We start from the raw sequence: 288,358 nt of genomic DNA, 5'->3' as shown, positions 1-288,358 counted from the left end.
TTTTTTCAGTGAATATATATATATATATATATATCCAACAAAACAAGTAGCCCTTGTGGGAGAGCCACCCGGCAGATATATTTTCTCTGTATTTGAATGACAGACATGCAAGCAGGCATGCAGAAGGACCGGGGCATCCCCTCGATAAAAACCTGCCAGACGCGTTTCGGGATTGTATTCCCTTCCTCAATGGCAAAATGATGCAAATACCACACAGCGTTCTCCAGCACCATTTTATTTCAAAAGATCCCGCCTTGTTGGGCGTGGCCCCTGCAATGGCCTTGTGGGTCTCGTAGTGCTGGTAGGTTCCCTCAAGTGAGTCTGTGTAATTTAAAGCATCCGTGAAAAGTCAGTGAAAACCCATGTGGGTGGATGCAGCGTCCGACTGACACTGCCTGTTCTGCTTTGTTGTGAGTCATTCGAAAACTGCCTCCCGTGATACAAATGGCATTAGTCTTGCGCCACCTCGGGCCCGCTTTCATGCGGTGAGCGTCTCCCGCGACCGGCTTGGCCGCATACATCCAACAAAACAAGTAGCCCTTGTGGGAGAGCCACCCGGCAGATATATTTTCTCTGTATTTGAATGACAGACATGCAAGCAGGCATGCAGAAGGACCGGGGCATCCCCTCGATAAAAACCTGCCAGACGCGTTTCGGGATTGTATTCCCTTCCTCAATGGCAAAATGATGCAAATACCACACAGCGTTCTCCAGCACCATTTTATTTCAAAAGATCCCGCCTTGTTGGGCGTGGCCCCTGCAATGGCCTTGTGGGTCTCGTAGTGCTGGTAGGTTCCCTCAAGTGAGTCTGTGTAATTTAAAGCATCCGTGAAAAGTCAGTGAAAACCCATGTGGGTGGATGCAGCGTCCGACTGACACTGCCTGTTCTGCTTTGTTGTGAGTCATTCGAAAACTGCCTCCCGTGATACAAATGGCATTAGTCTTGCGCCACCTCGGGCCCGCTTTCATGCGGTGAGCGTCTCCCGCGACCGGCTTGGCCGCATACATCCAACAAAACAAGTAGCCCTTGTGGGAGAGCCACCCGGCAGATATATTTTCTCTGTATTTGAATGACAGACATGCAAGCAGGCATGCAGAAGGACCGGGGCATCCCCTCGATAAAAACCTGCCAGACGCGTTTCGGGATTGTATTCCCTTCCTCAATGGCAAAATGATGCAAATACCACACAGCGTTCTCCAGCACCATTTTATTTCAAAAGATCCCGCCTTGTTGGGCGTGGCCCCTGCAATGGCCTTGTGGGTCTCGTAGTGCTGGTAGGTTCCCTCAAGTGAGTCTGTGTAATTTAAAGCATCCGTGAAAAGTCAGTGAAAACCCATGTGGGTGGATGCAGCGTCCGACTGACACTGCCTGTTCTGCTTTGTTGTGAGTCATTCGAAAACTGCCTCCCGTGATACAAATGGCATTAGTCTTGCGCCACCTCGGGCCCGCTTTCATGCGGTGAGCGTCTCCCGCGACCGGCTTGGCCGCATACATCCAACAAAACAAGTAGCCCTTGTGGGAGAGCCACCCGGCAGATATATTTTCTCTGTATTTGAATGACAGACATGCAAGCAGGCATGCAGAAGGACCGGGGCATCCCCTCGATAAAAACCTGCCAGACGCGTTTCGGGATTGTATTCCCTTCCTCAATGGCAAAATGATGCAAATACCACACAGCGTTCTCCAGCACCATTTTATTTCAAAAGATCCCGCCTTGTTGGGCGTGGCCCCTGCAATGGCCTTGTGGGTCTCGTAGTGCTGGTAGGTTCCCTCAAGTGAGTCTGTGTAATTTAAAGCATCCGTGAAAAGTCAGTGAAAACCCATGTGGGTGGATGCAGCGTCCGACTGACACTGCCTGTTCTGCTTTGTTGTGAGTCATTCGAAAACTGCCTCCCGTGATACAAATGGCATTAGTCTTGCGCCACCTCGGGCCCGCTTTCATGCGGTGAGCGTCTCCCGCGACCGGCTTGGCCGCATACATCCAACAAAACAAGTAGCCCTTGTGGGAGAGCCACCCGGCTCTCCCACAATATATATATATTCATTGGAAAAACCATAGGTTTCAGGGACGTTATAGTTAGCTGGACATTTCACTCTTACAAAACCATAGAAATTCCACTGTTATAGTTAGCTCAGCTAACTATAAGTTGTGTACCTGCAATGCACTGCTCATGACGTCACATATTATATCATTCATGACATGGTCAGTGACATCACTGATTACATCTTAAATGACATCACTGATGACATCATACAGTGACTGTGTGTTTCTGTAAAGTTTAAATTTGTTTTATATATATTCGAAGGTGTATTGAAGATTGAGTAGGTGTATAAGTGTCTGGATGGAGGATTTAGTAGGTGCGTGACTGACTGTATAAGTGAGTGATTAAATGAGTCTTACTGAATGCATGGGTTAGTGACTAAACTTTGTGAATGTCTGTATCAGTCTGTCTGTTGTTGTGCAAGCTGCTGCATGGGTTGGTCAGTAGCTACATGAGTGTCTATATCGGTTATTGATTGGTTGTCTGAGTATTTTGTTGGGCGATTGAGTGTGTGTGCGGGTGGGTGGGAGGTGTGTGACTCTGTGCATAGATGTGTGAGTGCTTGATTCCCTGGGTGTATGGGTTCAAGAGTGCATGTGAAAACAGCTTTATGGGTGCGTGAGTGTGTGTATGAGTGTGTTGGTGAGTAAATGGATGTCTCAGTGGTACATGTCCAAGTAACTACATATGTAAAAGGCAGTGTATGTGAGAGTTGAAGTATATAAAAGACTCTACATGATAGCCAGTGATTGTGAGACTGGCTGTATGAATGAGTGTGTACTTGTATCACTGATTATATAATAGAGTAAATATGCGTTAGTGTCTATATGAATAAGTGAGGTTGTATGTGTATAATTGTATAGGTGAGTAAATGGGAGTGTCATTGATTCTTAGCATGACTGACTAGATTGATGAATGAGTGGATGTGTGTGTAGACCTACCAATCAGTAAGTGCGTATGTAGTAAATGGTAATGGTGTGTCAATGATTTAGAAAATGGTAGTCTGTATTTTACAGTGGGTGTATCAAAGGTTATAATAGAGTGTGGAAAGTGCATCAGATTTTCACGTGGATGATGTCATCAGTGATGTCATTGGTGATGTCATTTGAGATGTCACCAGTGATGTCATCAGGGGGCGTGGCTTGCCGGCTGATGGAGGCAGACACGTGAGCTCCGAGCTCCGCGCCGGCCCCATGACTTATCCGATTTTAAACGCCGTCCTGTCCCCGGGGGGCTGTCGCTAAGCGCACCCACAGAGGTGTGGGAAACCATGAACCTGATCGCGGCCCTTTTCCGGCCGAATTGAGACGTGCGGCTGGGGCGGCGGCTGTGAGGACCTGCAGGCAGGGGAAGGCAAGATGGCGCGGCCCGAGAGAGGTTTGCGTAGGGGCTGTCCCGTGACTCTGGCTTGGGACGCATGGAGTCCAGTGACGGAGGAGTGAGTGCCTGATCCTTCCTATTGCAGCGGAGGCGACACAGATTGTGACGGCTTAAAGCCAGAGACTGCTGATCCCTGTGATGGGCCTCTGATCTGATCGGCCAGAGGCGGCGGAGGTAAAAGGGCAGAGTAACGACGTTCGTCGCTGGCGTACGGCGGTGTTTCCTGGCTTGAGCCGTCCGCCCAGATTGCCGCACGGGGGGGACTACCGCTTGAGACCCGGTGGCGCTGTACTTTGCGGACTGCTCCAGGCTAGAGGTGGATTTCGCAGTGCTCTGATTGGCTGCCTGGAGGCATATGAAAGCGGCGGTGGCCCTGTGCAGTTGTGGGCCGCGGTGGGGGAGCTGATGCGGAGTGCAGAGGAGAAGGCACCCGGACTGCAGCGAGGGTCGCGCACCCGATCTGAGCTGCCCTGGGTGTGTGGGGGCTCATGGCTGACAATCAAATGCCTGTTTAAGCCCTAGCAGCGGAAAACTGCGATCATGGGCTGCTGATCTTTGTGGTGGGCTCCTTGTGCGTTAGTCTGCGAGGGGAGGCAGGGATTAACTCAGTGACTGCTGCTCATGGAGCTGATCCTAGGGTGCCTTGAGGCGGCCCATTCCCTGCAGGAGGCTTCCCTGTCTGAGATCTATTAGCACCGAGAGCGCTCGCGGGTGAGTGTTGACACGCGAGCTCTTTATTGGACTGCACATCGGATTTGTTAAGGGCCTCCTATGACGCTACTCCTGGGGCCTACTCACTACAGCTAACAGCCTGTGCACTCCAGACACCCGTGCTTAACCGTGGTTACTGTGCATAAGCTCCGGACTGCCTAGCCATACCACGGGAAGATTGGCAGCCCCCCCCCCGGGACTCGTTTGCTGCCTGTCTGGTGGTTTGGATTACGCTAGGGGCTGGGAATCCTACTTCCCCTCCAGTGGAGTAGGTAGCCTGAAGACCCCAATAGATCAACAGTTGTGGGCCCCGTAGAGCCGTATTTGGTATAACTAGGGCGTTGGTGGGAGCTGGCTGTGGTGAGCACAACACTGCCATTTTTTTCCATTTTATTATTTATTATGATTTAGAATTCCAAAGAATTCCACATAAAATACATGATTAAAACACCATTCTGTACATCTGAAAATTCAATATAAAATTACAAGTTTGATTTCATGCTAAAACTCATACGGTTAAAAGAGAGCACTTTTTTCTTCACTAGTGTATACTCTACAATGGACAACTTCATTTCAATGCAGATGACTTTACAACATAAACAGACTTCTTTCAGTTGGAGCACACTTTGGATTATCAGAAAAACCTGATTAAAAGAGGTACACAGGGGGGCGTGGCTTGGATGGCAAGGCAGACAGGCGCCTAAGTCCGGATCCTCCGCCACCCCGAGACAACGAACGGCGATTGCAGCGGCGATAAAGCCCAAATGGAACAACAAATAATAATAAGAGGTGTCTGAAGCGGCAGAGCACACGGAGGCGTGAGGAAAGAAGGAGAAAAAAGCGAACGGAGCACAGATTTCCCTGGAGAAGAACGCGACTGTGGCAGTAAAGGAAGAGCACAAGATGGCGTTGCTCCGAGGCGACCGGGGAGTTGCACTGAAACAGTAAGCCGCAAGCACATAGGAAGCAAGTGGTCAGTACCGGAGCCGAGGGCAAGACCCGCACTGTAAACGTCCGCCCAGCGGGCGTACAAAACCGAGAAATAAGAGAAGATCGAGACGATAGGAACAGCGCCCAAAACGAAACTGAAACCAAGCACCGAGCGCGTCCATTTCCATGCATAGCCAGGCGCAAGGGGCAGAGCGCTAAGACGAAGTAGAGATCGGCTGGGGTACGCATAAAAGGCGGCCGCATCGAAAGGAGCAAGCGAAACAAACTGGTACCATAGCCGATTGCAGAACATAGGAACCCTCCAGGCTAGCGCCGCAAACGAGTAGATTGCACCACCGGAGGAAGTGATACGCACGCAAACGAAACTAGAAGCAGCCACTGGGCGCGGCCATTTTAGATCACCACGTGGCGCAAAATGGCGACGCACTGAAGTAGGGGTGGAGTGCACTGGGACCCCCAACACAGAAGACAGAAGCTACTGCCCACCGGAGACTAACGAAGCAGGAGGCAGAGTGCAGCAGCAATGAGTCAAAAGGCCTACGCAAATAAGGACACACAGAGCCGGTACGGAATCAAACCTAATAACAAACGTGGGGGCGGCATCGGCACAGGAGGCAGCATCAGCATACAGCGGACGGCCACAGCGGATGGAGGCGCGGCGGCAAACTCAACCGCATGGGGAGGTACAGTGCCACGTGCTAAAAATTCACCAAGCACAACCCCAGCTTCATCAGAGGGATCCAACAAGAGAAGAGTAGCCTTGACACGCGACACGCAACAAAGAGCAACACATTAGTAGCCTCAGGCACAACACAAATACATCACCAAGAGGGCTGCGGCCAAGATCGAGAGGAGCTGACAGGCAGAGCGTCCTAGGCTGGTGAGGAAGGGCGTCGCGGAACGGGCACTGAGCTGGCGGGGGCCAAGACGAGGACAAGGACGGTCTGATGGTTGAGCAGATTTTGCGCTGACCTCGAACCTACATGCAGAGAAGCAACAACAAAGAACACAAAAACCGACCCGGCCAAACATCAGAAGGACGACAGGCTGTGCACATACCTGGCCAGAAGGGGGTTCAGGACCATGGCGGGACGCGATGACAAAAACGCAAGTGAGAACAAAAAGGTCAGAAAGGACCCGCCAGACTCTCCCTTAAAGCTGAAACAAGACCAAAAAAACTAAGTAACAACACTGGATACACTCCTAAAGAACATAAACAAAGGAAACGAGCTAGCCAAGGCCACGAAAAAGACAATAGATAACATGTAGCTCGAACTGGCCGCCATAAGAGCAGACCAAAGCAAGACGAACTGCAGAATTGACGCTGCGGAAAAGAGGATAAGTGAACTAGAGGACAACACCAACAAGACACACATGGACATGAGATTCGTGGCCAAAACAACCAGCGATCTGCAGAAACTGATGGTGGAGCAGGACGACCGCAGCAGGAAAGGGAATATAAGGCTTCTAGGAGTTCCCGAAGGGGAGGAGGACGCACGTGGGTCATGCACAGCCCTACTGGAGGACCTCCTACCAAAGTTAACCGGCCTAAAGTTTGACAGGCCATTCGAGGTGGACAGAGCCTATAGATTGCCGGCAACAAAACCTCAGCACGGTAGAGGCCCACGGGCTATCATATGCAAGCCACTCCGGACCAACCACACTGAGGCGATTTTGTCCTTCGCCAGGAAAGTACAGAACTTGAGATGGAGTGGTCAGAAAATTGTCATCACAGAGGACTTCTCACGGCAAACAATGGAAACCAGGAAAGGGTTCCTAGCACTAAGAGACAGACTCCGGAAAGCCAACATAACTTTCAGTTTCGCAGGACCAGCAAGAATGCGAATTACTGACAGGAGAGGAACACGGATATTTGACGAACCCAACGAGCTAAGAAGGTACCTACAGGGGCCAGACCCAGAAGACATGGATGCACAAAGCCCAGGTGTGGCCAAAAGAAGAGCCTCATCGGACACACCCGAGGATGGGGCCGACGAGGGACAATAGCTTAGCTTCAAACTTAGAGAGTGATACCTGGATGAGACAACCTAATAGAATGAAACCAACCTACCTCAGAACGTCAGAGCTACCGCAAGACTGCTCTCTACAGACCCGGGACTGAGCAAGAAAGCAAGGTCTTAGAACGCTACCCCTAGCCTAATGGGCAGTCAGTGACACTGGGTGTATACCCCAAAAACAATGAATCTACCTCACTAAGTCAATCAGCAGAGACCAACATACCTACCTCGAACAGCAAGATGGAAGACCCTGAACAGTACAGCCAGAATACCTGTGACCTCATGAAGGAACTCTTATATCCTTTAAACCATAGGTGCAAGGAGACAACCCAAACACATATAATGTTATGGAACAATGAGGAATATATAATTCAGAATGATCATATCAGATAAGGGCTAGGAAGGAACTAAACTCGGGGGGAGGGGGGAGAGTGGACCCTTGCTGTCGTACGCCTACAGCACAAAGTCTGGGGGGAGGGGAAGGGTGGGGCGGGGGGGTGGAAGGGAGGGGAAGGGAGCTCTCTAGTACAGTCGAATGCGCCTTTTTATCTATTTGTCTTTTCTGTCTTCACCCTGTTTTCCTCTCTTACTATCTCCCACGGGGACAGAACCAGTACAGCACTAGGTCAACTGCAACCTCTAGCACTGCGGAAACTGAATGAACTCACCACACTAGATAGCAAAGGGGAAAAACCACCATGACAACCCGAACACATAGCCAACTACTCTCAGACATTAAGGTGGTGTCCCTGAACGTAAAAGGCCTCAACCACCCAATCAAACACTGTAAAACACTAGATTACCTGGCGAAACTAAATGGGGACATGTACGTCTTCCAGGAGACCAGAATCTCGGAGGAGGACGCACAGCGCCTCAAGGCGAGATGGATAGGTGAGGTATTCTGCTCACCCGCCATACACAAGAAAGGAGGAGTTGTCACAATTATAAGCAAAAAAGCCAAACTAGCACTACACGAATGCCACGCAGACAAAAAAGGGAGAATACTAGTGACAAGCCTCAAAAGAGGAGAGGAGTCGATACACGTAGCAAACATATACGGGCCCAACTCATCTGACAAGACCTTTTGGGAGGAAGTCGATTCCAGGCTAGGCAGCATCCCCCAAGACAAGCTAATCATCCTAGCAGGAGACATGAACCAGGCCCTAGATCAGGCCATAGATAGACACCCACATAGAGTAAGCCACAGGTCGCAGGAACAGAACACACTTAAAAACCTCTGCGCCAAACTAGCACTGAGAGACCCCTGGAGGCTACAGCACCCAGACGCGAGGGAATACACTTTCTACTCACACCCACACAACTCATACAGCAGAATAGACTACATCTTCATGTCAGCCACCCACACACACCTCATAGACGCAACGGAGATCGGCCGAATAACAATTTCAGACCACGCACACATCACCCTCTCGCTTAGCGGCAGACACAATGAGAAACCCGGCCTCAGCTGGCGACTAAATAGCGACATTCTGGAACTCCCCGCCAACAGAGTGGAGATTGAGGAGGCAAATAAAGAATACCTTACCTTCAATGACACAGCAGAGGTAGACAAGGGCACCCTATGGGAAGCCCTAAAGGCAACGATAAGAGGCAAACTCTTGAACATCAAGGCCAGAATGAATAGAGGAAGGAACAAGAAAATAACTGATCTGGAGAACCAGATCAAAGACCTAGAAATAGGCCACTGCGCTAACCTGGCAGATAAAAACACCTTGACTGACCTAACGAAGAGGAAGTACGAGCTCAACAAAATCCTGAGCGAAAGAGCAGGCACATGAATCAACAAATACAAATCCATCAACCTATGCTCGGCTAACAAGGCAGGGTAGCACTAGCGGCTTACTTGAAAGCGAAACAAAGACAACACACAATCGCGGCGATAACAGACACAGCGAAGAAGACACAAACATCCAACAAAAAAATCCTAGAAGTGTTCAAAGACTTCTACAAAGAACTGTACACGGCAGACAAAGACCTAGCGGCAGACGGGGAGTGGGACTTCTGGAGAAACTAAGTCTACCCAAACTCTCAGAACAACAAAGGGAATCCCTTGAAGGTGACATAAAAGAGGCAGAAGTGGAAATGGCAGTAACTTCCCTTAAAGCGAATAAGGCACCGGGGCCAGATGGTTACACGGCCACTTTCTACAAACAATTCCTACAGCTGCTGAAACAAACCATGGTCAAGGTCTTCTCCCATTGTGTACACAAGGGAAGAATGACAGACTCAATGGCTGAGGCCAATATTATAGTCATACCTAAAGAGGACAAAGACCCACAGTACCCACAGTACCCACAAAACTACCGCCCAATTTCCTTAATAAACGTCGACTGTAAAATATATGCAAAAATATTGGCGGCAAGACTTAATACGTTCCTCTCCGATCTTATCCACAACTCGCAGGTAGGATACCTCAAAAACAGGTTATTCCAAGACAACACCAGGCTCCTGTGCCACCTTATCCACCACACAGCCAAGACCAGGCGGTCATGATAGCGCTAGACGCAGAGAAGGCCTTTGACAGGGTCTCATGGCCATTTTTAGACCTATGTATGGAAAAGTTTGGCTTGGGGACTAGGTATAGAAGTATGGTGATGGTGCTATACAACAAACCTAGAGCCCGGGTGGCAGTGAACGGGGGTACATCAGATCCGCTCACCCTAGAAAGAGGAACAAGGCAGGGGTGTCGACTATCCCCAGCTCTATTCCTGCCAGCACTGGAACCGCTGCTGGTAATGATAAGAAATAACTCACATATAACTGGAGTTTGGATCAGAGACAACACAGTGAATCTAGCAGCCTACGCAGATGATATATTGATCACAACTAAAAACCCAACAACCTCAATAACGGCGCTGATGAACACAATAGAAGAATACGCGCTAGTTTCAGGATACAAACTGAACAGGGAGAAATCAGAATGTAAACCCATGAACTGCCATACAACAAGTGCGGTCCTAGGAAACTCTGGTTTAACATGGCAAAAAAAGCCCTTAAAGTATCTAGGCCTGCTTTTCGGCAGAGACCTCAGGTCAACCCTTGACCACAACGAGGAAGCCATCCTAAACAAAGTTAAGGGGAAACTAGATTCCTGGACCCCCAAATTCATCAGTTGGTGGGGAAGGGTGGAGACGATCAAGATGATGATAGCACCAATGATCAACTACATGCTAGGCATGCTACCACTCACACTCACTGAAGACTTTCACAAGAGGCTAGATAATATTATTAACAAGTTCTTGTGGAAAGAGAAGAAACCTAGAATCAGCCTACAGAAACTGAGACTAAGCAGGGAACTAGGAGGGCTAAACGTCACGAATTTCAAGGTATTCCAAACTGCCTGCCTGGCAAAACAGGGACGTTTCTGGCTCGTCCCCAACCAGGAATACACACCAGTTTGGCTCGCACTGGAAAGGGACATCATGGAAGGTGCAGACCCTGTAGCCATACTCACAGCCAACAAGCACCTGGAAGCAAATAATACTGTCCTCAAGAACACTAGAATAGCACTCTTGAAGGTAGATAGGAAGATGGAACAAAGTATCAAGAGATCGAGTTGGGAATCAATCTGGTATAACTCAAAAATACAATACAGAGGTAGAACGCTGACCAACAAGGCATGGTACGAAAGGGGGATCACAACACCTGCTCAGATGTGGAAGGACGGCACACCACTTACATTTGATACGCTCAAACTGGCCTACAACCTACCCAACATAGAATTCTATGAATTCCTAAAGATCAAATCAGCTACAACAAAAGCGAACATGACCAAAGCGACCCCCTCTATCATACAATACATGCAAAACCTGAACAAGCTCGGACATCAAGCAGCCCATCTGTATAAACTCCTAAGCCCGCACACGTCAACACTTAACACCAAAACGATAGCGTTTTGGGAAATACTGCACAACAGACACTTTAGCGACGAAGAGAAATCCCGGCTCTGGGTCTCGGCCTCCAGGAACAAAGTCTCCCCCCAACTAGAGCAAACAAAGTACTGGCTACTGCACAGAGCGTTCTGGACGCCAGCCCGCCTTGCGGCAGTCGGCGTCACAGAGCACGACACATGCTGGAATTGCCATAAAGCAAAGGGAGATCTGGCCCACCTCATATACGAATGCCCGAAGGTCAGGTCTTTTTGGAACAAGGTACACGAGTTCATCAACACAGTAGTGGGGGGAACCATACAGCAAGGTCTCGATGGACTAGCCATCGCATTCATGGCCCCAGACCTAGAATCTAAGGAGGATAGGGACCTAGTTGACCTTCTACTCACAGCGGCAGTTAAAACAATCTTAGCGAACTGGAAGAGCACCGGCAAGGCGACATTCAAGAGATGGGTCAACTGGGTAACCTTCCTTAGGGGGGCGGACAACATCATGGCAAGGTCCTCAACCTGTCACACAGCAAGAAGCGAGATGTGGGCCTCCCTAGACGCACACTTAGGGTCACACAAACCCCCGTACACAGAGAACCGCCCAGCTCCGTTGGGGCAACCAGCCACGGGCCAGAAAAGACCCACTTGCTAAGGTCTGTCCCCCCCACCCTCCCCTCTATCACTCCTTTCTCACTTTCTATCCATTCTATAGGGGTCTACAGATACGCCGTCTACCAATATCAGCCACCAGGCCAAATGCTGAATGTAACCACAAGATGCCTGTAACCCATCTGTATGTGCCCCCGCATTACCACTGTACTGTATTACAAATATCTTCAATAAAAATCTTTGAAATAAAAAAAAAGAGGTACACAGAAGAATTAAAATGCGGTTGTAATCCACATGTATATATATAAAACAACTCACACAGTTAAAAAGTTTCCTTTAGGGAAATGATCCCAATTAATACTAGCAGCAGGAGATTTTTATACATTGTTCAAAAAAGTGCTGAAGCATTAGGTATCCTCTAAGGGACATTCTTTACCCATGAATAACTAGCAGCAAAAGTATCTCATAAAGTGCACATAGGAAAGACAAAGGCAACTAACATGTCCGACTAAAGTGCAAGTGCTCCGTTCGATTTTTTTTTTTTTTTGGAGAATATTTCCCAACCCTCCCTAGCGGCAGTGTTGATGGTGTGACATAGTAGTATTATATACACTCAAATCACTTTGACATATTTCATTCTTAATAAACATTTAAAAATTCTTTGAAAAAACTAACATTTTTAAAACACTTCAGTTCGGATTGGGGGGACAGAAGACAATTACGGGCCTGTTCTGCTGTAGAGATATTATACTTTTAAAAAAAATCCTTAAATATCTACGTCTTATTGAATGGAGTGCAGGGCACACAATCAAAACATGATTCAGATCTTGTATACCGCAGTTACATAGATGACAATATCTTTCATTTTTTGGAATACCCTCCCAGGAACTTGGAATTCTTAGAGGTAATAAGTTCCTTCTTAGTAACAGAATCACCCTACGTACTCCAGGTTCCATAAAACATACGGTTGGGGGACTTTTAACTATGGAGATCCCAGCAATACAGTCCATCCTTCCATTCAATGCGCATAGTTTCAGATCTCTTTCACGAGAAACCACATATATTGTCTTCTTAATTATCTGCTTTAAAGATGTTTTACATAATGTCGCTGCCCCGTCCATATCTAAACCAAACATGCCTTTACATAATTTCTGAAAATAGCACTTTTCCCCAACATATCTACAAATATTTCCCTGTGCAATGCTGCCCTTATTAAATTGTCGGAACCGTTTATCAAAGCCTTACACCATCTTAAACAGGCAGCCATTGAAAGCACTTATGTAGAGAGAAGACCAAATTCGATTGGCGCAGCATAATTCAGATTACATATTTGGCACCACTTTCTCAAATTTGGCCCACTCACAAGCATCTATTGTTTCGCTAGCATAATTCAAAGTCGGTGAGATCTTTATTTTATAAACTGAGATAATGTGAGAGAAATGTCTTTTCCCACATTGCGTATACAGGCGATTAATTGCAGCTGCTTGTGAAATCGCTTTACCTTTGCAGTGGTCCAAGTGTCTGTTAGCAGAACACCTGTTAGTAAATATTTTTCCTAAATATGGATAAAATGTTACTACTTCCAGTTTTTCCTTTCCCAGAAACCAATTCAAATTTTTTCTAACCTTACAACCTTGGTAGCTAAAAATCATAACTTTACTCTTTGAAATATTTAAAAAATATTCTTCTGTGTACCTAACTAGCTCAGTCAAACGTCTTTGCAACCCGATTGGTGTTAAGTCCATTTCTATTGCATCATCTGCATATAACAGACAACTCAGTTTTAGGTTACCTACTTGGGGAGGGTCCCCTTTACTCTGTCCTACCCGACTCGGCAGATCATTGATGTAAATAGAAAAGAGTAAAGGGGCCAGAAGGTACCCCTGCTTCAACCCCTTGTGTGTACATATTTTCTTTGAGAAGCCTTGTGTTCCCCCCAACAAAAATGTTGTCCACGTCGAAGAATGGAGTGCAATTATTAATCTTAGGAGGTTCCCTGGGATCCCCATTGTGACTAATTTCCTCCACAGCGTCCCCCGGTCTACCCTATCGAACGCCGTGGAGAAATCTATAAAGGCTGTATACAACGGGACCCCCCAACCCACGGGATATGTTTCGATTATGGTTTGCAAAACAGAAATGTTATCCAGTGTGCCACTATTCTTACGGAATCCTGTTTGTTCCAGAGGTATATAATTATTTCTGAATGCCCACTCTTGCAAGTGGCCAAGGATACTCTTCGCAAACAGTTTCCCCGTTGCATCTAAGAGGGAAATTTGTCTAAAACTGGCCGGGGAATTTTTTGGGCCCTTCTTATATAACGGGACTAATATACTTCCCTTCCAAGAATGCGGGATGTCCCCATTATTATAACAATGGACAAACAATGGATATAAAAATGTTGCCCAATCTTCTCGGTCCTGTTTTATTATGGCTACCGGAACATCATCTGGCCCCATTGCACCAGAGTATCTTGCCCCCTTAATATATCCTTCAATTTCCACACCTGTTGGTGCTCCTACATCACCCCCCATTTTAGAGTTATTGGCAACCCCCTCAAACTGATCAGCTAGTTGATTGGGAGCATTAAGTTGGGAAATATAAATAAACCATTCGGTTTCTGAGATTAGAATGGGTTGTGATTTTTCTCTACCATCACAAAACTTTGCTATCAGTGCCCAGTACTTTCTAGTATCCCCAGATAGAGCAACTTCTCGTAAGTTGACCAATTTTTCATCTTCAGCGGTCCTTCTATCTGATGCTATTTTCCTTTTCCGAACCTGTTTTAATCTGAGTATCTCTCTCTGCCTTTGTAATCTGGGCTCTCTAAATTGGGCTCTAATTAAACCATTAATCTCCTTATTCAGTTTTTTAATTTCCCATGATGTTATTTTTATTCGGGAGACTCTTGTACCTTGCTTATTTCTTCCCAGTTTTCTAATTGCTGTCAAAACTCTCTCATACCTCGCAACCGGAGACTACAGACTTGGCCTAAAGGCGATATTCTTAAATACCCTCTGAAAGTTTGGGAGTGCCTTGCATGACCAGCAAGTACGGCCATTATTTCGAGAGTAGGTTACATTTTCATTCCTCTGATTCCAGAGTTCGGATTTCACGATCTTTGTGACCATATTTACCTCTAGAATATTATGGTCACTCAATTTAGTAGGGAGAACCTTAAACTGTGTACACACACTAAACAATTGAAAGGAAACTGCCATATAATCAATTAGAGAGTGGCCATGTGTCCCCTTAAAAGTATAAGCTGCGGGAGAATCCTCGGGGAATCTACAGTTTAAAAGTACCAGGTCAAGATTCCTAAGATTTTGCAGGAGGGAAAGGCCACGTTTGTCAGATTTTAAATGGGCTGGGAATACAGACTCTGGAATAGTCCAAACCTCCTCCAGGTCCGAATTAGAGAAAGACAGGACTGCGCTGTTACTTAACTTAGCATTAAAGTCCCCTATCATCATTATACGAGTACTTTCTTCCGTATTACCTAAACTTTGCACAAAGGTGCAGATGGAGTCGATCAATGGGTTAGACGCCCTCCCTGGGGGAATGTATACATTTACCAACAACAGAAACATTACATGCCCCAAGTTATCTTTTCCTATTTTCAGCTTTGCACAAATACAGCAATTTGAAGGGTGTTTATATATCACTGGGTCCCATGCTATATCACAACTAAGTAAAATGGCTAGACCTCCACTTGCATGCCCTTTTACAGATTTATTTGCTGTACTGCAGTACACATAAAAGTTCTCTAGCTGAAACTCTTCCATCGCCCACGTCTCCTGGAGACAGATTATCTTGGGGTCTAAGTCTACTAATGCTTTAAGCTTATAACTAGATTTTCCTAGCCCCGCCACATTCCATGATATAATGTTCCCCAATTGGCTACCCCCGCTCTATTGGCTTTATAGTGGATGTTTTTGCCCCATTCAAAGTACCAGCAACCCAGCTCCATTTTGACACATCGTCTTCACAGTCCAAACTAGGGGCCTCCTTAACCTCGGGTGCTGAAAACTTGATTTCTCTAACACCCGTTTTCCTTCCTACTGTTATTTCCATGTCCTCATACTTCATGTGTGTGTTTACTCCCTCATACTTAATGAAGCCCTTCTCTCGCGCCTGATAAAATATCCCAAGGCTTTTGGTCGGAGCGCTATGCGGAACAACACTAGGTATCACGTCTATTCCTCTTTTCTTAAAGCCATCAACGTTTGCTAAAACGAGTGCTGACACTACTCCTGATGAGAAAGTAGCTATAGTTACAGGGGGTGCGCTCCTCCAATCTAAGTGTACCAATTCAATATCTTTACTGGTAATTAACCCCAGATCCTCTATTTCAGATAGAATCTTAAGGAGGGCACTTCTATTCAATATCATTGATTCGGCATCGAAAAGAGGACTAAAGATTAAAACCTTATTTGCTTGCCCGGCACCTAAGCCAGTGTTCCTAGTTTTATTGATACCTGGCTTTCCCATAGGTAAATCTCTATTTAACTTACCCCCTTTATTATTAACCACCGTACTCATTCCCCAACCCCCACCCATACCCTGGCCGGATTCAGCAGTCAATGTAAACAGATCAGTTAAAGGGATTTGGAGCACCCTGCTGACACGTCACAGCTGAATTACCTCATGCATCATGGTCGATGTGGTTCAGTGTTACTCGCTTCACACACAGTTCTCACAGTTTGTTGGCCAGTGCCAGTACCAGTATTCTTTTCAAGTGTATCCCCAGAATGTGTTGACCGTGAGCTGACGAGCTCTGTGAGCACCTGCACGCTGAGAGTGGCACTAACCCTGAGGAAACTGCGGCAGCACGTCCAGCGACCTATGAACATTTTCCCCACTGATGAAAGAGGAATCTAGAAACACGTGTCTGGGGATACACTTGAAAAGAATACTGGTACTGGCACTGGCCAACAAACTGTGAGAACTGTGTGTGAAGCGAGCAACATTGAACCACATCGACCATGATGCACGAGGTAATTCAGCTGTGACGTGTCAGCAGGGTGCTCCAAATCCCTTTGACTGTTTAAGATGGCTCCCGTGGGCCGTGAGCTGACGAGCTCTGTGAGCACCTGCGCGCTGAGAGTGGCACTAACCCTGAGGAAACTGCGGCAGCACGTCCAGCGACCTATGAACATTTTCCCCACTGATGAAAGAGGAATCTAGAAACACGTGTCTGGGTATACACTTGAAAAGAATACTGGTACTGGCACTGGCCAACAAACTGTGAGAACTGTGTGTGAAGCGAGCAACATTGAACCACATCGACCATGATGCACGAGGTAATTCAGCTGTGACGTATCAGCAGGGTGCTCCAAATTCCTTTGAATGTAAACAGATCAGGCCCACATGGGTGTTGTATAGCACCTCCTGGAGCTACAATTGGGTCTATTTCGGGGCCATTTAGATAGACCAATTTACTTCCTACACTAAGGTCATTACTTGTACCAAGACTTGGCCCACTTTCTTCCTTACCCTCTTGGTTCGAAGGGGCATTCAATGTTAAAATTGGACTATTCGGCTGAAAATCATTTTCCTGCCCATGATTTTGGCTCTCATTCATTATGGGTTGCCCAACAGACCTTATATTCTTTTTGATAGAGGGGGATGTGTAACTATTTCCTATTTCACTTTCCGGGTAGAACTGCATTTTTTTCTGTTTACGTTTCGGCAACCGACGGTTCTTCCTCTTCTTCTTCCCCCTGCAGCCATTTTTAGCATTTCCTTTACTCACTACTGAGGCCTCCCCCACAGGTGCACTAACTGAGATGTTAACTAGTTCGTCGGGTGGCTGAAGACTTGGTTCTTTTAAATTAATTTCATTAAAAATTGGGGAAACACGTACTGGGTTTAAAACTGAGGGGACCTTTATGATTACCTTTTCCCCTAATGTAGGGACCTTTACACACTCATGGGAATTGGCTCGAGGCGAGCTTATAATTAAGTTTCTTTCGGGAAAAGCACTTTCGGAGCCCACAGACATCTCTTTTAGTCCCCCCGTCACTGTGTTTGTGTCGGTATTTTGCATTACGTTATGCTTTTGACATGATTGACTGGGTACTAGAGGAGCCTTTACCGGAAACATTGGGACTTGTTTGAGCTCTTTAAGATCTTGAACCCCTACCAATATGGGCGGGAGGACTTCCAGTATGTGATCAGTGTTCAAAGTACTTTTCTCCAACAAAGATAAAATTGCGGAGAGGATTTTTTCCAATGCAAAGAAGCACTCCATGATCCCCCCTGACCATGCAATCTCACTTACATTCAAAGAATTCCCTGCCCTTTTGTCCTCAGCCACTGAAACTCTTGGTATCTTTTCAACTGAGAGATTTAACAAATCAGCGGCCAGGGACAAATTAGTAGGTGTACTACTGTACATAGTTGGCATACATGTTTGAGCTCCTATTGGGGGCGGGTACACTTCTACATCCGGATTCAATTCTGGGTCCATTCCCCAAGTGCCAGACTTTTCCAGCTGCTTCATTAGTTCTGCATTCTTTTCTATTTGAATAGCAATGTCCGGTAAGGTGAAATCCTCCGGTTTTGCCTGCCCAGAAATAAAGCTGGGTTCTATCCGTCGTTGTATCTTAAAAGAAAGATCACTTGCTTTTATCGACAAACAGTCCGGCACAAACCTCTAAGTCTCTCTTGTATCATCCAAGAGGGTTACCAAATCTGCCAGTGGAGATAATAGGGTGACTTCCTTTTTTTCGACATTCTTATCCCGAGGGTTACCATCTACCTCGCCCCCCGATAAGGCTATTTCCATTTCCGAAGTGTTACCCTCCCTTTCTGCTTGCCGTACTTCCATTTCTCTTGGGGGAGGTAACACATCTGTTTCACCCCCATAGTTCTGACGTATGATTACAGTGGGGTAGAGCACCTCCGGTTTTATAACTTGACTCTCCACCCTATTCCCCGCTGTTACATGGGTATCCATCACTTCTTCACCTAAATCCTCCTTTTTCTCTTCCTCTTTTAACTCTTTTCCGCGCTTAGAGCTTTTTACCCCTTTTGTAAACATTGACAACACCGATGGATAAGACTTCAAGAGGGAAAGATGATCACCGTTTCTCCGGCGACGAATGGTTTTCTGGGGCTTAAGGGAACTCTTATCACTCAAATTACTACTTTCTGGATTTACTGCAGATTTCGCTTTTAACTGTGAGCGCAGACAACTAGATGGCATTACCATTGCTTACGAGACTTAGAACCCACTTACTTTTGGTGGTTTTCCGTTTGTTGAAGAAGAATGGAGGATAGAGGAAGGAGGATGGAGTAGAATGCGGCTAATGAGGTTATAGAAGGGGGACGTTCTTCCAGAGATTCTATCAGGGAGTCACCGGACCAACTCGGGTGAAGCACTTGGTAACCATACGGTACCCTCAGGCTACGACTTCCGTGCTTCCGCGCTCAGCTATCCTTAGTAACCACTCCTATCGCTTCCCAGGTTCGGCCGCTTCCACAAGCTCCACCTGCTGTGAGTACTTGCTGCTCCGACGGCTTCCATGGCTAGCTAAACCAATATGGCTCCAGCCGCTCTTGCTGCAGCCCAGGTGCTGCACGCCACAGACGCACCCCACGCAGCTCAGCACGGGCACGTGTTACAGTGGTAATAACCGCGACTGTCCCCCTCTATGTTTGTTGGCCTCTACCTAGTTTGAGGTTTTTCCAGAGCAGCGTTTTGGTGAAATTTAACATATGGCTTTTGAACTTTTGGACTTCAAGCTGCAATACCGAGAGGGACCCGGTCTTTGGGCTGCTCAGCGCCCTTTTTTCTTTTTTTTTACTAACCGCTTTGCTGTCTAATTTGTCTATTAATCTTCGATGCCCATTGACTCCTGCCGCATTTAGTTGGGCTCCTGCCACATTTAGTAGGTACCTCAGCCGCTCCCGTTCTGCTTTGGTGATCCGCCTTGATGATTAGGGCAAGTGGGACCCGCCGCACCTGGACTTCCGCCGCGTTCGGAACCCAGAGGCTCCAGCCGCGTCTGGACTTTCAGTGGCTCCTGCCGCGTCCCAGACTCCCCGCGGCTCCCGCCTGGATTCTCAGCAGCCCCGCGTCCGGACTTTCGGCAGCCCCTGCCACGTTTTGGATCTCAGCGGCTCCCACCGCGATTTGGTCATTCAGCGGCTCCAGCCGCGCCTGGATTCTCAGGACGGACGACCCCCCGCATCCGGACTTTTAGCGGCTCCTGCCGCGTTTGGAACCGGCACCCGCGTTTAGGTTCTCGGCGGTGTTTTGGGTTTCAGCGGCTCCTGACGCGTATGGTACTCAGCCTTTGGTGCTCAGCGGCTCCTGCCGTGCTCGACCTCAACCTCAACCACTACCGCTACCGCTACCGAAACCGCTACCGAAACAGGAAACAGGAAACCAAACACAGCAGCTGGACCAAAATCCAAGTACAATGATTATTCAAAAACTACACTGCAGAACGGAGTGCCCTGATCCAAAGAAGCAGCTCTGATTCACGGCTGCACTATGGGGAAGCCTAGAGGGAAGCTTCAGAGAGCTTCCCGGATCAAGAAGCCGTGGGTCAGGAGGAAAACGTCTGGCTTCTCCTGAATGGCCTGGGGCTGCAGGGGTACAACAGCAACTGGCCCGTATACTCCAGGCTATCACTGATAACAGGGAGGCCCTGCATCAGGACATTGGAATGGTGTCGGTGGGCCAGGGGCTGCTGCGGGGCAAACATGCCAAATTGGCAGACAGAGTGGAACAAGCTGAGACCTACCTGGCGACTCTGGAAATGGTGCAGAAGACCATCGCTGACCAGGTGGGCGACGTCACCCTCAGACTTTCAGTGCTATAGAAAAGTGCAGTGGACGCTGAAGGGAGGAATTGGAGGAACATCCGTGTTTTGGGCCTTCCTGAGGGAATTGAGGGGTCCAACATGGTCCAGTATCTAGAAGACTGGCTCCGTGACAAGGTGGCACCGGAGGGGTTCATGCAGTTCTACACGCTGGAAAGGGCCCATCGAGTTCCAGCCCACCCCCTGGTGCCAGGTCGTCCTCCATGTCCAGGGGTGGCCAGGCTCTTTCACTACAAGGATAGGGACCATCTTCTGCAGACTGCGCGCATGACTGGGCCGTATACGGTGGACAACAGTAAGGTCTCCATCTTTCCGGATTATACGCTGGAGGTGCAGTGCCGCCGTGTGTCTTTCCTAGCTTTCAAAAGAGCTCTCCGTGAGGAGGGACTTCAGTAGTCACTGATGCATTCGGCCCGATTGCGGGTTATCCTGGATGGCACAATGCACTTCTGTGAGGATCCGTCGGAAGCATGGGACAAGCTGGAGACATATAGAACAGGCAAGAGACCGGCTGGGGACTCTGGGGCTAGTATACCACCAAAGCGACTGCCACAGCACCGATGAGGACCGCGGCGGCGTCCTGTCACTTTGAAGGCACCCAGCCCATCCCAAGCAGAGAGGGAGAGAAATGAAATGCTACGTACAGTATCAGAGTTACTCCGGGACCATGCAAAGGGTTCGGGGTCTGTCTCAGTAACGGATAAGTCAGCTACAGGCACGGATACGGACGAGTCCCAAGCTAGCGGCCTGCAGATGCCACATGTCCCACCAGGAACTGCTGACAATATTGTTTGAGATTGTTAATCATGCCTCTATGATTTGATTTTCTTGCAGGCTGTTGGACGAGTAACAGACCTTCTTGTTATTGACATTATATGTATTTGATCTTTATCATGATATTGCTTGTGGGCTGGTTCCGGGTGGGAGTTGGTTGCATCTGCTGGTGCGGCACCTTCCGGGAAGGGGAGCGGATTGTACACTGTGGGGCATGGGTGTGGTATTTTCTTCATACTTTTGTAGTTGGTAATTGACGGACAGCAGCCACCTTCCCCATTGTTCCTCTGTAGTTAGTAGAGGGAAACTAGTTTAGAGTAGTTTAGATGGGGACTAGTTTCTTAGTGCCTGTCCTGGGTGGGGTGGGGTTGTTGGGGTTGTTCTTTTATGGTACGGGAATGTTACAGGGTGTATGGCATAACCTCTTAACAGTAGCTGGGTGGAGTCGGCGTGGATCAACACCATGGGTTCAATATCTGATTTGAAATGTTTATATTGGAATGTCGGAGGTATGCATACTATGGTACGGAGGCATAAAATGCACGCATACTGAGTTTGTAGGGGGGTTCAACTAGCTTTTCTCCAGGAAATACACATAGCGCCAAAAGAAGATGTGGCATTGCAGCGTAGATAGAGAGGGCAGTTTTTTTGTACAACGTATTCCGCCTTTGCACGAGGGGTCCTGATAAAGGTCAAGGCGGGTGTTCCTTTTCAACCCACTCGGCAGCTGAAGGCTCCCGAGGGTCATTACATATTGGTTGCAGGGTGGCTAAATGGTAGGGATGTAGTGCTGGGCAGCATATATGCACCAAATACAGAACAATCAGCCTTTTTCACACAATTGTCAGGGAAATTCGCTCCATTCTTAACTGGATCAGTGTTAGTGGGTGGGGATTTCAACTCTGTCACGGATGTCCACTTGGATAGATCTCATCCTCCCCTTCCGGACTCACCTACTCATGCTCTCTCAAAGATCAGGCTGGAATGGCAGCATAGATGGGGGCTGATTGACACCTGGAGGGCGTACCATCCGACTACCCGGGATTATTAGTTCTTTCTGCCTTACACGGCCTCCATGTGCGACTTGATGCAATGCTTTGCTCTCCTGCCATACATGCTGTAGTATAACATAGGGAATACCTAACTAGAATGCTATCTGATCATAATCCAATGTTATTACGGGTGAATTTATTGCCTGATTGCCTCAAAATTCCGACTTGGGGCTTGAACCCAGAATTGCTGGAAAAGCAAGCATTTCACAAACTGGTGGGAACTGGCATTACAGATTATTTTCAGAGAAATACTGGTATTGTCTCATCGCTGATGGTGGAGTGGGATGCTTTCAAAAGTGTAATACGGGGCAATGCATATCGTATAAGTTGGGAGTGCGTAGAGGGCTACTGCAAGATCTAGAGAGGGCGGACCAACAGTTGCGAGATATTGAGAGGGAGAGGCCTGAGCACCCAGAACGCCAACAAGACTTACTGGAAGCGAGAGAAGATGTCACAGTACAAGTGGAGCGAGTATGCTGCTTTGACTATAAAAAATATGCTGCGCGGGCGCATGCAGAGCGCGATAAATCTGAGGCGCTGTTGGAGTGGCTAGCTAACCCGGCGCGAAGAGGGACGGTCATTTTATAACTCTATGCCCCGGATGGGGAAGCTCGCTATACGCAGAAGGGGATAAATTACCTATTTTTTGCGTACCATAACGATTTATATCAAAGCAAAGTGGCCTCTGGCGAAGAGGTCCATCAGGAGTTTCTAGTGGCGGTGGGTCTCCCAGTGCTGGATAGTGAGAGGGCGGAGTTACTGGGTCAGGACATCACCCTGGGAGAGGTCAGTGGCGCGATTAAGCATTTGGCCCGGAAAAAAAACCCTGGTGTGGATGGTCTCCGGGTGGAATTTTATAGCGCGTATGTTGATCTGTATTATGATCTGCTTTTCACAAAAAGGACAGACCTTACAGACACATCCCACTTGGGCCAAAATACAACACTTATAAACTTACCCAAGGTAGGAATAACTAGTACTTCGCTTGCCAGGAGTACTCATAACAATTTTGCGACGACACACACTGCCTAGGAGGCAATTTGCCATCCTCTCTACAACAGAATACTCGCCTGGAAAACCACATACTCACACACAATCTCCTGCCACAAGGAAGAGGCCAATTGGTATATCTGGACTATATTTATTAGTACATGATTCACAGTAGGCCAAATTGTATCACTTCTAGCCAACTAACAATTAGGCGATTACTAAATGCAATCAGATAAACATATGTAGAAATATATGTATATAAATGTATGGAACCTGAAAACAGAGAAATAGGTAAGCAAGAACAGTAGGAAAATGAGAATTAGTGGAACACCTCGCCAACTATCTGTTCATCCTGTTCCACTTCGCTAAATTGGTGTCCGGTTCTTCAACCGAGCTAGGAGACAGTAGTGACACTATATGCCCCACCGCCACAGCTGCACGTCTGCCCTGTGATGAACTTCCACCGAACAAAACTCAGACACCTCCTTTAGTACAAGTGGAGATGTAAGATGAAACACCTTGCGAGCCTCGCCCCTTTTCCCATCAGAGTCCGTATCACTCCGCACCAAGGCCACAGCTTCAGCTGGCCAGGCGACTGTTATGGCTTCAGAGCAGAGCGAGCACATACCTCAGACAAGATCCAGTTCTTTCTGGTCAGTAAAGTGCGAAAAACAAGTGAAAAGGAAAACATGCCCTTCTCACCTAGTGAAGCTCAGAAAATGGGGACAGCTTAGAAAATGGAGTCACTTGAGCATAAGCCTCTATTCACGCAAAAGAGCAAAATAAGTATGCAAGATGGCATAAGATCATGCCAAAGCCCATAGCAAGCGCTGCCGTTAAGCAAGATAAAGTCGGAAACAAAAAGAGACATAATCAAGGCCAACACATCACTATATTATATTATAATATGCTAAATAAGACTGAGATGGTGATGGGCGACGGTCATCATCGGGCTACTTATCCACATACGTGGCACGTTCATTACATTCCACCCATGACCATCGTCCAACACCGTTGAACATACAAAAACTTTAAACAGTATGCAAACCATCTCTGGAATAAAAGGAAACATAACCTACAGTACGAGCCTAAGCAACCCGAGGACTGAGCATATTAAAAAGATTAGGCACACACTGAATACACAACATAATGCAATTATAATGCAATTCATGCAAAGCCGTAATATGAGACTGGATGAATTTGGAGTGGTCAGAAAGATTAAAGCAACATAACCCATCAAAATGAGAACAGCCATGGTCATGTTTCAACAGCAAGTAATCAATAGCAGCCCTATTCTGCAAAATAGCTTGTTGTGTACCACGCATATCAAGCAAAAATTCAGATAAAGCTATTGAAGTGTGGTTAATAGATTTAACAATAAGACAAGCCAATTTACTAATAGCTCTAGCGTTATAAATCGACAGTCCAGGAATCCCTACAAACGAAGCAGCCTAACTAATATATTCAGCTTTAGAAAGTAAATGTAAATTAGACTTGCATTGTTCATCCAGTTGAGAAACTTCTCTAACAGTTCGACTTTGAACAGAAGGATTCAAAGAAAACATCATAAGACTCAGTCTCGTTAAAGTACAAAGTCCATCTGAAATGTTCGCTGGGAGAAAAGACCAAGTCATATTTCCGCAAGAAAAGGGCCATCCAATTGGTAATAAAACATTTCTAAAATGACTAGCTGCAAGAATAGTATGGTTGCATACCATGGAGTTACGAACTGAAGTGCACATGTCAGTCCGTCAATCAGAACACAATATTTTTTCACGTTGAGAAAGGGTTGACGAATTGTTATTCAATCTAATTTGTATGCATTTGCCAATCAGCTTCGGGTCACAAGTAAAATTATAACAGACGTCACCTTCAGTAATGTTATTGGTAATAATCTGAAACATTCGCTGTCCATTAGAGTTGACAGTTTCAGGACAAGACCTACAGAATTCATAGATTGAGAAATGTAATCGGACATCATCAATGTCTGCATCAGCATCAGTATGAGAAACTTTGAAAACCTGCAGTAAGACAGCAGCAGGGGTTGGCACAGTCACAAAACAAGTTAAAACCACGTCAAGGACACTTTTCATGTTCGACATGCAGAAATATGAGCGATTCGAGACGGTCTGAGCCAAATACTCCCAAACATTCGCCTTCTGGGTCAGAAACGACTTTGCTTTGCACTGACGGTTGACTGCCTCGCCCTGGGACCCTTCCAGCCCTTCCTGGCTCCACTCGCACCATGCGAAAAGGAGTCCAGCGACGACAAATCCAGCAGCAGCAAGCCATTCAATGATCTGAAGAAAAGGAATCAAAACAGGCATTATTCATTCTCAAAGGTAACATTTATCAGCAGGAACACAATCCCATTTCTCTTGCTCGGGTTTCATGACCAGAATTGTAATATCATCGCCCATGGCAATCACTTCTACCTGTTCAGGGGGTTGATTGGGTGACTGAACCCACACTTTGGCTCCTGGATTTTAATCAGTGGAGCCGAAACCTCCTTCTCCACGTACAGTCAGGAGGGTTGGGGCAGTCTCCTTTCTCACCACCCCTCCTAGTACGGGCATGATGACCAACTGGGCAACTCTGTCTCCGGGCTGAACCATTAAATCCATGTCACCACTATTCAACAGCATGATTTTGATTTCACCCTGATAGTCAGAATCAACGATACCACCCATCACCTGGATGCCTTTTAGAGCTAGTCCAGATCGAGGGGCAATCAAACCAAAGTGTCCTGGTGGTATTTGGACACCAATTCCGGATTTAATAAAAACAATATTCCTAGGTTTCAAAGTATGCTGCTTCAAAGTATGTAAATCAAGACCAGCAGCTTCAGGAGTTGCTCTGTGTGGAGCCAAAGCTCCAGGAATCATTTCCCAATAAACAATCGTGTTAGTAGCCGTATGAGGCTGAACATTCAATGACGGGGTCAACATTCGCATTAAGGGAGTCTCAGCATTGGTTAAGGGTCTGTTATTTAAAATTTGCAATTAAGTCGACATATTATCTCTCCAATTCTTTAAAGATCCATCAGAAAGCTTTTTGAGTTGATCTTTCAAAAGACCATTCATGCGCTCAATCAAACCTGCGGTTTGTGGGTAATAAGGTACATGAAAAATCCATTCAATATTGTGTTGCACACAATAATTTTGCACCATTCTCCCTTTAAAATATGAACCATTAACAGACTGAATCTGTAAAGGAATTTCATAATACAATATCAACAGATCTAAGGTTTTAAGTGTATTTACATGGGTAGCACGTTTACATGGAAATGCAATCAAATATCCAGAGTAAGTGTCCATGGCTGTGCACATGTATTGACAGCCTCTGCTCACTGGTAATGGTCCTATATAATCTATTTGCCAAATCTGTGCTGGTAACTTACCTCTGTTCAATTGACCTCTCACTATCTGTGGGATAGATCTGTGTCGAGAATGCTGACAAATAGGACACTGCAGAATCACTGTTTTAACTATATCTCGGGGAAGATGTATCCCTCTATTTGCTGCCCACCTGCTAGTAATTTGTTCTCCAATGTGTCCACATTTCTGGTGTACCTACCTCGCCATTCAAACCAGGTCAGAATTCTACGCCTTCACCCCTGACTCAGAGATTTTAGCATTTCTGTCTGCCATGAGGTTAAAACACCTATCAAGTGAATCAATCGAACAGTGAGCATCAACATGATATACAGTAACAGTGCTCTGGGGAAACATGTCTCACACTTCTTTCCACAATTCTTTTCCCCATACTTCTTTCGCAGGTATCATCCAATTATGAGCATGCCACGTGGGAAGCCCTGTAGCTAGCCCATTAGCAGTAGACCATGAATCCGTATAACTATGACAAATTCCAGGTAACTCTTGTTTCAAAACTTGGTAAGCAGCATAAAGTTCTGCAAACTGACTACTCTTTCCTTCACCAGTCATGCTCAACAATTTCTGAGTAACTGGATTATATGCCACTGCTTTCCGCGGTCTCTTTGCTCCAACATACCTGGCTGAACCATCCATAAACCACACATGCTTTCTGTCCTCCATGGAAAGGTCGCTAAATGGCTTACCCCACTTAACAGTAGATTCCTGTACTATAGGTAAGTTTTGCTTCATGTCTGTCTCTTCTATTGGCGCCTGCGCCGCTTGCTCATGTAACATTGCTGTGCCTTTAGGACCCACCCGGGCCCGATCTTGTATATACCATTTCCATTTAAGTACACTGGCTTCCTGTGCATGTCCAATTCTATGAGTTTTAGGAGAACTCATAACCCATTGCATTATTGGAATCTCAGGTATTAAAATAACATCATGTCCTAGAGTCAACTGCTCAGTATCCACTAAAGCCCAATAACATACAAGTAATTGGTTTTCAAAAGGAGTATAGCACTCACCAGCATCTGGTAGTTTCTTCGTCCAGAACCCCAAAGGTACTTTCGTTCTGCCCTGCTTCTGCCATAAACTCCAATTTGCATGCGGTCCCTGCACAGTCACATTCAAGTCAACATCACCCTCTTGCACCGGCCACAAAACCAAAGCATGCTGAATAGCCTCTTTCGCCAATTCAAACGCTGTTTGCTGCATCTCACCCCACTCAAATGCATTTTTCTTTCGTGTGCCTTTGTACAAAGGGGCCAGAATTTGACTCAAATGAGGAATATGTTGTCTCCAAAATCCAAACAAACCAATACATTTCTGAGTCTCTTTTCTATTTCGGGGCACTGAAAATTCCTTACATTTCGGTTCACCTGAGGGACTACTTCTCGATTTCCCTGATGCCACTGAATACCCAAAAATGTCACACTCTGTGCTGGACCTTGCAATTTATCAGGTTTAATTTCCCATCCCTTAGTTTGCAAATGTGTTATTATTCTGTCCAACTGGGTGTGTACTTGCTCTTGCGTCTCGCCTTGTATCATTATGTCATAAATATAATGACAAATTTGCACTCCAGGAATTACTGATACCTCATCTAAATGTTCTGCCACCAGCCGGTGACATATTGTCGGACTATGCAAATAACCTTGAGGTAAACTTCTGAATGCCATTTGTCTGCTATTCCATGAAAAACTAAATTGTTCCTGACATTCGGGAGCTATAGGGATCGAAAAGAATGCATTAGCAATATCAATGGTCGCATACCAGGAATTTTTTCTATCAAGGTAATAGTATCAGGGACAGCAACAGTCAAAGGTGGAGTATGTTTATTTAACTTGCGTTAATCCACTGTCATGCGCCATGAATTATCACTTTTGCGCACCGGCCATACAGGATTATTCCAGGCAGTAGAGATTGGGACCACCACTCCTGCGTCCATCAGATCTTGAATTATTGCACTAATCTCCTCATGCCCACCAGGAATTCTTTATTGTTTCATAGAAATCACTTTGGTCGCCTGAGGCAACTTCACAGGAGGAATTTTCAAACTACCTACTCTCACAGTATAGGCTGAAATATAACGTTTTGATCCAAACTGATAGTATTAATCATCCAAACATAAGGTCATTCCTTTCAAAATGTCAATTCCGATAATATATTAAAAAATGGGCACAATCAATACACTATAATCTCCTTTTGGTATTCTTCCAATCTTTAATTGAATATTAGTTTGCACTGCCGGGGTTTCTTTACCACCTAAACCTGTAATTGTAAAATACTGTCCTCTAAATTTCTTGGGATTTCCATATAGTAAAGTGGCCTCCGCTCCCGTATCTCCTAGGGCTCGGGCCCTCTGTACATTGCGATGTTTCCAATAAATCTCTATATCTACACGGGGTCTATTATCTTTACGTGCCCAATCCTGTACCAGAGCTTGACCTATTTCCTAGTCATATTTATGTTTGCTTCGTGCCCAAGATAAATCAGGGTAAAGACGTTCGTACCTGCTAGGAAGTACATCATCATATACTCTTCCTTCAGGATACAGACTTCACATGTACCTATCGTTCCTTGTTCTACGATCTGGGGACCTCTCCCTCTCATTTCTAATTCTGCGGTCCGGGGACCTCTCTCTATCATTTCTAATTCTGCGGTCCGGGGACCTCTCCCTTCTCCTCCTATATGTTTCATCATCACTTTCATCTGATTTTGTTCTTGATTGTGTTTGTTAACTCTCCTACTCCCTTCTTTTCTGTCTAAACCTCTTTTTCGAAACATGTGCCACAAACTTCTAGTAGGTATTCCATCTATCACATCTCTCTTCACCCCATCTTCTAACAAAGCTGTGAACAAATCTCGCCTAGACAATTTATTATTATCTGTACAAGTTTCAGGTCTAGAAGGTCTCTCGATTTTCATCCACTCTCCTAGTTCTCCTAGTTTGCCCATTTCTCGAAAAGCCTCAACCACTTGTGCTAGAGTATTTCCAGTCTGATTAATTAACAAAGTCATCATTACCTACTTGTAAGCAGGAGGAGCAGTACGAATAATTTTATTTTGCACTGAGGTATTAAGCAAACCCTCCATCAACTTGTGAGCTTGGTCTAAGAAAATAGAGGTTTTCATTACTTCTTCCTTCAATCTCTGTATCACATCTCTCAATGTGTACCAGGCTTCTCATTCACTGGCCAATCCGACTCTGTCGGGTATTTGTGGTTGCATCCAATTACGGCCAATTGTAACAACCAAATTTGTTAGTTTTGTGCATAATTTCTGAATTGTTCTTGAACTGTCAAGTCTGTGCTCAATGTACAAAATTTCACTGCATCTCCTTGATCTAACATTACGCCGTCAGCACCCAAATCATAGATGCGAACCATCCACGTAAGTAAATGCTCACCAGGTTTCTACCGAAAGCTGTCTAAAATATCCTTAATCGCTTGCTGCGTAAAATCATCTAAACTGTCTAAAGACACTCCCTGTGGATACTGCGGACCACCCTGCAACTTTCTGCTGTGAATCGGCTGCGCTTGGACCTCTCTACGTCCCTCTGATGTATTCTCTCTCAGTTCTAATAGGCTCCTTTTTCCTGTTTTCTTCCTCACCCGGGCCTGAAAACTCAGAGGAATCCTAAATATTTCCATCCCACTCCTCAGGATCCCAGTCAAGTCCAGTCTTTTTAATAGCCATTTGCACCTTCCTTTTATTAATTCTTCCTCTCATGTTCCTATATCTATACTTCGCAATACGCACCGCAGCCCTCTCAGCTACGGTCTGGTAAGTCTCTAGCTTATCCAGCAATAACTTATTTGGACACATTAACAACGTAGAGGCATTCTTTGCTTCAACATACTGTTCTTCAAACGTTCTATATTTACGCTGTAACTGTATATATGTTTCATGCATAATTTTATAAGTATTAAGGAGAATCCAACCCCTCCTTCCTAATGTTGAGAGTTCTTCTTCTTTCCTTATAGGCACTTTTTGTAAGCATGAAACCACTTGAGCCGGTTCGTCTTCCGATAAACACGGGAATCTCAATTGACAGTTGGGAGTCGGCTTTAATTTTTCTAGAAAACATAATTTCTTTCCCCTTAGAATCCACCTCTTCCATCCTGTGAGTCACGACGCCAAAATGTTATGATCTGCTTTTCACAAAAAGGACAGACCTTACAGACACATGCCCCCAAAATACAACTCTTACAATACTTACCCAAGGTAGGAGTAACTAAAAACTTGTACTTCACTTGCCAGGAGAGCTCATAACAATTTTCCGACAGGAGGGAATTTGCCATCCTCTCTACAACAGAATACTTGCCTGGAAAACCACATACTCACACACAATCTCCTGCCACAAGAAAGAGGCCAATTGGTATTTCTGGAATATATTTATTAGTACATGATACACAGTAGGCCAAATTGTATGCCAACTACCAATTAGGTGATTACCAAACACAATCAGATAAACATATGTAGAAATATATGTATATAAATGTATGGAACCTGAAAACAGAGAAATAGGTAAGCAAGAACAGTAGGAAAATGAGAATTAGTGGAACACCTCACCAACTGTCAGTTCATTCCGCTCCACTTCGCCAAAGGGGAGTCCGGTTCTTCAGCCGAGCTAGAAGACAGTAGTGACACTATACGCCCCACCGCCACAGCTGCACATCTGCCCTCTTTTTCCATCAGAGTCTGTACCACTCCGCACCAAGGCCACGGCTTCAGCTGGCCAGGCGTCTGTTATGGCTTCAGAGCAGAGCGAGCACATACCTCTGAAAAGATCCAGTTCTTTCTGGTCAGTAAAGTGCGAAAAACAAGGGAAAAGGAAAACATGCCCTTCTCACCTAGTGAAGCTCGGAAAATAGCGACAGCTTAGAAAATGGAGTCATTCGAGCATAAGCCTCTATTCACACAAAAGAGCAGAATTAGTATGCAAGATGGCTTAGGATCTTATCAAAGTCCATAGCAAGCGCTGCCGTTAAGCAAGATAAAGTCAGAAACAAAAAGAGACATGATCAAGCCCTACTTCGTAGCTTATTCTTACTAGGCAGGCCTACACATCACTATATTATGCTATAATATGCTAAATAGGACTGAGATGGTGATGGGCGACGGTCATCATCGGGCTACTTATCCACATAAGTGGCACTTTCATTACAACCTGCTGGCCCCATGGTTGGTGACAATGTATAATACTGCGAGGAAGGGAGCCTTTTGCTTGCCACCACTCGAGAGGCGTTAATTATACCGCTGCTAAAACCGGTTAAACCTCCTCATGACAGGACCGCCTATCGTCCAATGTCAATGCTGACCACGGATTATAAAATATTGAGCCGGATTCTGGCGACCCGCTTACTCCCATATATGGTCCACTTAATACACACAGATCAAGTGGGATTTATTCCAACACGGAATACGGCTCAGAATGTTCGGCCCCTCATTGCTATCTTAGAGGCAGACACGTATCACAAAGAGTCTGCTGCTGTACTGGCGATATATATTGAAAAGGCCTTTGATAGTTTGCAATGTCTATATTTTTTTCCGGGTCATGCGTCAATTTCGATTGGGAGATGGTTTTGTAGATTGGACATCTCTCTTGTATAAACGGGCCACAGCGCGGGTGAAGACGGGAATGATGGTATCAGACACCTGTTCTGTGGGTCGAGGGACGAGACAGGGTTGTCCCCCTTTCACCTCTGCTGTTCGCCCTAGCCATGGAGCAGCTGGTGGCACGGGCTAGGACGGGCTTGCCTTATTCAGGACTGAGAGTGCATGAACAAATTCATCATATTGCACTATATGCTGATGATCTCCTTCTGTTTTTGGCGAATGTAGAGGGTGCCCTTCGTGACGCAAAAGTTTTAGTGGAAGATCTTGGCAAGGTTGCCGGGCTGAATGTAAATTGGAAAAAGGCTTGCCTGTTCCCTGCGGCGCTGCAATCTGAGGGCCGAGAATCGACACAAGGGTTGCAATGGGAGCGACAATGTTTGACGTACCTTGGCACTCGCATTTATCACACCCAAACTGACCTATTGGAGGGTAGCGTGGGCTGAGCCATTCGGGCACTTAAGGGTTGTATTGAGCTTTGGGGTACGCTCCCACTCGCGATAGCTGGGTGAGTGGCCATTCTCAAGATGGTAGCGCTCCCTAGACTGTTGTAATATTTTAGAACGTTACCGATATAGATTCCGGCATCAGTTTTTAAGCAACTTCAGTCGCTGATGTTTGGATTTATTTGGGCTGGGGGCTGACGGAGAGTATCTCTCAATACACTTATGAGGCCACGATCGGAGGGTGGACTGGCGGTCTCTGATTTTTAATCGTATTATTTGATGGCACAACTACAGTGGTTTACTCAAGCAGTGGCACAATCGTTCCGAAGTGATGATGATGGGGAGGGGAATCAACTATATAGGCAAACGCTTTCCAAGCTACTATTGCTATTACCACTTCCGACCTCCTCCCTGACTCGAGAGATGGGTACGTTTAAGCTTGGCTGGAATAGGAGTCAGAGACACGTACAAATAGTGTGTCTGTATGCCCCTGAAGTCCCGTTGGCGGGATGTAGTGTATTACTGCATGGCGGTAATTGGGCGGCGCTGGGGGCCTGGGCGTAGAGGGGGTTGACCATCATAGGAGATCTGTACGAAAATGGCTCTGTAATACCATATGAGATATTACAAGACAGATATGAACTGGCCAGGGGAGATTACTTACTAGACCTAGCGCTCGTAACGGCCATCCAGGCGCTTTGGAAAATTGGACTCAGGGAACTACCCACCACCATGGTTTGTCAGTATGTAGTCCTAGCTGCTGGCACCATCAAGGCAGTTACTTGTTTGTATAGCAGTATGATAAGTGAATGTCTGACTCCACTAGTAACGCTCCGGGGGCGGTGGGAAGAAGACCTAGGTGCCGAAATTCCTGAGAAGGCATGGGCAGGATTGGTGGAACGTGCATGGAAAAGGACTTGGAACGCACGCTTCCAGGTGGTACATTACTTTATTCTTCATCGAGCATATCTTACGCCTGAGAAAATGAATACATATTTTAATGTGACTACAGCAATGTGCCCGCGCTGCAGTATGATAGGAGCGGATTTCTGCCACATACTGTGGAATTGTCCTCAACTTGGTACATTCTGGGAGGAGGTGGTTGCTCTTTTGCATATAGTTACAGTGACATAGAACCCACCATAGGCCTCTGTTGCTGCACTGGTTCCCCCACACCTCTAAGAATAAGATTACAAGTACATTTATAGACCTGGAGCTTTTACTGGCGAAGAGGGAAATAACAGCCCGCTGGAAGGCCGCGTAGGGCACTAGTTTTCATAGATGGCGCACCAAATTCCTTAAATGGGCAGAATGCAAGGGAACCACACGACTACAGCTGGCAACCTGCAATAAAAGTGACAAGGTGATGGAGATGGCGAGGGCCTGGAACGCACTAGTGCACTTATTAAGGGTACCTCCCACTGACACTGATGAAGACTCAAGCACACAAGGGTTAGAGACTCCTTCCCGAGGGCTTACACCTCCTTAGGAGGATGACTGCAACACTTTCCCTCATGCCATTACCTCTGACACCACAGACTGGATTTCTAGATTATTGTGAAGGCCACGCTTGCTACTGCCACACCTATGATTTACCATTGAATATTGTTTAAAAACAATTGCTACACCATTAAGGAGGGGGGAGGGAAGGGGATTGCATATCGTTTTATTTGATACACCGAGCAATAGATGGTTGCAATCATACGACATTGCTAAAGATGTTATTGTCAAAGACTCTGACTGATGGTATGATGTTTTTGGGAGTTGACAATGTACTATGCCTAGGGTCTTTTCTAACAACCAATGCATGATTGGATGTAGGGGAATGTTTCCAGAACATGCGTTCTTTTCATAACATGATGCTGAGTGTACAGATATCTTTGATATAAATACACTTATTTGTTTGTTTTTAAAAAAGTACAATGAATATATATTTTTTTAAAAACAGTGATGTCATCAGTGATGTCATTGACCATGTCATGAATGATGTAATATGTGACGTCATGAGCAGTGCATTGCTGGTGCGCGAGTTATAGTTTGCTGAACTAACTATAAGGGTGGAATTTCTAAGGTTTTGTAAGAGTGATATGTCCAGCTAACTATAACGTCTCTGAAACCTATGGTTTTTCAGGGAATTTCTAAGGTTTTTTAAATGCTAATTTCTAACTATAACGTACCTGAAACCTATGTTTTTTTCAGTGAATTTCAATGTTTTTTTAAATGTTAATTTCTAACTATGACATCCCTATTAAGTCCCCTTGAATCCTGAAGGCCACCAGGTACATCCAGTAAGCGCCACAGACCTGCGTTTCAGAGAGGTGTTCTGAGGCCACGCCCCTTTTTACACCACACGGCTTTTTAGCACACTGCTACTCGTAGAATGAAGTCCACTTGTGTCAAGGGGACCTCATCGCCCTACCAGCAGTGCACCAGAAGCTGCGCTTGCAGAGTGGTGTAAAAAGGGACGTGGCCTCGGAGCACCTCTCTGCAACGCAGCCCTGTGGTGTTTACAAGAGGTACCTGGTGGACTAGTTGGCTCCCAGGGACCCTCAGGATTGAGGGGGAATTAATCCACCAACTTAAAACGCGCCACAGGGCGCATTTGCACTGTGGTGCAGGAAGGGGGTGGAGCCTGATGTGACAAGTGTGCAAATGCGCCCTGTTGCGTGTTTTAATTTGGGTGAATTTGTCTCCTTGAATCCTGAGGGTCCCTGAGGGCCAACTAGCCCACCAGCTACCTCCAGTAAGCACCACAGAGCTGTGTTGCAGAGTGGTATAAAAAGGGGGCGTGGCCTTAACCCACCACTCTGCAACGCAGCTCCCTGGCGTTTACTGGAGGTACCTGGTGGGTTAGTTGGCCCCCAAGGACCTTTAGGATTGAAGGGGGCTTAATTCTTCAACTTAAAAGGCTTCACAGGGCGCGTTTGCACACTTGTCATATCAGGCCATGCCCCCTCCCTGCAGCACTGTGCAAACGCACCCCCTGGTGCGTTGTAAATTGGGGGATTAAATCCCCTTGAATCCTTAGGGTCCCTAGGGTCCAACTAGCCCACCAGGTACCTCCAGTAAGCGTCACAGAGCTGCGTTGCAGAGAGGTGAAAAAAGGGGTATGGCCTCAGGCCACCTCTCTGCAAGGCAGCCCTGTGGCGCATACTGGAGTTGCAACACAAAAAGATGTTGGGCGGAATGTTCAACATTGCCAAATATTCACCCCAGTCACAGATCTGGATTTAATCCATCGTTACTTTGCTCACCACGCCACCCCAATTCAGACATAGCCATATGCAAATCAGTATTGACCCTGTGCCTCATGGGAACAGTCCAGACCAAACTGCCAGGCCATGTCTTCCCTGAACCAGAATCAAGCATACTAGGACCGATTTTGGGCTTTCAGCCCTCATCAGCCAGGATAGCTTGACCCCAGTGGCGTAGTGAGCACGTGGGGCCTACGTCTTGGCATACCCATCCCACTAAGGGTGAAAATGCAACACAAAAAAGATGAGGGACAGAATGTTGAACATTGTCCAACATTCACCCCTAGTCACACATCGGGGTTTAATCCTAGGTCCTAGGATGCTTGTTTCCAGTCCAGGGAGGACTTGGCTTGGCAGTTCGGGCTGTACTGTTCCCTTGGGGCACAGGGTCAAGACTGATTTGCCTATGGCTGGGTTCAAACTGGAATGGCATGGTGAGCAAAAAAACAATGGATTTAGACCCAGATCTCTGTACTGGGGTGAATGTATGACATTGTGCTGTATTCTGTCAATCAACTGCTGTTTTTGCATTCCTGAGGTACCTGGTGGGCTAGTTGGCCCCCAGGGACCCCCAGTATTGAAGGGGAATTAATTCCCCAATTTAAAACGCGTCACAGGGTGCATTTACAGAGTGTTGCTGGGAGGGGGCAGGGCCTCCGGTACGATGCCGGTATTTAAAAAAAAAAAATTGTGTGGCCCCACTTCTTTTTCCTTTTTTTGGGCCCTGGGAACCCCATCAAACAGGGCCTGACCCCTTTTTTAAAAAAAAAATCTAAAATCTAAACGGGAAGGGGGGCCGCGTGAGCCCCCCTCCGGTTGTCAATTCCGGCCCCGGGCACCCCATCCCCCGGGGCATGGCCACATATATTAATTTTTTTATGGAGGGGTGCTGCATGGCCCCCCTCCTGAGGCCTCTATTGGCCCAGCGGACCTCATTCCCCGGTTCCGGCCTTTATTTATTTTTTATTATTATAATTATTTTTGGGAGAGGGTCACATGGCCCCCCTCCTGAGCCACTTCTAGCCCCGGGGACCCCATCCCCCGGGGCTGGCCCTATCCGTTGGGGATCGTGGGGGGAGCTCCAATTCCCCCACGTCCCGCCAGCTCCCCGCCTCCTGAGGGAGCCGGCTTTGCTTTTCCACACGGGGAGCTGCTAACATGCAGCTCCCCATGTGGAAATGCAATCTGCTTTGGATTTTGGAAGCGAGAGCATTAAAACTGCTCTCGCTTCCAAGATCCAAACCAGAGTTTGCAATGACAGGGCAGGAGCCGCACGCCTCCCGCCCTGTCATTGCAACCAGCAGTGTCCCGGGGTGGGCACCCCGGGACACTGCAGGAGCCGGCCCTGGGGGGTGATGGTCCCCAGGGCCATGGAGGGCTCCAGGAGGAAGGCTGCATGGGCCCCCTCCCAACTAGTGCACAGACCCGGGGAGGTGGAGGTCCCCGGGGCTCGGGGGTCCGTTACGGACCCCAGAATTTACATGATTAGTGCCCCGGAGAGGTGGCAGTCCCAGGGCATGTGGGGGGGATTGAGCCTCCCACACAGTTTAATATATGTTAAAAAAAGAAGCCCCGGGGGGTGGCAGATTAAACAAGCCCCGGGGGCTTGTGGTCCCTGGGGCGGCGTGAGGGCTGCGTGCCCTCCCGCATATTATAAACATAGTCCTGGGGAGGTGTCGGTCTCCAGGGCAGCGGGGCCCCTGTGCCCGCTAATATTTTTGGGCAATGCCCCGGGGACCTGGCACACCCGGGGGCCTCAATTAAAAGAAGCGTGGTTCATTTAAAAAAAAAATAATAAATTGGCGAGATTCGAGACCACAGCGCGAATCTCGTCGAAATGTAAAAAAAAAAAGCTTTTTTAGGGCCTGGGGGTCCTTGTGGGACCACCTGAGCAGGTCTAGGGGGTCAGGGTATTTCTACCCTTCCCCCTTTACTTGTTTTTCAACTTTGTTTTACTGTTTCTTGTGACTCGGTTTTATCGGGTCACAAGATGGCTGCCAAACTTCCTGGTTTGGAGCGTTGGGCAGCGAATTAGAATGAAGCTCGTGGTCGGGAGGGGTCGCGAATCCACCGCGTCCCTAAATATTGAAACTTTTATTTTTGAATTTCTCAGCAACTACTGAATGGATTTACACCACTTAACCCCTTCGACGCTCATGACGAGCCCAGCTCGTCATGGAGTTTCCATTGACTTCAATGGAAATTACATGGGAAGCCATAAAACACCTTAGCATCCAAGTGGTTAAAAAAGGACGCTTTCTGAACCAAGCACTACTTTTTTGCCAAATTTGGTGTAATTCCGTTCAGCAGTTCGAGCTGTAGCCTTGGCTAAAGTTTCCTCTAGGAAATTGATTTTCCGACCTCTATTTTTTTAATTTCTCAGGAACTACTGAACAGAGTTACACCATTTAAATAAAAGGGCTCTTTCTGAACCAAGGGCTACCTTTTGCCAAATTTGGTGTAATTCCGTTCAACAGTTCGGGCTGTAGCCGTGTCTAAAGTTTCCTATGGAAAATAACATGGTGAAAACACGTTTTGGGACCCCCCTTTTTTCTCAGCCCCCGCTTGGCGAATCACCCCGAAACTTTCAAGACGGGAGCTGACCGGAGTGGGACACTAGGTTTGAGAATTTTGCGAAGATTCATCAACCGGCGCCAAAGTTATTGGGCCAAGAAAAAACGCTTTTCCTGTGGAAAATAGGTCCTAACTCTAACTACCTACTGATGTCACTCCATGTCTTTGAACGTCCCCCCACTTCTATGTTTTACCTTTCGTAACATCACTTCCTGTTGTGACGTCACTTCCAGTCTTTGAGCGTCCCCCCCACTTCTTTATTTAGGACTTGTGCCCTGCTCTACAGGAGATCTCAAGTGCAAATCGTCATGGCTATCGCTCTACAGGGATCTCAAATGCAAACCTTGGCAGCCATTGGCCTCCAGGATATATTACCTGTGCACCTTAGTTGTCTATCTCACTGTAGTTTGTCTATGGCAGCAGGATGACACTGCTGTAGGACGACACTGCATGCTGTTACCTAAAATAATATCCCCTCTTTCACTTTGCAAGTGCCGCGTTACATTTTTTATTTAGCACTTGGCTGCTTACTACCTCTGAGGAGGTTCCCTGCACAGTAACAAGTCGACCAAAACTGTCATCTGAGAATTTAGAAATAGGTGCTCCTTTACTGGCTGTGGTTCTGCAAAACCACAATTCAATGCTGTGCTGTTTTGTACTGGTATTTATTTAGCATTTCCAAACCCCTTGAGAGTATGCCATTTATGCTAACTTATTTTATAGGTATTCAAGCAGTTACCAGAAGCAGTCACTAAATGTAATTATTCCAGAACCACAGTACAAAAGGCAATATTTCAGCATACAGCGTTGTATAATGCAAGGATGCCATTCAGGATAAAATATTTAATACTGTGAGTTAATTGTAAACTAGAGTTATTGTGCTTCCTGTAGTTATCTAATTCACATAATCACAACCACTAATCTTTGCCTCGTTTAAATACCTCAGATACCTCGTGGCCTCATTTGCGAATTTTTAGGGGAAAAATGCAGGCCTACTAATCCAATGTTTAATTGCATAGTAAAACAGAAGGGTCTTGTTTGATTCCTGTGACAAAAAAATATCCACGTGGTTCCCAAAAACACATGATTTTCTCAGAATTTATCATTTGGATTCCGCAAAATCTAGGTTACCAAAACACACAAACACACACACAGGCAAGCACACGCATGCACACACGCGCGCGCGCACGCACACGCAGGCACGCACGCACACGCACACCTCTACCTGGTGGAAAATGTTCACTTGCCATTTTGTTGCCGGTGAAAATCTGAGCTCGAGACAAACGTGGGGAGACAGAAGAATACGAGGAGTGTTTCAAGGAAAAATGAATGAGAAAGAAACTCTCGGTTGCTGTATGGTGTGTTTTACTGACAGCCTGGAGGGCGCTCGTTATATACAATTGTCATTACCTTCGCTCAACATTGTGCACACTGGAGAAGCTGATTATCAGACACAAAATGGGCAGCCTGCAATTTGAGAGCTCTTTATGCAGATTAATTGCATTCAGCCTGGCTCGTGGGGTTTACATCCACAGAAGGGATTCACGGGGCTGGATATCAGTCAGCCGCAGCCGGCAGCCAAACCACAGGGCAAAATCTACTCTCGTCTATTTGAATAGTCACTTAATCTGTCCTAATGGCCGACAGTCTCGAGGGGCGCGTGCACTTTTAAATTAGCAAATCAGTTCCACGGCTGATGGCTCGTAGTGCATTACACGACTGCAAAATATTCGTCGTTGCTTTTGAATTGCGCTTCAGTTAGCGGGTTGCCTGCAATTTTATTAAAGCTATCTTAATTATTATTTAATTTTTGTAGTTTTATACAGTGCGAATTTAGCCCAAGGACATTATTATCAAAGCACTTTAAATGAGAACCAGACATTACACCATTTTTTTTAGACAGGGGAAGGTTATTTGATTTTCTTGAGGCCGGGATTTCAATATGGTCCCCGGTTATATGACATAACCACCACGCATGCCTAAACCACTCGGTCTTTACAATGACCGCGTCTTACCACGTAAGCCTTTACAACGAATTTCGTTCTAAAGGCATGATTGGTAAGGTGTATGTGTAGTGAAGAGCCCACCCCAGCCCTCCTCCCCAAGTCCTAAAATTCGGCCCTCCTGTGTTGTAATCTACCAGCACCAGTCCTAGTAGTTACCAGAACCCCCTACCCGGTGCCCTAAAGCCTGACCCCCTAGCCCAAAAAACTACCCAGACCCCTGCACCCCCGCCTGAACCCTAAAAACAGCCCCACCCCAGAAAACTGCCCCTTCCCCACTGCCCTGTACCCTAAAATGTATCCCCCTGCCCCAACAACTACCCCAACCCAGCACACCACCCTGAGCTCTAAAAACCTCCCCCAGCCCTGAAAACTGCCCTCCCCTGTCCTTAACCCTAAAATGTGGTCCCCCTGTCCTAAAAAATACCCCAACCTCAGCCCCTGGCATCTCCGCCCTGAGCCATAAAACCAGCCATTACTCCTACTAAAACAATCCGACCTGGACCCGGAACTGCCATTGAGCACAGCAACTCTGCCGGCGCCGCATCCCGCACTTCGGGGTGTTACGCATAAGGATACCACTAGTGTATGCATCCAACACTTGTGGACTTAATCTAGACGGAATTAGCAACTGGATCCCCACTGTAACAAGTGTCACCACGAAAAACTAAGCTACTTTATTACTCATTGGGATATTTCACTTCTCACACCAAGAATCCATTCTTTATTGAAAGGAACCCGGTCTCGAGCAGGGCCGGGACGGAATTATCACCGGCACTGCGACCTTTGGTCCTACACAGACCATCTACAGCCCTGATGAGTCGCGGGAAAAGGTGTTTCCCGGCGACGAAACACGTGTCGGCTGGCACTTATTGAAGAATAAAAGAGGAGCCGGAACATTGGTGTCCCTTTTTTGAATGCTGAATACGAACTTTTATGTCCTCTGATGAATACGAACTTTAATGTCCAATGTGACATCTGATTTTGCTCTTACTTGCATTAGAAGTGTGCAGTGGGTCCTGTTTGGATTGTTTACGTTGTGTTCTGACACGACTTTGAGAGGTTTAGGGTCTTACCTCTAACCCATTTGCACCTTTGCTTCAACATAGCCACTGCGGTTCACCAATGAGCTGTGCGCCCAGCATTTCCCTCAGCATTTAAAATACCCTGTTCTAATTCTCACTCCTACTAAAACCTACCACCTCCTGTCCCAGGCCCCAGCCCAATTTAAAAAAACTGCTTTCCTGTCCTTCTTCCTGCCACGATCCTTCTGGCTCCTCTTCCCGCCCATCTGCTCAGACAGCTAGAACACAGTTGTATGACGGAACAACAAGTTCCACAACCCCGCATTCCCAAACCACGCGGTCTGAATAACGACAGCATCTTAACCACTTATTGCTTTACCACGAATTTTCATAAGCCTGGTTAAGGTCGCCACCCCCCTGCCCTAGGGTACAAACTGAAAACCCTGCCCCCTCCCGCATTGAGGTGCAAATACCCCAAAGCCCCTGCCAACCCCCATGCTGTGTCCTCCCCCTGCCCTACTGCCTTAAACCCTTTCCTTTAACCTGACACTGGTCAGCTTTGACCCAACCCTAAAAACTGCCCTGCATTCCCCTAAGCCCTAAAAACTACCCCTACTACCTAGTCCCCTCCCTCGTCTCTGAGGCCTAATACCCTAACCTCCAATTTTAAAAACGACCTCAACACTCCTCCAGCCCTAAACACGACTCAGAGCCCCCAGCCCTGAAAACTACCCCTGATCCCTAAGCCCTGAAAACTTGCCCCACAGCCCAGCCCTGAAAATTATCCCTATCAACCACTCCTGAAAACTAACCCCAATCTCCCCCAGCCCTGGAAACTACCAAAACTACCTCCATCCCTGAAAACTTGCCCCACCCCCAGCCTTGAAAACTACCCGACCGCCCCTGTCCTGAAAACTACCCCGACCCCTCCAAGCCACAATACTGCCCCGACCAACCCCCAGCCTACAAAACTACCCCGACCCTCAACCCACAAAAGTACCTTGACCCGCCCCCAGCCCACAAAACAATCAACAACCCCCCTGCCCCACTGAAAATAACTCCGACCCAGCCCACAAAACAACCCCCTTCCATATGTCCGTAGCTACACTACCCCGAAAGGGTGAATAGGTTCAACAGAAAACATCTCCCTTTTAACAACACACAACAGTCCGACAGACAAACCTACATCTAGAGAGTTATAATCACTTACAATAATAGATCCAAACAAGTGAGACATATCGTGGCCAAGAAATGGGATATTCTTAGATGTGATCCTGTTATTGGCCAGGAGATTGGGCAAAACCCAGTATGTCATATGGCAGAGCTAGATCACTCAGAGACACATTTGTCCACAGTGATATCATTCTTATTAAACGATTCAGAAAAAGGGGTGGTGATGAACAGAGTGTCTGAATTAAGCAGACCACTCTTACCCAGTCCAAAGATCAGGGCTTGATCCATCACCGTTATTTAGCTCACTGCCCCATCCCAGCTCTGAACCTGGCTATATGCAAATTAGTCTGTCCCTGGCCCAGTGCATCATGGGAACAGGGCAGACCAAACTACCAAGCCAATTCTTCACCAGAAAGGAGACAAGCTTCCGGGGACCGGTTTCTGGCATTTCAGCCTTCGTCGGCCCGGCTTGCTTGAATCCTGATGGAGCAGTGAGCAAGGGACTCATGTCTGAGTATACCCTGCCACACCTATAGTGGCCAAAAACGATTCAGAAAAAGGGGTGGTGATGAACAGAGATTCAAGCTAGCCGGGCCGACGACGGCTGAAATGCCAGAAACCGGTCCCTGAAAGCTTGTTTCCTTTCCAGTGTAAGAATTGGCTTGGTAGTTTGGTTTGCCCTGTTCCCATCATGCACTGGGACAGGAACAGACTAATTTGCATATAGCCAGGTTCTGAACTGGGATGGTGCAGTGAGCTAAAAAACGGTGTTGGATCTAGCCCTGATCTCTTGACTGGGTGAGAGTATTCTGCTTAATTCAGAAACTCTGTCCATCACCACCCCTTGTTGTTAAATATTTTGTCCACCCTAAGCGTGGAAGGGTATACTCAGATGTGAGTCCCTTGCTCATTGCACCATCAGGATTCAAGCTAGCCCGGCCGACGACGGCTGAAATGCCAGAAACCGGTCCCTGGAAGCTTGTTTCCTTCCCAGTGTAAGAATTGGCTTGGTAGTTTGGTTTGCCCTGTTCCCATCATGCACTGGGACAGGAACAGACTAATTTGCATATAGCCAGGTTCTGAACTGGGATGGTGCAGTGAGCTAAAAAACGGTGTTGGATCTAGCCCTGATCTCTTGACTGGGTGAGAGTATTCTGCTTAATTCAGAAACTCTGCCCATCACCACCCCTTGTTGTTAAATATTTTGTCCACCCTAAGCGTGGAAGGGTATACTCAGATGTGAGTCCCTTGCTCATTGCACCATCAGGATTCAAGCTAGCCGGGCCGACGACGGCTGAAATGCCAGAAACCGGTCCCTGGAAGCTTGTTTCCTTCCCAGTGTAAGAATTGGCTTGGTAGTTTGGTTTGCCCTGTTCCCATCATGCACTGGGACAGGAACAGACTAATTTGCATATAGCCAGGTTCTGAACTGGGATGGTGCAGTGAGCTAAAAAACGGTGTTGGATCTAGCCCTGATCTCTTGACTGGGTGAGAGTATTCTGCTTAATTCAGAAACTCTGTCCATCACCACCCCTTGTTGTTAAATATTTTGTCCACCCTAAGCGTGGAAGGGTATACTCAGATGTGAGTCCCTTGCTCATTGCACCATCAGGATTCAAGCTAGCCGGGCCGACGACGGCTGAAATGCCAGAAACCGGTCCCTGGAAGCTTGTTTCCTTCCCAGTGTAAGAATTGGCTTGGTAGTTTGGTTTGCCCTGTTCCCATCATGCACTGGGACAGGAACAGACTAATTTGCATATAGCCAGGTTCTGAACTGGGATGGTGCAGTGAGCTAAAAAACGGTGTTGGATCTAGCCCTGATCTCTTGACTGGGTGAGAGTATTCTGCTTAATTCAGAAACTCTGTCCATCACCACCCCTTGTTGTTAAATATTTTGTCCACCCTAAGCGTGGAAGGGTATACTCAGATGTGAGTCCCTTGCTCATTGCACCATCAGGATTCAAGCTAGCCGGGCCGACGACGGCTGAAATACCAGAAACCGGTCCCTGGAAGCTTGTTTCCTTCCCAGTGTAAGAATTGGCTTGGTAGTTTGGTTTGCCCTGTTCCCATCATGCACTGGGACAGGAACAGACTAATTTGCATATAGCCAGGTTCTGAACTGGGATGGTGCAGTGAGCTAAAAAACGGTGTTGGATCTAGCCCTGATCTCTTGACTGGGTGAGAGTATTCTGCTTAATTCAGAAACTCTGTCCATCACCACCCCTTGTTGTTAAATATTTTGTCCACCCTAAGCGTGGAAGGGTATACTCAGATGTGAGTCCCTTGCTCATTGCACCATCAGGATTCAAGCTAGCCGGGCCGACGACGGCTGAAATGCCAGAAACCGGTCCCTGGAAGCTTGTTTCCTTCCCAGTGTAAGAATTGGCTTGGTAGTTTGGTTTGCCCTGTTGCCATCATGCACTGGGACAGGAACAGACTAATTTGCATATAGCCAGGTTCTGAACTGGGATGGTGCAGTGAGCTAAAAAACGGTGTTGGATCTAGCCCTGATCTCTTGACTGGGTGAGAGTATTCTACTTAATTCAGAAACTCTGTCCATCACCACCCCTTGTTGTTAAATAGTTTGTCCACCCTAAGCGTGGAAGGGTACACTCAGATGTGAGTCCCTTGCTCATTGCACCATCAGGATTCAAGCTAGCCGGGCCGACGACGGCAGAAATGCCAGAAACCGGTCCCTGGAAGCTTGTTTCCTTCCCAGTGTAAGAATTGGCTTGGTAGTTTGGTTTGCCCTGTTCCCATCATGCACTGGGACAGGAACAGACTAATTTGCATATAGCCAGGTTCTGAACTGGGATGGTGCAGTGAGCTAAAAAACGGTGTTGGATCTAGCCCTGATCTCTTGACTGGGTGAGAGTATTCTGCTTAATTCAGAAACTCTGTCCATCACCACCCCTTGTTGTTAAATATTTTGTCCACCCTAAGCGTGGAAGGGTACACTCAGATGTGAGTCCCTTGCTCATTGCACCATCAGGATTCAAGCTAGCCGGGCCGACGACGGCTGAAATGCCAGAAACCGGTCCCTGGAAGCTTGTTTCCTTCCCAGTGTAAGAATTGGCTTGGTAGTTTGGTTTGCCCTGTTCCCATCATGCACTGGGACAGGAACAGACTAATTTGCATATAGCCAGGTTCTGAACTGGGATGGTGCAGTGAGCTAAAAAACGGTGTTGGATCTAGCCCTGATCTCTTGACTGGGTGAGAGTATTCTGCTTAATTCAGAAACTCTGTCCATCACCACCCCTTGTTGTTAAATATCATTCTTATTAAAGGCATCAAAGAACATATCTTGCAGGACCTTTTTCCATGCAGCAGTGCAAACCCTGCAAAAACAGCCCCATCAAAAAGGAATACAGTACCATTAATGGCAATACTTGTACCATCAGACAGTTTTTGACCTGTAGGTCACAACATGTGTTTTATGTTCTTGAGTGCTCATGTCTTCTACGCAATATAAGTATGTTTCAGAGGGGTCAGGGTTATTCAATTTATCCTAAACAAAAATGAATTCAAAAATTCCAAAATTTCAAAAGTTCACCACAAATCAAATTAGCATAATTCCTCAACATTATTTATTTAGCAAAGACAAAATCATAGACATTCATGCTTTTGAGATTCAAAGCAGATTCCATAACTCCCAAAAATTTTTTCAAAAGCTACTGGTTCCAAAAATCAAAGTTCATAAATAACTCTTGTAATTCAAAGTCATCAATATTCCAATACCAATACATGAAACTGTTTGACTTTTGCCCCTGTTGGGCTTCATGGTTTGGACCTCGAGCCCGTTGGCCTGGGGACCTTAGTATTCAGGGACTGATTATTTGTTTGACACTCCTCCTATGCAAAAAGAAGTACCTGGCATGTGCATCAACATTCACGTTACTACTGCACTACACGACCGGACATGGGACCACTTAATGTTTATAGTTTGTGCACATGGAATGTGCGGGGTATGGGCTCGATTCATAAACGGCACAGGATACTTGCACAACTGCACCGAAGGGGCGTCATGATGGCCTGCCTACAGGAGACCCACCTGAACTGTGCTGAGAGTTTGAAATTAACTAAGAAGTGGAAAGGCCAGTTTTTTGCTACGTCCTATTCTGCATTCTCTAGGGGGGCTGCTATTTGGCTCCGTAATTCTGTTCCCTTTAAGCCACTGGAGCAACGAATTGACAAAGAGGGTAGATATGTATTTGTGAGGGGGTTACTAGATGGGGCTCCTGTTGTGCTTGGCTGTGTATACTCCCCGAATTCAGGACAGTCTGATTTTTTGATTGCTGTCAACAGGGTCATTGCGGATTGGACAGACCATCAATGGGTGGTGGGAGGGGATTTTAATGCTGTGTTGGATGTAGCTCTGGACAGGTCACACCCCCCATTACACGCCACCGAAAGCAGGCGACAGGCAGAGGCACTGTCACACTGGGCGGAGGGATGGGACCTAGCGGACACATGGCGATGTATGCATCCACAAGACAAAGAATACAACTTTTACTCCCCCCCCCCACAACCTCCACACCAGGATAGACCGAATTTTCTGTTCCCGTTCCTTACTGCGGTCGGTTATCCAGGCCCAACATATGGGAAAGACCCTATCTGATCATAATCCAGTTGAACTGACTTGGCAATGGGGACGTCAGACGACCCCTATCCCGACCTGGAGACTACCCGCTGAGCTGCTGGAGGATGCGGTCTTCAAATCCTCTATGGCGAATGCCATTGAGGGTTATTTTACCGCAAACGCTAACACTGCTAGCTCCCGGCAATTGGAATGGGACGCCTTTAAGGTTTGCATTAGGGGGGAGGCAATGGCCACTAAAGTGGGCATGAGGAGAGCAGTGGTTGCAGATCTGAAAGATGTGGAGGGTAAACTAGCAACCTTGGAAAACGAAGCAGCGGGTACGAACACACATTTCACCCCACTGCAAGATGCACATGTAAAGCACGCTGAATTACTAGAGGACTTGCGATTATTGGACTACAGGGAATACACAATGAGACAGCACACGCAAGCGGATAGGGCAGGCGCGCTACTGGCCCGTATCTTACGTGACTCCCCAGTACAACATCCCATCCTGGAAGTACTGGATCAAGATGACATACTAGTTTCCACGCAAGCAGGGATTAACGCCGCGTTTAAGGACTACTATGTCACGCTCTACGGCCCCCACAACTGCCTCTCTCACACTGCATTCGAGGGCTTCATGCGGGATTTAGAACTACCCAAGCTCACTGCCAGTCAATGTGCCGATCTGAAGCGCACTATTTCCATCGCGGAAATTAGGCAGGCGATGCGTGCCCTCCCCAGAAACAAGGCCCCTGGGACAGACGGCTTGCCGGCCGAATTCTATGCCGCATTTATAGATCTGTTGGCCCCACGCCTCCATACCCTTTACTCGGAGGCGCTACGGACTGACTGCTTGCCGCAGTCCTCCCTTCAGGCTTTGATTACCTCCCTCTTAAAGCCGGGCAAAGACGGGCTGCACCTTGCTAGCTACAGGCCCTTGTCTTTACTTAATACCGATTACAAGATACTGAGTAAAATTCTAGCGACAAGGTTGGCACAATACATACCACATTTGATTCACCCTGATCAATGCGGCTTTGTGCAAGGCAGGAGCACGGCCATGAATCTTAGGCGACTAGCCCAGCTGATGCTGCGAGAACAGATAGACCTGGGCTCGGAAGGATGCATCTCATTGGACCTGAAGGAGGCTTTTGATTCCCTCAGATGGGATTATATGTTCGCTGTGTTCGCGAGATTCGGAATCCCTCAAGAGTATATAGCATGGGTCAAACTGCTTTACACACACCCCTCGGCCCGGGTGCGCACGTCCAGGTACATCTCAGATCCCATAGTTATCGCAAGGGGCACGAGACAAGGCTGCCCCCTCTCTCCGCTCCTCTTCATTTTGGCGCTCGAGCCACTACTCTGTAAACTTAGGACTATGGCCCCCCACCGTGGAATTACCAGGGGTAACACGACACATATAGTGTCAGCCTATGCTGACGATATTATCCTCTACCTACATAACCTGAGAGGCGACCTGGACCCTATCCCTTCTATATTTGAGGATTTTAGGTCGTTATCTGGCCTCACTATCAGCAAGCCCAAGTCCTACGGGTTTACCTTTGCCGCCTCTGCCTCGACTATTCCACTGCCCTTTGAGCCACATGCGTTCCCAATAGCGGATACTACATTCCGATACCTCGGAATACAGATTTACAGGGATGCCGACAGGATGATTGACGGCAACCTTGGACGGGCTATGAGGACCCTAAAGTCGCAGATACAGTTCTGGTTGTCGCTCCCTCTTTCCGTGGCCGGCAGGATTGCCATTTCCAAGATGGTAATGCTCCCCCGTCTCATTTACTACTTTACAAATTTACCTTTCCTGATCCCTGCTGCGATGTTTAAAATGCTTGACACTCTCCTTACAGAACTCATATGGGGACAAGGACGAAGGCGCATAGGTCTCGCTAAGCTACAACTCGCGACCAGTGCGGGTGGTATGGGAGTACCTGACTTTAGGGCCTACAACTTTGCATGTCAACTGCAATGGCTGGCCTACTGGCTTGCTGGCAGGAACCTCCATGAGATTAGCATGGTAAACGACGATCATGCTAAGGGTAGAATACATGCCTTGCTCCTTCCCCGTTCGGAATTGGCGAGGGATGCCCCTCCGCTTCTCCTGCTTGCAGTACTGTACTGGCGAAGAGCGGTGAACTACACTACCCCTCTGTCATCGTACGCCCCCACGATTCCACTACTGGGAATGCCACTGGGGTCGGGACCGCTCACGACCCAAAAACTACTGCTATGGCATGATGTAGGAGTGACACACGTAGGAAACCTTTTTGCTGAAGGACAGATGTTGTCGTTTGATGACCTCAGGACTGCGCATGACGTACCCAGGGGTTAGTTCCTCATGCATGCTAGCATCCGCCGCTACGTACTGGAACACTGGGCACCTGGGGGGATAGAACCTTCCACGAACCCCTTACTGACGATGCAATACCTCATGGGCGCGGGAAGCCATCTGACAAAATGGCTCACTACTAGCATTAGAGCGGGACGAGCAATTACACTAACGCCTCTCAGGACTAGGTGGGAGGAGGATATTGGGAGGCCATTACAGGACAAGGAATGGGAGAGGTTACTTCAATTCCCCAAAAAGGTGGCTAGAAACCCAAAATTTAAATTCATCCAGTTAATGGTCCTGCATAGAGCTTACCTAACGCCACACCGACTACATGTCATGTTTCCCAACACCTCTGACGCCTGTCCTAGATGCGCTTTCGCTGATGCATCACTGACACATATGTTGTGGAGTTGCCCCAAACTGGGCTACTTCTGGACTACTGTTAATGACACACTTACAGACGCAGGTGCATTGACGCAGCCGCTCGCCATGGAATACGCGCTCCTGGGGTTGGGTCCTGCAGCGCGTAAGAGAGGCGTAGCGACTCGTTTTACTGATATAGCAGTGCTGCTTGCGAAGCGTGCCATTACGATGAGGTGGAAGTCTCCCAAGCCACCTGACCCTGATTTGTGGAAAGCGGAACTGTTGCGATGGGGTAAAGCGGAGGGTGCGACGCTACAACGCGAGGAACGCAGAGGCCTCAGAAAAACACCAATCTCGCTAGATTGGTTTACTATACTGGGGAGGGTGGAAACAGGGAGTGATGAAGAGTCTGATGTTTAGATGCTGTAAACTATACTGAGTGAGGCTGGTGATAGACCTCCATAAACCTCGCCCTCCCATGTTGCACTATATTAGGTCACGGGTTTCCTCGTGCTCCTACTGCTTATACCACTGTCTGGTTGTGTAACACGCAAACATATGCATTGTAGAATTGTGCTGCCTGTTGGGAGTGCTCTGGTACTATCTACTATATACATACGTTCGATAGGAGTGTCTAGGGTGGGTCCTTTCTGTGGGTGGAGGGTGGGTTTTTTCAGTTCGTATGGGATTGTTTGACTGTCTGATGAATCTACAAAATTCTAAAAATGTATGATACACGCAATGTTACTGAATCTGATGGAGCTGTCTTTCTCCTAATTGGATACTATGATAATGACACTGTATAAATGCTCTAACCATCCTGCTAATAAACAGATTTTCAAAAAAAAAAATGTGGTCGCGGGCGATGATGGCTAGTCCTCCTCCGCGCTGCCCCACTCTATCTAGGCGAAAGGCGTTATAGGCTGGGGGGGTCGCAACTGCCATATCAGGATCGGATGCTCCATCCGTCCATGTCTCCGTGAGAAAGAGACAATCAAGGTTGTTATTGATAATGAGATCGTGTATTTCTTGCCGGTGCTTGACAAGGGATCGTGCATTAATTAGTGCAGCGGTGATGTCGGTAGACATAGATGCAGTGACAGCATGCGTTTTGATTTTTTCATTAGTTATCTGTAACTTAACGTTGCAGTGAGGACATGTAAATTTTGTGGTATCTGACCATAGGTGTGGATTGTATTGAGCGCAGTCGGTGTTAGGCGTGCGTAATGCCATCAATGTGGATTTGGGGTAGATGTGGGGAGCCAGTCGCGGGGATTGATCAGGGGTTCTGGCCCTTGGCCCGGTCTCGGCACGGACGAGCACAGATGAGCTTGCCTTATGCGCGCCTTCGGCGCGCAATCGTCGCGCCCGCTGCGCTCGTCCGCTGCGCTTCCGTAACATGCACATATTTGTAGGGAGGGAACAATGCAAGAGGCGTGGCCTCGAAGTGGGCGTGTCCCAGTCAGGGAGAGGGGAATGAAGTTGGCGGGAAAATGGCGATTTTGCCCTTACCAGTGCTCGTTTTTCAGCAGGAAGGGGTGCCTGCACACTGTAGTTGTGTGACAGGGAAGGTGAGTGATTTAAAAAACTAAGTGAAATTTTACAGTTTTTAAAACAAAAGTTATGCTCAGTTTTCCTTGCTACTCCCGGCTGTGCCTCAGGAGGGTTCAAAAGTTATCTAAAGCACTAGTAGTCAGCGCGTCTTTTATAACTTTGATGGGGGGGCGTGGCCTCGAAGTGGGCGTGTCCCAGTCAGGGAGAGGGGAATGAATTTGGCGGGAAAACGGCGATTTTGCCCTTACCAGTGCTCGTTTTTCAGCAGGAAGGGGTGCCTGCACACTGTAGTTGTGTGACAGGGAAGGTGAGTGATTTAAAAAACAAAGTGAAATTTTACAGTTTTTAAAACAAAAGTTATGCTCAGTTTCCCTTGCTACTCCCGGCTGTGCCTCAGGAGGGTTCAAAAGTTATCTAAAGCACTAGTAGTCAGCACGTCTTTTATAACTTTGAAGGGGGGGCGTGGCCTCGAAGTGGGCGTGTCCCAGTCAGGGAGAGGGGAATGAAGTTGGCTGGAAAACGGCGATTTTGCCCTTACCAGTGCTCGTTTTTCAGCAGGAAGGGGTGCCTGCACACTGTAGTTGTGTGACAGGGAAGGTGAGTGATTTAAAAAACAAAGTGAAATTTTACAGTTTTTAAAACAAAAGTTATGCTCAGTTTTCCTTCCTTCTCCCGGCTGTGCCTCAGGAGGGTTCAAAAGTTATCTAAGGGGAGGAGCTACGCTACGAAGCAAGATGGCCGCATAAGCTCCCGGCTCCGCCGACCTCCGCCGGCAGCTCGTATATCCTGTCTATTATCCTTCAATTGTGCCGGACTCCCATGCGCATGAAGTCTTTCTGACTCCTGAGGTGCAAGTCCGGTTTTTCTAACTTACCGGGTGACGAAGTTACGTCGAGCTCTATCCTCGGCCTGCTCCAGGGCTTCCGCCGGGACCTCAATTTCTGGCCCATTCCGGCTGGAAGTGAACAACAGCGGCTGTGGGACCAGGGGTGCATCCTGTCTCCCGATCTCGGATCACTTTTCCGCTTCCGGCTGATAATAAAGCAACCAGCTTCTCGAAGGACATGGTACGGTGACGCAAGTAAAATCGGTGGCCACGGTCGGGGGTCTGATGCCCGGAGACCCTTCTGGGAGGCCGGGGTTGACGGGCTGGCCCCCGCGGGTGGCGAAGGTGCCGTCTCTGCCTGCTGTGAAAGCGCCCGCTGTTATTGCCAGCTCAGTGTGTGCCTGTGCCTCGACGGTGTTCTGTGACCCGAGTCCTGCTTCGTCTCGGGGGACGGAGATGGAGGGGACGGACGGCGCGCCATCGTTGAGGTCCGTAATGGCCGCCATTGGGGCGCTCCACTCTCACTTTGTTGTCACGTACCAACGGATGTCTGTAACGCTGGATACTGTTTGCTTGAGACCGGACAACGATGTTCCGACCAGTTGTCAGCGAGCTATGGTTCCCGAGGAATATCCTGCATGTCCTTCCGAGGTCCTCGAGCGGAAACCTGCTTTATCCCAATTTTATGACTCTGGCCTCGTAGATGGCGCACCCACGAACGTTGTTGGCTTTCCATACCGGACTCCTGTTTGGCGAAACATCGTCGCTAAAGGCTGTGAGCGACATGGACAGTTTTTCAGTGACTTTCGGAGAGAATCGCCCTTCCCTTTCATCATCCTTTGTTGTCGTATTTTCGGATGTCGCCATTTTGTTTCCTATCTTCAACCCGATTCTGCGGCCCCAAATTGTTCTGGACGCTTCGACTACCTTGATGTCACCGTGGCTCGGGCCACTTGGGCGTTTGTAAAGAACCGTACTGGTCAGGGTTGTTTTTTGACTTTTTTGGAGTTAGCCGTGCTTTGTGATTTATGCCGGAAATGTACCATTTATTCTAATGGGAGTCGGGCAGTTTTTTGATGATGTCCTCCTCTTGTATGGGGTCAATACTTGCTCTTAATAGTGGATAATATGTTCTGGGGAAGTCGCTAATGGCGGGGGGGTTAAGGAGACCGGGAGTGTGTTTTATTGTTCTCCTCTCTTTCTTTATCTTTTATTTTCCTTTCTTTAGGGTAATTCTGGGGCGACAGGCACGCTGTTAGTGGGGTAGGCCATAGCCATTACGGTGATGTAGGGTGGCGGGTGTTGGGGGGGGTTTGTTATTTTAGTTTGTTTTGTTCTATGGTCCCTTTCTCTCTTCCTTTCTTAGTAGGGTTGGCTGTATCTCCTTCTTTCATCCTTTTCTCTGTCGGGCATCTGCACTTGCCTCTACTTTATTGTCTCGGAAGGGTGGGTTTTTCAGATGATGCTTTTGCTAAATTGCTTGCCATTGTTTGACCTTTACTCCTGGTCTGCCTTCGGCGGGCGTAGTGTGTTTTAGGCCGTATTGCTCATCACCGATTCCCGATTGCGTGGAGGGATACGCCCCTCCCGTCTCTTCTTGTTTATCATGTAGTGTGATGCCTTCGATGATATAGCCACAGCTACTTCTTCAAAACTATAAAAAATGAAACCTCTTCCATCCTTGTGCTTCGTGGTGCCTACAACCATGTATTATGATTACACCGTGATTACTCCGTGAGCCGTAAACATGTGCAATGCTTCTGCTTCTATTTCCTGAGTTTGCGGCCGGCCCCTGTGGTTGTAGGCCTGCGCTTGTACTGCTTTGATCGAATCAATAAAGGTTTTCAAAAAAATAAATAAAAAGTTATCTAAAGCACTAGTAGTCAGCGCGTCTTTTATAACTTTGAAAGGGGGGAGTGGCCTCGAAGTGGGCGTGTCCCAGTCAGGGAGAGGGGAATGAAGTTGGCGGGAAAACGGCGATTTTGCCCTTACCAGTGCTCGTTTTTCAGCAGGAAGGGGTGCCTGCACACTGTAGTTGTGTGACATGGAAGGTGAGTGATTTAAAAAACAAAGTGAAATTTTACAGTTTTTAAAACAAAAGTTATGCTCAGTTTTCCTTGCTACTCCCGGCTGTGCCTCAGGAGGGTTCAAAAGTTATCTAAAGCACTAGTAGTCAGCGCGTCTTTTATAACTTTGAAGGGGGGGAGTGGCCTCGAAGTGGGCGTGTCCCAGTCAGGGAGAGGGGAATGAAGTTGGCGGGAAAACGGCGATTTTGCCCTTACCAGTGTTCGTTTTTCAGCAGGAAGGGGTGCCTGCACACTGTAGTTGTGTGACAGGGAAGGTGAGTGATTTAAAAAAACAAAGTGAAATTTTACAGTTTTTAAAACAAAAGTTATGCTCAGTTTTCCTTGCTACTCCCGGCTGTGCCTCAGGAGGGTTCAAAAGTTATCTAAAGCACTAGTAGTCAGCGCGTCTTTTATAACTTTGAAGGGGGGGGCGTGGCCTCGAAGTGGGCGTGTCCCAGTCAGGGAGAGGGGAATGAAGTTGGCGGGAAACCGGCGATTTTGCCCTTACCAGTGCTCGTTTTTCAGCAGGAAGGGGTGCCTGCACACTGTAGTTGTGTGACAGGGAAGGTGAGTGATTTAAAAAACAAAGTGAAATTTTACAGTTTTTAAAACAAAAGTTATGCTCAGTTTTCCTTGCTACTCCCGGCTGTGCCTCAGGAGGGTTCAAAAGTTATCTAAAGCACTAGTAGTCAGCGCGTCTTTTATAACTTTGAAGGGGGGGGCGTGGCCTCGAAGTGGGCGTGTCCCAGTCAGGGAGAGGGGAATGAAGTTGGCGGGAAAACGGCGATTTTGCCCTTACCAGTGCTCGTTTTTCAGCAGGAAGGGGTGCCTGCACACTGTAGTTGTGTGACATGGAAGGTGAGTGATTTAAAAAACAAAGTGACATTTTACAGTTTTTAAAACAAAAGTTATGCTCAGTTTTCCTTGCTACTCCCGGCTGTGCCTCAGGAGGGTTCAAAAGTTATCTAAAGCACTAGTAGTCAGCGCGTCTTTTATAACTTTGAAGGGGGGGAGTGGCCTCGAAGTGGGCGTGTCCCAGTCAGGGAGAGGGGAATGAAGTTGGCGGGAAAACGGCGATTTTGCCCTTACCAGTGCTCATTTTTCAGCAGGAAGGGGTGCCTGCACACTGTAGTTGTGTGACAGGGAAGGTGAGTGATTTAAAAAAACAAAGTGAAATTTTACAGTTTTTAAAACAAAAGTTATGCTCAGTTTTCCTTGCTACTCCCGGCTGTGCCTCAGGAGGGTTCAAAAGTTATCTAAAGCACTAGTAGTCAGCGCGTCTTTTATAACTTTGAAGGGGGGCGTGGCCTCGAAGTGGGCGTGCCCCAGTCAGGGAGAGGGGAATGAAGTTGGCAGGAAAACAGCGATTTGGCCCTTACCAGTGCTCGTTTTTCAGCAGGAAGGGGTGCCTGCACACTGTAGTTGTGTGACAGGGAAGGTGAGTGATTTAAAAAAAACAAAGTGAAATTTTACAGTTTTTAAAACAAAAGTTATGCTCAGTTTTCCTTGCTACTCCCGGCTGTGCCTCAGGAGGGTTCAAAAGTTATCTAAAGCACTAGTAGTCAGCGCGTCTTTTATAACTTTGAAGGGGGGGGCGTGGCCTCGAAGTGGGCGTGTCCCAGTCAGGGAGAGGGGAATGAAGTTGGCGGGAAAACGGCGATTTTGCCCTTACCAGTGCTCGTTTTTCAGCAGGAAGGGGTGCCTGCACACTGTAGTTGTGTGACAGGGAAGGTGAGTGATTTAAAAAAACAAAGTGAAATTTTACAGTTTTTAAAACAAAAGTTATGCTCAGTTTTCCTTGCTACTCCCGGCTGTGCCTCAGGAGGGTTCAAAAGTTATCTAAAGCACTAGTAGTCAGCGCGTCTTTTATAACTTTGAAGGGGGGGCGTGGCCTCGAAGTGGGCGTGTCCCAGTCAGGGAGAGGGGAATGAAGTTGGCGGGAAAACAGCGATTTGGCCCTTACCAGTGCTCGTTTTTCAGCAGGAAGGGGTGCCTGCACACTGTAGTTGTGTGACAGGGAAGGAGAGTGATTTAAAAAACAAAGTGAAATTTTACAGTTTTTAAAACAAAAGTTATGCTCACTTTTCCTTGCTACTCCCGGCTGTGCCTCAGGAGGGTTCAAAAGTTATCTAAAGCACTAGTAGTCAGCGCGTCTTTTATAACTTTGAAGGGGGGGCGTGGCCTCGAAGTGGGCGTGTCCCAGTCAGGGAGAGGGGAATGAAGTTGGCGGGAAAACAGCGATTTTGCCCTTAGCAGTGCTCGTTTTTCAGCAGGAAGGGGTGCCTGCACACTGTAGTTGTGTGACAGGGAAGGTGAGTGATTTAAAAAACAAAGTGAAATTTTACAGTTTTTAAAACAAAAGTTATGCTCAGTTTTTCTTGCTACTCCCGGCTGTGCCTCAGGAGGGTTCAAAAGCGCCAAGTGTATTGTATGCAAGGGGGGCGTATTGACGCAAGGAAGGGTCGTAGAAGTGACGCAATGAAATCTATGAGATTTCACTGCATCACTTTTAGGACGCTGTTGCGTCAAAATCTTGCGCCAGCCTCACAGCAGGCGTAAGACTGACGCAGGCCCTTTCACCTGGGGCTTGCCCCGTGTGAAAGGGCGCATTGCTGGAGTTGCGTCACTTTTGTGACACACTCCAGCAATGCGTCACTTTTGCGCCTACAGATACGTCAGAAATACTGACGTATCTGTAACTCCTTGCGACATGATGCGTCATATTATAAATATGACGCATCAGTCATGTCACAAGGAGTGCGCACTGAGAAGTGACGCATCGCTGCTTTCACGCAGCGATGCGTCATTTCTCATAAATGAGGCCCCGGATGTCTCTCTCCCGCTGGGTGAAGGGCTCCATATACAGAGCAAAAAGGAGGGGGAAAATGGGCATCCCAGCCTGGGTGCGCGTTGTATAGGGAATGTATCTGAACCATGCCCATTCACTCTCACCCTGGCCATCGGGTATCTATAACCGTTAATGACACAGGCCCGAAATCGTTCTCCTATCCCAAAGTGCTCCAGTGCCACACCTAGAAATGGCCAGTGTACCCCATCGAAAGCCTTCTCAGGCATCAACTGACAGTAGCATACTGGCGCCGCCCTTACGGCGCACTTTATCAATGATGTGTAGTAGCCGCTTGGTGCTATCTGCGCACTGCCCCTGCGGTATAAAACCGGCTTGATCAGGGCCAGTCAGTCCCTGCATAAAGGGATTTATGTGGGCCACCAGAATTCTCGTGAAGAGATTTGCGTCCGTATTCAGGAGTGATATATGGCGGTAATTAACACAGTGGTGCTTATCTTTCCTTGGTTTAGGAATTACTATGATTCCCGCTTCTTGCATTGTGGGAGGGAGTTTGCCTGAGGATGCAATGTCATTAAAGAGGTGAGTGAGAACTGGAGCTAGAGCCGAGCAGAAGGCTTCATAAAATCCTGCAGAGAAACCGTCGGGCCCTGGGGATTTTAGGGCTTTCTGCCTAGAGATAGTAGAGATAATCTCTTCAATATGGATGGGTGCTTCTAAAGATGCTGCTTGGGATTCAGTCAGAAGGGTTGTCGCTGAATGTCGTAAATAGTGCGAGAGGGCGTCCGGCTCGTCAGGCTGCCCGGTATATAGCGACGCATAAAAATCTCTGAAGCACGCTGATATTTGGCTATCGTCATTATCTCTTCTTATCTCCATTGAGAAGAGGGTCTACTCTGTTGCACTGTCTCTGGGCACGGAGCCTGACCGCGAGCATCCTACCACACTTATTCCCTTTAACATAAGAGAAATGTTTTAGTCTGAGGAGTGAGTATTCTGCCCTGTCCAAATCCAAGTTGGCCACCTGCTTCCACGCAGTCTCCAGCTGGCGCCATATTCTCGGAGCCCCAAGTCGTTGGGGCATTTGCTCTTGCTCTCTGACCTTCTCCTGCAGTTTCGATCGCTTAACCCTACACTGGCGGTTTTGATCAACCGCTATTGCTATAATTACCCCCAGTATAACTACTTTCAAAACATCCCACAAAGTGTAAGTAGAAATGCCTGGAGTGTCGTTGAACTGTAAGTAATCACAAATCGCCCGCTGGATTTGTGCGACGTTTCAGGTCTTTGTAAAATAATCTCTCTGAGCCGGTGTCTACGCTTAGGATCACCTTGGGATGGATGTTTAAGTTCCAAGATTAGGGCTGAATGGTCCGAAAGAGATCCAGGCTCAATATCTACAGAGTGCGTTAACAAGAGAACATCTCGAGTCCCCAGAAAATAATCTAGGCGGGCATATGTCCTATGGGCCTGCAAGGAAAAGGAATAGTCCCTTGTTTGGGAGTGTAGAGAGCGCCAGAGATCTGTCAGCCCAATCTCTCCCAGCCAGTCCAGCCTCTCCTCCGTGAGAGCTCCTGAACACCCCCCCGGAGCCCGAGCGATCCATCTCGTTATTGAAGACCATGTTAAAGTCACCCCCAATTAAGACCAGCTGATCTTGAAGAGCAAGGGATTCCTCTAAGGCAGCTCTAATAAAGTGTTCCTGCCCTTCGTTGGGTGCATACAGTGAGCCCAAGGAGAAGGTCCATGCCCTCAGTTGCACTTGGTATACCAGAAGCCGTCCCTTGATCTTCACCAGCTTTGATCCTACCGCTCCCGCAAATTTGCATGGTAAAAGTATCACCACTCCTGCAGCTTTACGCCCGGAGGAAGAGAAGAGCTGATGGGGAAATGCTTAACCCTGTGTGTGTGTCCTTTGCTAAGAGGTGCATCTTCTGAAGGAGACAGATATCGGCCCGGTGTGCTCTAAGTATGAAAGGATGGCTTTCCTTTTAACCAGGTTGTTCAAACCCTTCACGTTTAAAGAAAGTATTTTCAGCATTTCAAGGGCCATCTCTATTTAGGCAACATCTAATGTAGTGCAATTCCCAGATGTTGACCTGACCTACAAAGTATGCTACTATGCTAGTTAGGGCTTTCCCTCGCAGTGGAAGAGACACATTAATTACCAGACCTGCAGGACCTAAAGCTCCGAATGAATGTATGCAATGGTACCAAATAACAAACAATATATCAAAAACACAATAAGAAATCTGCAAAGTCTTTGAAGCGGACGGGAACAGACGGTCAGGTCTTGCCATCTCCGGACGGAAGGCGATTAAAAGCGCATTTTAAACCGTAGACACACTTTGAGGGAAACAATAGATAATTGTTATTACAGACGTCTAGAAACCAGAACGGTAACGTTCAAACTGGTTGGTTGAAAAAAGTGACAGCCTTGAACGTTAAGCTACTTTAAAAGGAGCTGTGGGATTTATGACATTTCTACATCGCAAGCTGCGCTATGTTAATTTATTATGGTCTATTTAAAACCTTGGAACAAAAATCAACTGAAAGGCGTATTTTTAAGTCGGCATCAACATTTTTTAATATTTATAAATTAAGGGGAGATACTCGATAGGCATAAAACAAGTGTATTCTCAGTCGATCAACCTTTATACCTTCTACATTTTGCTAATCGCAAATAAGGATGCGATTTCAAGGGTGCCAGCACCCCTGAAATGAAAATGTAGACTGATGTTGCGCACACACATGTCCAAAGGACATGTGTGTGTGTAACATACAACTTAGAAAAATGCACTAAAGTGCATTTTTCTAAGTTTTCGCTATTTACCACGAAGTCAGACTTCGCGGTAAATAGCGGCCAAAAATTGCAATTTCACAATTGTAAAATGGTTCATGAATTGCATTTAAGGAATCTCAAATAGAGATTCCTTAAATGCAATTCCTCGCAATTTAGCGATTTCGCAATTTGCGATTTTTGCATTTGGGATGATGAATCCCAAATGCAAAAATTGCGCTCGCAAAGGGCCAGATTCTGAGAATCTGGCCCTTTGCAAGCCGATTTTCCGTTGATGAATCTGGCTGTTAGTATTATTCATCTCACTGAGTTTATAGTAGAACTAACTGCGCAGAAGTCGTGTGTGTGTTGACAATTTCATGTATTTGCGTTTATAGGATGCTTAACAGTATTAGGAACATTCTCATGCACAAAGAATAGATTATTTATAATGCTGTTTATGGTATGGGTGTCATGCCATTAGTGCATACTTTTTAGTGCCATTGGTTGTGGTGATAGTCTAAGTTACTTAGAGCATCAGAGAGAGATGGCTCTGGCACACCGCTATGGCCGTCACCTACCCAGCCGGACTTTAGACATTTGTCTCGTTTTCTTCCCCGCTGCTGTCTCCTCCTGTGGTTTACCAGCTTTCCCCGTTCTTTCTGATCTTGATTTTCATGTTCATCTGTTTTTCTGGAACCTTATGTAAAGCTGTTGAGATAACATGGCCATTGCCCGGTGGAGCCGCTTGGTTCGGCTATAGAGGAGTCTGGCGCCCGCGGCCGTCACCTACCCAGCCGGACATTGGCGCATGGCACTCCTCGTTCTTTAGCTGCTGTCTCTTTGTATCTTCCTCCGAGGACCTCCTCTCCCTCTCTCAGAATCCCTTTTCTTGTCCCCATCTTCCTTCTCACCCTCTCCTCTGATCCTGACCTGCCATCTTGTTCCGTCCTTTGTCCGTTCCTTTCTCCCTGCTCCCACTCATTCCCACGTTTCCCTTCTCTTCTCCCCCTTTTTCCCTGACCCCTATTTTCCCTCGCTTCCATTGCACCTTAATATCTTTTGTTTTTGTAATGATCTAATCATTAGATGTATCTGTATAACCTTGTTTTTCCTCTTCCTCGCAACGATCTTTCATGTAAATTTTGTAACGTTTGTAATATGCTAAATGCTAAATTCATCATGTAACTTGTAACTGGTGTAATTCCTTAATTTTGTGGAAACTTATGTAAAGACGTTGAGACATGGCCGATGCCCGGTGGAGCCGCTTGGTTCGGCTATAGAGGAGTCTGGCGCCCGCGGCCGTCACCTACCCAGCCGGACATTGGTGCATGGCACTCCTCGTCCTTTCGCTGCTGTCTCTTTATATCTTCCTCCGATGACCTCCTCTCCCTCTCTCAGAACCTCTTTTCTTGTCCCCATCTTCCTTCTCACCCTCTCCTCTGATCCTGACCTGCCGTCTTGTTCCGTCCTTTGTCAGTTCCTTTCTCCCTGCTCCCACTCATTCCCACGTTTCCATTCTCCCTCTTTTCCCTTACCCCTATTTTCCCTCGCTCCCATTGCTCCTTAATATGTTCTGTTTTTGTAATGATGTAATCATTAGATGTATTTGTATAACCTTGTTTTTCTGTATAGGCTCTATTCATGAGCCTGCTCACCAAGAGGACAATCAACCATTAGGTCTCAGCTGCTCCCCTCCTTTCTCCCCAGTGGTCTATTAGGAGATGAAGTGCAGAGGCTTTCAGAGCCGTAGAGGTCCACTGGTACTAGGAGTGTGGCCCGGATTCGAAGGGCAAGATATTCCTTTGTCGCGGTCCAGACACTTTCAGATGCTTTCTTCTAAGTTCCCCCTGCACCTCCTGGGGTGCTTGTCCAGCGCGGCAGACGGTCTCCTCCTCCAGGGGATAGTGCAACAGTATGCAGGCCTCTGTAGGCCAGTCGATGGGGTCCGCCAACCTCGTAGTCTTCGTTACTAGCAACAGGAGACGGGGACACAGGGGGCCTCCACTTTATCTCGGTAAGGCTCCCACCTGTGGGCTACCAGGTGAACTCAGGGCCAGCAAGACCCCGGGAGAGTCTACAAGCCTGTATCTGGCATCCACTCACTCTGCCTCGTGGGTCTCTGCGTGATATGGTCTTAGGGCCTAGGGGATCCAGGGATTCACTGGCCGTTCTCAGGTACCTCCCTTGTGACCCCCCATGTTCAGTGCCCTCCGCCGCCAGTCGGGCCCTCCCCTCTCCATGCCTCTTTGGACCTTGTCCTGTGGACCGTGTCTGGGCCGCGAGAGCTCCTGTGTCAGCCGGGTCTCGTGAGTAATCTCCCGTCCGTGGGCTGCTGCTGCCTTTAAAAGGTGTAGATAGACTGTGCCCAACTCCTCTTGGCACCTCGGCACTTCTCTTGGATGGTTGCGACCCGCTTTCACCTCCGGCCTGGCCAGTTTGTTGTTACAGAGACTCCGACCAGCCTCTCCTGTCTCCGGAATCCACTCAATACCACGGGCCATCCACGGGGGGCTCCCCCTGATTGGGTCTCCAGGACTCGCCCTCCGGGTCTCTGGGACAGCACGTTGTCCGGGCACCTGTTCACAAGTTGCCACAACCTCCCTGTCATAAGCGCTCTTCGCCTTATTTCCCCTTATGCTTCGTCGTGGCCGCGGCTACTCACTGCCCGCTGCTGTCTCCAGATGGATCAGGTCACCACGGTAAGGCCGCAGCCTCGTTCGTCAGTTCTCCGACGGCGGCTCTCACCACTAGCCCACTGCCGGGAAATTGCTCTCTCTTGGGTCTCCAGACATCACCCCCAGTGCCTCCACCAAGAGGTCTTGCTCGGTCACCCTTTCACAGCGACTGGGCTCTTGGGAGAAAGTCTTAAAATCGAGGCTGCCGCAGAGGGACTGTTTTTGTGTCCTCTCACGTCGCCATCTTGGCTATGCCCCCTTGAGTTCATTTTTAAATAAGTGCAGGATCACATTTTCCTTTTCAAATTAAGGGAAGGCTGTGTTTAGTTTACATTATTATCATCAGACTGAAGATAACAGGACCTGATAATGAGCAGTGCTCAGTCAGATTTATGACCCAGGCTAGGCCATGGAGGTGAAAAACTGAAGCTCTGAGCTATTTAACTATTAACCAAAAGTCCTTGTCAACTCAATATTGGACCATGGACCAACATTTTGTTTCTGATTGCTTTTAAATGGGAGAAAATGAAAATGAAAAGGTACCTTTATAATTAAGTTAACCCTTCATTTTAATTTTCTCCCATTTCAAAGGATTGTATTTACAAACAGAAGGCCTCATGCTCCCAGCAGCCAGTCGACACTGTGCCATATGTATCACTGAAAATACAGTCACTTTGTTAAGTGGGATCAATTTAAAGTGCAGAAACATTATCCAAACATTTTGAAGAGCATTTGTGTGCACTTTAAAATTTTCCCATTATAAAAAATGGATCTAGGTTTGTTTTATACATGTAATGGTAGCATCACAAAAAGATGATGGACGGAATACTGAACTTCGTCAAACATTCACCCCAGACAAAGATCTGTGGTAAATAGATAGTTTTTTGCTCACCATGCCACCCCAGTGTGGACCCAGCCATATGCAAATCAGTCTTGACCCTGTTCCTCATGGGAACAGTCCAGCCCGAACTGCCACACCAAGTCCTCTCTGGACCGGAAACAAACATCCTGGTACCAGTTTTGGGGTCTCACCCCTCATCAGCTAGGCTAGCTTGCATCCAGTGGCACAGTGAGCACGGGACCCATGTCTGGGCATACCCTTCCACTTAGGGCAACTATAGCAACACAAAAATATGATGGATGGAATACTGAACATTGTCAAACATTCACCCCAGACAAAGATCTGTGTTAAATTGATTGTTTTTTGCTCATCATGCCACCCCAGTTTGGACCCAGCCATATGCAAATCAGTCTTGACCCTGTTCCTCATGGGAACAGTCCAGCCAAACTGCCACACGAGTAGTCTCTGGACCGGAAACAAGCATCCTGGTACCAGTTTTGGGTTCTCACCACTCATCAGCCAGGCTAGCTTGAATCCAGTGGCACAGTGAGCATGGGCATACCCTTCAACTTAGGGCAATTATAGCAACACAAAAAGATGATCGATGGAATGCTGAACATTGTTGGTTCTCAAGCTAGCCTGGCGGATCCCCCAAAACCAGTCCCAGGATGCTTGATCCGTTACAGGGAGGACCTCGCCTGGCAGTTCAGGCTGGACTCTTCCCATGGGGAGCAAGGTCAAGACTGATTTACATATCGCTGGGTCCAAACTGGAATGGCTTGTCAATCAAAAAAACAATGGATTTAACCAAGATCTGTAACCGGGGTGAAAGTTTGATTTGTTCAGCATTCCGTCCATCATCTGTTCTTTAGGTCTCGCCTGTCGATGCGCATGCGCATCGAGCTTGCGAGTCTATGGTGGCTTATCCACTCTTTATCCCCAACTTGCAAGGAATCGTGGCGATTCCTTGCAGTGCACGAGAAATTTAAGCTCAATGCGCATGCGCATTGAGCTTAAATGCGCGTGCACATGCCCCCAGCCGCCTGCCTTGCCTACTCTCTCACACAGCCTCCCCCAGCTCCACCCCCTCACTTCTTGATTGCACGGCCGCTAGGCCGTGCCTCCTCTACTCTCCTCCTCCTACTCTCCTCCCCGTCTGTTCCCGCACTCCTCCCACACCCCCGCTCCGCCCCCTCCCCTGCCTGCCATGTCGCGTTCAAAACTTTTACTCCATGCATAATCACGTAATAGTGTAAGAATTACAGAAACAGCTGGCCTGTCACAAGCAGAAAATCTATTTGCGTTTCAGGACTTTGAGCACACGTTTTGCTGGGCGATTTCTTTGAATTTGCATTTTTGTATAGTCTCTTATTGCCGTCCTTCGGGGTACATTATCAGATCTTACTACCTGCTACAAAAGTAAAGAAGCAAACAAAACATGCACTGGAGAGGCTAGAAAAACAAGTACCGACTCAATGACCTCTCCACTTAATAACGTAACCCGAAATGCAATAAAGTGTTTTATATCTTCACCAGACTTGCTTAGAAAGGACCTCAAGCTCACGCACAAGCAGGCTTTCTAATTGGAAGGGAGACTCCCTCCATTTAGACCAATAAAGTGTTCTGTCTCAATTTGTGTTTGCTTTCTCCATCAAACGGCAAATCTTCAGGGTATGGTGGCCATCCGAGAAGCTGCCATTCCTCTCGACCGGAAACGCTCTCTTCTGAAATGGCCGCCCCGTTACCCTACCCTGGGGAAGCGTTAGTCCTCTGTCTACTTCTTACGCATCTGCAAAAACTACGAGGCAAGGTACGTCAGAACGCTCTTCGACTCTTGCGTTACAGTGGGTGTTTTGTACAATTAGCGAGGATTAAGGGGTTAAAGGCTGTATTTAAGATCCTTCAGCGCGCCATATTTTAAACTATTGTTTGCATTGTTTTATTTAGCAATGGCAGCGGCTTCTGTTGCCCCGAGGGTGCCGCTCAGGACAACAACGATACTGGATATAAATGAAGCGAAATCTGCCTGCCTTCGATTTGGTTGCTACTCATCTCAAGCGCATTGTTTCTAAAACTTCCTTTAGGAGTTCGGCATCAGTTTTGTCAGCCTTGAGCTCCTGACACATAGAACGGAACAGCCAATCCGCGTTCGTCCAAGGGCATGAAGTGTAGACCGAGCTGTCACGCTATAGACCCCACGCCTCAGGATGGAGATGTCAGTAATGTTTAGATCATACTTTCGCCTGTCAATTTGAGGCGGCGCTCTGGATCGTTTCATACGAAAAAATGAAGCAGGGTTTTCCGCCAAGGCTATTCAACTAACCCTTGTATGGTCCTGACTACACTTATAGAAACATATACATTGGTCTGGCCCAGTCCTACCAAACTGTGACTTTGGACATATATTAGGGTGTTATCAGGGTCAATAGTACTTACTATCGACAGTGGTTGTAATTTAAACAGTCTATAAGCAGTCCTCTGAAGTCATTAGATGTAGCTCACTCACCCTCACCCTCACTCACCCTCACCCTCACTCACCCTCAACCCCTCACCCTCACTCACCCTCACCCTCACCCTCACCCTCACTCACGCTCAACCCCTCACCCTCACTCACCCTCAACCCCTCACCCTCAATCCCTCACCCTCACTCACCCACACTCACCCACACTCACCCACACTCACCCACACTCACCCTCACTCACCCTCACTCACCTTCACCCACCCTCACTCACCTTCACCCACCCTCACTCACCTTCACCCACCCTCACTCACCCTCACCCTCACTCACCCTCAACCCCTCACCCTCACTCACCCTCAACCCCTCACCCTCACTCACCCTCAACCCCTCACCCTCACTCACCCCCACTCACCCTCAACCCCTCACCCTCAACCCCTCACCCTCACTCACCCTCAACCCCTCACCCTCACTCACCCTCAACCCCTCACCCTCACTCACCCTCAACCCCTCACCCTCAACCCCTCACCCTCAATCCCTCACCCTCACTCACCCTCACCCTCACTCACCCTCACTCACCCACACTCACCCACACTCACCCACACTCACCCACACTCACCCACACTCACCCTCACTCACCCTCACTCACCCTCACCCACCCTCACCCACCTTCACCCTCACTCACCCTCACCCTCACTCACCCTCACTCACCCTCACCCTCATTCACCCTTAACCCCTCACCCTCACTCACCCTCAACCCCTCACCCACCCTCAACCCCTCACCCTCACTCACCCTCAACCCCTCACTCACCCTCACTCTCACTCAACCCCTCACCCCCTCACCCTCACCCTCACTCACCCTCAACCCCTCACCCCCTCACCCTCTCACCCCCTCACCCTCCCTCACTCACTCACCCTCACTCACTCACTCACCCTCACTCACTCACCCTCACTCACCCTCACTCACTCACCCTCACTCACCCTCACTCACCCTCACTCACCCTCACCCTCACTCACCCTCACCCTCACTCACCCTCACTCAGCGCAACCACAGCATCTTCACTAAATATATTTAATAAACTTTAAGCTATTGGCAATATAAAATAAAATCCATTTTATTTACGTATTAATTATTAATTGTTTTTTAAAGCCATTGATTTTTTTAATATCAATACATATAAGTCACATATAAGTCCCGTTAATACAAAACATGTTGCTTTACAAATGCTAGAGGTGTCACATTTACAAAAATTATAACTATTGGCTTTGTAAAGAAGAAAGCTATTAATTTAGCTATTTAGAAAAAACAACACATAAATAAAAAACAAAAAAATAAATAACACCTATAGCTCAAACTTTCCTACTGCGAGACCTATTGCATTTCCAATGCAATAGGTCTCGGAGAATTTGAGTTAGAGCTTTTAGAAATGTTTATGGCTTTTTTTTTTTAATTCTTTAGCATTGGCTACAGGAAACAAAAATGCTAAAGATTTACAAAAAAACCCATAAACAATTCTAAAAGCACTAACTCTAATGCTGCGAGACCTATTGCATTTCTAATGCTTGTTTTGCATTTGACGCCCTAAGTGAAACGGGTATGCCGAGTCGTGGTTCTCTTGCTTGCTGTGCCGTTGGATTCAAGCTAGACTGGCTGATGAGGGGGGATACCCTGAAACCGGTTCCAGGGTGCTTGTTTTGGTCCAGGGAGAACCTGGCCTGGCAGTTAAGGCCAGACGGCTCCCATTGGGAGCAGGGTCAAGACTGAGATGCATATGGCTGGGTCCAAATTGGGGTGGCATGGTGAGCAAAAGAATGATGGATTTCACCCAGATCCCTTGACTGGGGGTGATTGAAATGTTTCAGCACTCCGTCCATCATCATGTTGTGTTTGCTATATTCGCCCCAAGTGGCCACGGGTATTTCCAGATGTGGGTCCTTTGCTCCCTGTGCCACTGGATTCAAGCTAGCCTGGCTAATGAGGGGTGATACATTGAAACTGGTTCCTGGATGCTTGTTTCCAGTCAAGGGTGGACCTGGCCTAGCAGTTCAGACTGGACTGTTTCCATGGGGAGCAGGGTCAAGACTGATTTGCATATGGCTGGGTACAAACTGGGGTGGCATGGTGAACAAAAGAGCAATGGATTTAACCCAGATCTCTTGACTGTGGGTGAGTGTTTGAAAGGTTTCAGCACTCCGCCCATCATCTTATAGTGTTTGCTATAAATGTAACGGTGCCACCTATGGCGAAAGGTATGTCCTGTGCCACAAGTACATACGGCATAGGCTCTCAGTCACCCATACATATATATCCCATTCATATTCATACATGTTCATACTTCCTCAAAGACCACGCTTTCACTGACACAATTGGCAGCCCGGTCATAGTGTCCTTAGTCAAAGTATTTTTTTCAAACCATAGTATTTGGCTCTATGGACATTAGCCCTAAAGTCAATGAAGCTGGGTGTTGGGGTGTCTAGTAACAATGCACGAGTAGTTTAGTCTTCAGAAGTAGCTCTTATTACAGAAAAGGTTGGAGACCCCTGCTGTAGCAACATGTTATATATTGTTCCATGTGCTTGTTTCATGAACTCCCGTATTTTACCAATTGATGAACAGTACCCATTATCATTTGTACCGCACCAAGATGGCACCAACGTTTGTCGTGTAGTTCCTATAAATCTATATAGGAGCTGCGCGTTTGCAACATAAACTAAGGAATTGGTGTCCAGACTGATTCCAGACACCCCCACAGGATATGTTCGCCTGTAGACCAGCTAGCTCACAGTGCCACTATAAACCCCCCAACCTTACCAAGGAGCAAATAGTTTCTGGCAACTATTGAACATGACAATCCTGTCCCATCAAGGATCGTCGAAACAGTACAGTACTTTTCTCTCAGTCACTCTTGCTCACTTTGTCTCAGAGAGATACACAGAATAAACAGTGGGGACGTTTTCAATAAATATTTATTGAACCAGCGTCATTCGAGTGTAAAATACGTGTGCTGCAACAACCATGAGACAGAAACAGATATATACGATCACCAGCACCAACAGATTAAATAAAAGGTAGAACTCTACCATAGTGCTAAAACAGTGAACATATACAGGCACATTATTACATGACAGTAGTAATGCGTACCCCTACGTTGCAACCCTAACTAGATGTACCTAAGTGTATCTAGCATGTATGTTGGTGCATAGCCAAGAATCCCCCTAGGAAAGAGCCAACCCCATTACCTGATGTGAGAGAGCGTAGGACCCTGTCATGGTCTCGAATTGAACACCCTGCGAAGGATGTCAGACCACTGCGTGCTGGAATATCTGCATGCAGAGACCTCAGCGTCACGTGTCAGGCATGGAAGTCTAGCATGGAAGTCTTTCTCCTCTGGCTCCCCCAGTGGCGATGTGGTGCTTATATACCAAAAAGGTACCCTCAGGGGTTCTACCTAGATATGTCATGGTAGTGAGGGCATGTCGACCAAGGATGACGATAGTGATGACCCTTATACAAAGTTAATATGCAGAAGATGGTAATCCTGCTGCGATACTGAGAATTCTCATGCACCATAAATAAGGCTAGTTTTTGGAGAAAACCACACGACATTTATGCAGCACCTAACTAGGTAAAAGGTCAGCACCAAACCCATTATGTGGAACAATGGTAGGACCAATATAGGTAAACGGTCATGTAACTACCTAGGCTCTCCGCGGCCTTCGACACTGTCTGCCACCGCACCCTAGTACAGCGCCTCAGCAACGTCGGAATCCAGGAGAAGGCACTGGAGTGGATCACCTCCTTCCTCACCGGAAGGACACAGAGAGTCCGCCTCCCCCCGTTCAGATCGGAGGCCACCGAAGTCATCTGCGGCGTCCCTCAAGGCTCCTCGCTCAGCCCAACTCTCTTCAACGTCTACATGAGCCCCCTCGCAGCCATCACACGCCAGCACAACCTGAACATCATCTCCTACGCCGACGACACCCAGCTGATCCTCTCCCTCACCAACGACCCCGCCACCGCCAGAGCCAACCTGCACGAAGGGATGACAGAAGTAGCCAAATGGATGTCGAACAGCCGCCTGAAACTGAACTCAGACAAGACGGAAGTCCTCATCCTGGGATCCTCACCCTCCGCCTGGGACGACTCCTGGTGGCCCCCCGCCCTGGGCAGCGCACCCAAACCAACTGACCACGCACGCAACCTGGGCTTCATCCTGGACTCCTCCCTCTCCATGACCAGACAAGTCAACGCCGTCTCCTCGTCGTGCTTCCACATCCTGCGAATGCTACGCAAGATCTTCCGATGGATCCCCACCGAGACCAGAAGACGGTCACCCAGGCCCTCGTCACCAGCCGTCTGGACTACGGCAACTCCCTCTACGCCGGAACCACCGCCAAACTCCAGAAGAGACTCCAGCGGATCCAGAACACCTCAGCACGACTAATCCTCGACATCCCCCGCCGCAGCCACATCTCCGGACACCTGAGAGACCTGCACTGGCTCCCGGTCAACAAGAGAATCACCTTCCGGCTCCTCACCCACGCACACAAAGCCTTACACAACCAAGGACCAGAATACCTCAACAGCCGCCTCAACTTCTACGCTCCCACGCGCCAGCTTCGATCGACCAGCCACGCCCTCACCGCCGTCCCCAGCATCCGAAGAGCCACCACAGGAGGAAGGTCCTTCTCCTACCTGGACCCCAAGACTTGGAACTCCCTTCCGACCCACCTCCGCCTGACCCAGGACCACCTCGCCTTCAGGAAGCAGCTCAAGACCTGGCTATTCGAGCAGTAGCGGACCCCCCCCCCCCCAGCGCCTTGAGACCCTCCGGGTGAGTAGTGCGCTATACAAATGCTCTGATTGATTGATTGATTGATTGATTGGGGTTCATTGGGGTTCATAACACATTGTCACTGGGTAATTTCAGCACTTTGAGTCTGTTTTTTATGTTCACTTTATTCTGTATATACACTGTGATGTTCTCTCATGTGAGCAAGGTCATTCTTGGCCGAAATGTGCCATGTTGGAGTAAAGCCTTTATCCACGTCTTCTTGGGTGAGTGTCTATTTTTTAGGAGTCTTTTGCATATTTATGCCGGGTTGCTTGACCGGCTTCGGCGCCCCACCCCTCACAAGCTTCCAGCCTTGTTAATCATGAGCGGTGTTGTTTCGCTGAAAAAAACAAAGGTTAAAGTAACGTTATAATTAGCTGAATATATCAGTGATAACATTAACATTTTGAACTAAAAAACACAGAAATTCACCAGTTAGCAGCGTTAACTATAACTTGAGCCTCCGCCACGCCCTGCTTATGACCTCACATATGATGTCACTCATGACATGTTCCTTGACATCATCTATGACATCACCCATGACATCACAAATGATATCATTGATGACATCATCTAATGTATGTTAGTTTATTTTACCGTAGGTGTCTAGAGGTATTGAACACGTTATAAATCTTTGTATTGAAGAGTAACTCTGTGTGCAGGTGATAGTTGACAACTTGCGTTAGTTATGTTCTACACAGGTTTTTTGGCACTGCAGAAGAAGTTTCCAGCAGGGCATAGATTCTTCGTACTACATAGTAAGTATTGTTTGAAGCATTGAGTTATTAGAATCGTCTCAGCATGACAATTTTTACTTCACATAGCAGACAGTTTGCATCAGATACTAACCTATGTACATATGCTTATTTTGCTTCAGAAGATCGGCTATCTGTAAAGTTTTCACCACAGGATGTAGGCTGGAGGTAGTCTCATCTTTAGCACCTTCAGACCTTGGTTACTTTAAGTGAATAGTCACTCTTTGGACACGTTTTGCATAGAGTGTACACTGTATTTAGTAGATACATTTAATTATTTATGGTGTACTTTTCATGAGAGTTTCACTGCCTCCAAACAGTGTGGTACAGAGTAAAAGCTCCATAGAGTAAACACTGTGGACATTACCCACTTTACTACTTATATCCACTTCATTTTTCATTGTAGGGTTAGTGACTGTTAGGGGTTTGATACAGGTAAAGAGTGCATGTGATAGAGCATTAGTTATGAAACAGGCCTCGAGTATCTGAAGGATAGAAGATAGGTTACTGTTTCATCTGTGGTTCATAGTCATCATGAACTTGGCTACCCATGAAGTATATGGTAAAGGGTCAATGTTGTAAATAACATATGCTCGCTTTATCTATTGGGTTGTATGTATCATAGCAATTAAGAGGCTTCATATTATTCTAAGTTATTTTGCACTTACTTTTATAGCTCTATTATTCCAGTTTAAAGAGAAATAAGTACAAAAGAAGCTTGGATGATGTCATCAGTGATGTCATCAATGATGTCATAGAACATTCCATGAGTGATGACATATGTGAGGTCATATCAGGTTTGTTTTGTTGCAAAAAACTATTTTTAAATAATTTGCAACTGATTTGGGCCTCCCTCTTCTTTTTTTCTCTTTTTTCTGTTTCGTTTTTTCACGTCTTTGAACTTTTGGAACTTGAGCTTGTTTATTTTGTGATTGATTGAAAAATCTGTTGTCTATATTATGTCTAGTGTTGTCCAATGAGTGTGATATAATACATGTAATACATGTGCTTTAATAAGTGTGGTCTATGTAAAAACTGGTTTAATTTATGTCTGTGTTAACCATTGACATTAAAAAAAAATTTGACTTTGCAACTTTTATTGAAAGCAAAGAATAATAAAAAAAAATAGAAATGTTTTTTCGGTCATAATGATTGTCACGTATGATTGGACGGAATGAATGTTGACTAAGTATCAGTATTGGCACGTGTGTTTTTGTGAGCTTAATATTGTTGGCCTAGCCTTACTGATTAAGGGCCATAACCCTCTATAGTTGATCATATGTGTGGTCATAAGCAGTGCATGGCAGAGGCGCAAGCTATAGTTTTGTTTTTTAAATATGTCTTTATTGCATTTTCATATATAGACCATCACTAACAAACTGATAGTTATTGCCGTAACATGACAAATAACATGGCACTCGTTGAAAACCAATTGCACATTTTCATGATACATAGCATCCCATGTATCACCTGTGCCCAAATATAGCAAAGTGCAGCAGCTAGTGCGCCCTGCAGAAGTCCAGGTACTTTTGGGGGTCGTGAAAGACATCCAGACCTATTAACAATAATATAACCTCAACAGAAAACTTGTTTAATACCACTGTTGAGGGGGGGCATACCAGTTTGACAATACCACAGGATTTATAACAGGATAAGGGGAAGGCCTAGGACCCAACGCAACCACCCATGATTGGGCGTTCCACTCTCTGCCAATGGGGGACCCTCAGCTTCGGGGTCAACCTGTCTATCCTGCAGCTTAAGCACATACGTATCCCACAGCATGGCGATGCCAGCTCCGCCTCGCTGGTGAGCATACCAGGATACCACATACAAGCATACCACTGCCCATTAGTGCACTCTCCTGACCCAGACTGTCTTCAACAGAGGAGCGGCTGCCTTCCAGGCCATCGCTATCTGGCGCTTAAACAAAATCATGACTAAATCCATGAACTTCATTTAATGCCTTGTTTTTGTTGTTGTCCTAACCGTTATCCCCAATACACACATTTTGGGGTAGGGGGCCAACAGTATTTCAACCACTTCAGATATAACCTTCACCGCTCTCATACACAACTGTGCTAGCACCAGTTACCCCCATACCATGTGGAGAAATGTTGTATAAGGTTGTCTGCACCACAGGTATTCAGATGAGGAGCGGGGGAACATCTCATGCATTTGAGAGGCATGAGGTAAACCAGGTGCTGATAGTTAAACTCACCCTTAAAAGGAGATAAAAAGTCTGGGCTTTTGGCTTGGCAATGAGCTTTCATTGGCAATTCAAGCCAAAAAACTGATGGCAACATACTTTGGCATGCTGAGAACTCTGAGAAAGCTGTTGAGATGGCTACTGGAACCTTCATGTGGGATAGTGGTATAGGGACTAGTCATATCGCAACTTGATTATGGGAACTCCTTGTACCTGGAAAGCCTAAAATCAGCCATAAAAATACTCCAGGTTCTTCAGAGTGCCGCAGCCCGCATACTACAGAAAATCCTCAATTCCACCCAGCAACTGCAGCCCTGGCCAGCCTGCCCTGGCTGACAGTACCTGAAAGAATTAATTTCAAGGCACTATGCATTGCCCATCGAGCAATGCATAAAAACGGTCCAGGGCTGATCCAAAGACTGCTTACCCCTTATAACCCTACTAGTAAGCTGTGATCTACCAGCCAGCAACTGTTTGTAGTACATAGGATTATGAAAACCAGGAGCTGAAGCCCCGGTTTTCACAAGTGCTTTAAATGTAAAGCTTGTAAGTTCGGGAGCAACGAGAAACAAGTCACATCATCCCTTATGGAAAGTCCATGGAAGATTAGATCTTCCTTGAACTCTAGAAGCAAATTTGTTGTATACATTTTAAAATGTACATGCCCAAAATTATACGTTTGCAGCACCATCCATATGGTCCACGTTTGCATTTTACAGCGCTTAAGGCCAATCAAAAATAATGACAATAATTACCCAGTCGCACAACACTTCAATGAAGTCCACAAGGGGAATATGTGTGACATGGTGTATTTTGCAGTTGATCAAGTACCGAAATTGAGGAGGGGTGGAAATCATAAGTTAAGGCTACGTCAGTTGAAGTCAAAATACATATTGCTGTTTAACACTAAGATCCCTTCTGGACTCAACACAGAAGAGGATTTACATGTCCATTTGGGTTAAATGGGTAATCTATATCAGCGTTTTTTAAAGTTTTAATTGGTTCCAGGGACTACATAATGAGAGGAAGTTATACACCAGAGGTGTATAACAGAAGGTAAAGGTGACCAATGGGATTAATTTCAATTATTGAAATGAATTTTTTGTACAGTAGGTAGGATTCAAGTGTTAACATTTGGTTATAGACTACTATTTTAAAGTTGTTTTGTGCTATTAATCTATATAACCCGATAATCGAGGCAGGTTGGATAGGGCTGCTCCCCCATTCATCTTTGGAGACATGAGGTTGCAGGTAAATATTTGCACTTTAAGGTTAATTGAGACATTCCTAAGCATAATTTGCACATTCAATGTAGTAGCTACACTGTGAATGAGTTCTATAAAGCACTTGCACTTTAGAACCTTTGTTGCACTAATGCATTTGCACTTTATTTGTGAATACATTTTGTATATAACAATGAAGGCTTTTGTGCAATGATATTTATTCTTAGACAATCTCCAAGTACAATCACATAACACCAGAACAAAATTTACTAGCACTTGCACTTTGAATGGTTTTAGACTGCATTTGCATTTTAAAGTTAGAGAAATGAAGACTGTACTAGTATATGTGATGGTAGATTTTGGGGAGCAGCTGACCTGACAACAGTCTGCGTAAATCACTATGCATTGATACACTAGTCAGTGGCTCTGAGAAAGGTATGGGAACACACATGATAAGAATTAATATTGTATGAGTACGATGAGTCTTAGCAATAGTAGTTTAAGCACTTGCAGCACAATAGATAATGTATGAAGCTATGGTATTTTCATCTGCATTCAATGTGAGGTTAAACTTGATTGTGTTTCAGCTATAGATTTGATGTAAATAATTGCCCCAGGAGCTGTAGTACATTAGAAGTGCAATAGTGATTGGCAATGGATTTTTAAATTGCCTCGTACACTTAATTAGGAATTTACCTCAGATTTATTTGCACAATGAATTCAATAGTTGAACAAATGAGTGTCAAAAACTTGGAATTGCCTCAACAACAATTTGAAGGATTTAATTTTGTTTTAAATTATCATACTTTATGGTAAATATGAATTGTATGCATTGGTCACAAACGCCAGGCACGAATGTGAGTGCCAAGTCTGTCTGTTATGTCAGTTGAAAGTTCACCACATGTGACAGCCAACCCTGCATTTTAAATGGAGCAATTACGATGATGTTTTGTTGTGTGAGCAAGGCAGGAAGTGCAGAAACGTGTAGCAGCTGTAAACCTCAATAAACGAGAAACTTACCGTATATCCAGCCCCTGTGTCGGTGTCCGTTGCTTAATCAAAGGCACTGGAGTTGGAGTTTGAGATATAAATGTATTCACTGAAAAAACCATAGGTTTCGGGGACGTTATAGTTAGTTGGACATTTCACTCATTCAAAACCAGTGAAATTCCCCCATTATAGTTAGTTCAGCTAACTATAACTCGCGCGCACGCAATGCACTGCTGATGACGTCACATATTACATCACTCATGTCATGGTCAGTGACATCGCTCATGACATCACTGATGACATCTCAAATGACATCACTGATGACATCATCCAGTGAAGGTGTTTTTTTCTGAAAATTAAATATGTTTTATATATGTATATCTCAAGGTCGATGGAAGAATAAATGGGTATATAAGTGTCTAAATGGATGATTTTCTTTTGTAAAATTGATTGTATAACCGACTGATTAAGTGTATCTTAGTGAATACATGGGCTAGTGAATAATGTTTAAATATGTAAATATCCGTACTAGTCTCTCACTTTGTGTATACGTGGCTGCATGGGTTGGTGAGTAGCTACATGAGTGTCATATAGGTTATTAGTTGTTTTTTTGGGTATCAGTATGAGTGTCTGTATAGTTTGGTGGGGGTATTACTTAGTGCATAGATGCATGAAGGAGTGACTCACTGTTTGTATGTGTTGAAGACAGCATGTGTGCAGGACTGTATGGGTGGATGAGTGTGTGTATGGGTGTGTTAGTGAGTGAAGACTGTCTCAATAGTGTCTTTATGAGTAACTACATATGTTTTAAACTAGTAAATGTGAGTATTGGTGTTAAGAGAGAGCTGCGTTGCAGAGATGTGTTCAGAGGCCATGCCCCTTTTTACAACACTCTGCAACTCAGCTCCGCGGCGCTTACTGAAGGTCCCTGGTGGGCTAGTGGGCCTCAGGGACCCTCAGGATTAAAGAGGAATTAATTCCCTAACTTAAAACGCGCCACAGGGCGTGTTTGCATACATGTTACCGCAGGCCCCGCCCCTCCCTTCACCACTGTGCAAACACGCCCCGTGGTGCGTTTTAAGTTGGGGGATTAACTCTCCTTGAATCCTGAGGGACCCTGGGGTGCAACTAACCCACCAGGTACCTCCATTAAGCACCACAAAAAGGGGCGTGGCCTCAGATCCCCTCTCTGCAACGTAGCTCCCTGACGCATACTGGAGGTTCCTGGTGGGCTAGTTGGCCCCCAGGGACCCCCAGTATTCAAGGGGAATTAGTTCCCCACCTGCAAACACGCCAGGGGGCATGTTTGCAGAGTGCTGCAGGGAGGGGGTGGGGCCTCCGGCGCGAAGCCGGTCTTTTTAAAAAAAAAGAAAATTTCAAGAAGGAGGGCTGTGTGGCCCCCCTTCTTTTCCTAATTTATTGGCCCTGGGGACCCCTTCCCCCAGGGCCTGACTCCTATTTAAAAAAAATATATATATATATTTGGAAGGAGGCTGCGTGGCCCCCCTCCCGAGGCCATAATCGGGCCCGGGGACCCCATCCCCCGGGGCATGGCCATTTTTTAAAATTTTATTTAATTGGAGGGGGCTGCATGAGCCCCCTCCACAGGCCATTTATGGCCCGGGGGACCCCATCCACCGGGGCCAGGCCTATCCGTTGGGGACCATGGGGGGTGTCCAATCCTCCCACGGTCCCGCTGGCTCTCCGCCTTCTGCGGGAGCCGGCGTCGCTTTTCAACACGGGGAGCTGCTACAGCTCCCCGTGTGGAAAAGCAATCTGCTTTGGTATTTGGAAGAAAGAGCAGGTTTCTGGGTGGCTGTGAGCACTCTGCAAAAGCAAATATGTTTTAAAAGCCCCAGGGGGTGGTGGTCCCCGGGGCTGGGGGCCCTCTTGGGCCCCCATTACAATACAAATATTGCCCCCGGGATTTGGCCCACCCGGGGGCTAAATATTGACACGATCTTCCTATGGTAACTAGGTCCTAACTATAATTATATATATATATAATACAATTGGCAGACTCAAAGCCAGAGGGTACAACGATAAGATTTTGAACAGTGCATTGAGACGCTGCCGTGAAAAAACCAGGGACTCACTGTTCAGGTTTGAAGCACCACAAGTGACACCAGAGAACAATACTCCCCGCTTGATCCTGACTTATAGCAAGCAGGAAAAACAGATCAGGTCAATTGTAAGAAAACATTGGCCTGTTCTGATGACAGATGGATTCTATAGTGAGATACTGCAGGGTTCTCCTACTATCACCTACAAGAAATCCTTCAGCATGCATAACAGTCTAGTCAAAACCAGTGCTGAGTCAAGTAGTGGCAGTACTTGGCTCAAATATAAAGGTTTCTACAAGTGTTCCTCGTGCAGGGCGTGCAAGTTTGGTGTAAATACCACCCACTACAGCACGCCTTTTTGCCCTACTAGAAAGACTATTCGTGGCAATTACAACTGTCACAGTGAGTTTGCAATATATGTTCTGACATGCACCTGCGGCCTGCGGTATGTCGGCAGCACTAAGTTGCAGGTGCATGTCAGAATATTGCAACACTTACGGGCAATAGTAAATAACGACAACACCTACCCGGTAGCACGCCACTTTAAATCAACCCACAACAATGATTTATCCCAGCTGACATATTTTGTCATAGATGTGGTGGCTCCTCTAGCACGGGGGGGTGACAGAGAGGGACTCCTAAGAAAAAGAGAAACTGAATTTATAGTAGAGCTGGACAGTAAATATCCAAATGGACTTAATACGACTGAAGACTTACATCATATGCTATAATAATAATTTTCCGCATTATTTTGTTGTGTGCAAAAGTTTAAGTACTAAGTCCAGGAACCATGAATTAAATCCTTATGTGGATTTTTGTGTTTTTTATGTCTCAATTTCTTAGGGCTTTCAGAATATACAGACCACGTATGACAAACATGAACACTATTTGCACTAAGTTGCACCATGGGGGGAATGGGTGTGACATTACATCGACTTTTGAAAATGAAACTGATAATGAGCTAAGTAATTGTCAAAACTCTCTCCAAACAATCATGTAAAACAAAACATTTTTGTATATAGTATATTCACTTTTTTAGTTACTTGCAATCACAAAGGTTGCTTATAGGCACTTTGTAGGTTTATTTAATCACCTAATATCACTCATTATTTTGTTGTCACTAAGGGTATGAATATGGGCAATGGGGAATATGTCAATGTATTGAAACCTAGAATTTTTGATCTCATGTGCATATATTTTCATGACTTGTTTCATTTACGGGTGTGAATATTTAGGCATTCATGTTAGGAATGGTGGACTGTCTAAATTATATTGGTTATATACAGTTGTACAGTGACACAGCATTTGTAAATACGTGTACATAGAAGAACATATATATATTTTTTTATATATATATTTATAGATGTATATACATATATACATATATATTTTTTCATGTGTATATACATTGTTTCAAATAGTATTAGTATCATTGTTTTTGTGTTATAATTATAATAGGACGTCCACAAATTTCGGCGTATAATAGCTTCAATGAGGAATGCTTTATGAGATCAATGGGGGTTTTTTGCATTCATGCAGTTATATTGTTTTTCCCAGCCTTTTTAATTTAAGTGGAGTGAGGGTTGGTGCCGTAATTAATAGCATAGAGAAATGTTTTTTCCATGTCTATGCACCATGTGATTCACTCAGGGGGTGGAGCACTGCAAAGTAAAAAAACTTATTTAAATGCATGCTGACCAGGTGTATGGTGTGTGATCAAGAGCACGAGTTGCTCGAAACGCGTCGCCTGAGAGGTGAATAAAATCTCCCTTACTGCAGCCTGGGCTCCGTGTCTTCTTTATGTAAAGATTGAAGATTTGGTGTTCATATATATATATATATACATATGTATGTGTGTATATCTGTATATACACATACACTCACACACACACACATGTTTAATTACCTTAATTCTAATTACAATGCGTGATAAAGGCATATGCATGGTAAAGACTTACGTTGTATAGGCTGCGTGGTAAAGGCACTGCATGGTTAAAACATGGTTGTAAATGATTCTTCCCAGAAAATGTATATACCTATCTCTGTGTTCTTACCTCCTCGATATTTTGGTCAATTTATTCTTCTAACACTCTATTCAGAACACTATTTTGTGGCCTACAACCATAAACCTAAACCAGCTACAGATTGTGAACGATAAAGTAGACAACAAGGCACACAACACAGACAGACTTACATTATCACCTGTAAGGCAGGACAACAGAAAATGCCAAATGTAGAGAGATGACTGTTCCCTTTTCAACTGGTCAAGAGTGACCTATCCTATAAATTAACCACCCAGGTTATGAAATAATTTTTTGAGACTACGGTTGACTCTGAGGCTCACAATCATTTTTTGTGTCAGTTTGTATGAATGTCTCTGAAGAAAAAGATTTTGCCACACTAAGAAGTATTGTGCAATGGTAACTAGAAAAACAACATTGAACATATTTGTGTAGCTGGCCCTTGGGGATGGGAAGGAGAGGGCAAATAAGAAATAACCTTGGCAAATAATGTTTGCTCGCTCTGTCTTGTTTCAAGCAGATAACACATTTTGCCAATGAAAATAAAGCCCAAGGACATGTGCCCTCAACAACGTGTTTCTTGTAAATATATTGAAATAACTGAGCAGTTTTAAATGCTCTTGTAGTTAAGGTGAACAGTGAGGCGTGTAAAGAAACTCTGGTTGTAAAATTACATTACTTTCAAAACTCTTGTCTCTTATGTGTTACCTGTCTCCGATTTTCAGCTTGTTTGGGACAGACCAGATGTAAACTCAGCATGAGTACAAAAACACATAATATTGTAGAATAGCACATGTTGGCCGTTTTACTCTACAAACCTCTCACCCTTAAAGAAACACAGGTCTTAGACATGCCTATTTGTTTCAATAAATGTTTTTCATGCAGTAAGGGCCTCATTACAATGGCGGATGGACTTCAGTCCATCCACCATCGTTTCGGATTTGGCACCGGCCACCTACGAGGTGGACTAGCCACAATCTAAACAAGCATTTGCAATGCAATAGGTCTCGTATTAGGAAAGTTTGAGCTATTGGTATTGTACATGACAAATTTTTTATTTAGGTTTTGTTTTTGAAAGTTGTACATAGATGCAAAACAAATTTTGACGGACACTATGTCTTTAACTAAAAATTGTATGCCTTTTTGCTTTATTGCAACCCTTGCGTCCTGTTTCTTTAGGCGCTTGGGCTTTTAATTCAAATTTAATGTACAGCCTACTCCTGACGCGTCATGTGATCAAGCTCCGCCTGCGGAGCGAAACGCGTCAGGGAGGGCACTCGCTCTTGCACTTCTGTTAAAATTAAAAATGGATTGATGGCAAAGATTTCCGTGATGTGGCTCTTTTTGGTGTTTTGGATCTGATTGAACACCTGGTCGAATGCGAGGTCTACGCCTGTTGCTTCCGTCACCCTTTGGCGGTCAGGATCCAGTGTTCTATTTCATTACCGGAATTGGTTTGCTTCCGGTTTCGTGGACCCGCCCACTGCTTGTGGCACGGCATTTTCGTGAACTTTAAACGCCTCGGCGTTTTGGAAATTGGACTTGGTGAAGTACTTTTTGCCGTGCCCCCTGCCTACTCATTCACTGAATCTTCGTACTGGCCGGCGCTGTACAGTTCCCGACCCGGTGGGGTGTTCCGTAGCTGCGGGAGTCGGCTGGTTCCATCCGGCGGCTCGGACCGGGCTCCGGTAAGGAAGTGTCTGCGCGCACCAGTTTTCTCAAACGAGTAAGGCAGGTTTGGGCTAATCATTCGCAAATTTGAAAGAACAATTATGTTTATTCTGTAGCCACATCAGCCACAATAACAGTCCAGCGGTATATTTGGCCGTTATATTATAAATTGCAACTATGTTGTCCACCGACGCACTCAGGAGTAGGGAAATGGCGGCGGAAGCCCTGTACGAAAACTTACCTTCTGTAAACTCTACAGCTCCTCAAGAAAGCCGCACTTCAAATGTGAGTAATACTTCCAAGGATCTATTAAAGACTTTGGAGAAACTGCTCCGTAGTGAACTTTCCAAGTGGTGGGAAAAGAAATCACTTGATAAATATTTGGAAGTTAATCGTGTACCCCGGGGATTAAGAGTGATGATAGTTCCCACCTACGAAAACCCGGACCCCAAAATGCTACAGAGATGGGCCGAACACAGCCTTCAATCATCAAGGAATATGTTATTAATCCTGACTGAATTTGCCCACTCTGACAGAGAATCATTGTTGGTTGAAATTGCTAAAATTAATGCACTTTTGGAGACGTCAGGTGACACTGATTTAATAGCGAATGCTCGTAAGGAAATTGACCTAAGGCTCGCTAAGCTGGAACAAACAATTCAAGAACGTAAAATCAACAAGTTTGCTAGAGACAAGGAGGACTATGCGACAGGTCGTATTTTTACCTTTTCACGTAAGTACGACTCTTACAAGCGCAAAGCCATGTCTACCCAGCAGCAAGGTGCTACTACTACGGATTCAGGGGCTATTGTGTGCCCTACCTTGACGAATCAAGACAACTTGTCAGTAGCATCTTTCAGTGGCTCTGAAGATAGTCTACCACGATCCACTGCAACTTCAATTGACTTAACTAAATTCTCTGTGGTTGATGAATTGAATTTTGTCAGCGAGGACCGGAGGTACTCTCTGCGCTCACGGAACATTCCTCCCCAAGCAGACAAAGCGGCAGCCAAAAACGCCGCTGCAGGAAACGAATTGCCAAAAAGAGGTGGAAGGCGAGGCAAAACTCGCAAGAACTGGAACAACTAGCCAGTGAGCATGACAATATAGTAATCAACCTGACAGATTTGACGTTGTCTAAGGCGGAAGAACAACTCCTCACTCTAGGACTTTCGTATTGTCCACCTAATGATTTTTCCTATGTTCAAGCACGGATTGATGTTTTTAAATTTATTAGGAAAATAAAATTGCAAAAATATTTTTTGTTACATCCTGATAATTCAATGTCACGTGCAGAATCAGAGGTTGTTACACCCAATGTCGAATCTCTTCAGGTGAAACACTTGCAAGGTTTACATACGTTATTGTCTCTTGACAATGAAATTAACACGCAAACTGATTTGACAGTAAGCCAAACTATCAAGGTGAATTGCTCCCCCCCTACCACTTTTCGCGGCAAATCTACTTTTTTGCCCTTGATGCCTAAAGATGCATTAGATGTCTTTAGTGATAGGATTATAACAGAATTGAAGTCCCTCAACAGAACGGTGCTGAAAAAGAAAAAACAGGTTGGTTTTAATAATAGGCAGTACACCAAACTTGTGAAAAAAATTCAGGGTAATGATAAGATTATTGTGAAGAGTGCCGACAAGGGGGGTAACACAGTGCTTTGGGCCAAAAAAGATTACATTACTGAAGCGACCAGGCAATTGTGTGATACCCTATGTTATACAAAATGCACTAAATTTGTGATGCTGAAAAGTCATGAAAAAACCCGAAAAGACATCAATCTCTGGTTTAGAAATGGCTTACTAACAAAGGATGAATCTAAATTTTTGAATGTTTCACATCCCATCACTCCATTTTTCTATTTGTTACCCAAAATTCATAAATGCACCGTTCCTGTCCCGGGCCGTCCTATTATTTCTGCTCAGGGTAGCATGAATGAGAATATTTCTAAATATGTTGATTTTTTTCTTCAATCACATATGTTTTCTCTCCCCTCTTTTTTGAAAGACACTACTGATTTTTTGGTTAAGGTCAGCAATATCACTTGGTGTCCTGATTTTTGCTTCCTGGTGATGAATATTGAGGCACTTTACACCAGCATCAACCACCTCCAGGGCCTTGAAGCAGTCAAATATTTTCTTGATGGACGAGAGGCAGGATTCAGAGATCATAACCTTTTGCTTTTGGATATGATAAGGCTGTGCCTCTTTAACAACTATTTCCAATTTGGAAATGAAATTTACCATCAGGAACGCGGGGTGGCCATGGGTTCATGCTTCTCCCCAGCTATTCTTGCCTCCATGTTGGCTGGTGGGAGGAGCATGTTCTTGGGGTCACCCACGCACACTGGCTCCCTCACCTAGCGCACTATTGGCGCTTTATTGATGATATTTTCATCATTTGGCGAGGCACCAAGGAACAAGCAGCGTTATTTGTCAGGGACATCAATGTTAATCACAGGAATCTAAGGTTTACTGCCAACATTACATCTGATTTGGCAGAATTCCTAGATGTCCAGGTTTACATCGATCATGACACCATACAAACCAAACTCCATAGAAAAAGCACTGCGGGCAATTCCATCTTGCATGCCCGCAGTGCTCATCCATCCCATACCATAAATAGCATACCTTTGGGTGAATTCATCCGGATTAAACGTATCTGCAGCAGTCCCGATATTTTAGATCAATGTTTAAAGGAATCAAGGTCTAGATTCCTTAGCAGGGGCTACAGTAGAGCCATTTTAGACCAGGCAATGACCAAGGTGCATGCTCGCTCCCGTGAGGACCTTTTAATCCCTAAGAATAAGAGGATCCAAGAATCTAATGAACAGGGCTCTGTTCGATTCATTACCACCTATTGCTCTCAGACATCTAAGATCAGCAACTTGATCCGATCGGAGTGGTCAATTGTACTAACTGATGTTATCCTTGCTCCTTTTTTACCTAAATCACCAGCCATAACTTTTAGGAGGGCTCCTTCTATGAAGGATGCACTAGATAGAACACAACCGGAATTGCCCCCCAAAACCAATTGGCTTAATAAAACTGTTTTTTTAGGTGTACTTCATGCCGTGCATGCACATTTGCGATGAATGGGACTCACTATACATCAGCTTTCAATGACAGATTGATTCCAATAAGAGAACATCTGACATGTCGCAGTGATTTTGTAGTCTACCAACTAACCTGCACATGTTCTCTGTCATATATTGGAAGCACTAAACTTCCTGCGCATCAGCGCATATTGCAGCACATCCGAGCGATAGTTAACTCAGACATGAATTACCCGGTGGCTCGCCACTTCAAATCGGTACACGACAAGAAATTAAAAGATCTTAAGTACACTTTGTTGTGTTCCGTAGTTAATCCAGGCAGAGGCGGTGATCGCGAAAAATTGCTTCGTCAAAAAGAGGCATTTTTCATTATGTTGCTTGATACCCGGGCCCCCAATGGGTTGAATGCTTTTGATGAATTAAATCATTTTCTATGAATTGTATATATCTGACCTTGCCTTTTGTGATATGAGATTTTTCTACTTCTTTATGTTCACATTTTTTGTGATGGTTTTGTTTTTGATTTATCAATAGGATGGATATTTTGAAGTGTTTAACTGTATCTTTCTTGTTTACATTTTGAGTTTTTCAAATCAGGTCTTCTGCAGCCAATATAATATATTTTATTGGATCATGAAATTGTTCTTAAAAACATTTGCACTTTAGCACTCAGGCACTTTTTCTGTCATTTGACGTATATTGTGTTTTCGATAGGGGTTGTCAACAATTTTGTTCCGGGAGAGTATAATTAACAGCTTGGGGACTGATGAAGAATAGAATGTTTGGATGCCTTTACATTTGCATGTTTAAACATACTGTTTATTTCCATTTGTGATGGACCAGTTTTGCTTCACACTCTATGATATCAATTTTTGCTCATGGTCCTCATGTTGAATGGTTCAATGGACAATTTATACTTTATTCCCCGTGAATATTCATTACATTTATTTTTTGTAATGTTTAGTTGTTGACATAACATGTGAGCACTATGCTCTTAGTTTTGTCCCCTTGTACATAGATGCAAAACAAATTTTGACGGACACTATGTCTTTAACTAAAAATTGTATGCCTTTTTGCTTTATTGCAACCCTTGCGTCCTGTTTCTTTAGGCGCTTGGGCTTTTAATTCAAATTTAATGCACAGCCTACTCCTGACGCGTCATGTGATCAAGCTCCGCCTGCGGAGGGAAACGCGTCAGGGAGGGCACTCGCTCTTGCACTTCTGTTAAAATTAAAAATGAATTGATGGCAAAGATTTCCGTGATGTGGCTCTTTTTGGTGTTTTGGATCTGATTGAACACCTGGTCGAATGCGAGGTCTACGCCTGTTGCTTCCGTCACCCTTTGGCGGTCAGGATCCAGCGTTTTATATATATATATATATATATATATATATATATATATATATATATACATATGTATGTGTGTATATCTGTATATACACATACACTCACACACACACACATGTTTAATTACCTTAATTCTAATTACAATGCGTGATAAAGGCATATGCATGGTTAAAACATGGTTGTAAATGATTCTTCCCAGAAAATGTATATACCTATCTCTGTGTTCTTACCTCCTCGATATTTTGGTCAATTTATTCTTCTAACACTCTATTCAGAACACTATTTTGTGGCCTACAACCATAAACCTAAACCAGCTACAGATTGTGAACGATAAAGTAGACAACAAGGCACAAAACACATACAGACTTACATTATCACCTGTAAGGCAGGACAACAGAAAATGCCAAATGTAGAGAGATGACTGTTCCCTTTTCAACTGGTCAAGAGTGACCTATCCTATAAATTAACCACCCAGGTTATGAAATAATTTTTTGAGACTACGGTTGACTCTGAGGCTCACAATCATTTTTTGTGTCAGTTTGTATGAATGTCTCTGAAGAAAAAGATTTTGCCACACTAAGAAGTATTGTGCAATGGTAACTAGAAAAACAACATTGAAAATATTTGTGTAGCTGGCCCTTGGGGATGGGAAGGAGAGGGCAAATAAGAAATAACCTTGGCAAATAATGTTTGCTCGCTCTGTCTTGTTTCAAGCAGATAACACATTTTGCCAATGAAAATAAAGCCCAAGGACATGTGCCCTCAACAACGTGTGTCTTGTAAATATATTGAAATAACTGAGCAGTTTTAAATGCTCTTGTAGTTAAGGTGAACAGTGAGGCGTGTAAAGAAACTCTGGTTGTAAAATTACATTACTTTCAAAACTCTTGTCTCTTATGTGTTACCTGTCTCCGATTTTCAGCTTGTTTGGGACAGACCAGATGTAAACTCAGCATGAGTACAAAAACACATAATATTGTAGAATAGCACATGTTGGCCGTTTTACTCTACAAACCTCTCACCCTTAAAGAAACACAGGTCTTAGACATGCCTATTTGTTTCAATAAATGTTTTTCATGCAGTAAGGGCCTCATTACAATGGCGGATGGACTTCAGTCCATCCACCATCGTTTCGGATTTGGCACCGGCCACCTACGAGGTGGACTAGCCACAATCTAAACAAGCATTTGCAATGCAATAGGTCTCGTATTAGGAAAGTTTGAGCTATTGGTATTGTACATGACAAATTTTTTTATTTAGGTTTTGTTTTTGAAAATAGCGAAATTAATAGCTTTGTCATTTACCATGCCAATAGTTATAACTTTCGCAAATGTGACACCTATAGCATTTGTAATGCAATATGTGTTGTATTTACGTGACTTACATGTATTGATATTACAAATAACAATGGTTTTTAATTTTTTTAAATAATTAATACTTAAATAAAAGTCTGATGCCTGATGTTTGTGGATGTCTGACACTTGTGGATGCCTGACGCTTGTGGATGTCTGAGGCTTGCGGATGTCTGACGCTTGCGGATGTCTGACGCCTGCGGATGTCTGACGCCTGCGGATGTCTGACGCTTGCGGATGTCTGACGCTTGCAGATGTCTGACGCTTGCGGATGTCGGATGCTTGCGGATGTCTGACGCTTGCGGATGTCTGATGCTTGGTGATGTCTGACGCTTGTGGATGTCTGACGCTTGCGGATGTCTGACGCTTGCTGATGTCTGACGCTTGGTGATGTCTGACGCTTGGTGATGTCTGACGCTTGGTGATGTCTGACGCTTGTAGATGTCTGACGCTTGTGGATGCCTGACGCTTGTGGATGCCTGACGCTTGTGAATGCCTGACGCTTGTGGATGCCTGACGCTTGTGGATGCCGGACGCTTGTGGATGCCGGACGCTTGTGGATGCCTGTTGCTTGTGGATGTCTGTTGCTTGTGGCTGTCTGTTGCTTGTGGATGTCTGTTGCTTGTGGATGTCTGTTGCTTGTGGATGTGTGATGCTTGTGGATGTGTGACGCTTGTGGATGTCTGACGTTTGTGCATGCCTGACGCTTGTGCATGCCTGATGCCTTTGGATGTCTGATGCTTGTGGATGCCTGACGTTTGTGGATGTCTGATACCTGATGTTTGTGGATGTCTGTTGCTTACGGATGTTTGATGTATGTGGATGCTTGATGCTTTTGGATGCCTGACGCTTGTGGATGTCTGATGCTTGTGGATGTCTGTTGCTTGTGGATGCTTGATGCTTTTGGATGCCTGACGCTTGTGCATGCCTGACGCTTGTGCATGCCTGACGCTTGTGGATGTCTGACGCATGTGGATGTCTGATGCTTGTGGATGTCTGATGCTTGTGGATGTCTGTTGCTTGTGGATGTCTGTTGCTTGTGGATGTCTGATGCTTGTGGATGTCTGATGTTTGTGGATGTCTGATGTTTGTGGATGCCTGATGTTTGTGGATGCCTGATGTTTGTGGATGCCTGATGTTTGTGGATGCCTGATGTTTGTGGATGTCTGACGCTTGCGGATGTCTGACGCTTGCGGATGTCTGACGCTTGTGGATGTCTGCTGCTTGCGGATGGGCAGGACACTTGTTGAAAGAAATACAGTGAAAAGCGTGCAATAGAAACACGCCAGTATAATATGAGCTCTCCCTCCACCAATCAGCATAGTTGACAATCCATTGACTTTCCAATGAGGGGGGGGAGGAGGGGGGTTAGTCATGAGTATAAGAGAGAGAGATCCCTTTAAGCTGAAAGCAAATGGACAGTTTTAAGAGGGAGATAAAAGGTTCGAAAAGAGGGTGACCCATTAATGTCTGTGCCTGTGGATGCATTTTGTCAGGATGGTGAATATGTGATGAAAGAAGATGGCAAAGGCACAAACAAAACGAGCCTAACAGGGGCAGAAAAAACGCGGCCGCGAAATGAAATCCCTTTGAAGTCAAGCTGCTGAATGATAGGGAATCTGAAAGGCCTCTAGGAACCTGTAAAACAAGCTCTTGGCATTACTGTGGGGAGGGGGAAGGAGAAATGCGAGTCACGGCCGCCAGGCCGTGAAGTGTGAAGCAGTGGGCGGGAAAGAAGATCCCTTTGAAGCTGCTGGGCAGAAATGCGAGCTCACGGCCTGGCGGCCGTGAAGTGTGAAGCAGTGGGCGGGGAGGCAGGAGCAAATGGTATGGGGAGCCTTTGAAGAGCAAGCCAGAAACACCAGGGGGGCGGAGAAGCAGATTGCCTAGGAGGCAGGCAGAAGGCTCGGGCTCGTGCATGTGCACATGCACTCGTGGAAAACCTCTTTTTGGTAGACCTTAGTTTAAGACTTGGTTTCACTGCTATAGACTCGTCCTATTCCATTCCTGCGGAATGGGAATAGGCCGAGACCTAAAAATGATGCGAATGCCACCACAGTGGTTGCATTCCCTATCTTTTCTATTGCGGTGAGGATGCTGTCAGCAGCCCCGCCGCAATACAAAAAATATGGAGTGTACATTACCCTACACTACGTGGCAGGCACCATGCGGTGCCTGCCACATGGTTCAGGGTTATATAGGGGGCACCATAGGTGACCCCCAAGGCAAATGTCCCAGCCCCAGGGTTTAAGGGGGGCCAATACGGGCCCCCAAATCCATTTTCGCCAGTCATTTAGTGGTGGGTTGACTGCCGCGGATCGACCAGAGGAAAGGGATATTATAATCCCTACGGCGGTGCCTAACAGGCACCACTGCAATTGAGGGACACGTGGTGAGTCCGATGGGTGGTCAGATTGAATCCACCCGTCGGGACCGTAGCATTTGGTCTTTCCGACTGCCATGCTTTCCCTGCCATCATTATATAGCGGGAGGAAAACAGCTTTATGATGGCATAGGGACCGCCACCGACAGCTTGTCAGTGGCGGTCCCTCGGCTATCGTAATGAGGCCCTAAGTTATGAAGCAGCCGGCGAATGCATGTGTATACAGACTGTAAAACAAATAATATTATCACATATTTATTTATTTATTTATAAAGTTTTATATAGCGTGAACAAGATCCCGAAGGATATCAGAGCGCTTTACATTAGAATGGAACTAAAGACAATTGCAACATGGAGGGTTATATTAAACAGGTGTAAACGGGCTTAGGGTAGAACTGGCCTATAGGACAATGTGGCGCTGCCAGGCAGGCTGGTCTGACAGGCTAGTGTGCGAGCTGGTTTTTTGGCTGCTCTTGGGTCTGTTTTATGGTCTGGTGGGTTGGTAAATTTTATTGATATCTGTGATGTTACGACAAACATTAGCTGCAGCAAGCACAATTGCATTCTGTTTCCCATACAATGCAAAACACTCATACCGCATGTCTTTACAAATTCAAAAATACTCCTATTTGCAAATGTCGGCCACTTTTTTTGCTATTTGATTCAATAATGGGGATCACTTTTATATTGGTGCCTGGGCCTATTTTGTGTCCCAGTCCGACTTTGCTTTCTTTGTTTTATTTAGCCATGTTACTTGCTTCCCTAAAATGTGTTATTTCTGCAAATGAACCAGAAATTCTCTGACAACTCGTGATCAAATTTAGCCACTAAGGGCCTGATGTACGACGCTTTTTAGCGAGTGCAAACGGGTCTCAGACCCGTTTGCGCATGCTAAAAAGCATGGGGCCATGTACAAACAGTATTTTGCGAGACGCAAATAAATAGCGACTCACAACATACTGTTTTGTGACTCGCTATTAGGAAGGGGCGTTTCCTCCCTAATATCAACCACAAAGCTATGTACCAATGTTTTGCAACCGCAATTGTGGTCGCAACACACTCACAAATTACCACCTACTTCAAGTAGGTGGTAATGCATTCACAAATGGGAAGGGTTCCCCAGGGGACCCCTTCGCAAATGCATGCAATATTATTTTTTAAGGGCAGGCAGTGATCCCAGGGACCACTGCCTGCCCTTAAAAAATGAAACAAAAACTTCATTTTTTTTTAATGCATTCCGTTTTTCTCTGAGGTAAACAGGCTGCATTTAAAAAAAAAGCTGCTTTATTTAAAAGCAGTCCCAGACATGGTGGTCTGCTGAGCCCAGCAGGCCACCATCCCTGGGAGGGCTTGTCATTCCTAATGGACTCACAAATTGCGAAAGGCTCATTAATATTCATGAGCCTCACAATTTGCGACCCCATTGGGAATCACAAACAGTGTTAAACACACTGTTGTACATGCCAAATAGAGCCTCGCAAATTGGGAGTCGTAAATGCGACGCAATTTGCGAGGTGCTATTTGGCAGGTCGTACATGTGGCCCTAAATCTAGAAGAAGGTTTCCCTTCTCATTCGTAGAAGTGTGGATCGAATTCCTGGAATTTGAGTTCTAATTATGCATGGTAGCTTGTCTGCGCCCGTTTTTTAGGTCAGACCTGCAGGCAGCGCGAAGGCCCTGTCGCTTCATGACGATGTATTATGTCCTAAAAACCTCTATAATGGGGTTTTAGCCCACCCATTACTTACCATTCGTTGCCATCCATATCACTCTTGTTTACTACCTTCTGATTCAGGAGCATCACTTCCTTTTCTTTGTGTTGAGCATGGACCAAGTACAGATTATTTTATCTTAGTGTCTGTCCTCTGCTCGTGCTGTGACTTACGTGGTATTGCTTCCTTTTATTCCCATTTTTAGAAAGCGCAAACTCTACTCGACCCGAAGGCATTGAAGCACTTTACATGAGCACCAGTTACATGACACAAGTTCACATTCAGTTTTTTAGGGATGAGGAGGTTGTGTAATTTATTCAGAATCGCTAGGTATTGATCCAACACCAACACTTGAACCTAGTTCCCCAGTTCTGAAGTCGGCAACTCTGGTCATGGTGCCACATCCTTCTTCCCCCTCCCACCCTCTTCTGCTCCATTTTGTTTCTTAGGGCTGCTTGCATCACGTTAGGAAATAAGCATTGGCAAAGCCAAATGGTCTCGCCTGCAAGATCTATTGGCTTTGCAATGTTTTTTAGCCATGTTGTACAGCCGCCCACCTGCTGGGCAGCATGGCTGACAGTCTATAAAAAGTGCTACTTCATAGTCAACACTGGGTGCATTGGAATTTTTTTTTCATTTCCAACCATGCTGCTCAGCTGCCACACAGCTATATGGCATGGCTTAAAAATACTGAAAAGCTAAATTGTAAAGCTATTTGGCTTTGTCAATGTTTTCTTTGCCCTAGGGTTGCATGGCTGCTATACAGCATGATTGAAAGTAAAATCACTATAAAACTCCCAGAATTTACTGCGTCATAGCACTTTAAAGAACGTTTTTGCCATTCTGCACAGCAGCTGTGCTGCTGTACAATATAGGTAAAAAACACGGACAAAGCCAATACATCTTACATAGGCAATACCTATTGGCTTGCCCACGCTTGTCTTTACAGTGGCTAATTTACTGTTAAAAAATATTCTCCTGGCTTTCTTTTCTGAAAAACATGAGGTTACTTTGACTCTCGTAGTCCGGTCTTTGATATCCTTCCCTATCTCTTACAATGCCCTTGTCAACAGATTCTGCAGAACTGCACAAGCTGATCCTTTGGGCTGGGAACTCACAGTTTCCCTCTTGATGAGCATGAATTTTTGCTTGTGAGTGAAGTATGTGGACAATTTTGTCACAGATTCTGGAGCATTGGTGGCCTCATGCATAAGTTCTTAGGGCCCTCTTCTGTTCATTTCTTAGGTTGACCGAAAGAAGGCTTATGTTCTGATGAGACCCATGGATTAGCACTATTGGGTTGAAACCTCAACTAAATATCTTTGGTTGTCCTCTGATTATTCAAAATTAAGATCTAAAAAATAGTGTTTGACTTCATCTTTCATTATTTGACAACCTATGATTTGACTTTGTATCTGACTGTAAAACGTATATGCTCGCAACTTTTTAGCGCTGCACCTTTAGCACTATTGTCTATTCAATATTGCTTTATTGGCACATAAGAATATAGAATAGAGGCTCTTGTCCATTACATTATAAAAATGTGTTGTCATGCTCCTGAAAACAAGCTCAACACGTTTCGACCAATCACTTATCGCCTTCTTAGGACACAACAAGGTCAAGTTTACTGAAAATGGGTCCCCTGCATATAAAATATCAGGGCACACAAAGCTACACAATAAGCAAATTCTGACAACCTGAACACAGCAGAAAAAGCATGTCTCAGGAGCGCTTCGTTCAACCTTGTTGTGCCCTTAGATCACCATCTCAATACTTTTTTAGCTATTTGGTCCACTGCAGTCTTTTGATTGAAGTCTTGACATACTAGATTCAAAAGCTAGAGAATATGATTCACTACAGTGCCAAATGGATCTTGGCCCAATGCATCACGTATAGAGTGCCTGCCATGTCCCTTGAATTTGTAACCAGGATTTTTCCTTAAGAGCTTCCTGAGACAAGATGAATTGAACATGGATCTGTATTTTCTGGATTCTTGTCTCTGAAAGAGTCACTATCCCCAGATCTGCTCTAAATTTGGCCCTATGTGGTATCTATCATGTGATGGTTGCAGCTCAGATTTGTTTCAATGCATTAGGAAACCGTGACTTTGAAGAATCTCGAATAGTCTCCTCATGTCTTGCAACAGCTGCTCTCTGGATATAGAATGGAATAACTGGTTGCTTAGATGTGGATGCAGCAAAACCCCTTCTTTGTGATGAAGACCCACTAGGGAAGCCAGGACTTTGGTAAAAACTCTAAAAGCTGATTTCAGACCAAAGGGTAGAACAGAGAAGTAAACATTGAGGTCTCCTATTGTGAACCCTAAGAACCTCTGGTGGTTGTGATAGATAAGTTTATGAGGGTATTCATCTTGAAAATCCAGTACAATCCCAGAAATCTCCTGGAAGAGCTACAGGAACCACTTTCTGTAGCAACTCCATTTTGAAATAGTAAATTTTTTTTACTCAAGATTTGACAGTCTTTAAATACAACTCTGGTCATAGGATGTGGGAGTGATAATTATTTTCTTTCTCTTACAACCAGGTTTTTCCTGACAGTGATAGACAGAAAGAAAAAAACAGAATACTGTAAGCTCTAAATAGGGCAGGCAGTGTAATGTCCTTCTTCCAACAGGACAAAGCAATGGAGTTTCTTAAAATAACCCTCACCCACCAAAAGGTCCCTTGGTGGCATGCTTCATCATCGGGTTCTTCACTTCAAAGTGCTCCCACGTATCCGTTGGTCTTGGCATGCCCAGTCCTGCAGCGGGCGGGAAGAACCCGATGATGAAGCATGCCACCAAGGGACCATTTGGTGGGTGAGGGTTATTTTAAGAAACTCCACTGCTTTCCCATGCTAGTAACTAAACGGTTTGCTTGGGTTTAGTCACTTAACACATCATTTTGTAACTCAGAGTGGACTCTGTTTTTTCATAGCTTACAGAGGAGATTGAGTCCATGACTGATGTATCTCTTCACTCCCTTCTTTGTTTCTTGATATTATTGAGACAGCGCACAGCTGTGAGAGTTTTTCTCCATTAAATTTTCCGTAAGGGTTTGCCCTCCCCAGGAATAGTTTAGTATACAAGCTGACCAGATCACCCAAGGGTCCACACACACACCTCTCCTATGGCGGAGATCACAGGCCTCACCTTTTCCAAAGAGGATGTTGAAAGGATACTATCTACTATCACCCCTTTCAAGGGGCTCACTAATTCTGAACCCGGTCCAGACAACAATGATTGGGAAGAGTTATCCACACTTAGGCAGACACAAATCAAAACAGCTTTACACGGCCTCTTGATGACCGAATATTTGAGAGCCAATGCAGCGCCCCTGGGCTTAATGGTCTGAAATGAACCCTTTATCTTTCAGAATGATAAGGTTTTCAAGAAAGACTGGTCCCTCATATCATGGCTCTGTACTCGGGACTGGCTCATACTAATAATAAAAACAGCCACCCGCATAGCACAAGAACTAAAGATTGAAATACAATCCATAGAGGTATGTCATAAGAGCTATACGCCAGTCAGCGTTCTTAAAAAATGTCTTGAAGAATTAAATCAGACCATGAATGATTTTGAAGCCCCCTTAAAACAGAATAAATATGTGAAACTAAAGAAGGACACAGGGCGGTTCTCTCACTAGAGGGTATATCCCTAAATACCGGATGATTACATCCCATCATCAAACCTTCAGGACTTCAGCACAGATGCTGACACTTCTGACTCAGGCTCCAACAGCTCGGGATCAAGCAGACATAGTGGTTCTCACTACCAAGGAAGAAGGAACCAAGGCAGGAGGATGAACTACAGAGGACCGCGAGGATGGAGCAACTATCAGGGTCCCCCACCTTATCCACCCTATCCTACGGTCCACCACCACCACAGAGTCCCATGGTGGCACCCTTCAATCACTGGAATGGCCCTCAAGAATTTCAGTACTATCAACCAAACCCTCCTCATTTTTTAGGGTTACGCAGAGGCCCCAGGAGGGGACGAAATTGAAAGAGGAACCAGGTCCACTGGGCTGCAGAGGAAGAAGCAGCCAGTGTATCGACCAGAAGCATGACAGGGCAAAGGGCAAACAACCTGGAACCAGCAGATAGGTCAGCTGGTGGTGAACCTCACGGATCACGTTTTAACACAGCCACAAAAAGAAATCCGAGAGAAAGGATTGGGTTTTGTTCCGACTGAAAAGATAGACAAATTCAAACATTTCAAAGAAATAAAGGAGTTCATAAGAAAAATCAAACTACAGACTTACATCAAAGACAAGGAACATTAAACAAACAGGGATGGTGACACAGGACTGAGAGTTAAATCTACTTTTACCCCCAGACAACTTACTACCTGTGGAGTTGTGAGCTTTTGATAAGGCTGTCATGAAAGAGATTCAAGAAATGGATCATGGAGAACATCGAACCTTCCATAATACGACTAAAGATCAGAAACAAGCTCTATGAGATCTGGCAAACAACAGTGAAATTGTGGTAAAACCAGCCGATAAAGGAGGCGCGATAGTAATTCAATCTACAGAATCATACGATCAAGTATGCCAGCACCTCCTACAGGATCAAAGAAACTATGAGATCTTAGCAGAGGACCCCACAGAATCGATCTGCTAAAAATTGCCCACATGGTTGAGGAAGCCACCTCCCACAACTGGATATCTACCAAAGAAGGGAGTTCCTGACAGCGAAATCTCCAACTAGCCCGTATTTCTACACAATACCTAAAATCCACAAGAACTCATCCCAACCTAATGAATGACCTATTGTCTCAGGCATTGGGTCAAATTTGGTACCCTTATCCAAATTCGCCGATGCATTTCTCCGCCCATTGATACAACAAACATACACCTACCTCAAGGACACCAAGGATGCCTTGAGGCCCCTCAGTGGCATGGACTTATCCCCACCAGTAAATTATTAATGGGACTAGATGTAGAGAGACTCTACACTAGTCTTCCCCACGATGAGACCCAACGCATCATAGAGGACATCCTTTTTGAGATTGATTGGAAAAGACCAGACCCCACGCAACATAGTCATGGACTGTTGCAAATTGGCTCTCACAGAAAGCTTTTTCCAATACGTTAACATCATCTATCTGCAGAAACACGGCACTAGCATGGGTAGCACCTTTGCTCCCAGCATATCTGGATTGAAAGTCCATCACCTGGAGTCATACAAAATACTCCACCCGAATAATCCATACCAACTAAACATCAAAATTTGGAAACGTTATATAGATGACGTGCTCGTCATCTGGCAAGGGAATGAAGAAACAGCAAATGATTTCATGATTTGGTTAAATAATCAGAATAAATTTTTTTAAATTTATCAATGCCATCTCAAGCAAGGAACTTGTCTTTCTAGACCTTAAAATCTTTCCCAGTGAAGGCAGTTTAAAAATCACCACACACTTTAAGGCCACAGCAAAACACTGTCTACTCCTCTACGACAGTTTTCACCCCCATCACTTACGAGACAATCTCCCCTATGGTCAATTATTAAGACTGAGAAGAAATTGCTCTGACGTCACGGATTTTAAAACCCAAGCAGAAGAACTAGTCAGGCAAGTTAGTCCAAAGGAACTATACGTCGAAAGTGGTGGATAGCACCTGTAAACACGCAATAAATAACAACAGAGAGGCCCTATTGGAACCAACACCACTGCAAGCAAGAGCAGGCAGACTAATACGCATAACAACCTTCAACACCTGTTCCAATCAGGTGACCAAAATAATAAATAGATAATGGCAGACAATGAATTGCGGACACCTGAATTTCCCCAAACCCATGTACTCACATAGAAGAGGGAAAAGTGTATGGGATCTAGAGGTACACACAAGATCACGCAAAGAAACAGTGCACACAGTATCAACCACGCTCGTCCCCCACTCAAAGGACATCACCCCTGTAGACAGTGCAGCGTGTGCCACCTAACAAGAACAAGCAAAACCATTGTCTTTAACACCAACGACAGTTGGGAGCAACGGAGGTTCACCACATGCAACAGTAGAAAATGTGATCTACATAATCACTTGCCCATGCGGTCTCCATTACATTGGGATGACCAAGCGTCCAGTGAAGGTACACATCTGCGAACACAGGAGCAACGTTAAATGCAGAAAAGCCACATCCAAGATGTCCACACATTATATAGAAGCCAACCACATCATACTAGATTTGCAATGGACAGTTATTGAACAATTGGATTCAGAAGGATCTCTGTTTGAAAAGTATTAGCGATGGGTTTTTCGCATTGGCACCCACATAGGGGGATTAAATGATGACATACTATGTGACCAAATCAGATAATTCTCTTAAACCTGTACTAGGTCATATGACCCAAGACCACCACAAGATATAGACACAATAACCAGATGGTGCCATTATGTATAAGCACCAACTTGCATTAACTTCAACATGTGCAAGTAGTCCCATAAATACATCAGGAAGAGTTAATTGATGAAACACCATCTATTATCACACAGTGTACGTATAAATTTATATATATATACACCCCAGGGTTTCATGCATTACCCTGCAACCTTATCACCCATTACATACATCTCCCTTTTAAACATTTGGGAGCGTGGTCATTGATTTGGCCATAGTACTATCCAGTAGTACTCATGTACACATTAATCCACACGCACTACGCCAGTCCTAGATAACTGGAACAGAATGAATGCACAAAGGGAGCGAGTAGCATAGGTCAGCAACAAGCATATTTCACTGTGAGTGATAACGCTTTCTTTTTTCCACAAGGAACTAATAGTGCATCACAGTTGATCCCAATAATATAAATATATTTAGTTTTATGCCAAAACCACCCTTACACTGCTTTTGGATTTAATGGCTATGCACATCAGTGTTCCGATAGCAGCCGCGAACGCACGTCCTAGAATATTTCCAACCAGGAAATTGAGCCATTTGGAGGCGGCCATCTTGGGGACTTTAACATTCTAGTCTTTCTAGTACCCGGAAGCAAGTCATTGCTGCAGTGGTACAAAGTTCCATGACACTGATTGCAGCTCGCTCCGCATACAAATACCGGCACTCTGCGAGCATTCAGTGTTCGACTGAGTCACGGACAGGCATTGTCTCTAGGGTGAGCGAGATACTTTGACGAAGTAAGTATGTCACAGCCGATAGTCTAGGCCACCCTACTATTGGATTCTACTACCATAACACCAGTATAGGAAACCATTACTTTATTTCCAGCTTCTAATTGAACTTTTCATTTAACCTATAGTGTTTGACTACAAGCGCTCCTCCCCTCCTGTGTTGAAGCTCATGGGGTCCAATTAGGATACCTAAAATGTATGTTTCTCTGCCATTTTCATTTTCTTTCATCATATGGAGGAGTGGAAACACCATCTTCACTCCCATGCAGTTTTTTACAGGCACACAGCATATGGGCATTATAAGAAGACCCTGTTCTATGCTTAACTGATGATACTACGAGAGAGTGTAATTGCTTAAATGTTACATATATTGTTGTGTCTTTTATGTCATTTTTAAAAACAGAGGGGGACACGAATCACATGTATTATTTTACGCGATATCGTACATGAAGTAAAAAATATATCACATGAAAGAATATATCACATTTGTTCCTCACACGATTAAGGTGAAAATATGTAATGAGAACATTTGTAGCACGTCAAGACTACTTATTCTTTTTCCTCTAACCTTCCAGATTGTCAATTAAGAAATGAATTATTCGTTCTGTTAAGAATATTACCAAGTAGGTATTGAACAAATGTTTTGCACAGAAGTCTATTAATTCAAAGCACCTAACAGGCTAACAGCACTAGGCACCAGTAAGAGTGGTAACAGGGATCATTGTATTTTGGTCCTGAAGAAGAAGCTTAGGGGTAGGCTTCGAAACATGTCGATAATAATACCGTCTATAGGGAGCATTAAAGTTTAGTTTTTCCAGAAAGCCGGGTATTTTTTAAGTCACTTATTCCTGACCCTCCCACTCTCACACCAAAACACATAACTTCACTTCACTTCAAAGTGCTCCCAAGTATCCGTTGGTCGTAGCACGCCCTGTTCTTCAGCGGGGCGGGAAGAACCCAATGATGAAGCATGCCACCAAGGGACCTTTTGGTGGGTGAGGGTTATTTTAAAAAACTCCATTGCTTTACCATGCTAGTAACAAAACAGTTTGCTTGGGTTTAGTTACTTTTTGGAAGGTTAGCACTTCAATTTGTAACTCAGAGTGGACTCATTTTGTGTTTTTATAGCTTACTTAGGAGATTGAGTCCATTACTGATATATATCTTCACTCCCTTATTTGTTTCTTGACTTCCTCCAAAAGCCTATTCTCTGTAGGGCCTTCACAGAAAGATTTCTGTCGACAGAACCAACAGGAGCTTCGTTGACAGAAAATGTAAGGTCTGCCCATCTCTAAATGAGGCGGAGGGGACTGAGGGTTTGGCATACAGGGTACTCCATTGCATTTGTGATGGAGTATCCTGTCCAGTAAACTCTAAACGTGGCCAAAGGTCTCTCAGATAGCCCAATTTTCCAATACTCTGAACATAGAGAAATATGACATCCATTTACCAGAAGTCTGGAAATTTCTGAATCATTCGTCCTACAGGATCCAGATCTACTCCCTCTCCTTGATAGTCAGGACTTCTGCTTTGGACTAGGAAACTGGGAAATAGCCTCAGTCTCTTTGAATTCTTTTTAGGCTGATAACGTGTCCGGCAAGAAAAAACAAAAGACTTGGAAAATGTCTTATTAGTATCACAGCTGGAGCAATCTGATGAGCCAGTCACCTTACCCTTATCACGTAGAGAGTGCTTTCTATCTTTGAAAGCGTTTTGACCATTTGGTCCATTTTTTCACTAAACAACTTATTACACAAACAAGGGGCCTTCAGCATTGAGGACTTCTGTATTGTGTCAGTTTTCCAGTCGTAAATCCACCTGATCTTCTGGTTAGGAAGGGGAGACACCAGATGGTAAGGCCGATGCTCTGATGGTGCCACACGATATATCTGACATGACCCTGGCCTGCTGTACTATGTGGATCAGTAGACCAGAACATTCCTCCTTTTCCTGCACAGTGGCTGCCAAACATTCAAAAGCCTTAACCAAGGATTGTGCAGTTTAAGCAGCATAGGTGTCAGCCCTAAGTTCCAAGCTGTTCCCTAGATACTCCCTTAACACACTCTCAATCTACCTACATAGAAGAAAAGATGATGATCAGTCGTTAAGGTTTCTGGAAGTGCTGCCAATCAGAGTTGCAAGAATTGAATCAATCTTTATTGCATGAGGAAGGACTTCCTCTGCCTTTTCAGAAAACACATCATTTGAAAGAAGTGAAGAACATTAAGATGATCCAAGTCCTACTGTTCCCTTTGGATAAGATCTTTAATTTTATCCTGAAAAAAATAATACCAAAGTAGAACGTCTGTCACATTGAGGAACCAAATCAAATCCTGATGGTCCTCCACTGGTGGTTAAAAGTGGAAATCCCAAGCCCTACCTGATATAATCCAAAATGCTGCTCACCTTTTTCATTCTCACATTTTTGCCTCAAGAGTATACACTAAGGTCAGCTTGATAAGAGGCAAAGGAAGATGCATCACTGAGTGCATCATTTAGGTCTTGGTTTTCATGTCCTCCCTCATGTATCTTTCTTCCACGTTTTCTTGAAGCCAGAGGCTTGGTTCATACCTATTGAGCCATTTTCTAAATTTCCGCAGCAGACTAAACATAGAAGCATCAGGGGCAGGATTTGAGAGTGAGTTCCATTAAATTATGCTTTTGTCATAATCCTGAAGGAACTAGAGCAAAATGCTTTCTAGGGCTCACCAGGCTAGGCTTCCAATTCCCCATTTATAGGTACATGCAAAGTGGCCAATCACCTCCTAAAGCAGAATGAAAAACGTTATAAATACTATTTTTTTAATTTGTGGGCAATCAACTCACAAGGGTACAAAAAAGATGCAAGTACAAATGCCCAAAATCTGTGATAATTTTTTCTTCCTTTTACTCATTGTGAACCACTTACACAGGGACATGCTCATGGGTCTCCTTTATCTTCTGTAGTGCGCTTATATCTGCCGAAAAGACTACCCTGAGAGCTCCAGTCTGTTAAGCAGTGGAATGCTAGGCTAATATTCTGCTTCTCCCTCCTTGCAGCCTCCTTCTAGGAAATGTGGACACCAACAGTGCTCCAGCTGCATCGTGTCCATCTAAACCACAAGTGAACTCCACAATGCCGCAGAAACAAGGTCAGCTGGAGTCCCAATCCTTTCCACTTTCATCAGAAGCAGCTAAAAACAAGTGTTTGTGTTGTAGTGTACTTAGGCAGTCTTAGCTGGGCTGAGGCTGCGCATTCTATTTATGACAGGGTAAGGTTCTAAGGGGGTTGAGTGTTCCATGTTTTGACAGTTAGAGCTGAGCTGTGCGTTCATTACATTTTGCAATGCAAGAAGTCTCGCATTACTGAGTTTGAGCTATTGGGGTTGCTAATAATAATGCAACGCCAATAGCTCAAACTTTCTGTAATACGAAACCTATTGCCTTGCAAATGTTTTTCTTTTCTCCCTATTGACCTTTGAAGCAATCCTGGCACCTGTGCTTTACCTCAAGATGTTTAAAGCTACAGCGAGAGAGTCGCGATTGTAACAAAAGTAGATAAATAGAAAAAAAGGTGAGCAGCTGCATTTTTTCTATTTATTTACTTTTGAAACAATCGCGGCACCTACGCTTTACCTTAAGTTGTATAATGCTAAAGCGTGGGTGGGTGATTGTAACAAAAGTAAAGAGATAGAAAGACAAAAAGGAGTGCGGCTGCATTTTTTTCTATTCATTTACTGTTGAAGTAAATGCGGCACCCGTGCTTTAGCTTAAGATGTATAAAGCTAAAGTGGGCCGTGCCGCGATTGTCCCAAAAGTAAAGAAATTGAAAAAAAGGCAATCGGCCGACTTCGGCGAGCCAAATATAAGAAAAGAAAGGCACGGCCGTCATTATTGCAGCTGAGGCGTGCTGCACTTGTTTAAAAAAAAAAAGCGTTGGAGGAGAGCGTGTCCTGTTGCAGGTAGGAGAAAGTGCTTTCAGAAAATAGTGCTCACAGGCTGTAATTAAAACATGTAGAGTAGCAACACGTGTAACAGGGGCAGTCTTCATGGAAGGTTACAACAGGAGAAAAGGAGGTACTAAGGAGGAACTACTAAGCCTATTGATGAATCAAAAGCCACCATTTACAAAGGACAGTAACAGGAGCCAATTGAAAAGATGGGCGTAAAATGGGCGGAGCTTAAAGTCCATACCTGAATGCAGCATGTCTCAAAGAGACCGCGCAAGCGCTGCCTAGGTGAGACCTAATTAACACCACAGAACCCACTCTGATGGTTACCTTCATCCTCCAACTCTCAAACATGCCAAAAGACCTGATTCAGATGGGAGGTTCCCGATTATTGAAGCGAAAAATGGCTGTAACTGTCTCCAATCTAAAATTGCCTCTGCTTTGATATAAGTAAATGGGAAAATACATTCCCCCAATTTTTTACTCCAAAATCTCCTACTTTCCTGTTGTAATATGTTGCCATGAATGTGCTCTGCAGCACTGGACTGGAAGAATACAGGCACGTTTTACAGCCAGCGCCATGCATTTAGCTTCACAGGAATTACCCATATTTTATGAAACGCTGCCTGGCAGACACGAAACTGGATGTGCTTGGAGCAGGTGCTCTGTTATATAGCCCAAGTGATTAGGGTGAGCAATTTTTTTCCTGGGCTTGGTGTTGTTTGTATTTGATAAGCCTGTTTGAAAGAGGCAGACATACCTCACATATAAGGAAGAAAACAAGGAAGGAGGCGAAGAGGTAATGGCTTTTGCCCTGTTTTTGTAAAAGTGTAATTTGTTTGTAATATTGCTCCTGAGGCTTTATAATCAACAGTGCACACAGGCAAAGAATGGAGGTATGCTCCTGGTTTTAACAGCCCATCGTGCGCTAACTCAGTAAGTTTGGGAGTTAGTACAAGAGGTCCTAGTATCGGAATTCATAAACAAAGAGCAGTATCCACTTCACTATGTTTCCGAGCTGCACTGTCTGCAACCCATTCACTAACTTGAGGTAATGGATTGTAATGCTGGACTGTTCCCATGAGGAGCAGGTCAAGACTGCATATGGCTGAGTCTAAACTGGGGTGGCATGGTGAGCAAAGGAATGATGGATTTAACCCAGATCTCTTGACTGAGGGTGAATGTTTGATTTTTCTGCTTTCCGTCCATCATTGTGTGTCTTTTGCTTGATGTTAGAGGCATTGGGCAGAAATTATTTTTGGCTGCAGGTAGAACCAAATCAGAGTTGTGTGCAGACTGACTTAACACATCTGCTAGCCTGCGCTAAGTTATGAAAATAAAGAGCACAGTTGACCGCTATAACATTAGGGAAAGCTAACAGCAATGCTTAATTTGAGCCGGTGGTTTCCACTGCTTGGCAACAGCACTTAATTGTCAAAACCAGAATTTATGGCAAACTGCCACATGGTGGTGCTGTTTATCTAATTTAGAGATGAGCACATCAACAGTTTATTTATTCAATATATATAAAAAAAATGACTAATACTTATCGACCAAGTCATTCTTATAACTGGAGGGGCCTGGAATAGTATAAATTGCCACACTTGTAGGAGTGGGATGGTTAGTAGTTGTGTTGGTAATGTCACTGGCAGCTGTGGCAGGGGCAAGGGTGGCACAAGCTGCAGTGGCCTCCTGAGAGAGCCCTGGCACTTATTTGTTTGCAAATGAAGCACTGGCTAACAATGTTTGCAGCAGTTACCTGCAATTGTCGGAAATCATCCCAATTGCAAACTGTCTGCTTGGTGTCATGAATTAATGGATTAATGTTAGTTATGCTTCTTGGGGCCCTTCTTTTATGTTTTTCTGTCATATTCTGTGAAGTAAAAAATTGAGTTTTTCTTTTTGTTCAGGCCCGGTACAAGACATTCTGAAAAAGGGGTGAATGTGTTGAGCCCTAATCCTGATGTTAGATACTAAAGTGCCATAAAAGCGGGAAGGGACCCCCCAGTTAGCACCTCTTCGCCAACATAAGAGCACTGACTTTTGCTGGATTTGGAAGTTAATTCTGCATTTCACTTCGCTGATATAGTGTGCTTGCTGTCAGAAAATGAACCAATGCTTCAAACTGCGAAATGTTTTGAAAAACAATCCGGCACATGCATCATTATTGCATTTTGCGATTCCTTAATTGCGAAAAATAAGGAATCGCAAATAAGGAATTGCAAAATGCAATGCATCAAGAAATTGCTTTAAAATTTGCGATTTCATAATTTTCCTTAATTGCGACTCGCAATTTGCGAGTCGCAATTAAGGAATACCTCCCCATTCATTCCTATGGGCCTAGAGGCCCATAGGAATGAATGGGAAGAAATTCTCAATTTGCGATTCGCAATTAGCGAATCGCAAATTGAAAATGCGATTTCAAGGGTGCAGGGTGTCCAAAGGACACCCTGTTACACCCCTGAAATCAATCTGTGCACCTATGTTGTGCACACACATGCCCTTAGGGCATGTGTGGGCACAACATGAAACTTTGAAAAATGCACAAAAGTGCAAAGTTTTCGCAAACTACCATGAGGTTCAACCTCATGGTAATTTACTCCCCTTAATTGCGAAATCGCAATTTTTAAATGTTTCATGCATTGCATTTAAGGAATCGCAAAATGCGATTCCTTAAATGCAATCGCAATTTGAGAATTCGCAAATATTTGCGAATTCCTAAATTGCGAGGGCCTTGAACCTTCATGCATTCCAAAAGAGGATTTTGCGATCGCAAACGGCCGATTTTTTTGCGAATCGCACCATTTGCGATCGCAAAATCCTTTGATGCATGTGCCTGCATGTGCCTTACCATGTGCAGAATGCGATACACAAGAATCTGTCTTCAATCAGTGCAGCCTTTCCAAAACATTATTTTGCAATACGTGGTTCTAAGTTCTAACACTGCTAAACTGTCTTAGGTAGAACTGAAAGGGTCGTTTCTAAGGTTTTAGGCCTTTTGCACCATGTAGCTGGTTATTGGATGGACATGTTATTTGGGTGAATAGAGTGCAATCTACAGTTCTGTATTATACCCCTACATATGGCCATTACCACTGCACCCTTGATAACTGCTTTTATCTCCTGTTCTCAACTAAGCATCACGTTTTGCTGTGAAATAGCACTGTTCTGAAAATTCTCATTTTATGGGACAGCCAAGATTCATCAGCCACCTATCATGTTATCAACACTAAATACCCAAAATACTAGTCAAAAACAGCCTGCATTACCTGAGGCATCTCAGTGAAGAAAGTCATTGACTTAGCATAAATGGCCAAGGGGATGTATCATACCCATATGCCTGCTATGATATGGCAGGATCATATACCTTCCAAAAAGTAGATAATAAATAGGCATTTCTGTTGCAGGGATTCTGCTCAGGTACAGAACTATGCTTGGGACCACAGAACATCAGTATGTAGGGGGCTGAGTAAACATACCACATCAGTATCCATGAGCACGAGTCCAACTAGCCATTATGGTGCCTCACTTGCCCTCCTAACCTTCCCAGAGAGACAAGTGATTTGGCACCCCAGAACATAACACTCCCAACCCTCTCAGGGATTGCAGTAACAGGACTCGCCCTTTCTTTCTCTCACTCACACCTGTACTTAATAAGATTAAAAAGAGACAGAAAGGAAGTTCACAATGGTTATTTTAACTATAATGCTCTAAGATGCAATAATTGCGCCACAATTATTATACAGGTACATGCCAATAATGTGACGGACATGGTTGATAAACCATATACAATAAAGAGCCTTGTCATGTCATATGACAGATCTGCCTAAACCTTCCCCCACTACTAAAGCTAAGTGGTTATAGATTATAGATCTTTGGGTTCTGTGGCGGACCCCGTACCTTAGCATACATATGTGGATGTTCTACATCTCAGCTGACACAGCAGCTCTTGTTTCAAGACCTGCCCTCGGTTAGTTAGTTATTTTCCGGAACCCCTGACCCTAGTTATATGACAAGATATGTGTATTTTAAACACAAGAAAACCTAGGGGTCTATAATAATAGGATATCTTAGTGCCCTCATTCCATAGCGCAAGCTTACTGGAAGACAATAGTAGGAGTAGGATAAAGATAAAATGAAATCAAAAGAGGTGTAAGTGATTGTAACAAAGAACCCGCTTGGTTCGTAGGATTCCCATCAAACACTTGTATGATCAAATTCTATCATCTGGTCATCCTCCAGGGAAAAAAAGTCTCTAGATCATTGAGACCCATATGTACCCTGTTGTAGAGCGGGGTCAATGCCCACAAGCACTAAGTGACCAGTGATAGACAAAAGATGGGTATAGGTGCAGTGCAAAAAAGAAAAGTGGTGAGAGTAAAATAGAATAGAGGGCAGAACAGTACTTTTATTAGAAATCTGTCCTCTTCCTAATTAAAACCAAAACGAACAGTGCAAAAATGCAGTATGGAAGCAAATTACTGCATTACTGGCCAACATGTTTCAACCTAACTGGGAAGGACCCAAGGTTTTCATCAGGGCCCTGTTCACAACATTGCTACTGCTTAGTGAAAAACAAATATATAAGACCCAATGTGATAACCAACAAAGGATACAGCGTATGGGTTCAGCACTCCGCCGTGCAGAAGGTTCCAATAAGTGATCTACAAAAAACACAAACACCCCCAAATTTCAGAAAATCAACGGTGCAAATAATCCTACAGCCTCTAACTTTAATATAAGGTCAAAAGTACCACTCACCCTGTTCTGCCGGGGAGAAGACCTCACCTCACCTGGACTCAAACTCAGGAAGGAAGGGAGGCCACGCTCTAAAAGAAATACGAAGCATAAGAGAAGGAATGCAGCCCATGGTTTGGTAACCCTGCTTGTTATCTCCTATCAACAGATGATCTGTCATGCCTCTATTTCTATTATACTCCTTTCAACAAATTACTCAAGAAAACTGGCTCTGCCTCAACACAGCATTACTTACTCTCAGTTTGAACCAAGCTTATAACCATCCAAATGAGTCCAATGCCCATTGAAGCACCCATAGCAATATGATACTAAGTGCTATAGTAACAGAACAAAACCGGATTGTCAAACGCACACACTCGCGTCAGTACCAATACGTTAGTCCAAAGCCACTCACCTCTCCGTCGTTGCCCCAGACAGTATCTGAGTAAGGGGGAGGCAACGAAACGGAGAGGTGTAGGTGGTTAAAAGCCCACATGGGGACACGCCCAAAACGACGCGCATAATGTATGTAGCAATGAGGAGTGCCGTTTTAAAACTGACCGATTTGCCTGACGAGAACAGCGCCGCCATTGCCTCAAGACGCCGATGTCCTCCACCAAGCAACCCCTCGCGATAGTGCGCCAGCCTTGCACATGCGCAGCAGCACTATCCTAAGCTGCGCGAGACTTAGGAACTACAAAATGACGAAAATCTCGTCTAAGCTGTAGTTCATTATCGTAAAGTCATCCTAGACATCCAGTCGTCGCGATCTCCGCCTGTACAGGCATGTCCAGTGAGCTAATGTCTAAAACAAGTAACTATATAATTCTCATGGCAAATCAACAAAATCTTAATTAGGATTGCAACATGTGAGGAACTAACGTGATAGACGTCACCAATCCAAACTAATGCACCAAGCCACAACTTAGTGTCTATATAGCGGGGAGGACGCAGGTGAAGCTAGCCACCCTTAGGTGGATAACGGGGGCTCCACCCATCAGTAGTTAATCTAATGGACCCAACCCTCATGTGAGAGTAGCCTTGTCGTGATGGAATGTGTAAGAGACCAACCACCCCAAAACCAACAGTTATGGTGTCACATATGTATTAATCAGCAAGTAATGCTCACATAATTATTAGAGGGTGGTCCAAGGGATTTCGTCGTTGAGTCCCTGGCTGTCTAGACGTAATTGGTAAATCCATTTCTGTTCTTTCAGAAAAAGGAACTGTGTTGGGTCACTGACATGATTAGGTATAAGGGGTTTCTCTAGGACAACCCAACTGAACTCGTTTTCTTTATGGTTTTGCTCTTGAAAGTGTTTGGTTAATTTGGACACTGTTTTTTTACATTTGAAGGAGCTCTTATGCTCGAGCATGCGAGTGCGAACTTTGCGGGTTGTCATCCCCACATACCTTTCATTGCACGGGCAAGTCAGAATGTATATTACATTAGAGCTGTTGCAATTGGAAAAGTGCTTGAGTATCCACGGCCGTCCTGTTCCTATGTCTATTTGAGTAGTTCTACGTGTCAAACCACACATAGAACAACCACCACATGGGTGGTGTCCCTGCACCTGTGGCAGCTCCCACAGAGTCTCATTAGTCTCCTTTCGTACATCACGTGGGCGGGTATGCACCAAGCAGTCTTTCAAATTTTTTGAACGCTTGAAGGCAAACAAAGGGGGTTCAATCTTGTCAGTGGTACTGTTTAGAATGCACCAGTGGCGTCTGACAATTCTCTGCACTATGTTTGATTTGTCATTGAATGTACTAACAAAAGTCAATCTAGTCAATGGTGGCTTCTCTACTGGTATCTCCAGGAGGGTATCACGATTATTATTGCTAGCACGTTTCAGAGAGCGTCTAATCAGGGTTTTAGGGTAGTGTCTAGCTTGTAGTTGGTGACACAGGTTTGTAGAATGTTTGTCATAAGTCTCATTTGTTGAGCAATTTCTGCGGACCCGAAGAAATTGTCCATAAGGGAGGTTCTCACGAAGGGACCTCGGGTGCTGGCTATCGAAACGTAAGAGTGAGTTCCTTGCCATGGGCTTACGAAAGAGTTCACTTTGAAGACCATCAGGGGTGGCAAAGATCGAGAGGTCCAGGAAGGTAATCCTCTCCTTATTCGTCTCAATCGTGAATCTCAGAAACCTATTCCGGCTGTTCAGCCACTCATGGAAGTTGCCAAGGGACTCTTCATTTCCTCGCCATACCAAGAAAATATCATCGATATACCGTTTGTAACAGATGATCGATGATAAAAATGGATTGTCGGGTACTAGTACTTCTTGTTGTTCAAACAAGTGGACATATAGATTGGCCAGGCTTGGCGCAAAAATACTGCCCATACTCGTACCAGAGATTTGTAAGTACAGATTGTCTTCGTACCTGAAATAATTATCTTTCATGGCCATTCTTGCTAGCGTCATTATGAAAGGAATAGGTGTTATGGTATCCAAGGTGATATTCAAGATTCAAAATTCAAGATGGAACAGATAGCATTCAGAGTATCATCCTGAGGAATGGATGTATATAAAGATTCAACATCCAGGGAGACAAGTATGTCGGTCTCCTGATTGAAATCAATGTCTGGCAACAGACGCAGGACATCTTTTGTGTCCTTTAAGTAAGAGGGCATAGTCAGCACTATGGGTCTCAAAAAATGGTCAACAAATTCAGACAATGGCTCTAGGACAGAGCCCTGTCCTGAGATAATAGGCCTGCCAGGTGGTGGTCTCTGTGCCTTGTGCACCTTAGGTAAGGTGTAGAAATAGGGGACAACAGGATGTTTTGCCTGTAGGAATTGAGATTCCAACGGGGTAATCCAACCCTCTGCTAAGGCTTCCTCAGTTAGTATTTGAATCTCTCCCATCAATCTTTTGGTGGGATCTGTGGACAGCAGTTTGTAAGATATGTGTATTCAAAACATGAGCTGCATTATCCTATTGTATATTGGTGCTAGTGTGTGACCAGAGAAAATAACAAAGGGAAATGTTTGACCTTGCTTAGGCTGCTCAAACTAAATCCCAGGAGAAGAATAAAATGCAAAACCATGTGCTGACTCTGTGTGAAACTACAACGTGGCACAAAACAAGCTTGATATTTAATAACATGTGCAAAAACCAAAACCGCCTATTTGATTAGGCTAACATAGGGTAAACGACAATGGGCCATGTGAGAAACACACACATTCCCATAATTATGTATTATAATTTGTTTCATGTTGTACATACCTGTTTAGGCCTCGCCACTTCCAAAGTTCAGTAGCCACCACTGGGACAGTCCCCGGTCTTAAATCATGTTTTGGTAACCAATATCTTCTCTGAAACTGATTTTGTGTTTTTACATGAATGCTCTGCTCTTACAAAGGTGCAAGACGACTATTACTTACTAGTGAATTGTAAAGTGCAGGAATTCATTGCATTTTCTGCCTCCTGAGCAATCAGTAGCAACAGCCCAGGCAGAGTGGCATCCACTGTGAACCTTGGCCAAACACCATAGCTTTGTTGAACTCAGATTTTTTAAATGTGAGAAATAGTTGCCTCTTGGGGACTGAATCTCAGCCATTTTGAACTGTAGCATGGAATATCAAATCCCGAATATTGATGAGACTGAACATTGTTACAACTATATCAAGTTACAAACTATTGAAAGGTAAGTGATCAGAGAGAGGTAATGATTTAATATTCTTAACTCCACATCTACGTACCTTGAAAATACATATATCACCAAGCTACATATATGTGTAGATAGGGATAGAAAATGTTGAGTAACTGGTCTTTCAATATTTTGGCCCTCTGTAGTGTTGTGACGATATTCTCTACTGCTGATATTTAGGACTCAATATTCCAAGCCTACACCCAGGCGTGGCCGGTACAGGTAAGAGAGGTGGGGCGGGGCAGGGCAGGGCAGGGGGGTTGTCAACATAAGACGGGATAGGGAAAATAAAATAAATAGATAAATAAAACCACTTACCTTGCGATCGCTGCATCACCGACTTGGCGATGCGGTGAGTGCAAGGTAAGTGGCTTTATTTATTTTATTTTCCCTATCCTGTCACATGTCAACTCCCCCCCACTCCATCACCGCCTCACCCCACTGCCTCACCGCTCTTACCTGTACCAGCCACGCCTGCCTACACCCCATTTTGTTGGTGACTTTTCTAAGAGAAAATAACTGAAGGGTGCACTTTGTATTATCAAAGAAATATACCCATACAAAGCAGTAGCTCAAGAATAATATAGCAGCAACCAAACTGTGCAAATCAAAGAGCTGCAGAACAGATGCACATTTATAACTAGCTGTTTTTTATTGACTTTGACTGCTAGTTTAATAGACTGCCTGAGATTCTGCTGCCTTGATGACTCAGAAATGTCAATGTCCCCTCCTCTGCCATCCATTGTTCATTCCTTACACTCAATCAGTTTATTTGATTTTCCTGATTATCTGTGGATTGTGCTCCTGCATTTTTAATCTACTAAATGACCCCAGGGTCTGCTACACGCCTCCCAATTTATCCAGGGCTTTTCATTTTGCCTTCTCTGGTCTCAGGCAGTCCCAGAGTAACATTATAAGCGGCCCTCACAGCTACAGACTCCTAATCATCACAGATGTCTAGCTCTTAATTAGGCCCATCATCAACAAGCCAACGGGGCCATTAAGAGGCTGAAGCAAAATGCCTTTGTAGGCATAAATGTATGATGAGGCACACAAAATATAAATTTTAAATCAGCCAAACTACACCTGATATTTAAAAATAAAAAAGAAGTTAGGCTTTGATTGGCAAGTGTAGGTGTCTGCTCAGTATTTTTCAATTATGGAACTGAGTGAAAACAATTAAAATGCCCTTAAATCTAATATAGACCGCTTTGTACATTAAGTGATTTGTATCAGTTAAAAACACTGACCAAACCAACAGGTCTTTGAGATTTGGTAACAGCCAAGACCTTTTGAATCACTATTTGACTAAAATTATATTTATACTTACACATAGGGGCCATAAGCCAGCACTCTTCAACTATTGGTCTGTTGTAGTGTCGTTCATAAAGTTCTTCCACCCACTACAGCATACAGCATGGGGCATTGCGCATGGAAAAGGGAGGAGAGACTTGAAACAGATTCCAACCCCCCCTTTGTTCACTTTCGCAGTCAGGTTGCCTGTTCTTATTATCACTGCTCTTCAGAAAGAGAACAGACCCCAATAATGTTAAAAGAATTGTGTAAAATTCCCTACAATTGTAGGAACGTCTCTTTTCTTGGAGACCACTTTGTCTGCGGGCCCTTCTCTTCTATCCATGCGCCCCACCCAGCACTGCTGACATCTGTAGTTATCATAGTCCATTCAGGAGTCAACAAGTGAACCTTTTTTTATGTCCTTTCTATTTTGGCCGCACAATTTCAGCCTGGTTTTGTAATTCTTTTGTCTGGAGACCACAATTCTCAGATATTGATTCACAAACATATTCCAGTGAAATCTGGCCCTTGGAACTAAAAATATGGGTTCTTCCACATCTACTTGCATTTGTAATCATTCTCTGTCTCGTGGAGATCTCTAAAGTAGAACATTTTGTAAATGCTTTTGCATTTCTCCCATTTTCTTTCTGGAAAAGACACAATCCATTTGTTTGTCTGAAATCTTGCCTCTAAAAATTCCATTTCTGATGGAAGCAACTGGGATTTTTTCAGCCATGGCCCCTGCAGGTAAGAGCGGTGGGGCCGGGTTGGGGGGAGTGGGGGGGATTCGACAGACGACCACAAGGGAAAATTAGATAAATAATAAATTTCCCCTTGTAGTCGTTTGTCAACCCCCCCTCCCTCCCCCCACTGCTCTCACCTGCACGGGCCATGGCTGGATTTTTTTCGTGATCTATTAGCAAGCGAAGATCTTTCTGAACTTTTAGAACTACCACCCTCTCACTGGTAACTTGCTCCTCTGTTTTGGGATGCACTAACCAGTTGTCCATGTAAGGATGTAGGAGAATTCCTTCTTTTTGAAGAATGCCAACTAAAGGTGTCAGAACCTTTGTAAACACTCTCGTGGACGATTTTACCTTGAAGGGAAGATCTGCACATTGATAATGCAGGTCCTAGATAGCAAATATCAGATACCTTTGATGACTCTGAAAGATCGATATGTAGAGATAAGCGTCCTGGACACTGTGCACATTTGCTAGTGCATCCACTTCCCGAGCTTTCCTGAAGTTGTGCATTAGGCCACTTGTAGTCCAAGCCCCGAGCACCATCTGCACCAAAGATTGTGGGCCAACACTCCACAAGTGTTCCGTGAGCCCGCTTCTAACATTTCTGCTCAAGGCCCCTTCACGATCCCTGGTCTGTCGACTGGTGGGTCCCCACAAAGGTAACTCTCCTTTTCCTTGGGCTTCCCTGGTTGCTCCAGACGTGTCCTGACTCCCCACCGAGGGGTGAGTCCATCAGACCTTGCTGGTCTGCACCTAAACCAATCTCTGCTTTCTACATGGGTTGCTGTTGCCAAGGCTTGTTGGGTCAAATCCGGAAACCAATACTGCAGCACTCGACATCCTTCATGGGACAGCTCGAATCCAGCTCCTGGTCATCGTCGACACCTCCTGGTCCTCGTGGCTGAAGAGTCAAGCTTCACCTTCTTCACCTGAAATCACCTGACATCAGTGGGCATCCACTCATCGCCTTCCTGGTCACTGGCAAGTGACCCAGACTCTGTCCTCTTTGCTTTCAGGTTCTTCACATCTCCGATCCACCCAGATACTTTCCACTCGGACGCCAGCAGCACTTTTGCAGCCACTCGCCATTGAAATCAACGACGAAACCCGACATCAAAAGACACCTACGCACCCGTCTTCCCTGGGTGAGGTAACTCGAGTACTCCGGTGCTCCTATGGGTGTTGACTCTAGAACCTCCTAGTTCTAAAGGGGTTTGCTCCAAGTCATCTTCTAAGTGTCCTTAATCTTTAAAATTCCGACCCCGACTTTCCCCATGGAATTTAATGGTGATTGGAGGCTGTGTTTAGACACTGCACACGTCCCCCGTGGGTCCCCAGTGTCACTACCTTGGGTGGTTCCTGGTGGCCCCAGCGGTTCTAAAGGCTTTAGGACTTGTATCTAAGTCAGTCGTGGTTCTTATATCACTTTCCTAATATATGGTTTGGTACGCCCCAAGGGCTCAACGTATATTGTGCTAATTTACTGTGTGTTAATTAAGTTTACTGAATGTAATTTTTCCTCTAGCCTCATAAAGGTACTAGATAGATGTGTTTAGAATAAATACATATATTTTATATATATACCTGGTGTGGTTCTCCTTTCATTTGGTCATTCATGAGATTATAGACTGGTGAAACAAGCTGCTTTACATTCCTCCAAGACTTAGCCTGAAGGCTGCTCTCCACAGCTACCACTAGGATAGCTTTCTATATAGGTTGTCTTTAAACCTACCATACCATCAATAAGGGTCATTTGGACTGGTGCAAGGTGCCCACTAGAATAGTGGACAGCATATACCAGGCCAACTTCTCACACAAGTAACACGTTTTATAGTTTTTTCCTGCGCTTCCTACATTGCTGAGAGGATTAAGTACTAGTTGTTCACCAATATGTGGATTGCTGTTCTGGCAATCTCTGTCATTTGGACATAACTCTCAACTCACCTGCGTCTTGCAGCAGGTGGGGGAGGCAGGGCCGGACTGGGAACAGAAAACGGCCCTGGCAAACTGCTCAGCTGCCCCCCCCCCGGGGGGAGGGGGAGTGCAGCCGAGAAGTTTGCGACGGCCGGTTTCGGCTAATTTTGTTACAGTGGGCCGATATTGCCAACCCCCGGTAACAAAAACTGGCCCCCACACTAACGGCCTACCGGGGAAAACGCCCAGTGCCCGCTATGGCTAGTCTGGACCTGGGGGAGGGGACTCTTACCTGCGCACTCGCCAGCCTTCCTTCTTCACACACCCTTGCTGGTTTATGCTACATGTTATGGCCTCATTACCAAGGTTCTGACACAGAACAGAGCCAGCAGGGTCTTTACAAGTTCAAAACTGCCCCAATTTGCAAGTATAGGACGCTTTTTTAGCTATCTATTTCACTAATGGGGTCACTTTTATTTTGGTGCCGAGCCTATTTTCTGCCCCACTCTGATCCTGCTGGCCAGACTGCTACTGACAGACAGTTTTACCGCCGAGAAATAACAGCAGAGCACAGAGGTCATGTAGCAAAGCAGCTGCATTACGGGCAGGATTGTTTTGGTGCAGGTAGGGATATCTTCCTGCACAAAAACAATCCTTAGAGCTATATTCTTTTTTCCATGTGTGCTGCAGAACGCAGCACACATTGAAAGAGGAAATAACAAGGAGAAATAAACATATTTCTCCTTGTTAAGCTTCTCTGGCGAAGGTGTAGCATTTTGACACATTCTCAGGTTTACGAGCTTTCGTAAATCTGTGAATGAGTCAAAATCAATGAATGGGTGAATGAGAACGCCCATGCTCCACCCATGGAATGCCTTCCCAATGCAAGGCAAAGCAGTGAAGCGCTATGTGCTGCCTTGCGTTACTTTGTATTTACTAAACCATGCAGAGCCATACAAAGTGGCTTTGTGCGGCTTAGCAAATGCCAAAAAAGATTATGCATCCGAATTGCGCCACAAAAATGACTCAAACCCAAAGAAAGTCCTTAGTAAATATACCCCACAACCTATAGGAAAGCCAAGGGTACTTTAAACATAGGGCTTCAAACATTCATAGAAAGATTAAATGATCTCATTTTTAAGTTAAAAAAAAATTCGGGAGTCTTCCACCTAAAGTGAGGGTTGCCACATGTATGAGACCTCATTCTGAAATATCACTTACCAAGCTGATGCAGAAGGTTAATTGGGATGGTTTGGAGTTAGGTCAAACATTCTGGGCCTCATTTATGAAGTTTTGGTGCAGGGCAGCGCGGCAAGGAATCTAGCAGCGCTACCCTGCGTCAAAAGAAAAGGGCAGGTATCTGCTGTATCTATGAGATACAGCTTATTCCTGTCCTTTTCTTCTGTGCTGGCGCACAGAAGGAAGGGACACCTTACTGCACAAAAACAATCACAAGAGGTTTTTTCCCTTTCTATGTGTTCTGCGGAATGCAGCACACATAGAAAGAGGAGAAAACAAGGAGAAATACGAATATTTTGCCTCGTTGCACCTCCCTGGGGTGGCGCTAGAATCTTGTGCATTCCCAGGTTTTCAATTCCTCCTAAATCTAGGAATGCTTCATATCCCATGGGTGTTGCGTGGGAGCACCCACAGCAATACCCATGGAATGCCACTTTCACACAGAGTTCTGCGTGAAAGGGGCGGATATTTACAAGGCCATGACAAGCCACGCAAAGCTTTGCTGCGGCACTTTAAGCCACCGAAGCATCAAAAAACGGACGCTCCGACTGCCTAAAAGTGCCGCTAGGGGCTTCGTAAATGCTTTGTTGCTCTCATTCCGAGGAGCACAACTTACGGACGCCCTAATGCAATGCCACTTGGGATCGCCAAGGATCATGCTCAAAATCATTTACCTTCAGTACGGAGTCTCACGCACTCACTCATGCACTTGGCAGCCATGTTGCAATGGTATTTCTACATTTCACTGAACAGAGAATACTACTGAAAATCCAAAATTTTATGCAAAATCTGAAAAAAGAAGGACTATGGGGCATATTAACAACGATTAGCGATATTTATCGCTAACGAGGCTTAGAAACTAATTTTTTATCGCTAACCATCGGCGGAAATTATCGCAGAGATAACTTACTATTAGCAAGGTTTATCTCAGAAGTGATAAAAATCCTCGCGCTAGCTGCCAAATGAGAGATTATCGCTGGAAAACCAACGATAATCTCTCGAAGTTTGGTGTTAGCTTGATGATAGGGGCTCACAAACGTAGCCATGATATCCACCTTCCATAGGATATCATGGCAATACCAGGTGTAAAAAAAGCAGCGCTAACCGCGGTTAGCGCTGCTTTTTTTTATCACTAACAGGGTTAGCGAAATCCTTGATAATAGGAGAAATGTCGCTTAACAACATTTCTCCTATTATTTTTCTCTGGAACACCCCCTTTGCATCTCATTAGAGATGCAAGGGGAAGCGTAGAGAAAAAGGGTGCTAACATGCGAATTTGCGTGTTAGCACCCTGTTGCTGATAGGGAGATAATTTTATCTCCGCTTTCTTGGCTTTTAAAATCAAAAAAGCGGAGATAAATCCCTTGATAATATGCCCCTATGTGCTCACACTTATGATAAGAGTAGCTTCCAGTATTTTAACTTGAAAGAGTTAAGGACTTGTGAAATACCAAGCTGAAATAACATGCAATCGGGGTCAATATGTTGTCTGCAGCGAGTTAGAGTAAGTGATTGTGGGGGTGTGTACCGCCTTCCTGACTTGTTCTGCTTCCTTAATAACATCAGTAATTTGGCTGTCAGATCAGGTCTAGGGTGATGTGCAGATTCAGATGAATGATCAATTACCCACTCGTTGCTTATAGTACCAAACAATACAGGATAAAGCAGGCTGATGATTAAAACGAAGAGGAATGCGATTTATCAGCTCAAGCCTTTCTTTCTTAGGCTGAGCATGATTTAGTCAAGTCAAGTAAAATTACTGTAAATTAATATCAGTTCCTTCCTTTATTTATAAATCATGTCCCTAAACATCCTTTGGAGATGGGAGCTAATGTGATTTGGCAGCTGTGCATGCAGCTGGGGGAGGTTTATTAATATTTGTTTTCCAAGACTCCCTCTGCTCGATGGCAGCTAATAGGAAACACAGCCTCCTTTTTCGTTAGATTTTCATTTATTATTGCCTGGGAAATAATCTCTGAATCAAGTAGTTCTCATGCAACTGCCGTATGTTATTAGTAGGACATAGAGCCACAAACTAACAATTAAATCAAACCCTGCCAATCCAATTCTAATGATAGCATCATACACACTGCACAAAACAAAGGACAGGCCACATGGTTACAAGTCTTTGCAGCAAACCATTACAGGGTAGTTCTCTCCGACCATGTTTTTTGTCGTAAATTTCCCTCTACGATTAGGGAAAATGTGGGGCATATTTATGAAATGATCACGCAGCGCAGCAAGTCACCTTGCTGCGCTGCACGATAGAGAAAGGGCAGGAATGTGCTGTATTTAACAATATCGGGGCTTTTTTACAAGCCCCTTGCGCTGCCGGTGCGTCACTTTTAATATGGGAAAAAGTGACGCACCGGCAGCGCAAGTGGCTCGTAAATAAGCGCCATAAGGCACATTCCTGTCATTTCCCAGCGCTGGCGCACAATATGATGCTTAGCGCCAGGTCAGGCACCTTTGCCGCATGGTGCAAGGCTGCCTGCGTTGCAAGCAGGATTGGTTTTGTGCCGTAACGGATACCTTCCTGCACAAAAACAATCCTAGGAGGCATTTTCCTATTTCTATGTGTGCTGCAAAATGCAGCACACATAGAAATAGGAAGTAACGAGGCGAAATATAGATATTTATCTTCATTACGTCTCACAGGGGGAGGCGTAGCATTCTGATGAATTTCCAGGTTGGTAAATCTGGGAATGTGCCAAAATCCAGGATGGTTGCTTGGAAACACCTATGCTCCACCCATGGAAGGCCTACCCAGGGCAGAGTAATGCAACGCAGCGATTTGTGCTGCGTTGCTCTACTCTAGATCTATCAATTCATGCAGGGCCACGCAATGTGGTCATGTATAGCTTGATAAACCTGACTTAGGTTTTGTGTCGACCTTGCGTGGCACTAGGCAATGTAAATCCTTCATAAATATGCCTCTCTCTTTTTAAGGAAGACACAGCAACTGATATTCTTCATATACAAAACTTTCTTTACTGTTCAGCACACCCCTTTAGGGTGGCTTTGATATTTTGCTTCTGGAAGAGTGTCCAGTTGCAGTGACCTCCGCTCTCGCGTTCTAATTCCTGAAGAGACTCTTCCTAAAATGTTCGGTTTTCTTTGTCTTATTTCCTAGCCTAGGATTTGGGTTGGCTCTACTTTGGAGACTACTCCTAAATCTTTCTCCCCTGAAGTTGCCTGTTTCTTGTTGATGAAATTAAGATGGACTAGGGGCTAGGCTAGATGTACAAAGCATTTGCGATTTCAAATCAGTCGGAAATAGGTTTGCGTCTCATAAAGTGGCTATTTATGATGTACGAATTCCTTTCGCAATTTGTTTTTTGCAATGCAACCGTTTTGCAAGTCGATCGTTTTTGCAACCTTAGTTTGCTAATCATAAAATCTAGAATTGTGATTTGCAAGCCATATGTTGAAGCCTGTCACAATTAGCAACTAGTCACAAAAAGGCCGTTTGCGCATGCAATTTACCACCAATTCAAAAGCTGGCAAAGAATGCATCAGGAGTTTCCACAATGGCTGCTTTGTATGTGATTGCAAGGAGGATGCAAATGCTGACTGCTCAGCAGAGGAGGGGGAGGGGTCGGAGTTGGAGGTACGATAGGATTTTCAAAGTCAGACTGACCATTTTTCAACAAACAGAGGAAGACATATCTGACAAATGCAGGCTAAGTAGCAATGTCATATTGGAAAATTGCACTTTTAAAGCGACATCTAGAAAGCAGTACTCTGCACAGCAATTCTATCCCCACAAATGTTCAGGTGTTGTGCTCTTTACACCTTTTTGACTCCGGCAGTTAGCAGGGTGTGATTGCTGTTGCTGGTGAGATGTCTGAAAGTGTGCTTTCCAGTTTTTTCTGCATATTTCTAGATGCCATGCTTTTTTTTATATAAACCACTATATATACCTACCCAGAAATGCTCAGGAAATTCAAAGCACAAAATAACATTTTACAGGTTTGCTAAATTTCTGGAATGTTATAGACCATATAGATGGAACACATGTTCCTATTTGACCTCCATCTCATCTGGAATATTTGTTTAGAGATAAATAAAAACACATTATCTCAATATTCAAGTTGTTTGTAACACAAATAAATTAATATCAGATATTGTGTCACAATTATCAGGAAGCCCCCATGACTCCTTCGTGTTTAGGGCCAGTGCCTTATTTGTGGAAATGTAAGGTCCTTCTAAGGTGGCCACTGCAGCTTGCACCCCTCATTGCTCCTGTCAGCGCTGACAAATAAGGCACCAACACAACTACTCACGATCACACTCCTACGAGAGTGACAATTCATACTATTCCAGGCTACCCAAAGCTATAAGAATGGGGATATGTATTATTATTTTAATGTATGATCAATTATTAAACTCTCTGTTGTTGTGCTCTCCTCAAAATTAAGCTAACAGCACCATCATGTGCTGGCCCATCATAATCGCTGGTGTTGAAAATGAAGTGCCGGTGTTGAACACTGGAAACCACTGGCTCAAATTAATCACTGGCTTAGGCTCAGTAGACTATACAGATGGCTGGAAAGAGGGAAGTTTGATGATGGCTATTTATTAAGTAAAGATATTAAATATAATGACACATGTGCATGGCAATCAAATGAAAAATGAAAGAAAGCTCACAGTTGTTTGTTTGTTTCAGGTGATAGTGTACATGTCCTATGTACCTCGATTTTGACACCATACCTATCTCCCACAACTTATAATGAATGGCAATACAACACAGCACGTTGTTGCACCAGGGGTGTGATTGAAGGACATTTAGGCTGCTGAAAACACATTTTCGGTGCCTACATAAAAGTAATAGTGCCTTACAATATGCTTCGGAAAACGCATGCAAGATAATGGCAACGTGTGCCATTCTTCACAATATTGCGACCAGGGAGGCCAACCGATCACCTTGCCAGGCTCTGATTTTGAGGATGAAGATCCTGACCTACCTATTCAGCTGACTACAGAGGAGAGTACAGCAGTGGAGGGGAGATGGCGATGGGGCCACATTGCCAATAATGATTTTTCAAGGTAAGTCATATGTGAAAGTTCAAGTAAAATAAAATGTACACTTGTTTGATGATTCAGAGAACTACAACCTTTATTGCCAGGTTTGTATATATTTTTAAACCAATCTTTAACTGTCACGTGCATATGTTACATAATGTCCACATCCAATGTCGGTTGCATCACAGAAAACACAAATATACAATACTTGGAGTATTTCATGGACTGTGCCCTTCACTGCGTCTTGTGGCTGCGTCCAAATGAGTTGTGCCCACATGTTAAGCAGCAGGATTATGGCAGCTTCTGTGTCTCAGTGAGCGTAATTAGTTAAATACTTTTGGTAACACTGTAAGATTCCTTAATAACTGAACAGCTCTCTCCCAATATTCATAGAACCTGTGATTAAAATAGACAGCAACGAGATAGGGTTTTGACCTTTTATATCTATCTACCCCCTCCCTAAAAGAATACTCTTAGGGGTATCTTCCTATTTTCTGAAAATATCTCAGTGAGCGTACACCTGTGGTAGAGATGCTGTTTTCGCAGGAGCTTTCCTCACTAGCTTGAGGTTCAGCACCTCCCCCACTATTTATGTGACCAGTTTGTAGTGCCTTGACTACAGAGGTAATCTGCCCTAAGCCCTTTGAGACGTCACCACTAAAGTGGGCCATTTCCACCTGGAGAGCAACTATCTGCCTGGATATGGTTAAAGTGGCATGTGCCAATCTCCATATTGAACGGGTTAAACCATCCACTCTGGCTGCAGTGGTTCTCTTTCTTAGACTTTGATTCATGTTATCCTCTCCTATTTGTTGGCATAATTTTTCAAGGGCATTTTAGTGTCCATCTTTGTTTGGTTTTCAGCCGATTGATTGGCTACGCTATTGAATCCCAAATTAAATTCATTGCTGCATGTTCTGTAGTTTTTTTGTTCACTACTTTCATCTGCTTATGTTGCAGATGTTGACTATGCAACATGGAACCCTCAAGGCCACCAAACAACTGGGAACATACTGCTGTAGCAGACACTCACGGACAGAGGTATTGTTTTTTAGGAAACTGGCGCCACTCAGGAGATTAGCACTAATATTAATATATGGAGCCTATTTTGGTCTCGGTGCTGTAAGTTAAGGAGAACCACTGATCTCCCCAATATTGCTGACCTAGGTCAACTAAACATACAAAGAAAATCCTCAGCACACGAAAGTCATGTCTCAATAGTTATCACAATGCAAGATGTGGGCATAAATCAAATACAATCAGTTTGTTCTTGGTCTTTTCTTTTATTCTTAAAATCTTCCGACAGCCGACATGTGTTTCGTTGCTTTACAAGGGAAATCGTCCCGCAACTTTATCAAGGCTGTACACAAAACAGATAAGATAAGCAATGTATTACCTAATTGTTTATTAGGTATACTTTAAGGTCATCCACATTCACCCAGATAAAGGTGAAAAGGAGAAGTGATATCAAAGTATAAATGTGCACAAGGTGTGTGACCCATAGAAAATCACATTAATAAGTTCCGTTTGAAGTGAAAGATACAAATTTGTATCAAAATGACTAAGATAGAGATGATATGAGAGACCAATATTATAGTGAGATAGTGTAAACCAGAAGCTTGAGATAGATTAGGCGAATGGCCACGAGTCTGTGTGGTTAGATCGCCTTAGTAGCTTGTCATAAGAAATTATTATAAGGTGACAGAGAAAAAGTGCATCCATAATGGTGCTAAAAACATATAAGGCTCAAATTGGTGAAGTAAAAGACCGCGATAAGACCTATGTCTTCTTAATGTATGCGCTCTGTAAAAAGATACATATAGCCATGAATGAGTATAACTCTCTATCAATCTAATAACCAAACAAATCTAAATGTAAAAAGCATCATCACCTACTTTAATTGTGGTGATAATTCCAACCCACAAAGGGGTTCCAGTTTCTAGCGACGTCCAATATGGTCGATAATATATCCAAATGCTCAGGTGTGAAGTAACAGTTCCCGGTTCTGAAGCAAATAGATGCTAGAGAAATCTCATATTTGTGTCATTGCACGACAAATATACTGTTTATAAAGAAACCTTCAAGAAGATCTCACTTTTAACCATTCTACATACCCCACATTATGCATGCGTCAATTGGATACTAATTATTGCATATGATGTTGTCAAGCACTTTAATTTAAGTGTCACAATGCTTTTGTTCTGAAGTGCCAAATGCAGTTATCGTTATCAATGTTATCGCTCTGTAAGCAGCTATAATAATGTAATCAATTCCTCATATGTATGCCCATGTCACCTAAAATCGAAGTTACCAGCATACAGTCTAAATTCACGTCTTAATCAGTGCTTAATGCGTGGTGGTGTGTGAGTACATATGAAATGTCAAATAAAGCGCATACGCACAATACAATATAACATTTCCATGTGCTGATTCCCGTATAACTAACGTCACTAGTGTCAAAATATCGTAATCTAAATGAACTAAACAATTAGGTGATACATTGCTTATCTTATCTGTTTTTTGTACAGCCTTGATAAAGTCGCGGGACGATTTCCCTTGTAAAGCGGCGAAACACGTGTCGGCTGTCGGAAGATGTTCAGAATAAAAGAAAAGGCCAAAAACAAACTACTTGTATTTGATTTATGCCCACATCTTGCATTGTGATAACTATTGAGACATGACTTTCGTGTGCTGAGGATTTTCTTTGGAACTTTCTGCTGTAACTTCAGACAATGATGCTTGTTTGCCATGAGCCGTCTCACGGTGCTGACTGCGAGCACACACTGGGACACGCTGCTGTCAAGACCTCGCAACTTCCAGCAGGTTTGGACTGTGAGGCTGTTGGACATCGTCCTCATCCACTTATGGTGCCTGTGGGGAGTATGAAGCACTCTAGAGTGGCCATGAGGTGTGGCTGGCTGACTCTATTTCTATGGGATCTTCCACCACCATGGGTGAGTCATCTTGTGCCTTAACATTAGCACTATTGTTGTCTTCCCCAGGTTGATCTGTTTAAAAAATGGACGTACAATTCATTTTTGTATGAGGGAAATTCACTTATATTTTGCTATCATTGGTTTATTGAATTCTAGCACTGACTAAAGTGAGTTTAATTGTACTACATGTCCCTTAAAGCATTCTGAGAGTCTTTCTACAACTCCTTAATAACAACTCTGCATTATGTTACTAGATTTATGCTTGTATAAGACAGTTTTAGGGTAACAGATGATAAAATACAAAATGTTTTAAATTTACATCGAGATGTTGCAGGTGCTGATGTATCATTTTTCCCAATCTCCCAAATCCTACAGTTGTCTTTGGCTCCAAGGGGGTCTCCACCATGGACTCCAGTGTAGTGGATGGGAGACAATAGAGGGGCCACCTCCTGTTGTCTAGAACTCATTCAGCCATGTTGAATCCTTCGCCTCAGTAAGCGACCTGAGGTCATGACACTTCTTCCTAATTTTGTCGATAGAGCTCTGGGTTACCCCCTACAGCATTGTGTTGTACTTTTTCCATGCTGTTGTTTGCACGTGGACACATTGTGATGTCACAGCTTGCGCTGATCTTTGGCTTGCGCTGTGACACACACGAGGAAAAGACAGTTGAGGTTTGGCAGCTGGTAAAAGATCTGTGGTGCTGTTTGTTGTCACACTTATTCCCTGTCTATGGGATCAGCGATGTACATCTACAATAAATCTTCTTGAACGTTCTCATTCCGAAGTCCTGTCATTACTACATTCAATTGTGGCGACGATCTTGATCCCACCCAGAACCTTCATGCAGTGATTGAACTAAGAACGCATAGCAAGTTTGTTCTTACCTCTCAGAGGAGATCTGCTGCGGCTCATCTTGCAAGCCAGAGTTAGAAGTCCAGATCATCTGAGAGAGCGCCACTTAACCCCTTCCACGCTCATGACGAGCTGGGCTCGTCATGAAGCAGGGCGCTCACACGCTCATGACGAGCCCAGCTCGTCATGAATGCACTGAATCCACCATACCCACAGCACAGCAGGGGAATGTGCTGAGCGGCGAAGGTGTTAAAAGTGAAATTTGTAGGGGTGAATCATATGCACCAGTAGTCAGCACCTGTATATTTAGAGGATTTTAATAATGTGTAGACACAATATGAGATAGAGAACTAATGTAATGGGTAATAGTAACCATGAATAGCAAATGTTAAGAGTTGCAAATTCGCAAGTGCTGTTTAACTTAGAGATGTAGTTGAAATAAAGGCTTTTCACTAATGAAAAATGTTTAATCGAGCAAAAGTGTATTTAGACCTGCTATATTAATGTACATAATGATGTCCTTTATAATCAGTAATTAGCTCGAAGTAGAAAATGTATTTGCTTTACATGTTGGAGGCCTAAAGAACAAAGAAATTATTCATGCAGAATGTGGGGCCTACAAACGTGCAAAGGTCCAGTCCATGGAAATCGAGTAGGCCTGACTGGAAATGTTTTCTTCGCATTTAATGGTAGAATTATTTTGTAAAAGCGGCCTTTGGTTAAAATTAATCAACACTAAAGAATGTGTGTGCCGATTCTCATGTATTTCTTTGCAGGTGTCAGACCATGTAGACAGTAGAGTAGAAGGGCCCATTGTGTATGAGTTTTAGGATGCTAGACTCAGACATGGAGGAGTAGCTGAGGAATTTAAAGATGCAACTTGAAGCGACGGAGAGTCTGGGACCCAAGGACGTTTGAACAGACAAGGATGGAAGGATGCCATGATGGAAAATTTTGGAAACCAACACCTTCTAGAGGGGCGTACCTGAAGGCGTGTCGCCCATATTGTGGGGTTTTGTATTAGGGTCAGCGCCTCGAGGGTGGAGGCAGAGCAGATGGGCTGAGGAGCTAGAGAGAGCGGTTGGATGGGCAAAGAGCTTAGTCAGGATTGAGAAAACTCTAGACTCAAGAGAAAGTGAGTGAACTTCTTTGGAAGTCACTACGGCTGACACCTTTTGCTAGGATGGGCTATTGTTGAGCAGGGATGTCACTTAGTACAGTGTAGGGATAGATTAACTTGATTTTTTCTTTTCAATGCATATTAGAACTCAAGTTACTGCAATTTTTGTTAGCCTGATGGTTCTGGAACTGATTCTTGTATTATTCATAAGCCGCCTAAGACTTTTCCGTAGGATTATGTTTGTATTAGTGCCTGTTTATCTTCTGAACCTCGTGTTGAGGTGCTTGTATCTCCAGCTGTTTTCATTTCTGTAATAAATCTTCAAACTTAATTCTTAGTCAGTGGTCCTTTGGGGAAAGTAATATGGGAATTGTTGCAAGTATTGAATATTGGTAAATAGGTTGCCTAATTCACTCTATGACAGGTAAAAAGGTCCAGTCGACCTGTGACGGGATTTTGAAGAATGGTAAGCCGACTCTAGAAGGAAAGATCCCGCCTTTCCAGTTGATAGCAGAGTAGGATGGTTTATCTTCTGGAGTGAGGGTAATCTAGAAGTAGGTTGAGATTTCCCCGAGGTCCATAGAGAACAAATGAAGAGTGTCCAGAGAGTCGCGGACGGGGGATGGCGATCCATGGAAACTAACGGAGAGTGACTGAGCGGCAGAAAGCAGCAGGTCGGAAGAGAGTGAGTATGAAAAGGGTCATGCGTTGTTAGATTGTGGTTATGTTGTGTTGTTGTGTTGTGTTGTCTTGCGGAGTTGAATGCCTGTAGTGTGAAAGGAAGTCAGGTTGTGAGCGCGCGCAACCGGAGAAAATCTTAAGCTCGGAGGAGAGTTTAAGTGGTTCGGGTGTATCGAACACCCATAGTAATTGTCGACCATTGTTAAGGGGGTCATGAGGTACCATTGACCGCCCACAAGACCGAGATAGGGGGAATGTGTGTGTGAGTGTGTGGGTAACGGACGCTTGTCGGAAGTTACCGTGAGTTTGTAACCTATCAGTTGAGGCGATTGTCTAGCCGTTAGCGGACAGGCAGTTGCCAGTTCAGGTGACAATTACAGTTAGACTGTGGACGTACAGTCAAGGAAGTGGTTGCTTGGTCGGAAGTGATCGTTTCCAGTGTATGATTGGGACGCATGCGAGACCGTGAGGCGAACGGAGAGAGGTGGGGAACTGCTGCGAAACGGAGGCGAGTGACGTCAGAAAGAGCCGCGCTGGGATTGGTCGGTTAGCGTGGAGCCGCGCTGGGATAGGGCGGTTAGTGAGAAGCCGCGCTGAGATTGGTGGATTGTCATCAGGAAGTAAACAAGCGCTGTAGAACAAGGAAACTTTGTGGTTTTCATCATGAAATGTTTTAAAGTGTTGCGAAATTGTTTCAAAGGTGAAAAGATGATAGAACCGCGGGGTGGGGAGGAGGCTCCACCCGAGGACACTCCAGCTTATTATATGGCCACGAATGTTGGGTTACATACTATACTGTGGCTTGATAATTGGTGTAAGATGACAGACGGAAAGGAAGAATTGATATTTCCTAAATATGGAACGTTTAGACTAGAGGTGTTGTATCAGTTGAAAGCGATTATGGCTGCGTTGCGGCCTTTGCCCAGACCAACACAGTTTGAAGCGTTGAATGCATGGATCAGGGCAGCCCATGAAAAGAACAGAGATAGGAGACAAGAAAGAGTGAAACGATCAGTTAGGGCGGTTCAAGATGCGAGATGGGATGCCATGGCCAAGAGGTGGAGGGTACAGACCATTGAAGGGGATAGGTTGTACCCATTGTTGGAAAATACAGGAGATGCACAGAGGAAAAGTACGGAGGATGATGACAGTGAGACAGACGACAGCCTGATAGACTGTTGTCAGAGAGACCACCTCCATACAATCCTGAGTTGGAGGGAACGCCAACAGCAGCAAAGAAAGGGGAAGTCTCTGTCGGGGATGGTGGGGTCCAAATGGTGAGTGGTCTGAGCACCTCAGGGGACAGGTTTGGCCCAGCGGAGGGAGAAAAGGCACCTCCACCTTCCCCAGTGACAAGAGTAGTGGGAAGATTTACAGTACAAAAAGTTCAGGTGGAAGAGGGTGTCCACTCTCAGAAACTGCCAGACGCTCTTACGGTACCTGTTACCATAGGTCCCATAGTATCGGTGTACAATTCAGAACAGAAACAAGGCGAGAGCCCGCCACAAATGGGGAGTGAGAGATGTGCCAGCGAGAACAGGAGTAATGTGGTGGAAGGGTGGAGGCAGTTGCCAAGGCCTGTAGAAAGAAGCACTCCTTTGGCAGCATCGGCAGACTCCTCCGAGGAGCAGGGGGGTTGGAGGGGACCAATGGATCTGAGGGGTCCGCGGCCGAGGTCGATGAGAGAATTAAGGCCAGATCTGAGAACTTGGGACACAATTGTGGACACTCAGAGCAACAGATCGATGAATGATACTGGGTCCGGAAATCAGGAGAGTAGGATGGGGTCTCACTGCGTGCCTAGCGAAAGCAGGCAGGAATGGGAACGCGGAGGGGTGGGGAATAGGGGGGCGTCCCACCACACCTCTGGCGACAGTAGACAGGAGTGGGACCGCGATGGTTGGGAAAACAGAAGGGTTCCCCCTAACACACCTGAAGAAAACAGACGAGAGAGTCAGGATGGTGGAGGGAGGGACTCTAATGGAACTTCTAGCCAAGGTACGTTGAGGGCTGCAATAAAGGCAAGAAGGATAGATGTGCTGAGACTAAAATCAGAAGTGGAGGAAATAGTGGAAGGTACATTGCCACTAGAAAGGATCGAACTCTACGAACCAGACGAGCTGTTGTTTGTGGCAAAGGATGTTACACGGAGGGCTAGGACAGCTCATGAGAAACTCTCGGAATTAGCACACAAGTATACCGTGGATTTGACAAAGACAAAAGCTCTACAAGGTGGCCATAGGTTGCAGTACTCGGACCAAGATTTAGAAGAGAAGAGGGTGATCGGATTAAAAACCCACATCAGAGAACTGATTGTGGGAATCCGAACGTGGTCCCAGTTGGAGAAATGGGAGGAAAGGTGGTCAAAGAAAAAGAGCGTTAGACGGAGTGTTATTGAGACATCCCCGGGAGGAGGGTTGATGCATACAGAAGCGTACCCATTGCGGGAGGTGGCTCATGGGGGATATGTACATGTACCCTGGAGTAGGGGAGATTTGGCCGCCTTTACGAACACATTTCCAAAGTTGCGTGAGAGTCCAGTGGAATGGTACAAACAGGTAGAGAGGTTCGTTAAAATCTCTAAGGTGCTGTGGATTGATTTAAACACACTGTTTGACATTGTGGTTCCAAGTGATTTGTGGATAGCATGTAAGGTCAGTGTTGAATGGCCCACAGCGGAGCCAGAGCGAGATGCTACCACAAATGGACCGTCGCCCAGGGTGATGGCAAAGTATGAGCAGGCGATCACGTGGTTAAAGACTAAGGTACCACCACAGGACATTGACTGGGTGAAAATAGACCGGACTAGGCAGGAACCAAAGGAGACAGTGCATGAATATTATGAGAGGCTATTGCAGATTTTCAAACAGTATAGTGGATTAGATGTGATGGATCCAAAAGACATGGGACAGTTTGTATCCAAGTTTGTCCTGGGACTGAGGCCTGACATCTGTCTCATGATACAGCAACATTTAATTTGTTGGCAGAACAAGCCTCTGGACGAGATTTTGAGGTACGCGAGGTATTGCAGTGATGAGATAGACTCAAAGACAAGGAAGCTTAAGGATAAATTGATGTTAGTGCAGATGCAATCGGGAGGACAGGGTCAGTCAGGCATTGGCACATTGGGGAGGAAATCAGGGGGACAGAAAAGGGACAACGAGGAAGGTCTGAGACCAAGGATAGATATAGCGACCCTGAAAAATACGACCAAGTGCCATCAATGTCACGAGGTCGGGCATTGGAGACGCGAGTGTCCCCATAACCCTGACAATCAGGTACAGGAGGAAGAGGAGGAAGTCCAAGCCCCTCCGGTACAGAAGGTAGCAGTAACAAAATTCCAGACGGCAAAAGGGGGGACTTCAGCCCCTAGGGCTCCGGTTCCCCAGCCACCGAAGATTTCAGCAGGGAACAAGGTTTACAAGCAGATGCCTTTCATAGTCGAAGGGGACGAGTGCTATTACTTTGACCCAGTGACAGGGCGGTACCTGGATGGGGAGGAGGGCTGTACTCTTGGAGCAGTGCTGGAGGTAGATCAGAGAGGACCATTTGTGGAGGCAGACGTGGATGGACATCCCACCACTTTTCTGGTCGATACTGGTGCTTCTCGCTCTACTGTGCGGTCTGCGGTAGTCCCCAACTTACCCCTTTCAGGACAGACCATACAAGTTGTAGGAGTCGCAAACAGAAGAATGACAAACCCCCTGACTGAGCCAGTCCCGGTGAAGATCGGAAGTTTCAGGGACAGACATCAGTTTGTAGTGTGTGATTCTAGTCCCGTGTGCCTGTTAGGAAGAGATCTTTTGTGTAAACTCAATTGCACTATCTATTGTACCCCCAAGGGAGTAGAATTACAGACAAACGATGACGATGCTGACTTTAAGGTTGCAAATACGCATGTGTGCATTAAATTGTACCCTGCTTTACCTGTGGAGGAACTCCCTTGGGATTTGAGGGACTCGGTCTCACCGGAGGTGTGGGACTTTACAGGGGAAGAGATTGGACTGATCAAAGGAGTAGAGCCCGTTAGAATTCAAGTAAGACCGAATGCTGAATTCCCGAGAACACCCCAATACAAGTTGACTCCGGAAACACTTGCAGGTATAAAACCCGTGATTGAGTCTATGATTAGACAGGGAATTCTAAAGGAGGTCATGGGCAGTCCCTGTAACTCTCCGATCATGGGGTTGCAGAAGCCAAGTGGGAAGTTCAGGATTGTGCAGGATTTGCGGAAGGTGAACAACATAGTTGTTCCATGCTGTCCAGTGGTACCGAATCCATCAGTGATATTGTTTCAGATACCGTTCCAAGCTGAATGGTTTTCTGTGATTGATTTGTGTCAGGCTTTCTTTTCAATCCCATTGCATGAGGAGAGCCAATTTCTTTTTGCGTTCAAAATAGAGAGCCGCGTCTTAACATGGTGTCGTATCCCTCAAGGGTATACAGAGAGTCCATCGATTTTTAATCAGTTGCTGAAAAGGAATCTCGAGAGTCTGGTACTGCCGCAGAACTCCGTTCTCGTGCAGTACATAGACGACCTCCTTGTTGCGTCAGACACCGAAGATGCTTGTAGGATTGACACCATTGCTTTGCTGAACCATTTGGCAGAAAATGGACACAAGGTATCCCCCAACAAGTTACAGTACTGCCTGCCTGAAGTGCAGTATCTGGGTCACAGAATCGAGAAGGGCAAGAGAAAAGTGTCGCCTGACAGGATTGAGGCGATCATGAGAATGACGGTGCCTTCGACCCAAAGAGAGGTTAGGATGTTCCTAGGCATGGTTGGCTATTGCCGACAGTGGATTGCTAACTTTTCCCTGAAGGCAAAACCATTGCAGAAACTGACGCACAAGGACGTAAGTGATCCGGTACCATGGGACACGGATTGTATGATGGCTTTTCTCGAGCTGAGAGAGGACTTGTGTCGCGCTCCGGCTTTGGGAATGCCCGATTACACAAAATCATTTGCACTGTTCTGCTGTGAGAGAGAGGGGTGTGCTTTGGCAGTCCTAGTGCAGGATCATGGAGGAGTCCGTAGACCAGTTGCCTACTTCTCGGCTACCTTAGATCCAGTAGCCGCAGCGTTGCCCGGATGTCTCAAATCCGTTGCTGCAACGGGTGTCAGCATTGAAAGATGTAAAAGTATTGTAATGGGATATCCACTGACTGTGCACGTACCACACTCTGTGGAATTGTTGATGACCAGGACCAAGACGCAGCACTTGACTAACAATAGGCTCACACGCTACGAGCAGGTTATACTTGCTGCGGAGAATGTGACTCTCAGGAGGTGCTCTGTCTTGAATCCTGCTACCTAGTTGCCATTACCAAATGATGTAGAAGATGATTGGGAAGACCACGATTGCCTTGATGTGACTGAACTATGCACCAAACCTAGACCGGATATTGTTTATGAGCCATTGGTGGACCCTGATGAAATTTACTTTGTAGATGGCTCATGTGTAAGAGACAATACTGGTCAGTTGAGAGCAGCGTTTGCTCTCTGTACTATTTCTGGAATAATTGAAGCGGCCTGCTTGGAAGGAGTACACTCCGCGCAGGTGGCTGAGATAATTGCGTTGCCGCGTGCCTGTTTGGCAGCCAATGGGATTCGGATCACCATATTCACTGACAGTCAATATGGGTTTGGGGTGGTTCATGACTTCGGTCAATTGTGGTCTCAAAGGGGCTACATGACATCATCGGGCTCCCCAATGAGGAATGGAGAATTTATCAGGTTATTGCTGGAGGCTTTGCAAGGTTCAGCAGAGATAGCCGTGGTAAAATGCACAGCCCATACCAAAGGTACTGATTTTGTGTCCATGGGGAATCGATATGCAGATGAAGTTGCAGGTTACTGTGCGGAGCAGGGATACTCCTTTACTGAACAGACAATCGAAGGGCCAAGGGAAAGAACCGAATTAAGCATGATGCTTGAGGTGGCTGACACGTGGGAAGAGTTGAAGAGCATGCAGGAACAGGCGTCAGATTATGAGAAAAGGGTGTGGGAATTGGCTGGTTGTGTCAAGGGAGACTTGGACATGTGGGTTTCTGCTGATGGAAGAGCTGTGTTGCCGAATGAGCTGGTGAGTTCGATGGCATGACAGATACATGGTCCTGTGCATCTGGGAAGGGATGCTATGATGCGTGTGTTCAGGCAAACGTGGTACAATCTGAAATTTAGACAGGCTGCGGAAGCAGTATGTCAGAGGTGTGTAACATGTCAACAGATGAATGTTGGGAAAAGAACACCAGTTACATTGGGTCACATTGGAAGGTCCGGTGGGCCTTTCTATAGGATGCAATTGGATTTCATCGAGATGCCGAGGTGTAATCGCCTCAGGTAAGTTTTGGTGATTGTGTGTGTGTTCTCTAGATGGGTTGAGGCATACCCAACTCATAGGTGCGATACACTCACAGTAGCCAAACTGTTGTTGAGGGAATTGGTGCCACGATTCGGGGTTCCGACCTCTTTGGAATCGGACAGAGGGAAGCATTTCAACAGCGAAGTTGTGAAAATGCTCTGCTCTGCGCTGAACATTGACCAGAGACTGCATTGTAGCTACCGCCCAGAGGCTTCTGGCATAGTGGAACAAATAAATGGAACTCTTAAAGCCCGAATGGCAAAAGTGTGCTCATCCACATCCTTGAAGTGGCCCGATGCATTGCCGTTGGTACTGATGAGTATGCGTAGTACACCAGACAGGAGGACAGGGCTCTCACCTCACGAAGTACTGATGGGGAGGGCTATGAGACTGCCATCTATTCCTACAACTGCCTTGCTGAATATCACAGATGATCTGATTCTTAATTACTGCAGGGGACTTTCTGATGTCATCCTTTCTGTGTCTCTTCAGGTGCAGGCTGCTGAAATCCCGGCTTCTTGCGACCTTTGTCACGACTTGTGCCCGGGTGACTGGGTCCTGGTGCGGAAGCACGTCCGAAAAAGCTGCCTGGATGTGCGCTGGAGAGGACCTTTCCAAGTTATACTGGTGACAACCACTGCTGTGAAGTGTGGTGGATTGCCAAATTGGATCCATGCTTCTCACACCCGACGAGTTCCAGCACCCCTAGAAGGGACAGCTCCTCAAGAAGAGAGAAATCCTGACGAGGAAGAAGATCCAGAAGAGGAGACGAGTCAAGCTGTGGGGGTGCCGGTGGAAGTTGGGGATTCTCCTGATCGAGCAGAAGGTGACCACGACAATAGTGACACTGAGTCTGCCTCGGAAAGGGAAAGTGGCGACGAAGGTGATCTGAGCGCAGAAGAGGCTGACAGTGGTGACGAACAAGGTATACAAACGAGAAGCAGAAGGGCAAGAGGTGCAGAAGCTCATTGGCCAGAGAGACGGAGGCGAATGAATGTGAGATTGGTTTCCGAAAGAGATCTTGCCCCTGTGTCCGAAGAATCAGACCCGGAAGAAGGAGAACAAGAACAAGAACAAGGAGGTCCAAGAAGGTCAAGAAGGGTGAGAGTACCTTGTCGAAGATACGCCACTCCCGAGTGGACCTACCCTCTGACAAATGCCCGGTGTACTGAGATCAGGGAGGGTGAGGTCAGTGGCGGTGACCAGTACAATCCCAAATGTTAAGTTGGAGGTGATATTGTTGCTGCCTGGACTAGAAATTGAAGGCGTACTGACACTCACCATTCCTAATCCCCCTTACCTAAGCAAGATACGTGATTTACTCCTGGATAGACTGATTTTTCCTACATTTGGTCTGGAAATACCATCTTATGACGCAGTTGTGCTCCGCATGGAACTTTTGGATTATGTGTTACAGCCAATCGGAACGAGTGTGATCATAGATTATTAAAGACTTTGAAAAGACTTTGTAAATAGCTGTTGAAACTAACCTAGAGCCGAGTGGAAGAAGAACAAATTTAGGGAATTTCCACAGATGACGGAGAAGGGTTAGGGTTGTCTAATGCTGATGCAATTGAAGAACTGAACGGGATTTCTGCTTTCAGGTGTGGTTCGGGACTCAAATAACCAAGAAAGAGACTTTGGGTGATTTCCGAGAACGAACTAATTTGTGCTGAGACCATGGAGGCTGGAAACCCGACTCGTAGAGCTAAGTGCATAATAGGCACCCTTCTAGGGGGAGTGATACTCCTGATATCCATAGTAGTTTTAGTTTCTTATTTTGCACCACACGAACAGGTAGTGAAGGTTGAGGGGACACCGACACCTACCACCCCTAGTAAGAAGGAAGACAGGGCAAGAGTGGAGAAGGCTTTGCTAGCAGAGGAGAGTCGGAGGTTACATGCAGATTTGTCCAAGGGAAATTTTGGACAGAATGCGTATGCAAAGTTGTTATATGAGTACATTGATGCAATGGATGCGAAAGACTGTTATGTGTTTATGCAATTGCCAGCTTCAGTAGATGAGGGTATTAGATACCATCACCTTCCATTGACATATGGAATTTCATGTAGTCTGCTGCTTAGCATATTTTATGGGCGAAACCATTTTGAATATTTCTTTTCCATTTATGCTGCAGTGTTACCAGTGGTCCCTGCTTATAAACACTTGAACAAGTGGGATTATTATAAGTCAGAGGACAGACTTGGATATTTCTTCATTCCAACACAAGAATTAGACACCCCGTATGCACACCAACACAATTTGACATGCTTACTATCAGAGACAGAGAAGAAGTTCATTGAGCAAGTGGAAGATAGGTACACGAAGCAAAAACAGTTGCGAGATTCAGGGCAAGGCAAAGTAGATTGGACAGAAGAAGAGAAGCAGCACAGGTCAAGAGGGAGTTATGGCCCAATAGCGCTGGATGCGGTACAGAAAGGGAAGTTGTGCCTCCATAGACCACAGACCTACTATGAAAACGTGTATGTAGGTCATACTACATGTGAACACACCTTTACATTGGAGTATTACACGAAAGATTTCTTGAAGAGCGTGGTACAGGTGATCCCTACTGTGTATTTTGTCTGTGGAAGGAGTGCGTATGTGAGATTGCCGGAAAAGTGGTATGGGACATGCTACCTAGCGATTATTTTTCCCAAAATTTATCACACTGAAGACTTTGCTCTCTTGGAGGGAGGACAGCAAAAGAGGGTAAAGCGAGGGGAAAGTGCTGGAGCAATAGTTGGAGATGTGTTTGGAGCAGCGATACCTATGTTGGGAGTTATTTTGAATGACATCAAAATACGGCGATTGGCCACTGTAGTGGATGAACTGTCAATGAATACAGCCAAGTCACTAGTGTTGGTCGAGGGTGAGATGTTGTCGATAAGGACAATGGTTTTACAGAATCGTCTTGCCCTAGACGTCATTATAGCAAAAGAGGGAGGGGTCTGTAAACGTCTGAAGGTACAAGAATGTTGTACTTATATTCCAGATAATTCTAAAGATCTGGAGAAATATATAAGCAACATTACTGCGATCCATTATGAAATCGAAGATTTGACCCAAGAGAATACATGGGAGACGGTTGGCAAGGGATTTGGCAAGGTTGGAAATTGGTTTGCAAATATAGGAAGAAGTTTCCTTGGGTTTGTACTGAAACCCCTCATCATAGTGGTGGCATGTGTGATTGGGCTGTGGGGACTTGTGAGGGTGTGCAAGTGGTACAAGTCCACTAGGTTGTCGAGATCAATGAGGGCGCAAGAGCAGCGAATAGAAAGGCTGCAAGACAGTCAATATCGTAGCTTGAGAGCGTTGGAGATGCTCAAGCGAGGGAAAGGGGCTACAAGCTCTGTTTAGTCGGTTCTTACCCTGAGGGATGGTGTGGTGGTGATGACACAGGTCATCAAAGGGGGGAACTGAGAGAGCGCCACTTAAAAGTGAAATTTGTAGGGGTGCATCATATGTACAAGTAGTTAGCACCTGTATATTTAGAGGATTTTAATCATGTGTAGACGCAATATGAGATAGAGAACTAATGTAATGGGTAATAGTAACCATGAATAGCAAATGTTAAGAGTTGCAAATTTGCAAGTGTTGTTTAACTTAGAGATGTCGTTGAAATAAAGGCCTTTCACTAATGAAAAATGTTTAATCGAGCAAAAGTGTATTTAGACCTGCTATATTAATGTGCATAATGATGTCCTTTATAATCAGTAATTAGCTCGAAGTAGAAAATGTATTTGCTTTAAATGTTGGAGGCCTAAAGAACGAAGAAATTATTCATGCAGAATGTGGGGCCTACAAATGTGCAAAGGTCCAGTCCATGGAAATCGAGTAGGCCTGACTGGAAATGTTTTCTTCGCATTTAATGGTAGAATTATTTTGTAAAAGCGGCCTTTGGTTAAAATTAATCAACGCTAAAGAATGTGTGTGCCGATTCTCATGTATTTCTTTGCAGGTGTCAGACCATGTAGACAGTAGAGTAGAAGGGCCCATTGTGTATGAGTGTTAGGATGCTAGACTCAGACATGGAGGAGTAGCTGAGGAATTTAAAGATGCAACTTGAAGCGACGGAGAGTCTGGGACCCAAGGACGTTTGAACAGACAAGGATGGAAGGATGCCATGATGGAAAATTTTGGAAACCAACACCTTCTAGAGGGGCGTACCTGAAGGCGTGTCGCCCATATTGTGGGGTTTTGTATTAGGGTCAGCGCCCCGAGGGTGGAGGCAGAGCAGATGGGCTGAGGAGCTAGAGAGAGCGGTTGGATGGGCAAAGAGCTTAGTCAGGATTGAGAAAACTCTAGACTCAAGAGAAAGTGAGTGAACTTCTTTGGAAGTCACTACGGCTGACACCTTTTGCTAGGATGGGCTATTGTTGAGCAGGGATGTCACTTAGTACAGTGTAGGGATAGATTAACTTGATTTTTTCTTTTCAATGCATATTAGAACTCAAGTTACTGCAATTTTTGTTAGCCTGATGGTTCTGGAACTGATTCTCGTATTATTCATAAGCCGCCTAAGACTTTTCCGTAGGATTATGTTTGTATTAGTGCCTGTTTATCTTCTGAACCTCGTGTTGAGGTGCTTGTATCTCCAGCTGTTTTCATTTCTGTAATAAATCTTCAAACTTAATTCTTAGTCAGTGGTCCTTTGGGGAAAGTAATATGGGAATTGTTGCAAGTATTGAATATTGGTAAATAGGTTGCCTAATTCACTCTATGACAGGTAAAAAGGTCCAGTCGACCTGTGACGGGATTTTGAAGAATGGTAAGCCGACTCTAGAAGGAAAAATCCCGCCTTTCCACATCTGTGAAAGCGCAGAAGACAGATTACATCATAGTCAGCTTCCAGTTTGCTCTGTGCCCTTTCCGGATCTCCCCCGCCACGTCCCATCCTAAAGCAAAGAAAGAGGAGGAGTCGGCACTGCCCAGCTGATCTTTGCTGCATCCAGGCATCGTCGTGAGGAGGAGCCGCCCACATCACGTCAGTGCGAGGAGGAGGCATCTCGTATTTTCATTTGTATCAGCTAGTGAACGTACAGAGTAATTCGATTTTTAAGTTGGAGGCAAAGATGTCTGGCTATCTCGCGGTTGGTGCCATTGTGAAAATACAGTATTTGAAAAATCAGATCCCCATTTTCATGAACAACAAAAGGTTTGTGAAGTAACGCATTTTTTGAGGCGCCACAAAATTGTTCAGCATTTACAGTGTTTTTCTCATGGCATTTTACGCCATATGTTCATTACAAGACAGTTTCTGCGACACGTGACAGTGCGGTGTTGCGCACACCTTTAAAGACAATTATTTTATCCTTTTAATGCAGGGTGGTATTGTATTTTGGTATTAAGATGTGAGCAAGGCGGTTCTATCCGCCGAAACGCGAGAAAGTTCATCGCATGGAATAAAACTTCTCTTTGATATTCATATCCCATGGAGTCAGTGCCTGTTTTCGTCACAAAACGATTCAGGATTGGAATATATATATATATATATATATATATATATATATATATATATATATATATATATATATATATATATATATATATATATATATATATATATATTGGGATTCACAACTCTGCCACAGTGAAACGGAAACGCACTTTCCTTCCAAGCATATTTAATTCTGTCAAGCAGCAATCCGGGTAAGAAATAATCGATATGCTAAAGAAGGACTATAAAGCGCGGCACCTCCGCAGTGTTTTAAAAATGGCCCGTGATCAAGGACTATGTTGTTTAAACGCGTTGGGCCTGCATTGATTATTTCTTACCCGGATTGCTGCTTGACAGAATTAAATATGCTTGGAAGGAGAGAGCGTTGTGAATCCCAATGTGTTCGGTCGCCAGCCGGGAGACAGCACCATCGCAGAATGTAGCGACTACACGGGGCATGGAAATGAGCCTCTGTTTGTATTCTTCAGCAATTCTGTCATTGCAGAGACAATTTGGGTAAATATGCCTATGGACTAAAGCACTATATTTTTCTATTTTAGAATGATTGAAAGTGATATTTCTGCCGCAGACTCATGGTCCCAGAAGGCATCACGACGCTCACATGAGCATGATATGCTAAAGAAGGACTATAAAGCGTTGCACCTCCGCAGTGTTTTAAAAATGGCCCGTGATCAAGGACTATGTTGTTTGAAACGCGTTGGGCCTGCATTGATTATTTCTTACCCGGATTGCTACTTGACAGAATTAAATATGCTTGGAAGGAGAGTGCGTTTCCGTTTCTCTGTGGCAGAGTTGTGAATCCCAATGTGTTCGGTCGCCAGCCGGGAGACAGCACCATCGCGGAATGTAGCGACTACACGGGGCATGGAAATGAGCCTCTGTTTGTATTCTTCAGCAATTCTGTCATTGCAGAGACAATTTAGGTAAATATGCCTATGGACTAAAGCACTATCTTTTTCTATTTTAGAATGATTGAAAGTGATATTTCTGCCGCAGAATCATGGTCCCAGAAGGCATCACGACGCTCACATGAGCATGATATGCTAAAGAAGGACTATAAAGCGCGGCACATCCGCAGTGTTTTAAAAATGGCCCGTGATCAAGGACTATGTTGTTTGAAACGCGTTGGGCCTGCATTGATTATTTCATACCCGGATTGCTGCTTGACAGAATTAAATATGCTTGGAAGGAGAGTGCGTTTCCGTTTCTCTGTGGCAGAGTTGTGAATCCCAATGTGTTCGGTCGCCAGCCGGGAGACAGCACCATCGCAGAATGTAGCGACTACACGGGGCATGGAAATGAGCCTCTGTTTGTATTCTTCAGCAATTCTGTCATTGCAGAGACAATTTGGGTACATATGCCTATGGACTAAAGCACTATATTTTTCTATTTTAGAATGATTGAAAGTGATATTTCTGCTGCAGACTCATGGTCCCAGAAGGCATCACGATGCTCACATGAGCATGATTTGCTAAAGAAGGACTATAAAGCGCGGCACCTCCGCAGTGTTTTAAAAATGGCCCGTGATCAAGGACTATGTTGTTTGAAACACGTTGGGCCTGCATTGATTATTTCTTACCCGTATTGCTGCTTGACAGAATGAAATATGCTTGGAAGGAGAGTGCGTTTCCGTTTCTCTGTGGCAGAGTTGTGAATCCCAATGTGTTCGGTCGCCAGCCGGGAGACAGCACCATCGCAGAATGTAGCGACTACACGGGGCATGGAAATGAGCCTCTGTTTGTATTCTTCAGCAATTCTGTCATTGCAGAGACAATTTGGGTAAATATGCCTATGGACTGAAGAACTATATTTTTCTATTTTAGAATGATTGAAAGTGATATTTCTGCCGCAGACTCATGGTCCCAGAAGGCATCACGACGCTCACATGAGCATGATATGCTAAAGAAGGACTATAAAGCGCGGCACCTCCGCAGTGTTTTAAAAATGGCCCGTGATCAATGACTATGTTGTTTGAAACGCGTTGGGCCTGCATTGATTATTTCTTACCCGATTGCTGCTTGACAGAATTAAATATGCTTGGAAGGAGAGTGCGTTTCCGATTCTCTGTGGCAGAGTTGTGAATCCCAATGTGTTCGGTCGCCAGCCGGGAGACAGCACCATCGCAGAATGTAGCGACTACACGGGGCATGGAAATGAGCCTCTGTTTGTATTCTTCAGAAATTCTGTCATTGCAGAGACATTTTGGGTAAATATGCCTATGGACTAAAGCACTATATTTTTCTATTTTAGAATGATTGAAAGTGATATTTCTGCCGCAGACTCATGGTCCCAGAAGGCATCACGACGCTCACATGAGCATGATATGCTAAAGAAGGACTATAAAGCTCGGCACCTCCGCAGTGTTTTAAAAATGGCCCGTGATCAAGGACTATGTTGTTTGAAACGTGTTGGGCCTGCATCGATTATTTCTTACCCGGATTGCTGCTTGACAGAATTAAATATGCTTGGAAGGAGAGTGCGTTTCCGTTTCTCTGTGGCAGAGTTGTGAATCCCAATGTGTTCGGTCGCCAGCCGGAAGACAGCACTATCGCAGAATGTAGCGACTACACGGGGCATGGAAATGAGCCTCTGTTTGTATTCTTCAGCAATTCTGTCATTGCAGAGACAATTTGGGTAAATATGCCTATGGACTAAAGCACTATATTTTTCTATTTTAGAATGATTGAAAGTGATATTTCTTCTGCAGACTCATGGTCCCAGAAGGCATCACGACGCTCACATGAGCATGATATGCTAAAGAAGGACTATAAAGCGCGGCACCTCCGCAGTGTTTTAAAAATGGCCCGTGATCAAGGACTATGTTGTTTGAAACGCGTTGGGCCTGCATTGATTATTTCTTACCCGGATTGCTGCTTGACAGAATTAAATATGCTTGGAAGGAGAGTGCGTTTCCGTTTCTCTGTGGCAGAGTTGTGAATCCCAATGTGTTCGGTCGCCAGCCGGGAGACAGCACCATCGCAGAATGTAGCGACTACACGGGGCATGGAAATGAGCCTCTGTTTGTATTCTTCAGCAATTCTGTCATTGTAGAGACAATTTGGGTAAATATGCCTATGGACTAAAGCACTATATTTTTCTATTTTAGAATGATTGAAAGTGATATTTCTGCCGCAGACTCATGGTCCCAGAAGGCATCACGACGCTCACATGAGCATGATATGCTAAAGAAGTACTATAAAGCGCGGCACCTCCGCAGTGTTTTAAAAATGGCCCGTGATCAAGGACTATGTTGTTTGAAACGCGTTGGGCCTTCATTGATTATTTCTTACCCGGATTGCTGCTTGACAGAATTAAATATGCTTGGAAGGAGAGTGCGTTTCCGTTTCTCTGTGGCAGAGTTGTGAATCCCAATGTGTTTGGTCGCCAGCCGGGAGACAGCACCATCGCAGAATGTAGCGACTACACGGGGCATGGAAATGAGCCTCTGTTTGTATTCTTCAGCAATTCTGTCATTGCAGAGACAATTTGGGTAAATATGCCTATGGACTAAAGCACTATATTTTTCTATTTTAGAATGATTGAAAGTGATATTTCTGCCGCAGACTCATGGTCCCAGAAGGCATCACGACGCTCACATGAGCATGATATGCTAAAGAAGGACTATAAAGCGCGGCACCTCCGCAGTGTTTTAAAAATGGCCCGTGATCAAGGACTATGTTGTTTGAAACGCGTTGGGCCTGCATTGATTATTTCTTACCCGGATTGCTGCTTGACAGAATTAAATATGCTTGGAAGGAGAGTGCGTTTCCGTTTCTCTGTGGCAGAGTTGTGAATCCCAATGTGTTCGGTCGCCAGCCGGGAGACAGCACCATCGCAGAATGTAGCGACTACACGGGGCATGGAAATGAGCCTCTGTTTGTATTCTTCAGCAATTCTGTCATTGCAGAGACAATTTGGGTAAATATGCCTATGGACTAAAGCACTATATTTTTCTATTTTATAATGATTGAAAGTGATATTTCTGCCGCAGACTCATGGTCCCAGAAGGCATCACCACGCTCACATGAGCATGATATGCTAAAGAAGGACTATAAAGCTCGGCACCTCCGTAGTGTTTTAAAAATGGCCCGTGATCAAGGACTATGTTGTTTGAAACGTGTTGGGCCTGCATTGATTATTTCTTACCCGGATTGCTGCTTTACAGAATTAAATATGCTTGGAAGGAGAGTGCGTTTCCGTTTCTCTGTGGCAGAGTTGTGAATCCCAATGTGTTCGGTCGCCAGCCGGAAGACAGCACCATCGCAGAATGTAGCGACTACACGGGGCATGGAAATGAGCCTCTGTTTGTATTCTTCAGCAATTCTGTCATTGCAGAGACAATTTGGGTAAATATGCCTATGGACTAAAGCACTATATTTTTCTATTTTAGAATGATTGAAAGTGATATTTCTGCCGCAGACTCATGGTCCCAGAAGGGATCACGACGCTCACATGAGCATGATATGCTAAAGAAGGACTATAAAGCGCGGCACCTCCGCAGTGTTTTAAAAATGGCCCGTGATCAAGGACTATGTTGTTTGAAACGCGTTGGGCCTGCATTGATTATTTCTTACCCGGATTGCTGCTTGACAGAATTAAATATGCTTGGAAGGAGAGTGCGTTTCCGTTTCTCTGTGGCAGAGTTGTGATTCCCAATGTGTTCGGTCGCCAGCCGGGAGACAGCACCATCGCAGAATGTAGCGACTACACGGGGCATGGAAATGAGCCTCTGTTTGTATTCTTCAGCAATTCTGTCATTGCAGAGACAATTTGGGTAAATATGCCTATGGACTAAAGCACTATATTTTTCTATTTTAGAATGATTGAAAGTGATATTTCTGCCGCAGACTCATGGTCCCAGAAGGCATCACGACGCTCACATGAGCATGATATGCTAAAGAAGGACTATAAAGCTCGGCACCTCCGCAGTGTTTTAAAAATGGCCCGTGATCAAGGACTATGTTGTTTGAAACGTGTTGGGCCTGCATTGATTATTTCTTACCCGGATTGCTGCTTGACAGAATTAAATATGCTTGGAAGGAGAGTGCGTTTCCGTTTCTCTGTGGCAGAGTTGTGAATCCCAATGTGTTCGGTCGCCAGCCGGAAGACAGCACCATCGCAGAATGTAGCGACTACACGGGGCATGGAAATGAGCCTCTGTTTGTATTCTTCAGCAATTCTGTCATTGCAGAGACAATTTGGGTAAATATGCCTATGGACTAAAGCACTATATTTTTCTATTTTAGAATGATTGAAAGTGATATTTCTGCCGCAGACTCATGGTCCCAGAAGGCATCACGACGCTCACATGAGCATGATATGCTAAAGAAGGACTATAAAGCTCGGCACCTCCGCAGTGTTTTAAAAATGGCCCGTGATCAAGGACTATGTTGTTTGAAACGTGTTGGGCCTGCATTGATTATTTCTTACCCGGATTGCTGCTTGACAGAATTAAATATGCTTGGAAGGAGAGTGCGTTTCCGTTTCTCTGTGGCAGAGTTGTGAATCCCAATGTGTTCGGTCGCCAGCCGGAAGACAGCACCATCGCAGAATGTAGCGACTACACGGGGCATGGAAATGAGCCTCTGTTTGTATTCTTCAGCAATTCTGTCATTGCAGAGACAATTTGGGTAAATATGCCTATGGACTAAAGCACTATATTTTTCTATTTTAGAATGATTGAAAGTGATATTTCTGCCGCAGACTCATGGTCCCAGAAGGCATCACGACGCTCACATGAGCATGATATGCTAAAGAAGGACTATAAAGCGCGGCACCTCCGCAGTGTTTTAAAAATGGCCCGTGATCAAGGACTATGTTGTTTGAAACGCGTTGGGCCTGCATTGATTATTTCTTACCCGGATTGCTGCTTGACAGAATTAAATATGCTTGGAAGGAGAGTGCGTTTCCGTTTCTCTGTGGCAGAGTTGTGAATCCCTATATATATATATATATATATATATATATATATATATATATATATATATATATATATATATATATATATATTTCCGCACAATCCACTCCAATCAGGCTAGAAGAATGACCAGAACACCGATATCGTAAGTGATGCTTTTTAATTCAAGCCCCTAACCCCCACAACAGACGCGTTTCGCCAAAAGGCTTCGTCAGTGTCAACCTGTGCATTAATACACGGCGCCATTTAAAGCCACTTTCCACATTCCCATCAACAACATAGATGATGGTTAGTTTGTGATTAGAAAACAAATATAGCGGCCATCTTTTAGTATGCAAATAAGCAAATAGATTCATGTTTCCCAAACGGCGCTATGTACAATAAAGTGCTTTAGTGCAAATTAAAAACAAATGTAGCAACAAGTTACTATTTCATTATGTATGCGTATCTTTTTAGACAAATTGATTGAGCATTTCCACACAAGGCTAAGAATTGGCAGTAATCTATTTGGCATAATATCCATTTTTCGCCATAATCCCGCCTGACTCACAAAAATATTGCCCTGAATGGGCCTATCTGGGTTCCTAGTTGGAACAATACTAAATTGAGCCCTGAATGGGCGATCTTAGTCCAAGGAAACAGTTGAATAATGCTCAAATTTACATTTCACAGGCATGCACTCACAGGATTAAGTTATTGCATTCTAGGATGTTATTTTCAATGCTGTAACTGAATCACTGCCAATCTATAGATGTACCCACATCTCTTCATTATTATTTAATCCCCAGGGGGCCATTGTTTTTAGACCGATGATATATTTTGACTCTAGAGTCCGGAGTGCTCTTTCCCTGTCTCCTCCCCTCTCCGTGCGCTCCACCTGATCTATACAGTAAAAGCTGAGCAGATCCCTGTCGCTTTGGTGGAGCTCTGCGAAATGCCGTGCCACAGGGTACGACTTATCTCTGTTCGCAATCGCCCGCATGTGTTCAAGGATTCGCATCTTTGTAGGTTTGATAGTACTACCTATATAGCGTTTTCCGCATGGGCAGAGGAGGCAGTAGATAGTGTAGTCAGAGTTACAATTAAGTAATTTTTTGATTGTTCTCTCTGGTTCATTTTCATCGGTTCTGCCTGGGTATGTTTTAGTTGTTTTACTGTTTTTGCAGGCCTTGCAGCCTAGACATGGGAAAAATCCTTTTAAGTTGGAGAGTTGCAAAGTTTTTTTCTTGGACGTAAAATGACTATGGACAAGATGGTCCGCCAGTGATTGACTACGCTTATATGTTGTTACTGGTCGCTTTGGAAGGACTCTTTTCATTATATGGTCAGTGCCAAGGATATGCCAACTTTTTTTAAATATGTGCATGATCCTTCCTGACTTCACATTGAAAGTTGTAATCATTCTGGGAATCTCATCTTGTTTTTGTACAGGTTTAGCTACCAGAAGTTCCTCTCTCCGAATTTCCTTGGATTTCTCCTCAGCAATATTTAATATATTGTGGGAGTATCCTCTGATCTGAAATCTTTTTTGGCCTCCTCCTTCGCCTGAATGTACTCCTCCTCATCCGAGCAGTTTCTTTTCAGGCGTAGGAGTTCGCCGAAGGGTACGTTTGCAATAAGACATTTAGGGTGATGGCTTGCTGCATGCAAAACAGCATTCCCCGCTGTAGGTTTTCTATACAAACGGGTTTGAATCTTTTCCCTGTTGACATAAACTTCTAGATCTAGGTAGTAAACGCTGGTGTCACTTATGGTACTGGTGAATTTGAGATTCCACACGTTGTCGTTTAACGCAGCAATATAATCCTCAGCCGAGGTTCTACTACCGCGCCAAACCACAAAAAGGTCATCTATATACCTTGTCCATAGTAAGATGTTATCTGTCCACTGGTCATTGGCCTCCCCCCAGGCCTCGTGCTTCTCCCACCAGCCGACGAACAAGTTCGCGTAGTTGGGAGAGAAGCACGAGCCCATAGATGTCCCTCTGACCTGCCTATATAGCTGTCCTGCAAATAGAAATATGTTATTATACAAACAGAATCTCATCATTTGTATTAACATTTCATTGTGTTCCCGGAATTGGTCATGTTTTTTATCCAGGAACCACTTTGCCGCTGCAAGACCGTTTTCATGAGCTATGCAGGTATAGAGGTTCACAACGTCAAGAGTTATTAGTAGGAAACCAGGTTCCCAAGCGATACTGTCAATTAACCGCAAAAGGTCTTGCCTCTGCCTTTTCCACTTGGCGGTTTGGCATAGTTGATTGGAGCTCTTGGACGTAGATTGAATCTTCTGTCCTCCTGCAAAAAAACAAACTCATCAATCACAGAAGGAAATCTCTCAATGCTTCCCACACTGGGGACTTCATCCGTAGAGGTTTCTCCAAACTTTGAACACTGCTCAAACCCTATTGTGCTTCTTTCGATGTTTTAGCACTGTTGCTCATTTTAATTCTCCGAACATTTTCAAACTTTTAAGCGAACGTGTAGATCTGCCCACGTTTGTAGTCCCCCTTATCTCGCTGAAACTTCTGGGTTTTACGCTCTTTGATTGAAGTTTCCAGTTCCAGTGGCAAAAATGTTTCGACCTACCAACCTGGGTTATCGAACAGGGTTAAAAAAATCAAAGGTCAGTACGATTGCAAAACTGAGTTTGCCGTTTATGTTCGGAGATGTGAATGCAATTTGCAGTACGTTGGTAGCACCATTTTACCCGTACATAAACGGATATTGCAACATCTCTTCAGAGCAATAAAAAATTGGAGATAGGTCATACCTAGTATCACGCCACTTCGAAAGGTTCCACAACAAGGATGTTCGAGGTTTGGTATACTTCGTGATTAATGCCATCCCCCCAAGTATGAGAGGGGGAGATAGGACAAAAAGATTACGGAAGCTAGAATCCTGCTACATTGTTGAATTAAATTCTAAAAGCCCTGCTGGTCTTAATATGGAAGAGGACTTATATACTCATTTATAAGTAAAATGTAACAGTTATTGAGCTATTGTAAATATTGTTGACTGTAATGTAGACTTGTAATTCTAGCCTGCTGCTCAAAATTTATTTATTTTCCTTTTTTTAGGGTTTTGGCACTGTTAATTTTATTTTATTTGTATTGTTTTGTTTAGAATGTAAAATACCGCATTTAGTGATAAACTAACATTAGAGATTGCCCACTTGGGCTTTATTTTGCATGTATGAACAGTATCAATAGGAGGGCTGTGTACCGCTTTTGTATTTTTGCCCACTAGGGCTAAATTCTTGCATTTATTTGACTACATGCATTCGACAATTTGAGTAGAGTCAATAATTGAATTATGTTATTCTCTGGCTCTAGTTAAATGAATTTTTAAGTGTATTTTGGGATATATGAATTTGTTCCAGGCGTCTTTTCAATTTTTGTGCATTCCGCGATGTTATTAGTTATTTGCGGATATGCTTAGTATGTCAATATTGCATGAGCCAACTAATGGTTACTAATCTCGCTTTGATAAATTGTGACTACACGAACTCTACATATGCTTGTAAAGAACTACAAGTCTGTTGTTTAGTTTTATCATTTTGCGGTTGCACGTGAATGGGTCACATGGTGAGAGTTTAAAAAGCGCTTTGTAAATAGAAAACTTTATTCGTGAACAAGCCTGCTGGGACAGGCGAAACGCGTTGAAGAGCCATATTAAACTTTGAAAATACTTCACCACATGGCGTTGTTTTTCCTCATGGTATGTGAGGTTGAGGTTGGAGATTGTGACTGTGTCCTGCTTGGGTGACCGGATACAACGACGCACCCTCTGCTTTGGTGGTGGCAGCTGTTACGCAAGCAACAGGAGGTGATATATATATATATATGTGTGTATATATATATATATATATATATGAATATATATATATATATATATATATATATATATATATATATATATATATATCAATGCTCGAAGGTGTCCACCTTTGAGTAGCACGCGAACAGCAGCTTGGTTTATGTATAGGTGAGGACAGGAATCCACTCGTAGACGCCGCTCCGTACGGGATCTGCCCGACGCGTTTCAAAGCTCCATATGCTTCTCTTCAGGGGCTTTAACGGAAGCGGTGTGCGCAACCGCCGACCCACTTCCACATTTTGTATATAGCACACCCACCGATGGGAGGCTCAAATGAGACTGTGCATTCTGGGAAGTGTGGTCCGGGAAGCACACAATCAAGTCCTGTATGGACTCCACAAGTGGGCCCGTCCTCGATTCCAAGTACGACTGCTGCTTCACTTTCGTGACCCCCAGGGTACCGGGTGGTGCATACTCCGCGGCTGGACGGCCACGTATAAATCAATGCTCGAAGGTGTCCACCTTTGAGTAGCACGCGAACAGCAGCTTGGTTTATGTATAAGTGAGGACGGGAATCCACTTGTAGACGCCGCTCCGTACGGGATCTGCCCGACGTGTTTCGAAGCTCCATATGCTTCTCTTCAGGGGCTTTAACGGAAGCGGTGTGGGCAACCGCCGACCCACTTCCCCATTTTATATATAACACACCCACCGATGGGAGGCTCAAATGAGACTGTGCATTCTGGGAAGTGTGGTCCGGGAAGCACACAATCAAGTCCTGTATGGACTCCACAAGTGGGCCCGTCCTCGATTCCAAGTACGACTGCTGCTTCACTTTCGTGACCCCCAGGGTACCGGGGTGGTGCATACTCCGCGGCTGGACGGCCGCGTATAAATCAATGCTCGAAGGTGTCCACCTTTGAGTAGCACGCGAACAGCAGCTTGGTTTATGTATAGGTGAGGACGGGAATCCACTCGTAGACGCCGCTCCGTACGGGATCTGCCCGACGCGTTTCGAAGCTCCATATGCTTCTCTTCAGGGGCTTTAACGGAAGCGGTGTGCGCAACCGCCGACCCACTTCCACATTTTGTATATAGCACACCCACCGATGGGAGGCTCAAATGAGACTGTGCATTTTGGGAAGTGTGGTCCGGGAAGCACACAATCAAGTCCTGTATGGACTCCACAAGTGGGCCCGTCCTCGATTCCAAGTACGACTGCTGCTTCACTTTCGTGACCCCCAGGGTACCGGGGTGGTGCATACTCCGCGGCTGGACGGCCGCGTATAAATCAATGCTCGAAGGTGTCCACCTTTGAGTAGCACGCGAACAGCAGCTTGGTTTATGTATAGGTGAGGACGGGAATCCACTCGTAGACGCCGCTCCATACGGGATCTGCCCGACGCGTTTCGAAGCTCCATATGCTTCTCTTCAGGGGCTTTAACGGAAGCGGTGTGCGCAACCGCCGACCCACTTCCACATTTTGTATATAGCACACCCACCGATGGGAGGCTCAAATGAGACTGTGCATTCTGGGAAGTGTGGTCCGGGAAGCACACAATCAAGTCCTGTATGGACTCCACAAGTGGGCCCGTCCTCGATTCCAAGTACGACTGCTGCTTCACTTTCGTGACCCCCAGGGTACCGGGGTGGTGCATACTCCGCGGCTGGACGGCCGCATATAAATCAATGCTCGAGGGTGTCCACCTTTGAGTAGCACGCGAACAGCAGCTTGGTTTATGTATAGGTGAGGACGGGAATCCACTCGTAGACGCCGCTCCGTACGGGATCTGCCCGACGCGTTTCGAAGCTCCATATGCTTCTCTTCAGGGGCTTTAACGGAAGCGGTGTGCGCAACCGCCAACCCACTTCCACATTTTGTATATAGCACACCCACCGATGGGAGGCTCAAATGAGACTGTGCATTCTGGGAAGTGTGGTCCGGGAAGCACACAATCAAGTCCTGTATGGACTCCACAAGTGGGCCCGTCCTCGATTCCAAGTACGACTGCTGCTTCACTTTCGTGACCCCCAGGGTACCGGGGTGGTGCATACTCCGCGGCTGTGTGCTTCCCGGACCACACTTCCCAGAATGCACAGTCTCATTTGGGTCGGCGGTTGCGCACACCGCTTCCGTTAAAGCCCCTGAAGAGAAGCATATGGAGCTTCGAAACGCGTCGGGCAGATCCCGTACGGAGCGGCGTCTACGAGTGGATCCCCGTCCTCACCTATACATAAACCAAGCTGCTGTTCGCGTGCTACTCAAAGGTGGACACCTTCGAGCATTGATTTATACGCGGCCGTCCAGCCGCGGAGTATGCACCACCCCGGTACCCTGGGGGTCACGAAAGTGAAGCAGCAGTCGTACTTGGAATCGAGGACGGCCCCACTTGTGGAGTCCATACAGGACTTGATTGTGTGCTTCCCGGACCACACTTCCCAGAATGCACAGTCTCATTTGAGCCTCCCATCGGTGGGTGTGTTATATATAAAATGGGGAAGTGGGTCGGCGGTTGCGCACACCGCTTCCGTTAAAGCCCCTGAAGAGAAGCATATGGAGCTTCGAAACGCGTCGGGCAGATCCCGTACGGAGCGGCGTCTACGAGTGGATCCCCGTCCTCACCTATACATAAACCAAGCTGCTGTTCGCGTGCTACTCAAAGGTGGACACCTTCGAGCATTGATTTATACGCGGCCGTCCAGCCGCGGAGTATGCACCACCCCGGTACCCTGGGGGTCATGAAAGTGAAGCAGCAGTCGTACTTGGAATCGAGGACGGCCCCACTTGTGGAGTCCATACAGGACTTGATTGTGTGCTTCCCGGACCACACTTCCCAGAATGCACAGTCTCATTTGAGCCTCCCATCGGTGGGTGTGTTATATATAAAATGGGGAAGTGGGTCGGCGGTTGCGCACACCGCTTCCGTTAAAGCCCCTGAAGAGAAGCATATGGAGCTTCAAAACGCGTCGGGCAGATCCCGTACGGAGCGGCTTCTACGAGTGGATCCCCGTCCTCACCTATACATAACCAAGCTGCTGTTCGCGTGCTACTCAAAGGTGGACACCTTCGAGCATTGATATATATATATATATATATATATATATATATATATATATATATATATTCCTTGTACTCGTCCCACCGTTCCACGAATTCTTTTGGAAGAGACGAAGCGAACCCAAAGATAGCGCTTATTTAGAGTTTATCGTTTGCCCAGCACCGCCGCCATTACGCGTTTCGGTCCTCCTGGGACCTTGATCACATGACACGCTACATGGAACAGGCCACCCATTTAAAGTGACAGTGCAACTTTACAGTGCATAACCATGGAAAACATGAAAAAATGCTTTGCTCAATGTTTTCTCTTATGTAAAATACATGTTGAGGATGTGCAAATAACGCCAATAATTCAGTGCAATTTTACAGTTATCACTGAATAATATTAATAAATATCCCCTACAAGCTAGACAATAAGCTTTTAGTCTAATTCCACGATTTACCATGACCCAATAAAATCTGTGTTAAAAATCTGAGGATAAAACCAACTGTACATCATTATAAATAATAAGATTAAAATTTAAATACAATTGTTAATAAAATCACAACATATTCAAATTATTGCGGAAAAAAAAGATAAATGTTTAGGGTTAAAATACTTCATAGTTACATTTCATTCAATATAGCATCATGTAATTGCAATAAATTGCGCAATCTCCAAATGTATGTAAACAATAGCAATGATAATTGAATGTCAAGATACAGCCCTAGTGGGCAACTTAATGTGCAAAACAAATCCATGATTAAAGTGCATATGTGCTATAAAGTGTCTTCCTACCATAAACCATAACTGTGCATAGATGATAATTAACTAAAATAAAATACATATACATTTTCTGCAGCAACAAAGATACTAATAAACAGACACTTGGCGAAGATAAATATCTAAAAAACAAACTTCTTATACTTTTCATAAGTATGTATAAAAATCTTCACTGGAATTCAATCCATTTGAAGTTTTAGCATCCATTTCTAAAATATATTTCGTTTCCAGTTTTCTCAGTTTCATGTCACTGTGAGAAGTTGGCCTGGTATATGATGTTCACTATTCTAGTGAGCACCTTGCACCAGTCCAAACAACCCTTGTGGCGATGGTTGTAAAGTCAACCTTATAGACCAGCTATCCTAGTGGTAGCACGGACAAAAGCAGTCTTAGGCTAAACTCAAGAGGGCATGTGAAGCCAGCTGTTTTACCATATGCAAACCATTTAATACCAAATGAAAGGACACCACACAGGTTATATATTCAAAATATATATGTATTTATTTCTAAATAGATCCCCTTAACTCTTTATGAGCACAGGAGCACAAGCGTATAACAAGTAACTTAATATAACATACAAAAGTTGCACAAATATGGATAGGCCCTGGTGGCCCGTAAAACCATATACTAAAATAGTGGTATAAGTATCACGTCACGAACAATGGTAAGGCCTAGGGCCTTGGAAATCGCTGAGGCTACACTGAACTAACAGCAGTTAGGACGTAGGAGGCCCACAGGATGCGGGTGCAGTGTCTAAATGCACAAGCGTGCACCAATAGAAGTCAATGGGTGCGTAAAGTTAGAAAGTTGCAGATTTGGAAGTCTTCCGACTGGGCTAGAACTTTACCACTTAAAACTAGGACACTAGGGATGTAAATCTCTACAGATGCACCGCAGTACTCGGGTTACCTCACCCACAGGAAGCGGGTGCATAGGTGTCAAAGTGTGTTGGGTTTCGTTGTGGAGTTCTATGGAGCCTTGGAGAAAAGATGCTGCAGGCGACCAGGAGAGAAGAGTTCGGTTGGCTCCAAGGGTGGATTGAAGATGTAGAGTACCTGAAAGCAGAGGGGACAGAGTCTGGGTCATTAGCCAGTGACCAGGAAGGAACCAGGAAGGAACCAGGCGATGTCGGGTTGCAATCAGGTGATGTTGTGAAGCTTGTCTCCGCTGTCACGTGGACCAGGAGGTGTCGACGATAACCAGGAGCTGGGCATGGACTGTCCCGCAAAGGCTCTAACTGTCGGCGGTGTTGGATCTCGATTCGGAGTCAACAGGCCTTGGCAAATGCAACCCACGCAGGAATCAAAGATGGCTTCTGGATCAGACCAGCAAGGTCTGATGGGCTGCTCTTTTTCAGGGGAGCAAGGGTCAGTCCGGAGCAACCAGACCAGTGTTGAAAATTTGAAGGTTCGTCGTCACAGAGGCCACTAGCTAACGGGCAAGTGACCGGACAGACGTGTCAAGCAGGAAAATGCAAAAGGGCCCCACGCAGCACTCGGTGAGTGTGCAGAGGTGATCTGCAGTGCAAACAATGCTCGGGGCTAGGGCTTCTTAATCCCCAATGCACAGCTTCGAGGGTGCCTCAGGAGCTGTACAGAAAGCACTTTGCTGGATTTCCAAGATGGCCAGTCCCACGTCTCACGTCGCCTCCACGGGTCTCAGCTTTGCTGTGGCTGTGGGTCGGGCTGTTGGATGTCAGGAAGTCTGGTTCTTGTTGGTCTCTGTTGTTCGAGCTCCGGCGGGAGCAACAACAAAGCAAACCTTTGAGCGCTTGATGGTGCCTACTTGCACAGGGTGGTCACTCCTTGACCACAAGGGAGATTCTTCAGTCTTCTACGTCGAGTAGGATGTCGAAGGGTCCAGAGTTTTGTATCAAAGTTTCAGTCAGGATGATCTAAAGTCTAAGGACACAGCTCCTACCTTTATTCCAAATCAAGGGGCTGGATTACCTGCTAGGTCCCTCCTATGGGTGGGACCCAGGAAGGGGGTGGTTACACCCCTTTCCCTTTGTCCAGTTTCGCGCAAGAGCTGGGGCTGGAGTGCCCCAGCACCGGTTTGAACTGGACTATGCATGGGACACCTTGTGTGCCCCAGGCAGTGTCTCGTTTCATTCAGCCCTCCCTGCCCCAATCCACTATCTCCTGTCTGGGGTTGTGCTAGCACCTCCCTGTAACAGGAAACCTAGTTTCCAAGCCTCCCTCCCTGGAAGGGCTCCCTGCAGCAGGAGGTCAGACTTGTGTCTGTGGCAGCAGCATCCATTTTGTGATGCTGAGGCTCTGGTTAACTTTAACCGTGATTAATGAAAGTAACATGTCTTCTCCCTCTAGAAGGGTGGAATTCTACCCCCGTCGCCAGAACTGGCGAGGCAGTAGTATTCCAAAGCGTATGACACCTTACACGACATGTTTTGATAAAGCCAAACCAAAGTTAGCAATAACCGCGAGGATTATAATGCACTTAGGAGTATATGGTTTGGTAATATCCTAGAACAACTATAAGGACATGGTTCCGAAAGCTGCAGACAGGCTCAGCTCATGCTAGAGCACCATCTCACATAAAAGCAAGCACTCTGCCTCCAGGATTGTTAAGGCCTGCCATAGGAGTGAGTTATAGGTGCATATGTGTCTAGGTTATAAGGTTAGATATAGGAATACTATACCTAAGCAAGGGGTGATTACATGACCTTGCCCCAGCTGAGTGATCAGCCAGTTGTGTCAGTTTGGATGGCCAGCCAGGGATGGCAAAATATATGCTGCAGCCCCTGGTAGGCCTTGGGTGCACCTATGCCCTGGGTACCTATAGTACACTATACAGGGGCTGATAAGGTGACTCAATATCCAAATAGTTATGTACCTAGGGTACATGGAGTCCATTTTACAGAGAGAGCAGATAGCCTGGGGCTCTGATTAGCAGGATCCCAGGCCAACTAAGTCGAAAACCAGCTAAACACAAGGCAAAACATCTGGGGTAACCATAGTCAGGTATTCACCTTCCTACACAACACCCCCCCAAACGAAAGGAGATAAGGCTATCCTTGACCAGGTAAGCCTATATTACCTAAGTGGCCATATGAGGAAGTACCTGCACTAGCATGGCTACCCCCTGTCTCATGGTCCACTATGCAATCCCTCATCCTAGGGGTATCAGATGGTCTCCACCATAGGGAATCTGTACCTGTGGTGTGTTTTGGCAAAGTAAATGGCTGGTGTTCAGATGGAGTACTGAAGTGAGGCTCCACCAATGTAGGGCTCAGCTTCCTCCAATCACTATCCACCATGTGTGCCTTTCTTTCCATGACTGAGTTGCACTGTGCTCTCAGGGTCAACCTCTGGCTGCCTACAGCTGGAGGCTGGGTCCCTTCTGTTGGCTTACTGGAGGGACAGGTCAGGTTTGGGGCCTTTGGGTCGCATGTTTGGCTGTGCCCAACAGTGTCCATCTGGGGGAGGTTCCTAACTAACAGTAAGGGAGATCCCTCAGGAATTTCTGTAATTTTCACCTGGCTAGGGCTGCTAGCTTTGGTGCCCCTAATCTGCTGATGGGGGTGTTCTGGTGGACAGGGGGCCCTTTGGGGTCCACTGGCCTCCCTGACCTCTACAGCCCTGGGCTGACTGAGGCAGGGTAGATAGGGGCAGGATACCTGCTCCAGCCTGGGTCCCACCTTGGAAGGGTCCACTGACATCAGAGGCTCTGTCAGGCCAGGCCTGGCTACCTCTGGGTCAGTTCCCTGCGGAGGCTGACTCTCACCTAATGTCTGGTGGGAGGGAGACGTGTCTTCCTCCCCAATGCTCTCTGACTGAGTGAAGTGATCCATAGTTTCAGGCTTCACAACACTAAAATATGGCTGAGTTTGGGCTGTGGCCATCACAGCCCCACCAACCTTTTCAGGAAGGGACTCAGTTTGGGTTTGGGCTGTTACCATCACAGCCCTGTCAATCTGTCTAGGGAAGGAGTCTGCTGGAGATTGGGCTGAGACTAGCACAGCTCTGCCAACCTTTTCAGGGAGGATCTCCTGAGCTGGGGCTGTGGCCATCACAGCCCCACTAACCTTTCCATGGAGATTTACCATTTTAGAATGGGTTTCTTGTTCTACCTTAGCCCAGGCTGAGATTTCCAGATCATTACCCAGTAGACAATCTACAGGCAAGTTTGTAGACACTGCCACTCTCTTGGGGCCTGTGACACCTCCCCAGCTGAGAATAACTACTGCCATGGGATGATCTTTCTGTACTCCATCAATGTTGGTCACGTGGTATGTGGCTCCAGGTAAAAGTTGCCTTGAGGGGACTAGATTCTCAGTCACCATAGTTATGCTAGCCCCTGTGTCTCTGTAGGCCTCAACTTTCTGACCATTGATGAGGAGCTCCTGCCTGTACTTGCTCAAAGTGTTGGGACAAGCAGTGAAGTTGGCAAACCCCATGCCATCTTCACAGACAAGAGTAGCTATGTTAGGGGACCTGGTTAGGCCAGAGTCCACCTGAGTTCCCAAAGTAAACCCAGCCAAATTCGTGGGGGCACTCCAGCCACCTGGGGGATTACTACTAACAGCAACAGGAGGTCTGGGAGTATTGCTTGGGGGAATGTTTTCCTTATTGTTGGCCCTTGGGCAACTGCTGTCAGTCTTCCAGTGACCAGGCTGTTTACAGACATGGCAATAAGGTTTCTTTTGGTTAGAGGAAGTGTTTTGGGACCAACCCCCACCATTGGGGTTTTGGGGCCCTGGGGAGGACTTGTCTTTTGATTTATCCCCACCTTTCTCTTAAGGCTTGGTAGAATCTTTCTTCTGGTCACCACCCTGATTTTTAGGCCTAATCCTGGTTCTGGCCCATTTGTATGCCCGCTTACCCAATTCTTGTGGAGAGGTCAGATCTGAGTCCACCAGGTGCTGGTGTAAAAGCTGGTTTTGACAATTACTGAGGATCTGCTCCCTCATAATCAAATTATACAATCCTGTATAGTCATGTACTTTACTGCCCAGTAACCAACCTGCCAGAGCCTTAGTAGCACAATCTACAAAATCAGTCCAGTCCCGATTCTGAGCCTTTTGGGTATCCCTGAACAACAACCTGTATTGCTCAGTGGTTAAGCCAAACCCATCAATTAGAGCACTCTTCAGGACAGTGTAGTTTTTAGCATCCTCATGTCTAACTGTGAGGAGCTTGTCTCTTCCTTTTTCTGAAAAGGAAAGCCACAAGATTGCTGCCCACTGACTTTGGGGAACCTGCTGTACCATGCAGGCCCTCTCCAAAGCAGTTATCCACTTGTGGATGTGATCCCCATCTTTGTAGGGGGCACAATCTTACTCAGGTTTCTATGATCATAGGACCTGTCTTTATCCTTAGGGATATTGCTGCCACCCGTGGAATCTAATCCACTTAACTTTTGCTCCCTTGCTAAAGCAAGTTTAGCTTTTGCCAGGGCTGTTTCCTCCTTTTCTATCTGAAGTTGGACAGCTCTCATCCTAGCCTCATGTTTTCTTCTCTGGGGGGAGTCATTCCCCTTTGAGAACCCCTTGAGGCATTAGAAAGGAGAGACTCCCTGGAAGGAGATCTTTCTCTTCTATTGCCTGGATTAAGTCTACTGTTAGGCCTGGGAAGGTGCAACCCTTCTCCATTCCCAAGTAAGCTTAGGTTAGCCTGGCTAAGCCTTCTGACCTGGACCTGGCTATCATCTCCATCATCTGAATCTTCCCCTACTTCTTCCTCATCTACTTCTGGGGTCAGGGAGTCATCTTCTGTGGAGGGTACTCCTTCACCTGTATTATCTAGGGGGCTGGTTTAGAGGCCTTCTCAAGATCAGCTGCCTCTAGAACTTCTATCAGGTGTTGGATGGTAGGTTTGGAACCCTGTTTCAACCTCCTGGAGGTACACAATGACCTCATTTCTCGGAGGTTAAGCATATCATATCTGGAGGGTGCCTTGGGATGGTCACTTACCACAGGTAGAGAACCAGAGGGTTCACCTGTGCCAGACATGTCTAGTGAGGTGTGGTATGTGCACCTACCTACACTGAGTGTTTACCTACTAGAACCTCTCTAGGAGTTGTAGTCAGGGTGTGCTAAGCCCTTTCCTCTACAACAACTAAGTTCAGTAGAACTTATGTATTTTAAGCTTTGTTATATGTACCTATGGTACCTAATGTGACCTTTCAAATGATATCAAAGATTACAATTGGTAAAACAACAGCAAGCTCAAATCCCAACCGCTGCACACCAATGTGAGAAGTTGGCCTGGCATATGATGTTCACTATTCTTGTGAGCATCTTGCACCAGTCCAAACAACCCTTATGGTGATGGTTGTAAAGTCAACCTTATAGAGCAGCTATCCTAGTGGTAGCATGGACAAAAGCAGTCTTAGGCTAAACTCAAGAGGGCATTTGAAGCCAGCTGTTTTACGATATGCAAACCTTTTAATACCAAATGAAAGGACACCACACAGATTATATATTTAAAATATATATGTATTTATTTCTAAATAGATCCCCTTAACTCTTTATGAGCACAGGAACACAAGCGTATAACAAGTAACTTAATATAACATACAAAAGTTGCACAAATATGGATAGGCCCTGGTGGCCCGTAAAACCATATACTAAAATAGTGGTATAAGTACCCCGTCACGAACAATGGTAAGGCCTAGGGCCTTGGAAATCTCTGGGGCTACACTGGACTAACAGCAGTTAGGACGTAGGAGGCCCACAGGATGCGGGTGCAGTGTCTAAATGCACATGCGTGCACCAATAGAAGTCAATGGGTGCGTAAAGTTAGAAAGTTGCAGATTTAGAAGTCTTCCGAGTGGACTAGAACTTAACCACTTAAAACTAGGACACTAGGGATGTAAATCTCTACAGGAGCACCGCATTACTCGCGTAACCTCACCCGCAAGGAAGCGGGTGCATAGGTGTCAAAGTGTGTCGGGTTTCGTCGTGGAGTTCTATGGAGCCTTGGAGAAAAGATGCTGCAGGCGACCAGGAGAGAAGAGTCCGGTTGGATCCAAGGGTGGATTGAAGATGTAGAGTACCTGAAAGCAGAGGGGACAGAGTCTGGGTCACTAGCCAGTGACCAGGAAGGAACCAGGAAGGAACCAGGCGATGTCGGGTTGCAATCAGGTGATGTCATGAAGCTTGTCTCCGCTGCCATGTGGACCAGGAGGTGTCAACGACAACCAGGAGCTGGGCACGGACTGTCGCACAAAGATTCTCGCTGTCGGCGGTGTCGGATCTCGATTCAGAGTCAACAGGCCTTGGCAAATGCAACCCATGCAGGAATCAAAGATGGCTTTTGGATCAGACCAGCAAGGTCTGATGGGTTGCTCCTTTTCAGGGGAGCATGGGCCAATCTGGAGCAACCAGACCATTATTTTTTTTATTTTTTTTGTAAACCTTTATTGTTACGGAAGGCAGGTACAATCACGGGTCGATGACCATCACGGCCGGCCAGTATTTCAGAGACGGTCAAAGCAAATCAATAAAGCCAAACATATGCAACATTCCGCCTCCCCAATGCCCTATTGTAGCTCAGGATAATGTCTGTACCATATTGGTACCAGGATTAAAGAGGTTTCTTTTAAAAGTTTAAAGACAAAAACAGGATCTGATGCCGTACAATCAAATTATACCAAAGCAAGGGGTTATCGTTGATCAGGATATTCACAGTCAGGACTACTGCAGGCCGGGCGTTGGCGCTAGCGCGTATTAACCAGGATAGACAATAAACAGTACATTTCGCCCCCCAGTGCAGCATACGCCCGCTGTAACTGAAAACTTTATAAAAACATCCACCCTTGTAGTTTGAACCATAAGAACGTACAGCGAGCAACCTACAAACTCGATTTCCCGAAAGAGAAGAAAAAGAGGAAAAATAAAGAGAAAGCCAAACAAAACAAGAGAGAAAAAAAGGGGCCCTAGAAACAGAAAAAGGAAAAGAAAAAAGAGAGTACCCCTCCCCTAGCCCCCCACCCTGCACCCCTGCCTACGGCTACGGCCTCCCCCTCAGAAGCGTGCCTGTCGCCCATTGTATGGAACCCGAAATTTAGAAGAGAGAGAAAGAGAGCTATCACCCACCTAACCTAAAAGAAGAACCCAAAAGAGGGAAGAAGGAAAAGGAGAACCCCGAAGTCTATGAAAGAAAGAAAAAAGGAAAAAAAAGGGGGGTTCTAATCTACAACTACAAGGAAAGTAGCGAAAGACGGAGAGGAGCCCTCCAGCAGTCCCCCGGCCTCTCCCTCATGCAATTGCTATGGCTTCACAGGACGTAAAATACAACAGCAAAAGCCAATACAATAGAACAATTTACAAGGGACAGAATCAGCCTAAGACAATGTATCGCATATCCCTCACAGCCCTAAAATCAGAAAATGTCAACACGGAGGAGGCATCATTTATCCTTGTCCAGTCTTGCTTATACCGCCAAAGCCCACCAAATTACCATTCTCCAAGTCCATAGCTGTAGGGAATCGGAATGCCAAGGCAAGCCCAAACAGCAACACTTTTGCAACGCTTTGATGCAACCGGACCTCATCCAAGCCCGTTTCCTGCAGGTACGGTGGACCCAACCTGGCACAAAAACATGTCTTCCACACTTCCTTCGGCAGAGTAGCGCTGGGGGAGAATGTCTCAATGTCCAAACACGGCTGGAGCAGCACCAGAGTCACTAGCAACATGACGTGGAGAGAAGTTCCATCGCTCAGTTCCAATCTAGAGCCTACAGGTTGTCCAAGGCATCCGACATCGCGGGCTTGAAATGGCACGAAGATCAGTGTCTCTGGCCCTCCGGTATTAGTGACGGACGCCATCTTGTTGCATCTGGGTATTGAGTAAGGCATCTCGCTGTGCATCAACGGTCCAGCCGATCTCATTCGCCCAGCCGCGAGAATAACATCATCCATCTTACTCCCCAATGATCGGGCACCCTGCTCCCAGGTGTCGTGAAGGGCAGCTAGGGCAGCCATAAGATCGCCAAGGTGTAGTTCTGCCCCGTGCCCCCCCTTTGTCATGCTCCCCCTCTTCATATGTCCTGCATTAGGTCGAGACTCGGTCTCCCAGAAGCTGCACTCTACCCTGCCCACTATACACCGGGGCAGCACAACTCTGGATTGGGGCCGAGGCACACGCAGTGGGGCATCGGGCGTCATGGAACCACCGTCAGGGTCACCGAAACCGATTCAATGCGACCAGATCGCGGCCACCGATGGAGTCAGCCCTGCTCGATCGTGGCTCGGCGCAAATTCGGGATCCTCCCGCCGAGAGCGGGACGAGTCTCAAAGCACTTCCAGGCGGCGAACGAGCAAAATTCTAGTAACCACTTAATCCACACAGGGGCACAACGACAGGCTTGTCCCCGACTCGTGCCCCCAATCGGCCAGTGTGAGTGTTGCGAAAATCGGCCGTTCCTTGCCACACCGGAGCCGACCGGCCCCTCCCAGCCTCCGGTGGCCGCTGTTGTGCACTTGGTGACCGGCCTTACCGTCTAATCGAGGCCCCGGTCATAGGGCTGCTGCGGGCCGCAGACGTCGTTGGCTGTTTCTCCCTTTATAAAGTAGGCACAAACCACGGGATTGCGCCATCGGTGATCGGTCGTGTTCATGTACCCATTTATGCCATTTTGCTTCAGGATACCAAGCAGGATGTAAGCACCGGAGGAGATGGTACTCGGAGCCGAGGGACTAGGCGGCCATCGCGGTCGCCGGCTTGGCTCCTCCTCCCAACCAGACCATTATTGAAAAATTGAAGGTTCTCCGTCACAGAGGCCACTAGCCAACGGGCAAGTGACTGGACAGACACATCAAGCAGGAAAATGCAAAAGGGCCGCACGCAGCACTCGGTGAGTGTGGAGAGGTGATCTTCAGTGCAAAGGATGCTCGGGGCTGGGGCTTCTCAATCCCCAATGCACAGCTTCGAGGGTGCCTCAGGAGCTGCACAGAAAGCACTTTGCTGGATTTCCAAGATGGCCGGTCTCACGTCGAAACCAAGGGTCTCAGCTTTGCTGTGGCTGTGGATCGGGCTGTTGGATGTCTGGAAGTTTGGTTCTTGTTGGTCTCTGTTGTTCGAGCTCTGGCGGGAGCAACAACAAAGCAAACCTTTGAGCGTTTGATGGTGCCTACTTGCACAGGGTGGTCACTCCTTGACCACAAGGGAGATTCTTCAGTCTTCTATGTCGAGTAGGATGTCGAAGGGGGCAGAGTTTCATATCAAGGTTTCAGTCAGGATGATCTAAAGTCTAAGGACACAGCTCCTACCTTTATTCCAAATCAAGGGGCTGGATTACCTGCTAGGTCCCTCCTATGGGTGGGACCCAGGAAGAAGGTGGTTACACCCCTTTCCTTTTGTCCAGTTTCGTTCCAGAGCTGGGGCTGGAGTGCCCCAGCACCGGTTTGAACTGGACTATGCATGGGACACCTTGTGTGCCCCAGGCAGTGTCTCGTTTCATTCAGCCCTCCCTGCCCCAATCCACTATCTCCTGTCCGGGGTGGTGCTAGCACCTCCCTGTGACAGGAAACCTATTGTCCAAGCCTCCCTAGCTGGAAGGGCTCCCAGCAGCAGGAGGTCAGACTTGTGTCTGTGGCAGCAGCATCCATTTTGTGATGCTGAGGCTCTGGTTAACTTTAACCGGGATTAATGAAAGTAACATGTCTTCTCTCTCTAGAATGGTCGAATGCTACCCCTGTTGCCAGAACTGCCGAGGGGTAGTATTCCAAAGCGTATGACACTTTACACGACATGTTTTGATAAAGACAAACCAAAGTTAGCAATAACCACGAGGATTATAATGCACTTAGGAGTATATGGTTTGGTAATATCCTAGAACAACTATAAGGACATGGTTCCGAAAGCTGCAGACAGGCTCAGCTCATGCTAGAGCACCATCTCACATAAAACCAGGCACTCTGCCTCCAGGATTGTTAATTATTTACAACAAGGGGTGGTGATGGACAGAGTCTCTGAATTAAGCAGAGTACTCTCACCCAGTCAAGAGATCAGGGCTAGATCCAACACCGTTTTTTAGCTCATTGCACCATCCCAGTTTCAGAACCTGGCTGTATGCAAATTAGTCTGTCCCTGGCCCAGTGCATCATGGGAACAGGGCAGACCAGACTACAAAAGCCAATTCTTACACTGGGAAGGAAACAAGCTTCCGGGGACCGGTTTCTGCCATTTCAGGCGTCTTCGGCCCGGCTTGCTTGAATCCTGATGGTGCAATGAGCAAGGGACTCACATCTGAGTATACCCTACCGCGCTTAGGGTGGACAAAATTATTTACAACAAGGGGTGGTGATGGACAGAGTCTCTGAATTAAGCAGAGTACTCTCACCCAGTCAAGAGATCAGGGCTAGATCCAACACAGTTTTTTAGCTCATTGCACCATCCCAGTTTCAGAACCTGGCTGTATGCAAATTAGTCTGTCCCTGGCCCAGTGCATCATGGGAACAGGGCAGACCAGACTACAAAAGCCAATTCTTACACTGGGAAGGAAACAAGCTTCCGGGGACCGGTTTCTGCCATTTCAGGCGTCTTCGGCCCGGCTTGCTTGAATCCTGATGGTGCAATGAGCAAGGGACTCACATCTGAGTATACCCTACCACGCTTAGGGTGGACAAAATTATTTACAACAAGGGGTGGTGATGGACAGAGTCTCTGAATTAAGCAGAGTACTCTCACCCAGTCAAGAGATCAGGGCTAGATCCAACACCGTTTTTTAGCTCATTGCACCATCCCAGTTTCAGAACCTAGCTGTATGCAAATTAGTCTGTCCCTGGCCCAGTGCATCATGGGAACAGGGCAGACCAGACTACAAAAGCCAATTCTTACACTGGGAAGGAAACAAGCTTCCGGGGACCGGTTTCTGCCATTTCAGGCGTCTTCGGCCCGGCTTGCTTGAATCCTGATGGTGCAATGAGCAAGGGACTCACATCTGAGTATAGCCTACCACGCTTAGGGTGGACAAAATTATTTACAACAAGGGGTGGTGATGGACAGAGTCTCTGAATTAAGCAGAGTACTCAGTCTCACCCAGTCAAGAGATCAGGGCTAGATCCAACACCGTTTTTTAGCTCATTGCACCATCCCAGTTTCAGAACCTGGCTGTATGCAAATTAGTCTGTCCCTGGCCCAGTGCATCATGGGAACAGGGCAGACCAGACTACAAAAGCCAATTCTTACACTGGGAAGGAAACAAGCTTCCGGGGACCGGTTTCTGCCATTTCAGGCGTCTTCGGCCCGGCTTGCTTGAATCCTGATGGTGCAATGAGCAAGGGACTCACATCTGAGTATACCCTACCACGCTTAGGGTGGACAAAATTATTTACAACAAGGGATGGTGATGGACAGAGTCTCTGAATTAAGCAGAGTACTCTCACCCAGTCAAGAGATCAGGGCTAGATCCAACACCGTTTTTTAGCTCATTGCACCATCCCAGTTTCAGAACCTGGCTGTATGCAAATTAGTCTGTCCCTGGCCCAGTGCATCATGGGAACAGGGCAGACCAGACTACAAAAGCCAATTCTTACACTGGGAAGGAAACAAGCTTCCGGGGACCGGTTTCTGCCATTTCAGGCGTCTTCGGGCCGGCTTGCTTGAATCCTGATGGTGCAATGAGCAAGGGACTCACATCTGAGTATACCCTACCACGCTTAGGGTGGACAAAATTATTTACAACAAGGGGTGGTGATGGACAGAGTCTCTGAATTAAGCAGAGTACTCTCACCCAGTCAAGAGATCAGGGCTAGATCCAACACCGTTTTTTAGCTCATTGCACCATCCCAGTTTCAGAACCTGGCTGTATGCAAATTAGTCTGTCCCTGGCCCAGTGCATCCTGGGAACAGGGCAGACCAGACTACAAAAGCCAATTCTTACACTGGGAAGGAAACAAGCTTCCGGGGACCGGTTTCTGCCATTTCAGGCGTCTTCGGCCCGGCTTGCTTGAATCCTGATGGTGCAATGAGCAAGGGACTCACATCTGAGTATACCCTACCACGCTTAGGGTGGACAAAATTATTTACAACAAGGGGTGGTGATGGACAGAGTCTCTGAATTAAGCAGAGTACTCTCACCCAGTCAAGAGATTAGGGCTAGATCCAACACCGTTTTTTAGCTCATTGCACCATCCCAGTTTCAGAACCTGGCTGTACGCAAATTAGTCTGTCCCTGGCCCAGTGCATCATGGGAACAGGGCAGACCAGACTACAAAAGCCAATTCTTACACTGGGAAGGAAACAAGCTTCCGGGGACCGGTTTCTGCCATTTCAGGAGTCTTCGGCCCGGCTTGCTTGAATCCTGATGGTGCAATGAGCAAGGGACTCACATCTGAGTATACCCTACCACGCTTAGGGTGGACAAAATTATTTACAACAAGGGGTGGTGATGGACAGAGTCTCTGAATTAAGCAGAGTACTCTCACCCAGTCAAGAGATCAGGGCTAGATCCAACACCGTTTTTTAGCTCATTGCACCATCCCAGTTTCAGAACCTGGCTGTATGCAAATTAGTCTGTCCCTGGCCCAGTGCATCATGGGAACAGGGCAGACCAGACTACAAAAGCCAATTCTTACACTGGGAAGGAAACAAGCTTCCGGGGACCGGTTTCTGCCATTTCAGGCGTCTTCGGCCCGGCTTGCTTGAATCCTGATGGTGCAATGAGCAAGGGACTCACATCTGAGTATACCCTACCACGCTTAGGGTGGACAAAATTATTTACAACAAGGGGTGGTGATGGACAGAGTCTCTGAATTAAGCAGAGTACTCTCACCCAGTCAAGAGATCAGGGCTAGATCCAACACCGTTTTTTAGCTCATTGCACCATCCCAGTTTCAGAACCTGGCTGTATGCAAATTAGTCTGTCCCTGGCCCAGTGCATCATGGGAACAGGGCAGACCAGACTACAAAAGCCAATTCTTACACTGGGAAGGAAACAAGCTTCCGGGGACCGGTTTCTGCCATTTCAGGCGTCTTCGGCCCGGCTTGCTTGAATCCTGATGGTGCAATGAGCAAGGGACTCACATCTGAGTATACCCTACCACGCTTAGGGTGGACACAATTATTTACAACAAGGGGTGGTGATGGACAGAGTCTCTGAATTAAGCAGAGTACTCTCACCCAGTCAAGAGATCAGGGCTAGATCCAACACCGTTTTTTAGCTCATTGCACCATCCCAGTTTCAGAACCTGGCTGTATGCAAATTAGTCTGTCCCTGGCCCAGTGCATCATGGGAACAGGGCAGACCAGACTACAAAAGCCAATTCTTACACTGGGAAGGAAACAAGCTTCCGGGGACCGGTTTCTGCCATTTCAGGCGTCTTCGGCCCGGCTTGCTTGAATCCTGATGGTGCAATGAGCAAGGGACTCACATCTGAGTATACCCTATCAATCAATCAATCATAGGCATTTATAGAGCGCTCTACTTACCCGGAGGGTCTCAAGGCGCTAGGGGGGGGGGTGCTGCTACTGCCCGAACAGCCAGGTCTTGAGCTTCTTCCTGAAGGCGAGGTGGTCTTGGGTCAGGCGCAGGTGGGTCGGGAGGGAGTTCCAGGTCTTGGCGGCCAGGTAGGAGAAGGACCTTCCTCCTGTTGTCGTTCTTCGGATGCGGGGGACGGCGGCGAGGGCGTGACTGGCTGATCGGAGGTGTCGTTTGGGAGCGTAGAAGTTGATGCGGTTGTTGAGGTAGCTCGGGCCTTGATCGTGAAGAGCTTTGTGTGCGTGGGTAAGGAGACGGAAGGTGATTCTCTTGTTGACCGGGAGCCAGTGCAGGTCTCTTAGGTGTCCGGAGATGTGGCTGTGTCGTGGGATGTCGAGGATGAGTCTGGCTGAGGCGTTCTGGATCCGTTGGAGTCTCTTCTGGAGCTTGGCGGTGGTTCCGGCGTAGAGGGCGTTGCCGTAGTCCAGTCGGCTGGTGACGAGTGCCTGGGTGACAGTCTTCCTGGTCTCGGTGGGGATCCACCGGAAGATCTTCCGTAGCATGCGCAGGGTGTTGAAGCATGACGAGGAGACGGCGTTGACTTGCTTGGTCATGGAGAGGGAGGAGTCCAGGATGAAGCCCAGGTTGTGTGCGTGGTCTGTCGGTTTGGGTGCGGTGCCCAGGGCGGGGGGCCACCAGGAGTCGTCCCAGGCGGAGGGCGAGGATCCCAGGATGAGGACTACCGTCTTGTCCGAGTTCAGCTTCAGGCGGCTGGTCGACATCCACTCAGCTACCTCTTTCATTCCTTCGTGAAGGTTGGCTCTGGCGGCGGCGGGGTTGTTGGTCAGGGAGAGGATCAGCTGGGTATCGTCGGCGTAGGAGATGATGTTGAGGTTGTGTTGGCGTGCGATGGCCGCGAGGGGGCTCATGTAGACGTTGAAGAGGGTTGGGCTCAGCGAGGATCCTTGAGGGACGCCGCAGATGACTTCGGTGGCCTCTGACTTGAACGGTGGTAGACGGACTCTCTGTGTTCTTCCGTCGAGGAAGGAGATGATCCATTCCAGCGCCTTCTCCTGGATTCCGACGTTGCTGAGGCGATGCACTAGGGTGCGGTGGCAGACGGTGTCGAAGGCCGCGGAGAGGTCTAGTAGGATGAGGGCCGCTGTTTCTCCGTTGTCCATCAGGGTTCGGATGTCATCGGTGGCAGCGATGAGGGCGGTCTCGGTGCTGTGGTTGGCTCGGAAGCCAGACTGTGAGGGGTCGAGGGATCCGTTCGTCTCGAGGAAGGCGGCCAGCTGCTTGTTGACGGTCTTCTCGATGACTTTGGCTGGGAACGGGAGCAGCGAGATGGGGCGGTAATTCTTGAGCTCGGTGGGGTCCGCTGTTGGTTTCTTGAGTAGAGCGCTGAGTTCGGCATGCTTCCAGCTCTCAGGGAAGGTGGCGGTGGTGAAGGAGGTGTTGATGATGTCACGCAGGTGGGGTGCGATGACGGCGTCGGCCTTGTTGAAGACGTGGTGAGGGCAGGGGTCGGTCGGAGATCCGGAGTGGATGGAGTTCATCATGCGGACGGTTTCTTGGGTGCAGATCGGAGTCCAGGCGCGGAGGGTGGTGGTGGGGGGCGGTGGTTCGGTCGAGTTGGACGTGGCGTTCGTCGGTTGGGTGTTGAAGCTGTTGTGTATGTCCGCGATCTTGTTGTGGAAGTAGGAGGCGAGGGAGTTGCAGAGTTCTTGCGATGGGGTGATGTCGTTGTTTCCGGCGTTGGGGTTGGAGAGCTCTTTCACGATGTTGAAGAGTTCCTTGCTGTTGTGTGCGTTGTTATCCAGCCGGTCCTTGAATGCGGTTTTCTTGGTGTCGCGGATCAGTTGGTGATGCTTCCGGGTGGCAAGCTTGAGGGTGGTCATGTTGTCCGGTGTTGGCTCCCTTCTCCAGGCTTTCTCGAGGGCTCGGCAGTTCTTCTTGGAGCTCTTGAGTTCGTCGGTGAACCACGGGGCCTTCTTGCTGCCGGGTCTGCTGGGCGGGGTCCTCAGTGGGGCGAGTTCGTCCGCGCAGTTGCTGATCCACTTCGTGAGGTTGTTGGCGGCCTGGCTGGGGTTCGCTGAGCTGGCGGGAGGGTGCTGGCTCAGGGAAGCGGCGAGCTGGTCGGCTGTGATCTTGCTCCAGCTTCTGCGGGCGACCTGTTGCTGGTGGTGGTGGGTCGTCGTTCTTCTGAAGGTGAAGTGGACGCAGCTGTGGTCCGTCCAGTGGAGTCCTGTGGAGTCCTGTGGCGTGGCTGAAGGCGATGTCTTTGCTGGATGAGAAGACGGCGTCGATTGTGTGTCCGGCGAGGTGGGTGGGGGTGGTCACTAGTTGCTTGAGTCCGAGGTTGTCGAGGTTGTCGAGCAGGGTGGTGGTGTTGCGGTCGCTGTTGTTCTCTAGGTGGAAGTTGAGGTCCCCAGGAGGATGTAGTCAGCGGAGGGGAGGGCATGCGGGCTGACGAAGTCGGCGATGTCCTCGCTGAATTGGGTGCGTGGTCCCGGGGGTCGGTAGATCAGGGTGCCTCTGAGGGTGGTCTTCGGGTCGGTGTGGATCTGGAAGTGTAGGTGTTCGGCGGTAGTCAGGATGTCGTCGGTGAAGGTCGTGATGCGGATGGTGTCCCTGTGGATGATGGCGATGCCTCCTCCTGTCTGGTTGGCGGTGCGGTCCCTCCGGGTGATCTTGTAGCCCTCTGGGATGGCGATGGCGATGTCGGGCGCTGAGGAGGCGTTCATCCAGGTCTCCGTGAGGAAGGCAACATCAGGAGCAGTGGTGTCGATGAGGTTTCAGAGTTCGATGGCGTGTCTGTGGACTGAGCGGGTGTTGAGCAGGATGCACTTGAGGTGGTTGCTGCTGGTGTTCGTCTTGGCGGGTGCTGGTGCGAGGCAGGTCCGGATGCAGATGAACTTGCAGGCGGTACAGCAGAAGGGTCCGTGGGTGCGTCTCGGGGTGGCTCGGTAGCATCCTGGGAATCGGCCGGTGTTGAGTGCGTTGAGGGTGGCGGCGTCGTACGTCCGGCGGGTGGGCTGGGAACTGCGGGGGCCAGGGGTCCTGGCACTGGGCGCGGGCCAGGCGCGGACGGGCGCAGACGGGCTTACCTTTGGCGCACCTTCGGCGCTCATTCGGTGCTCCCGCTGCGCGCGTCCGCTGCGCGCGGTCGCTGAGGGGGCGTCATAAGAAGGGATCCGTGAGGGCGGGTCAGCTGTGAGGCGGGGAGCGCGTTGTCCTATCAGCAGGCGGGGGGGCGGGGTCGCGGCAAAAACCGGCGCGAAAATTGAGTCGGGCGGCCCTGCGGCGGCTGGGGCGCCGGGCTGGAGTGGCGATCGAGGCGGGCGGCCCTGCGGCGGCTGGGGCGCCGGGCTGGAGTGGCGTCAGCAGGCAGCAGTCACGCAGCAGGTAGGAGGCAGGCAGCAGGCGGGGAGCGTGGGGGCAACCAGGCCGAGGGCACAGTGGTCGCTGCAGAAAGGAGGTCGGGGTCCCCTTAAGAAGGGATCCGTGAGGGCGGGTCAGCTGTGAGGCGGGGAGCGCGTTGTCCTATCAGCAGGCGGGGGGGCGGGGTCGCGGCAAAAACCGGCGCGAAAATCGAGTCGGGCGGCCCTGCAGCGGCTGGGGCGCCGGGCTGGAGTGGCGATCGAGGCGGGCGGCCCTGCGGCGGCTGGGGCGCCGGGCTGGAGTGGCGTCAGCAGGCAGCAGTCAGGCAGCAGGTAGGAGGCAGGCAGCAGGCGGGGAGCGTGGGGGCAACCAGGCCGAGGGTGGACAAAATTATTTACAACAAGGGGTGGTGATGGACAGAGTCTCTGAATTAAGCAGAGTACTCTCACCCAGTCAAGAGATCAGGGCTAGATCCAACACCGTTTTTTAGCTCATTGCACCATCCCAGTTTCAGAACCTGGCTGTATGCAAATTAGTCTGTCCCTGGCCCAGTGCATCATGGGAACAGGGCAGACCAGACTACAAAAGCCAATTCTTACACTGGGAAGGAAACAAGCTTCCGGGGACCGGTTTCTGCCATTTCAGGCGTCTTCGGCCCGGCTTGCTTGAATCCTGATGGTGCAATGAGCAAGGGACTCACATCTGAGTATACCCTACCACGCTTAGGGTGGACAAAATTATTTACAACAAGGGGTGGTGATGGACAGAGTCTCTGAATTAAGCAGAGTACTCTCACCCAGTCAAGAGATCAGGGCTAGATCCAACACCGTTTTTTAGCTCATTGCACCATCCCAGTTTCAGAACCTGGCTGTATGCAAATTAGTCTGTCCCTGGCCCAGTGCATCATGGGAACAGGGCAGACCAGACTACAAAAGCCAATTCTTACACTGGGAAGGAAACAAGCTTCCGGGGACCGGTTTCTGCCATTTCAGGCGTCTTCGGCCCGGCTTGCTTGAATCCTGATGGTGCAATGAGCAAGGGACTCACATCTGAGTATACCCTACCACGCTTAGGGCGGACAAAATTATTTACAACAAGGGGTGGTGATGGACAGAGTCTCTGAATTAAGCAGAGTACTCTCACCCAGTCAAGAGATCAGGGCTAGATCCAACACCGTTTTTTAGCTCATTGCACCATCCCAGTTTCAGAACCTGGCTGTATGCAAATTAGTCTGTCCCTGGCCCAGTGCATCATGGGAACAGGGCAGACCAGACTACAAAAGCCAATTCTTACACTGGGAAGAAAACAAGCTTCCGGGGACCGGTTTCTGCCATTTCAGGCGTCTTCGGCCCGGCTTGCTTGAATCCTGATGGTGCAATGAGCAAGGGACTCACATCTGAGTATACCCTACCACGCTTAGGGTGGACAAAATTATTTACAACAAGGGGTGGTGATGGACAGAGTCTCTGAAATAAGCAGAGTACTCTCACCCAGTCAAGAGATCAGGGCTAGATCCAACACCGTTTTTTAGCTCATTGCACCATCCCAGTTTCAGAACCTGGCTGTATGCAAATTAGTCTGTCCCTGGCCCAGTGCATCATGGGAACAGGGCAGACCAGACTACAAAAGCCAATTCTTACACTGGGAAGGAAACAAGCTTCCGGGGACCGGTTTCTGCCATTTCAGGCGTCTTCGGCCCGGCTTGCTTGAATCCTGATGGTGCAATGAGCAAGGGACTCACATCTGAGTATACCCTACCACGCTTAGGGTGGACAAAATTATGTACAACAAGGGGTGGTGATGGACAGAGTCTCTGAATTAAGCAGAGTCACCCAGTCAAGAGATCAGGGCTAGATCCAACACCGTTTTTTAGCTCATTGCACCATCCCAGTTTCAGAACCTGGCTGTATGCAGGATTGTTAAGGCCTGCCGTAGGAGTGAGTTATAGGTGCATATGTGTCTAGATTATAAGGTTAGATATAGGAATACTATACCTAAGCAAGGGGTGATTACCCGACCTTGCCCCAGATGAGTGATCAGCCAGTTGTGTCAGTTTGGATGGCCAGCCAGGGGTGGCAAAATATATGCTGCAGCCCCTGGTAGGCCTTGGGTGCACCTATCCCCTGGGTACCTATAGTACACTATACAGGGGCTGATAAATTGACTCAATATCCAATTAGTTATGTACCTAGGGTACATGGAGTCCATTTTACAGCGAGAGCAGATAGCCTGGGGCCCTGATTAGCAGGATCCCAGGCCAACTAAGTCGAAAACCAGCTAAACACAAGGCAAAAAATCTGGGGTAGCCATAGTCAGGTATTCACCTTCCTACACAACACCCCCCCAAACGAAAGGAGATAAGACTATCCTTGACCAGGTAAGCCTATATTACCTAAGTGGCCATATGAGGAAGTACCTGCACTAGCATGGCTACCCCCTGTCTCATGGTCCACTATGCAATCCCTCGTCCTAGGGGTATCAGATGGTCTCCACCATAGGGAATCTGTACCTGTGGTGTGTTTTGGCAAAGTAAATGGCTGGTGTTGAGATGGAGTACTGAAGTGAGGCTCCACCAATGTAGGGCTCAGCTTCCTTCAATCACTATCCACCATGTGTGCCTTTCTTTCCATGACTGAGTTGCACTGTGCTCTCAGGGTCAACCTCTGGCTGCCTACAGCTGGAGGCTGGGTCCCTTCTGTTGGCTTACTGGAGGGACAGGTCAGGTTTGGGGCCTTTGGGTCGCATGTTTGGCTGTGCCCAACAGTGTCCATCTGGGGGAGGTTCCTAACTAACAGTAAGGGAGATCCCTCAGGAGTTTCTGTAATTTTCACCTGGCTAGGGCTGCTAGCTTTGGTGCCCCTAATCTGCTGATGGGGGTGTTCTGGTGGACAGGGGGCCCTTTGGGGTCCACTGGCCTCCCTGACCTCTACAGCCCTGGGCTGACTGAGGCAGGGTAGAGAGGGGCAGGATACCTGCTCCAGCCTGTGTCCCACCTTGGAAGGGTCCACTGACATCAGAGGCTCTGTCAGGCCAGGCTTGGCTACCTCTGGGTCAGTTCCCTGAGGAGGCTGACTCTCACCTAATGTCTGGTGGGAGGGAGACGTGTCTTCCTCCCCAATGCTCTCTGACTGAGTGGAGTGATCCATAGTTTCAGGCTTCACAACACTAAAATATGTCTGAGTTTGGGCTGTGGCCATCACAGCCCCACCAACCTTTTCAGGAAGGGACTCAGTTTGGGTTTGGGCTGTTACCATCACAGCCCTGTCAATCTGTCTAGGGAAGGAGTCTGCTGGAGATTGGGCTGAGACTAGCACAGCTCTGCCAACCTTTTCAGGGAGGATCTCCTGAGCTGGGGCTGTGGCCATCACAGCCCCACTAACCTTTCCATGGAGATTTACCATTTTAGAATGGGTTTCTTGTTCTACCTCAGCCCAGGCTGAGATTTCCAGATCATTACCCAGTAGACAATCTACAGGCAAGTTTGTAGACACTGCCACTCTCTTGGGGCCAGTGACACCTCCCCAGCTGAGATTAACTACTGCCATGGGATGATCTTTCTGTACTCCATCAATGTTGGTCAGGTGGTATGTGGCTCCAGGTAAAAGTTGCCTTGAGGGGACTAGATTCTCAGTCACCATAGTTATGCTAGCCCCTGTGTCTCTGTAGGCCTCAACTTTCTGACCATTGATGAGGGGCTCCTGCCTGTACTTGTTCAAAGTGTTGGGACAAGCAGTGAAGTTGGCAAACCCCATGCCATCTTCACAGACAAGAGTAGCTATGTTAGGGGACCTGGTTAGGCCAGAGTCCACCTGAGTTCCCAAAGTAAACCCAGCCAAATTCTTGGGGGCACTCCCACCACCTGGGGGATTACTACTAACAGCAACAGGAGGTCTGGGAGTATTGCTTGGGGGAATGTTTTCCTTATTGTTGGCCCTTGGGCAACTGCTGTCAGTCTTCCAGTGACCAGGCTGTTTACAGACATGGCAATAAGGTTTCTTTTGGTTAGAGGAAGTGTTTTGGGACCCACCCCCACCATTGGAGTTTTGGGGCCCTGGGGAGGACTTGTCTTTTGATTTATCCCCACCTTTCTCTTGAGGCTTGGTAGAATCTTTCTTCTGGTCACCACCCTGATTTTTAGGCCTAATCCTGGTTCTGACCCATTTGTATGCCCGCTTACCCAATTCTTGTGGAGAGGTCAGATCTGAGTCCACCAGTTGCTGGTGTAAAAGCTGGTTTTGACAATTACTGAGGATCTGCTCCCTCATAATCAAATTATACAATCCTGTATAGTCATGTACTTTACTGCCCAGTAACCAAACTTCCAGAGCCTTAGCAGCACAATCTACAAAATCATTCCAGTCCCGATTCTGAGCCTTTTGGGTATCCCTGAACAACAACCTGTATTGCTCAGTGGTTAAGCCAAACCCATCAATTAGAGCACTCTTCAGGACAGTGTAGTTTTTAGCATCCTCATGTCTAACTGTGAGGAGCTTGTCTCTTCCTTTTTCTGAAAAGGAAAGCCACAAGATTGCTGCCCACTGACTTTGGGGAACCTGCTGTACCATGCAGGCCCTCTCCAAAGCAGTTATCCACTTGTGGATGTGATCCCCATCTTTGTAGGGGGCACAATCTTACTCAGGTTTCTATGATAATAGGACCTGTCTTTATCCTTAGGGATATTGCTGCCACCAGTGGAATCTAATCCACTTAACTTTTGCTCCCTTGCTAAAGCAAGTTTAGCTTGGGCCAGGGCTGTTTCCTCCTTTTCTATCTGAAGTTGGACAGCTCTCATCCTAGCCTCATGTTTTCTTCTCTGGGGGGGGAGTCATTCCCCTTTGACAACCCCTTGAGGCATTAGAAAGGAGAGACTCCCTGGAAGGAGATCTTTCTCTTCTATTGCCTGGATTAAGTCTACTGTTAGGCCTGGGAAGGTGCAACCCTTCTCTATTCCCAAGTAAGCTTAGGTTAGCCTGGCTAAGCCTTCTGACCTGGACCTGGCTTTCATCTCCATCATCTGAATCTTCCCCTACTTCTTCCCCATCTACTTCTGGGGTCAGGGAGTCATCTTCTGTGGAGGGTACTCCTTCACCTGTATTATCTAGGGGGCCTGGTTTAGAGGCCTTCTCAAGATCAGCTGCCTCTAGGACTTCTATCAGGTGTTGGATGGTAGGGTTGGAATCCTGTTTCAACCTCCTGGAGGTACACAATGACCTAATTTCTCGGAAGTTAAGCATATCATATCTGGAGGGTGCCTTGGGACGGTCACTTACCACAGGTAGAGAACCAGAGGGTTCACCTGTGCCAGACATGTCTAGTGAGGTGTGGTATGTGCACCTACCTACACTGAGTGTTTACCTACTAGAACCTCTCTAGGAGTTGTAGTCAGGGTGTGCTAAGCCCTTTCCTCTACAACAACTAAGTTCAGTAGAACTTATGTATTTTAAGCTTTGTTATATGTACCTATGGTACCTAATGTGACCTTTCAAATGATATCAAAGATTACAATTGGTAAAACAACAGCAAGCTCAAATCCCAACCGCTGCACACCAATGTGAGAAGTTGGCCTGGCATATGATGTTCACTATTCTTGTGAGCACCTTGCACCAGTCCAAACAACCCTTATGGTGATGGTTGTAAAGTCAACCTTATAGACCAGCTATCCTAGTGGTAGCATGGACAAAAGCAGTCTTAGGCTAAACTCAAGAGGGCATGTGAAGCCAGCTGTTTTACCATATGCAAACCTTTTAATACCAAATGAAAGGACACCACACAGATTATATATTTAAAATATATATGTATTTATTTCTAACTAGATCCCCTTAACTCTTTATGAGCACAGGAACACAAGCGTATAACAAGTAACTTAATATAACATACAAAAGTTGCACAAATATGGATAGGCCCTGGTGGCCCGTAAAACCATATACTAAAATAGTGGTATAAGTACCACGTCATGAACAATGGTAAGGCCTAGGGCCTTGGAAATCGCTGGGGCTACACTGGACTAACAGCAGTTAGGACGTAGGAGGCCCACAGGATGCGGGTGCAGTGTCTAAATGCACACGCGTGCACCAATAGAAGTCAATGGGTGCGTAAAGTTAGAAAGTTGCAGATTTGGAAGTCTTCCGACTGGACTAGAACTTAACCACTTAAAACTAGGACACTAGGGATGTAAATCTCTACAGGAGCACTGCAGTACTCGCCTAACCTCACCCACAGGAAGCGGGTGCATAGGTGTCAAAGTGTGTCGGGTTTCGTCGTGGAGTTCTATGGAGCCTTGGAGAAAAGATGCTGCAGGCGACCAGGAGAGAAGAGTCCGGTTGGATCCAAGGGTGGATTGAAGATGTAGAGTACCTGAAAGCAGAGGGGACAGAGTCTGGGTCACTAGCCAGTGACCAGGAAGGAACCAGGAAGGAACCACGCGATGTCGGGTTGCAATCAGGTGATGTCATGAAGCTTGTCTCCACTGCCACGTGGACCAGGAGGTGTCAACGACAACCAGGAGCTGGGCACGGACTGTCGCACAAAGATTCTCGCTGTCGGCGGTGTCGGATCTCGATTCAGAGTCAACAGGCCTTGGCAAATGCAACCCATGCAGGAATCAAAGATGGCTTCTGGATCAGACCAGCAAGGTCTGATGGGTTGCTCCTTTTCAGGGGAGCATGGGCCAATCGAGAGCAACCAGACCATTATTGAAAATTTGAAGGTTCGTCGTCACAGAGGCCACTAGCCAACGGGCAAATGATTGGACAGACACATCAAGCAGGAAAATGCAAAAGGGCCGCACGCAGCACTCGGTGAGTGTGGAGAGGTGAACTTCAGTGCAAAGGATGCTCGGGGCTGGGGCTTCTCAATCCCCAATGCACAGCTTCGAGGGTGCCTCAGGAGCTGCACAGAAAGCACTTTGCTGGATTTCCAAGATGGCCGGTCCCACGTCTCACGTCGAAACCAAGGGTCTCAGCTTTGCTGTGGCTGCGGATCGGGCTGTTGGATGTCTGGAAGTTTGGTTCTTGTTGGTCTCTGTTGTTCGAGCTCTGGCGGGAGCAACAACAAAGCAAACCTTTGAGCGTTTGATGGTGCCTACTTGCACAGGGTGGTCACTCCTTGACCACAAGGGAGATTCTTCAGTCTTCTACGTCGAGTAGGATGTCGAAGGGGGCAGAGTTTTGTATCAAAGTTTCAGTCAGGATGATCTAAAGTCTAAGGACACAGCTCCTACCTTTATTCCAAATCAAGGGGCTGGATTACCTGCTAGGTCCCTCCTATGGGTGGGACCCAGGAAGGGGGTGGTTACACCCCTTTCCTTTTGTCCAGTTTCGCGCCAGAGCTGGGGCTGGAGTGCCCCAGCACCGGTTTGAACTGGACTATGCATGGAACACCTTGTGTGCCCCAGGCAGTGTCTCGTTTCATTCAGCCCTCCCTGCCCCAATCCACTATCTCCTGTCTGGGGTGGTGCTAGCACCTCCCTGTGACAGGAAACCTATTGTCCAAGCCTCCCTAGCTGGAAGGGCTCCCAGCAGCAGGAGGTCAGACTTGTGTCTGTGGCAGCAGCATCCATTTTGTGATGCTGAGGCTCTGGTTAACTTTAACCGGGATTAATGAAAGTAACATGTCTTCTCTCTCTAGAATGGTCGAATGCTACCCCTGTTGCCAGAACTGGCGAGGGGTAGTATTCCAAAGCATATGACACCTTACACGACATGTTTTGATAAAGCCAAACCAAAGTTAGCAATAACCACGAGGATTATAATGCACTTAAGAGTATATGGTATAGCAATATCCTAGAACAGCTATAAGGACATGGTTCCGAAAGCTGCAGACAGGCTCAGCTCATGCTAGAGCACCATCTCACATAAAACCAAGCACTGTGCCTCCAGGATTGTTAAGGCCTGCCATAGGAGTGACTTGTAGGTGCATATGTGTCTAGATTATAAGGTTAGATATAGGAATACTATACCTAAGCAAGGGGTGATTACACGACCTTGCCCCAGCGGAGTGATCAGCCAGTTGTGTCAGTTTGGATGGCCAGCCAGGGGTGGCAAAAGATATGCTGCAGCCCCTGGTAAGCCTTGGGTGCACCTATGCCCCGGGTACCTATAGTACACTATACAGGGACTAATAAATTGACTCAATATCCAATTAGTTATGTACCTAGGGTACATGGAGTCCATTTTACAGAGAGAGCAGATAGCCTGGGGCCCTGATTAGCAGGATCCCAGGCCAACTAAGTCAAAAACCAGCTAAACACAAGGCAAAAAATCTGGGGTAACCATAGTCAGGTATTCACCTTCCTACAGTCACGATCACCACCACGTCTCAATGGGGGGATACAGTCAACTACAAAATAGCGCAATCCATTGGATTTCTTGGCATGTACTGCATCGAAATGACGGGCAACTGGATATGACTCATCTCCGTTGTTGATTGCGCGTATGTGCTGGAGTATCCGCTTGTGGACCTGTAACCTGGTACTTCCCACATACCGCAGGCCACAGGGACACTCCAGCACATACACTGCAAACTCCATCTTACAGGTCAATTTCTTATCAATCTTAATAGGCCTGTTTTTAAATGGTGTGTGAAATTCTGACTTATTGACACCATGCTTACATGCTTTGCAGGATGCACATTTGATGAAACCCTTACTGCCCATAATCCATGAGGTAGTTGTATTGACCTCTGGACTACTAGAAACCAGCGTATTGCTCATAGAACTGGCTTTTCTAAACGTTAGGTTTGGAGAGCGGGTTAGTCTCTCTCCCAGTACAGGGTCATTCCTTATGAGAGCCCAATTTTTATTAATGATCTTTCTGATAGTATGTTGTTGATTACTATATGTTAAAATGAGTCTCAAAGGCTGCTCAATAATAGGGATGTTATTGTCCCTGAACCTGCTAACCAATGCCTGAGCTCTACCCTGCTCATTTGCTCTAATCATAACTTTGTCAATTACACAGGGACTGTACCCCCTAGCAATAAATCTGGAACGACATTCAGATTGGGCCTTAATACAGTCATTGTCTAGGCTACACACTCTTCTAATTCGCAGCATCTCCCCATAGGGGATGCTGCGAATTAACCCCTTCCACACTCATGACGAGCTGGGCTCGTCATGCAGTAGCCTCCTCGCACGCTCATGACGAGCCCAGCTCGTCATAAACCAATGAGGATCACAAAATCCCAGCACAGCAAGGGAATTCCCATAGCATCCAAGAGGTTAAGTGAGCTGGATGGTGGCTTTCTGCGAGAAGCATAGAATTGCCAGCTGTACTTTTTCTATGCAGCCTAGTGTTTAACTGATTATCAGAGATAAAAATCTCAACATCAAGAAAAAAGACAGAGCTCTTGCTGATGTGGCTGGTAAATTTCAAATTTAGGTTGTTGACATTCAAATGTTCAATGTATTCACGGGCCTCACCTTCAGTTCCTTGCCATATGATTAACAAATCATCTATGTACCTGTACGAATTATATGATTATTCATGACTTCATTACACGCGGACGTGAGGACCTGTTCCTCCCATAGCCCCATATGCAAACAAGCATAGCTAGGGGAGAAACAGGCCCCCATCGCCACGCCCCTGATTTGTTGGTACACCTGCTTCAACAACAAGAAATAATTATTCTCTAGGCACATAGTGATAATTGCCATCAACATTTTGTTATGCTCAGTATAACAAATGGCACGTCTCTTTAAAAAATGTTCCACTGCTTTTAATCCATCTCTATGATGGATACTGGTGTATAATGAAGAGACGTCCAGCGAGATGAGCATATAATCTTCCACACGAAACACGCGCCGCTTCCAGCAGCGTAGTATGGGCCACACCAGCAGTGCTTGTAAAAATGCTTTATTCCATGATAAAACAGGCATTACGCGTTTCGACTCCACGAGTCTTAATCATATGCCACTTGTTGTCTCACCTCGATGGGTTCGCTTAGCTTTTTTATAATAAAACATAACTTTATAGACATTGAAAGCAGACAACTGTCTATTCAAACTTTTAAAGAGGCAGACAGATTTTCATTATTTATGCAATTTTTTCTCCACAATTCATTTTGTGTAACGACGGTAGTACTGTTCTTTCACTCAGGTTCAGCATTTAACCCCCAGATGGTATCCAATTCAGGTTTTCCTTCGTTACAATGTTACAACATCCTTTATGAGAATACCGGGACTACATCCCCCATAATACTCCATGACTGCCTGCTTATTTTTCTCATAGTGTTCAATGTCGATCTTGGCAAAACGTCAACTTGCTTCACTCTGTGCCGGTGCAATACTTGCTTTTAAAGGAAAAGTTCCATACCTCGGTCACAGTATGCCACATGTGAGTCTACCACCCGGTTGTTTTTAAGTTCGTAATTCGCCTTTCAAGCAAGTTCTCTCAAGCACGCAGTGCAGGGGAAAAATTCCTTTTGCAAACCCTGGCTGATAAAAGTCCATTCTCTAAGTTGAGGCGGGCCTCTCAACGTGGCCCTTCCGTCTAAACTTCGGTCATGTTCAATATCACAGCCGGAGGGCACTCCTTAATAGCGTTAGCTCCAAACAAAAAGTCCTGACATTAGGAGCCCACCTACCTCTCCGTTCGGGCCCATTTCAGGTGTGTCAGACACCTCCCATATTCAACACGAAACACGGTTTTTAAAGGAAAAAAGTATTTTAGTTTTCTCACTTTTATTCAGTTATAACTTATATACAATGCAAGCTGTGACTCCACCATCACCTTTTTTAGATTTACCAGGTGAACCACAAATTGCTTGGCACCAAAGGCTTGATGCATTTGAAACATATCTTGTGGCAATAGGTGCCCATAGATTTAGGCCAGAAAGGAAAACGTTGATTTTGTTGCACTCGTTGGGGTTTGAAGGTAACACTAGGCACAGCAAAAATGGCAGACCATGTCCTACAAAGAATGTTGTATGTAGGTCATGTGGTAAAGTTAGTTATTTTGCGAAAGTCTGCCAAGGTCAGAAGAAAAACGATGTCAAGGTTGGTTACGTCAAGGACACCAGTGACAGTGAAGCTGAAGACATGATGTCAGAAATGAGGGACATGGTCTCGGTTGTTAGTGAAAAGCAAGTCAGAACAGGTGATCCCATGGATTGCGTGGATCCTTATGTTAATATTCTTGTTGGAGAAAAAGAATTACAACTTTTAGTAGATTCGGGTGCACGTATCACTATGATCACTCAATCTCTTTTTGCCACAAACTGGGGCGAAAGACAGTTGATGCCTCCTGATTGTGCACCAGTATAATATGAAGGGCGTGAAATTGATTTGCTTGGATATTTTGAAGATGTCATGGAATTTGAGGGTTGACGCATTCAAGGCAAAATCTATGTATCCATCTATGGACTGTACTTACTTCGGTGGTTTCACCAAGGTCTGTTTGATATAATGTTATGTCCTGTAGCTAAAGAACAAGTGTTGGCCATACGTGATTCTTCTCTGGTGGAAGATTTGTTGAACAACTACCCTAAAGTATTTTCCGGATACTTGGGAAAAATTAAAGGATTTAGGCAAAAGATCAAACTAAAGGAGGGAGCAGTTCTTATTAAACACAAATTAAGGAGCGTTCCTTTCAGTATCAAAGAAGATCTAGAAATAGAACTCACAGTACTGTGCAATAGAGGGGTAATTGAACCCATCGAATCGTCTGATTGGCTTTCTTCAATAATCTTTGCATGCAAGAAAAATAATACGCTTAGAATCTGCATTGACTTGCTCTGCCTTAACGGAGAAATATGGGTGGATTCTCACCCATTACCCAACATTACTGAAATGTTGGCTACGGTTACAGGCACTTGCACTTCACAACCCCCGAGCGCGCAGTGCTGTGTGTGGAGCGCGCACAGACGGCACATCCCGCGAGAGAATTCACGCCGCCGCCGCTTTTAAGAGGCACGCGGCGTGGAAAACGGGCATTTCAAGATTGCGGAGGATGGCGGCAAAAGGAGTAGAGGTAAGTGTTGCGATGAGGCCACTTGCTGTTCTTTTGTTTTCTACTGTGTGTGCTTTCGTGTTTCCCCTGAAGTGCACGCACTGTTTGAATGCTGTATTCTTTTATTAGTAAATCGAGGCTGCGGAGGAGATTCTGTGCTTTTATTTACGTTTACATGTTAATTGCAGCCCGTTCACGAGCTGCGATTAACATGGATACTTAACCAAAAGCACTCAATCTGCCCGCAGCCTCGCGTAACTAAAAGAACAATACAGCAAGTTTCAAAACATGGCGTAAACTCGTTAGGGTAATCTGCTTTGTTTTCAGACTTGCTGTATTGTTTTGATAGTAAAGCGAGGCTGCGGGCAGATTGAGTGCGTTTGGTTAAGTATCCAGGTTAATCGCGGCTCGTGAACGGGCAGCAATAAACATGTAAACTTAAATAAAAGCACAGAATCTCCCAGGCAGCCTCGATATACTACCAAAACCATACAGCAAGTCTGAAAACAAGGCAGATTACCCTAACGAGCTTACGCCATGTTTTTAAACTTGCTGTATTGTTTTGAGCCGGCAGCCGCGAACACTGCTCCCGGGTGAAGGTCGCGCTCAGTGTCCCTTGTGCTTCGTGTCCCGCTCTCCCCAAGCGATGAAGAGTGGCTGCAGAGTTGTTTTAAGATTTATTGGGGCCCTGGGCGCAACATATTTGGCGCCCCCATTCAGAACACCCTTTAATGAGCTTAAAATATGTAATAAAATTAAAGCCTGCAGGATAAAAGCAACATTAGAATTAATAAAAGTGAAATCGAGTGAAAGATCACATTATCAGGGGCCCCTTGAAAGGTGGGGGCCGTCGACAATTGCCCACTTTGCCCTTGCCATAAAACTTCTCTGTTGCACAGGATGTGCGCTAGGCCTTATGGGGTGAATTTTTGCTTCTCGCATATGGCATCTCTATAACCTGCATACACGGAAATTTGAATCCAGCCATCAGCATCTCTGCAGCACTGCAGAACACCTCGTGCCCTAATATTTCTAGTTCACCTTGCCTAGCTACTATGCTTGCTTGCTGCTTGCTTGTTGGAGTTATTGGGTTCTCTTCATGTTTTCTGCATCCAGCTGCACCTTTGGACAGTTCTGCTTCTCTTGTTCACTGGCCTGGCGTGGTGGAGGAGTTTTTCCTAAACTCCAGGGAGCAGGTTTACAAGCCCAAGTGGCGCAAGGGGCTTGTAAATCTGCCCCCAGATTTTTTCCTTCAACCACGCAATTAATACTCATTGCACCTCTGGGCTTCCTGTTGTGATATGAAGCCGGAGTCTCTTGCTGGAAGTAGCAGGCCCTTTGTGATATGATATGATATGATAAATGAGACTTGTCAAGCTCAAGTTCACCTACGGTTTCTTGGCGCTGGGGTGGGAGGACAGTGCGGTACAGCTCAGATGAACTTAGTTGTGAGCTAGTGAGAAGAGCCAAGTTTTCAGAGATTTTCTAAAATGGGCGTGGGAAGGAAGGATGCGGAGTGCAAGGGGAAGGGAATTCCAAAAGAGAGGGGCCTGGGTGGAGAAACGCAGGCCTCCGTGTTTTTTACGCCTGAAGGAGCAGGGGGTGAGAAGATGATGGTTGGAGGAGCGGAGAGCACGTGGGGGAACATATCGATGCAGGAGGGAGGAAATGAAAGAGGGTCCCTGATAGGACAGGGCTTTGTGAATCAGGCAGCCAAGTTTGAAGAGGCTGCGCTGGGCAACTGGGAGCCAATGGAGGTTCTTCAAGAGAGGCTTGGTGTGGGTTGATCTTGGCAGGCTGTAGACCAACCTGGCTGCTTGATTCTGGATAAGTTGGAGGCATTGTGATTGATATGCTGGTATGCCTACATAAAGGGAATTCGCATAGTCAATGCGGGAAATAACAAGCCCCAGGGTGACCAGTACAAGAGCTTTGTGAGAGAGAAGTCTACTGATTTTGCGGATACGGCGCAGATGGTAAAAACAGGTGGATACAACTGACTTGATTTGCGCCATCATAGAGAGGTCCTTGCAAATGATGATGCCTAGGCTCTCAACAGTGTCAACAGGGGAAGGAGAGGGGCCAAGTGAGAGAGACCAGAAAGAAGAATTCCAAGGGTTGCCATGGGGACCAGTGAGAACTAACTCAGTTTTATCGGGGTTGAGTTTGAGCTGATTAAGGTTCATCCAGTAGCTAATGAAATTTATGACAGAGTGAACGTTTTGTATGGAGGATGGGGAGGGGTCGATGTTAAAGATGAGCTGAAGGTCATCAGCGTAATTGAAGATGGTGACAGATTTTTGTTGAAGCTCCGAGATGAGGGGACGAATATAAAGATTGAAAAGAAGTGGTGAGAGCGAGGAGCCCTGCGGGACTCCGCAGGTGAGATGGTTTCCTACTGAGGAGAAAGGAGGGAGGGAAACTGCCTGAGCACGATTCTGAAGAAAGGAGGTGATCCACTTTAGTGGCAGCCCCCGGATGCCGGCGTGCTCCACACGTTCGAGTAGGATGGTGTGATCAACAGTGTCGAACGCTGCCGACAGATCCAGGAGCACCAAAGCCTGAGAGATGTTCTGGTTTGCCCCCTTTCTTAACTCCTCATGGACGGCCAAGGCGATGGATTCAGTGGAGTGCTGAGGCCTAAAGCCAGCCTGGTGAGGGTCAAGGAAGTGGGTAGATTCAATGAAGGTGCTCAGACAGTTGACCACATAGGCCTCCAGGACTTTGCCCAAATAGGGGAGGAGAGAGATTGGTCGGAAGTTAGAAGGGGTGCTGGGATCTGCTCCGGGTTTTTTAAGGATGGGTGAGACCACAGCTGTTTTGAAAGAGAGGGGAACCACCCCTGAAGAGAGAGAGTTATTTAAAAGAAAGAGAGGGGGCGTGGGAATATTGCAGTAGATTTCACGACTAATATGAGGAGGACAGCTGTCCTGGCGGGTGCCCGACTTAATTTTCCCAAGAAGAGAGAAGAAGGTATCTTCAGTAAGTGTAGGAACGTGGAATAATGAACGGGGTTGGGGGGGCACTGAGGGATATGGTATGGTCACAGTAGTGGGGATGCTTGTTTTGATTGTTGCGATTTTTTCAATAAAATAGCTATTAAGGGAGTCGCAGAGGAATTGCGATGGGGGGATTTAGCGGTGACACGGTCAGGTTTTACCAGCTCATCCACGATGGAAAAAATAGTTTTTGATTTGCAGCTAGAATTAAGTATTTTCGCAGAGAAGTGTGTGGATTTAGCCATCACAATGGCCACTTTGTAATCCTGCAGGGCCTTTAGGAATAAAGTTTTTTTGGAGGGGCAGTAATGAAGCCTCCACTTGCGCTCCAATTGGCGCAGAGCGAGCTTCCTGTCCCTAAGGTCTTTAGTAAACCAAAGTTCGGCGTCGTGGGGTCTCTTTCTTTTAAGGGCCTTGAGAGGGGCAAAATTGTCTCTCGCCTGGGTCATCCAAGAGGCGAGAGCTTGAGCCTGCACATGAGGTGAGCATTGAGGATCCGAGAGATCAGGGAAAGCGGAAAGGGTAGAGGTAAGGCTCGTACAGATGGAGGGAATGTCTACATGCTTCCAATTTCTGACCATGGTGGGAGTAGCTGTGTGTGATACGGTGGTGGTCGGTAGACTGATGGAGAAAGAAACAAAATAATGGTCAGACCATGAGCAGGGAGATACTCGGAGGTCGAGAATGTCCAGATTTAGACTCCAGGCCTGATCCAAAGTATGCCCTTTAATGTGGGTGGCTACTTTGATCTGTTCTGAGAAATTTAGCCCAATGAGTAGGTCCGTGAATTGTTTAGAGCAGGGATTCTCAAGTGGGTTATGTGACCAGTAATTGAAATCACCTATAATAAGGAGCTTGGCATGATTGACCACCAGCTCTGCAACCAGATTACTGAAGAATTGGACTAAATTTAAGGAGGGGTTAGGTGGCCGATAACAGAGAACACATGCCAGCGGGAAATGTTCAGAGTGCAGTGTGACTGCAAGGATGTCAGCCAATGAGTGACGGGAATTGTTAGGTAGGTGAAGATGTACGGGTGGGCAATGATGGCAGCAACTCACCCCCCTGTCTTCCCATTTGGCCGGTTTGCCTGGAGGATGTAGTAGTTATCTGTGCATTAAGAAGACTCTTCATAGCCAAAAAGACAGCCCTTTACCACTGGCCCCTTCAGCTCACAGTCTGCCCTCTGCACACACACTGACACTGTCTCTTAGCTCACCGTAACCTTAAAAAGGACTCACTTTTACTCAATTGTTTGCAATGTATGTGCTCTTTTGAGGATTAATATACATCTCTGGCATAAAGTCACAAACAATCACAGGTGACACAAAGGGCTCTGCATTACTTTGACAATTCTGTGAGTTATCTGGGCATGTAAAGTACATGCTCTTCATTTGTGTATGAATTTCTTTTTCTAGTCACAGAAGTGAATGGATCAGTATCTCCCTACCAATTTCTCAAGATAGTTAAACCTACAACACAGACTTTATGCCTACAGCAGTTCCACAGTGCTCCAGCCCTAGCTGATAAGACTCTCTGGTCATGTTGCTAAACCTCCCAGCCTCATTGGTCTTCTAGCTCTGCAGATGACTGGATTTGTGTCCCAAGGCAGTGCTTCCAGAACATCCAAGCCCCTGAAGTGACAGGATGTGTGTCCCTATATCAATCCACTGAGCCATCCAGTCATGGACAAGGGAAGCTTTGAATTCCTGTGCATATCACTGATTTACTTATCTATAGAAGTGACAGGCTCTGTACCCATGGGTTGAGCTTTTAAAATGCCAGACTTAGTGCCTGGGCCACTCCTCTGAAACCCTAGCAGTGCCAGTCACAACCTGGCCCCTCTGCTCACACCCTGGCCCGTCTGCTCACCCACTGTGCTCTGTACCCTCAGCTCACACCCTGGCCCCTCAGCTCACACCCTGGCCCCTCAGCTCACACCCTGGCCCCTCTGCTCACACCCTGGCCCCTCTGCTCACATCCCAGCCCCTCTGCTCACACCCTGACCCCTCTGCTCACACTCTGGCTCCTCTGCTCACACTCTGGCTCCTCTGCTCACACTCTGGCTCCTCTGCTCCCACACTGGCTCAGCTGCACTGCTACTCTGCTCAAACCTTGGCCCCTCTGCTCACATCCTGGACCCTGTTCTCATGGACTGGGCCCTCTGCTCACATCCTGGCCCCTCTGCTCACACCCTGGCCCGTCTGCTCACCCACTGTGCTCTGTACCCTCAGCTCACACCCTGGCCCCTCAGCTCACACCCTGGCCCCTCAGCTCACACCCTGGCCCCTCTGCTCACACCCTGGCCCCTCTGCTCACATCCCAGCCCCTCTGCTCACACCCTGGCCCCTCTGCTCACACTCTGGCTCCTCTGCTCACACTCTGGCTCCTCTGCTCACACTCTGGCTCCTCTGCTCCCACACTGGCTCAGCTGCACTGCTACTCTGCTCAAACCTTGGCCCCTCTGCTCACATCCTGGACCCTGTTCTCACGGACTGGGCCCTCTGCTCACATCCTGGACCCTGTTCTCACGCCCTGGGCCCTCTGCTCACAACCTGGCCCATCTGTCATCACGTGGTCTGTCACTGAACTTCGTCCCTGCCTACCTGCAGCAATATGTCGATTTCCTGGCCACTTTCATTTTTTAGCTGAAAGCCTTGCGCTGTCTGGGTTGCTAAAGACATTTTGGAGACATTCAGAAAGTTGGTATAGGAATGCATTCTGCCGGTTGCTTACAGTTAGCTTGGGGTTTGTAAGTCACATTGTCATGCTTTATATTAGCTGGCTTTATTTGCTTTAGACTGTCCAGCTTGAGTTAGTCTCTCCCGTTGCCCAAACTTTTATTACTATATTCTTCCACAAACTCACTTTGTGTAAACAGGTCTTAACATCTTGGTCTTATCTTGTGACATTCTCGGTGTATTCAAATGTCAAGCTCTCGCTTCAGAGGGGGTTTTGGTGTTTACTTTTCTTTCTCTAACTTCAAAATGAGAGAATGTATGCGACAATCCTGCTGGGCATCCATGTAAGAGGACAGGGTGTAGGATTTTTTTATCCTAGCACATAAAAAAATGAACTGTGCTGATTTTTCAAAATAGATTAATATCAGTACAAATGAAGCAATTTTCTTTTAAATTCTAAAGTGTGCTGGAAACAAATATTTGAATATGATAAAAACACATCGATACACTAGGTGATTACTTATGCACACATTATTTTTTGTGTGGAGTTTTACCCCATTTTGGTATAAATGTAATGCTCATTTCAATTGAAAATGTGTTGTCTGTAAGGGTAGCGCGCTACCACACCATGCATACTCCACTTTACACCACTCCACTTCGCTCTATGCCCTTCCACTCTGACACGCCACTCTACTGTACAACATACTACTCCACGCCAAGGCACTCCACAACATGCAATGACACTCCACTTACCCCACACTACTCTACCCCACTCAACCCCTATCTATTACACTCCAATGCACTCCAATCTACCCACCTCCGCCCCAATGTACCTAACCCCACGTTCCATTGCATGCACATTACACAGAGACACTGATTCATAGTGTGTAAATCAATGTATAGGAAATGTTACACCAGACCGAGGACTACAAGTTGTAGGAGTCACAAGTCATCCATACTTGTAGACAGTATAGTTTAAAAGTTCTTGGTCGGAAAAAGCACACACTGAGAATTTAAAATGTAACTCCATGGTTGGGGGTTGGCTTTAATAATAAGAATTGATTTGTACCCAAGTTAAACCTTTTTGCAGCATTAGGATAATGAAAGACTGGAGGGGAAATTCATAATGCTCCAATCTATACCTTGCAGTTCTTTGATAGTTAATAGCTCACTTTTCTATATTAGGATTTAAACGTATAAACTGCAAGTAACAAAAGGGGCTCGCTGACAGAAGCAGTAATGCAGTGATCTATTTACATTGCATGCACTTTGTGACCTGCATGGTTCACCTTCTTTGCATCAAGCATTTTGACCTCCTCCACTACTTTGTAATGAGTCAAAACTGCCACTAGACAAAAATCTGATCTCTCTGCAGCTAGTCCATCAATCTGAGAGTTATCCAGCCAAAGTGAAGCGGAGAAGCCAGTATTGATCCCAAGTTTTCTGGTAACACATTGTTCAACCACTAAATGTACATAATTCTCCAAGTCCACCATAACACCTCCCAATCCTTGACCGCTACTCTGCACGCATCGGTGCGGCCCTCTGTCACACCACAACCAAATATTTTTGACCCTTGGGAAAATATTTGCGAGTACCCATGGTCTATTGTAAATGTGATTACATGCAAATGTGTGTGAATGGGACGCATATCTGTTAAAACATTGACATGGCAAATGGTAAAGAAAAAGCAGGAGAGTGGCTGGATTGTGTGGGGAGGTGCAGATAAGTTCAGCCTAATGGATGCTAATAATGAAGCACCGGAGCACGTGCCTATTTGCCTAAACTGGAATCACTGGTAACTATTTGGTTGTTTTTCCTATTCGAGTATCTGGGCCAGTCCCATTCATTGTTTGTAATTCTTAGAGCCTATGCTAACCATCTTGTCTTCAATTGCAGGATTGCAGTCAGTAATGTATTTCGATTTGAATGGTCAGGCGTGAGTACCCACAAAGACAAGGTAATTCTGTTTATGTTCCGCATTGGATTTGGGGGGTGCCGGGTAAATAGATTCACGATCTGCACCCCTTTTTCTTTTGCAGGTTTGTGAGACCGTGCTGCAAATACAGTTGTACAGGCAGACGTGAGTACAGGCAGGACAAACAGGTAATTGTTTGGTAGAGTTAAACTGTGGTGCATCTTGTGTATTGTAGTTTAACAGCATATCTTATCCATGTTTTCTCTTCTGTTGTAGGTTTCGCAAACAGTACCCCACACATTTGAACGGGAATACGGGAGTACAAGCAGAGCAGGTAATTGTTTGGTAGCGTTACACTACAATACACAAGATGCACCACAGTTTAACAACATACCTTACCCATGCTTTCTTCTGTTGTAGGTTTCGCAGACAATACCCCACACCTTTGAACGGGCATACGTGAGTACAAGCACAACAGGTAATTGTTTGGTAGAGTTAAACTGTGGTGCATCTTGTGCATTGTAGTATAACAACATACCTTAACCATGTTTTCTTCTGTTGTAGGTTTCGCAGACAGTACCCCACACATTTGAACGGGAATACGTGAGTACAAGCAGAGCAGGTAATTGTTTAGTAGAGTTAAACTGTGGTGCATCTTGTGCATTGTAGTTTAACAACATACCTTACCCATGTTTTCTTCTGTTGTAGGTTTCGCAGATAGTACCCCACACATTTGAACGAGAATACGTGAGTACAAGCAGAGCAGGCCATTGTTTGGTAGAGTTAAACTGTGGTGCATCTTGTGCATTGTTGTATAACAACATACCTTACCCATGTTTTCTTCTATTGTAGGTTTCGCAGACAACACCCCACACCTTTGAATGGGCATACCAGAGTACAAGCACAACAGGTAGTTGTTTGGTATAGTTAAACTGTGGTGCGTTTTGTGCATTGTAGTATAACAACATACCTTACCCATGTTTTCTTCTGTTGTAGGTTTCGCAGACAGTACCCCACACATTTGAACGGTAATACGAGAGTACAAGCAGAGCAGGTAATTGTTTGGTAGAGTTCCCTTATGGTGCACATGGTATATTGCTTCATCACAAATTCACAATGTGCTGTAACAATCTTTACTTCTATTGCAGGCTCTACGGACTGTGCTACATTTAAGTTTGAAAGGGCAGGGCAGTGGACATTAAAATCTACGCAAGTACACTCTACGTTTTGCGGGTGATTCCTTGTATTATGTGACAGATTGCAATCATGAGCATAGGCATCAACTTTAGCCATGTTCCTTTATTTTGCAGGCTTTGTGGCATAGCAGGCTAAACCCAGTTATCACCAATATGTTCAAGCGCAAAGTTGTACCTTCTGCAGAGTGTGATGCTTCACCACAAAGGAAGAAATGTTGCCTTGTATTCAAGGAAGATTGGATGAAAGATATTGGTGAGGCTGAGACACAGAAATCACGAAGCAAGGTTCGTTTGCAACTTGGGGAACTCTTTCAATACAGTCCAGACGTGGGCTTGATTTGCAAGATTGTTGGGGACTTTTCTACAGGGAAGAAATGGAGTGATGGCTGGAAACTGGATTACCTGAAACACCATCTAACTAGCAAAGTTCACTAGTCTGCCATGGTGATATTGAGAAACAGGAGTGCTGCTGCCAGATTTGGTTTTGGAGTGCAGGCAATGCTGACAGAAACTGCCACTGACAACGTATATAGAATGGAAGTAGTTGAACAACAAAGATCCCTGCCTGAGGAGATAAAGATTCTCATCAACAATGTGTTGCTGGCAGTTAAGATGAATACTTCAATGTTATCTGTACAAGAAATCCATGATCACCTAGCTTTGTATGTGAAGATACCAGACAGCTGGAGGAGCAAGAACTATGCCTTTGAGTTCCATGAGCGGTACTAAAGGGGGTGTGATGGACGGAGCATCTGAACCAATCAAACACTCACACCCAGTCAAAAGATCTGGGTTTAATCCATCACCGTTCTTTAGCCTACTCTGCCACCCCAGTTCAGACATGGCCATATGCAAATCAGTCTGACCCTGTGCCTCATGGGAACAGTCCAGCCCGAACTGCCAAGCCATGCCTTCCCTGGACCGGAAACAAGTTTCCTAGGACGGGTTTCTGGCATTTCAGCCGTCTTCGGCCAGGCTTGCTTGAATCCAGTGGCAAAGTGAGCAAGGGACTCACGTCTGAGCATACCCTGCCAACTTATGGCGAACAAAGCGGTACAAAAGGGGTGGTGATGGACGGAGCATCTGAACCAATCAAACACTCACACCCAGTCAAAAGATCTGGGTTTAATCCATCACCGTTCTTTAGCCCACTCTGCCACCCCAGTTCAGACATGGCCATATGCAAATCAGCCTGACCATGTGCCTCATGGGAACAGTCCAGTCCGAACTGCCAAGCTGTGCCTTCCCTGGACCGGAAACAAGCTTCCTAGGACCGGTTTCTGGCATTTCAGCCGTCTTCAGCCAGGCTTGCTTGAATCCAGTGGCAAAGTGAGCAAGGGACTCACGTCTGAGCATACCCTGCCAACTTATGGCGAACAAAGCGGTACAAAAGGGGGTGGTGATGGACGGAGCATCTGAACCAATCAAACACTCACACCCAGTCAAAAGATCTGGGTTTAATCCATCACCGTTCTTTAGCCCACTCTGCCACCCCAGTTCAGACATGGCCATATGCAAATCAGCCTGACCATGTGCCTCATGGGAACAGTCCAGTCCGAACTGCCAAGCCGTGCCTTCCCTGGACCGGAAACAAGCTTCCTAGGACCGGTTTCTGGCATTTCAGCCGTCTTCAGCCAGGCTTGCTTGAATCCAGTGGCAAAGTGAGCAAGGGACTCACGTCTGAGCATACCCTGCCAACTTATGGCGAACAGAGCGGTACAAAAGGGGGTGGTGATGGACGGAGCATCTGAACCAAACAAACACTCACACCCAGTCAACAGATCTGGGTTTAATCCATCACCGTTCTTTAGCCCACTCTGCCACCCCAGTTCAGACATGGCCATATGCAAATCAGTCTGACCCTGTGCCTCAGGGGAAAAGTCCAGCCCCAACTGCAAAGCCGTGCCTCCCCTGGACCGGAAACAAGTTTCCCAGGACCGGTTTCTGGCATTTCAGCCATCTTCAGCCAGGCTTGCTTGAATCCAGTGGCAAAGTGAGCAAGGGACTCACGTCTGAGCATACCCTGCCAACTTATGGCGAACAAAGCGGTACAAAAGGGGGTGGTGATGGACTGAGCATCTGAACCAATCAAACACTCACACCCAGTCAACAGATCTGGGTTTAATCCATCAGCGTTCTTTAGCCCACTCTGCCACCCCAGTTCAGACATGGCCATATGCAAATCAGTCTGACCCTGTGCCTCATGGGACCAGTCCAGCTCGAACTGCCAAGCCGCCCGCTAGGAGGGTGCCTGAAGTTACCATGTTGAGGAAACACTTGCGAATGTGAAAGAGATACAAACTGAGGCCATGCTAGAAGAGTTAGTAGTGTGGCAAGAAAGTACTGTACATCTGAGCGATGAGGTATGTTGGATTGATAAGTCAGGAAAGCAGAGATGGATGTTGCCTGATGCATATGTTTTCCTGTCTTAACCATGGCCCATGGCCCAGCCCATATTAGTGCTAAGTGTATTTTCAAGTTGTTAGACCTTGTATGGCAAAATGACAACATTTCAAAGACTGCTGCACATTTAGTGAAGTACTGCGTGGTGTGCATGATGCACAATCCTGGAAAGAGTACCCCTACACAGCCTGGTAATTTTGCATCACCCACTTTCCCTTTTGAGGTCCTTGATATGGATTATGTAGAGTTAGAAAGGTGCAATAATTTGCAGTATGTTTTGGTGGTTGTCTGTGCATTCAGTAATTGCGTTGAACAATACAGAACAATACAGCCATTACAACTGCAAAGGTACTCCTGAAGGAGTTCTTTCCTCGGTTTGGCTTGCCCCATTTGATCTGGAGAGATAACTGAAGTAATTTCAATGTCAAAGTGATTCAATTGATTTGATATGGTTTATGCATTAAGCAGAAGTTTAATGCTGCCAATCATCCACAGTCAGCAGGTTTGGTTGAGAAGTACAATGGTACTCTCAAACTCAAATTGGCAAAAATTCAAGCGACCACAGGGTTACAGCGGCCATATGGTTTACCGTTAGCTCTTTTGTCAATGGGAACAACAGCACATTCTAGGACAGGATTGTCACCGTACGAGGTCGTGTTTGGACGCCTCTGCGGTTTTCTGATATTGAGTACCCGTTGTTGATTGACTATCTTTGCCAGTTAACTGAAAATTTGTGTTTTATTCACCAACATGTCCGGGAAGCCCTGCCAGCTACACCAGAGAGACCCGGACACGACATTCAGCCTGGGGACTATATCCTTGTAAAAACATTTCAGTGGAAGAAGAGTCTGGAGCTATGTTGGAAAGGACCAGAGCAGGTCCTCCTAGCTACACGTACAGCAGTCAAGGTCGCTGGCCGTAAGAACTGGGTACATGCGACTCACTGTTGCAGAATACCTCTACCTTTGCCATATGATCAGTGGGTGAAGGATGGAATAGGGTAATCCGAGTGCAAGACGGTGCCTCGGTTTGTCTCCTTCAGCAACGCTAGGCTGACCTGGACACGAACAAATGAGGAAAATGATGAAGTGCTAAATGCAGCAGTTCCTCCGGAAATACGAGCTATCCAGGGACCTCTTTTTATTGATCCTTCTGTGCCTGGTGTCACTAGGTACAATTTGTGCCCTTGGCTGGGAGAGAGTGCACCAAAAGAGAAGAAAGATTAGTTGGGGATGAACTGTGTAAGTCAGGTTGTACTTTGCTATAGTACTGAGTTAGTTTAGGGTTATGAGAGATTTGTGCACTGTTTGAACATTGGACAGGATAAATCAAATGTATCCCCTTGGGGGTATATTATCCTGATTGACGTGGGAACATGAGCTTAAGACAGAGCAAGCTCCACCGCCGGTGCTCAAGTGCGCCAACGTTTTTGATGAACAATAGGAGCCAGTACCAGTGAGGCTCTGACGGACAATGGGAGCATATATTTCTCTTGTTTGCAATTAGTCCCCATTTCATCCTTTGCCATGCATCCCTTTGGCAGAATGGTTGCTGAGGAAGAGCAGCCTGTGATTCTCCCTGTTCACGCATATATATTTTGGTCTCCGAAGAAAAAAGTTATATGTGCTATTTTTGTGGTTTTGTTGCTATTAATCTTGGGTGGGGTGTCATGGGTTTTGGAACATGCTCAGACTGTATCATCATGCAATAATGAGAAGGCTTTCTGTCAAGTTTGAGAAAAAAGGCCAGCCCCAAGTAATATCTTTTTAGATACACACAATAAGTTTTTCGGAGAAGGGACTGCTTGTTACCCCACTGATTCGGTCACCAGTTTATGGACTGCATGCCCATTTTCTTTAGTGAATTATATATATACTGAACCCCGTGATTTTGTAGAGATAAAAGGAGTATTTGGATCTGGTTATTCCGGACCATGCCTGTATCTTCAAAAACCCCTGGGGGAGGGCTATCCTGGCTGTGATAATAACACCTATTGTGATAATTTCTATATGGAAGAACAGAACATTGATGGGTTGGCATTACAAAGAATTGACCATCCCCGGGCAGGCTGGTTATTATCCTGCTTGTTGTCCTATTATCAATAGTACTGACACGTCATTGTACATAAATTGTTCTGGATTAGTGATGCATAAGGAGACGATCTCTTTGGTAAGGGCAGATGATCCAAGCACTGTCGGAACGAATACTCGATATTCTGCTGTAGATCACGATAGACTGAGTTATGCACACCCAGGTTTCTTCTTTTTGTCTAATGGAACTTATTCTAATATGCATAATGGTACAAATGATGTGGCACTTTGGATGGTGCTACCTTTGGCTGGTCCTTGCAAACATGCCAAGCCTAAAGTAAAGTGGGTTAAAAGGACACTAACAGGAATTTTGTGAAGGAGTGACAGATCTTGAAGTCAATAACTATAGTAATGGTATCACTTTCGGAAACATTCTCTCCTGCATAATTAAATTTGGTGGTACTGCTATGGCCATGGGAGAGAGCTAGAGAATACTTCGGATGTAAGCTGCAGATATTGTCTAACTCTACAGTAGCAGCTTTACGTGACATCACCACCTAATTTGAAAGTATGCAAATATATTCTGAGCAGACAAGATGTGCAGTTTATTTTATCCTAGCTAAGAGTGGTGGTGTGTGCACAGTAGTAGGAGATCAGTGTGTAGTCGGGATCACCAATATTGCAAAGAAAATTACCCAAAACGTTTTAGACATTCTAGAAAATGTTAAAGGTATGGAAAGTGGGAACTGGAGTCGGTCACTTTTTGGCAGTTGTGGCTGGATCCTTGAAAAGGTGATTATTTTTGTTGTAATTTTGGTCTCTGGTTGTGTCCTTGTTCAGTGTCTTCCCTTCTGTTACTCTGTACCACCTTTTTCACTATATCGATTCATGACACAAATGCTGCAATTATGTTGCAGAAGGAGGTAGACGATCTGATGCAAATGGATGAGGGCATCTTCGAGACTGCTTCTCTCCTTTCAGCCTCTCTTCCTGATGTTGAGAATATAGAATGTGTATAAAATCTGATTGTATATATGTTTGTTCTTTCCTTTCGATACAACGTGGTTAGCTCATGCTAATAGGAGGGCCTGTTAGAATAGAAATGATTTTGTTCTTGTATTGCTCTATGTAATTTAGCATTCATTGCACCATTTTGTATTTGAGTGCCATTTTGAATCATGATTGAAACTAGTCCTTTACTATTTCCGAGAAACAGCCTTTTCTAGGTTATGTTACTTCAAAGCTGAGTTTTGATACACTAATGAATGCACTGTTCTTATTAGCGCATACCTTTCCATTTAGATAGAGACCTTCTTCCCACTTGTCTAGTGGAGGGCACGGGCAGAATGGCCTTGTCTGATAGATAGTGTGTACCCAGCTTTAGAATTGAAACTTACTCCCTGTATTTCTCTGTTCAGCTGCATCTGCTCTGAAAATTCCATTGTGGGTGTGCCTTCATTGGTCCTGAAATGTACATAATTTATCTTTATGCTTGCTGAAGTCAGTCCCTCTGCAGCACTCCTAGCGAATGGGCAGACTGGGCTCCACTCTGAGTGTACCTGAATAAACAGTTATTGGTTTGTATTCTCTACTGTCTGATCAACTTTTCATTTGATATGGAAGGCTGAGAGTTGGTTGTGAGTGACCCGGGTGACCCTAATCGTGACACTTTCTTCATTGGGCTAGCTTTGATGGACTAATAGCTTTATATTCTCTGATCCAATTATTGGCTGTTTTTACTCCCAAGTAATCAGTATATATATATATATATATATATATGCAGTTAAGCACTTTTTGGGAACTAGGTCGATTACACTATGGTCACATACTCAAATGATTCTACGTATGGTGGAAAAATGTTTAACTAGCAATTTTTTCCTCTTCTATGCCAACTCTACCACCAGACATGTGGCACTGCCATGGGGACCTGCTTCGCCCCCAGCTATGCTAATTTGCATATGGGCTGGTGGGAGGAGCAGGTCGTCCGGACGCAGTATCAAAAAGAGTGGGAGGAACACATAGTTCACTGGAGTCGTTTTATAGACGACCTATTTGTGGTGTGGAGGGGCACAGAGCGCGAAGCTAAGGCTTTTATTAACAGTCTGCAAACCAATGACCTAAACCTCTCGTTCACCAGTTCCATTAGTAGGGACAGTGTTAATTTCCTAGACCTCAAAGTTTATGTAGAGAATGGAAGGTTACAAACCAGTCTCTACCGTAAACCTACAAGCGGCAATACCCTGCTGCACGCACAGAGCTTTCATCCCTTAAACTTGAAGTGTAGCATCCCCTATGGAGAAAGCCTGAGAGTTAAGCGTAATTGCAGTACCCCAGAAGAGACAGCAAAAGAATTAGGGGTGCTTAAGAGAAGATTTACTGAAAGAGGGTACCCTGAAAACTGGATCGATCAGGGAATTCACAAGGCATCAAAAAAGAATAGAGAGGAAATTCTGTTTTCTAACCAGAAGATTGCGCAAACTAAACAGAGCCAGTGTAGGTTTATAACTACATTTTGTAAACAACACGTTGAGGTGAGAAGAATACTCAACAAGCACTGGCATATCATTAAGAATGACCCGATTCTTGGGAAGGAGGTAGACAGGCGACCGCAAATCACCTATAGAAAATCGAAATCCTTCAGAGATTCCCTAGTGAGCAATACACTTAAAAAACCACGTCCAAAGAAAAATTGGCTATCAGAGAAAAATGGCTTTGTGAAGTGCTTAAAATGTAAGGCATGCATGCATGGGGTAAACTGTAACAAGTACAAATTAGGCCTTTCTGACAGAGTTGAAAAAATTAAGGGCAAATACACATGCAAGACAGATTTTGCTGTCTACGTGCTGCAATGCCCTTGTGGCTTGCGGTACGTGGGGAGCACAATCAATGAGGTGCATAAACGCATCTTGCAACATTTGAGAGCCATTAAGAATTCTGATAGATCCTACCCCGTAGCATGGCATTTTGAGAAGTCGCACAATAAAGACACTAGTGGTCTGACATATTATGTGATTGACTCAATTCCTGCAAGCCAAAGAGGTGGTAATCGTCTAAAAAAATTAAGACAGTTGGAATCTCGCTATATAATAAAGCTAGATTCAAAACAACCGAAGGGTCTCAATATGGAGGAAGATTTACACACACACCTCTAAGTTATAGTGAGTGAATACAATGAGAGAAGCTATCTGTAACCGATGTATTTAACTGTTCACGAATAAGAAAATCTTTTCAGACAGACTATTAGACAATTAACTGATTTGGTTGTGCACAGTGTTAGTAAGTAATGATATTTAAAAATGAGTTTTGGTAAAACAGATGGTTTAACCTTAGTATTGGTATCTAGTTAAAATGTGGCATGGTTAAGCAGGTTAACGTATTTAAAAGGATGTATATGCTCACTTGAGCCTTATTTGTGCAAGCCTACGCTTATTTACATATTGTATATGCCCACTTGGGCGGGAACATAGTCGTACATCCTTGTGTTTGTCGATAAAGTTTGTTGACAGATTTTAAATGTACGCGCAAATATATGCAAACATGTTCGTTTTACGAATTAATTCTAAAAGTTAACACAGAGATGTGATTTACATAATCATCATGTTGTTTTGCCGCAGAATATTAATGATCCTGCAAACACTGTCATGATTATACGAAAAACTACGAGTCTGTCTTTCATGTCTGTTGACATGTAGTCCATTACGTGTAACTTCTTTATTTAAAAATGGCCGCGCGCTTTTTCCTCTTGTCCAGTGAGCAAGACTGCTTGGCAGTCGAAACGCGTTTGGCGGCGGCGGAATAAAGAATTCTTAAAATCCCACAAGTATCGTTTTCCTTTACCTGATTAATAGGACTTAGCCCAAGAAGTCCTTTGCAACGATACAACTTTCGATTTGGAGCGGGCAGGAGATGCTTGAGCAATACCTTTGATATATATATATATATATATATATATATATATATATATATATATGCACTAAAAAACCAAAGGTTACATGGACGTTATAGTTAGTTCAGATTTTACTCACTCAAAACCATAGAATTTCAGCAGTTAAAATTATAGTTATCTCAAGTAACTATAACTCGTGCCCTAAGGTAGCTATAACTCACGCCCCCACCATGCAGTTTTCTCATCAATGATTTCACTGCAAATGTTGCAGTGATATTATCAATGATGTCATAGAAGATGTAATGAGTAATGTAATATGTGAGGTAATAAGCAGTGTATCTTGGGCGCAAGTTATAGATACCTTAGGGGACAAGTTATAATTACTTGAGATAACTATTATTGTTGAATTTCTATAGTTTTGTGTGTGTAAAATCTGAACCTAACTATGACATCCCTGTAACATTTGTTTTTTTAGTTCATTTCTACATTTTTTTAATGCTATTTTCTAACTATAATAGCCCCTGTAATCTGGGTGTCTGTTTGGGTGTGTGAGTGGTTGTGTATGTGTTTAAGTGGGTGTGTGAGTGTGTAGTGGGTGTCTCAGTGCATGTATGACTGGCTGTGTTGGCCTGTGAGTGGGTGTGAGAGTGGCTGTGTGGGTTTGTGAGTGGGTGTGTGTGGCTATATTGGTGAGTGAGTGGGTTTGTGAGTGCCTCTGTGTGTCTGTCAGTGGGTGTGTGAGTGGTTCTCTGGGTCTCTGAGTGGATATATGAGGGGGCTCTATGGGTGTGTAAGTGGGTTTCTGGTTCTCTGAGTGAGTGTGTGAGTGGCTGGATGGGTGTGTGAGTGGTTTTCTGGGTCTCTGAGTGGGTGTGCGAGTGTCTGTAAAGGTGTGTGAGTGAGTGTGTAAGTGGGCATGTGAATGTGTGAGATGGTGTGTGAGTGTATGTGTGACTGGCTGTGTGTATCTGTGAGTGGTTGTGTGGGTCTCTGAGTCAGGTGCGGCTGAGCATCACCCTACTAAGCAAGTTGAAAAGGAAAAAATAAAATGATAATATTTAATTGCAATTATCATTTTATTTTTCTGTTGTTGCTCAGCTGGGTAGGGGCGGGCAATACAGGGATGGGCTCCCACAGAATTGCTAGAGGAGGAGTGTTTCACACTCTATTAAGTGTGTATGATGGTTTGACCAACCATCTTGCCCTGGTCAAACCACCATGCACACTTTGTATGTTCTCCCCCCAGGCTGCATTAAAGCCTGGGTGGAGAAACATGTCCAGTCCCCATCTGAGCACCGAACCATGGCGCTCGGACCAATCACAACACTGTATTGCAGCATTGTGATTGGCTTAGGGGAGCCTGGAAGCATGGGTGCTTCCTGTTCTTGCTTCCATGCCCTGGAGTCCAGGAAGCGGGTGAAGAGAACCGAGATGTGATGGCTGCACACAGGTAAGTGATTGTTTAATTTTGTATCCATTCCCTCCCACTTCACCCGGTGACCAGCCCCCCCACCGTCATTAAATAGCAGGTGTCACTGCTCTGAAAGGGTGTGTGAGGGGCTGTATAGGTGTGTGAGTGGGTGTATGAGTGGTGGCGTGGGTGTGTACATGGGTATGTGAGTGGGTGTGTGAGTGCCTCTGCGGGTCTGTGAATGGGTGTGTGAGTGGTTCTCTGGGTCTATAAGTGGGTGTGTGAGGGGCTGTATGGGTATGTGAGTGAGTGTGTGAATAGTGTTCTGGGTCTCTGAGTGGGTGTGTGAGTGGCTGTATGTATGTTTGAGTGGGTGTGTGAGTGGTTGTGTGGGTGTGTAAGTGGATGCATCAGCGAGTGTGAGTGGGTCTGTGAGTGGGTGTTTTTTTAAAATAAATTTGGTTCTGGATCCCCGGATCTGCCATGGATTCACACAGGAGGCCACGCTGAGTGCTGTGGTGGATCCGTGGATCCTCGCGTGCCCCCCTAAAAACATTTTTGGAAAACTTCTTGCCCATGAGGGGTCCCTCACAGACCCCTTCCTTCAGTCCTGTGGGGTCAGAATACCTCTATCCTGACCCGCTTATGTCCTATTTACACTAAATTTCACCCCAGGACATGTGTCCTGATTGACAAAATGGTGGCCACAACTTTTCTCTCAGGCTGCGACCAGCCAATCACAGCATTTCTGTTGGTGCGTGTATCCACAGCAGTGGATCTGCATTTCTTGGTATACATAAATCTTTTTTCTTTAATAACTCCGAAACTATTGGACAGATGTACAAAAAATTACAAAAAGCACTCTTTCTGGACCTAGAGAAAGCTTTCTGCAACATTTGGTGTAATTCTGCTCAGCAGTTGGGCTGTAGTCGTGTCTAAAATCCCTATTTGAAAATGCATGGGGAAAATACGTTCTGGGACCCCCCTTCTAATATATATATATATATATATATATATATATATATATATATATATATATATATATATATATATATATATATATATATATATATATATATATATATATATATATATATATATATATATATATCCTGGTGTGGTGTACTGGAAAATAAAAACTCACCTGCACTCTGGGTCTTCCGTGTTCTTACTCGTCGATGGCTGAGGATTGATAGCCTGTCGCGATAGCAGGAATACAAGTGCGGAAATATATATATATATATATATATATATATATATCCAACACACCGCCTCTCCTCTCATGCTCTGGAACCACTCCAGCCAAGAAGGGAAATAACGGACACGGACCAAATAACGTGCTCCAAGTTATTTAATAGAGGTGCAGGTTCAGTCTCATGACGTTTCGTCTCGCAAGAGCCTTGTTCACATATACACAAAAACTGCAACTCCTGCTACTTCCACCAGCAGCGGCGAAGAAAGAGAAACGGACCACTTCGTTCAGGCAAGATGTTTTATTCAACCATACATCCAGTACAGCTACGGCAGATGACGCGTTTCGGGCTCGAGAGCCCTTGATCACATAGAGACTGTGTGTAAATTCATCATTTTTGAATGCTGCTACCTATCCGCCCAGATCACAAGGTGCAATCACGTGTCAATAGAGCTAAAAGGCAGACTTATGGCATAAAACAACAAAAGAAAGAGTTTTTCCCGTATTTGTATGTTTATATGTCTCCTGCCGTACATTCTCCTTACTTTATAAAAGATGTATATAAAATATGTATATAAAAGATGTATATATATATCACACTTGTTAAAAGAACTCTCAGACTTGAGATTTGTTTCATGCTTAGCATATTTTGAATTGTATCTTACATATTGTTATCTATATCATGTTAGGAATCAATTGCACTATACAGAGCTTTGAAACGTACAGCAACACATAAATATGCTTATGGCCCTCATGCTAGAATCAGAATGTAATAATAATAAGTCTAGTTTAAAATGTCTGTTTTCATGGTTACTTCGGTTACCTCTGCATTATAGCGTCATATTCCAATCGCGAATAGCACTTTAATCGAAACATTCTTTTTTTCTTTTTTTTTAGGGCAACTAGTCCATTTGTCTCCTGCCAGTCTGCTTCTCCCTATTAACTAGTTGGCATCCAACAGTCAATGCTCAACACTAGCCACTGGTGGCTTTTACCCTGTAGCAACCATCCTTAACTAGTGTGAAAATGGAGTGTTTTAGGACAGCCATTACTGGGCTTCCTTTGAACAAAAGGGAATAATCTGGATGGAGGCATTGAGGAAATACCTGTCATCACCGCATTGGAAAACAAAATAAAGTCAATCAGATCCAGTATAAACAAAATTAAAATAATCCTTATTTTTTACTCCATATTTCTGAGTTAATTACAAAGAGAATGGACCTCAGATAAATCAGAATATTGGAAATATGTAGTACATTTCAAAAGTTAACCTGAATGGGAGTTAGCACATTTCTTTGTGAAAGTATATTTGGTGCAAGAAGAGTCGCAAGAAATATGTGATTTTTGTGACCGTGGAGTTTACTGCATAAATATTCATGTGCAGCCCTTCCAACAGATCCCACCATCTGCGGCATAATTTGCAAATGTTAACAAAAAAATGTTTCTTGCTCCAATACACCAAAATGTACAAATGGTGCAGCAGTTTGTGACATCCTTTCCAAAGGTTAACAGATCACCTTTCAGCTGCTTGTTGCAGTATTCAGGTGCTAATTTGGTACTAAAGAGGTGAAACATTTGCCCAGATATTCTTAACGTGTGTTAAAATAGGAAACAATACTGCAACAGAATGTTAAGAAGTCCTGCACACAGGCGTCCCAGGCTTGTGAAACTCACTCCTCATTAAAGCTTGTGGATACAGTTACACTGAGTGTGACCGTTCCAAGATGGCCTCCATGAATAAGGGCTCATTCGATACAATCGTTTTTTAATGTGTGTCATTCAGAAATACGTTTTGTGACCTGACCAATAGGCTCTATAGAGAAATTAGGTCTTGAGGAAGATACACTTAACATGAGTCTAATCATTATTATTATTGTCCCAAGCCAATATGGCCGACACGGATCTATCGAGAACAGCGTCCTTAACTTATTAAGTTTAATTTTACTTTTATAATTTGCCTATTTTGAAATACATGATAATGGGCGAACCAGGGCCACTTGTTTCTTCCAGATAGGAACTTGAATTTCAATTATTGGGAATATCGGACTCTGAGAAGGTAGATCTGGTCCGGTCTCTATGTCGATGTTTGGTACGGTGGTTTACTTAGTGGATGCCCGCCCCAAGCGCGCCTGATGCCTCCAGTACTGGGATTTCGCTGTATTGAGTAGACGTATTCGGTAAGAACTGCAAGGAATAGTATTTTAGTCTTACTGGGCTAATCTTGAATTACAACGGTTGTTTAATACGCCAATTTTGTGCTTTTTCAGCTGCTTGGGTCCCGTAATAACTGAAGAGGAGGACACCATCTTTAGTGAGGCGGGGAGAGCGCTCTAGTCGCGCCTCCCTCCCGCCCCCATTCTCTCCCTATAATATGTGTAGGCCGGCCAGACGGCGCAGCGGGCTGGCGCAGCGGGCGCGCCGGATGCGCGCCGAAGCCGTGCCTAAGCCAAGCCCGTCAGCGCCCGTCCGCGCCAAGACCGCGCCGGGCGCTGGGCATGCTGCCCAGAGACCTTCAGGCATCAGGTACGATAGGAACCAACTTCTTGCACTACGTCGTAATTCCTACAACTACAGTAAGGACTGCCTCCCTATTGATCTCCTTTCAAGCCCCGTCTTATGTACACACTGCAAATGGACGCCTCCTGCGATAATCCTTGAAGCTCCCGACTCACCTCCCCCATTACAATCTAATTCCACTTACTTTAAGGGTGGTCTTATTAATGCTAGGTCTCTATCCTGTCATAGCCAAGACATACATGATTTAATTTTAGGACATGACTTGGATGTTCTCTTTGTCACTGAAACCTGGCTTAATGATTCATCCAATCCTGATCTGGCTACGGCCCTTCCTTCAGATTTCACTATTTTCAGGCGGGACAGACCTCTGGGGCGAGGCGGCGGGGTTGCATTCGCTATTAAGAATACCTTCCCTTGTCATACATTTGATCTGGGCCATCTTAAAGACTGCGAGGCATAGGCTTTTCGATTCAAATTAATGCCTCTACCTCCTTCTCGGGAGGACTTATATATCGTCCACCGGGCAATGCTACTTCCTTTTTGGACTCCTTAGACGATGTCCTTGGAGCTTTTATGCTACATTATCCTAACTTCACTCTATTAGGAGACTTTAATATACATTTGGAATCCTGTGTTGACCCCCATACTATCTCTTTCCAACATTCCCTAAATACCTTTGGTCTATCCCAACTAGTCACTGCTTCTACGCACCTCGCGGGCCACACTCTGGATGGCATCTGCTCCAATCTCATGACTCTGACCACGTCTTCTTCTATCCCTCAAATCTGGACGGATCACTGCTTTATTCCATTCGATATTGAGATATTAGCCTCCGCCCTTCCTAGAATGAATCGCCCCCATCCATCCTTTTCAGTTAACTGGAAGAAGATGACTGAACGTATCAAACTGGACTCTCAAATTTTGGCTAAGGCCCCAAAACCAACCGGCGATGTTGAAATTGACTCTCGCAATTTCCACGCCTGGATGGATCAAATTGTTTTAGACCATTCCGATCCCAAAGTCCATCAGGCAAAATGTCATAACAGAAAGCCCAACGCACCTTGGTTTACCCAGATTTTAACCGATAGCCATCTTCTATGCCGTAAATCAGAAAGAAGCTGGAGAAAATCTTATGATGAGATTGCAAGAGCACTTTACGTTCAACAGAGGAAGCTATATCACTCCAACATAAAAGCAGCAAAAAAGGAATACTTTACTAAGGCCATAAATGAAGCCCACCAAAAACAAAAAACTGTTTTTACAATTGTCAAGTCTTTTACCCACCCCAAAGCTCTCACGCCTGAAATTCCACCGTCTGAAACCCTGTGCAATCAAATAGCAGACTTCTTTGTGGATAAAATCGTCATCATCCAGAAAGACTTTCCTTCTCCCCCGACCAACTCTTATGAGGTAATGGATAACTACCCCCCGCTTTGCAGTTTCAAACCTGTTTCCCTTCAACAAACAAGCAAGGCAATGTTGGCATGTAAATCAGGAGCTCCCACTGATTCTTGCCCTCCTGGCATTCTTCATCACCTTATCGAGGCAGTAAATCCTTGTATTAATTTAATCATCAATGAATCCCTCGAGCAAGGGATAGTGCCCAACGATTGGAAGAAGGCTATTGTGAAGCCCCTGATGAAGAAGCTGAACAAATCTCCCACTGACCTCACGAACATGCGCCCCATTTCATTACTGCCTGTCCTTGGCAAGATCACGGAACAGTTAGTATATGAACAGCTAAAAATATTTGTAGAGACTCATAACATCCTGCACCCTCAACAGTCAGGGTTTCGCCCCGGTCATTCCACAGAAACAGCCTTGATAGAACTATCTGATTCCATCAAGTTCTTGCAGGATGAAGGAAGGCAAGCCGTCCTCATCCTGCTCGATTTAACAGCAGCTTTCGACACTATCTCTCATACTATTCTGATTAATAGAATGCGAGAGATTGGCGTGACTGATACAGCCCTGTCATGGGTTAAATCTTTCCTGTCCAACAGGTCCCAGACTGTGTCTTTGGGTCCCTATCTATCCAGCGAAAAACCAACTACATCAGGAGTTCCCCAAGGGTCCATATTAAGCCCCCTTTTCTTTAACATCTATATGGCCCCCCTCCTCGCTGTGATAGAATCTCATGGGATCCTCGTCACGTCATATGCTGACGACACACAACTTGTCGTCACCATTGATAAAAAGTGCTCGGACGCAGCTTTGCGTTTCCGGACCTGTCTTTCTGATGTATTTCAATGGTTGAATACAAACCACTTGAGGTGTAACAGTGCAAAGACTGAAATCATACCGTTAGGAAAAAATCTATCCTTCTGCCCGAAGGACTGGTGGCCCATAGGATCAGAGGCCCCACCTAGTGCAGCATCTTCCGCGCGGAACCTGGGCGTGCAATTTGATTCTTCCCTTTCCTTCGACGATCATGTCAGGATCACTGCTGGTCGATGCTTCGTACTTATCAAATCTTTAAAGAAATTCTTTGACTTCCTCCCCATTGCAGCTAGAAAATCAGTCGCGGTAGCCTTAATCCTCTCCCGACTTGATTACTGCAACGGGCTAATGGTGGGAGTGAAAAAGTCCACCCTGAGGAAGCTTCAGAGTATACAACACGCAGCCGCCAGATTGGTCCTGAAACTCCCTAGAAGGTCATCTGCCTCAGCTGCATTAAATTCCCTACACTGGTTACCACTCCATAAAAGAATTCTTTTTAAACTCTTACTTACCGTTTTTAAAGCTCTGAAAGGCACAGGGCCTCATTACCTTGCAAAACGCTTCACCTTTTACAACCCCTCACGATGTTTGAGATCCTCTGGAACAAATCTCATAATGATTCCCAGGTTCAAGTACAAGACTAGGGGTGGGAAAACCTTTACCTTTTTGGCAGCAAGGGCATGGAACAACCTACCCGTCAACTTTAGACTAATTGAAAAAGAGAGTAAATTCAGAAAACTCCTCAAGACTTGGGTATATCAACAACCTGACACCTCTGTACTAGCAGCCATTTAGTTCCAGACCCTCACCACTTATCATCTATCACTTATCTACTTCATGCTTGCACAGCGCCAAGATGCTCCTTCCGGAGCGATAGTCCGCGCTTTATAAAAACCCATAAATATCAACAAAAAAAAATGTTTTGAAAATAGCTGGATTAACTAACAGGTAACCAGCCCTTCAGTGAGTCTTGAGCCACACCTAGCTCACTCTGTGTTTTAAATAGGGACCTGCTGGCCTTATTTGATTTATATTTTTCTGTCAATACTTTTTCAGAAACGCATTTATCAAGAAATGAACACTGATGCCCAGACTTTAGCTGGAGATTTTAAGGTACTTAAGTGAAGTCCTTTCCCAGTTATAATCGACACTTAGCAGTACCAAACACTGTTTTTGACGAAACCCCATTGTCCATTCATTTTTATAGGATTGAGAACCTGCTGGTTTTCGTGGGAACTATCACCATTTTACATTGTTTAGGGTAAGCAAACCCATAATGGGCAGACTCTTTTAAGACATTCAGGTCTAGCAACAGTTTAAATATATATTCATTTTCTTTTTGTAGGGTCATCGACAAACCTTTGGTTGCCCTTCCCCCCTTTTTTGGTGTCCTGATGAAGACTCGCACGGCCCAGGCATAAATGACCGCATGGCCTTAAGACGAGTCGAAACGTCGACGCTGTATATAATAACTTGGACCTTGTTGTTTGTTGTATTGTTGTGCAAACATTTATGATATATCTATTCTTGAAATAGATGAGACATTTCACTTAAATAACCCAGTGGCCAGGTTTCATAGGACGGTTGAATGTGGACCCGTAACTGTGTTGTTAATCAATTAAAATATCTTATGTCACTAATTCTTGAATTTTTTCCTTTCTAATCACTTTACACTTTCTTTCTGCACCCCTTTGCTGTGTTGCACGCTCCATTTGAGGCAACCATGATGATCTGTAATGTGTTGCAGTTCTAAAAAATTGTGGTATTTATTTGACCAAGAGACAATGAATTAAAAATATTGCTCTGTGTTAACACTGTTGCTTGTTGTTTGCCCATATCGTCATATTATTCCATGAAAATATACATTTATGGATAGAGCTGATCAAATGTACATGCTCCTAAATTTGCTTAGTTATTGACTTCGTACGGATTTATTCAGTGCATAAAATATAGAGGTCTTGGACCATTGTTTTTTCAATAACGCATGATACCCAGGTCCAGTACCTTTTCGGTTACCCCATTACTTTAATGATTTCACTAAGTGAGCAGCGGTCTTGGGGATGTTGTCATTCTGCCACACAGGGTCTAGTAGTTTGCATATGCCCTTGGCGCTAATGTGCGCTCGCCCATGCACCATAGTGACTACAGGGAGGACATAGGCGACCGGCAGCATCCACCTTTGCTTTCCCGACTTATGCGTCCAGCACCCATGCTCGTCTAAACGTGCTGTGCTCTCCTGCCATATTGGTAACTCCTCAATTGTTGCCTCACTCTGTATCTCTCTCACACTGTCCAGTGTATCCTCGAACATAGTAACTTTGGATACCCATCTAGCAGGACCTGCCACAAACATCTTTTTATCTTCGTTCGATCCGTCTCCTTAGCTGTTTGATCTGAAAATTCATTTCCCCTTCCCACATCATCAGTAATTGCCTTCTGGGCGCTGCACTTCACTATCGTTAACTTCTTGGTGAGTGTCAGATCTGAGAAAATCCTACGTATCAATCTTTAACCCGTGTGAAGTCAGGAATCCTCTCTCTGCCCAGAGCCGCCTAAAATTGTGGGCAACTTCAAAGGCGTACTGGCTGTCAGTATAAATATTGACAGTCAGTCCCTCACTTAGCTCACAAGCTCGAAGAAGGGCAACTAACTCTGCAGATTGGGCTGATTGATAGGGAACTTGTGATGTCTTGACTTCTGTGTATAAGGTAGTGATTGCATATGCCGCAGGTGTTGTGCCATCCGTTAATTTGAAAAAAGAGCTATCGACATATAGCTCCCCTTGGGGTCCAGATCGGGGAACATCAGCCAGGTCTACCCATCCCTTCATCTCTTCCTCAGTCCGGAAAATGCAATCATGTATGTGTATTTCCTCACTTTCAGAAGGGAGGGGTAGTAACGTGGCTGGTTTCAGGGTGGCACATCTATTGATTGTGATGTGTGGTGCAAAGAGGGTCAGCTCATAACCAGTCAGACGTGCACTGGTTAGGTGCTGTGTCTTCGTCTTGTTCAAAAGTGTATCCACAGCATGAGGTACCATGACTGTGAGATTGGTATCAAGGACGAGCCCTGCTGATTGTCGGATAGAGACAGCCACGGCCGCGACCACTCTTAGACAGCTCGGGAGGGCTCTTGCGACGTTGTCAAGCAAAGCAGAAAAATAAGTACAAGGCCTCTGCTTACCTCCAAAGGCTTGTTTAGGGGTGTAAGAGGTGTGGCGCAGTGGCCAGGGCGTCTGACACCGGAACTCGGGGGCTCACGGTTTGATCCCCGGTGCCTGCAGAAGATCAGCCCAGCACCATGTGACTCTGGGCAATAGCTCACCTAATCTTCCCGATGGCCCCCAGCACCTTGACACCTTCAGGTAATTGTTTGCGCTATACAAATACTGGACAATTAAGACAGAAGGCGCGCAACCAGCCGTCTCGCGTACATACAGCACGAATGGCTTAGTGTAGTCTGGCGTACCAAGCACAGGCGCCGAGCAAAGCGCAACTTCTAATTGCCGACAAGCTTATTGACATTCAGGCGTCAAGGGCAAGGGTTCATACACATCTTTAGTGGTTAGCTGCAGCAGTGTCTTTGTTAGTAAGGAAAGGTTAGGTATCCAATGGCGATAATACGAAGTAATGCCAATGAAAGCTCGTACATCCCTTTGAGTCTTAGGGATGGGCATTTTAACAATAGCACTAATGCGTTACGGTTTTAGTCTCCTTCCCTCCTTCCACAGTAGGTGACCTAAGTAGGTGACCTCCTGTCGGCAATATTGGAATTTTGAAAGGGAAACTTTATGTCTGTGATGTGCCAAATGTAGCAATAATATAATTGTTGCGTCTTTGCAACCTTCTTCAGTGTCAGAAGCAATCAAGAGATCGTCCACGTATTGCAGTAAAGTATTGCCTGGGGGAAGTGAGAGGGAATCCAATTGGCCTTTTAAAGCTTGACTATATAAGCTAGGACTTTCAGTATAGCCCTGAGGAGCCCGACAGAATCGAAAGCTACTGCCGGCTAGGGCAAATCCAAATAGATGTTGTCTATCTGGATGGATCGGAATGCTTAAGAATGCATTTTTCAAATCGATAACAGAAAATAATTTGGCAAAGGAAGGAATCATTGTCAGAAGGGCAGTGATGTCGGGGACCACTGAGAACTGAGAGACCACAATCTTATTAACCTCATGCAAATCAATCATAAAATGATAGACAACATGATGGTCATCAGAGGAACCTGAGGGTGCCCTCTTAACAATGGGAAGGATAGGGCTATTACACACGTTCGCAGTCGTCTCTTTAACAACCCCTGACAATCAAGTCCTGTCTAATCTGCAATAGAGCTCGCCCACCTGCTTGCGGTATTTTGTGGTGAGGAATACGAGGCAAAACAGCATTGTCTAGGACCTTAATAGAAACTGGAGGTATCTGCAACACCCCTACGTCCGTATCACTTATAACCCACAATGTGGGAGGCACAGTTTTAAATTCAGCAGGGAGGGGCGCCTCCTTGGAAAAACACTGCTTGGTACTAACCACATTAGGACCCATTGTCATGTAGATACCTGCCGGGGAACAATCAATTGTAGAATGCAACTTCTTTAATAAATCCAATCCCATCAACTTCTCTCCGCAATTGGATGTCAGCAAAAATGGCGAATCAACAGTAAAAGGACCAACGGTCAGGGCAAGGGGTTTGGATATGGGGCTCACAACCGGCACACCAGAAAAGCCTACCAAAACATTATTATGGCCAGACAGGGCTGTGAATGAGAAACAGATCTGCTCATTGCACCTGTATCCAGCAAGAATTCCTTAGCTGAGCCCTGCAAATCAGCAGTAACATAAGGTCGGCACTAATCTACAGGTATCTGAACTGGTTTCTCGCACTGTCCCTGGCTGTCCTAACTGTGGGATAACCCTGTCACTTTGTCCAAATCATAGTCATCATGATAATACTGACTCCCTTGATGGTCATCAAAATAGTTCTGATCAGAGCGACTCTGCGATGCCTCATCGTCCTGAACCTCGTCATGACCACCTACTCCACGACCCCGTCCACGAGAATCCCGTCCTCTAGGGGTCGCAACTTTCTGCAACAACGCCGGGCACTCACTGCAGCAATGTCCCTCCTCCTTACAATATGCACACTGATTCGGCCCCACAGATGCAGCATTTCTGCTTGTGCCGGGAGCTGTCGGGCCAGACCAGTGTGGCGTCCTCTTCCTTTCCCCCTAAATACCTGCTGTATCAACACCTTCATCTTTAACTCCTTGTTTTTCTTCTCCACCTTCTCCTTCTCTTCGTTCTCTCTATGTTCATAATTCTGTGCCATACTCAATATCACTGAGGGGGAGGAGGTAGTCCAAGTGCTCTCTGAAGCCTGTAACGAAATTGCGATCTCGGGAAGCATGTTTGTAACAATTCTGTTAACAAACAATCGGACACCTCCTTCCATTGAAAAATCCTGTCCACTGAAATCTAAGAACATACTTTCAAACTGAGTAAAAAAATCAGACACTCTTTCATCTTTCTTCTGACGACATGCAGTTAGCTTATCCCAATTTACTCTTCTAGGTGGAATAAGAGAGTGCATATAGGTAATAATTCGACCTGGCAAAGCTAGTATCTCAGCCTTAGGCTTCTCACCAGGCTTCCTCTCCTTATCCTATGCTCTGATTTCGTCCCAAGTGCCACCCAATTCCACAATGTTGTCCTGTGCATGCACCTGCTTCCAAATATCAACTGGTACCAACAAACCAAAAAACATCTGAATGTCTGCCAACGTCATCACTGTTGATAATGTGGCCTCTGTCAATTCTTCATAATATGCAGTAGGATTTTTTCTAGGATCTGGTAACTGTCTTTTGAGGGATAGAACGTTGCTACTCTTCCATGGGGTATAAATCCATTGTTCCTGGAAATGGCCTTCCACTCACTGCCATACAACAACATCTTGCGCATTTCTTACCTCCGGTATTTCAGGGTGATACAAAGGCTAGCCTACCCTCATCGGAAAGTGAAGTATCGCCTTTGGACTTTTCTGAATCAACCTACCTCGATACCCGAGTAACACTGCAACCTTACCAAAAACCTGATCAGGTGCCATGTCAGCTGCATATACATGTTCCCTAATATCATAAATGACCCGAGGAGCCACTCCACCAAAACACTGCTCCCATAACCCAATCAGGGTAGCCGACGTGTTTGAGGGCATGTTGCTGCACGAACGGCTCATAGTCCTTTAACACACTCCACACATCCTCTATGTTATAAATGGGGTTACGAGCCCACTGGGCGGATTGATTAGCCACCATTTTTTTCTCCTCCTCTCCCACATCCGATCATATCAATACCCTTCCCAATCGTTCCTTAGCAGCTGCCAAGTCCCTACTTCCAAACCCAATCACTGGCGTTCCAATACTCAAGGATTTGGGGTATGGTAGAGCAGGGAAGCAGTAGCAACAGAAGCATCTAGTACTAAAGTAATCAGAGGCTGTGAAGCAGATGCGGGAGCTGGAGAAAGAGATGCCTAAGCAACAGGCATAGCAGGAAGACTGGCAGTCATAGTAGCCGCAGGGAGAGAAGCTGAAAGAGAGATTAGAGAGGCAATGACCGTAGCAGCCAGGTCGCTAGCAGAAGAAGCAGGAGCCGCAGAGATAGGAGGAGCAGATGGCTGGGACTGTGGGATAGAAGGATATATTTTTTGCAGGGCATATGGAGGTGGAGGCCGAATTTCCAGTTGTTCCTCCACGAACGGGCCATCTTCCTCCCTAGAAACATAAGACCTATTGCATTGTAATTGAAACTTCCTATCAGCACACTCTATCCCTTTCTCTATTTTCTGTCTATAATACGCTACAGCTTTTTGAGTTACAGTCTGCATCCTCCCTTTCCAAGCCTCTTTCTGTGCCTTCATCCACCTCCTTTTAGCCTCTTTCTGCCAGGTTTGGAGTGAATCAAACATTGACTGCCTGCTTCTTTTTGCAAATAACTTATCCTGCAAGAAATTACATTTTTGTTCATCAAAGGTGCCGGTCTACTGCCACTGCAACTCAGCATTGTCCCTCATATATTTGTGCCATAATGTACTAAACATAATAGGGCCATTGCCATGCTTTACATACATTTAAAAATTAGGCGTGCCTTCCATAGGCGCAGGCTGACTCTCATCCAATCGAGCCTCAGTAGAACAACAACGACATCCCACACAACACAACTTGCTCAGACAAGGCATTCTCTCCCACAGATGCATGTTCACTATGTATAACAAACAAATATTTGCAAATACCTTCACCAAAATCGGGCCACAGACCTCGTCACATACAATTCTCAAATGGTACCATGTTCAAAAGGAGCCCAAACAAAACCAAGCGCTAGTCCAAAAACGATCCGCAAACCGTATCCAATTCAAATCAATGTGGATCCACATTCACAAAGAGCAAAAGCAAACTCACCTGGTGCACACAAGTCAAATGAATTTATTCTCCACTGCCAACTCTTCGGACCAAACGGTCAGATCCAAGGGTTTCGACTTTCAGGACCCCAGCAGGGATGAACACTGGGCGAGGCACCACCTGGTCAGACAGGTGGGGCAGCTGCAAGTGCTAGGCTCTTTGGTGCAAAGATCCCCGATCTGCCCATCCGACCCGACGTGGCCCCGTCCTCCACACCCGTCTGCGGGCAAAGATGGGTCACTCGCCCAATGGAGTCCCTGTTCGGGCGCCAACTGAAGGAAGTGACCCGATTAGGGTCACCCGGGTCACTTGCGACCACCTCTCAGCCTTCCATACAAATGAAGAGTTGGTCAGACAGTAGAGAACACAAACCAAGTGATTTATTAGTATTGCGCTGAAGCTGAGTCCAGTCTGATAGCCTCCTAAGATGCTACCGAGGGGACTAACCCTCACCACCATTACGTTAGATGTTATACATTTCCAATGCCCAGCAGGACCTGCCCAAAACTGGAAATTTCCAGTTGGAGCAGCTTAACAATATGAGACACAGAAGATGAGCTACACTCCTGGGATCGGGTACATGTTATCGCAGCCTCAAGGTTACTCTGCCCGTGCCCGCCACTTTTAGCATGAGAACAGGCACATCTAACAAGGAAGGTCTGCGAAGGCACATTCATGTATTCATTGGGACATCGAAGCTCAGCCTTGGAGAAATACAAAAACAATATTGAAGCTACTTTCTGCTGAGACAGGCAAAATGAGACAGAAGTTAGTTTTGATCATCACTCAAAATGGCGGCTAAATGCAAAATGATGCTGCAAATGCTAACTTAAGCATACTGCTAATAGGAGGAGTAAACTGGAAGTATGTCTCTAGTCCAACAGCACTTAGAAAGAGGAAGTAATGAGGAGAAATGAAGATATTTCTTCTCATTACGCCCCTCCTGACAAGGTGTATCTTTTTGAGGCATTCTCCGGTCTACCATTTTGGTAAATCTGGGAATGCGTTAAAAACCATGGGAGTTGCGTAGAATATGTAGCAAACAAAGAAGGAGTATCGCCATAAAGATTAGGGAAATCTTAATGGGATGTGTGTTCAAGAAAAAGGAAAAAATTCTTCCTTTTATAAAAACCCCTCACTCACCAACCTAGTGGTGACATGCTGCATCATCGGGGTCCACCCTGATGACCGAGTGTCACCAGGGTGGACCCCGATGATGAAGCATGTCACCACTAGGTTGGTGAGTGAGGGGTTTTTATAAAAGGAAGAATTTTTTCCTTTTTCTTGAACACACATCCCATTAAGATTTCCCTAATCTTTATGGCGATACTCCTTCTTTGTTTGCTACATACCTACCTAGGGGAACAGGAGTAATCCCCATTCACTTCTGGTGAAAAAATTCCCTTACTCTCCCTCTTTGGTTGTTACAAGTTGCGTAGAATATCCACACAGCGCCCACAGAATGCCTTCCTAGGGTAGAGTAATGCAACACAGCAATTTGCGTTGTGTTACTCATGATTTATGAAGCCACTCAGGGCCACGCAAGGTGGCCATGAGTGGCCTCATAAATCTCATTTTGTACTTGCGTCGCTCTTGCACCACGTTGTGTAGTGCAAGAGCGACTCAACTCCTCTCGTAAATATGCCCCTCAGTGTTTTCTGGCCACAAATTTGGTAAACTGTTGGAACTTACATTTGTCACTGAATTCCACACTGCATAGCATTTATAAAAACACTATAACAAGTATGTTTCTGTTACAGTCTGTCTTTGTCATCTTCTAGGAGACGTGAACAGCTTTTCATTTCTTTTCTTATTCTGGTTACATTTGTCACCATGTGTCTGTCTTATAATTCTCATGCAACTGTTGTCTTTCTCAGGACTGTAGCCTGCCACCTCATACCTCTTGTTACAGAGTGGGAAGAATATAAACCTCATGTACGAAGCCTGTTTTGTAAAATCACAGGGTTTGTGACTGCAAAATGGCGTGTTTCTATTTACTAATTGAAAATGGAAAAAGTAAGGGCCAGATGTACCTAGACTTTCGTTTGTGAATTCCTAATAGCAATTTTTTGTGATTTGCTATTAGGAAACCGCAAATAGCTATGTACAATAGTATGTTTTACCCAAGTGGGTCGGAAGGGATCTGCTTCTTTAATATTCACGAGGCAGGTTGTGAATTGCAACCCAATGGGATTGGCCGGCACTCATAGGGATGGTGGACTCATGGGGTCAGCAGACCACCATGTCTGTGACTGCTTTTTAGGTTTCACCTGCACAGCACTTGCGCTATGCTTGTGAAATCTCTTGTATTTAATATATCTAAAAAGGGGCTGTTATCAGTTCCCATGCTGAATTACTGTGTTTATTCGCTTTTGTGTGGAACCTTTTTTTCTGTTAACTCCCCCTCTCTGCACACATTTACAATACTTCTATTAAAGCTGTTCACACTGTTTTAGCCCCATTCACTGTCAAAATAAGATATCTTCCCACTATAAAGGCAGACAGCTTCTAACAGTATGCTGGAATGCTTGCTTTCTAATACTTAGTTGTTTAAAGCAGATACTTTAGCCTTAGAATGTTTGTGGCATTTCATAGTCATGCTCAGTACCTTTATTTGCACTTTGTAGGCATTATCGGATAGATTTTTCAACGTAATCTATTAGTCATTATGATCAAATTCTAAATGTGTAATAAATATTGCCCATTAAAAATAAAGTTAATATACAAGACCTATGCTAGATTTAACTACTAAACAGCCAACCACAAGTGCAGTTACCTTACAGAAAAAAGGGTCATGGTTTGAACGGTGCAGCAGGTGCAATAGCATCTGGCTCAAAAGTTGCCAGAACTCTTTTAAACACATAATATTGCTATATTTGACTACTAAACTGGCAGTCGCATTCGAAGTTACCTAGCAGGGAAAGGGACTTGATTTGAATGGTGCAGCAGGTGCACTGGGGCCAAAAGCTCTAGGAACCACATTAACACAGATTATTGCTCAAATTTAAAACTAAACAGGCAGTCACAAGTGCAGTTACCTTGAGGACAACAGGGTCATGATTTCAATGATGTAGCATGTGCAGTGAAACAGGACCAAAAGCTCTAGGCATCCCACAAAACACCTACAATTGCTATATTTCACTGCTAAACAGGGATTCACAAGTGCAGTTACCTTGCAGACAACATGGTCATGATTTGTGGTGCAGCAAGTGCAGTGGTACTGTGCCCAAACGTTGTCAGAACTCCTGTAAACACCTTAAATTGCTATATTTTACTACTATACAGGCAGTCACAATTGTAGTCACCTTGCAGTTAAAAGGGGCTTGATTTAAATGGTGTAGTGGGTGCAGTGGCACCGGGCCAGAAGTTGTCACAACTCCACTAAACACAAAATATTGCTATATTTTACAACTAAACAAACAAGAAAAAGAAAAAGAAAAAGAAGGGTATCCCGAGCACTCAATTACACTAATGTTACTCAAATATAAGTTTTGGTGCCCTCGTCGTCGCACGTAGTCACACGCGTGCCTATCTGAATCAGTAACGAATGTTGAGGTTAGGTACACTACCCTCCAGACTGGGCGCCAAATTCACCACGAAAACGACGTTTTCTATTGCAAGTTCATTTGCGTTTATTCAATGCGCTCAAAATTATCCAAATCCATTTATTGGTTTATGCGATTGTATATCGTTATCATTGGCAACATAATATCATTCTTATGTCGCAAACATTATTCTTGATGATAATCCACTTTATCATAACACCCAATGCATTTCGGGTCGAAATACATGACCCTTCGTCAGGGGTCTGCAAATTGAAATCAAACAGGACCAAATTAATCACCCTCAATAAAGTCAACATAATACACTGACAAAAAATTTAACGTGAAATAAATGCAATGTACTGTTTCTAGATTAACAGATCTCCCTACGTGAATGCACGTTATCTACATTTCGGTAAACAATGGTATCTACCACCCCAACATTAAATCTGCTCAAAGTTGAAAAAGCTCTCAAGTGCTCACTTCATTTGCCACTACATGCCTCGCTTGAATGCGCGTTACACATACATATAATCAACATTTAAAACACTTACGCGAGTAAAGACGCATTCGTGCCTCACAAGGTTCCAAAATGTTTGCAACATTGTAACACCAGTACTCCTCATAGGGCCGAGCTTCAATCACGTGATCGCGACCGCAGCCAACGCGGTTGCGGCTCTCCGGTCACGCGGTATGAGTGCTACGGCTTCACTACATGATGACGCTGCGACTGAATTCAAGAAACGCATTCCCCTGTGTTAGGCATGATATTTAACAAAATGAAATGAAACTTAACTGAACAGATTGATGAGTTACGCAATGCTAAATGAATGAACATTGTGAAATGAAAATTAAAAGTTATGAAATCAAACATTGGAAATTGCACGTATACATTACCAACATGACTGGGGTACAGTAATTTGTTGAAGCAAATGCTGAAAATCAGTCCATTATAATACCCACGCATGTTCAATGCGATCATTCAAACCCCAAGGCTGGGTAGAGTTAAGTTTCTTGATCCAATAAAACTCTGCTCTCAGTCTTTGTTTTACAGGATCCATGTCTGGGCGCTGTTTGATCGACTCGATTACCATGAATTTCAATTGCGATATTTGGTGGTTCATCTCTTTCCAGTGGCTCGCCACAGATGATTTTAAAATCTGTAGTCTGATGTTGCTCTTATGTTCCGTGATACGGACTTTTACCTTGCGTTCAGTTTGGCCAATGTATATTTTGTCACATGGGCACTTGATCAGATACACACAATTCGATGTGTCACAAGTACTAGAGTGCTGCAATTCGATTGAATAGCCTTTGGTCGGATGCATTAATATGTTGCCACAGATAACATTATTGCAATGAGTGCAACTGAAGCATTTTGCCATGCCTTTCCACGTTACCTTATCTTTAAGCGGAGTGTTCAACAGTTCTTTTAGATTTTTTGATCTTTGATAAGCAAAAGTAATATGCTCATTATATAATCCTTTGAGGTCTGGTTCCAACTGTATCAAATGCCAATGTTTATTGATGGATCGTTTGATTCTTGCAGAATCTGACGAGTACTTTAATACACACACAGTTTTTTGTTGTACAAGCTGTTTGTCTTTAGGTGCCAATAAGTCGATTCTCTTGATTTTATCTGCTTTCATTATGGCATGTTGTAAGACCTCATCAGGGTAACCTCTCTGTTTGTACTTTAGAGTCTGTATTGTAATGGACTTTTTTAGTTCTTCTTCCGCAGATATGATTCTCTTCAATCGTATGTATTGGGACATTGGCAAATGTTTCTTCAATGGCTCAGGGTGAAAACTTTGGAATGCAAGACATGCATTTCTATCCGTTGGTTTGTGAAAAACTTTGGTGCTGATCTCTTGGTTGCTTATGGTGATTCGCACATCAAGAAATGCAATCGTTTCTTTAGAAATTGTGTGTGTGAATTTAATTCTTTCATTGTGGTTATTTAAAACCCTGATGTTGTTTACCAATGTATCTTCTGATCCGTGCCAAATCAAAAAAATATCATCAATGAATCGCTTAAACAAAATCATGCCTTCCTTCCATTCTTGATTATCCAAAATATAATCTTTCTCAAATTTCTGCATGAAAATGTTCGCATATGAGGGGGCCCCCCCAAAACCCATTGATGTACCGTTTGATTGATTGTAGAATTGGCCGTTCCACTCGAAATAACTGTGATATAATGCGAACTGCATTAATTCCAGTATCAATATCCTTTGGTATTCCTCCAAATCGCTGTGCAATAAACACCATTCTAGTGCTTCAATGCCTTCTCTGTGAGGGATGGAAGTATACAATGACACGACATCAATAGTACATAACCAATAAGTTTCTCCCTGCAATAGTTTTACTTGGTTCAACATGTTCAAAAAGGCTGTCGTGTCCTTGATATACGTCTCACTTCTTTGAACAAGAGGTTGCAAAAACTTGTCCACGAATTTACCTACTGGTTCCGTGATCGATCCGCAGGCCGAGACGATGGGTCTAAAAGGTGGTCTGATAGGGTCCTTGTGAATCTTCGGCAACATATACAGTTGCGGTCTTCTTGGGACACACGCTTTCTTCCATTTAACACAACCTCTTGTTCAAAGAAGTGAGACGTATATCAAGGACACGACAGCCTTTTTGAACATGTTGAACCAAGTAAAACTATTGCAGGGAGAAACTTATTGGTTATGTACTATTGATGTCGTGTCATTGTATACTTCCATCCCTCACAGAGAAGGCATTGAAGCACTAGAATGGTGTTTATTGCACAGCGATTTGGAGGAATACCAAAGGATATTGATACTGGAATTAATGCAGTTCGCATTATATCACAGTTATTTCGAGTGGAACGGCCAATTCTACAATCAATCAAACGGTACATCAATGGGTTTTGGGGGGGCCCCTCATATGCGAACATTTTCATGCAGAAATTTGAGAAAGATTATATTTTGGATAATCAAGAATGGAAGGAAGGCATGATTTTGTTTAAGCGATTCATTGATGATATTTTTTTGATTTGGCACGGATCAGAAGATACATTGGTAAACAACATCAGGGTTTTAAATAACCACAATGAAAGAATTAAATTCACACACACAATTTCTAAAGAAACAATTGCATTTCTTGATGTGCGAATCACCATAAGCAACCAAGAGATCAGCACCAAAGTTTTTCACAAACCAACGGATAGAAATGCATGTCTTGCATTCCAAAGTTTTCACCCTGAGCCATTGAAGAAACATTTGCCAATGTCCCAATACATACGATTGAAGAGAATCATATCTGCGGAAGAAGAACTAAAAAAGTCCATTACAATACAGACTCTAAAGTACAAACAGAGAGGTTACCCTGATGAGGTCTTACAACATGCCATAATGAAAGCAGATAAAATCAAGAGAATCGACTTATTGGCACCTAAAGACAAACAGCTTGTACAACAAAAAACTGTGTGTGTATTAAAGTACTCGTCAGATTCTGCAAGAATCAAACGATCCATCAATAAACATTGGCATTTGATACAGTTGGAACCAGACCTCAAAGGATTATATAATGAGCATATTACTTTTGCTTATCAAAGATCAAAAAATCTAAAAGAACTGTTGAACACTCCGCTTAAAGATAAGGTAACGTGGAAAGGCATGGCAAAATGCTTCAATTGCACTCATTGCAATAATGTTATCTGTGGCAACATATTAATGCATCCGACCAAAGGCTATTCAATCGAATTGCAGCACTCTAGTACTTGTGACACATCGAATTGTGTGTATCTGATCAAGTGCCCATGTGGCAAAATATACATTGGCCAAACTGAACGCAAGGTAAAAGTCTGTATCACGGAACATAAGAGGAACATCAGACTACAGAATTTAAAATCATCTGTGGCGAGCCACTGGAAAGAGATGAACCACCAAATATCGCAATTGAAATTCATGGTAATCGAGTCGATCAAACAGCGCCCAGACATGGATCCTGTAAAACAAAGACTGAGAGCAGAGTTTTATTGGATCAAGAAACTTAACTCTACCCAGCCTTGGGGTTTGAATGATCGCATTGAACATGCGTGGGTATTATAATGGACTGATTTTCAGCATTTGCTTCAACAAATTACTGTACCCCAGTCATGTTGGTAATGTATAACGTGCAATTTCCAATGTTTGATTTCATAACTTTTAATTTTCATTTCACAATGTTCATTCATTTAGCATTGCGTAACTCATCAATCTGTTCAGTTAAGTTTCATTTCATTTTGTTAAATATCATGCCTAACACAGGGGAATGCGTTTCTTGAATTCAGTCGCAGCGTCATCATGTAGTGAAGCCGTAGCACTCATACCGCGTGACCGGAGAGCCGCAACCGCGTTGGCTGCGGTCGCGATCACGTGATTGAAGCTCGGCCCTATGAGGAGTACTGGTGTTACAATGTTGCAAACATTTTGGAACCTTGTGAGGCGCGAATGCGTCTTTACTCGCGTAAGTGTTTTAAATGTTGATTATGTGTATGTGTAACGCGCATTCAAGCGAGGCATGTAGTGGCAAATGAAGTGAGCACTTGAGAGCTTTTTTCAACTTTGAGCAGATTTAATGTTGGGGTGGTAGATACCATTGTTTACCGTAATGTAGATAACGTGCATTCACGTAGGGAGATCTGTTAATCTAGAAACAGTACATTGCATTTATTTCACGTTTAATTTTTTGTCAGTGTATTATGTTGACTTTATTGAGGGTGATTAATTTGGTCCTGTTTGATTTCAATTTGCAGACCCCTGACGAAGGGTCATGTATTTCGACCCGAAATGCATTGGGTGTTATGATAAAGTGGATTATCATCAAGAATAATGTTTGCGACATAAGAATGATATTATGTTGCCAATGATAACGATATACAATCGCATAAACCAATAAATGGATTTGGATAATTTTGAACGCATTGAATAAACGCAAATGAACTTGCAATAGAAAACGTCGTTTTCGTGGTGAATTTGGCGCCCAGTCTGGAGGGTAGTGTACCTAACCTCAACATTCGTTACAACTAAACAAACAGTCACAAGTGCAGTTATCTAGCAAGCGCTAGGGTCAGGATTTAAATAGTGCAGAAGGTGCAGTGGCACCGGGACCAACAGCTCCAGGCACCCCACTAAACCCCAATTATTGCTATATTTTACAACTAAACAGACAGCCACAAGTGCAGTTATCTTTCAGGCACTAGGGTCATGATTTGAATGGTACAGCAGGTGTGTGGCATCGGGCCAAAGGGTTGTGAGAACTCTACTAAACACCTAATATTGCAATATTTTACTACTAAACATGCAGTCACAATTGCAGTTACCTTGCAGTTGAAAGGGGCTTGATTTAAATGGTGATGCATGTGCAGTGGCACCGGGGCCAAAAGTTGTCATAACTCCACTAAACACCAAATATTCAAGTGCAGTTATCTTGAAGGCAACAGGGTCATTATTTAAATGGTGCAACAGGTGCAGTGGCACCATTCCCAAAAGTTGTCAAAACTCCTCTAAACACCTGATATTGATATATTTTACAACTAAATAGGAAACATAAGTGCAGTTATCTAGGAAGCACTAGGGTCATGATTTCTATAGTGCAGCAGTTGTAGTGGCACTGGGACCAAAAGCTCCAGGTACCCCACTAAACACCTAATATTGCTGTAGTTTACTGCTAAACAGGCAGTCACAACTGCAGACAACGGGGTCATGATTTGAATGGTGCAGCAGGTGCAGTGCCACCGCACCCACAAGTTGTCAGAACTCCTCTAAACTCCTAATTTTGCTACATTTTACTACTATACAGGCTGAGACAATTGAAGTCATCTTTCAGTTAAGAGGGGCTTAATTTGAATGGTGCAGCAGGTGCAGTGCCACTGGGGCCAAAAGCTCTAGGGACCCACGCAGAATATTGCAAAATGTTACTACTAAATAGGTAGTCACAAGAGGAGTTATCTAGTAGGCACTAAGGCCATTATTTCAATGATGCTGCAGGCGCAGTGACACCGTGGCCAAAAGTTGTCAAAACTACTCTAAACACCAAATATTGCTATATTTAACTTGTAAATAAGCAGTCACAAGTGCAGCTACCTTGCAGGCGCTAGGGTCATGACTTCAATTCTGCAGCAGGTGCAGTGACTCTGGGCCCAAAGCTCTAGGAACCCCTCTAAACACCAAATATTGCAATATTTTACTACTAAACAGGCAGTCACAGATGCAGTTACCTTACAGGCAATAGGGTCATGATTTGAACGGTTCAGCAGGTGCAGTGGCACCCGGCCCAAAAGTGAGAACTCCTCTAAACACACAATATTGCTATTACATCAATTAGTTCAATTATTTGCCTCTTTCATTTCATTTTTTAAAATTTTGCTATTAATTACCCGCACTATACCACTGGTAACAGCACAATATATTGCATGTTTTTACATAAACAAGTCATAACACTTTAACAGACTTTCTGTAACATATATTGTACAGCTACTCAGCAAGCTACAACATACAACAAAAAACAGCTTATTATTAAAAACATAGGTAAAACCTAATGTGTAGGAGAGTGGGGTCTGCAATCCTATGGTCACCCCAGATTTTTGCTTTTTGCTTCACTGGTTTACGACTTTCCCTGGCTGTGGGCCTGCTAGTCAGACCCACAGCCTAGCTGTTCTCTCTCTAAATTGACAACCATGTACTTTAGGTGCATTTACCAATTGGTACTGGGCCACCTTATCAGTCCCTGTTCAGTATACCTTAGGTATCCAGGGCATAGGTGTACCCAGGGCCTACCAGGGGCTGAAGCATGTATTATGCCACCCCTGGCTGGCCATCTAAAACTGACACAACTGGCTGCACGACAGCAGGGGCAAGGTGGTGTAATCACCCTTTGCTGTAGATATAGTATACCTATATCTAACCCTAAAATGGACACATATCCTCCTATCAGTCACTCGTATGGCAGGCCTTAACAATCCTGAAGGCAGAGTGCTTAGAATTATGTGCGATGGTGCTCTGGCATGAGCTGAGCCCGCCTGCAGCTTGCGGAACCAAATCCTAATAGCTGTTCCATGACAACGATATACCATATACTCTTAAGTGCATTATCAACCTCGCGGTTAAATGCTAACTCTGGTATAACATTATCAAAACATGTCGAGTAAGGTGTCATACAAATTGGAATACTACCCCCTAGCCAATCCTGGCGACGGGGGTAGCATCCCACCCTTCTAGAGGGGCACGACATGTATATAACTGAGAACCCCGGTTAAAGTTAACTCGAGCCTTGGCATCACAAAATGGATGCTGCCACCACAGACACAAGTCTGACCTCCTGCTGCTGGGAGTCCTTCCAGCGAGGGAGGCTTGGACAAAGGGTTTCCTGCCTTGGGAGGTGCTAGCATCACCCCAGACAGGATTTTGTGTATTGAGGTAGGGAGGCCTGAAAGGAATGAGACATGCCTGGGGCACACAAGGTGTCCTGTGCATACACCGGTTCAAACCAGTTGCTGGGGCATCCCTGCCCCAGCTCTGGCGCGAAACCGGACAAAGGATAAGGGGTGTAACCACCCCCCTTCCTGGTCCCACCCAGGGGAGGGACCTAGTCAGTAGTGCAGCCCCCTTTAGGAGAATAAAGGTAGGAGCTGGTCCCATTCCAAATTAGATTAATCCTGAACTGAAACTCTACAAGAAGAAACTCTGGACTTCGACTTTCTACAACAGAAGACTGAAGAAATCTCCCTTGTGGGCAAGGAGTGTCCACCCTGCAACTGCAGGCACCATCAAGCGTCCAGCGGCTTCACTTTGTCATCTTCCCTCGAGGATCCAGACTTTAGAGCCCGACGAGACCCAGATTCCCAGACCTCTCCGACCTCAACTCACATCTGCAGCACAGCTGAGATCGGTGGGTGCGACGAGACACGTGGGACCGGCCATCTTGAAAGAAACTGCACTTCGCTTCCAGCACAACTCGGGAGGTAAACTCGACCAAGTGCTTTGGGGATTGAGAAGCCCCAGCCCCGAGCAGCTACTGCACCGAAGATCAGCCCTCCAGCCTCCACGAGATCTGCGTGGGGCCCTTCTGCTTGTTTGCTGCTTGACGTGTTGTCTGGTCACTGGCTGGCTGGCTAGTGACCTCCTAGACGACGAACTTTGAAAACTACACTGCTGGTCTGGTTGCTCCAGACTGGCCCTTGCTCCCTTCCAAAAGAGGGGCACCCCGGACTCTCCTAGTCCGCACCAGACGCTTTTTTCACTCACCGCGTGGGTTGCCTTTGCCAAGGCCTGTTGACGCCGAATCAGGAACCAACACTGCCGACATCGAGAGCCTGCGTGGGACAGCTCGTGCCTCCATCCTGGTCATCAAAGACACCTCCTGGTCCACGTGGCTGCAGAGTCAAGCGTCCACTCTTCACCTGATCGCGACAACGACATCTGGTTCCTTCCTGGTTCCACTCCAGTCACTGGCTAGTGACTGTGAACATTGTCCCCTCTGCTTTCAGGTCTCCTTCTTCACCGATCCACCCTTGGATCGCACCGGACATCTTCCTCCTGGTCGCCTGCAGCATCTTTTCTTTCAGGCTCCATTGACTTCAACGCGAGAACCCAACACACTTTGACACCTATGCACCCGCAGCCCGTGGGTGAGGTAACGAGAGCATTTTGGTGCTCAAGGGTGGTTTAACTGTCCTAGTGTCCAGTTCCACAGTCGGTTTAGTCCTACCTAGTCAGGATTGTCCGTACTTACCTTTTCTTTGAACTGTACTGTCCATAGACGTTGTTACGCATCCCGCGTGTGAGTTCACACTCTGCACCCGCGTCTCGTGGGCCTCCTATTACTTACCCAAGGTTAGGATAGCATAGTCCCAGCGGTCCTGCAGCCTCTGGACAGCTCCATTTTTTCCATTGACTCTCACATTCCATTTACTTAGTATATGGTTTGCCGTGCCCCTAGGGCACCATTGTAATTTTGTGCAACTTGTCGTATTTTTCATAAGAGATTGTCATGTGCTTAGCCCTCTGACCTCATAAAGAGTTCAGAGGTGTTTGTTATTAATAAATATATTGTATATTTTCATAACAACCTGTGTGGTGTCCTTTCATCTGGTATTCAAGGGGTTATATTGTGGTAAAACAGCTGGCTTCACATGCCAAAAGAGTTTAGCCTAAGACTGCTTTGTCCATGCTACCATTAGGATAGCTGGTCTATAAGGTTGACTTACAACCAATCACCATAAGGGTTGTTTGGACTGATACAAGGTGATCACTAGAACTAGTGAGCATCATATCAGGCCAACATCTCACATAATGCATTTACCAATGCTTGTTAAGTAAAGCATTCTTTTTATTCTGAAATGCAGCTTGTTTTCCTTAAAGTAAAACGGGATGCATTTAAAAAAGAAAAATGCAAAGTTTCTTTTTCATTTTTTAGGAGTAGGCTGTAGTCCCAATCTGCCTGCCTGCTCTAAATAGCAGGAACGGGAAGGGGTTGCTTGTGTACTCCTTTCTGTTTGCGAATGGGTTACCACCCCCTTCACGGAGTCGGTAAAGTAAAACATTTATACATGCTCCTGTGACTCGCTTTTAGGAAGAGAGGCCCTTGGCACGCCCCTTCCTAATAGCGACTCACAAACCCAGTTTGCGATTCGGTAATAGTTTATTGAATCGCAAATAGGGCTTTGTACATTTAAGAATGCTATTTTCAGGTTGCAGACAGCCCGATTCGGGCTGTTTGAGAGCAGAAAAGAGCTTCGTACATCTGGCCCTAAGTGCACAATTTGCTACCACTTTTTGAGACCTGTCTCTCTAGTCGATCATGAACTTTTGGGCATATTATCGACAACTAGCGATATTTATCGCTAAATAAGCTTATCGAAAAAAAATGTATCGCCGCGCATCGCCAGATTTAATTGCAGAGATAACTTGCTATTAGCAACGTTTATCTCCAATGCGATAAAATATCCGGCGATAGCGGCGAAATGCGTGAATATCGCTGGGAATCCAGCAATATTCAGGCATTCCCGCCAATAGGGTCTTAACCTGAATATCCAACTCCCATTGGATATACAGGTTAAGAAGTGGTCTGAGCAGGCGTTAGTTTTCAGCGATATTCGCGCTTAGCGCACATTTTTTGATCGCTACGCCTGCGTTGATAATAGGCGATAGCGATGTTAGCGACTGCTTTCAGTCGCTAACAGGTTGGGTACGCCCTCTTTGCATGTCATTAACGATAAATATCGCTGACATGCAAAGTGGGTCCCAAACCGCTCGCTATCACCTAAAAGCTGTCGCTAACTGATGTTAGCGACGGCCTGCTAATAGGACGATGAAATTATCGCCGCTTTGCGGCCGAAAACGGCCACAAAAGCGGCGATAATTTCATTTCGCCTGCCTTGGTAATATGCCCCTTTGTTCTGTTGTTGCTAGTATCCACGGAGTAAATGAAGAGAACACACTGCTCCAAGAAGCCTCTTATCACTCATTGCATCCTGTGTAATAGTATATTTGTATCGCATACAACATCACATATCTGGATACATCACTATCTCAACAATATCCAATGGGCATTTAATCAACCACATGTAATTGAATCCAATGCTCCTTCGCTATCTATTACTGCGAATGCTATTGGTGGTCTTAATATGGCTGCATCAGTAATGGCTATTGTCAGACATGGTTGAGACTTCTCCTACAAAGTTCAGCTAACAATGGACCCTGAGTGCAATTTGAATGTTTCAGTTTTGCTTTAGCTTTCAGGTAGAGCTCATTAATTGAACAATGGACAGTGGAAAAGCTCTACCTAGGCTGTCAATATGATGTACTTTCTGTGAAAAATGAAAAATAGTTTGTGGATCTACACACAAATCTGGATTATATACTATTGCATTTTGTGCAATAAAAGCATCTAAGCAAACAGCTCAGCTGTGCATCACCGTGCCCATTTAGCTCCTCCAATACAATTTAAAAACACAACAAGGAACCAGGATTTTCTTTAGTACTACATGTCAATGTTCGGGAGTCATGGAATGTTTTACTGATCCACCAGAGTCGAAAAGTCACCCTTGCCATGGTAATCACCTCTAATAATTTCGACACCATTCATGGATTCTAAGCTTTTTGAGACTACCGAAGTCACAAAATGAATTGTCTAAAGGCTGCCAAGGCTTTTTGGTAGCTCACCCTCCTATAAACATGTCTCGATCCTGAATTAGTTATACCATTAAAGATTGGTAGCATTATTTTACGATCTGGTGGTGGCATGGGAGTGGATTCCCAGTGTGCTGATAATTAAATCTACCACTGGGGGGCCATGTTAATGAAATCTTGAGGGCAATAGAATTGAAATATCTACCATTGAGAGAATGAAATGTTAGGGGCACTGGGACATAAACCTGCAGGGGCCAGCTGGAAGGAAAGGTCTGGACAGTAAATAAAACATTTGGTGCCGTCAATGAAAGTGAAATGGTGAGGGCCGTAGGAATGACATGGGGTAAATTACACAGACTGAACTTGAGTCGGGCAATTTAGCACCATTGCTGGTGCAATTTGCCCCTCCTATTTCCCCAAACCGACCTTTGCTAAAGAAACATTTGCACCAGTTGGTAAAACAGCGTTTTGCGCCCTTCAGGCAGGGCAAATATTATTTTCAAAGCAAATGGCACGGCACCGGCCTTGGTGCAAAATCATCTGACGCTGAAGTCAATAAAAAACTAAAAACATTACATTCAGATAATACAGGGAAAACTCAGTATTATGAGCTGTAAGGTTTAAACTACATCCCAATGGTGTACAAGGCAACAAATATTTATTGAAAAAAATTATATGAAAACCAGAAAGAGGCTGGTGAAATGTCAGGCTGGGGAAAGGGCCAAAAATGCAGAATTCCTTAGCTATTTTTTGTGGTACACCCAATAGCCATGATAACTTCCCTGGGGCCCTGACGCTTATTCTTTTAGAAATTAAGTACTGATGAAGTCTGTCCGCCATTGTTTGGGGCTGTTTTGTTTGTTTAGTCTAAATAGTCAGTGATGTCTTTTAGTGATCTGTCTATAGTTGGGGAAATCATTTTGACCTAAAAAAAAACATTCGCAATGAGGAGCTTACATTAACTGTATTCGTTTCTGATTTTGATGAAGCAGTTGTGACTATGTTCAAGTTATAAAAGCTAGAGGTGAGAATAAAGCTTTCTGTCGTTGGTTTAGTAAATTATGATTTTTACATGTAGTGTATCGCCCAAGTTTTCTTTTTTTTCCTTTTTTAAAGGCCTCTTGGTGGTGTTTGTAGATTAAAGCCTGTAGATGGATTTGCTGAAACTGAAGCGCTATCCTGTAGGGGATTCGGAATTGTGACCCTCGGCCTTGCACTGCGTCTTTGTGTTCTCTGACCCAGAGGGGTTTGTCCACTCCCTATTGCGCTATTTTGGTGTTTCTTGCTTCTAGCGCTTGAGACCTTCAAGTGCCTAGAAGGCAGAGGACGCCATGCAGGCTCGGGCGCTTTAAGTGCAGAGATGTTAGCAAGATACAAAGGCACTGCATGATAGGGGAAGAGGATTGAGATTTTGCATTAATAAGCAGAATTGTCCTTCACTGGAAGTCACTGGAGTCCTTCTTTAGAGTGGGACTGAGACAGGCAATAGTCCCATGCTCCCCCCAAAAATGTGACTCATGATAACCAAGAGAGATAGCTAAAAAGTAAAAGAAATTCTGAAAATCGGGGCACTACTGAACCATTAAAGAGACACTCTATAGGTGTGAGACTGCATGCATTTATGGTAGATGCAGGCAATATTTGTGGTGATATCAGGGATATCAATTGTGAAAATCGGCCCACCAGACTATAAGACAGGCCCACCAGCATACAAACTACTGGCCCACACATTGACCTGTCATACCAAACCGTTGGACACTGCCAGGTTGTCCTGTAAACCAGGTGTACCTTGTCCTTTCCTCAAATCTATCAAATTCACAGTTAGAGTCTAGCTAGAAGTTGCCAAGAATTATGTCAAATACTCCTTGTAACAACAAGCAGACCAGTTTTTAAAGATCTGGTAATGCCACGTTCAGTACCAATGGACCTAGTTTTACTATGAGCAGATCCCCACTTAGGAAAACCACTGATTTCTGCAGGCAGGGGCCACAGACAGAGTCTCAGCAGGACGGCCCCACCTGCCCTCCTGTGCCACACTGGATGAAAAAATCTTCCCCAGTATTGACTTGCCCTGCTGTGGAATGCTTAAGTGAAATCTGGACACAGTTTCTTGTCTAACCATTTAGAGTACTCTGCTGGCCTTTGACTAGGTTTGCCCTTTAGAAATATACATACATAAATTTTTTTTGGGTCACCGTGGAAAAATCTACACAGTGCCCACGTTCCAAATGAATCTGGTCCAAAGGGTTTAGCCATTTCATGTGTGGTATGTCACGTGCCATGTCTTGCCACGGTGCATGATAGATGATTTGCCATGCTATTTGTACTATAGCCTTATAGCCCGTCGTAGCAGGCTGTACCGGCCATCAAAGTCCCGCTCGACTTGCGCCTTCAACAAAGGGAGCGGGATTTTAATGCCAGCATAGCCCAGTTATGGAGGGCTAAGAGGCTATAAGAACGTTCCGCAACTAGAGGGCAAAATGTTCTAACAAATAAAACAATGGCTTCACATAGCTGAGGGGATTGAAATCCTCTTGGGCTCCACAAGGCCTTTCTTCACAGCAATAGCTGTGAATAGAGAACTTTGGAATGTTGGAGCTCCGGGCTTCTACCAGCCATTAGAAGCCCGAGCACTCCATTGTTTTCAATGGAGCTCCCAACATTCCAATGTTCTAATATAGCCTTAGAGCCCGACCTAGCAGGCTTGACTGGTCACAAGGGAGCGGGAATTTAATGGCCGGAAGAGCCCACTTGGAGGGCTCTAAGACTATTAGAACATTCCACCCCTAGAGGGCAGAATGTTCTAAATAGCAAAAACAAAGGCCTCTCTGAGACAAATCCCCTCAGGCTCTGAGAGGCCTTTGCTCACAGCACCAGCGGTGAAAGGAAAACAACAATAGAATGTTGCTCTCCGGGCTTCTACCGGCTAGTAGAAGCCAGGAGCACTCCATTGTCTACAATAGAGTGTGCAACATTCTAATGTTCTAATATATAATACACCACGGGACTCATTGTCATACCTTTATGGTATAACTACCAGTATCTGTAGGAAAGGTGTTGGACTTAAAATCCAGTACCAGCCCAACACTGCATTCCTTAACCGCATGCGCGCTAGCGGGTTTTCCCGCTGCGGGCTGAAATTTGAAAAAAACGCGGTTTGTGACAAAGCCGGCTCGTCATGCGCGTAGCGCAGGTAACGCCCATGACGAGCTGGCTTTGTCATTAGCGCGGAAGGGGTTAAAGCAAGTCGTTGTAATGACTGTGCTGTAAAGGCACTACGATGTAATGCCTGCGTTGTAAGAGATGTTTCCCCTCCAGATGCTTGTATGCCCGTTCAGAGAAGACATGCCCTAGCACTGTGGGATGGACATTTAGGGCCCTATTATGATGGCGGACGGACTTGCGTCCGTCCACCACCCCTGCGTACGAGAGACCGTCCGCATGGGCAGCGGCGGTCCCTCCACGGCAATTAGGATGTGACCGCCACCCTGGCGGTCACATCCTGTATTTTTTACATTGCGGCGGGTGCTGCTTGAAGCAGCACCCGCCGCAATGTAAAAAATGAAAGCAGTGCATTTGCATGCACAAAGCGGCAGGCACCGCGCGGTGCCTGCCGCTTCGTGCACGCAAAGGCAGGGGGGTACCATAGGTACCCCCCATGTGCACCCCCACCCCCCTTCACCTCGGGGGCCCACTACGGGCCCCCGAGGTGAAGAGCCACATGCTTTTCCTCGGCGGAGAATCCGCCGCGGAAAAGCATGTTTGCACAGCCATCCTAATATGGCTGGCGGTGTCTGAGAGACACCGCCACCATATTAGGCCTTTTCCGACGCGGTTGTAAGCCAACCGCGGTGGAAAAGCGGCGGACAGAAACCAGGACCCACCAGCCATCCTAATGTCTTTGGTGGGTCCGCAGAGGATTTTCCGCATCCTCCGGGCCGGCGGTGGCTTCCGCCGGCCCGGAGGATGCGGAAAATCCTCCATCATAATGTGCCCTTTAGTTTGCGGAAGGGCCGTGATTGTTGTAAAAATTATAGGTCCCTGTTTGTAAAGGCCCCAAAGACTAAAATCGATGGAATGCGGGTCAGAATAATTGCAAGCGGTTAAGATTAATTCAAGTATTCCATTGGCTACTTTTTGCGCTGTTTAATTAAGTCGCAGAAGTCCGCAATTCTTATTTACTGACTTTGGAAAACAGATTTCGGTGTTAAAGGAGCGTTGGTTGGGAACCTCGCCATCCCAAGTCATAAGGACGCTGCTGAAAGATGTAAATTATTGTATTAATTGCACTATTCCTAAATCTCCTAAATAAAAAGGCTCTGCAGTCAAAATGGACAATGGTTTGGCTGTGTTGAGGTCACTTTGTCCACAATATGCACCGCATGGGCCCAGGTTATGTATCGATTTGATTGAGGGCCTGTTATTTGGCAGGCATCACGCTGAGGCAGAAGGAGGCTGGCGTTGCTATGGAAACTGAGATATTTAAACTGGCTCCTGTACACTTACCCTGGTACTTTCAGATGGTTTGGGAGCACATTACAGAGCACTAAGGGCTGGATTTATAGTTGGATGAAGTAACGTGCATTCCGTTTCCGGGTTCATTATGTACAAATATATTTTTCTGCACACAATGAGGCGAGGGGGTTCTACGCCCAGCGTGGCGCAGAAGCAAATCAAGAGACAGGGTAGAGAAATGGATTTATGTCAGAGTCTCAGCAGAAGGACGGCCCTCTGCCACTAAAAAAGCAAACGTAAACACTTCAGCATTTGAAGGACCGCTAAGGCAGACTGACCGACTGGAAAGTAAGGCATTTGCAGCTGAATCAGGACCCCGAAAGACCGGTGAAGCTTGGTGTGTGTGTGGGAGCATTACACAGTGCTGAATTTACAAAAAACATAAATGTAGATTTTTAGGTGCCCAATGTCAGTGTTGCTGAATGCAAGGGTTGCTGAGTAAGTCTGACTAGTACTGATTCTATCTCGTGCATCTATTTTCCAACAACCTTACTTTATGCCCTTTTATATCATTACTAGCAGCCCGTCCCGACGTTGTCCGGGTATGAATTGCTGCCGACTGATTGTCACGCCCATTGGCCACGCACCCAGAGCACGAAATATTGCCCAATAAAAATGACCATAACAAATGCCTAAATCCTAATATGTGAGCGCCCTCCATAGAACTTCTGGCGGGAGGTGTGTATAAAAGTGTATCTCGGTGCTGGACATCAATGAGAGAGACCTGTGCATTTTTCAAATGGGTGGTGAAACAATATGAGTATGTTGCTGGAGATGTGGCCCGCCGTGCCAGCAATGTACTTACCGGTGGAGGGATAGGCCCTTTATTGCTATTTCCGTGGAAGCGGGCCTTGTTTCCGGATGTGCGTTGCACTAGGCCTGTGCGCAACAGAAGTGGTAAATCTCCAGTGTGCGCTTCAGGCATCACCGGACGATAAGGCAAGATTAGATTTCCTGCACAATGGCCCCTGTTTGCGCTCCTTCCGGCCCTTGGGAATAGCGCCATACAATAAAGCAGGTGCACGGCACTGGGAGCGCGGGGCAAGCACACCCGGAGCTGGAATGTACGCTCGTTTTTTTTTTTCGTAATGCCGCGCCCCGCACACGCCCATGCCCCCAGCACTCGATATGAGACATTGCATGAAGGGCGGAACGTACCACACGTTTTCGTAATGCTGCGCCCCCAGCACATGCCCACAGCCCACGATATGAGACATGGCATGAAGGGCGGAATGTACCACATGCCCCCAGCGCTTGTCACGCCCCCAGCACACGCCCACAGCATAACGCAGACACGCCCACAAGGGACTACTTTGCTGGCACGGTTCTTTAACCTTTTAAATGTATATGGTGGGCGTCTGCATAGCCTATGTCCTTCTGCTGCAACTGCCCTTTCCAACGCTGTATTGGGTGTTGTGATTGGTGCTGTGGTTACTGATATTACCCGCCTCAAAGGTTTGGGCTCTCTCTTTATAATATTAGTATGGATTGCGAGATCTTCTTCTTCACTGACCACTACTTTTGTCAGTTTTTTCCCATCTTTCTCCCTTTTCTGCCTTTGACTCTCTCGCCGTTGGGGAAAGTTCATAGATGTAAAATAAGACTCAGGGGCATATTTATGACTCGGTTTTGCGTTGGCTGTAATTCTTTTTTTTTTTGTTGTAACTTTTTATTACATAAAACAACAAAAAACACATCAACAAACAAACAAGGCAATATGACGAAAGTACAACCATTAGGCATGTGCTCAAGGAGGACGGGAGATACAGGACAACAGGAGAAAAAATTCGTCGAATACAGATGAGGGGGGGGGGGCGAAGACGAAATTGCATATAAACAGTACAATACACCACAGCATTGCCGGAATGCAGGTCAGGGCGATTGAGAAGGACTAGGAATCTCTGCTTCTGGGGGCGTACATATATCTCCCCGGTATGAGTTCCACTGGTTCCAAATCTTTCCCCATTTCCTGGGTCTACCTCTTGCTATATACACAGTTTTCTCTCTGAACATGCCCCAGTCCATACTCTCTTTCCAGGCAGTCACTGTAGGTGGCCTCTGGGACCCCCATAATTGTGCAATATCTCGTTTGGCTATCATATTAGCAAGAGTCACCCATTGAAGCTGCGACACATCATAATCATTTGGGCCCCACACGTTCAACAGACATCGCCGGGCTTCTGGCATCATCACAACACCCGTTACTTCATTCATCACTTCATTTATACGATTCCAAAAACGCATCACCTCAGGGCATTCCCAGATTATATGAAGATAGGTGCCAAGGAGACCACAACCACGCCTACATAAGCCATCAGCAGAATAGCCCATATGGATCAGACGGGGGCCGGTGACATAGATTCGATGGAGGATCTTGAGTTGGACCAGGCGGAGACGGGCCGGAATGGCAGCCTCCCTGGGAGAGGAGATCGCGGATTGCCAGTCCTCATCATCAAGTTCAATACCATCAGCAATCCAGGTGTCCCGAAGGCGATCAAGCAAACTCGATCGGTCATTAATCATCTTTTTATAAAACAATGAGATGGTACTATCCGGCACATGACCATCCAATATACGGTCTTCGAGGGGGGAGGATTCCGGAATGTCACTACCCACAGGAATCACAGAATTCAAGGCATGCCGTATTTGAACATAACGAAAAAATTCCCTGTCACTCAGCTGATATTCCACTTGTAAGTCCGAAAGGTCTTCACCCCACCTTTAACCCAAGGATCACGCACTTTACTAATACCGATCGTGTCCCATTTATCAAACCCCTTCGCCTTCCATAGACAACCCAATTTTGCGGAGGCATAAAGCGGAGTAACGCCGGTTAGTCTATTGCTCCAACCCATAGCCGCAGTCACGCTATGCCATACACGCACGGCTATAGCGGTAGGTCCCGAAAGTCGTGAACGGGAAGATCCAGAGTAGAGCGCCCTGTTGTAATCACCACCCGGGAGCAGCCACCTATCCATTTCAAATGCTGGATTCAGTGCCGGACCATACATCCCATGGTTGATGGCAGCAAGTTGGGAAGCCCAATAATACCTTCGAATATCCGGAAGCGCTATGCCGCCATCATACCAGGGAAGTGTTAATTTCGGAAGAGCGATGCGTGAACGTCCGTCCCATATCAACTGCCTCTGCAAGGATTCTATCTCCCGAAAATATTTCGACGGGATCACATCAAAACTGTTCTGAAGTGCATATAGGAATCGCGGTAAGGACATAATTTAAAAAAGGGCCGCACGCGCTAAAGGAGACAACGGTAATTTATGCCAGCGCACTACATCCGAGCGCAACCGTTGGAGTGGTGGGAGTGGATTGCGTTCATAGCGAACCGCCGTGTCCAGTGAGATAAACACACCCAAGTATTTAAAACCAGACTGCGACACCTGGATGGGGCAGCCCCGCGGTAAACGAGGGACACCACCCGCGAGCACATAAATATAGGATTTTGACCAGTTAATAACCAGGCCAGAGTTCTTCCCGAAGGAGTTAAGCACATCGAACAACACGTTAAGCGATTTTTGGGGAGATGTGAGGTACAATAAAATACCATCCGCGTACAAGGAGATACGATCTTCAAAGTCCGCAGTCCAACTTATACCATTCATTGAGGGCTCCCACCGTAGCCAAGCAGCAAGTGGCTCCAATGCAAGAGCAAAGAGAAGCGGGGATAACGGACAACCCTGCCGTGTGCCCCTCCCAAGAGCAAAAGGCATGGAGACCCGACCATTGACCACTACCTGCGCCAGTGGCGTTTCATACAGGAGTTTGACCCAACTAATAAAGCCAGCGCCAAAACCAAACTTGGCGAGTGCGGCCCAAAGATACGACCATTCAATTGTGTCAAATGCCATTGTGGCGTCCAGGGACGCCAAGAAGGCCGGTTCGCGCACCGTCTGGGCCCTCGCGAGAACACCATGCAAACGCCGCAAATTCAATGCCGTGTTACGATGAGGGATAATCAACTAGAAAAGAGCAACCTTTCAGGCGTAAGGTGGGTGACCTGAGCACTCCTCTATGCTTGTGAAGAAGCAAATTTAAACAAAATAATTTCCAAAGTTCAAAGTTTTCAAAGTTTTCAAAGTTATCAAAGTTTTATTCACTTTGCGTTAAGATGCATGTGGTTCATCTAGGTCAATCCATAGTAAATAGTTTGAAAAACATAACTTCAAATGTACATGTAGTAATCACTCCAAGATTGTAGAAGCTTCATTTATCAAAACATATGGCTTAATGTCCCCGATGCATTTCGAGCTGTGAAGCTCTTCTTCAGGGGGGTCAATATGTTCTAGGGAAAAGTGGAAAAAGGCAGTTTTAGTGATCAGGGTCCGAGTGTAGGTCGGAGTATAAGAGGATGATAATTGGAAGGAGTGGAGTATCACAAAGCGGTGATGCATAGAAGAAACTGGGCTTAATTGGGCCGGTGCGTACAGAGCGTTAGTGAAATAGAGTGTGATGGTGGACTAGTGGGCTCGGGCGTGAAAGTGGGATACCAGTGCATTACATGAAATACAAAAACATTACCATAATGTGCCCAGTGGGACGCACAGAGAAAGTGATATACAGAAATGTGAGCTATGAAAGAACGAGAAAGAAAAGGAGTCGGTTCATACTGTAAGTAACCCAAACGTTCCCGATACGTGCCGTGCAATTCGTAATTAAAACAGAAGTGAACGATGGCAGAGCGCCTGGTGACCAAGTAACCTAGAAAGTCCAGGAAAGGTTTGGTGTCTAGCTTACCGAATTGATGCGTGATCGACTTACCAAGTTCCGATACGGTGAAACGCCATTGGAACAATGCGGAAGTGAAAAGTGACAGTAGCGCATGCGTGAAATATCCCAGTTTGGTGAGATAAACGAAGGACTACGGTACTAGTCCAACCAAGGTGTCAGAGAAAACGGACTACAAAGGAGTGTGGGGAATCAGGTAGATCCCGGGACAATGAAGTTTGTGAAATATAAGAAGCAGCCTGGTATTTGCATGAGTGGAATGAAAAATTGAAAAATAAAAAAAAAATAACAAGATAAGAAAATGGCCGAGAAAAGGGTGCGTGATGCATCAACATGCGATGTAGTGGGAACGTGATGTAGTGTGAGGTATGGTGACAAGGAAATAACGTTGAGGGGTGGAGGACAAACTATACCGGAAAATGTAAAGCGTACGTGGTGATGTGAAAAGGACTGAGAAAGTGACAACAAGAGCTGGGTGGTGAAAGGACGTGTGGTGTAGAACGGTGAAGAGAAGCAAAGGTGACAAGATGGAAAGAATAAATGGAAAATAAGCCATGGATAGACAGGAAAAGAAAAGAAGAAAACGAGGACAATGTATGAAATACAATGATTTCAATGGGTAATACAAAATACAAAGAAAAATACATTTCTGAATGCAGTCAAAAGACAGAGCGCCAACAATTATGGAATGTAAAGTCTATGAAGTCTGTTAGAGAAAGCTGCTAAATTCCAGACGTTCATTGAGTCCTTTTGGATGGGCAGTTCCTAATTTGAATATCCAGTGCAATTCTCGTTGAAGTAAGAATTTTTTTGGGTCAATGCCCTCTGGTTTGTTGACCACCTCTAGGATGAGAAAACAAATTTGACTGTTGTTGTGATTTTGTTGAGTGAAATGTGCGGAAACGCAAGATTTCAAGTTTTTGTTTCGAACATTGCTTCGATGTTCGTTCAGTCTAGTTTTAATTTTGCGCTCGGTTTTCCCTACATAGGGTAGTCCACAGGGGCACTTCAATAAGTACACAACGTTCATGGTGTCGCATGTGGCGTTGACATGTAGAGGAATGGGTGTGCCTTTGCTTGGATAAGTTATGCTGTTGCCTGGTATGATGTTGTGACAATTCTGGCAGTTGTGACAGGGAATAGTTCCTTTGTCGACAATTGGCTGGATTATGCGAGGTTTTATGACCCTAGGTTTTTAGATCGTTGGTAGGAAAAGATCGGCGGTTCATTGAAAATAGCATTAAAGTCAGGTTCCAATTGAAGTATTTGCCAATGATTAATGATGCTTTTTCTAATCAAATAGCTTTTTGTAGTGTATTTGGATACAAATACATTTCGTTGATCCTTGGTAGATGTTTTGATTTTGGGTTTAAGTAAATTGAGTCGATCTAGGATGCTAACTCTGGCATGGGCTATTTGAATCACCTTGTGAGGGTAACCTCTTTTACGGAATTTGTTCATGATGATGGTACTATTTTGTGTGAATATTTCGGCAGAGGAAGCAATTCTCTTAGCTTGCATGATTGTGAAAAAGGCAGATGTTTCTTGAGACTAGGTTGATGAAAGCTTGAGTAATGAAGGTAATTATTGCGGTCGGTGGGTTTGGTGTAAATAGATGTTTCCAGTTTGGTATCTTTAATGGTGATGTCTACGTCAAGAAATGAAATTCTGGTCTGGTTGTACTGGTGAGTGAATTGTATTCTGTCGTTAATGGTGTTGAGGTGGTTGATAGCAAAGATCAGTTGTTCTTCGGTACCAGTCTAGATTAGGAAAATGTCATCTATTTACCGGTAATAGATTTTGAGATGTTCTTGCCAATGGGGAATAGACAGAATGTGTTGCGTTTCGAACTCGTGCATGAAGAGGTTCGCATATGATGGGGCTGCACAGTTTCCCATTGCTACACCAGAAAGTTGGATGAAAAATTTGTCCTGATATTTAAAGTAACTGTGCAATAAAGTGAATTGGACCATTTCCATAAGAAACACTTGTAAATCAGGTGGTTTGTTGGTTTTGAGTAGGGTCGCTTCTATTGCCTGAATACCAAGATTGTGAGGAATGGATGTATACAAAGAGTTAACATCAATGGTACAAAGCAAGACGGGTGTTTGTGGATCAATGATGATATTGTTGAGTTTGGATAGGAAATCCGTGGTGTCCTGTAGGTAACTTTCCATATGTCTGACTGAAGGTTGAAGGTGACGATCAATGTAGGTTCCAATTGGTTCGTGAATGGAATTGCATGTGCTGACTATTGGTCTGAACGGAGGATTGATAGGATCTTTATGGATTTTTAGAATCATGTATAGATACGGAGTGTTGGGACGGGTTTTGATGAGGTAGTTCCGATCTTTAGTAGTGATGGTTCCAAAAATTACTGCTTTGTCAATGAGCGACTGGAGGATGGCAGAATATTCTTTGGTGGGATCTTGGTTTATCTCCATATAGGTGTTGATGTCCGAGAGATGATGGTTCACGCTTTCTAGATAGAACGATGAGGGATAAAGCACGACTGATCCGGATGAATCAGGTCGCTGATCACCGTAATCAGACGATTAGCGAGTAACTTGGCAAGAATCTTCGGCTCCGCATTTAAGAGCGAAATAGGTCTGTAAGACGCGCAACGATCCCGTGGCTTGCCCTCCTTGTGGATTACCACAATGGTCGCAAGACTGAGGTAACGGGTTTTTAGAAACCCGCTGGCGTCAGGGGATAACACCCGAAGACCTCTGAGTTCTCCCTTGTTCCGGACCACAGAAACAATGAGTCTTCTATCGCAGTCAAAGATCAAGTTTTATTGGTAGCTACCAAGTAACACGTGTCCCAGAAGTACACCACACGGAGAGTAGGTTTTGGGAGACTGTTCGTTTTTACAGAACCAGCCTTCTCCTTATATACAAGATATATGGCTTCAAGCAAGAATTCTTGAGTTTATGGTATGGCAATATAGATATTTCTACAATAATACAAAGAGCGAAGTCATGCAAGCAAGCCCATATTTTAGATGTCAAGTTCGTTGATAGATTACCCAGTTAGGCCTGGAACTCCCATCAGATATCGATGAAACCTTAATAAAGAAAGGTGTAACCCAGTCATAAACCTGGCCATAAACAAGGAACGTGGACAGGTGCATGTTTGCAGAAAGCATGGTCTGTATGTAGTGAATGGTTCGTGGAATGTTATGCGTAGATGCTATCGCATTCGGCCACTGGGCGAGGAGCTGCCTAAACAGGTTTGGCCGAAGACAGTGGAGTCAGTTGGGACAGGTCAGGGGAAAGTCACGAAAGGTGGACGTGTCTATTTGGATCAAGCTCGACCTTTAATTGACTTATCATGAGGGCAAGATGCAAGATGGATGCCGTTCACAAAATGGAGTTTAAGGGATGGGACGGAAACTGTGATTTAGGGGTGTTGGCAACCCTCGATTGTAACGCAAATACATAGGAATGATGTCCTAATCATTATCGGTTCGTAGACACCAAAATCGTATTGATACGTTGAGGTTTTGTGACACGGGTATTGGACCTCGATATCGGGAGAACAACGGAGTCCGGATTTTTGAGAACCACAGACCCTCCTTTTGCCCTCATATCAGGCAATAACTCATGCTAATCTGAGTCCAAATCGGTATGAAGAAATTCGTGGAGATGTTGCTGTAGCATCATTCTGTTACTCAGCTCGTCCTGCGACACAGGCTTCCGTACACACGAGGTAGCACAGAGGCCACATAGTGCAGGAGCACACTGTATACACAAGCAAAACATGAACAGAAGTGCCAAGATCATCCCAATGAAGATCAATGTTTTCCATCCCCAGGTAGTGATCAGTTCCCAGAACCACCCCAGCAGGGACCAATCCCCTTTCTCAACGTGAAGGGAACCAGATATTTCGTGTAATTTGGAGATGGCCTGGTATACTGTCGGTGCGTTATCAGGGATGAAAATGCAACAACTGGATTGGATGACTCTACACACACCACCACGATCGGCGAGTATGATGTCTAAGGCAATTCGGTTCTGAAGGGTCATAAGTCGATCCGACTGAAGTTCTGTTGTCAAATTGCCAAGTGCTCCGGCCGTCGTAGTCACGGCGGATTCAACTATCCTCGCTAACTGTCGAATATTTCTGCTGTTCGCCATGGGCCCCCAAAATGGCAGAAAACCCTTTGCGAAGTCAGCGAATTCCTGACCCGCGGTGTCGTCTTTACTCACGACACCTCTAGCTGTCCTTGTCCGGTGGTAATCTGCTCGGGCCGTATAGGTGGGAGGCAGCAGAAATGAAATAAAACATATACCTGAGAAATCAGGGGGCAACCACGTGTAGGCTTGGTCGTGGCAAACGAAATACGTGCCTTTGGCTGCCAAAAGTATAGGGGAAGTTCGGGAAGCAAATACATATGTTTCCGTGCAAACGCTCTTTCCCAACTGTGCTGTGGGGTTCCTACCAATACCCTGAAAGCATAAGTGACCTCGGTGTGGAACTATCCAAACTGGGCGAGATTTCTGTGCTGCCTGGCTCTTGACCAGGTAAACCCCATGTTTAGTCACATTCCAACGGGTGTAGGGACTCAGTTCATCTTTGGGTATTGTCAGATATGTGTCGATATCCCTACTCATGTTCCTTATCCCTGCGATTAGTGCCTTGTTACTGGAATCGCTCGCAGCGGAACGGGTCGGGTATGGTTCTAGGGCGAATAAGAACATGGTCTGGAAAGCCCACAGAGAACCATAGTAGCTGAATGGCAAAATGAAGTATGGGATCACCTTATCGGTTGTGTGTGGCATAAGTCCGCATATCCAACAGTTTGACGTGTTCATTATGGACTGGTGTTGGTGTAGAAGCTGGATGAAAGAGTTGTTTACAAATTCGAGTCTTCGGGCAGACTCGTGTTCAGGTAAAGGGTGAAAGTAGTGTGGAGAAATAGTGGGAGGAGGTGGTGGCTGGGTGTCATTCGAAAAGGTAACTTTAAAAACGAATAGTGTATAACTAGTAAAAAACACAAGTATGCTACATAACATTAAAACACATAGTATCAGGAATCTTCTTCTGGACAGTATCGTGCATAACTGTTTTCTGAAGTTCGTGAGCCTGACAGGTCTCTCTACCCTTGGAAACTCCATCCTCTAGTTGCTGCCCGCGGTGGTTGATTGATTCTCCCAGGGAGCGCGCTCTGCTCAGTCCGGGGTAACTCCCGTGGACCAATCAGAACCGTGGACCTAGAACTTCCCAGTTGCACTCCCCAGACTTCAACCGCGACCCTAGCAGCAGAACCGGATGGCGGTTTGAAAAATCAAAAATGAGCTAGTTCCCTTGGGACGAGAGAGCTGAAAATCCAAAAATAGTTCTTAGGGGAAAAAGGAAATTACATTAGATCAAACTTTTATTAGTTCTTTTGTCTAGACCGCAGGTGGTATCGTCGTTTCCCAGGTACGGTGTGATCTTCAAACAGCGTTTCAGGTTCAGTAGTGTCCAATTGCATAGATGGTGACACAAGTCCTTGCAAAATATGATCACTCTCCTTTTCGGTACTAGTTTCTTTCAAACGGGCATCGCTGAAAGGGATGAAGCGAGGTACGGATTCTGTCTCAGAGTCGGCAAGTCCCTTGTTGACCCAACGGTCGTATGGAAGGGGTAGAGGGACCCGTTTGCAGTGGGGCCCATGTACCCAGTTCTTCTTGCCTTCCACTCGAACAGCAGATCTCGTCGAAAGCAACACTAGGTGCGGTCCGGTCCACCTCGGCTGTCCGTTGTTGGTGCGCTGGAAATTCCGCAACAAAACCCACGAACCGGGTTCGATGAGGTGGCCTGGATTGTCAGAGGCTGGTGGAGAAGAACTGTGAACCTGTTGGTGTAAAACACGCAATTTAGTTGTCAATTCGCACAAATAGTCAAGCAGTACGGGGTGTTCTATCTCGCTTAGTTTCTTGGGTCTTGGCACGCCCCAGACGTTGGCTGGGCGGCCAAACACAATCTCATGGGGGCTAAGTCCTAACCTGGAGTGGACAGTCGTCCTGGTTGACAAAAGTGCTAGAGGCAGGGCGTCAGGCCATTTAAGACCTGTACTGGCTTGGATCTTGGCTAGTTTGAGTTTTAGAGTGCCATTGTAGCACTCTACTAATCCAGCTGATTGGGGGTGATTTGCAGAGTGGAATTTCTGGTGTATGCCTAAACACTCACACACTCTCTTCATCACGCATCCTACGAATTCACTTCCGTTATCACTCCAGACGATTCTAGGCATACCGAACCTAGGGAAGAACTCTTTGACAAGGGCTTTGGCAGTTGATAAGGCGGTGTTGTCCTTAAGGGGGTACGCTTCCACCCACCTTGAAAAGGCGCAAACAACAACGAGAACGTATTTCAGATTGTTGCACCTCTCCATGTGAATGAAATCGAGCTGCAAAACCTCGAACGGGTACGTTGGAGGCGCAAAATGACCAGCTGGAGTTAGGGTTCCCTTACCGGGATTGTACTTCAAACATACCATACACTTTTCGACCACATTCTTTGCACATTTTGGGATATTGCTATTCTGCCATACTGGGGCCAATAGTTTACATATTCCTCTCGAACTGATGTGTGCCATTCCGTGAGCCATCGTTACTACTGCAAGTACGTATGCATTAGGTAATAACCATCGCTGGTGTTCCGATAATTCGACCCAACAATCATTCGCATCCAATCTACCTGTGCTTCCTCTCCATTCATTCATCTCGTTCTCAGTGGCCTCGGCTTGTATCGATTTTACGCTTTCAATGGTGTCCTCACACATTCCCACATCAGCAATCCATCTAGCGGGACCCATGACATACATCTGACTCATTGTGTTCCTTGCAGTTTCTTTCGCAACCTCATCTGCAAATGCATTTCCGCGGCCAACATCATCCTGAATCTTTTTGTGTGCACTACATTTTATAATGGCGACTTGTAGGGGCAAGGTGAGTGACTCAAGGAGCTCATTGACTAGCTGGCCATGTTGTATCTTTGCACCATGGGACGTAAGGAACCCACGTTCACGCCATAATCTCCCAAAACTGTGAGCCACACCAAAGGCATATTGGCTGTCAGTGTACACATTCACTCGCTTTCCTTTCGCCAGCACACATGCTCTAGTAAGCGCTACAAGTTCTGCAGCTTGTGCAGAACTGTGGGAAATGCGTGCAGTCTCTACAATGGTGTGTAACGTCGTTACGGCATATGCTGTGGTCGTATCACCATTCGGCAACTTGAAACATGAACCATCAACCCATAAAGTATCATTGCATTCGGGAAGGGGAGTGTCTTGTAAGTCTACTCTCCCTTTTGTCTCTTCCTCGGTCCTGAAACAGCAGTCATGTTTGTCAATCTTGTCTGTCTCTGTCGGGATGGGTAATAACGTAGCGGGGTTGAGTGTATCACACCTCTTTATATGGATGTGACTTGCTAGCAGGGTAAGTTCATAACTGGATAGTCGAGCGCTAGTAAGGTGTTGTGTCTTTGTCCTATTTAGCAAAATGTCTACTGCATGCGGAACCATAACGATCAAAGTGTTATTCATGACTAATCCAGCAGACTGTCGAATGCAGACAGCTGCTGCGGCTGTTGCTCTTAGACAACTTGGCAGTGCCTTAGCCACTGGATCCAGAGTTGCCGAAAAATACGCGCATGGGCGCTGTTTGTCCCCAAAGAGTTGCATTAAGACTGATAATGCACAACCTTCTTTTTCGTGGACATACAATGTAAAAGGCTTACTGTAGTTGGGGTTTCCCAACACAGGAGCCGAACACAATGCATCGCGCAACTCGAGGAAACTCGTCTGACAATCTTCAGACCAAGGCATAGGATTAGGCGTGTCTTTGCGGAGTAGTGACAGTAAGGGTTTGGCTAGTAGTGAGAAATTCGGTATCCATTGTCTACAATGCGATGTAATGCCCAAAAAAGCTCGAACACCTCTCTGTGTCCTTGGGGCACTTAGTTCTGTAATGGCCTGTATTCTTTCTGGTGTCAGTCTCCTTCCCTCCTTCGATAAGATGTGACCTAGGTAGGTTACTTCTTGTCGACAAAATTGCAGTTTTGAAAGGGAGACTTTGTGCTTCATGTCACATAGGTGACGTAATAGCGACAACGTAGCTTCCTTGCAAATCTCTTCAGTGTCTGCAGCGATCAGTAGATCGTCTACGTACTGAATCAATGTTGACCCATCTGGCAGTACAATTGTGTCTAGTTGTGTTTTCAGAGCCTGACTGAATATTGATGGGCTTTCGCAGTAGCCTTGAGGAGCGCATTTGAAGCGGAAGCTTCGTCCTCCTAAATTGAAGCCGAAAAGGTCTCTACTCTCTTCAGCGATCGGGACGCTGAAGAAAGCGTTCTTCAGGTCAATCACCGAGAACCAAGTTGCTGAAGCTGGAACCATTGTCAATAAAGCAGTAATGTCGGGGACGACTGGAAACTGCGGCATAACTACCTTATTTACTTCTCGGAGGTCAATCACAAACCTATACACAGGGGGCTGTGAAGGATCAGTACGTTTTAAGACCGGTAAAACTGGACTATTACAAATGTTTCCTGTTGTTTTTTCGATAACATCTTTATCGATCAAATCATAAATGATCGTTAATAATGCCTTCTCGCATTCGTTAGATATTTTGTATTGGGGAATACGTGGCAATCTGACGTTGGCTTTCAAAGTTATGACATACGGTGCTATCTCTAAACGACCGACATCGTTGGAACCATTAGCCCACAGTATATCCGGAAGTGATGACAATTCGGTTGGGATACCTTCTTTTGACAAGTACATTGGAGAAATGACTTTTTTCCCTAAAGTAAGCTGTACTCCCGAGGGAGAACAGTACAAAGTCGCGTACAATCTCTTTAGCAAATCCAATCCTAACAAATTTTCACCGCAACCTGTTGTAAGAATGAGGGGTGCTTCTAATTCACAGGGGCCAACAGAAAGGGAAACAGGACTAGAGATCGGGTTTCTAACAGGGGCGCCAGAGAAGCCTACTGAGACATTCATTTCGCCAGACAAAGGTGCGCCAGGAAGTTTTGAGTGCATAATAGAACTTTTTGTAGCACCAGTATCCAGCAGAAATGGCTCTGACACTCCTGAGGTAATTACCTCGACATAAGGTCCATCCTGATCTACTGGAACTGAAACAACTCCCTCTCTTTGTCCATGGCTGTCCTAGCGATCGTTACCCTCATTGTCGTGTTCGGTGTAATAGTCGTCAGCATAGTACTGAGCTGACTTGGACGATGAATTACTCTGTTGATCAAAGCTATTCATGGATTTCTGAGGCGGAAAAGAAGTTATATTCTGAGTGAAATTTCCACGGCCTCTACCTCTAGAGGCATGCTGAACACCTCTTCCCCTTACACCTTGGGCACTGTTTAAACGTCGTGCAAGAGCCGGACAATTACCTTTAAAATGACCCACTTCTTTGCAATACGCACATTGATTCGGGCCATACGTAGGACGCTGATGGGAAAGCTCGTTTCCTTGCGCGTCTCTAGAGTACTGCTGATTCTGTTGATAATTGGGTTGGCTAGCCATACGAGGCGGATAGGCCTGTTGGAGAAGAACTTTAGTTTTCAAATCTTTCGTCTTTTTGTCTGCCTTGTCTAGCTCGTCTTTACGCCTATTTTCATAGTACTGGGCTGTTGCTAGAATCTGCGCTGACGTAGAGACAGCCCAAGCACTTTCTGAGTCTTTTAGTTTAGCACACAATTCAAGAAGCAAATTGTGTACAAACTTGTCTACAAACAGTCTTTGGCCACCCTCGGTAGCCATATCCTGACCACTATGGTCAGTGAAAGTTTCCTCAAATCTCGTGAAAAAGTCAGACACATTCTCGTCTTTCTTCTGCTTGCACGCGGATAGCTTGTCCCAGTTTACACGTACATCAGGCATAATTGTCTTCTGGAACGCGTTAATTCTACCAGGAAGTTCAGCTATTAATGGCTCAGGCTTGAAACCACCGATTTGTCTAGCATCTGTAGTCGCAATGTTCGCCCATGAGTCACCTAATTCTTGGTCATGATCCGTATGACGTATCTTACTCCATAAAGGATGTGGAACAACGTTCCCAAACAACATGTCTATATCCGCTAAATTCATTATACATGAGCTTGCAGTTTGGGACAACTCCTTATAATACCCAGTCGGGTTTTTACGGGGATCGGGTAGTGTCTGTTTGAGCGCTAAAACTTCGGATCTTTTCCAGGGGACATGTACCCATACACGCTGGAAATGAGGCAGAACCGGTGGAACTGCGTTTGCATCACCTTCCCTCCAAACCGGAGGAACCTCTCTCATGGGGTACTGTCCCGCTCTTTTCCTACTAGATGTACCACTGTCAGAGGATGACCCAGAATTACCACCCGTACTTCGATGTGATAATAATATCTCAACTGCTTTTTCAACATCGGGACCAACTATCATACCCTCCCCAAATTTAAATCGCACACTACACAACTCTTGCTGGTTGCTCTTCTGACCATTATCTTCCAAATCCTCACACAGGAAAACACACATCTGCTCAAAGACGTATCTTTGCGTTGGTTCATCCCATTGACGGAAGACGTTCATGACAGACTCTACATCATATCTCGCTGTATCCATAGCCCAATTTCGTGCTAACTTATTCAATAATTCTCTTTCCTGATAATCAGGCATTTGGCTTCGTAATTGTCTTCGTTCCGTGTTAGGGGTCGTTTTAGGCGACCGAAACAGTGGTGAAGGAAAGTTAGTAACAATGCTGGCCATTTTATGCCAGACGGAAGGTGAAAGTGGAGGAATAACTGGTAGTAGAACAGAGTCACGCAAAGCAGAAACAGAAATGTTCGTAGAACGAGTATCAGAGAGACTAGAAGGTGCGCTAGGCGAAATTTTAGAAGGAACGGTAGGAGAAGTAGACGTGATCGGTGAGCCTTGAGGAGGCTGTGCCAAAGAAACAGGAGCCAGCTGAAGAGTAGCCGGTGGGTGCGGTAAAGGAGCCTGTATTACAGCTTCTAAAGGTGCAACTAAAGGTTGCGGAGGTGCTGTGGCATTTTGTGCATAGGGTGGCGGAGAATTTAATAGGTGGGACATTAATGGATCTTTCTCGGATCCTTCCTTTTGACCTTTTCCTCTATTTGGCAGCATCGGGTAACATTTATCTATCGCTAGTTTCTTGCTCCTAAGCATCTGTTCGCTCTCCTGCTCTTCCTCGTTATCTCTGTATGCAACGGCAGCTTGCACCATTGACATACCTCTTTTATTCTTTTTTGCTAATCTTATTTCTTTCTGTTTGGCTTCTTTGCGCCATAAGCGGAAAGAGTCAAACATCGCCGGCCGGGCTTTCTTCTTGAACAATTTGACTTCTAAGTTATCTAATATTTCTTGGTCGAAACTACCATATTGGGGCCATTTTAAAACACCATCCTTGCGGGTGTATTTTATCCATACCTCGTTATATGTTATAGGACCTACGCCGTGCTTTACATAGAGTGCATACGTTGGAGTTCCAATTGGAGGAACCGGACAAGAATCTTCCAATTGGGAGTCCTTACTACAACCAAGACAAAACAAGTTTCCAAGTCTGCTAAAACCAGGCATCTTCGCTCACTAGTCTAGCTTCAAACTTCAAAGGATTATCTGTTACGATATTTCTCGTGAATACACGAGTCCTTCGGCTTTGGGGCTTGCAAGTACCAAATCAAGTCGTATCTCAAGGATACCAAAAACTAAGGACAAACTAAGGACTGGGAGACGCTCCACTTATACTTAACTGAAGTATTTGAAGATCTGTGACGTCGCTAGAAGACTCGTCTATCGTTTCGCTCTACCAAGGATCACTGGGTCCAAAACAAGGCGATCGTCAGGGCAGCAGTCCTTCGTAGCCGTCGGGACGCGGGGAACCTCGCAGCAAAAACCTTCGGAACCACGTCGACATACAGGGGTCGCTGAAGTGGCTGGCCGTCCTCCGGAATTTTCACACGAAGCTCCTCACGAACATCTGGCTTGGACCGTCACCGCTTGATATCGCCCCGAGTTGGGCGCCAACTGAGGTAACGGGTTTTTAGGAACCCGCTGGCGTCAGGGGATAACACCCGAAGACCTCTGAGTTCTCCCTTGTTCCGGACCACAGAAACAATGAGTCTTCTATCGCAGTCAAAGATCAAGTTTTATTGGTAGCTACCAAGTAACACGTGTCCCAGAAGTACACCACACGGAGAGTAGGTTTTGGGAGACTGTTCGTTTTTACAGAACCAGCCTTCTCCTTATATACAAGATATATGGCTTCAAGCAAGAATTCTTGAGTTTATGGTATGGCAATATACATATTTCTACAATAATACAAAGAGCGAAGTCATGCAAGCAAGCCCATATTTTAGATGTCCAGTTCGTTGATAGATTACCCAGTTAGGCCTGGAACTCCCATCAGATATCGATGAAACCTTAATAAAGAAAGGTGTAACCCAGTCATAAACCTGCCCATAAACAAGGAACGTGGACAGGTGCATGTTTGCAGAAAGCATGGTCTGTATGTAGTGAATGGTTCATGGAATGTTATGCGTAGATGCTATCGCATTCGGCCACTGGGCGAGGAGCTGCCTAAACAGGTTTGGCTGAAGACAGTGGAGTCAGTTGAGACAGGTCAGGGGAAAGTCACGAAAGGTGGACGTGTCTATTTGGATCAAGCTCGACCTTTAATTGACTTATCATGAGGGCAAGATGCAAGATGGATGCCGTTCACAAAATGGAGTTTAAGGGATGGGACGGAAACTGTGATTTAGGGGTGTTGGCAACCCTCGATTGTAACGCAAATACATAGGAATGATGTCCTAATCATTATCGGTTCGTAGACACCAAAATCGTATTGATACGTTGAGGTTTTGTGACACGGGTATTGGACCTCGCTATCGGGAGAACAACGGGGTCCGGATTTTTGAGAACCACAAGACGCTGATCTCGAGGGAGGGAGCCATTTTCTCGCGCAGCCAAAAACATATCTCGAAGATAAGGTGCCAGCGTATCAGGTTGTAGCTTATACAATTCGATAGGGAGGCCATTGGGACCCAAAGCCTTGCCGGAGCGAATAGAGCGCATCGCAAGAGCTACCTCATCCACCGAGGGCGCGGCATCCAAACAGTCCCGATCCGATTCTGACAAACAAGGAAGTGCGATATTTTTAAGTAACGACTGAGAATCCTCCTCGGGCCTGTCGGACACCGAGGTATACACCTCTCGGAAATAATCAGCAAAGCATTCAACAATTTCAACAGGGTCTGTCACGCGCATACCATCCAATTTCTCAATCACAGGAACCACACGACTCGCTCTCTCCTTTCTATCCAGCCAGGCAATCAATTTTCCTGCTTTGTCGCCCACATCATACAACCGTCCCTGCTGTTCCCTACTCATCATCTTGGCCGCATCAGTAACCAAAGTTTTATATTCCAACTGCTTAAGGTGGAGAATATGCAATGCGTCTCGAGTTACATCTCGCTCGAATGCAGTCTCTAATTCAGTAATTTCTGTCTCGAGACGAACAATTGCCTCATTCTTACATTTCTGGGCACATCCAATCAAAGACAAGGCCTGTCCCCTGATAATAGTCTTAAAAGCTTCCCACAACGAAACAGGCGAGGACACGGAACCCACGTTTTCAGCAAAATACAAATCTAGTGCTGTAATCAATTCAGTGCGGGGTTTGGGGTTAAGAAGATACCAGGGGTTAATCGGGGCTACCCTCCCTTCAGCGCCTGTGTTCAAATTAAAATGAAACCAGAGAGGGGAATGGTCTGATATACCCCGAGCCAGGTGTCTAATCTCTCCAATCGAAGGGGACAGGGCAGCCGGCACTAGGATATAATCCAATCTAGAAAGACTACCATGTGCTCCCGAATGGAAAGTAAACTGTGTCTGGTCCGGATGCATACGCCGCCAAGAATCCACCAGCCCCAATGTCTCCAGGAAGTCACCCAACCAGGATTGCGCAGCAGTAAGGTCTTTGGGTGGATAGCGGTCCGCTCTGCCGGAGACGACTGAGTTAAAATCACCACCTAATATCAGAACACCCTCCGGGAGACCCAAAACCATCCACCCCAAGTCTGCAAATGTTGTGGATTGTAGGCCAGGAGGAACATAGACCGACACCAACGAAACTGTTCTTCCTTCCCACCTCCCCACAAGTGCTACATGTCGACCCCTGGTGTCGAGAACCACATCATCAACCTCGAGGGGGAGTGAGGTCTTAAGCAATACACCCACCCCTCTAGAACTAGACGTAAATCCAGAATGGGCAGCAAGACGATAACCCCGTCTGTTAAGAGCGTAACAAGTATTCCCAATCAAGTGTGTCTCTTGTAACAGTACAACGTCGGGCGAGAGGCGCCGCAAAAGCTGCATAACCACCCCTCTCTTTATCCGATCACCCAACCCATTCACATTCCAGCCCAGAACCCTCAATCCCCTACCCCCCATCCAAACCCACGACGAACTCCCATCTCAGAACGAGCACCACACCAATGTCCGAAATAGTAATAGTTTGTTGCCTTGAAAAAGAAAAAACGAACAACCCCAACACATTTCCCTCCCTCCCCCCAATGTTCCCAACACAACTCCCCCCCACCCTGCACCCCTGCACAGACTCGGAAGCCACCCCAATTTGCAGTGTGCCTGTCGCCCTAACAATAAAAAACAACAACTAATCTACACAAAGAAACCCCAGAGGAGGAAAGGGTCCCTTCGTCCCCGCTACCTCCCAGGATACGCAGGGAACGATCAAAGAAGTCAGTGAGCCACAGCTGTCCACGGTGAATAGTACTCCGGACACAGACACCATCGTCATTCTTGGTCCATTAGGCCCCCCTCAGCGCCACCAGTGTGGTCCTGGCCAGCATGGCGAGCGGGCAAGGTGTCCAACCAATCACTTGCTTCCTCAGGCCGGACGAAAAAGAATGTCCGATCGTCGTATTCAACACGCAGTCGGGCCGGGAACAACATCGCATATTTAAACTCCATGTCTCTAAGCCGCCGTTTCACCCCTTGAAATCCCATGCGTTGCTTCTGGACCGACTGGGAAAAGTCCGGATAAAAGTTCACAGCAGCATTCTCGAACTGCGTAGGACCGCTTGTCCGTGCCGCCTGCAAGATGGCGTCGCGGTCCCTGAAGTTGAAGATTCGTGCGATAATCGGACGGGGGGGGGACCGGGCTTTGCCTGACCCCCGGCACCCTGTGTGCACGTTCAATAGCAAAGAATTTGCTCAAGCCCTTGGGTGCGAGATGATTGAGGATAAGGTCCTCTACTCGAATATCAGTAGAGAGTGAACTAGAGTCTTCCAGGACCCCAATAATACGCACGTTTTTGCGCCGTGCACGGCCCTCGAAATCCTCCAAGCGACGAGCAAAAAAGTCATTAGCAGTTCTAAGGTTGCGCACTTCTGTTTGCAAGTCGGACACATCCGTTGTGAGGCTGGATGTCTTTAGATCAAGTGACTTCACCTTCTCGTTCGTCTTGGCCAAATCAGTTCTAATTAGGTTGACATCAATGGCCACCGTGTCCAGCTTCAGAGCCAGGGCTTCATACTGTTGGCCGATAGAGGTCTTGATACCAGCAATGGCGCCCATTACGTCCTGCAGCGTTAAGTCCGCCGACATCGCAGGATATTCGACAGCCTCCTCCCGGGTCTTAGGTATGCCACCGGGGGATCCTTTAGAAAGTGTGTAGCGGTCCATGACATTCGTCTGGGCTGAGCCTCCTCGGAAGGTGGTCTTGACTTTCCGTTTTTCACCCTCGGACTTGCCCGTCATGGCGAGCCGGGTGCCCCGAAGGGAAGCTTGGGATCTGGTCCAAATGGCTCCGTAGAATTCACCAGCAAGAATACCAGAGGCAGAGACGAGTCAATTTGAATCCACAGCCAAACTGTCGCTAGCTCCGAGCCCAATGAACTGGCAGAGGGGCCAGCCCGACCAGCCCTCACCCGCAGAGGGGATACGGTGTGCAGGAGAAACGAAACCGAAAGTGAAGTGAGGCTGTGAACTGATCCCCGCCAGCCATTGTTGTTGAATTACGATCTGGGTAAAGCCACTACTCAAGGCCCAGGTTGTCCCATGGAGAAGGCCACAAACTTCAGGATGGCGTAACTCGGGGACCCGACGTCCGATTCCGATCCTGGAACCTGCCAGTACATCAGCTGTGTCTTCAATGATCTTCCGTCAAATCAGGATATTGTACAGGATAAATGCGGGAGGCGGCGAGGGTTCTCGGGAGCCCTGGGCTCACGCGGCCATCTCGGATGCGCGCGAAGCTCCTCCTCCTTGGCTGTAATTCTTAAGTCACACAAGGCCACTTTGCGTGGCTCTGAGTGGTTTAAAAAATCTGGAGTAATACAACGCTGCACAAATCGTTGCATTGCGTTACTCTGGCCTGGGAAGGCCTTCCATGAGCGTTGCGTGGGACACAACTCCAATGGATTTTGACGCAACCCCAGATTTACAATAACTCGTAAACCTGGGAATACGCCAAAATCTTACACCTTTCCTGAGGAAGTGTAACAAGGAGAAATATATTGATTTCTTCTAATTTCTTTCTCTTTTTGTGGGTGCTGCATTCAACACACATAGAAGAGCAATTTGCTTCCCAGTATTGTTTTGTGCAGGAAGGTGGCCCTTCCTGCAAAAAAAGCAGTATTACATGCAACACAGGCTCCCTTGCACCAGGGTGAAAGGGTGCCTTCATGTGCGCCAGCGCCTGGCAAATGACAGGAATGCGCGGTATTCCATTAAATAGGGTATATTCCTGCCCTTTCCCTGTCACACAGCACAGTAAGGTGACTTGCTGCGCTGTACTGCATCTCAAAGTTCATAAATGAGCCCCATAGTCTCTAAAAATAAGGGCCAGTGTCCAGCACCAGCGGCCTCCTGCACAAATTGAAAACTGCAGTTGTCGCCCGGCACATGTGTAATAAAAACACATGTTCATTGGATGACTGTCTTCCCAAGTAATAGTGCAAGATGCTATACATCTTTGTTTGCTCTACTAACCACTGATCCCCGATAGCACACTGACGATAAGGTGGAGCCATCACCAGCTGCCTCTGGGCTTTTCACAGCATTCGAGATGACTGTGTGCCAACGTGAAAGGAGTCCTCCCTAAGCACCTGTGCCTGACTCCAAGCGCAAAGAACTCAGGGCAGTGTTGGCAAAGGCGACTGCAACTCAGAACTCTTTTTTACTCAAAAGCAATGTTCTCGAGCTTTGATCATCTACACCATAGATCAGACAAGTACCCTACCACAATATTGACCTACAAGCATATTTACAACAGAATATCAACTGGTGCTAGATTGTCAAGGTCAGAATACATAGATAAGTGTTGATTTATTATTCGTAACTCCACATCTCCTTACCTTGATTCTATTTATATGGCCAAGATAAGTAGATGTCAAGTTACATATAGTAAATGTACACTTTAGTATTACATCTTTTTATTGAAAGGTCATAGCACATACATAAAAAGCATTTGTCCACATAGCCCCCATCGCCCATTGTGTAGTGGGACCCAAAGCTCAAAAGAAACGGGCAGGACCATCCCAGGTTGCAGGAAGAGGCCCGCTGACGGGCGTACTGTATGTGCAAACAATCAACCTTAAGTAGAAAAGAGAACATAATCAAACAAAAACCCCAAACTCCCACCCTAACCCACCCCTTTCCTCCCTCCTCCCGTGTTCCAAGTCCACCACTCAACTCGTCCAAGAGCACACCCCCATTAGTCCGTCGCCGGCCTTTCCACATCAGAGAGGCGTAATAAGCGCAGGTCGCGGGGACAGGTGACCTTCCGGAATTCCGAGGCCAACAGAGACAGAAAGGGCTGCCACAGCTCTGCGTTCCCTCCCCCGCCAGAGTCAGGGAAAGCTTCTCCATACCCAACTCAAGCCACAAACGGTGAAGCCAGCCCTGGAATGTGGGGACGTGTGCAGTGCGCCAGTGGGTAGCGATATTCTGAGTGGCAGAGCCCAACGCAATAGCAATCAAGCGGCCTCTGCGGGAGAGTAGCAGATATGTGACTGGGTTTGGCAAACCTAACAGCATGTAAGAGGGAAAGCGCGGGATCTCTGTGTCAAAGTGTGCATCCACCTCGTCCAAAATTTGCTTCCCGTACTCTTGAAGATGGACGCAATCCCAAAACAGGCGTACCAGTGTGCCTGTCTGACCACCGACTCGCCAGCACGTCGCCTCGTTTGCGTGATCCATCGCGTGCAGCCGCTCAGGGGTATAATACCAGTAGGTTGCAACTTTAGTGAGTGTGTCCGTATGCCCCATATGATATGCAGAGTGCCTGGCTCTGTAATATATGCCCTCCCACTCTTAATGACTGAAATCCCTCCCCAGTTCCCTCTCCCAGCGCGTCCTCCCTGCGTTATAAGTATGAGTGTATTTAGCTTGCAACATCTTGTACAAGTCCGAGATGAGTTTTTTGTCCGATATGCATGTAATCAACCAGTGTTCGTATGGCAGCAGCCGCCTGTCAGCCGTAGGACCTACATGTTCACTTAGTGCCCAGTGTCGCGCTTGTAAATATCGAAGTCTCTCCGACTCCGGCAACCCATACTCTTGTCGGAAAAGAGGAAACGACATGACACCCTCTTCTGCCTACAAATGGAAGAGGAACCTACACCCGGCGGGTCTCCATTGCGCGTAGGCCACTGAATCCATTCCTGGGGAGAAGTCAGGGTTATCCATCAAGGGGGTGAGTGGGGGGTCTGTGCTGCCTACAAAGGAAGGGAATCTCCAGGAGCGGGCGGCCTGCCAGCCCCAGATCCTGAAAGACCCAATGCTTTTCAGACTCCCATCTACTCCACTCCACAAGAAGGCGCAGTTGAGCCGCTTGAAAGTAGAAGAGCAAATCTGGGAAGCCAAGTCCCCCATTCTCAGGGGGAAATGTCGCCAGCCGCAACTTTAGACTCGGTTTCCTGCCGTGCCAAATTAACTGAGCCAGTTCCGACTGTGTCTGCTGGATCCAGCCCACAGGTGGCCACAGGGGAATGGTGCGAAACAGATATAGGATCTGGGTAAGGATTGTCATCTTTACTGCCGCTACTTTACCCAACCAGGACAAAGGATAGTGTTTTCACCTCCCCAGTTCCTGCCTAATTTTCTGACTCAGCCGAGCATAGTTAATGCTGACTGTAGCCGGGAGCGAGGGGACCACCTGGATTGCCAATTATGGGATCGCATCTGTCGCCCAGTGAAAGGCAAAACGATCCCTGCAGAAACTCCTGAGTGGATCTTTCCTAAGACAGATCCAGTGCCATTGACTTGCTCATGTTAACCATAACGCTGGCTGCTTGCGCAAAAGACTCTAGGTCCTCAAGGCATGCAGGCAGCTACTCTCTCGGGTCAGACAATGAAAGCAGGATATTAACGGCGTAAAGACTGATGGTGTGAACATAACCTCTGAACTTGATTCCTTGTACCCTCGGGTTAAGTCTCAACCTTTGCGCCAATGGCTCCATGTAGAGGGCGAAGAGTAGGGGCGACAGTGGGCACCCCTGCCTCGTGCCTCGTTCAATGGCAAGCCGGGGGGAAACACAGCCATTAACTCAGACTGTGGCAGTCAAAAATTTGTAACAGTTCATGACGTAGGTACGAAACGTCTCGCCCATCCCCACCTTCTCCAAAACTCTTTCCAGATAGGGCCAATGGACCCGATCGAACGCCTTCTCGGCGTCGATAGCCAGCATCATGAATTCCCCTTGAGTACGTGAAGCTTTTTCTACAAGATGCAGGGCCCTCTTGGTGTTGTCAGAGGTTTGGCGCTCCGGGATAAATCCTGCCTGGTCCGGGTCAATTAAGCCACCCATATGGGTTACAAGACGAGCCGCCAGGATTCCCGTGTATAATTTAAGATCGACATTAAGGAGAGATATAGGGCGATATGCCCCACATTGCAAGCGGTCCTTCCCTGGTTTAGGAATGACTGCAATAGTAGCCTCCAGGAGGTCCCCCGAGATCACTCCTGGTTCCGAAAAGGAGTTAAAAAGAGTCGTAACAAGGGGAGTCACCTGTGCGCAAAACGTCTTATAGAAGCTTGCGGGAAAGCCATCTGGCCCTGGCGTAAATGTACACTTTAGCTGCTAATTCTTATCTTGAGAATGTTAGTATGTCGGAATATCAGAAGCAGAAATATTGTCTCCTCATTGTGATGACAAAATGTGGCTGCGCAATATGTAATGCAGTAGTGGGCGCTACAAAGCTTGGGTTTTGGGGCGGGGTTGGGGTGAGGGGAGAGCGGATCGGGGGAATAACAAAAATACAATTAAACAGACTTATCTGGGTGTCACTAGGTGCTGTTGCCTCTGCTCCGTCTCCTCCACGCCGCAACAGGAAGCTACCAGCCTCACCTGAATCCCTTGTCCAATCACAATGCTGCCTTTAAGCAGCATTGTGATTGGTCTGAGCGCTGTGGATCAGCGCTCAGACAGGGACTTGGAGGATTTGCATCTTCCTCACTAGACTGTGTAATGCAGCCTGGCGGAGAAGATGCAAAGTGCGGATGACAGTTTATTTCCCTCTTGAGCCGGCCAAACCATCATGCCCACTTTAAAGTGTGCTTTACACTCTTCCCCCTGCCCCGGCCAGCCCGGCAACCCCCTCACCGTACCCAAGCGTGAAGGAAAACTAAAACGATAATAACTTTAGTTATTATCATTTTAGTTTTCCTGTGTTCACTGCTCAGAGAGCAGTGGGGCGACGCTCCTCCGCCTTAGTGGAGGAGCTGCCGCTGATGTAATAACATTTTTGTTACTGATATTCAGGACACAATATTTATGAAAGCTGATATTCAGACAATGATAATCTGGTACCACACTCAGACAAGGAGAAGCACATCACAAGGAAGGCAAACAGAGAGAGAGGAAAAGGACTCATCATGAAATCAGAGAGATACAGTCCTCAAGAGGGAATCACAAAGAAAAAAGCACTGAAAAAGGCAAGCAGTTTGCCTTTCTGTTAAGGGGAAGTATATGGTAATTGTTGGCCAACTTTGTGTTCCATAATGAGGCAACATCTTGCGCTACAATAATATATATGTAAGTTGGGAGTAGAGCCCCTTTGCTTAAGAGACTGCATAAGCTAAGTTAAGCTATACCCTTGAACATAATGCTTTGTAAAGGGGACACAAGATGAAGTTTGCATGTAAGTTATGAACTTAAACAGCACACACAAAACAATATTGAATAACACATACTTTTGACAATAGGTTGGTATTTTTGTTGCATTTCTAAGAAAGCCTAAATGTGCTCAGGTTTTTACTTTGTGAAGATAAAATGCCAAAGTTCAAGCTATTATCATGGTAGCAAAGTGAAACAAATGAATGCAGAAGGGTGATTAGGAAATAGCACTACGCTTTAATGAGATTCTAAGGCAGCCAGATACCAAGCGCTTCTGAAACAAAAAGCGATACATCAGCAGCTAAAAAGTTGTTCTGCCAGCAAAGTAAGTACATCAAAGAACACACCCGTTGGACTTGGCCCTTTTGGCAGGTTCATCCCGAAACGTTTTGCATTCTCCTAGTCTTTTTCTGTATCCTGGTGATTTTAGACCTCTGAGCACTTCAGCACTGTGGTCCAGTGTAAAGTGCGTGCGCTCTCTGTGTATGTGTGGTGAGATTGGCCTGCCCTACCATAGGAATGCATTAGGTATGAGTGTGTGTGTGGTAATTCCTGGTATGAGGGGAGCGGCAGGGGAAAGTTTAGTATGTATGAACTCGTGAGGATAAATGCTGCACAATGGTGTGCGCAGATTTATGGTGACTGGTGTAGAAATGCCACTTTTAGAAATTGGCATTTCTGTGTGCTATGTGTCTGCCTGCCTGATGTGAATTGCATGTCTGGCTTGTGAGTGACAGGAGCTGAGAGGAGTGGGTGGCTCCTGGAGGAGCAGGGTGAGTCAGCGTTGAGCTGAATGGGACACTTGGAGGAAGAGTGGTGGGGGGTAATCCCCTGACTCTGAATAGGCTGGTGTCTTCCCTAGTGAATGCTGGCTCTGCCCCCTGTGGTGTGTCTGATGGCGAGTGCCCACCTAACAATGGGGAAGAGGAGCCATGTCAACAGAGTGCTCCAATTCCCCCCGTGAACCAGTTTCCGCTGGTTCTCCAAGCCCTGTGCTGGCACAGACAAAGGAAAAGGGTGTATAAAATAAGGGGCTGTGACCCATTAAGGCTGTTCAGTTCCTGTTCTATGATGGTTGGCTGTTCCTGGCTAAGCCTGGGCAAAGCATGACGCTACACTCACGTAGTTTGCAAAGTTTGCGCTACTTTGCACTACGTAGCACAGTGCAAACATGCGTAGCGTAGCGCAGCGGTCATTTTTTGCTTGCTCGTGGTCCTCAACGTCAAGTTGGCGACCGCGAGCAAGCAAAATGACATCCCGGCGAGACTTTTTCCTCGTTCGTGATCAGCAACATCAAGTTGCCGATCGCGAGCGTGGAAAATAAACCTCTCGGCGAGCTTCTCCACGCGGGGAGGTCAGGTTGCTCATTGCGAGTGGTCGCGTATGCTCACGACCGCTCGCAATGAGAAACTACCAGTCCGTATTGAGAAAGCTGCCGCTCGAGTAGAAATCTACTTGAGCGGCAGAAAATGACCGCTTGCACTGTGCAAGATGCAGTTTGCACTGACTGCACAGTGCGGACAAGCATTCGGCACTGTGCAATCAGTGCGAACAGCATTTTGTACAGTGCACTACGCAGTTCGCGTAGCTACACTTAGCTCGTGTAGTGCGAGGTGCACTTCGCGTAGCTACGCGTAGTGCTACTTTTCAAACTATGCCCAGGGTTATTCCTGATGCTAAGGGGGCGTGCTGTGGACTAGGAGGACCTGCCAGGAGCGCTGCCTCTATGAGCCCAGCATTGCCTCCTGATTCCTAAAGACTTTATTTTGGTTGCACCTAACAACTGGTGAGCACTATACTTTCTCCAGGGGAGGAGCGTGTGGGCTTGGCAGCACGGAGCTGCCCGAGGAGACAGAGAGGGAATCCCTGGTGTAGGGCTTCCCCGTGAGACAGGGGAGCGGGTGCCCACCCCTAGTATTTGCTCTCGAGCGGGAGCCTACCTCGCGTCTTGGGTGCAAGTCTGGCAGGTGTCCACCCCGCGTTTGTGCCTCTTATGAGCGGGAGCCCAACCTGCTTTATGGTTCTTAAAAATGGCGGGTGCCCACCCCGCTTCTGCTTTTAATTTATTGCAGGTGCCCACCCCGCTTAAGTGCTGCAATAATAACAGGAGCCTACCCCATATCACCGCCGTGACCCGATTCAGCATCGCACGACCCGGAAGTCTGGCTTAACTGCCTGGTTTTGAGCGAAGCTAAATGGCCTGCCAATGGCAGCGTGGCCCAGGAGGAAGTCCGGGGACAGTAAAATGACATGTAAAACAGTATTGACAATAAAGTTGAGAACAACAGCAGATCTTGTATTTTCAAATTCCCAAACGTTTATTTGGATCCACATTCAGCCGACACGTGTTTCGTCGTGTTCAAAAGTAGAGTCAACACGACTCTTCAGGGCTGACAAAAGATAAAACAACATATGTACAAGACGTTTAGTTTATAGCATGTGTAGTACATACTTTCATATCCCAGGTGCGCACAGTGGTGCTCGTGATTGTGAGAATCACACACGGGTGTTGTGTGTCTGCCGTCTCTATTCGTGCCTATATATAAAAAACAACTGTGTGCATCCGCATGCCTATATCGTGATAATAGTGCAGGCCAAGCTAGAGATAACATATACTGTGTATCCATTCGTGCTGGATCACCTATAAGGTCATACTCAAGCAGATCCGCAAATGATGAAGGGGTCAGGGTGCAGGAAGCATTAAAAGTGCATTGATAAAGAAGGAGTGTCATGCTCCGTGCTGGATGGCTATATCTCTCATGTGAGGGAGTCCTCATGCACATAGAGTGTCTCACATTAGTTCCTAATCGCCTACCTGGTAAAGATCCAGGCATCTAATCGTTAAGGCAAAAGCGTTGAAGTTGTATGGCGCTGAATCTAAGAACACAGTGGAGAGAATGTAGTTTAGAAAACCACATTAAAACGGGAGGAAAAGGAAGAGAGAGGCACGTGATTGTAATCACAGGGTGCCTAGGTACGTTGGGTAAAGTTCAATCTCGCTTACCCTGTATAAGATCTAAACGAAGATCACTGTATAAGTAATCCAGAGAAAACCAGTTCCGGGTTTGGAATACGACTAGATTGTCAAAGTTCGCGCTCAATGAGGCGCAAAGGTGAATGATTAAAGAGACTGTAGGAATTGGAGAAAAATGACAAAGTCCATAACTAAATGTCAGGTTCCTATTATAATAACCATTGGGCATAGCAAAGTAATACACTGAAAATTCTGTTTGTAATGACTTCAATCAAAACGACAGATTGGTAAAAAAGGCATTTTCGTAACTTACATACCTGTACACGTGTACGTGTCAGATTGTACCGGGAGGGGATCCAATACTAAGGGCTGGAGTAGTTAGCTCGGTTACTGTAGCACAAGCGGTGCGCTGGGGAGAACAAGAAAGCGGCAAGAGAACAAAGTCAAGAACCGCGCAAATAGCGGACTGTAAAACGAAAAGCGGCCAGTTTAGACTCTAACCTGTTATTTGGAATCCCTCCTCCGAGTGTTCCCGGTCGCCGTGTTCCATGGACGGACACGTGACCGGAAAACGGAAACCTATTCATGCTTACCGAGCACACACAACTAGAGTGCATTGCAAGGAAGTCTGAAGGTCAAGTTTAGCCACCATTTTGGGTGAGGAAAAATATACACATTTATAATAGTAACGGGGCACAAAACGGCTAGCCAACCGAAATGCTACTTTCTGTGAATGAGTAAAATGCGACACCAACCCGCGATAGTCAGTCTCCAGTTAATCTTAAATTGTAGTTACACCAAAAGTACAATTTAGCCCGATTTATATTTCGATAAAGGCTGATCGAAATCAGCATCAGAAATATGGTGAAACAGAATGACCAGGCTGCATCTAATACGAGTGACGTGATGTATCCATTTCGTACATGAACCCATCTGGTATTGAGGGTATTTGTAGAAAGGTTACTGCATCCTAGTACAGGGCTATCTAGTGAGAGTCACAAGATGTGTCCACCATGGCAACTCTGTCTAGCGCTGTGCAGTGGTAAGAGTAAATAGCCCTGGTGTGGACAGGTAATCTGTGCAAAATTAAATTCGCTTGATTGGCGATTGTATGTAACAGGAGAATAAACATCACAGAATAAAGATTAGATGCCAAAGTGGCTGGGTATAGCATAATAACCAATTAATCACGTCGACTGAAAACGAATGGTGCACCCATAAGTGTTGCTTCGAATAAAAAACAACCCACGCAGTGAATGGTGACTTTAGAACATATATCTACACATTAAAAAATGGCATTAGTTCAGAAACAATAGGTCACTCAGTGTAATGACAAAAAGATAAATTATAAATTCTGAATCTTATCCATGTTCAAACACTGTGGTCAACATTGATTACAACAAAAGTAGTTTCCTGCGATTCACCTTATTTAACACAAAATTCATATATGACAACATATTAAATGTAACCAGTTGATTAAATGAATGTAATTACAGAATTATTGAGTTTCGAATATTCAATTCCCCAAGAAAAATTGAAGCTCAGGGTCAAAATTTAGCCCGTGTTCTACGCATAACAAACGCATGATCCACGTAGCCTCCCTACGTCTCAAAGTGAGTTCTCTGTTGCCCCCCCTAATGTTTGGAGGGATCAGGTCAATACCAAAGAAACGTACCTTCACTTCATCCTCAAGTGGTTGACATGTAGCAACGTGCAGGGCAACCGGGTATTTTGGATCTCTTTTCTGGATGGCTCTCATGTGTTCAGCAAGTCTTTCTTTCAGGGGTCTGATGGTGCTACCCACATATAGCTTGCCACATTGGCATTCAATGATATAGACCACATATCTGGTAATGCACGTGATATTGTGTCTGATTTTGTAAGTGACACCATCATGTCCTGTGAAACTCTTCGTTCCATGTTTAGCCCATACACATAAAGAGCAGAAGCCGCATTTGTAGAAGCCTAGGCTCCGTGTGGTGAGCCAGTCTACGGCTAAAGTATTGTGTGGAACTGTGGGACTGAGTTTATTCTTCAGAGTGCATCCCTTTTTGTATGTGATGGCTGGTCTTACTGGTAGCCATTCTTTTAGGGTTGTATCCTCAGTTAATATTTTCCAATGCTTATTAAAGCTTCTGGAAATTGTCTGGTGCAGTGCATTAAACTCAGTAATGAGTCTAATGTTTGGAGTGGAGGACTCTGTTTCGGTACGTTTCTTTAGACAATCAGGCCTTGAGGCGCGACGAACCCTTTTTTCTGCAGATTTCAGAACTTTAAGGGGGTAGCCTCTATTTAGAAATCTATTTTCCATGTTCTCCAAACAATTATCAAATTCTTTAGATTCACTACAGTTGCGTCTGGCTCTAAGATATTCACCATAAGGTATGGCTTTTATTTGGTGTGTGGGATGAGCGCTGCAAGCATGGAGAATAGAGTTACAAGAAGTAGGTTTTCTGTAAAGTCTACTGTGGAGTTCATTTTCTTTTACATAAAATTCAAGATCAAGGAATTCCATCTTTTCTTTGCTATGTTGCATGGTGAATTGTATGCCCCATGTGTTCTCATTAAGATAACTGAAAAAATTGGATAAAGAATCTAAGGTTCCAGACCAAAGTAAAAGACAATCGTCGATATATCGACCCCAAAACAGAATTGAGTCGATATAAGATGAACCTTTGGGGCCCCAAATGAGGTCTGACTCAAGTGCCCCCATGAACAGGTTGGCAAACGAGGGAGAAAATTTAGACCCCATTGCCACCCCTTTCGTCTGTCGAAACCATTTGCGGTCAAAGATAAAAAAGTTATTGTCCAAAATGATTCTCATCATGTGAAGTAACATCTTCGTGTGAGCCCACAACGAAGCTGGTTGATTGGAGAGCATTTTCTCCATGGCTTGCATTCCCAAAATAGGATTGATGCTGGTGTACAGCGACACCACATCCAATGTCACTATAAAGGTATCTGTTTGCCAGTCAATGTCCGACATAATTCCTAGGATATGTTTGGAATCTTGGATGTAAGAAGGTAGATTTTTGACCAAGGGGCCTATGAATAGGTCGACATACTCCGCAAGTCTCTCTGTCGGGCCCCCTATTCCCGAGACAATTGGTCTTCCAGGAGGGAATGGTAAATTCTTGTGTATTTTGGGGAGTGTATACAACCATGGGAATGTAGGTCTGAAAACCTTTAGATAAAGGTATTCGTCCTCGTTCAAAAGGCCTGATTGTTTCCATTCAAGAAGTAGTTTGTTGATTAGAATAGTTAAAGGACCCATCGGGTTGTGGGAAATTCGCTCGTAACAGGAGTTATCACTAAGTTGTGTAAGAATCTTGTTGTTGTAGTCCACGAGATTCATCACAACCACATTACCTCCCTTATCAGCCTCCCTAATTATGATATTGGGATTGTCACTAAGAATCGAGAGTGCAAGACGTTCGCCTTTAGTCAGATTGTCCTTAAATTTGAATTTGTCATTCAGGTTCTTAAAGTTCACTTTATTTATGTCTTCAAGGACATGCCTATGGAAATTATCTATGGCATTCCCCCCAGAGAGAGTGGGGGTCCACCTAGATTTATTCTTTAGCCCACTGGCCATGCCATACTCTGTTTCAATATCAAGTTCTTCTAGAAGCCTCTCCATGTCATAGGGGCTATCTTCTCTATCTGTTAAGGAAAGAAGCAGATGAGTTGCTTGAACATCTTTAATGGTCAAAATGTCTGTGTCAAAAACAATACGTGAGGGTCCACAAGCACTGGGAACATTAGATTTACATGCAAAATGTTTTTTCAATTTCAGATTTCGTATAAATCTAAAAATATCAATCTTGCTCTGACAGATATCACCAGTATTATATGGGTTAAAGTTCAAACCTTTACTGAGTAAAGAAATCATATCAGCAGTGAGGGGAAAGGTAGAAAGGTTAATCACTTGGACAGTGTTAGAGTCAGTCAGTTCCTGTGTGTGCCTGACCTGAGTTTCTTTCGGTACTCCTCGTTTAAGACTGCGTTTCCCCCTGTGGGTTTTGGGTCTGTAGCGCCCCTGTTTGGAACTGTCCTGTTGCCCTTTCTGATCCGTTCCATTTCTAAAAAAAAAGGGCATATTGCCCATCTCAGTACTGTCTATTCTTTCATTTTCAGATTCACTGAGTCCAGTAGAATTCAGTGAGGACGTGCTAGAAGCGACTGAGCTCGCCGTAGTAGATCTACCTGACTGGGAGCTTTGTTTAGACTTGGGAATTAAGGAGTCATATTTTTGTTCATACGTGTAGACCCTCCCATTTCTATAGTCCGCCTCATCCCTTCTGATTTGGCGGGCTTTCCTGGTTTTGATTTCCGCCTGGTGTTTAAGGAGAATTTCGTCCATAATAGTATAGTTCTTTATAGGAGACTCGGGTTTGTTTAAATCCTTGATCTCTTGTTCTAGGGTAGAGATTTCTAATAGAAGTTTAGCAGACTTGCGTTCGGCACTCTCTATTAGTATATCCATTAGAGTCATCGAATTATGATTAAGAGATTCTTCCCACTTGACCATTAGGTCAATCTCAAGATTGTCATACGTGGGAAAGGTCTGAGATCGTAGACCTCTAGGAATCTGTTTGATCTTTCTGTAGTAATTAAGGGTGGTTCCATCCCACCAACGAGAATTTTCTTGTTTCTTAAGCTTTTCTAGCTTGAAAAACTTTTCCCTGAGTCCCTCCACAGGTGCAGGACCTGTAGTAGCAGATGCCTGATGTGTGGGCATTCCCTTAGCTAAGTTTTCAAAAAGATCTGATGCTGCTTTATCCCTGTCCATATTGGGGGTAATTAAATAGTACAAGTGAAATAACGTGGAGGCGCCTACCCTGGAAACAATCAAGGAGACAGCTATGAGGGTTATTTAGGTGCAGATGGAAGGCGCTCTGCCTATAGTAAACGTTATAGTGTGTTGAGAGAATAGTACTTGTAGTGTGGTGCGTAAAGAGCGAACGGGACAACCCTAACCGTTCAAAAAACTCAAAGAGTTTCAATATGAGAAAAAGGCAAAGCTCTCGCAACCACAAAGCAGTAAAATGACATGTAAAACAGTATTGACAATAAAGTTGAGAACAACAGCAGATCTTGTATTTTCAAATTCCCAAACGTTTATTTGGATCCACATTCAGCCGACACGTGTTTCGTCGTGTTCAAAAGTAGAGTCAACACGACTCTTCAGGGCTGACAAAAGATAAAACAACATATGTACAAGACGTTTAGTTTATAGCATGTGTAGTACATACTTTCATATCCCAGGTGCGCACAGTGGTGCTCGTGATTGTGAGAATCACACACGGGTGTTGTGTGTCTGCCGTCTCTATTCGTGCCTATATATAAAAAACAACTGTGTGCATCCGCATGCCTATATCGTGATAATAGTGCAGGCCAAGCTAGAGATAACATATACTGTGTATCCATTCGTGCTGGATCACCTATAAGGTCATACTCAAGCAGATCCGCAAATGATGAAGGGGTCAGGGTGCAGGAAGCATTAAAAGTGCATTGATAAAGAAGGAGTGTCATGCTCCGTGCTGGATGGCTATATCTCTCATGTGAGGGAGTCCTCATGCACATAGAGTGTCTCACATTAGTTCCTAATCGCCTACCTGGTAAAGATCCAGGCATCTAATCGTTAAGGCAAAAGCGTTGAAGTTGTATGGCGCTGAATCTAAGAACACAGTGGAGAGAATGTAGTTTAGAAAACCACATTAAAACGGGAGGAAAAGGAAGAGAGAGGCACGTGATTGTAATCACAGGGTGCCTAGGTACGTTGGGTAAAGTTCAATCTCGCTTACCCTGTATAAGATCTAAACGAAGATCACTGTATAAGTAATCCAGAGAAAACCAGTTCCGGGTTTGGAATACGACTAGATTGTCAAAGTTCGCGCTCAATGAGGCGCAAAGGTGAATGATTAAAGAGACTGTAGGAATTGGAGAAAAATGACAAAGTCCATAACTAAATGTCAGGTTCCTATTATAATAACCATTGGGCATAGCAAAGTAATACACTGAAAATTCTGTTTGTAATGACTTCAATCAAAACGACAGATTGGTAAAAAAGGCATTTTCGTAACTTACATACCTGTACACGTGTACGTGTCAGATTGTACCGGGAGGAGATCCAATACTAAGGGCTGGAGTAGTTAGCTCGGTTACTGTAGCACAAGCGGTGCGCTGGGGAGAACAAGAAAGCGGCAAGAGAACAAAGTCAAGAACCGCGCAAATAGCGGACTGTAAAACGAAAAGCGGCCAGTTTAGACTCTAACCTGTTATTTGGAATCCCTCCTCCGAGTGTTCCCGGTCGCCGTGTTCCATGGACGGACACGTGACCGGAAAACGGAAACCTATTCATGCTTACCGAGCACACACAACTAGAGTGCATTGCAAGGAAGTCTGAAGGTCAAGTTTAGCCACCATTTTGGGTGAGGAAAAATATACACATTTATAATAGTAACGGGGCACAAAACGGCTAGCCAACCGAAATGCTACTTTCTGTGAATGAGTAAAATGCGACACCAACCCGCGATAGTCAGTCTCCAGTTAATCTTAAATTGTAGTTACACCAAAAGTACAATTTAGCCCGATTTATATTTCGATAAAGGCTGATCGAAATCAGCATCAGAAATATGGTGAAACAGAATGACCAGGCTGCATCTAATACGAGTGACGTGATGTATCCATTTCGTACATGAACCCATCTGGTATTGAGGGTATTTGTAGAAAGGTTACTGCATCCTAGTACAGGGCTATCTAGTGAGAGTCACAAGATGTGTCCACCATGGCAACTCTGTCTAGCGCTGTGCAGTGGTAAGAGTAAATAGCCCTGGTGTGGACAGGTAATCTGTGCAAAATTAAATTCGCTTGATTGGCGATTGTATGTAACAGGAGAATAAACATCACAGAATAAAGATTAGATGCCAAAGTGGCTGGGTATAGCATAATAACCAATTAATCACGTCGACTGAAAACGAATGGTGCACCCATAAGTGTTGCTTCGAATAAAAAACAACCCACGCAGTGAATGGTGACTTTAGAACATATATCTACACATTAAAAAATGGCATTAGTTCAGAAACAATAGGTCACTCAGTGTAATGACAAAAAGATAAATTATAAATTCTGAATCTTATCCATGTTCAAACACTGTGGTCAACATTGATTACAACAAAAGTAGTTTCCTGCGATTCACCTTATTTAACACAAAATTCATATATGACAACATATTAAATGTAACCAGTTGATTAAATGAATGTAATTACAGAATTATTGAGTTTCGAATATTCAATTCCCCAAGAAAAATTGAAGCTCAGGGTCAAAATTTAGCCCGTGTTCTACGCATAACAAACGCATGATCCACGTAGCCTCCCTACGTCTCAAAGTGAGTTCTCTGTTGCCCCCCCTAATGTTTGGAGGGATCAGGTCAATACCAAAGAAACGTACCTTCACTTCATCCTCAAGTGGTTGACATGTAGCAACGTGCAGGGCAACCGGGTATTTTGGATCTCTTTTCTGGATGGCTCTCATGTGTTCAGCAAGTCTTTCTTTCAGGGGTCTGATGGTGCTACCCACATATAGCTTGCCACATTGGCATTCAATGATATAGACCACATATCTGGTAATGCACGTGATATTGTGTCTGATTTTGTAAGTGACACCATCATGTCCTGTGAAACTCTTCGTTCCATGTTTAGCCCATACACATAAAGAGCAGAAGCCGCATTTGTAGAAGCCTAGGCTCCGTGTGGTGAGCCAGTCTACGGCTAAAGTATTGTGTGGAACTGTGGGACTGAGTTTATTCTTCAGAGTGCATCCCTTTTTGTATGTGATGGCTGGTCTTACTGGTAGCCATTCTTTTAGGGTTGTATCCTCAGTTAATATTTTCCAATGCTTATTAAAGCTTCTGGAAATTGTCTGGTGCAGTGCATTAAACTCAGTAATGAGTCTAATTTTTGGAGTGGAGGACTCTGTTTCGGTACGTTTCTTTAGACAATCAGGCCTTGAGGCGCGACGAACCCTTTTTTCTGCAGATTTCAGAACTTTAAGGGGGTAGCCTCTATTTAGAAATCTATTTTCCATGTTCTCCAAACAATTATCAAATTCTTTAGATTCACTACAGAAAACCTACTTCTTGTAACTCTATTCTCCATGCTTGCAGCGCTCATCCCACACACCAAATAAAAGCCATACCTTATGGTGAATATCTTAGAGCCAGACGCAACTGTAGTGAATCTAAAGAATTTGATAATTGTTTGGAGAACATGGAAAATAGATTTCTAAATAGAGGCTACCCCCTTAAAGTTCTGAAATCTGCAGAAAAAAGGGTTCGTCGCGCCTCAAGGCCTGATTGTCTAAAGAAACGTACCGAAACAGAGTCCTCCACTCCAAAAATTAGACTCATTACTGAGTTTAATGCACTGCACCAGACAATTTCCAGAAGCTTTAATAAGCATTGGAAAATATTAACTGAGGATACAACCCTAAAAGAATGGCTACCAGTAAGACCAGCCATCACATACAAAAAGGGATGCACTCTGAAGAATAAACTCAGTCCCACAGTTCCACACAATACTTTAGCCGTAGACTGTCTCACCACACGGAGCCTAGGCTTCTACAAATGCGGCTTCTGCTCTTTATGTGTATGGGCTAAACATGGAACGAAGAGTTTCACAGGACATGATGGTGTCACTTACAAAATCAGACACAATATCACGTGCATTACCAGATATGTGGTCTATATCATTGAATGCCAATGTGGCAAGCTATATGTGGGTAGCACCATCAGACCCCTGAAAGAAAGACTTGCTGAACACATGAGAGCCATCCAGAAAAGAGATCCAAAATACCCGGTTGCCCTGCACGTTGCTACATGTCAACCACTTGAGGATGAAGTGAAGGTACGTTTCTTTGGTATTGACCTGATCCCTCCAAACATTAGGGGGGGCAACAGAGAACTCACTTTGAGACGTAGGGAGGCTACGTGGATCATGCGTTTGTTATGCGTAGAACACGGGCTAAATTTTGACCCTGAGCTTCAATTTTTCTTGGGGAATTGAATATTCGAAACTCAATAATTCTGTAATTACATTCATTTAATCAACTGGTTACATTTAATATGTTGTCATATATGAATTTTGTGTTAAATAAGGTGAATCGCAGGAAACTACTTTTGTTGTAATCAATGTTGACCACAGTGTTTGAACATGGATAAGATTCAGAATTTATAATTTATCTTTTTGTCATTACACTGAGTGACCTATTGTTTCTGAACTAATGCCATTTTTTAATGTGTAGATATATGTTCTAAAGTCACCATTCACTGCGTGGGTTGTTTTTTATTCGAAGCAACACTTATGGGTGCACCATTCGTTTTCAGTCGACGTGATTAATTGGTTATTATGCTATACCCAGCCACTTTGGCATCTAATCTTTATTCTGTGATGTTTATTCTCCTGTTACATACAATCGCCAATCAAGCGAATTTAATTTTGCACAGATTACCTGTCCACACCAGGGCTATTTACTCTTACCACTGCACAGCGCTAGACAGAGTTGCCATGGTGGACACATCTTGTGACTCTCACTAGATAGCCCTGTACTAGGATGCAGTAACCTTTCTACAAATACCCTCAATACCAGATGGGTTCATGTACGAAATGGATACATCACGTCACTCGTATTAGATGCAGCCTGGTCATTCTGTTTCACCATATTTCTGATGCTGATTTCGATCAGCCTTTATCGAAATATAAATCGGGCTAAATTGTACTTTTGGTGTAACTACAATTTAAGATTAACTGGAGACTGACTATCGCGGGTTGGTGTCGCATTTTACTCATTCACAGAAAGTAGCATTTCGGTTGGCTAGCCGTTTTGTGCCCCGTTACTATTATAAATGTGTATATTTTTCCTCACCCAAAATGGTGGCTAAACTTGACCTTCAGACTTCCTTGCAATGCACTCTAGTTGTGTGTGCTCGGTAAGCATGAATAGGTTTCCGTTTTCCGGTCACGTGTCCGTCCATGGAACACGGCGACCGGGAACACTCGGAGGAGGGATTCCAAATAACAGGTTAGAGTCTAAACTGGCCGCTTTTCGTTTTACAGTCCGCTATTTGCGCGGTTCTTGACTTTGTTCTCTTGCCGCTTTCTTGTTCTCCCCAGCGCACCGCTTGTGCTACAGTAACCGAGCTAACTACTCCAGCCCTTAGTATTGGATCCCCTCCCGGTACAATCTGACACGTACACGTGTACAGGTATGTAAGTTACGAAAATGCCTTTTTTACCAATCTGTCGTTTTGATTGAAGTCATTACAAACAGAATTTTCAGTGTATTACTTTGCTATGCCCAATGGTTATTATAATAGGAACCTGACATTTAGTTATGGACTTTGTCATTTTTCTCCAATTCCTACAGTCTCTTTAATCATTCACCTTTGCGCCTCATTGAGCGCGAACTTTGACAATCTAGTCGTATTCCAAACCCGGAACTGGTTTTCTCTGGATTACTTATACAGTGATCTTCGTTTAGATCTTATACAGGGTAAGCGAGATTGAACTTTACCCAACGTACCTAGGCACCCTGTGATTACAATCACGTGCCTCTCTCTTCCTTTTCCTCCCGTTTTAATGTGGTTTTCTAAACTACATTCTCTCCACTGTGTTCTTAGATTCAGCGCCATACAACTTCAACGCTTTTGCCTTAACGATTAGATGCCTGGATCTTTACCAGGTAGGCGATTAGGAACTAATGTGAGACACTCTATGTGCATGAGGACTCCCTCACATGAGAGATATAGCCATCCAGCACGGAGCATGACACTCCTTCTTTATCAATGCACTTTTAATGCTTCCTGCACCCTGACCCCTTCATCATTTGCGGATCTGCTTGAGTATGACCTTATAGGTGATCCAGCACGAATGGATACACAGTATATGTTATCTCTAGCTTGGCCTGCACTATTATCACGATATAGGCATGCGGATGCACACAGTTGTTTTTTATATATAGGCACGAATAGAGACGGCAGACACACAACACCCGTGTGTGATTCTCACAATCACGAGCACCACTGTGCGCACCTGGGATATGAAAGTATGTACTACACATGCTATAAACTAAACGTCTTGTACATATGTTGTTTTATCTTTTGTCAGCCCTGAAGAGTCGTGTTGACTCTACTTTTGAACACGACGAAACACGTGTCGGCTGAATGTGGATCCAAATAAACGTTTGGGAATTTGAAAATACAAGATCTGCTGTTGTTCTCAACTTTATTGTCAATACTGTTTTACATGTCATTTTACTGCTTTGTGGTTGCGAGAGCTTTGCCTTTTTCTCATATTGAAACTCTTTGAGTTTTTTGAACGGTTAGGGTTGTCCCGTTCGCTCTTTACGCACCACACTACAAGTACTATTCTCTCAACACACTATAACGTTTACTATAGGCAGAGCGCCTTCCATCTGCACCTAAATAACCCTCATAGCTGTCTCCTTGGAAGTCCGGGGACGTGAGGCTCTGTATGCGAGGGAGAGCCCTACGGTGTTCGTGATGTGGATTGTGGCACAGGGGGCCCGAGGCACATTGGAGGTGCCTGCCCCCCTGCCGCATTGAAGGAGAGGGAGTGGCTGATCCGAGGAGGGCTCCCGTGAGCGGTTGGGAGCCCAGGCGCCAGTCCCGGATGCACGGAGATTAGAAGGGCCCCGCATGCCGCCTAGAGGAGTCCTGTCCAACTGTACAGGTGAACCAAGAAGAGGACAGGGAATGTCATGCCCAAATGCAGCGCGAGGCTCCAGTGTGGTGAGGCTGCTGCACCAACAGACCACGAGGAGAGCCCGGTGAGTGAGGGCTTTCCTGCACAAGGAAGTGCACCGTGGGGGCATTGTTCGAAGAGAGGAGCCCCGGAAGGAGGGGGGCTCCCCAGTCACTGCTAGGTGCCAGCGCTTCTCCCTGCAGTCCGAGGGCGGCACAGTGGAGTGTTGTTGTGGCAAAGTTGCTATTTAGAAGTCCCAGAGGGGGATTTGGGCTACGTGGATATTGGTAGCCCCAGAGAGGGCCCAGTGAGGGCCCATGGCTCAGTGATGGTCACAGCTGCCCAGTAATTAGCAGGCAGCTGCAACGTATAGGCCAAACTTCTTTGCCTCCAGCACAATTGCTCAAAGTGTTCTTCTGCTGCATTGGCAGACGGCCCTGACATTGGGACATAGGGAATTCAAGCCCTTTGAGAAGGCCAGTTGGCCTGTGGGCAGTTTGGTGACCGAGGTAGAGTGCCAGGCTCTACCGAATTGCGTAATGTGGCTATTACTAGGAGTGTTGCCAAAAGAATGATTTAGGCTCATGGTATCTACGCTAATGTGTTTATGCTGGGGATACCTAATGCGTACTGTGGTTATGATAATGAGGTTTGGGCCTAATGTGTTTATGCCTAATGTCATGGAATAATGTTTTGGGAGGGCCTATTTGCGTAATGTGTTTATACTTATGAGGTTATTGCATAATGTGTTTATGCTGGTGAGGCCCATTGCGTAATGTGTTTATGCTGATGAGGTTTAGGCCTAGTGTGGGTTTATGTCTAAGGTTTTAAAGCCTAGGTCATTATGGTACCAGTAGTTACTGGTTGTATTCTATATTTCCATTTACTTACCTGCATTTTGAAGGTTCTGATCATGGCTCGATTGGCCCGGTCCTGTATATAATCTCCTGTTAATATTGCCCGTGCCAGTCGGCACAGTGTAAATGTGTGATTATGTTTCTAATGTGTTTGTGACAATACAAAGGCTATTTTTTATATAACCTTGTGTAGAGTTTCTTTTGTGGTTTGCCTATTGTGTTGCTGCTGTGTGTGTGTGTGTTGCGCAAACACTTTACAAATTGCCTCAGGGATAAGCGTGACTGCTCGTGCCAAGCTACCTAGGGGGTAAGGAGGGGTTATCTTCAACGTGTAACTCTCTTGCCCTGACTAGCAGGTAAGGAGTGGTTTGCCCACTCCTAAGTGCACAATGATTGCTTGGTCGTCCCCCAAACCATTCATGTGCACTTTCCCCGTTCTCCATGCAGGCTGCATGACAGCCTGTGTGAAGAACATGCCCACCCCTCCAGCCCCTGGCTGAGCACCGTGTCACGGCGCTTAGCCCAATCACAACGCTGCATTGCAGCATTGTGATTGGCTTAAGGGAGGGAGCCTGGCTGCCTGCTTCCTGTTCCTGTCAGAGTCGGAGGCAGGAGAGCAGGAGCAGAGAAGCGGACCCGGCCTCAAGGTAATTTTTTATTTTTTTTTAAATCTAATCCACCCACACATGACACCCCCTGCGACACCTCCATGACCCCTGCTACACCCCCGCTACCCGTGATCCAATGCCGGCCACCACTGAATGCAAGTAGAAGCTATTGATGTGCCTTACTGTCTGGGAAGGCCCCTGCCGTCCTGATGTCCAGTGACCCAAAAGCACAAAGTCTTGGGGTTTCAGATGCTTTACTTATCCATTGTCCTCCTCTTATTGGCTTGGTCAGCTGTCTATGGGAACCTTGGCTAGTATGTGCAAGGGGGCCTTTCGTGAAAGAGGAGGGTAAGTTGGATAGTCAGAACATTAAAATTTAGGATGGTATTGTTAGGAGACAGGGCCTTGAGCTCTGCGTCCTTCTAGTGCCTAATGGGGCCAGAAAGGGGTTCCAAGGGCAGTTATGGGTGGCAACTTCCAGAGAGCCCTGTTTTTTTGTGCAGGGCCCAAGTCATGTAGCCATAAGGGTCTAGTCAAGGTGGTCAGCAGGGGGTTAGCGGATTATGTGTATAAAAGGGAATTGAGAAGGGTGCCCTTCAGTTAGGACAGGGATCCACAAAGGCCCTTAGGCAAGGAAGCCACAAAAGAGCAAAAGAAAAGGGGATGAGATAAGAATAAAAAACAAACGAAAAGCAGAGAAGAGATAAGGAAAGAAATGGCAATAAAACAAACAAATTAAAAAACGAGATAAGAACCAGGAACAGAGGCTTTTCAGCGGAATTCTGACAAAATACAATGAAAAAAAATATCATGGGGCAGACTATAAAAGGTCGGAATATTGTTTTTTTAGGTATACAAAATTAGTTTTTAAAATATTGTATATACTATTGTTTTATTTACTATAGTTGTATACAATTATGTTTTTAAAAGTCAAAGTCAAAAAGATTTTTATTTGTTTTGGTACTCTACTGAGGACCACAAATTTAAAAACAATTTACATGAAGAAAAATCATCAAAAATTAGTATAATGAAAGAAAAGACTTTAGAAATGTGTAAAAATTATAACAAACCCATTCGCTGGGTGGTTGTTTGCCCACTAATAACACATTTTTTACTGTAGTAATTCTACATTTGCGATATATCGGGTCAAGATATCTTGCCCGTGCTGAAACTATGTTAGGATGAGGACATACAAATAAAATATGCTCAATGTTCTGATCACCTCCTTGACAAAGTTTACATATCGGGGAGCCAGCTGGTGACCATCTAAAGGTAAAGGTTGACACAGGTAAAATACCTAAACGCAACATTGTTATAGCCCTTCTTGCACCATGCGTAAGGGAAAACCCTAAATATGGCTGTACTTGCTTGTATTCCAATGTCTCAGTATAGAGTTTATATGTAGCTAACTTACTACAATATGCAAGATCAAGATCAAAGCTCAATCTAGATGTAAAGCATTTTAGAAATAATTTCAATTGGGAGGTTGACCAAGTAAGCAAAATGTCTTTAGTAAGTTTAGCAATTTCAAATACCGCTGACATATTCCTGTGAAAGGTAAGCTTTGATGCGTCTAATTCAAATGTCTCAGTCTTTAGCAAGGAACGCAATGAACCTTCCTTTGCGTGCAGGATATTATAAGCCCATCTGATGACGTTGGCAACAGCTGTAGCATAAGAGCTTGTTAATGATAATTCCAGTCTTAGGGCTTGAACAGGTGTTGATTTTGAAACCTTTAAGATTTTTTTCAGAATTTTTCCTTCGGTTAGGTCCATATAAGACCATTGCTTTATTGGTATATGCTCAGTGGCATAAGATAAAACCGGAGGAATTTTTGCTCTATACACTTTTAACAATGAAGAAAAGTGCCTATTTCCTGTGGCAGAGTACAATCTGGAATGTGCCCCGGCGTGTAGTTCTGATTTTCTCTTTAGATTGTTTATCTGTTTTGTATTTTGTAAGTTCTTTGAGAAAATCCTGCCGAGGTAAGTATATTCATCAACTTCTTCGACTCTTGCCCCGCCTAGCTTCCAACAGTATTTTACACTTTGTTTCCTACCAGTAAAAGCTACCACTTTGGTTTTTGTTAAATTTGGAATCAGAAAATTATCCTTTGAGTAATCATTTAAAGTATCCAGTAGCTTTTGCAAGCCAAAGAGTGTCAGGTCCATCATTACAATGTCATCCGCGTATAGCAGAGCGTGAACACTTTGTGAAGCAATCTTGGGAGGCAGACTAGAGCATTGATGCAGATGGTGTGGTAAATCACTAAGATATAGTGAAAATAATATTGGTGCTAAGAGGCACCCTTGTTTGAGGCCATTAGCAGTTCTGATCGATTTAGTTAATCCTTTTTCACTCCCCATTTGCACCTGGGACCAAGTGTTGGTATGTAGATTAATTATGATCTGCAGCAGATATTCCGAAATTCCCAGTCTCCTTAACTTTTTCCACAGTGTAGATATGTCTACGCGATCGAAAGCTGTAGAATAGTCAATGAACGCAGCGTACACTGGTTGTGATTTTCGTACGGTGTATTTATCTAATATAGTCGGGAGAATTGAGATATTGTCAATAACTGAATGGTTTGGTCGAAATCCTGCTTGGTACATAGGTATTAAACTCTGCGAGAAGGCCCAGTCTTTTAGTCTATCCAAAACCTCTGCGGCGAAGATTTTTCCTGTAGCGTCCATCAACGCTATTTGGCGATAGTTGCCAGCGATATTTTTACTCCCCTTTTTGTAAATGGGAATTATAATACTCCCCTGCCATGATTTTGGTATTCTCCCAGTGTTAAAGATATAGTTGAAGAGCGGTAGTAACATCTGACTCTATTCTTTAAGATCTGACTGCAAGACCTTAATGGGTATTTGGTCGGGACCTGACGCGGCGGTACTTCTTGCTTTTCTGATATGCATTTCTATGGAAAACGCTGTAGTATTTGCTGTCTGAATAGTTTTATTTTCTATAATAATAGTATCAGTGGCTTTTCTGTCTGGTTTGATTAGATTTACCTTGTATAGGTCGGTTAGATAGATTTCCCATTCATGCGGTGGAACTGGTATAGCATGTAGTTTCTTTTTTGTTCCTGTCATTTTGGCAATTAGGGACCAATATTTTCTTTGATTGTATTTTTTAGCCGCTACTTGGATATCAACCCAATTTTTATCCTGCAACTTTCTTTTTTGGCTATTCTTCTCTCTTCTCAATTGATTTTTTAGTTTGTTAATTTCTTGTTGAATTACAGGTGAAAATTTCAAGTATTGACCTCGGATAAGTTTGTTGAGCATTTTCGAAGTCAAAGTCCTCCTGGTTATATTTTTGTTGTTCTTCTTGTAATTTCTATTTTTGTCTTGTCTTATCCTGTCTAAGAGAGCTCTCTTGAGATTATTAATAATACTTTCAAAGTTTGTTATTTGGTCACCAGAATGTATGCTAGTTAAAAGTTGACTATGTGTAATCATTTCGGTGATATTGTCCAGGGTAGCCGAGTTCCAAAAGATCCGTCTCTGGATGTTGTTAATTTTAATATTACTTTTATGGAACATGATTCGGTTTGTCGAGGCGGGATTAACCAACCAACCAGTATTTAATTGTAAGAGAGCATGGTCGCTTTCCTCTGAAAAGTTGACACTCAAATATGAAACTGTGTCCACTAACTCCATGCCACAGATTATATAGTCAATAATTGAAAAAGATCCTTTTCCTCGTCTTGTAAAAGACGCCGGTATGTCTCCGTCCACGTTGCCATTCAGGATTGTCCCATTTAGGTTTGGCAGATATGCTAATAGCAATTTACCTCTCTTGTCTGAAGCTTTTCCTTTGGGGAATATTGGGATAGATAATTCCAACGATTCTTCTTCATAGAGTTTAGCCCATTTTGCGATCTCGACATTAGAAATGTTTCCATTCAGATCGCCCATGATTAAATAAGACATATTTGCTTGGTCTTCAATTATCTGTGCAATTGCTTCCATGGTTTCCACAAAAATTACGTCCTGGTTGGTGCCGGGGGGGACATACATGTTAAAGAGTAGAAAGGCCTTTTTTTGGTCTACATTATGTATCGTCAGCGAAACCTTAATACATTGAAAGTTATCAGAATTTGACTCAACAACTTCTTGGGACCATAATAGATCCTCACTCAACAAAATTGCCAATCCACCCTTTCCGTGGCCTCGGTTTGTAGCTTTAGCTGGAATATCATAGACATAGTAGCCCATCTGATAGAAAGATTTTGTTGCCCATGTTTCCTGCAAAGCCAAAATATCAGGATGATTTTTGAGAGCTTCCTTCATTTTGTTATTTGTTTTTCCGGCTATGTTCCATGAAGTGATCTCTAAACCATTGTTAAACAGTAGGTTGTTGATGGTAAAATACTTTATTACTGTTTAGTATCTACGGGACCCAAGCCCAAGACTTTATTGATTTTTTGTCCTCTGTTACTTCTAGGTCTTGGCTCCAGACTTTTCTTTCACCTTTATTCACGTGAATTTTCAAAATTTCCTTTCTTGAGCTAGTTGATCCCAGATCATCATGATTGGAATTATTTGAAGAACAATTCTTATTTATGGTATTCAAATTAGTGCCTAGGATGCCGGTAATCCTTTCCTTGGATTTAATTTCCTTCGATGGAAATCTTTCGATAACGTCATAACCACATTTATGTAATGTTTCTTTTTCCTTTATAATAATCCCGGGTAGTACTGATGACCAAAATGCTACTTCCGCTATTTTACAATTTTGTTTTATAGGAAAGGTCACCAGATCTATTTCTTTGCTGGTTATAGATTGTAGAGGATATATTTGCTGTAGAAGATTAATTATCCTTCCTCGATTTAATGGCAAATTATCGATTGGAAAGAGTTCTTCAAATTGTAAATGGTTAGTCGAGATTTGTTCACCGCCTAGAGGCATCTTATTATCTTTTTCACTTAATTCCTTGTTTGTCTGACCCGCTCTTTCAGTAAATGTGGAAGGTATATATTCATTCGCTCTATAATTCAATAACTTTACTGATTGTATATTTTTTCTAACAGTTGTTGCATCTACAATGGGAAAGTTAGAAATTATTTTAACATCTTGTCCCTCTTGATTGTTTTGAGGAGTGATTATGTTTTTGAATTTTAGCTTTCGGGATTTCATTTTATTGATTCTTCTTAGCGGTTTCCTTCTTCTACTTTTCCCCTTTTTTTCTTGATTGATTTTTGTTTGGGAGATCTTGTCTTCTCCAACTTCATCAGAAGTAAGTTTGGTGGAGTTTCCTTGTTCTTCCTTATCTAACCCAGTATTTTGCAAGTTTATTTTATTGGAAAACGAAAAAATAGGGTACTGTTTGACAGTTGGTAGAGGCTCTTCTCTAAAAAGTTTCTTCAAGGAGTATATTTTACCATCCTTAAGATTTTTCCGAATTTTCTTATTTGGTTTTTCTAGTACTATTACATCGAATGTTTGGGTACTAATGTCACATTTTATTTGAGGCTCAGAACTTGTGATGATATTAGAAGAAAAATTGTAGTTGTTCTGCTTCGCATCAGTTATATGTTTATTATTTATTGCATCAGCGAGTTCTTTTTTCCTTTTTTCTTCTACTAAGAACTTTAATATGCCAATTTGGACATCTAAAGTTTGATCAGAGTTTTCCAGGATGTGACCTAGGAAAGAGAGTACCGATTCCAGTATTTCCTGTAGGGTATAAAGAGCTTTTGATATAGGTGTTGCAGTATTTGTTAAATTAATGTCTTTGAGAAGAAATGGGTCCAAAGAAGAATCAAGGACTATTTCGTGTTCGAATGATTTTTCCTGGGACCTAGTGAATGACTTATCTTGATTTGACTGAAGATCTAAAATATTTTCCATCGACTTCATATCATTTCCATAAGGATCCTCAATACAAGAAAGGCTACCTATTTGTTTTATAGGTGTTAAAGATGTTAAGTGTAAGGTCTCGAGATTCAGGATTTGTGATTCCTGGGATGAGAATAATATCTCTTGGTTGGATTCAAGACCCAATACGCTAGAGTTTTGAATAATTTGATGAACCGGGAGGGGCAACTCTATAACCTCCTTGGTTTTTGAAGTATCAATATTTGTCGGAATTTCCGATACGTGAGTGGAAGCTTGCTTTTTTGGAGATAAGGCTGAAAAATAATTACTAATTGCCGGGGTTCTAGTTATCCGGCCATGCTTGACTGCTTTGTCAGAAGATTTTCTGACCGCTTCCTCAGTTCCCATTCGCTTCATGAATATTGTGCGAGATCTTAGCTTTTTAAAAGCCATTTTGCTTTCCTAAGAGGAATTTGCGAGGTATAGGTGATACTTCCTTCTCTGTTGTAGATTGATAAACCAACAGCTCAGAGTGTCGTCTCCCCGTTTGCAGAGTCAAAGAAATAGATGTTACACTTACCGCACTGTTGCGCGATGTTACTCGACCCTAGGATACCAGGGTCTAATAGGTCGCAGCTAAATAGTGAAAAATGATGAACAATGAAAATGAAAATAAGCTGGCCCGTCCCGTCCTAGTACGTCCCCGGACGGCCACAGACGGCCCGCCCTTTGCCCGGGCTTCGCCCCGTGCTCCGTCCCGCGCGCGCGTCCTGCGATGCGCGTTGCAGGGTTTAATTAAGTAGTGTGTTGGGATTGGGGTGTGGCACTGGGAGGGGGCGCGGCTCACGCGGGAAGAGGATCCAGCAGAAGGTGTTGTATGCTGGTCCTCGCAGTCCCGGGGCCGGCGTCTCTCCCTCCTCTGCGGCCACAAAGTTGTTTACAGGCTTTCAGGCAAGTCCAGCAGCAGATATGTCACCTTGTCAGCTACTCCAGTAGCGAGGTGAAGGCAAACACAGCAACAGCAGCTTCACTTGGGCGAGCGGCTCCCGCGAAGCGGGAGCCGCGAGAAGTTATCGGTGCTAGCTGGGGGTGTGGCACTGGGAGGGGGCGCGGCTCACGCGGGAAGAGGATCCAGCAGAAGGTGTTGTATGCTGGTCCTCGCAGTCCCGGGGCCGGTGCCTCTCCCTCCTCTGCGGCCACAAAGTTGTTTACAGGCTTTCAGGCAAGTCCAGCAGCAGATATGTCACCTTGTCAGCTACTCCAGTAGCGAGGTGAAGGCAAACACAGCAACAGCAGCTTCACTTGGGCGAGCGGCTCCCGCGAAGCGGGAGCCGCGAGAAGTTATCAGTGCTAGCTGGGGGTGTGGCACTGGGAGGGGGCGCGGCTCACGCGGGAAGAGGATCCAGCAGAAGGTGTTGTATGCTGGTCCTCGCAGTCCCGGGGCCGGCGCCTCTCCCTCCTCTGCGGCCACAAAGTTGTTTACAGGCTTTCAGGCAAGTCCAGCAGCAGATATGTCACCTTGTCAGCTACTCCAGTAGCGAGGTGAAGGCAAACACAGCAACAGCAGCTTCACTTGTGTTTTTAATTACTTTGAAGTATTAGTTACAGTATTATTATACGATTTTACTGTGATAATATTTGTAGTTATATTGTTTAGTATAGTTTGCAATTCTAATGTGAAATGTATTTTTTTTATATTTAATTTGAAATGTTGCATTTAGAAGCAGTTTTTTGAGTTGGTGAAGGATTAGCGTGGGAAGTTATTTAAATTGAAAATTATTGTTTTTAATTAAGTAGTACATTTTTACATAACGTCATATAGTCATTGGCAATTACTTATGTAAATGAATTAATTGGCAACGTGATATTTTAATTATTTGTTTTTTATTTAATTGCTAATACATTTTTTATTATAAAATTGTTTGAAAAACGAATATTTAGCAATTGTTTTACTTTTATTTGTTTTATTTTTAATTATTAATTTAATAATGGTGTTTCATGTCCTTAGATGAATATGTGTGTGTGTGTGCATAAATTATTTGTTGGTGTCTGGGTTTTTTTGGGTAGTAGGGAGGGAAGTGTTTTTATTTCAATAATTTATAACTTTTTTCTACCTTTTTTAGATGTATTCGTAATATAATAATTTTATTTCTAGAACGTAATTTGCTTAAAACTATTATGAAAGAATTTAGTCTGTTAGATGTATGGAGAATCAAAAACCAGAAAAATAGAGATTACTCATTTTACAGCCACAGGCATAAACATCATTCACGTATAGATTTTTTCTTAATCGATCAAGAGCTTGTATCCAAAGTCATGACCACTTCTTATGTTCCAGCTATATTATCTGACCACTCAGTAGTAACCCTGTCTATAAAGATTCCACAGGGAGGGCAGGCCAGAAGGTGGACATTAGACAGATCGTTATTACAACAGGAGGAAATAAGGGGAGATCTGAGGAGACAAATGGAGGAATATTTTATGTTTAACAAGGCAACTGCTTCAGAACAAATAGTGTGGGAAGCTTTCAAGACCTACCTAAGGGTTTTTTTCACAACCATAATGATTAAGAGAAGTAAGAATAGGAAGGAAACAGAGAGGAATTCACTACAGGAGATTAAGCAAAAGGAGCAACAATTGCAGAAGGCTTCCCTCGAACAACATGCCAATATACACACCTTACAACAAGAATTAGAAAATCTGAAATCGAAATATCAGGCGAATCTTGATAAGATCATTAAAGAGAAATGGGATTCAAGTAAACTTAGCAACTTCGCATATGGGGAAAAATGTGGCCGCCTCCTTGCATGGAAGGCTAGGTCTGATAGAGCAAGAAATCAAATCAACAGCCTTAAAGTGCAAAGCTCTGGTGATGTCTCCTATGCCAATGAAGTAATATCGGAAGAGGCATGAAGATACATGCAGACCTTATATTCTGAAACCAGGGACAAATCTAATCTGGTTGGTGATGGATGGTTGGAGGGGGTCAGACTTCCGCAGTGTCAGGAGGACGACTTTGATTTTGTAAAATCTGAGATAAAAGAGGGGGAAGTTCATAATCAGATGAAGAAGATGGCAAAATGGAAAGCTGCGGGCCCGGATGGACTCCCTGTGGAGGTATATCAAATTGGTGCGGAGATAATCGTCCCAGTTCTCACTTCTTTGTTTAATAAAATATATTTGGCTGGTGAACCGATTCCAAAGACCTGGTTGGAGGCCTCAGTTGCTTTAATCTTGAAGCCGAATAAGGACCCCCTGACTATTGAATCATATAGGCCGATCTCCCTGCTGAACACTGATTACAAAATTTTTGCAGGAGTATTGGCGGCGAGGCTAGCCAAAGTGATTAAAACTATTATACATGAGGATCAGAGGGGTTTCATGCCAGGTAGGCAGATCAATGAGCTGACTTTTCAGGCCATCACAGCAATAGACTATGCTACTGATAAGAGACTTCCGCTGACTATTGTAGCAATAGATGCCGCAAAGGCATTCGACCAGGTAAATTGGGACTACCTCTGGGATGTATTGTCCGCATTCGGTTTACCTACTAACTTTATCACCTCTATAAAAGCACTGTACTTGAACCCAAAGGCAAGGATTTTTGTAAATGGGACGCTCTCAGATTGGGTGCAAAATTTCAAGGGGCACTAGGCAGGGGTGCCCCCTTTCCCCCTTATTGTTTAATTTATATATCGAGCCATTAGTGAATAAACTAAGGGCAGATCATTTAATAAAACCCTTTTCAATAAACGATCTGGATCTAAAATTCGCCCTATATGCAGATGACCTCTTAATGTTCACTTCCAAGCCTGAGGTAGCAATACCTAGACTTTTTGAACATGCAGAAGCTTTTGGAAAGACCTCTGGTTATAGAATAAATAAGGATAAAACGGAAATTATGCAATGGAACCAGGAGGCAGTGTTGCCTGAAACAAAAATAAGGATGAGGTACCTTGGGATTCAATTAGTCCAGGACATTACTCAGATATCGATAGTTAATCTGGATAAGGTGTATAAGGAAATCTGTGGACAATTACAGCGCTGGTCCGGGCTCCCATTAAACATCTTCGGGAGGGTGAATCTTATAAAGATGATTATACTACCAAAAGTAACTTTCTTGTTTAATTCAATACCCTTATCTTTCGATACAAAGGCGGTGGGAAAACTACAAGGAAAAATAGGCTCATTCATCTGGAATTCCAAAATGCCCAGAATTTCTGCTAAAAAGTTAAGGAGACAATTAAAAATGGGAGGTTTGGCGCTACCTGACATCTTGCATTATGCTCATTCCTTCCACTTTAAAAATTTTAGAGTTATGGCAGGTAAGGCAGATACATCTTTTTTGGGACGTTTGTTTCAAGCAATATTGCATGGTATCCCCCAAGGTCACGAATACTTTTTATTTAAGTTTGGAGACCCCAGATTCTACAAAAAGGTCAGGCTAAAGGTTTTAGTCACGGCTCTGAAGAATTGGGTTTTCTTCAGGAGAAAACTACAAATTCCATACTACGCCTCTCAGGCCCCAATATGGGACTCTCCAGGGACCCCAGAATGCCTTAGAGACCAATTGTCAACCCCTCTCAAATTAGCAGGGTTAATGCAGTGGAGAGATCTACAAAATGATCAACAGCTATTGGGGTGGGACTCCCTCTCTCTGTTGACGGGAGGAACCCTTACAAGATTTAAATATTATCAGTTGTCAAGCTGGTGGTCTACGGAAATATGGGATTGTACATCTAACCCGAAATTTGATTTTGTAAATAGAAAGGGGCGTTGGGATAAAGAACTCGCTTTTTGGTATGAGACTTTGATGGAAAAAGAGGGAGTTACTGATTTGGAACTTCAGAGTCTCTGGGGAGATGTTGTGGGGCTGGATAGCAACAAACTGGTAGACTTGTGGGGGGACTCTTTTAGTCTGGTGAACGGAATAGTAAAATCCGCTCCTCTTAAACGAAACCATCTGTTCACATTGTACAGGGTATATTTCTCCCCAAAAAGACTGACAAGGATCACAAACATACAATATAGCTGCCCAAGGTGTAAATTATTAGAGGCAGATGATTTGCATATGTTTGTAGAATGCCCTAGCCTTAACTTGTTTTGGAAAAAAATTGAGGGTTTTTTGATGGACGTACTAGGAACTCAGATTGTGCTTTCATCGGCAATGATTCTGTTCGGTCTGGGGACGGATTACCAGCTTGCGAACCAGCAGACTAAATTTATTTTCTATGTGATGTTACTGGCTAGACGAGAAATATGTAAAGTATGGAAATCTGAAGATGCTCCCACCTTTTCTGAGTGTTTAAGGTATATTATTTATATCAGTGAATCTGATATAGCATGTGATAATTCCTCAGAGTCTAAGATCTGGGAACTCCTTGTGGCATGGCGGAACAGATGAGAGTATTCCGATGATTTCACCTGGGTACTGTTGGTGCTTAGTCCTCAACCAATCCGAGGGTCGCCAAGTCACAGAGGCTGAGGTGGATAAAGCAAACAGTAAACACTAGAGGGGAGTATCTCTTTCCGGCTCTCTCTGGCGTCGAATTCTGTGGGCGTAACATCATGATGCCAGGGGGAGGGGTGAGGATCTCCGTCTAGAGCACCCAAATTGGTATATGAGGAATAAAAAAAAAAAATAAAAAAAAAAAATAGAACGTAATTTGCTTTATATTTAATGAATATACTTTTTAATTGAAAAGTTTTTTTTATTTTGTTCAGTATTTATTTTTTTTAACGAAAAAATAGAAGTTGGATTCAAAACTCTGACTTCTCCATAGTATAGTACTTTCTCTGCTTTTGCTCATGTTGGAGTAGAAATAGTAAATTTGACTCCTTCAATGTCCAACACTTTGCCTAGAGTTTCTCGGATTGGTATAGGAATAGTAAATCTAACCCCTCAAAAGTAAAAAATATTCTTCTCTTGGTTACATTGGAATGCGAATAGTAAAACTGAACCCTTCATAATTCAACACTTTCCCTATTGTTTCTCAGATTGGAATATAAATATTTAATATAACCCTCCAAAGTACAACACTTTCCCCACTGTTGCTTAGATTGGAGTTGGAATAGTAAATCTAATCCTTCCGAAGTCCAGTACTTTCCCTACTATTGTTTACGCTGGAGTGGGATTACAAAATCTAACCTCTCCAAATTCCCAAGCTTTCTCTACTGTTTATGATGGAGTGGGAATAGTAAATATGACTCTTTCAAAGTCTAACACTTTCCCTACTGTTGCTCAGATTGAAGTAGGAATAGTAACGTTGACCTCTGTAAAATCCAATACTTCCATGCTGTTGCTAACATTCAAGTGGAAATAGTCAATCTAACCCTTCCAAACGCCAACATTTTCCCTATTGTTGCGTAAATTGGATTGATGAACAGTCGGCCCCAGTGCAGTCGTCAACGGCAGTGAGAAAGCGCAGAACAGACCAAGTCCAAAGGGATGTATGATGTTACAACGCATACTTTTACAACGCATGCCGTTACAACACATTTTTTACAACGAAAAATCCTTTACAACGCATTCCATTACAACGCATGCCATTACAACGAATTTTCTAAAAACTACCATTACAACACATACTACCTTTACAACGCATACCATTACAACGCATACCATTACATTGCATGTATGGTAAGTATTGGATAGTATAGGGGTTGAAATTACTATTCTAACTCTAGGGCGTGCAACAGTAGGGTACGTTTTGGATAGTGTAAGGGTACTATGCGTTGTGATGGTATGCATTGTAATGGTATGCGTTGTAATGACTGGCGTTGTGATGGTATGCGTTGTAATGGTATGCGCTGTAATGACTGCGTTGTAATGGCATGCAATGTAATGGATCTTGCGTTGTAAAAGTTTCGTTGTAATGGTAGTGCGTTGTAAAGTTGCGTTGTAAAGGTTGTTTCCCGTCCAAAGATCATGCCCAGGAAGCCTAGACTGTAATCCGATGCTGTTCAGTTTCCAATTAAGCTCTCAACATTTGGACTTAGAATCCTTTCTGGAAGTCAAATCAACTTCAGTGGGGCAAACTAGCAAGTTGAGGCCGACTGTAGATTCAACGTCAATGACTGTGAATTCAATGGAGATCCTGGTCTCCACTGGTTTACCAGGTAAAAGTTGGTAGACAATTTCTAAGTTCCACTTATTGCAGTTTGGGAACAGGAGGAGTACACTCCAACACCAGCCAAAGGTCCAGGCCCTGGGGATCACAACTTTGGGTTAGTGCTCACTCCAACAGAGGCCAACAGCAGGCTCCAGGCAAAACCAGGTGAAACTGGTCAGCTTAGCCGTTGCAGGGATAGAGAA

Source organism: Lissotriton helveticus, chromosome 8 (genome assembly GCF_964261635.1).
Source record: "Lissotriton helveticus chromosome 8, aLisHel1.1, whole genome shotgun sequence".
Classification (NCBI taxonomy): Eukaryota; Metazoa; Chordata; class Amphibia; order Caudata; family Salamandridae; genus Lissotriton; species Lissotriton helveticus.
The sequence above is the reverse complement of the archived record's forward strand: the minus strand, read 5'-3'. Positions refer to the sequence as shown.